The sequence below is a fragment of the Taudactylus pleione genome, unplaced genomic scaffold (assembly GCF_031769625.1).
Source record: "Taudactylus pleione unplaced genomic scaffold, aTauple2 ptg000157l, whole genome shotgun sequence".
Lineage (NCBI taxonomy): Eukaryota > Metazoa > Chordata > Amphibia > Anura > Myobatrachidae > Taudactylus > Taudactylus pleione.
In genome coordinates this window covers 6,154,094-6,442,451 of record NW_028284559.1, presented here as the reverse complement: position 1 = coordinate 6,442,451, position 288,358 = coordinate 6,154,094, and the positions used below count along the sequence as shown (strand labels likewise).

Sequence of the window (288,358 nt, the reverse complement as noted above, 5' to 3'; positions counted from 1 at the left end):
AAATATTCCATATATATATATATATATATATATATATATATATATATATATATATATATATATATATATGAGATGAGCGGGATCCGAACCCATCCGAATTTGGGGGTTCCAAGTCAGATGCAAGCCGGCTCGGGTTTTCCCACCTGACTCAGGTCTCAAAATGAGGCAAAACGCCATTATCCCGCTGTTGGATTCTCGCTGGTTTTGGATTGTATAAAAGGTCCCGCGATCGCTGCCATTTTTCATTCCGGCTGTGGACACTGAAGAGGGATGGAGCTGGGAGCTGTGCTGCTGTGCATAGGGGCTGGCTACAGTTGTGTTGTCACTCAGGGGCTGGCTGCTTAATGTCCATAGGGGCTGGCTGTTGTCCATATAGGGGCTGGCTGTTGTGAGGTTGTCCTGTCCATAGGTGCAGGCTGGCTGTTGTCCATAGGTGCTGGCTGGCTGTTGTCCATAATCTATATAGGAGCTGGCTGCTGTCCTGTCCATAGGGACTGGCTGGCTGTAGCCCATAGGGGCTGGCTGGCTGTAGTCCATAGGGGCTGGCTGTGCTCTTCACCCCCAGTGTGAAAAAAATAAAAATATATATTTTTTATTTCTGTGTGTGCATTAGCCACACTTATTATCAGCAACGTAGGTGCACAGGTATGCTGCCTGTGTCATTTATCAAAGGGATGCTGCCTAATTCAGGGGTTCTCTCCCCCCCAAAAATGAATTAAATCAATCAATCAAAATCAATCAATGTGTTTTATTTTGTGTGTGTGTGCACGCATTAGCCACACTTTTCACCAGCAATGTAGCTGTGCAGGGGTGATGCCTGTGTCGTTTATCAAAGGGCTGCTGCCCCGTTTGGGTTCTATCCCTCCCAAGTGCCCTCCCAAAATTTTTTATCAATCAATCAAAATCAATCAATCAATGTGTTTTTTTTGTGCGTGTGTGTGTGTACGCTTTAGCCACACTTATCACCAGTAACGTAGCTGCGCAGGGGTGATGCCTGTGTCGTTTATCAAGAGGCTGATGTCTCGTTCATGTGCTCTCCCTCCCAAGTGCCCCCAAAAAATAAATTAAATCAATCAATGTGGTTTTTTTTGTGTGTGTGTGTGTGCGTTAGCCACACTTATCACCAGCAACTTAGCTGCGCAGGGGTGATGCCTGTGTCGTTAATCAAGAGTCTGCTGCCTCATTCGGGTGCTCTCCCTCTCAAGTGCCCCCCAAAAATTAATTCAATCAATCAATCAAAGTCAATCAATCATCTGTTTTTTTGTGTGTGTGTCTGCTCATTAGCCACACTTATCACCAGCAACGTAGCTGCGCAGGGGTGCTGCCTCTGTAGTTTATCAAGAGACTGCTGCCTCATTCGGGTGCTCTCCCTGCCAAGTGCCCCCCAAAAAATAATTAAAACAATCAATCAAAATCAATCAATCTTTTTTTTTGTGTGTGTGCGCGTTAGCCACACTTATCACCAGCAACGTACCTGTGCAGGGGTGATGTCTGTGTCGTTTATCAAGAGGCTGCTGCCTCGTTCTGGTGCTCTCCCTCCCAAGTGCCCCCCAAAAATTAATTCAATCAATTAATCAAAATCAATCAATGTGTTTTTTTGTGTGTGTGTGTGTGTGTGTGTGTGCGTGCGCGCTAGCCATGGCATCAATGGTGAAAAATAGAGGATATGGTTTAAAAAATCTAATAAAGCAGCTAAAACTGCGTTCTCTGATAATAGTGTCCCTACTCCCTACCCATGGCCCCTCATATTCAATGGCTTTATATTTTAAACCTGCTGGATCACTATTATGGTATTTGGCAAAGTGCTTTGGTACAGAGTGATTGTCCACTTTGTTTTTAATACCCCTCACGTGTTCTTGCATTCGTAATTTTACATGTCTTTTGGTTTTCCCAGTATATTTAAGTTGACATGGGCATTCCAACATGTAAATAACCCATGTTGAAAGACAATTCATTCTGATATTAATATTGTAAGATACCATATTATTAAAATTAGTAAATGTGGTGTGGTTATTATTTACAAATTTACACATATTACAATTTGTACATCTAAAAAACCCTTTTGTTTGTAAGAAATGTTTGATGGTATTTCCTAATGGTTTTAAAGTGCTAGGTGCTAAATGTTTTTTTAAATGCCTTGCCTTTCTAAAAGCTAATGTTGGTTTCGCTGGTAGTACTTCATTTAAAATAGGGTCTGTGTTCAAAATATCCCAATGTTTGTTTAAAATCCTTCTAATTTATTTTTCTTTATTGTTATACTGTGTTGTAAAGAAGATATTCTTACCACTATTCACTTTATTCTTTTATTGTAATAGTGTGTTTCTCTCCAATAAGTTGGCTTTATCTTTAGCTTTCTGTATAATTTCTACTGGGTACTGTTTTTCCCGAAATCTTTCAGAAAATACCTCAATTTGTTCTTGGCAAGTGTTGTCATTGGTACAGTTCCTGCGAATTCGAGAAAATAGCGAATTAGGAATATTGGTCCTCCAATGATTTGCATGGCCGCTTTTAAAATGTACATAGCTGTTAGTGTCCACATGTTTGATATCATTTCTACTGGTGATCCCTTGGTCATCACTGCTGATCACTAAATCCAAATATTCAATCTCATGCAAACTGAATTTATGTGTAAAGGATAGATTATAATCATTAATTTCAAATATTCCATATATATATATATATATATATATATATATATATATATATATATATATATATGAGATGAGCGGGATCCGAACCCACCCGAATTTGGGGGTTCCAAGTCAGATGCAAGCCGGCTCGGGTTTTCCCACCTGACTCAGGTCTCAAAATGAGGCAAAACGCCATTATCCCGCTGTTGGACTCTCGCTGGTTTTGGATTGTATAAAAGGTCCCGCGATCGCTGCCATTTTTCATTCCGGCTGTGGACAGTGAAGAGGGATGGAGCTGGGAGCTGTGCTGCTGTGCATAGGGGCTGGCTACAGTTGTGTTGTCACTCAGGGGCTGGCTGCTTAATGTCCATAGGGGCTAGCTGTTGTCCATATAGGGGCTGGCTGTTGTGAGGTTGTCCTGTCCATAGGTGCAGGCTGGCTGTTGTCCATAGGTGCTGTCTGGCTGTTGTCCATAATCTATATAGGAGCTGGCTGCTGTCCTGTCCATAGGGACTGGCTGGCTGTAGCCCATAGGGGCTGGCCGGCTGTAGTCCATAGGGGCTGGCTGTGCTCTTCACCCCCAGTGTGAAAAAAATAAAAATATATATTTTTTATTTCTGTGTGTGCATTAGCCACACTTATTATCAGCAACGTAGGTTCACAGGTGTGCTGCGTGTGTCATTTATCAAAGGGATGCTGCCTAATTCAGGGGTTCTCTCCCCCCCAAAAATGAATTAAATCAATCAATCAAAATCAATCAATGTGTTTTATTTTGTGTGTGTGTGCACGCATTAGCCACACTTTTCACCAGCAATGTAGCTGTGCAGGGGTGATGCCTGTGTCGTTTATCAAAGGGCTGCTGCCCCGTTTGGGTTCTATCCCTCCCAAGTGCCCTCCCAAAATTTTTTATCAATCAATCAAAATCAATCAATCAATGTGTTTTTTTTGTGCGTGTGTGTGTGTGTACGCTTTAGCCACACTTATCACCAGCAACGTAGCTGCGCAGGGGTGATGCCTGTGTCGTTTATCAAGAGGCTGATGTCTCGTTCATGTGCTCTCCCTCCCAAGTGCCCCCAAAAAATAAATTCAATCAATCAATGTGGTTTTTTTTGTGTGTGTGTGTGTGCGTTAGCCACACTTATCACCAGCAACTTAGCTGCGCAGGGGTGATGCCTGTGTCGTTAATCAAGAGTCTGCTGCCTCATTCGGGTGCTCTCCCTCTCAAGTGCCCCCAAAAATTAATTCAATCAATCAATCAAAGTCAATCAATCATCTGTTTTTTTGTGTGTGTGTCTGCTCATTAGCCACACTTATCACCAGCAACGTAGCTGCGCAGGGGTGCTGCCTCTGTCGTTTATCAAGAGACTGCTGCCTCATTCGGGTGCTCTCCCTGCCAAGTGCCCCCCAAAAAATAATTAAAACAATCAATCAAATCAATCAATCTTTTTTTGTGTGTGTGTGCGCGTTAGCCACACTTATCACCAGCAACGTACCTGTGCAGGGGTGATGTCTGTGTCGTTTATCAAGAGGCTGCTGCCTCGTTCGGGTGCTCTCCCTCCCAAGTGCCCCCAAAAAATGAATTCAATCAATTAATCAAAATCAATCAATGTGTTTTTTTGTGTGTGTGTGTGCGTGCGCGCTAGCCATGGCATCAATGGTGAAAAATAGAGGATATGGTTTAAAAAATCTAATAAAGCAGCTAAAACTGCGTTCTCTGATAATAGTGTCCCTACTCCCTACCCATGGCCCCTCATATTCAATGGCTTTATATTTTAAACCTGCTGGATCACTATTATGGTATTTGGCAAAGTGCTTTGGTACAGAGTGATTGTCCACTTTGTTTTTAATACCCCTCACGTGTTCTTGCATTCGTAATTTTACATGTCTTTTGGTTTTCCCAGTATATTTAAGTTGACATGGGCATTCCAACATGTAAATAACCCATGTTGAAAGACAATTCATTCTGATATTAATATTGTAAGATACCATATTATTAAAATTAGTAAATGTGGTGTGGTTATTATTTACAAATTTACACATATTACAATTTGTACATCTAAAAAACCCTTTTGTTTGTAAGAAATGTTTGATGCTATTTCCTACGGTTTTAAAGTGGTTTCCTACGGGTTTTAAATGGTTTTTTAAATTCCTTGCCTTTCTAAAAGCTAATGTTGGTTTCACTGGTAGTACTTCATTTAAAATAGGGTCTGTGTTCAAATATCCCAATGTTTGATTAAAATCCTTCTAATTTCTTTTTCTTTATTGTTATACTGTGTTGTAAAGATGATATTCTTACCACTATTCACTTTATTCTTTTATTGTAATAGTATGTTTCTCTCCAATAAGTTGGCTTTATCTTTAGCTTTCTGTATAATTTCTACTGGGTACTGTTCTTCCCGAAATCTTTCAGAAAAGACCTCAATTTGTTCTTGGCAAGTGTTGTCATTGGTACAGTTCCTGCGAATTCAACAAAATTGTGAATAAGGAATATTGGTCCTCCAATGATTTGCATGGCCGCTTTTAAAATGTACATAGCTGTTAGTGTCCACATGTTTGATATCATTTCTACTGGTGATCCCTTGGCCATCACTGCTGATCACTAAATCCAAATATTCAATATCATGCGAACTGAATTTATGTGCAAAGGATAGATTCTAAACATTCATTTCAAATATTCCATATATATATAAATATATATATATATTAGGGGTGAGCGGGTTCGGTTTTACTCGGATTTACTCGGATCTTTAAACGGCATTTTATTGGCTAGCGCCTATCATGTGTTTTGGATAGCCAATATAATAAATCCGAATTTGCGGTAAAGTGGCGATAAGAACCGAGTAAATCCGATTAAAACCGAGCCTGCACATCCCTAATATATATATATATATATATATATATATGAGATGAGCGGGATCCAAACCCACCCGAATTTGGGGGTTCCAAGTCAGATGCAAGCCGGCTCGGGTTTTCCCACCTGACTCAGGTCCCAAAATGAGGCAAAACGCCATTATCCCGCTGTTGGATTCTCGCTGGTTTTGGATTGTATAAAAGGTCCCGCGATCGCTGCCATTTTTCATTCCGGCTGTGGACAGTGAAGAGGGATGGAGCTGGGAGCTGTGCTGCTGTGCATAGGTGCTGGCTACAGTTGTGTTGTCACTCAGGGGCTGGCTGCTTAATGTCCATAGGGGCTGGCTGTTGTCCATATAGGGACTGGCTGGCTGTTGTGAGTTTGTCCTGTCCATACATGCAGGCTGGCTGTTGTCCATAGGTGCTGGCTGGCTGTTGTCCATAATCTATATAGGGGCTGGCTGCTGTCCTGTCCATAGGGACTGGCTGGCTGTAGCCCATAGGGGCTGGCTGGCTGTAGTCCATAGGGGCTGGCTGGCTGTGCTCTTCATCCCCAGTGTGAAAAAAATAAAAATATATTATTTTTAATTTCTGTGTGTGCATTAGCCACACTTATTATCAGCAACGTAGGTGCACAGGTGTGCTGCCTGTGTCATTTATCAAAGGGATGCTGCCTAATTCAGGGGTTCTCTCCCCCCAAAAATTAATTAAATCAATCAATCAAAATCAATGTGTTTTGTGTGTGTGTGTGTGCGCGCATTAGCAACACTTATCACCAGCAACGTAGCTGTGCAGGGATGATGCCTGTGTCGTTTATCAAGAGGCTAATGTCTCGATTGTGTGCTGCCTGTGTCATTTATCAAAGGGATGCTGCCTAATTCAGGGGTTCTCTCCCCCCAAAAAATGAATTAAATCAATCAATCAAAATCAATCAATCAATGTGTTTTATTTTGTGTGTGTGTGTGCGTGTGTGCGTGCGTTAGCCACACTTTTCACCAGCAATGTAGCTGCGCAGGGGTGATGCCTTTGTCGTTTATCAAAGGGCTGCTGCCCCGTTTGGGTGCTATCCCTCCCAAGTGCCCTCCCAAAAAATGTTATCAATCAATCAAAATCAATCAATCAATGTGTTTTTTTGTGTGTGTGTGTGTGTGTGTACGCATTAGCCACACTTATCACCAGCAACGTAGCTGCGCAGGGGTGATGCCTGTGTCGTTTATCAAGAGGCTGATGTCTCATTTGGGTGCTCTCCCTCTCAAGTGCCCCCCAAAAATTAATTCAATCAATCAAAGTCAATCATCTGTTTTTTTTGTGTGTGTGTGTGCTCATTAGAAACACTTATCACCAGCGACGTAGCTGCGCAGGGGTGCTGCCTCTGTCGTTTATCAAGAGACTGCTTCCACATTCGGGTGCTCTCCCTCCCAAGTGCCCCCCCAAAAATAATTAAAACAATCAATCAACATCAATCAATCTGTTTTTTTGTGTGTGTGCGCGTTAGCCACACTTATCACCAGCAACGTAGCTGTGCAGGGGTGATGTCTGTGTCATTTATCAAGAGGCTGCTGCCTCGTTCTGGTGCTCTCCCTCCCAAGTGCCCCCCAAAAATGAATTCAATCAATTAATCAAAATCAATCAATGTGTTTTTGTGTGTGTGTGTGTGTGTGTGTGTGTGCGCGCTAGCCATGGCATCAATAGTGAAAAATAGAGGATATGGTTTAAAAAATGGAATAAAGCAGCTAAAACTGCGTTCTCTGATAATAGTGTCCCTACTCCCTCCCCATGGCCCCTTATATTCAATGGCTTTATATTTTAAGCCTGCTGGATCACTATTATGGTATTTGGCAAAGTGCTTTGGTACAGAGCGATTGTCCACTTTGTTATTAATACCCCTCACGTGTTAATGCATTTGTAATTTTACATGTCTTTTGGTTTTCCCAATATATTTAAGTTGACATGGGCATTCCAACATGTAAATAACCCATGTTGAAAGACAATTCATTCTGATATTAATATTGTAAGATACCATATTATTAAAATTAGTAAATGTGGTGTGGTTATTATTTACAAATTTACACATATTACAATTTGTACATCTAAAAAACCCTTTTGTTTGTAAGAAATGTTTGATGCCATTTCCTAATGGTTTTAAAGTGCTAGGTGCTAAATGGTTTTTTAAATTCCTTGCCTTTCTAAAAGCTAATGTTGGTTTCGCTGGTAGTACTTCATTTAAAATAGGGTCTGTGTTCAAAATATCCCAATGTTTGTTTAAAATCCTTCTAATTTATTTTTCTTTATTGTTATACTGTGTTGTAAAGAAGATATTCTTACCACTATTCACTTTATTCTTTTATTGTAATAGTGTGTTTCTCTCCAATAAGTTGGCTTTATCTTTACCTTTCTGTATAATTTCTACTGGGTACTGTTTTTCCCAAAATCTTTCAGAAAAGACCTCAATTTGTTCTTGGCAAGTGTTGTCATTGGTACAGTTCCTGCGAATTCGAGAAAATAGTGAATTAGGAATATTGGTCCTCCAATGATTTGCATGGCCGCTTTTAATATGTACATAACTGTGAGTGTCCACATGTTTGATATCATTTCTACTGGCGATCCCTTGGTCATCACTGCTGATCTCTAAATCCAAATATTCAAACTCATGCAAACTGAATTTATGTGTAAAGGATAGATTATAATCATTAATTTCAAATATTCCATATATATATATATATATATATATATATATATATACAGTATATATATATATATATATATATATATGAGATGAGCGGGATCCAAACCCACCCGAATTTGGGGGTTCCAAGTCAGATGCAAGCCGGCTCGGGTTTTCCCACCTGACTCAGGTCTCAAAATGAGGCAAAACGCCATTATCCTGCTGTTGGATTCTCGCTGGTTTTGGATTGTATAAAAGGTCCCGCGATCGCTGCCATTTTTCATTCCGGCTGTGGACAGTGAAGAGGGATGGAGCTGGGAGCTGTGCTGCTGTGCATAGGGGCTGGCTACAGTTGTGTTGTCACTCAGGGGCTGGCTGCTTAATGTCCATAGGGGCTGGCTGTTGTCCATATAGGGGCTGGCTGTTGTGAGGTTGTCCTATCCATAGGTGCAGGCTGGCTGTTGTCCATAGGTGCTGGCTGGCTGTTGTCCATAATCTATATAGGGGCTGGCTGCTGTCCTGTCCATAGGGACTGGCTGGCTGTAGCCTATAGGGGCTGGCTGGCTGTAGTCCATAGGGGCTGGCTGGCTGTGCTCTTCACCCCCAGTGTGAAAAAAATAAAAATATATTTTTTTTATTTCTGTGTGTGCATTAGCCACACTTATTATCAGCAACGTAGGTGCACAGGTGTGCTGCCTGTGTCATTTATCAAAGGGATGCTGCCTAATTCAGGGGTTCTCTCCCCCCAAAAATTAATTAAATCAATCAATCAAAATCAATGTGTTTTGTGTGTGTGTGTGTGCGCGCATTAGCCACACTTATCACCAGCAACGTAGCTGTGCAGGGGTGATGCCTGTGTCGTTTATCAAGAGGCTAATGTCTCGATCGTGTGCTCTCCCTCCCAATTCCCCCCAAAAATAAATTAAATCAATGTGTTTTGTGTGTGTGTGCGCGTTAGCCACACTTATCACCATCAACTTACTTGCGCAGGGGTGATGCCTGTGTCGTTTATCAAGAGACTGCTGCCTCATTCGGGTGCTCTCCCTCTCAAGTGCCCCCCAAAAATTAATTCAATCAATCAATCAAAATCTATCAATCTGTTATTTTTTGTGTGTGTGTGTGTGCTCGTTAGCCACACTTATCACCAACAACGTAGCTGCGCAGGGGTTCTGCCTGTGTCGTTTATCAAGAGGCTAATGTCTCGATCGTGTGCTCTCTCTCCCAATTCCCAACAAAAATAAATTAAATCAATGTGTTTTGTGTGTGTGTGCGCGTTAGCCACACTTATCACCAGCAACTTGCTTGCGCAGGGGTGATGCCTGTGTCGTTTATCAAGAGACTGCTGCCTCATTCGGGTGCTCTCCCTCTCAAGTGCCCCCCAAAAATTAATTCAATCAATCAATCAAAATCTATCAATCTGTTTTTTTTTTGTGTGTGTGTGTGTGCTCGTTAGCCACACTTATCACCAACAACGTAGCTGCGCAGGGGTTCTGCCTGTGTCATTTATCAAGAGACTGCTGCCTCATTCGGGTGCTCTCCCTCCCAAGTGTCCCCCAAAAAATAATTAAAACAATCAATCAAAATCAATCTGTTTTTTTTTGTGTGTGTGCGCGTTAGCCACACTTATCACCAGCAACATAGCTGCGCAGGGGTGCTGCCTGTATCATTTATCAAGAGGCTGCTGCCTCGTTCGGGTGCTATCCCTCCCAAGTGCCCCCCAAAAATTAATTCAATCAATCAATCAAAGTCAATCTGTTTTTTTTTGTGTGTGTTTGTGTGTGCGCGGTAGCCACACTTATCACCAGCAACGTAGCTGCGCAGGGGTGATGTCTGTGTCATTTGTCAAGAGGCTGCTGCCTCATTTGGGTGCTCTCCCTCCCAACTGCCCCCCCAAAATTAATTAAAACAATCAATCAAAATCAATCTGTTTTTTTTTGTGTGTGCGCGTTAGCCACACTTATCACCAGCAACATAGCTGCGCAGGGGTGCTGCCTGTGTCATTTATCAAGAGGCTTCTGCCTCATTCGGGTGCTCTCCCTCCCAAGTGCCCCCCAAAAATTAATTCAATCAATCAATCAAAATCAATGTTTTTTTTGTGTGTGCGAGTTAGCCACACTTATCACCAGCAACGTAGCTGCGCAGGGGTGATGTCTGTGTCATTTATCAAGAGGCTGCTGCCTCGTTCGGGTGCTCACCCTCCCAAGTGCCCCCCAAAAATTAATTAAATCAATTAATCAAAATCAATCAATGTGTTTTTGTGTGTGTGTGTGTGTGTGCGCGCTAGCCATGGCATCAATGGTGAAAAATAGAGGATATGGTTTAAAAAATGGAATAAAGCAGCTAAAACTCCATTCTCTGATAATAGTGTCCCTACTCCCTACCCATGGCCCCTCTACCTGAATTTCAGTGAGTCAGAGGGGCAACTCCATGCAACTGTATTCCAGAGTGCAGCTGCTCCTCCTGTAGCTCAGGTCAGAAGATGTGTAGGGGGTGTGGTGATGATATGGACTACAATGGAGCTCACATCCACTAAAGTGGACAATGAATCCCCAATCTAACAGGGAACACAGCGTTAAATTATACACAACACAGGATGGGCTGACGATATAGGCTTGGGTGATAGTATAATCTGGGGTGATGTATACATCATCTCCTTCACACAATATTAATTTGTCCCCTCTGGAATCCACCATCATAGGTACCTCTGTAATTTTTGCACGTAATTGACGGTAAAGGTCTTTCTCGTAGAATTTGTAAACCATTTTGAAGGACATCATCTTTTCCGAATTTGGGGCAATAGTCTGATAGGCCGATCACTCACAAGGTTCCCGGGTGTGCTGAAAATTCATTCTGTGTAAACACTGGAAGGTGGGCAGCTCAAGTAAAGCAAAGGCAGTTTTGTGTAAGGGCCTCCAAGGGGTATATTTACTAAAGTTTCTAAATATGACCGTAACAACCAATCAGATCCTGTCTATCATTTTCTAGAATGCAATAGAGAAATGATATCTACAATCTGATTGGTTGCTATGGGCAACATGAACACTTTTCATTTTAGAAACTTTAGTAAATATATTAATATACCCCCAAATTGACTCTTTTTCCTGCCAGTAGTTATTTACATGTATCTCTTTCTCTTCAGATCTGTGTTTGTTGGGAAGAAAAAACAATGTCTTCATGCCACTCCCAGCCAGCAGACATGGTGCTCAAGAATTCCCTAGAAAGACACAACGTAAGACCTTATATCTGAAATGTTGCATTTAATGCTTGTTCACATATCCGATCTGGTTAAGTGGACAGTGGGAACAACGGCAGTTTGAAGGCCACTAACTATGTTTTTTTTAATGTCCCTGTAAAGGTTGGGAAATGCCTTTAAGGAAGGTTTGCAAAGGATTATTAAAGTCAATTGTTTTTAGAAAGCACTCTTCCTGGTTCCCTTCTGGGATGAAAATCCACTCCTAGCTGTAGAAACAGGTACAGGATTCTCAAGAAAGACACAACGTAAGGCCTTAAATCAGGGGTAGCCAACCTCGGTCCTCGAGAGCTACTAACAGTTCATGTTTTCCAGACCACCTAGCTGGTGCCCAGGTGTATTCATTATTCACCAACACATTTGGAAAGATCCACAGGTGGAGTTAATTATTTATTATTACACTTTTGATTCTGTGAGGAGACATGGAAAACATGCACAGTTGGTAGCTCTTGAGGACCAAGTTGGCTACCCCTGCTTTAAATCAAGATCTTATGCTTGTCGACATATCTGCTGGTTAAGTAGCACTTTGAGGCCAATAACTAACTATGTTTTTTTTTATGTCCCTGTACAGGTTGGGAAATGCTTTTTCATGTGGAAAGCACTTCTAGAAGTCTTCCTGGTCCCCTTGTAGGATGAAAAATCCTCTCCCAGCAGCAGCAGGCATGGCGCTCAAGGCTTCTTCTGGGGCAAGGACTGATGTGAAAGTGTCAAATACTTTTTTGTAAATGCCTCCTCCCCTCACCTTCTTCCTCATAAATTTTCTTGGGAATTTTTTTTATTAAATTTACTACCAATCAACCTTTCCTGTCCCTGCCCTGCCTTCAACTACATACATACTCCAACTCCCTCAGGCCTCTCTTGAATAATAAAAACATTTGTTTCCTGATGTACCATGTTGGAAGTTGAACTGCCACGTGTTTTTGCCTACCACTACTGCCGCTTAGCTTAGTCAGTCAGCTAGCTTGGTGCAAATTTTGAGCCTAAACTGGATGAAATCAATACTGTGAGGTGGTCAAAATTACTGGAAACAACTGTAAAATAAATATTATTGAAATTAATAATACTGTAGGAACAAAAACAGGCCAATTTTATGTGATTTTAGCTGTTTTTATGAATTTTTAAAGAAAAAATCCAGAACCAAAACCGAAAAACAAAACACGGAGGCACAGAGGTGAGGTTTTGGCAATACCAATCCAGATCCAAAACCGGGGAGATCCAGATCCAAAAATAAAAGAACTAGGGGTCGGCGCACATCCCTAATATATATATATATATATATATATATATATATATAAAATATAGGTAGAGATATATCTGTAAATTCGGCCACTCACAAGTTGGCAGCGGCAGGGGCACAGGTGCTTAGCTCTCCGTACAGCCGGGGGTGGAGGGCCCCTCCCTAGGTCAAACATGCAGTGACCATAGTCAGCCACCCTTGGCTTGGGAACCTGGTTGCCTGGACTCACCCATTCTTCTTCTTCTTATATATTATATATATAATGTAGTATGTGTTTATCAGGCATTTGTACAGTGTGCTGTATATGGGGTTATGTCCATTATTCTTATGTGATTTGTTGATTGGTGCAGGTGTCTATGTATGGTGTGTGTATAGTTGTGATGTTTCATATGTCTGTACAGTGTATGTACTGTATATAGGTATTATTTAAGGCTTCAGTGCAGGGCTTAGTCTGTGTCTGCCATAGACTTAGCACATGGTTATGGCGCTGTCTGTCGCTGGTTGTCATGTTTTTATGCTTTACGTATATGCATCATGGATTCATGTGAAAGCTGGGGATATGATTTAATAACTTGGGCGTGGTTTAATTTGCGTTGATGCTCGCATAGTATTCTGTGTTTGTCATACTGTACGGTTTTTCTTATATATCGGTGCAGTGTTTTTTGCCTGTGTGCTCTTTGGCTTGTGGTCTGACTATGAACGTATGTATATGGTGTATAGGTGGATGCGCAGAGCTTCCTTGGTATGTGCGGTGCTATTTTGTTTATATAGGTTTTTTGCCTTCTCTGTGAGGTTTTAGTTAAATTCCTAAGCACATTTGCTCAGCTTTTCATTCTGCAGCACGGATGGCATAATGGTTAGCATTACTGACTAGCACCACATTGGTCGGGTTAGCTTCATGGCTCCCGCCGCGGAGATCGTGGGCTTTATCCCCATCCTGTCCCTAGCAGTGTGTAGTTTGTATTTGTGATGCCATCTGCATACCATGTTACCTGTATCCAATAGGGGGCTTTTGTCATTTGTTAATTTTCTATTCCTGTGCTAACTTTCATTTACTGAAATACTAGCCTAAAGCTGCTTCCACCAGTTCCCATTCTTTTAATTAATGGCTGTCCTGTTATATTGTCTCATCATACGGCCTTTGTCATTTCCTGTTCAGGGATGTGATTAGGTGAGATAGATGAATCAATTTGCATTGTGTTGTTATAATCTATGGTCAGAGCTCCCCATGTATTTCTGCCTTCTGCCCTCCCCCCCAATAGCAGTGTCCTCACCTCAGCCATGAGCTCCCACACACCCTTGTCTCTGCCCCCCCATAACAGGTCATCAGACCCCACATATATCTGCCTCCACCTCCCCCCATACCAGTATCATCAGTTCCCTGAGTCCCCTCATCCAGCTTTTTCCTTTATCCGGGTCTGTCAGCAACCCTGCGGGTGTTGCCTGGCTTCTCCTCTGCACTCAAAAGCAGCTTGCGTCATCCTGACAGGCAGAAAGTGAAAGTGAAACTAAAAACACTTCCTGTCTGTGTGAGTGCCCTGCTGCTGCAGCCTCTGATCTTACTGGCTGCCTCGGATTGCCGCAGCTCAAAGAGAAAAAAAAATTACATCTGGCCCTAGGCTTGGGATGCCCTTAGGCATTCCAGTTGCCCCTAGGTATTTGCCTTTAATGCCTATGCCTAGGGCTGGCCCTGCATCTATGCCTATCCTCTATACTCTTTTCCACCATTCACTGCCACCCTCTGGTTTTCTATGTATAATGCTACATTGTGGGTTTCTAGCAGCTTGCTCCTTTTTCCTATGCCTCATGGTTTCTAAATCTTTTGTCTAATGTGTGTCTGCCCACGATCATTGTCGGCCCCCTGTCTCCTTTTCTGTGGGCAGTGGTAGGTTGGTGGGTTCTTCGCGCATGTGTTCACAGGGTTTTTAGTTATATGTGTTGTTTCCCTCTACTGCTTCTTCTCGGTCGCTACTCCCTCTCCTGGGGGTTTCTCTTCTGTTCCTCTTTTTCAGATGTGGATCGTGGTATCCTATTTAGTGTTCCAGTTATCGAGTTGTCTTCTCTGCCTCCTTTGGGGCCCATGTTGGAGGTCCTCAGGTGATCGCCGGACGGGGTAATAGCTCTTGCTTTACAGTTGGCGTGCAGTGGTGCCCTACGTTAGTCATGATGTATAGCGCATGCATAGTCTGTTGCACTGATATGGACACACTTCTAATGGGGATACTACTTTTCACTCGGGTCATGTAGTATGCTACTTTGTTAAATTCTTGTTTAATGAAAGACACTTACTATTTGCCATATGCCTTTGTAATTGGTGTCCTACCATGCCTGGAGTTTGGTTACTGTTGTTGCCAGCTGCAGTGAGGACCACTGGAGTGACTTTATATATTGTTAGATTGCGATCCATCACTTCCTGGTGATGGGGTGCAGACAGCGGGAATGTGCTGTTTACCATCCAGCCACTCCTCTCTCAGTTTCGCATTGTGGTGTGGTCTACTAGTGGATATTACTTTGATCCAATTTATTTTTACTGATGCGTTTGCGCTTGCTGTAGCCGCAGGAGCAGTTTGCGCAGCTTCAGCGTACTCTTGTCTTTAACTGGCGGGTGGTCGGGTCACATTTTACCAAGGGCTATAGTTGCTGAGATTGGTTGCACACTCAGCTTGGGTCGTGTTCCTGGCTGAGTTTTTGCTGTGAGGGCCTATATCGATTTAGTATTACTGTACTGGGGCTATTGGGTGTTAGCAAATTATCTGTTTCCCACCTTCTTTGAGGCCTCGCAGTGCGATTTCCGATGCGGTTTGTGTCGGTTGCGCCGCTTGGGGACTGAACAACTGGGTTATGATTGTTGGGTTTCCCTCCATAACTGTGCTAACTCCGGGATGGACAGGTTGCACTGATCCAGGCATGTTGGTGGTCTAATATCCTTTTGAGGGTGCATGGATGATGCATTGATGGATCCCTGGTCACGATCTTGCAGTTTATTTGGGTCTTCCAGCATCGCATCGGCAGGTTTGTTATGGGGTTCGAGAGTATCTTCACACCTTTGCTATGGTCAGAGGGCCTGATGATGTTGCATTGGTTCGGGTTGCTGTGTTCAAGGCCTAACCGACTGGGCTGTGATCATTGGGTTTCTTGTTTCCCTGTGTTGACTCCCGCTCTTGCCCGATGGCGTGATCCTGGGCTGGCATTTCTGGTTGAGCACATATGGTTGATACTGATGGTTCCCTGTTCGCGGTTATTGTTCGGTTGGGTCTTTCAATGCTGTATTCAGTTACTTCATGGTATGCTGTCATTCAGGGTATCCCTAAAGCTTATGCGACCCCCCCTCATTTCCCAGGGTGGGCGACTAAATTTATTCTCCCTTGGTCCTCCACCAACGGTGATAGTGGTGTTGGTGCACTGTAGGTCCGCTGTTAGTTTACACCATTCCAGGCACTGTCTGAGTTTCTTTGTTGTTTTACATTGGCATTTTTCTAAATTTATCAACTTGGGTGCCCGTCACCGTTATCGGTGGGGGCCTTGAGGGATTTTGCCCTGAACCATGGAGACTGATCGGTTGTATTACTCCAGACAAGTTTTTTCAGGTTTTTACCTCGGCCAAGTTATCCCCTCTTCTCCTTTTTTGCCCCTCCTTTCCCTCCTTGGGTAGTGATTTTTGTCTCCCTTATTTAGATGGGATGTGTCACGACCAGAGTTTCTCGGCATGGTGGTCGACGGGTATTACCTGTGAGGTCACTATGGCGGGGGGCGTCTGGCGGTGGCGCTGGTGTTTGGCAAAGGGCATTGGCTCTGCGTGGTTCTGTGCGCGCATGCTGTCACTTTGGGCTGGTGAGTCCTGGTGGTGCTTCCGTTACACTCTGGCATGGGCGCCGCCATCTTGCCTTCGGTCACGTGACCTAATCGCCCAATCCTGGTTTGTCACATGCTCTCTCTTGGTATTTAGGGAGGTTCAGAGCCTCACTTCATTGCCAGTGCAATGTGTTTCTCAGCACAGCTGAGAGAGAGTTCCCTATGCTCACCACCTATTTCCTGTGATACGCTACCTGTCTGCCTGCTTGTCTGCTCCAACCCCGCTGGACTACCCTGCATCCTCCATTACCTTCCCCTTGCCTGAGAACCTGAGTCTGCTGTTCACCCTGCACCTTGCTTCCACTGACACTCTGCTGGATGATTTTCCCTCAGCCTGCATTTTTCATTTCAACCACTACACCTGATTTCCAGAAACTCACACTGCTGGACAGATTAACTTCAAAGATACCTTGAGAGGATTTCATACACCCATTTGACTGTGAGTATATGGTACACACCCACAGTTCTAAAGATACCGTGAGAAGCTTATTGTATACCTTACCTATGTAAGTAAGGTATGCATTTACACCTATAAAGAAGATATTTATATATTTTCCTTTAATTTAAAAAGATATCTTCTGTGAATTGAGAAATAGCGCTGTGTTATAATTTAGGTACGAACCATAGAAATCATATCAGTTAGACATCTTATGAGGCCAAAGCCAACCTCTAGTCCGATATTTCATAAAGAGAAATATCACACTATATCCACTTAATTTTATCATCATCAACTGGACCTTGACATACTACCCATTGTGTTTTTATTAAAATTTTATCTTCATATATTGATGAGAAATCATCCACATCTACTCGGATAACCAAAAGAAGGGTACCAATCATCTTCAGGATAAGTATTAACCTACACCACTGTTTCTTTTTGTCTAGCATCAGAGCCGTCTTCCACACCGATCTCCATTTGTTTTTAAATATCTCCTAGATCTTTTTGGGATAGATCTTCAGGTGTTGGTGAGAGGCAGCTTTTATTTTTATTTCTATTTTTATTCAATTTTTAGTTTTATTTTTATATTAATTTTTCATTCATTTTTTTTATTTTTTATTTTTATATTTTTTATTATATTTTTTTTCTTTATATTTATTTATTTTTATTTTACTTTATTTTTCTATTATTTGTTTTTTGTCCACGTCCTTGATCCACGTTTTGTTTTAGATTCTCCCCACTTTTAGGAAGCACCCCCCCATTCCTTAAATCATGATTTTGCCTACATGGTGGAAAATAAGGTGAAGGTGACCTCTCTCTCAGTCTGTGCATGTGGTCTTATTACGATCATACTAAATGGCTGCTGTGAAGTCTTACAGCAAGACCTGTACAGTAATATCTTGTCATAGTCGGCCAAATTGAATGATGGCCCTGTGGCTCAGGTCTAACACCGGCATTATGCCACTTGTAGACACAATAAGTATCTGTTAGGCGATTTGATGCTACAGTACCTGCAATTACATTTTTAAGTTTCAAGTCAATTTTTTTTCTTTACAAGCTCATTAAAATGTAAAGATGTTTAAACGACTCAATAAACCGTGAGCCCATTGTGTGAGCATTCTGTGTAAATATACATTTCAGTGGTGGAATTATCCAAACAGTGTTAAATTGCCTTTCACCTATATTACTCTACAGAAGTGTTGTCTAGACCAACATTTCAGCACAAATGTGTGTCCTGTAAATATTTATTACTGTGTTTGTATTATTTTACAAGGATCTCAGAGAGTGTTTTATCGTGAAAAACCTATATTACTGCTAGTATCCAGACCTTACTATAAACAATCCAAAAAAGGAATACAGCTGTACACAAAGTGTAGGAGGTTATATGACTGCATCATCTGTACCATTAGCAATGAAGCTCTTACACAGTTATGGTGTGTGAAAAAAATGAGAATACCAAGCAACTCCAGCTTTCGTTAATAGTGCCGTAATAACAGAAGTACTGCCACATCATTAACCACATACATATTATATCATATTATAAGCACACTCTGACCCTCAGAAAGTATAAAAAAAACTAGCTCGGTCATAGAGGAAAAGTTCGGCTTAGTGGTCAAGAGTCACTCACTCACATTTTAGTGTCGGTGACTTGTAAGTGAAGTATGATAAATCCATTTGTAGAGGAAGACAAATGACAACTAAAGAGAGAAAGTAGTTTAGTGCCAAGGAAGTGAGTAACAGCAATTGGTCTGGGGAAATATTGCCGTTCTGCAGGTGCACTGATCATTTACAGCTCTGTAAATGCACAGATACAGGGGATGTGATGGCAGGCTGTTAAGGTGCCCACACACTAGGCGATGTTTTACACGATCAGCTGCTGGGGGAGAAATCGGATACAATATCGCATCGACAGCAGATCGCCTAGTGTGTGGGCACCATTACAGTAGGAGTAATTTCACAATGTATCATACTTGCAGACTATTTCATATTCCTCCCCAGGAGATGCCCGGGGAGGTGAAGCATGTAGGCATAGTTGGGGGCGGGCGGATTGCGTCATTAAGCCCCGCCCCTTGTGGCAATCACTACGTTAAGCCCTGCACCCCCATGGTAATTCACCGCGATTATGCATATTTCAACCAGGAGGCAGGGCTAAATGTTGCAATTGTCATAGAATCGCGTCAATAGGCCTCGCCCCCAACGCTCAGAACCGGCCAATCCCCGCTAACATTCTCCCCATTCTGCCCACTTCACTAGAATGTGGGCAGAATGTGGGAGAAGTGCCTACTATTCCGGGGGTGCGGGGGGTTACCCGAAAAATCGGGAGCCTCCCGCAAAAAAACGGGAGGGTAGGTATGTATGCAATGTATGGTAGTTACAATTGATATGAAGAAATGTTTATGATGGCTAAAGCATGCTGATTTTACTCCTTAGCTATCTTTCTTTTATGAGAGAGTATTACACTAAAGAATTGCTAATGCCAGCGCAGCATAGAAACGTGCAAAACAAGTTGTCACCTAGCAATGGTAGTGTGGCGACACTTTGCACAAGAGGCCAGAAGGGGTGTGATATATTTTGTCGACATGCAGTATGTTGACAAGCTCTCAACGTCAACATTGACGTCAACATTCATCCTGTCAACAACACTGATGAAATATCAACATGATTAAAATGTCGATAAAACATCCCTGGTGGTCTAGTGGTGACTTACCTGGTACGGCGGCTCCAGCGATGTCTTCCAGATGCAGCGGTCATCTAATGAGGAACCCTAACCCTCTCCCTAGTGTCTTCCCTTCCCACAGCCTAACGCTCCAGTCCGTGCAGTACGTCGGCATTTCATATATCGACATTCTGCACATGCCAACATGACATTCTGCACATGCCAACATTATTAATGCATCCTAAAGACCTAAAATGCCAGTGCTCAATCCACAGATTGGTTTGGTAGTCAGAATCTAAAATCTCAGCACAGATCTTGCCCTGGTCTAAATGGACCCTAAGGTCACATCAGTGTGAGGCAACATATTTTTATTATTTTATGTTTGTTTCATCTAGTGTCTCCCCTACAACCCCCCCACCTCCCCCCACCATCACTATATACTTATTTTTTTCAACTTTAATATTGGGCAAAACGAATAGGGATTTTTTCAGTTATATGGTACACTGTTAAACAGGCAGATTAGTTCTTAGACGGTGACACTTCCTGTCATTACTTACATAAGCTATTGTGTAACCCCCATTGTAGTACCAGTTGCAACCGCTCCCCCAGCTTTAAATTGGCATCTAAAGGGCGCATTTGCCAATTATACTTTTTTTTACTGCAAGTTGTGCTGGTGCAACACCTGTTCCTGGCACTTTTAAGAGGGGCCCATTTGGTTCCCACCAGCAGCACTGTGGGCGTGGTGTAACTGCAATGGTGTTGTGCCGATGGCGGTCATAGACTGCTAGAGTGTCAGCACATAAGGGCTGAAGGTGGTTGCAGACCGGAGACAAGCAAGAGCATGAAAAGATGGCATGCATGTGGTAAGTTAACGTATGTGTGTGTGCAAGGCAATGTGAGCATGGTAGAAAACTTAAGCAAAAACATGCAGCTTGGGGGTCAGCAAAGTTCAGGACAGACAGACGGGGGTGTTGGAGAACAATACATAAAAATACATAGAAATAGGTGGTGTACACTAAAGGAAATACAGATGAGGGGAGGGGTAGGGCACAATATAGAATACAGGGTTTTGTTTTTGGGGGGATATGTATACACAATATAATACAGATCCCAAACAGATGACGGGGGCACAATACAGGATATACAGATATTGGAAGCACAGTACAGATTGGGGGGCTCAAAAAAGAACATACATATGAGGGGGCGGAACAAAACAGGGCATACAGATGGGTTGGCATGTGGGGGCAGGGGGGTCCAATGGGTTTTATAAGGGACATGTGTAAAAAGAGCTGGGCCTGGATATCTAATTGTCTATGTTCACTCCCTCACTTGCCTACACCACTGATCCAGCTCTAATCAAGCTCTGTATAAGTATGGAAAGTTTTTACTGTCTTTGGTTTTCAAAGTAGAATCAGTGAAAAGTATTACTAAGTCTTACAGCAAAGGCTGCTGCAAATAAAATTCACATTAACTAGGAAGTAAGTGATGTGATGTGGGACTGATTTGGCAGTATGCAGTGAGCAATTTTCTAGATGATTTTCTGAGTAAACAAAGCTGTCCTTGTTGAAGGAGATGAGAAGTAGCTCACCCTTCTGTCCACCATTTTTGTAGATTTGTACCGTTTTAATCCCGAATTGTGAACAATAGGAAGGTACCCAGCCATATTCTCTCCATGGAGGACTATTTATAATTATGTCTCATTATAGACTAGATTAACAAACGCAACACTTAGGGTAAATGTCTCTGCGTATAGATCTAAATAAAACTCAGTCTCCAGCTGCAAACTGCGGTCTACGCCAGATGTTATGGAACCAGACTGTAATGTTCATGACTTCAGCTTTTCTAGGCAGCAAGAGGCTTTAGTGACCCTGCGACCCACTACTCATCATACACAGACAGCAGTAAGGCCATTGCTCATGTCTTCTTGTCTCCCCTGGGTCCTCAGTCCCCTCCCACTGAGCTTCAAATCTTGGAATAATAATGTTGGTTTTGGCTGAAGACCATTGTTTTATATGCAGAGAAATAACATTATCTTAAATTTGAGACTTTTTAAAATAACAAAGAAAACAAGATTTTCAGGAAACTGTGAAACATTTTAATATGATCAAATGAACAACAATTGCATCTAGAAAGTATGGGAAGGATATTAAATACATTTTAGGTTATCTACTATTTATCTTTTTGAATCAAAGGAGAATTGCTCTGTGTGATGTCTTGTGTCAGCATTAATTTGCCATAGATCAGTAACATAGAATAAACCATTGCAGAGTTTACTCTGTGTGAACATTAACAGTTATATCACTTTGTTTTTCCATATTATGAAAACCAACATCTGATATAATCCAAGGAGTACTCACTTGGTTAAAAGTTCATCTAACGGTCAGTTTGACATATACAAATCATCTTTATGTACGTATTTGCTCTGATAAACTTGTGTGGAAAATTTTGTACATGGTTTTATTTTGATAATCTAGCAACCTTTCCTCAATCTTAGGGCAGTGCCATTACAGGGCTCAACTACGCCCTCTGCTGGCCCCGCCGCCTGTGCTCATGACATCATTAGGTCGCGCAGAGGGTGCAGGACAGTCAGCCTGGGTAATTGCAGAATTGACTGAAGTGTCCTAAGGACGCTCCAATCAGCTGTTCAGACTGTAGGATGTGTGTCAGGAGCATCCAAAGACGCTCCAAGCACCGTACTGGGGCATGAAGGCCCACCAGGGGAATGCAATCACAGAGGACCACAAAGGGGCATTGCCAGTTGGTGGAAGGGTTGTGGCCATCCAACCAGAAGGAGTGGCCAGCCATTAAATCACACACACACTGGCCCCCACAGAAACACACACACACGTAGGAGATAAGACTGTTTAGAGAGGGAATATTTTACAGGTATTCAACAAAATGTATGTTTCCGACAATAGCCTGTGATGACCCCCGCCCTGATGGAGTTCTCCACTGTGTTGCAGACTGCCAACAGCTTGCTGAGTAATGCACATGCGTGATGGCACATTACACATTTACCTGGCTGGAAAGACTTTTGCTAAATCCCCATTGCTGACATCGGGGACTGTACCACTAACCACATCTAAAGGGGTTATGGCTCATCATTAAATAGAGCCCTAAGTGGTAAACACATGTAGGAAATGCTTTGATCTGTCTACTTTTCTATGAAGCATCATATGTAAGCATATGAAGTAAGTTACAAATAAAAAGTCTACCATACAAACCAGTTTCAATTAGTATATTTCTGCAACACAACGCCCCACGGGAAACGGAAATACCCCCATAAAACAAATCTAGTTTTGTGGATTAGTTAATGTTCTGAAAACTGCACAGGATGGAAAGAGTAAAAACGTCACACTAAAGTCTCCCCTACTGCCATTCTACTGCACATTTTGTATTTCTTTCTCCTGAAGTCCTGCTCTGTTTAACTATAGTTATGGATTAAATTAGTCATGAGAAGGAAAGGAGATTGGAACAGCCTTTGTTGTGGGTGTTCATTTCAGGTGTTTTTGTTACATTGCTTGAAGTGCATCTATAAAAGTATCAATGTGTTTTCCTGCAGAGTTGTAAATAGAATGTGCATAGTGCATACCAATATAATTATAGGGACAGGAACCAATCTCTGGGAGTGCAGAGGTGGAGGAGAGTTCAAAGCCTATTTTCAGGGAGGAAAGTACTTTAATGTGCTCTCTCCACCCTTTATCTAATTGAAATATCCCAGTCCTGCAAAATTAAATGACAATGCTCCTTTGTAATGATGCCACCCACCACCTTGGCTCACAGATGTTTGCAATTTCCCATAAAATTAGGTGCACTTGTTTGAGGTCACAAATCATCATTAGAGCTACTTTTATGGAATTAAAAAATATATATTTGTTTTTAATGACTGATCTTCTGCCAGAGCCTCACTGTACGGTCCCTCTTGAATACAGAAGGGCGACATGTAATGAGCTGCAAAATATTTTTTCCAGTAAATAACTTTTTTGACCTGCTGGTAAAGGCAGCAAAGTTCACTGTCTTCTAACATATATCAGATGGTGAATCGAAAAAGTCAGTGTCCTAACTATGAATAACTGACAAATGGAAGTTCAGTGGCATTTAGGGAGAGATTTAATTAAGCTTGGAGAGAGATAAAATTTCAGATAAATAGCACATACTTGCCTACTTTTGAAAAAGCATTTCAGGGAGATTGTGAAAGCACCACCTAGGAGCGCGGTGGTAAAGTGGCCGTGTACTGCTACATCTAAGAGGCGTGTCTGAAAATGTACTTAAATTCAATGTAAATGAGCCCCAAAACAGTTACTGAGATCTACTTGTTGATGAAAACACACTGATACTTTTCAGAAACTTCATGTAGCCATAGGGATCATTGTCCATTATAACCATATTATACTAATGATCCCAATTTGCAGGTATATATCTGTTTGTTTGGTTTTTTTTTTTATACCAGCTACATAATGGGGGTAAGGTGCATTCAGGGAGATAGCTAGGCGCTTCAGGGAGACAGGGAGATTGCTACTATTTCAGGGAGTCTCCCTGACAATCAGGGAGAGTTGGCAAGTATGAAATAGCACCAACCAATCAGCTCCTAACTGTCATTTTTCAAGCACAGCCTGTAAAGTGACAGTTAGGAGCTGATTAGTTGGTGCTATTTATCTCCAATTTTATCTCTCTCCAAGCTTTATTAAATCTCTTTCTACATAGCCTCCATTTACTTCAATACACTTCTCTCATCAATGCTCCAATCTCTTGATTCCATTCAGGAAAAAGTCTAGTGATTGGTCCTCCAATCAGTCCTGTTGTAAAGCAATTATGATCTAGTCACCAGACGCAAAAGTCTTTCCACGAATGTGTTCCCTGAGCTTGAGTGTGAATTTCAGTAGCGTCATCTTCTTCATTTGGAGATGTTTAATGACGGCACGGATTTCAGTTTTCTCCATTTTCCAACATTCTCCTTTTAGTGATGTTTTACCAACTTTTAGTGATGTTGTTTAGTTTATTATTCAATATCTGCAAAAATAAAAGAAGAATTGCGCTGTAATTTTCCACAGAGTTCTACTAGGAATGGGATTGTTCAAAACCCGACAATGTGAGGCCGAAAGTAGGAAATCCCGACAGCGGAGGTAAGTAACGGTAACCCTCCCCTCTCCCCCCCCTAACTTTAACTCTCCTTTAGGGGTGCCTAACCCTAACCTTCCCCACTAGTGCCTAACCTTCCCCCAGGGGTGCCTAAACCTAACCCCCCCTCCCCGCCCCCTAAACCTAACCCTCCCAGGGGGTGCCTATCCCTAAGTACCCCCGGGAGACCCATAACCTAATCCTACCCCCCCCCCCCGCGGCCTAGAGGACAGGCGCCCGGATTTACCTCATTCAGTCACGTGTCGCCTGGATTAAGGAGTCGGGGCTATGACAGGCATCGGTAACTCGACGCCTGTCATAAGTCCATAGCTGGGATTCTGGCGTCAGGATTGTGACAGGCGGCAACTACATCCCGTACTACTAAGACCTCTATTACATATATATACATACATACATACATACAGAAAATCAATACTGGGCGACATCTACTATAACGTCAGGACACGGACTTTTGCATACACCCATGTATATAATTTAAGTCATATGTGTGCACTATTAGGAACAGTTTTTTATTGTAATTAGCCTTACATATAATAACGCAGCCCTGCATTGCTCTCTGCAATAGACTGGATTGCATACTTATGATATATAGACATGGCTAAAAGCACAGAATGGAGCTTGAAAAAAGCACTAAATATAATTCCAGGGGCAAGTATTATGTATAATCCAAAAATAAACCGGGGTAATTTGAAGATTACAAACCACTTTTAAAGTGAATCTGTCTCTAAAGACAGTGGAGATTGCATTCTCAGAAATATTGGATTGATATAAAAATAGCTATAATTTATTGTTGTTAATTTGTAAGATACCACAAAACACTGAAGCATCGGACAATAGGTATAACAAATCATGCTCACAATAAATAATAAATATAAATAATTTGTATGAATATACTATACTTTAAAGCAGAACAAGTACATGGAAAGTAAACTAGACTAAAAACCAATAACATCGCTGATACACTGTATGACTTAATGTGACACTGGTTCTTAGGGAATTGATAGTTTGCATTCTAATGAGCATTGGGTCAACGCACAAGATGACAGCATCCACTGGTTATAGATGACAGAAGTATTTTTGTTTTATATATTTGTGGGTATTATCTCATTCAGTCCCATGTCACCTGGATTACGGAGTCGGGGCTATGACAGTTTGAAGAACAACCTGAAGAGAAATCATTGGGCTTATGTAATAGGGTGCCATCTGGTGCCGCTGCGGGTACTCCTGTGAGTCCTCCCGTATTTTTAAAGCAGCAATCATTTTAAAGGCAAAACCAAGCTGGTTTTGCCTTTAAAGTGATTGCTGCTTTAAAAATACAGAACATTTCGCAGAAGTACCCGCAGTGGCACCAGATGGCACCCTATTACATTAAACGCCATAAATCTGTATTATATAGCACGATTCCAGCACAGAATTGTTTTTTTACCTATGCACAGTTGGCCACAAATGTAATATGCATAGGTAGCAAATGACAAATTGTGCAAAATATGTGCAAGTCGTGAGTGTCCACTCACGATCACAATGCCAATGCGCGTACCCGGGGGTCATACATCACATCTTCAGATCTTCCCTCCTGTTGGTAAGATCTGGCAATCTTGTTAACGATGCGACGCACAACAGGTCGTTAGTAGATTGTTTGTCAAAATGAACACTTAATGCAAGATGCCGTCAGTCCAGGACTGCCAGGGAGCTACCGGGGAGTTCAAGGGAAATCGTTAACGACATTGCATCATTTGAGAGTCGTTCAGTGTTTAGGCACCTTCATACATGTTACATGTTCGGTGAATGAGAGGCAGCCTGTGGCCTTCACCATCATGAGCTCACAACTAACACCAGAATTACCTGGAAGTCACCCCAATCTAAACATGGGCATTTGTTTCAGTCTATTAGGTGACAATGTTAGATGCTTTTTGCAGTCATATTCCCTTACTGTACTTTACCTACAACTACATAACTTCCCCCAATCCCCATCCCATCCCAATTAACACAGGGAGCCGTAAGTGGATATTGTTGTGGAGTCGCCAGGGCAAAAGACTTGCCAGCAGAAATTGATGCACCAGCACACTTAAAACAAGAGCACAGGAAAAGGTGCTATGTAAATTCAACTCAGCATGAGGCTCGATGTTTGCAAATTTGGTTGAGTACTGCTTATGGCATGGTATGTATGGTATGGCATGGTATGCTTGGTATGGCATAACACCCAAGGTTAACAATAAGCAACAAAATCTAATCAGTCTTTGTTGATAGACTTTGGGGTAAATTTACTAAGATGGGAGTTCTATTAAGAAGTGATGTTGCCCATAACAACCAGTCAGATTCCAGGTATTATCTTCTACAAGGTCTTATATAAATAAGAAGTAGAATCTGATTGGTTGCTATGGGCAACATCACTTATTAATAGAACTCGAGTCTTAGTAAATTTACCCCTTTGTATGTGATTTCCAAAAATTGTCTCTTTTAACTAATACATTAAAGAATGTCATTTATATGAATCAGTAACCTTAACTGAATAATAGTATAATCACATAATGCGTTCTGCAACAGTTCTGTGTTTCAATGGAAATAATAAACTGCTCTTGTATATAAATGAACCAATGAATAAAAATTTTTTAAAAATAAACACATAGGACCTGATGTACTCTATGCACACAGGAGCTGTATCTTTGGACGCAGCTGCTGTGTGCATATATGCTAATGCTGCAGGAGGCATCTGAAAGAAAATGATGCCTCTAGCCAGCATCTCATATCCGATGCAGGACTGGATCAACATGGCGACCACCGGTCACGATGTTGCAGCATGGACCATACGAGTAAGCCCAAGACTGCTCAGCTGGGGCCAGGAAGTCTGCGATGGGAAACGTAAACCCTGGCCTCTGCACTCCCACAAAACAGAGGCAACAAGCCTCCAATTTGTGGAATGGTCCCCGTCTCCACCCACAAACGGCCTCAGCCTGTCAATCAGGGTGCGGCGTCCAGGGCACTGCGACATACGCAGACTACACACCATCGGACTTGTATGCAAACCATCTGGTTTGGGTACAAGTCTGACAGGTCCATAGTGCATGACTGCACCTCATATATATACTGTAGGTGTTTATAGTGGATAAAACCATCTTTTGCTTATCCTGCCTGCCATCGCACAGCCCATACATACCTTCAACCTCTCTTGTTGTCGTCATACCTTTTTATATTTGTCCACCATTTACTTATCGTTATTGAAATGTGTGAAATGTGTCCAATGTATAAATATTTGCTAATAATGATTTAACATCACATTATCTAGTTACCCACAGACCAAGGTCTTTTTAATGACTGTGTAGTAGTCACAAAGCTTTTAAGACCTTACACTACAAAACATAAACTCACTGAACTTTCTTCTGCATGACACAAATACATTAAACTGTGTGAGTGCTCCTAACTGTATTGTGTACTACCATTAATGAGCAAATAAAGGTTGATGCATTTAGTTTCACCCAGATGTAAAAGATAACAGTGTACCAGCCTCAGAGATAACATCTGCCTCATACATTGGAATGCAGCCTTTCAAATAGAAAGTGATTTTTTTTAATGAGAATGTAACATCATTTAAAATGCAACATTTAACCAATGTGAAGCAAATCAAATTGCAGTCAGCTACAATATAACATCTTGCTCCTGATTTCTTCTAAACCTTACCGACACGAGGTATAGGGTTGATTCTGCGTTGTCTGTAAACGTGCATGCAGCAGCACCTACTGGCTGTCACCCATCTGCGAATATATGCAAAACCCGTTCTACCTCGAAACGTGCACTAGTCCTATGGCACGTGTTGTTTCTCAGTCTGACCATGGCCTCCTATACCTGTGGTTGTGCGTCTGTGCACAAAGTAGCTTGCATTGACACTCTTGTGACACTCCCATAACACGCACACTGGGATCGATTCAGACCCGCTCGCTAGATGCGTATGCAAATCCAGCTATCCAACAGCAAGGCGATTGCACGGCAAGGCATTAGCACGCCCACTATATCTTGCCGTGCGATCGCTCTGTGTATGCAGATGCCCACCAGCCTGTCTTAAGACGCCCACTTATGCACATCATCTCCAGGAAGTGTATGCAACCATCGGTAACCGAGTACCATTGCAGCGCTTGTGGTCAACCATACCCAACCGCAAGCACTACGAACACTTTAGTGTAAAATTCAGCCAGGTGACGTGTACTATGACACTGCATCTTAATTATGCACGCCTCTGCAACGGCGTTAAGACGCTCGGCCACGCCTGCATTCGCACCTCCACTCCCCCGTTTTCATCGACCATCCCTTGTCACCACCCACAAACGGCTTCTCCTGTCACTCACTCTACTGGGCAGTCTATGTGCAGGGAACGAACGCTTCCCGATTGCTCGCACTGATTCGCGCATGTGCACTGCGATGCGTACGCATGCGCAGAATGCAAACATCGGCTGGCTGCGTGCGACGCATCCTAGCGAGCGGGTCTGAATCGGGCCCACTGGACGAACCATTTCTGAGAGTAGTGGATCAAAGAGTGCATTCAGTTACATTGGTTTGTCACTTTTACCATGGTTCACACAAATTTGATCCCATTTCCCATTCCAAATCATTTTACCCAGTCTCATTGATTTTATTGAAAGTAGGAGACGGGAAGTAAAGTTTCTCCCAGCCATACCCAGCAACATTCAAAACAGTAATACAACATGTAATTGTAATAATACAAGGAAATGGGATCTCTTTGTTGTATTGTGGTCAAAGTGATTCTCTATGTATTGTATGTAGGTATTTGGGATTCTATCTGTATTGTATGTCAGCCACTAGAATGTTGTATGGTGGTCACTTGGATGCTCTTTGAATTGTATGACAATCCAGGACACCCTTTAAGTGGACATTTGCACTGATTGATTTGATTAGATTGCAACTAGGACTACTGAAAGATACAGGTTGCTGATATAAACATACTTTATACTTTGGTGGTGTTGGAGGTGGAAGGGAGGGCGGCACTATGAGTGTATTAGCTTAGGGTGCCCAGAACCCTCAATCAGGCCCTGACTGGACAGCAAAATGTCCAAGATGTTAGCAATGTTTACTGACAGGGAGTTTTTTTTATGCGATAGCTTTTCTAGTTCATCACCAGCAAACTCCTTTTCCTGCAAGATTATTTCAGGTATGTACAATCAGGTATTAAGTTACAGTCAGGTGCATAAATATTGGGACATTGACAGAATTTTCATATTTTGGCCTCTATTCACCACCACAATGGCTTTGAAATGAAACCGACAAGATGTGATTTAACTGCAGACTTCCAGATTTAATTTGAGGGTAATAACATCCAAATCAGGTGAACGGTGTAGGAATTACAACGGTTTCTATATGTGCCTCCCACTTTTTAAGGCGCCAAAAGTACTGGGACTATCAACTCAAAAGCTGTTTCATGGATAGGTGTGGGCTATTCCCTCATTATTTCATTAACAATTAAGCAGGTAAAATGTCTGGAGTTGATTCTAGGTGTGACATTTGCATTTGGAATCAGTTGCTTTCGACTCTCACTATGAGATCCAAAGAGCTGTCACTATCAGTGAAGCAAGCCATCATTAGGCTGAAAAATCAAAACAAACCCATCAGAGAGATAGCAAAAAATATTAGGTGTGGCCAAATTAACTGTTTGGAACATTCTTAAAAATAAAGAACGCACCGGAGAGCTCACCAACACCAAAAGACCCGGAAGACCACTGAAAACAACTGTGGTGGATGACAGAAGAATTATTTCCCTGGTGAAGAAAAACCCCTTCACAACAGTTGGCCTAATCAAGAACACTCTCCAGGAGGTAGGTGTATATGTGTCAAAGTCAACAATCAAGAGAAGACTTCACAAGAGTGAATATAGAGGGTTCACCCCAAGATGTAAACCATTGGTGAGCCACAAAAACAGGAAGACCAGATTAGAGTTTGCACAAACAACATCTAAAAAAGCCATTACAGTTCTGGAACAACATCCTATGGACAGATGAGACAAAGATCAACTTGTACCAGAGTGATGGGAAGAGAAGAGTATGGAGAAGGAAAGGAACTGCTCATGATCCAAAACATACCACCTCATCAGTGAAGCATGGTGGTGGTAGTGTCATGGCATGGGCATGAATGGCTGCCAATGGAACTGGTTCCCTTGTATTTATTGTTGATGTCACTGCTGCCAAAAGCAGCAGAATGAATTCTGAAGTGTTTTGGGCAATATTATATGCTCATATTCAGTCAAATGCTTCAGAACTCATTGGACGGCGCTTCACAGTGCAGATGGACAATGACCCAAAGCATACTTCAAAAGCAACCAAAGAGTTTTTTAAGGCTAAAAAGTGGAATGTTATGCAATGGCCAAGTCAATCCCCTGACCTGAATCCAATTGAGCATGCATTTCACTTGATGAAGACAAAACTGAAGGGAAAATGCCCCAAGAACAAGCAGGAACTGAAGACATTTGCAATAGAGACCTGGCAGAGCATCACCAGGGATGAAACCCAGCGTCTGGTGATGTTTATACGTTCCAGACTTCAGGCTGTAATTGTCTGCAAAGGATTTGCAACAAAGTATTAAAAAGTGAAAGTTAGATTTAGGATTGTTTAGTTTGTCCCATTACTTTTGGCCCCTTAAAAAGTGGGAGGCACATATAGAAACCTTTGTAATTCCTACACCGTTCACCTAATTTGGATGTAATTACCCTCAAATTAAATCTGAAAGTCTGCAGTTAAAGCACATCTTGTTTGTTTCATTTCAAAGCCATTGTGGTGGTGAATAGAGGCCAAAATATGAAAATTCTGTCAATGTCCCAATATTTATGCACCTGACTGTATATGAAGAGTATCCTTATTTTGTTGCTTCTCTACACTTCATCCTGCTACATCTAATACCCCTTTTATACCAAAATCCCGGGTCCGACCCTGGAATTTGAACACTGGTCAATCCCGGGTTGAACTCGGCTTCAGACCCCGTTTACACTGCAACTCGACCCGGGTTATTCCTGGTTTTGCCCTGTTTACACTGAACCCGAGTAATCCCTGCGTTTCTCTATAGAAGTCATTAAAAATGGTCTGTTTTAAGGTCTGACAAAGATGGTCACAAAAGGCAACAAAAGAGAGGGGTGGGGACTGCTTACAGCATTGCTACAGGTTACTGTTCTGGCTGTGGCAGGCTGTGTATCAGCCTGCATTTGTGGCTGCTGGTCAGGCTACTGTGGTGCAGGAGGTTAGGCAGGCAAGCGATGGCTTCATGTGCGTCTCTCTCTGCAGGGCACTGACAAATTACATCATCTGCCAGTGCCCCAGAAGCTCCAATCAGCATCTTTCGGAGCTACCCAGATCAAATAAGCAGGGTAGCACCCATTTACATTGCCTCATGACCCGGGAACAACCCGTTTTCAGCCCTGCTCTCAACCAGAGTAAGATTGCCCGGTAAATCAACCCGGGTTTTTTTGTTGGGAGTCTTTCACACAGAGCTTCAACCCGGGTCGACCTGGCAATAACCCGGGTTATTTGGTTGGTGTAAAAGGGGTATAAGAGATTAGGGGGCACCTCACGTATCTCCTTTTACAAACAGCACCTCTCTCAGACATGCAAAAAAGTTAATTGAGGGGTTGAAAGAACATGATAAAAGAAACAATCCTTCCTGTCTCTCCCTTAGCAAGTACAGTGTAGTATAATGCTGGGCTGGTGTCATAGCAGCCAGGAAAAAGTTAAGTATCTTTGGCTAACATAAAAATGTAAGTTTGTGGTTTCCTGACAATGCAAAGAAAGTCTATCCTGTAAAAATGTCAAGTTAATAATCTTAAAATCTCCTTAGAGTGTCTACTCAGCGCTGAGACACGAGATCTGAATGCTGACCCCTCCTGAAGAATACCACTTTCTTATCCCACATATGTGGTGATTGATGTTACCACTCACAGACTCATGACTCACCACAGCTTCACAAAGACACTGCTTATAAAAGTACTGCTCTGAGCAGCAAGAGGACAATAGGGAGAGTTTCACTGCATAGTTACTGTCATATATAATTTAGTACATAAAGTTCAGTATCTCTGTTGCAGTGTCATTGAGTACATTACTAGCTGCTGCTCAGCTCCTCCACATCACATAACAAACAGTGGGTGGGATGCGATGCATTCCGCCGGTCTTCGCATGCATGTCGGCGTTGCATGACGATTGCAGCAAAAGACTGTTCTCTCGGTAATAGCGGCACTTTGCGATGGAGAGACTTCTGGATCTATGACCCAGAAGCCCCTCCGGCGTCCTTCTTGGCATGTGCAGAAGGACGCACGTGCCACGGGGGTTCTGGGAGGGATCCGATTAGATCCCTCTATCAGCACTCTGTGAGAGAAGCCCATAGGCTTCTATGGGTAACGCCATCAGGAAGATGGCATTACCCACCGCCAGGCCAGCTGAGAGCCCGGGTAATAGGTGGCATAGCCTAATTGCGGGAGGCGTGGCCGCGCCCCCTTCCCAGAAAAAAAAAAGATATGCAGCGCCACGAAGCGGCGCTGCACGCTGGGGAGAGGGGGAGCTCTGAGCCCCCTCAGCCCGGTGCAAAGCCAGGGGGGGCGCGATCAGTGTGATCGCTCCCCCCACAGGCTTAGGAGACTGCTGTGGCTGCTGCTCAGCAGCCATGAGCAGTCTCCACTGCAGCTCAGCACACGCTGTGTGCTGGGCTGCTGTGAGGGAGGGGGAGCGGCGCCGGACCCATGCCCCCGCCGGGCCCCTCAGGAAGCCCGGGCCCGGGTAATCTGTACCCGCTCCCCCCCCCTCTCGGCGCCCCTGCCCACCGCAACCAAGCCACTCCGGGGCTTGGTGCATTTCTCACCTTCCTGCATCTTGCGTGTGTTTTTGTGATGCACCCCTTATGCATACTTGCCTAAGGAAGAAGCAGGTGGGTTGCGATGGGTTCAGGGTCTGGCGATTTGTGTAATTAAGCCCCTCTCCTTTTGTGGCAAATTGCCGCAATTGGGGCAAATTTAAATAGGGGGTGGTGTTAAATGATCACCTCATTAACCCCCGCCCCTTACATGGGGACCCGCGATCGCCGCGGATATTCTCTCCATTCTGCTCACTTCACTAGGAAGTGGGCAGAATTCGGGAGAAATATCTACTCTACCGGGGGTGCGGGGAGTTACCCGAAAAATTGGGAGCCTCCCACGACTTCCGGAAGAGTAGGCATGTATGCACCCTTACTGTGACCTTTGACCTATATCCCACAAAACTGCATATGGTCTTTAGTGACGTCATGATCCTACTTTGTCTGGGAGGAGCTGGTGGTTTGGAGTGAACGAGGGCGCAAACCTGGTTATGGAATAGATTCATAGATGATGTTCTCTTTGTGGGGGGGATTGTTTGGATAATTTTTGCAAAGATCTAAATAAAAATTATTATGGTATTAAATTTACCTATTCTATGGGTGAGAAAGACGTAAATGTATAAATAAAGGTTATGATTACAAGGTTACACAGTTTTAAATGATGTTACTAAGGTGGATAGGGAAGAATTACTTATGCAAAAAAATGTAAATAACGAAAAGGAGAGGGACTTTTTGGTTTCTTTTGTCACAATATAATAAGGGTCATAAAAAAGAAAAAAAGAAAAATAATGCACAAGCATTGTAACCTCTTGGTGAAGTACCTTCATATTAATAGATAATGCTCCCAGAAAATCCAATCATTATATACAGAAAGGCACCTAATGAACTATTAAATTTACAATTTTGATAACAAATTTTGTAAAGTGCAATAGGAAAAACATTATACACTTATTGCAATGTAAATACATGTAACATTACGTGGGTAAAACCAGCAAACCATTCAAAATAAGAATGGGAGAACACCTAGGGAATATAAAGGAGAACCACTATATGCTACAACATTTTAAAACATTTCATTCATAATCGATAGATTGCCTTGTTAGTTTTAAAGTAAGTCCTGGATTTTTGAACTTGGTATTCTCAGTCCAAATGGTTTAAATTCAGACTTTGAATTAAGTTTTTGGAACATGCATTTTAAGTATTTTGTTTTAGTCTGATGTATATATCCTTAATTGAAAAGGTTTTATATTTCAATGTTATAGTTAATAGGTTTTTTTAATATTCTAGTTAATTTTCCCAGATGCCTATGCAGAGGCATCCCACAAATCCATCTCGATATGTGTACAGGTCTGGGTACGTCCGTAAATACACATTTTTTCCATTTCCATTTCTTTTGAGTAATATACACCCACATACCTCCCAACATGACCCTCTCCAGGAGGGACACAATGCTCTGGTCCTGGACTTCCCTGGTAATCAGGGGTTTTTCTAGAGAGGAGGGGGCCCGTGTGCAGTCTCCGACATGGGCCCACTCCTCCCCGCACTAGAGTGTGCCCAGAGTCTATAGTGTATGCACAGGTCACCGGGAAAATGGCCACAGCGGTGGTTCCCCTATTTGAAATTTGGAATGCGCTGCAGCCCCACCTCTGCAGCCGCCACTGCTACCAACTCTGCATCAATCCCTCAAACTCTAAAGTATGGCTATATTTTTATGTTTCACAATACATTAGGTACCAAGTTGTAAATGACACCTACACCCATGCTTTTTACTAGGAGCGCAGGGAGCACTACAGCTTAGAGTACTGCAAAACTGATGCAATTCTCACACTCTTCACTCACTCCCATCTGCTCCTATCTGCCTGAGACATCAGAGTGCATATATCCTTCTGCTACACATGTAATGGTGTGCAACAATGGCCCCACTGGGACTTGCAAGACAAGCAGCTGACTGTCTGGGGCATGTGTATCCAGTCCAATATGAGACAGCTGTGCTGCGATGCCATCACATCCTACACATTTACATGGGATGACTTTTCATAAATGTCTCGTACTGTATAATAGAAGTCTATAAAGAAAAGTGCTCTTGACAGTTATTTTAGCTTAAGTTGTTTTTGTTTGCATCTATTAACTTGTATAACTATTTATTTATTGATTTATAAATGTCAATTAATTGCACAAATAATTGGTTTGCAGAAACAGTACCAGGCTTTATGTGACATACTTTTACATTTCTAACGTAATTGATGTGAATATTAACACTAAGCATTATTTGTGCTTGGCAGCTAAACTTACTGTGCCTACAAACATCTTTTTGCTGCATGTTAACGATACTGGATCAGAACCTCTATACACACCTTCCTATACCTTCTAATATCCTGCCTATACCTTCTAATATCCTGCCTATACCTTCTAATATCCTGCCTATACCTTCTAATATCCTGCCTATACCTTCTAATATCCTGCCTATACCTTCTAAGGATGATGCTAATTTGCGTATGCAGTCATACAGTAAATAAAGACTTAGACCTGGAATCTGTGGTTCCAAAGCACAAGTATTATTCAAGTAAAAGTTCAGACAGTTACACGCAATTGATCCAGACACAATTTAGGCGCAAAAGGAATTAGACAGACCCAAGTACAGTATACATACGCAGCGCTACCGGTAAGAGGTGTTAGGCATCAGCAAGAAACCCCTTGTCTATCAGCATGCAGCACGAAGACTAAAAACCCAGTGTTGGAGCACACATATTTAGACCCCCCAGGAATAGACGAAACAATAGAGACATTTGTTGCTGATGCTATTGGTTCCCAAGGGGGATCCATCTGTTACGGAGCATTTAACAGGCTGGTTCAAATAGACTCGCCCAGCCTCTAACAACTGGGGGTCTCTTCCCTCCCGCCCTATGCAAACATCCTAACAGTTGTTCATTTTGTTGCTTGAAGTCTCTGCGGTCCATAAGTTGAGAATGCATGATGCAATCTCCCCACCGATAACACCGGAATACTGTGGAAAGAGTACGCATCAGTACGAAACCAAACACGGCTTGTTTAGCATGTATAAAACCTTAGTTACCAAATATCTTTATTTCACAGCGTTTATATTAACTGAACAAACTTAAATCTTATACCTTAAAGCTAATGGAACCTTGTAAGTGAATATGTAATGTGTGAGTGTACGAGGTTTGATATGAAGACGCTAGTTAACTGGGGACGGATGCGTGCGCATTTAGCTACTAAACAGTGTTTTTCTTATGCATTCGCTAATATGCGACTAGTTAACAGCGCTATTATGCCTATTATTGTGTACATGAAAAATGATGGAAGATGCAATCGCATGGTGCTAATAGTAATCTCGCCATATGTACTTAATTGTGAGTTTATCTAAAATGGCGCTTGGGTGGCCATTCGCAAAATGGCGTCTTGCGATCTCATTTCCAAAATGGCATCTTGCGGCCAGTCACAAGATGGCATCGCCGCAATTCAATTTTAATCTGAACTTGTCTCAGCCAATTACTCAGCTTCGACAGTCCACCCTTTGATAGCAAACAACATGCTATCACAATCTACTCTTTGAATTTAATTTAGGCTTACATTTACATATTATTTAGTGTTATTGTGGGATGGCACAAGGTGGTTCTTAATCCATCAATAATGTGTCTCTGAATGGGGACATAAAACTACTATTATACGCACACCGCGGATCTTGGAAGATCATGTGAAAGGTGTGGGAATGCACCAGTCTTATAAAAGCAGTCTTGAAGGGGAATTGAGACTTTACATTATCTGAGGTGTTCTATAAATAACATTTCAATAATACATTCTATGCACGTCTAAATATAATACGTCAAATGATAGTGTTTCCTAGTTCAGGGTTGTAATGCAGTTCTATATTTACCTCGGTATACATATTGTCATTACTGACCACCATCATTCTTTTGTCTTTTACATTTTCCACACTTCAACACAATAGGAACACATCGGACGCATATGCCAATTATTATGATGACAATTAGTATAAGGATCAAGAATTTGCCTATGCTGGCAATCACTTCCTGGACCCATTCCCCTAGACCTGAGAACCATTTTGCTGGGTTCAGCCATGAAACCCATCCTTCTATCTTTTCCCCTACTTCAGCCACTGAAGCGTTATGGTTCTTACGAAACTCCCATTTTAGCTGCAGAATTTCATCCATCTTTCGGTCTATCACCTCCTTGGGGTCGCTGGTATCATTGGTGACATAGGTGCAACATTTTACTCCAAATTGGGTGGCCAATGTTACGCAATACCCTCCAGTAACAGCAGTTAAATAATTTAACACTAGCCTATGTTGCACCAATTCTTTCTTGTACGCTTGCAATTCTCTCCTTGTATACCTGAGTGTGTCATCGTACATCTCAGTGATATTATCTATCAATTTAGCAAGTTCCTGGATATATCTAAAATTTAATGTACCCCGAGCAATCCTGGTGGGATCCAATGCAACTAAAACTTGAAAGCCAGTTGTCTCACTGATTAACTGAGTGGCTTTATGTACGTCACCAGGTATCATATTTCTTTTGCCTCTGTGTTCATATTGTGTGTGAAGATATGGTGACGGTGTGTTTTTATGGATACCAAGCATTTCAACATGTGTGAGGGTCATTACTTCTGGGACTACTCTTCCCAGGTAACACAAACCTTCGGAACTCGGGGAGAGCCATTTATACGCTTTTCTTCCACATATGAAATATACATTATCAGGGAGAACATAAGGAATGGTATGCATCATTATCATTAAGCACATTTCCCTTGCAAACAATCCTATTTCTGGGTCTTCCATCTGGTACATGCAAGTTTCTGGCTGTATTAGTTTAGCACAATAACCATTTGGCACCTTACCGATAATTTCTTTGGTGGAACTCAATGTATACCGATACCTAAAATGTTTCCCTCCAGACTTAATGGAGCGTAACAGATCATGGTTTATGGACTCATTATCAACTCTTTGTGAGAAGGTCATCGTCTGATTATTCCCCGTCACTTCCCAACTCCTGGGTTTATTGGGGTTGGTTATGTTTAAACACAAAAGTGATCTATCTACTTGGAATTGATAGAGTTTGAAATGAGGTGGTTTGGATGAGAGGAATTTTCCATCCAATGTTTTCCCTTTTTGTAATTCTAAAATTTTTGTGATATCCAGCGGAAATGGCACCAACCCTACATTATGCTGTCCCTGTGGCACATGTGAACACACCGAGCAATCAGTTTGATTTAACACTTTGCCTACCATACTATGATAATCCTCTAAAGGATACCCACCCCAGTACGGGCTATATTTAGGTTGGCACCGTTGGATACAGTTATCATCAACTAGGGACCCACAAAGCTCACAAATACAGGAATCTGCAGACGATAAACCTCCACACCTTCCCCGAGTATCCGGAATGATAGCTCTCTTAACAATAACAGTACTAAGGTTGGTCAGACACTCCCCTGATTGGCATTGCACTCCTCCTGACTCCACTCCATCAGCACTGCCATCAGCTCCCGTTTCCTCGATCGGTCTCCCATCACAGAAACTGGATACTCCCGAACCGACCAAGATGGTGAACACTCTAAAAGAGAATATGAAAATGAACACAGCAGGCCCGTCCATTGTCACAACAAGACCTGCAGATTTCTTTTTGTTCAGGTATCTCACTACAACCGGTTCAATTCTCCCGGAACAAGCTCACCAGCGACAGGTCCACACTATCAGCCTTGTCTCCGACTTGTTTCTCCACTGGTTGATTGACCTTTTTGCAGTGAGTGGAATGGACCCAGGTATCTCTCTCGACCACCTTGTAGTACTTGTCAGCAGCACCTGGTACGGACCTTCCCACCTATCAGTCAAACAACCTGAACGCAAGAAATTTCTGATCATTACATATTCTCCTGGTTCAACATCATGAAAGTTAGTTTCAGGCATATTATTAGACAACAATTTCAGTTTCTGCTGCTGTTGCCCATATTGCAATTCAGCGTCACGGATGTATTTTCTGGCAATGTGCTTGCGACGCTAGTTTGCGTTGTTTGCACATTTTTAAGCCACGCATCCCCTTCATGCTGCCACAGTTTTCAACATTCAAAATATTTAACCTTTTTCTCTCGGGAGCGCATCACACTGATGTGATCCCGGACATTATCAAAACTACCAATTCTGGGAAACGGTCTAACACTCTTCATCGTCATTTTAAACCATACATCACAATACCTTATTGCATAAGTACCGTACTTAGTATGCATAATACGACGAGCCGATCTGATCGGCGCCTCCATTAGCAGCACATCATTGTCTAACATCTCTACTGTTTGCGCGGCTCCCATTATGAGACAAAATCCTATGCTTTTCAATAAAGATTTAAACTGGTGAAAGACAATCAAGATACTTTCACTTACCTGTGGACGATTTAAGTCGGCGGCGCCCACACACCTGGATAAGATTTGAAAAAGGCAACTTCCACACCCGGATAAGATTTAGTAAGGCAACTTCCACACCTATGGAAGTTTATATGTCGGCCACTTCCACGCACCTCTCTACAACAAAGACAACATGTACACCTGCTACTGTGTATAGAACGGTAAAGCTGCTTACCGAGCGACTAGCACTTAGCCCTTAAAGGTCATATGGTACCTTTAACTGTAGGGAACAAGTTACCCCTACCAACAAAACACTCAGTGTTACACACTTTTTCCTGCGCAGAAAAATACACGTTAACACCCAGATATTGGTAATAATTGAAAAATGTAAACCTCAACGGCTTTGTTCAAACACGTGGCAGCACAACCGGAAGTACGTATACGCTATTGTGCGACCAGTCGCATACACAATAATGCGACTACCACACAACTGTATGAAAACCTTTAGCTGCGTACACAAAAGTGCGTCTTTGCTGTGCGCAAACCTGCGACTTAGCCACGTACTCAGTACTGCGACACCCCTTTAAACGTAAAGTTCTATCAACAGAGGAAAACAAACTTTTTCCTCTCTTGTCCCTGGATTTGAGTCAGCTTCCTTGATTCACACGGAGATGGATAGCGATCTTTCAGCACAAAGCAGTTGCAGGCAAACCCTGCATGTGGCCACTCCACCCTTTGCTGAAATATCGATAGCCGTATGTACCGTGTGAGCAGGTAAGTGACTTCACTATGAGCCCCCAACTAACGATACTGGATCAGAACCTCTATATACACCTTCCTATACCTTCTAATATCCTGCCTATACCTTCTAAGGATGATGCTAATTTGCGTATGCAGTCATACAGTAAATAAAGACTTAGAACTGGAATCTGTGGTTCCAAAGCACAAGTATTATTCAAGTAAAAGTTCAGACAGTTACACGCAATTGATCCAGACACAATTTAGGCGTAAAAGGAATTATACAGACCCAAGTACAGTATACATATGCAGCGCTTCCGGTACCAGGTGTTAGGCATCAGCAAGAAACCCCTCGTCTATCAGCATGCAGCAAGAAGACTAAAGACCCAGTGTTGGAGCACACATATTTATACCCCCCAGGAATAGACGAAACAATAGAGACGTTTGTTGCTGATGCTATTGGTTCCCAAGGGGGATCCATCTGTTACGGAGCATTTAACAGGCTGGTTCAAATAGACTCGCCCAGCCTCTAACAACTGGGGGTCTCTGCCCTCCCGCCCTATGTAAACATCCTAACAGTTGTTCATTTTGTTGCTTGAAGTCTCTGCGGTCCATAAGTTGAGAATGCATGATGCGATCTCCCCACCGATAACACCGGAATACTGTGGAAAGAGTACGCATCAGTACGAAACCAAACACGGCTTGTTTAGCATGTATAAAACCTTAGTTACCAAATATCTTTATTTCACAGCGTTTATATTAACTGAACAAACTTAAATCTTATACCTTAAAGCTAATGGAACCTTGTAAGTGAATATGTAATGTGTGAATGTACGGGGTTTGATATGAAGACGCTAGTTAACTGGGGATGGATGCGTGCGCATTTAGCTACTAAACAGTGTTTTTCTTATGCATTCGCTAATATGCGACTAGTTAACAGCGCTATTATGCCTATTATTGTGTACATGAAAAATGATGGAAGATGCAATCGCATGGTGCTAATAGTAATCTCGCCATATGTACTTAATTGTGAGTTTATCTAAAATGGCGCTTGGGCGGCCATTCGCAAAATGGCGTCTTGCGATCTCATTTCCAAAATGGCATCTTGCGGCCAGTCGCAAGATGGCGTCGCCGCGATTCAATTTTAAACTGAACTTGTCTCAGCCAATTACTCAGCATCGACAATGTATATATATATATATATATATATATATATATACATACACACAGTCAGGTGCATAAATATTGGGCCATTGACAGAATTTTCATATTTTGGCCTCTATTCACCACCACAATGGCTTTGAAATGAAACAAACAAGATGTGCTTTAACTGCAGACTTTCAGATTAAATTTGAGGGTAATTACATCCAAATCAGGTGAACGGTGTAGGAATTACAACGGTTTCTATATTTGCCTCCCACTTTTTAAGGGGCCAAAAGTAATGGGACAAACTAAACAATCCTAAATCTAACTTTCACTTTTTAATACTTTGTTGCAAATCCTTTGCAGGCAATTACAGCCTGAAGTCTGGAACGCATAGACATCACCAGACGCTGGGTTTCATCCCTGGTGATGCTCTGCCAGGCCTCTACTGCAAATGTCTTCAGTTCCTGCTTGTTCTTGGAGCATTTTCCCTTCAGTTTTGTCTTCATCAAGTGAAATGCATGCTCAATCGGATTCAGGTCAGGGGATTGACTTGGCCATTGCATAACATTCCATTTTTTAGCCTTAAAAAACTCTTTGGTTGCTTTTGCAGTATGCTTCAGGTCATTGTCCATCTGCACTGTGAAGCGCCATCCAATGAGTTCTGAAGCATTTGACTGAATGTGAGCATATAATATTGCCCGAAACACTTCAGAATTCATTCTGCTGCTTTTGTCAGCAGTCACATCATCATTAAATACAAGGGAAAGAGGGCCTGATTCAGAGCCGGACGCAATCAGCCGTTCGATCGTACGCATTCAATTGTTTTAAACCACGAATGCGTCTGGTTCTCATTGCGCATGTGCGGCCGGATCATTGCGGTCATTCTTCGTTCGCCCGTATACACAGCGAACAAGAAGTGACCTATGTAATTTGATTGACAGAATGTTCCGTTTATGGGTGGTAACGGGGGTGGAGATGAGAAAACGCAGACGTGGCAAGCCGTTTTTTGGGCGTACATGTATTATCTTGTGCGAACGTCCAATTTGGACAGTCTATTGGATACGTCACTATGTGATCCAGTTTCCATTATGACTGCTCGTTCAGCTTGTGGTAGGGTATTGGATCTCGCAAAGACGATGGTCTCTTCGTAGCTCCCTTAGCGAATCGATGTTTTGCTATTCTCCTTTACAAGGCACAATACCAATCACCTAATAACTGGATCACTTGCGAGAAGGTGATTTGCAATGGCCATGATTTATTAGCTAAATTTGGAACGCATGTTGTGTTCCTATTTGTTTGTGTTTTGTAATCACAGCAATCACAAAATAAATGTTTAAATAAAGGTAAAAATGCTTGATTTTTTGGCTATATTCCGTACGCATGTTGTTGTCAGATATTTGGTTTTTAAAAAGCCCAACACATTTTTTTTTCATGTATAAGTTTTTTTTACATTTTGGTTACAATACAGAAAGACAATCAGCTACTAATTGCTTTGCTTGTGTTATTGTTTACCTACCTGTTACCTTATGTTTTTTGGATTTATATGACCTTTGTTATGTATTTAAGTATGTTTGTTCCAGTCCCTTTTAGCCATTTGCTAATGAATTTGACACACATTTTTGTTTGAAGGGATTTTTATTTTTCAAAAATTAAAAATTCACATTTAGTTAGAAATGTGGCTTTTTTTTCAGCCAAATGTTTGTTTGTTTTTTACATCCCAAAAATAAAGTAATGTTAAAAAAAAATCAATTCACAAGAAAGGAGAGGGAGGTTTGGTGTAGCAAAAATATGGGGCAAACACAGAGATGGAATTTGGGGAAATTAGCCAGTGCTGTCAACGCCTTCTCCCCCGCTTGGCTTGATGTTTGGTGGGAGCATGACTTTGTCTGTCTGGTTGTACGGCGTGCCTGGGCAGAGGTAGCTGGTGTTTCCTCTAGGCTAGGCATAGGGCTAGGCACATTTGGAGGGATGGCCGATGTTGCGCCAGAGGTGGAGGGCCTTGATGTTCCAGCAGGAAGGGAGGCCGGCTCCAACATGTGCAGGTGGACGAGCTATTCTGACATTGGCCGCAGCGTTTGCCTCCAGGGCGTCCGCCACCCGTAGCAGATTGGCGTCCATCCTCATCAGAATCTCTGTGTTTTTATCCGTTTTATCATTGAGATCTGTGAGAAGGGCCATTGCCTGCGAGGGGGAAGGCCCTGGACTGTCCACCACAGGGTCCCCAGCCGGAAATACTGCTTCCTCCCCTGCGGAGCCAGCAGATCTACTGAGGCCAAACCTCAGTTCTGGAGCAGACTCGTCCTCTTCTGTGCCTGTGTGAAAAAGAGAGATCATACAAATATTAGTACATTTGTATATTTATTTAAACAAGTTTTTCAATCAGTTATAACTAAATTACCTGCAGCAACATGTGGAGCCGCAAAGTCTGGAATGTCTGTGTCCATGTTGGACATGCCAAACACCTCCTCTTCCTGCACACACTCCTGTGCCAGCTCCTCCAAATCTGTGAGCTCCAATGAAACAGGGGTTGGCCCACCACCTGTCCCCCCTGCATGCCTAGCCCTATCGGCCAGTTTTTGTTTGAAGTCGCTCCATCTGTTGTTTAAAAATGTATGGTTAGTTTTTTTACTAAGGTTTTTGAAATTTGGAAATAGGTTACAGCATTTACGTACCGGCGTTTGACCTCTTTGGTTGAACGGACAAAATCACCAACCCCATTGACAGCACTGGCTATTTCCTCCCACAGTTTCCATCTCTGGGTTGCACCCATATTTCGGGGTGCCTGTGCCAGGTTATCAACGCACTTTGGCACCAAAGCCTCCATCTCCTTTCTTGTGAATTGCGGCTGCCTTTTTCGTTTGGCCCTGGCCTGGGTAGTAGGCTCCGCAGCCTCCTCATTGTCAGTCTCAACACCTTACACAAAAATAAATATAATTAATTTTTTTTTTTTTTTTGTGTGGTAACTTTAATCTTGGAGCTACTTACTGTGAGGTCCTGTATTTTGGCTTTGCTGCTGTTCAGTGGACATGATTAAACCCTTGAATTCAGCAGACCCATTGTGGGCTCTCGTGACGTTTTTATAGATTCGTGTGCATTATACGGGTGCATCTATTGTGTGTCATTGATTTGAGCGGGAAAGTTCGGTCTATAAAAGGCTTTTTTGTGGTATTGTTTCGGGAGGGGGTTGATTGAAGTGGTTGGAGTTTGTGATTGTTGTGGAGTAGTGGTTGGTTAAGGAGTTGGTTGGATTTGGTGCGTGTTTTCTATTTTTATTTTATTTTCTTTCACATTTTTGTGTTTTTTTCTAAGACTTTTTTTTTGTGTTGAGGTAAGTTTTGTGGGTGACTTTTTGGGTCGATTTAAACTTGCAATTTTTTTTTTATTTTTTAATGTTAATACGTGTTTCCTTTTTTATATTTTAGTTTTTTTTTTCCTTTCGTGTTGTGGATTGGCTTTATTTTTTTGTGATCGTCTTTGTGCGGTAAGTGTTTCTTGACCTACATTAGACCCTGTTATTTTTAATAATTTATCAGGTTTTTTTAAGGGGTCACACTATGCAGATAGGTTTTTTTTTTTTACATTTTTTTTGCCAAATGATTTTTTTGCCATCAAAAATGCAAAATGTATTGCGTATATTTTGCACATCTCCTGTCTGTGGCTTTAGCGTACCATTTAGCGTTATTTTGTAGCCTCTATTGCGTATATTTTGCACATCTCCTGTCTGTGGCTTTAGCGTACCATTTAGCATTATTTTGTACCCTCTATTGCGTATATTTTGCACATCTCCTGTCTGTGGCTTTAGCGTACCATTTAGCGTTATTTTGTAACCTCTATTGCATATATTTTGCACATCTCCTGCCTGTGGCTTTAGCGTACCATTTAGCGTTATTTTGTAACCTCTATTGCGTAAATTTTGCACATCTCCTGTCTGTGGCTTTAGCGTACCATTTAGCGTTATTTTGTAACCTCTATTGCGTAAATTTTGCACATCTCCTGTCTGTGGCTTTAGCGTACCAATTAGCGTTATTTTGTAACCTCTATTGCGTATATTTTGCACATCTCCTGTCTGTGGCGTTAGCGTACATTTTAATTTTCTTTGAAAATCCTAGAATAACAACATCATCTGTGTAGTGCATGCATTCTTTATATTTTTGCCTTAGCCTGTCTTTATTTTGTGTTAATTTTTACATTATTTTTATGGTAAATCTAATTCGTAGGTTTACTTCAAGATGTCACTGCCTAACCCTGTAAGATTCTTCTTAATGTGTAAAAAAGATAAGTATATTTTCTCATTGTTAAATGTTGTAAAAATAACTACATTGTCTAACATTTCAGATTGATGTTGGGCAAATTATAGTGGCGATGGTCCACGACCCCGACCAACCTGAACATCCTCCTAGGCGTAGGCATCGTAGGCGTGCAAGGCCCCAGATATTTAGAACACGTGTCACCCTTTTTGGAATGCCTGATGATGTGGTTTTATGGCGTTATCGCCTACCACCCCAAATCATCCTAGACACTCTTTCATTAATAGAGAGTGATCTGGAAAGGCAAATTAATAATCCAACAGCAATACCACCACTTACGCAGTTAATGTTGGTGTTACATTTTTGCACCTCAGGATCCTTCCAGACCACAGTTGGGATCGTTGCTGGCATTTCCCAATCCTCATTTTCAAGGATCCTGAGGGCGATAATGGATGCACTCTTTAAACACCTCCATCATTTTATTAATATGCCATTGGATATGGGGTCCCTTAATGTGGTGAAGCAGAAATTTTTCGAAATTGCAGGCTTCCCACACATCATAGGGGTTGTGGACGGCACTCACATACCATTTCAGCCTCCAGTAGCGCTGGAGGCAATATTTAGGAACCGCAAACATTTCCATTCAATGAATGTAATGGTGGTATGTGATGCCTCCCTCCAGATCCTGTCCCTGAATGCCAAATTTCCAGGAAGTGCACATGATTCATTTGTCATCCGGCAATCAGGGCTTTGGCACAAATTAAACAACCTACAAGCTGGTGATGCATGGCTTCTGGGTAAGTGGTACCCCTAATTTTTAAATCAAACACTGTTGACTTAGAAATGGTACTAAATGTTTTTTTATTTTCACAGGACACAGTGGTTACCCTTGCACGCCCTGGCTGCTCACTCCTTATTTGGTTCCTACACCAGGGCCACAAAGTCAATATAATTCCGCACTTACTGCCACCAGGCAGGTGGTGGAGCATTGTATTGGCCTTTTAAAAGGCCGATTTCGATGCCTCCACCGCTCTGGTGGCGACCTCATGTATTTGCCGGCTATCGTTTCCAAAATTGTGGTCCTGTGTGGGATATTTCACAACATCGCCATAAGGAGTGGTGTCCCAATGCAGGCAGAGGATGCCTTGCCTGAGGATGGCCCCCCCGAGGTTGGTCGGAGGAGAGTGTCAGGGGGGGGCCATAAGTGATGAGGTAGTTACACGCTTTTTCAGGTATTTAATTTTCCTTTTTTTTTATTTGTTGACATTGTGAATAATGAAAATTATGTGTGTTTACTATCCTATGTTTTGAATTTTAACCTTTTTTTTTTTTGCAAAATCCAAACAACAACCTGCTTACTTCCTGAAATTGATTGCCTGTGACAATAATGACTCACAAATGACCTTTACACCTGGACAAATGTGTTTCTTACCTGATTTGGGACAACATGTTGGCATGCACCATCTTCAACCAGTTCTTGATTTTTTTTTTCAACTATTTGTGTGTATTTTTTTTGCATTGTGAGATAATGTGTAATAAACAAATTTTATATTTAATCATTTTTTTAACATAAAAAAACAGCAAATGGACAGTACCTTTTAAATTAATTTCCAAGTGTTTTTTTTTTTTAACAAAATAACAATTAACAACATGTTTACATAGTTTGCCCAACCTTTTTTCCTCTTTATTTTCCTATTTTGGGAGTTGCATGGATAATTTTTAATAAATTAAATAATTACATAAGGGTATTTTAGCAAAACATTCTGGAGTTAATGTCAATTGTCCCAATTAGTTGAATGACAAAATATGTCTTTAAATTCTTGGAAACCACTCTTTGTTTTTTTAATTTAATTTTTTTAAGAATAATTACTCCAAAAATTTAGTCTGGCACATTGTTTGCATTTTCATATGCAATTTCAAAAAACCCAAATGTAAAAAAAAAAAAACTAACACATTGATTGACCTTGTGAGCTAATGTTTGAGTCAATAAATGAGATTTGTTTAAATAAACACCTTTTATTAACAAAATCATAAAAAAAAAACATATTAATGGCGCAAAAATACTATTAAATGGTCCATTGACACCAGCAGCTGGACCAAATGGCCCCTCATCTCCATTATATGGGCCAAAATAGCCTGATCCCGCCTCCTTGGGTCTGTTGAAAGACAAATATGTGTTTTAATTAAATGTGAATTTTTTAAATAAAACATAAGAGAAAAACAGTATGATTTACAAATAAAAATAGTTTACATACCATGCTAATTTTTGTACAAAAATATAGTGGTAACATGAATTTACCTAAATTACCAATTGGCACAAAAAAACAACTTAACAAAACATGAACATGAGAATAGTGGGTTGAACAATCACTTTCGCATCTTAAATAATCCTTACACAATTTGTATATTGATTTTAGACAACAAATTTAAAAAAGCACAATGAAACTTGTATTTGGCTCTGGCATATGTGGTTATTGTAAAGTTTATTTTGTTATGAAACATGAATAAATTTGGCCAAAATTTAGGTAAACAAACTCAAAAAAACGTAAAAAAAAACCCAAAAAGAAAAACATTTTAAACATTAAATTTGGGACGAAATTTTACAAAAATTAGCACCCAAAAGAAAAAAAAAAAGATGCTTTAACCCAAAATAAAATAAAATAAAAAAAATTGGACTGCCCCTTAGATTGTAAGCAGGGATACCACAGTGTATGCATATAGGGCACATTTTAACAAAATAATTGCAAACATGAAACACAAAATACCTGCAGCTGCAGGGCCAGGTTGGCCCAGATCCTCTTCCTCTGAAGAAGTGGGCCAGTGGATGGCTGAACAAGGTGGGGAAATGTCCGGTGGGGATAAAGGGGAGGGAGTGGAATCAGGAGTGGATGCATCAGGGGAGGGTGTGGGAATGTGGATGGGTAGGACAGGGGAGGGAGGCGTTATTTGGATTTGGGGAGCAGGAGAGGGAGGGGAAATAGGGATGTCCAGGTCAGGGGAGGGTGGAGAAATTTGGGAGGAGTGGGCAGGGGAGGAGATGGTGGGAGTTGGGGAGAGGGGTCGGGCAGGCCTCCGACTCCATCTATGGATCCGCTCCTCACCTAAATGATGTATAGCTTGTAATATTAGCAAATATGTATACCAAAAAACATTTAAAATGTAAAACATTAACCCAAAAGAAAATAATTATTAAAAATCAACAACATTAACAAGGTCTCATTTAGCCCGAAAAAAATGCATACTGCACACATGCACACGCATTAATGCAAATTTACATTAGCAAAGACAAAAAGTAACAACAGATTGTCATAGATATATAAACATTCAAATATCCACTTACGCCGATGGATCCTCATCCGAAGATGCGCAAGCAGGTGTGGGGACCAGCGGCGTAAATCAGACCACCGGCGCTCTAGTTGGCCGATGGTCCTCAGAAAGCCCAATGCCCGCAGCCTGCGCTGCACCTCCGTGTACGCCTGTCGCTTGCGTAGGTTGGTGACGGGGGGCGGCAGGTCTGTTATACGCCGATCCAGCACTTCAGTGAGCACCAGCAGCTCACGCCGTGTAAAAACACTGGCTCTCATGATGGCTATAGTTTTTTTTTTACACAAATCAGTTTTATTACAGGGACACCTAAATTTTGATTGGCTAATGTACTTTCATAAATAACATGAAGAATTCTATTGGTTAATGTGTGAGTCATGTGAACAACTAAAAATATATTGTGACTTAGGATTGGCTTGCTGCATTTGGATGCGTTAGCAACAAGCCGGAAATAAAACAATTTCTAAATTATAAACCAAAATAAAAGCTATTAAAAAACCAAACAAACAGCCTTTGGATTGAAAAAAAACAACTTTGCCGTTAAAAGCGGACGGATTCTACGAACCAAAATGAACACAAAACAAACAATAAAGTTTATTGACATTCAAAAAAGAAACAAGATTGAAAACATTTTCGACCAACAATTAAGTAAATTAAGGTAATGATTGGCACCAATCGATTCACGGATGTTTGACGAACAAGAAACAAGGCAATCGACAAATGACAGGCCTACTTCCGGTCGTACTTGTGCGAGTGAACACTTCATCAAAAAATGAGTAGTGCGCTCGCTATTTCGGACGCTCGTTAGCTAGAGGAGGGGTTGTGGAAATATGGGGCGGAAGACTCGCTACGAGCGACCACACGTGCGACCGCTTGGTTTGACATTTGGACGGTCGTACCTACTGCGGGCGAACGGCTGATTGCATCCGGCTCTGAATCGGGCCCAGAGTTCCATTGGCAGCCACACATGCCCACGCCATGACACTACCATCACCATGCTTCACTGATGAGGTGGTATGTTTTGGATCATGAGCAGTTCCTTTCCTTCTCCATACTCTTCTCTTCCCATCACTCTGGTACAAGTTGATCTTTGTCTCATCTGTCCATAGGATGTTGTTCCAGAACTGTAATGGCTTTTTTAGATGTTGTTTGGCAAACTCAAATCTGGTTTTCCTGTTTTTGTGGCTCACCAATGGTTTACATCTTGTGGTGAACCCTCTATATTCACTCTTGTGAAGTCTTCTCTTGATTGTTGACTTTGACACATATACACCTACCTCCTGGAGAGTGTTCTTGATTTGGCCAACTGTTGTGAAGGGGTTTTTCTTCACCAGGGAAATAATTCTTCTGTCATCCACCACAGTTGTTTTCCATGGTCTTCCGGGTCTTTTGGTGTTGCTGGGCTCTCCGGTGCGTTCTTTCTTTTTAAGAATGTTCCAAACAGTTGATTTGGCCACACCTAATGTTTTTGCTATCTCTCTGATGGGTTTATTTTGATTTTTCAGCCTAATGATGGCTTGCTTCACTGATAGTGACAGCTCTTTGGATCTCATATTGAGAGTCGACAGCAATTGATTCCAAATGCAAATGTCACACCTAGAATCAACTCCAGACCTTCACCTGCTTAATTGATAATGAAATAACGAGGGAATAGTCCACACCTGTCCATGAAATAGCTTTTGAGTTGATAGTCCCATTACTTTTGGCCCCTTAAAAAGTGGGAGGCACATATAGAAACCGTTGTAATTCCTACACCGTTCACCTGATTTGGCTGTAATTATCCTCAAATTAAATCTAAAAGTCTGCAGTTAAAGCACATCTTGTTTGTTTTATTTTAAAGCATTTGTGGTGATGAATAGAGGCCAAAATATGAAATTTCTGCCAATGTCCCAATATTTATGCACCTGACTGTATATTATGGGTGAGCGGGTTCGGATTTCTGAAATCCGAACCCCCCCGATCCGAGGCAGATCCGAGTCAGGCTCGACTTTTCCCGCCTGACTCGGATCTGAAATCGAGGCAAAACGTCATCATCATCCCGCCTTCCGGGTCTCGCGGGTTTTGGATCCTATATAAGGTACCCGCGTCGGCGCCATTTTCTCACTCGGCTGTGGACAGTGAAGAGGGAGGGTGGGAGTTAGGGCTGGCTGGGCTGTGTAGTGTAGTGTAGTGCAGTGTAGTGTTGTGCTGTGCTGCTGTTGTCCTGCTGTTGTCCATAAGGGCTGTGTCCACTCCTCCAAAGTCCATAGGGGCTGGCTGTGTTGTGCTGTGCTGCTGTGGTCCATAGGGGTTGTGTCCACTCCTCCAAAGTCCATAGGGGCTGGCTGTGTTGTGCTGTGCTGCTGTTGTCCATAGGGGCTGTGTCCACTCCTCCAAAGTCCATAGGGGCTGGCTGGACTGTGTTGTGCAGTCAGTTGTCCATAGGGGCTGTGTCCACTCCAAAGTCCTGTGCAGAGTCCCAGTCCTAAAGGGGTGCTGTAGTGTTGTCCAGGGGGTGCTCTGTCCATCAAGGGGTGCTCCCCCCAAGTGCAAAAAAAATAAAATATTTTCTGTTTGTGAATTGTGTGCGCAGTAGCCGCACGTGCATCAACAAAGTAGTGCCAAGCGTGCGCCTGTGTCATAAGTAAAGGGCCGGCTGGCTTGACCGTTAAAGGGTGCTGTAACCCCCAAAGTACACTCCAAACAAAATAAAAAAATATTTTCTGTGCTTGTGAATTGTGTGCGTAGTAGCCGCACGTGCATCAACAAAGTAGTGCCAAGCGTGCGCCTGTGTCATAAGTAAAGGGCCAGCTGGCTTGACCGTTAAAGGGTGCTGTAACCCCCAAAGTACACTCCAAACCAAATAAAAAAATATTTTCTGTGTTTGTGAATTGTGTGCGCAGTAGCCGCACGTGCATCAACAAAGTAGTACCAAGCGTGCACCTGTGTCCCATAAATAAAGGGCCGGCTGGATTGACCGCTAAAGGGTGCTGTAACCCCCAAAGGGCACTCCAAACAAAATAAAAAAAATTTTTTTTTTGTGTTTGTGAATTGTGTGCGCAGTAGCCGCACGTGCATCAACAAAGTAGTGCCAAGCGTTCGCCTGTGTCCCATAAATAAAGGGCCGGCTGGATTGACCGTTAAAGGGTGCTGTAACCCCCAAAGTGCACTCCAAACAAAATAAAAAAAATATTTTCTGTGTTTGTGAATTGTGTGCACTGTGGCTGCACGTGCATCAACAAAGGAGCAGCGCCAAGCATGCGCCTGTGTCCCATAAGTAAACGGCCGGCTGGCTCATTTCTTAAAGGGTGGTGTAACCCACAAAGTGCACTACTCTCCAGCAAAAATAAAAAAATATTTTCTGCGTTTGTGTGCGCCTTAGCCGCACGTATATATCAATATAACATAAATGGAGGACCAAACTTTCTCCGATAAAAATAAAATAGGGAAAGATCAAGAACCACTTCCTCCTAGTGCTGTTGCTGCTGCTGGGAGTTGTTCATCATCCCAGAGAGGAAGTAGGAACACCACTACTTTTACTAAACAATTGACCCTCCAACAGTCCTTAGCGAAGAGGATGAAGTACAACAGCAGTCATCCTGAAGCAAAACGTATAACTGAGGCCTTGACTGCTATGTTGGTGTTAGACGTGCGTCCGGTATCTGCCATTAGTGCAGTGGGATTTAGACAATTGATGGAGGTAGTGTGTCCCCGGTTCCAAATCCCGTCTAGATTCCACCTGCATCCTCAAAGCAGCAGCGACAAGCGTGCGTCTGTCTGTTAAAGGGTGGTGTAACCCTCAAAGTGCGCTCCACAAACAATAAAAAAATTCTTCTTTTTTTTCTGTCTTTGTGAAATGTGTGGGCTGTAGCCGCACCTGCATCCTTAACGCAGCAGCGACAAGCGTGTGTCTGTCTGTTAAAGGGTGGTGTTACCCCCAAAGTGCGCTCCAACAAAATAAAATAATCTTCTTTTTTTCTGTGTTTGTGTATGAAATGTATGTGCAGTAGCCGCACCTGCATCCTCAAAGCAGCAGCGACAAGCGTGCGTCTGTCTGTTAAAGGGTGGTGTAATCCTCAAAGTGCGCTCCACAAAAAATAAAAAATTCTTCTTTTTTTTCTGTCTTTGTGAATTGTGTGGGCTGTAGCCGCACCTGCATCCTCAAAGCAGCAGCGACAAGCATGCGTCTGTCTGTTAAAGGATTACATCGGTGACAGCATCCAAGTAGGCATGTCAGACAGTCCGTACCTGTACTGGCTGGAAAAAGAGGCAATTTGGAGGTCCCTGTACAAACTGGCTCTATTTTACCTGAGTTGCCCCCCCCTCCAGTGTGTACTCCGAAAGAGTGTTTAGTGCAGCCGGGAACCTTGTCAGCGAAAGGCGTAGGAGGTTGCTTCCACAAAATGTGGAGAAGATGATGTTCATAAAATTAATTATCAACTCTTCCAGGGAGACCAGCCTCCAGAACGTACAGAGGGACCTGTGGTTGTGGATTCCAGCGGGGAAGAATTAATACTCTGTGAGGATGAGGATGTACACAACACTGAAGAGGGTGAGGAATCGGTGGATGAGGAGGATGAGGATGACATCTTGCCTCCGTAGAACCAGTTTGTGCAGTGACAGATTAATTGCCAGCTTGTTTTGTGGGGGCCCAAACGAAACAATCATTTCAGCCACAGTTGTGTGGCAGACCCTGGCGCTGAAATGATTGGTTTGTTAAAGTGTGCATGTCCTGTTTATACAACATAAGGGTGGGTGGGAGGGCCGAAGGACAATTCCATCTTGCACCTCTTTTTTTCTTTGAATTATGTACTGTTTGGGGCCTAGTTTTTCAAACTGCCATCCTGTCTGCCACTGCAGTGTCACTCCTAGATGGACCACGTGTTTGTGCCGCCCACTCGTATCTCTTAGCATAGTCATCCAGCTACCTCGGTGCAACCTTTTGGACATAAAAACACTATTGTGAGGTGTGAGGTGTTCAGAATAGACTGGAAATGAGTGGAAATTAAGGTTATTGAGGTTAATAAAAGCATAGGAGCAGAAAAACACACAAATTCTGTGACATTAGCTGTTTTTATGCTTTTTAAAAAAAAAAAAAATACAGATCCAAAACACAAAACCCAGAACCCAAAACACGAAAAGTGGCCGGTGCACACCCCTACTGTATATATATATATATATATATATATATATATATATATACTGTAATTCTCAATGCTTCGGCACTCCACACGTAGATTTAGGCATTCAGCCACAACTTGCTGCGGTGCCCTCCTTTGGGGTCAGCACCCCCAAATTATAGGATCCATATACAAAGGCGGCACTCAGAGACTAAATAAAATGTATATTATGACTGTAATAGTAATATTAGAATAAAGGCTGTCTATCCAAATATATAAAGCTTTAGAAGGTAAATTGGGGCTGTAGTCGCAATAGAAAATTCTCAGTTATTATTATCACGTAACCCCATTTACTTTCTCTATCAGATGTTTTGAGGTTAATATATGTAGACAGGCAGCCCCCCCTTGGAGGGTTAGGGTTAGGCTAGGGGACGGGGGAGTTATGGTTAGGCATCCCTGGGGGGGGGAAGTTAGGGTTAAGCACCCCCCCCCTCCAGGAAACTTAGGTTTAGGAAGTGGGGAAGGGGGGGGGGGTAGGTTTAGGCACTTGTGGGGGGGGGGTTAGGTTACCTCAGCTGCTGTCGGGATCTTCACCTGTGCCATGTGGTCGGCAGAGCATTGCTCATATTTTTGAGAGTCAGTGTAGGGACTGACAAGATGGGGAAGACCGTGATGTAGTTGATCAGCAGGACAAATTATTGCAATATTTTGGAACTAACTTCCCCTGAATTTAAAGAATTATGGAGCGTACACACGGTCAGATTTGTCAGACTTGTCAGATTTGTCAGATGAACGACTGAACGATTAAACGATTTGAACGATTTGGACGATTTGAACGATTGAACGATTTTTAACTGCATTAAAATGAATGGAATCGTCCAAGTCTGACTGCAAACCCATCAGATGTCAGATATCGTTATCTGACAAACGGGAACGCGCATCGTTGATCGTCCATCGTTCAGGCATGTCAGATATGAACGATTTTTCATCAGATATGAACGACTGAACGATTTTTAAATCGTTATCGTCCATATCTGAAGAAAAAATCTGATCGTGTGTATGCACCATTACAGTTTGAAAAGTGAGTGCCAAGATTATATTATTTTGATATATACTGTATATATATATGTATATATATATGTATATATATATATATATATATATATATAGTTGACAGAGACACTCACGGAATAAGGAGCCCACTGCAATTCCATGTTTCGGTATTACAACCATCGTCAATTATTCCTGACGAAGGTTGTAATACTGAAACGTTGAATTGCAGTGGGCTGTTGTCCTTATTTGTCTCAAATCCGTGAGTGTCTCTGTCAACAATTTATTATTATATCAGAGGGCACCCGGTAAGGTGTAACTATAAATATTGGAGTGCCGAATGATTTCTATTTTTTATATATACACAGTCAGGTGCATAAATATTGGGACATTGACAGAATTTTCATATTTTGGCCTCTATTCACCACCACAATGGCTTTGAAATTAAACAAATAAGATGTGCTTTAACTGCAGACTTTCAGATTTAATTTGAGGCTAGTTACATCCAAATCAGGTGAACGTTGTAGGAATTACAACAGTTTCCTATATGTTCTATATACAGGGCCGGACTGGGACTAAAAATAGGCCCTGGCATTTAAAGAGCACACAGGCCCACCTCGCGCCAGCATCTGTCTCCTGGCATAGACTCCTCCCCTAACTATTCCTGACCCCTCCCACTTCTTAGTCTATGCTCTTACAAATGTAATTAACATTAGAACAACAGACAAGTACACATCATTATCTATTAAAATACATACAACAGAGCACATCCTACATGGGAGTCAAACATTTGGTATTGTGTTGGTTCTGTTAAGTTGTGCAGACACTTATAGATATATCTGTCCCATTCGTATAATGGGACAGAAAATCTGGGAATGTGTGGGAGCAAGTAGCAATATGCTCCCAGATGCTGGAAAATGGAACGGATTTTCTTTCCCACCAGACAGATTGGACAGATATCTATAGGTAAAGCTGGCACTTCACTGGTGTAGATCATATACAAAGAAAGGGGAAAGCATTTTCCCAAGCGATAGTTTAGCAGCTGTAGAAGATTAATCAAAAAAATTCAGGCATAGTGTTGCTGGGAAGGGGCGTAGCCACCTAATATTTTACGTTGCGTCACACAGTAGTGTCCCTTTTTCACATTACGTCACACGGTAGTGCCCCATAGTTACGTTACGTCACACAGTGGTGTCCCTTTTTCACGTTATGTCACACAATAGTGTCCCTTATTCACATACACATATATGAATATTTGCACATAAATATTATAAAATAGAAATATAATAAACAATATATTGTATACAATTAATATTAATACTACATGGATCTGCAGGTTTGAAATAGCAACATACTAAAAGGAATAGAGAGACAGGAAAAAGAGAGGAGGAAAGGGAGGAGCCAGGAGAAAAAGAGGAGGAATTTGGGCAGCTTGGGAGAGAGAATGAAAGAGGGGACCCAACATAGGAGAATTAGGGAGAGCCAGGAGAGAGAGAGGAGGAATAGGAGGAACTGGGGTAGAGAGAGAGAATATGGGGAGCCAGGAGAGACATAGAACAAATATGGGGAGTAGGAAGAGAGAGAAGAAATAGGGAGAGCCGCGAGAGAGTGAAGGAACAGGGAGGAGGAACTGGGGAAACTAGAGAGACATATGAGAAATAGGGTGAGCTGGGAGAGAGAAGGAATAGGGAAAGCTGGGAGAGAGAGAGAAGGAATTAGGGAGGCCGGGAAAGACATAGGAGAAGGGAGCTGGGTGAGAGTAGGAAGGAATAGGGAAAGACGAGAGAACGAGGAGGAATAGGGGGAGACAGGAGAGACATAGAAGAAAGGGGAAGCTGGGAGAGAGAAGAGGAATAGGGGGAGACAGGAGAGAGAAGAAAGGGGAAGCTGGGAGAGAGAAGAGGAATAGCGGGAGACATAGGATAGGGGGAGACGGAAGAGATGGAGGGGGAGACGGGAGAGATGGAGAGGGAGACAGATGGGAGAGGGGAAGAGGGAGAGGGGGAGACAGATGGGAGAGGGGGAGACAAAGATGGGAGAGGGGGAGAGGGAGAGAGGAAGGGGGTAGAAGGAGAGAGGAAGGGGGGAAGAGGAAGAGATGGGGAGAGAGAGGGGGAGAGAGAGAGAGAGAGATGGGAGGGGGAGAGTGAGACGGGAGACGGAAGAGGGGGAGATGGGGGAGGCGGGAGAGGAGGAGACGGGGAGACAGAGACGGGAGAAGGGGAGACAGAGACAGGAAGGGGGAGAGGCGGAGAGGGAAACGGGAGGGGGAGAGGGAGATGGAAGGGGGAGAGGGAGACAGAGATACTAGAGGGGGAGGGGGAGAGGGAGACAGATAGGAGAGGGGTACAGAGATAGGAGAGGGGGAGGGGGAGAGGGAGACGGGAGGGGCATGCATAGGAGAAAGAGGGGAACCTGGGAAAGAGAGAGAAGGAATAGGGGGAGACAGGAGAGACATTGGGCTCGATTCAATTCAACGCAAATTCAATAGCACCGGAAATGAGCTCCCGGAGCTATTTAATCCATTGCGCCACTAAGCCCGACTAAGGATTTCTTCTCGCATCCCTCCTGGGACGCAAGCAAAAATCCAACAATCCTTTGCGCGGCAGAAACAGCATTGCACCGGGAAGTTTAGTCATAGAATGCCCGTTCTCGCGACTAAACACCTTGTTTAAGGTGCGAGGCACAGGAGAAGGGCATTCTCCAACCTAACAACACGCTGAATTGAATTGAGCCCATTGGAGAAAGAGGGGGAGCTGGGCGAGAGAGGAGGAATAGGGGGAGATGGGAGATAGAGGGTAGGAATAGGGGGAGAATGGAGACAGGAGGAATAAGGGCAGGCAGCAAAGTTTAGGAATAGGGGGAGATGCGAAGGGAATAGGGGGAAACAGAAAAAAGAGAGAAGAAATCAAGGAAGATAGAAGAGAGAATAAGAGGAGGAGGAATAAGGTGAGATGAGAGAGAGACAGAAGGAAATGAATGGCGGAGATGGCAGAGATACCTGATGTAGTTTTGGTGTGCAGAGGTTTTACCTACTCACCATATGCAGTCCCCCGTGAAGCAGCGTCCTGCTGTACTGTAGCTCATGCCCGGAACCCGGAAGTGCGGCTCCTCTGAATGGCATGTACTCCTCGTGCGGCTCCGCCTCCTGGGCAGCAGACTGTCTGCATAGTGCTGCCCCAGATTCCTTCCCACTGACCCCAATCCCATGGGGCTTGGTCGCGGCCAGGGCAGTTTCTAGGGTCTGAGGCTCCCAGTGCGAGCAGTCAAAATACGCCCCCCCCACCCCCCAAGAAGCAGTAATATTGCGGAGTGGGCATGGCCTCATCGTGAGGGAGTGTGGTATCACAGTAAGGGAGCATGGTCTCGAAAGAAGACAGAATGTCAGCCGCTGTACACCCTCCAACTGACATAGCACATGCTGCACACCCCCAACTGACATAGCACATGCTGTACACCTCCCAACTGACATAGCACACACTGCACACCCCCCCAAATGACTTAGCACATGCTGCACACCCCCAACTGACATAGCACATGCTGTACACCCCCCAACTGACATAGCACACACTGCACACCCCCCAAATGACATAGCACATGCTGCACAAACCCCCAAAAGACATAGCACATGCTGCACCCCCCCAAATGACATAGCACATGCTGCACCCCTCCCCAAATGACATAGCACATGCTGCACCCCTCCCCAAATGACATAGCACATGCTGCGCGTGCACCCCCAAATGACATAGCAAATGCTGCGCGTGCACCCCCCCAGGCCCCAACATCCTGCTGCAGGCTGCACTTCACCCCGCATAACTGACATTATTTACACATGCTGCTTCCCCTGTGGAGGTGTAGTTACATGGTGAAACTGCAACAAGCACATGCGCAGCGCAGCACATCTCCCTGCTGTGCACCCAGGAGGACAGGAGGGAAGGCGGCTATTGGTTGCGCGCCGTGAGCACGCGAAGTTGAGGCTGGGAGACAGTGCTGAGTCGGACCCGGCATAAGGGCGGAGCTCACCCGCCCCTAGAAACGGCCCTGGTCGCGGCAGTACAACCTCCCGTACCTCGCCTTGCTCAGCAAGAAGATTTCAGCAATGCGCGGCCGCGTCATGATGCAGCGTGATGACGTCACTGCGTCATGACGTGGCCACGCATTCGTGCAATCTGTTTACTGAGCAAGGCGCCGCCTGGGAGGTTGTACTGCCGGGTGAGCCTGTGCTCAGCCAAAGCTGCCCATTTGGCCATCAGCCCTTCTGGCATTTGCCAGAAGTGCCCGATGGCCAGTCCGGCCCTGTCTATATATGACTGATGTGCGGCCGATGGTGCATCTTGACGCACACAGCGATGGGTTAGTGCTGCAGCCGGAGGGTGTCTCTGTATAAATCCCATTAGCTGCAGTATTAGCATAAAGCAACATTTGCCCTGCGGATAAAGACACAATCGCTGCTGCATTAGCGTCCACCTCTGAATCAGGCCTATTGTGTCAATTTATCAAGGATTTACCATAATAGTGCTCACTAATATGTAAACAGCAATGCAGGAACCTGTGCTGATTAAAGCCATCTTAGGCATATGTAGCCTTATTAATATAATGACTAAAAGGATATAGGTATATATGGGGCATCTGATGGCTCCGGTGTATATGTGCATGTGCGCATATATGTAGTTGAGAGTGCTGTCTGGCACCTCGGGTATATGTATGTGTGTATGTGTACGTATATATATATATATATATATAGGGGTATATAAGGTTAGACATGGTAATGTTCATGTATATATGTAGATGTGCATTTAATGTTGCATGTTGCATTGTATTATATATATATATATATAAGCCTTATTTAAAATGTGGCTGGTAGATATAAGTAAATCTATGGCATATGACATCCCACATATATGTGTGAGTATGTTGAGAGTGTTGTCTGGCACGTCAACATATTTATTCATTAAGGGATAAATAGGGTTACACATTGTAGTGTTTCTATGTAAAAGTTATGTACTCAATGTTATATATGGTGATACTAAAAAAAAAAATATATATATAGAATGTGAGGGGATGAGTAAAGTTATGGCAAAGGCAGTGCTTAATATGTTTATACATAGATATAGGTACAGTGGGCTTAAGCACAAGAAAGTGCTAGAAATAGCATGAGCGGTCAGCTGACCAGGGGAGCTCGTGCAGAGAGCGGGAAGCAGGGAGGTCGCGCGGTGCCAGTGAGGAGTATTTAAGGGCTGCGCTAGCGCTATTAGACAGACTGCTGTTCCCCCCTCCAGCGCCCGCGTTGTTACTCATCAGGTGCTAGGAAGCGAGAGCGCTGAGCAGCATTAGCGGAGGCCAGTGAGGGGCGTGCCAGAGACTAACCAGCGCTGCAGGGCTGCTGACATTTCCGGCGCTGAGGAGGAAGTTGTCAGCGGTGACCAGGCGCCGGAGGAGGAGCCGGCCGCAGTGACTAGGTGCCGGAGTCAGCGGTAACCAGGCAGCCGGAGTAGGAGAGGAGACGGGCTGTCAGTGGTGACCAGTGCAGCGGGGCCTCAGCAGCGCCCCATTGGTGAAGGCAGCGGAGGTCTCTACAGAGTGATCAGGGGGACGAAAGCTGTGCCATCAGCTGTGTCAAGGTCCTCTTAGTGAGTGGCAGCAGCAGCGCTGCACTCACATGCTGTGAGTAGACTTAGACAAGTACCCACATTTGAACCACTCTTATCTAGGCAGCATACTCCGCTTTCTATACAAGCCATTACTGCAGGGTAAGCTGACAGTGGGGAAGGATCACTATAGCTCAGTGATAAGTCCTCTCAGGAGACACTATTATAGTACTAGCAGTATAATTATTAAACAACAAAGGAGGGGCATGATTATATAAAGGCTGAGGATCCTTTAATCCTTTTAAAAAGGAAGCTTTACATATATGGAGCAGCAAGCATCTTTACGTTAGAATATAAGTAAGCCAGCTTAGCATCTAAGAAGGTGATTTACTCCTAAAACTTAAACGCATCAGTTAATGCAGCAAGTACATCAAGCTTTCCTTTAAAGGAGTTATAGCAGCATATCCTATTTATATTGAGATACCTCAAATTTACTCATACAGGAAAACTTTTTATAAGCACATAACCTTTGCTATGGCTATGCTACATAGTACCCACAGAGAAGAGATATAATTAAAAGCCGTGGTAATTTATTAAACCTAAGTGCTCTATCGGACATTATTTCTGGAAGATTAAAGCAACCCTCAGCAGAGACACTCCTTAAATTCAGTGGAGCACCAACCAGATAATAAATATTACCTAAGTAATCTCTATGGGACATAAAAGGACATTTAAAAACATTACAGGCATCTTGCTAATGGGACTGTATTGTGAGTAAAGTAATGTACCACATGTTTTAGAAGAAATGTCACTAACCTCCAGTATGTGAAAACAATGTTGCAAACAAGTATTGTATATGCATGCTATTTACATTTCTAAATTATAAAGAATAACCTGTTGCTAAATTTTTTGTGAAGTACCTACCTTATATCGGAAGTGAAGATACAGCTCCGCAGTCTTTGCTAAGAAAAAAGGAAAGAACGAAGTGGTAAATTTGTTGCAACTGTAATAAGGTTCAAACAATACATCAAATACAAGTTCTACACATTACCAAATATATATATATATATTTAGGTATTATCTACTGAGTTTTCCCAAGTAGACTCATCTAAGCAATTAATACTTGGGTGGAGGCACTGAACTGATAGAGAAAACGTACAACATTCAGAGAGGTTAGGAGTGGGTATATTAGTAAAACATAGGAGTCAGTAACCTGATAATCCTCACTGAGGTAATAAAGTAAAAAGGGGTTACACATACATACCGACTCTCCCGGGAATCGCGGGAGGATCACGATTTTTCGGGTAACTAGTACCAAGTCTCTAACTTCAAGTGTGCTTTATATACACAGTTACAGGCAGTGCTGGAAGTGTGCAGATATGTAACTGTATTACATGCCGGCACTTCCTTCAAGCACTGAATTTTTTTTTTACTATTTCAGGGCAGGCGGAGGCGTCACTTTAGCACTGACTTCTCAGGGGGCCAATCAGCGGCTGGCAGCGGGAGGTTGCTGATTGGCCAGCCAACATACTGAAGGAAGCTGTACAGAGGAACCAGGCTGAGCAGGAACCCCCTCGGTTCTGCGGCTGTGTTACATGCTCTGCCTATGCTGCTCCTGGTGCCTGGGAGATGGGAGTGAGGAGGCAGAGTATGTGTCGTGCAGCTTTATGCTGAACATCCGGCAGCCAGACGTTATGCCAGGTGTTCAGCAGCTCCAGCACAGAGCGGCACTCCATGGCCAGTATCTCAGTACCCAGACTCTGGCTGCACGCTCATGATGTGAAGTACAGTATGGCTCAGGTGAGGCTGCTCAGTGTATAGTCTAAAACAGCCTTTTCGATATAATACATGGAGCAATAGTTCTCATAAACTGGGATCATTATCTCTGTGGGAGACACCCTGCTCAACTGCACCTGTCCTGAAACACAATGTAAATGTGACCTCCTTATAGAGCAGGTGTCAGTGAGCTGTGATTCAGGAACCACGTCCCAGCACTCCCAGCCGGCTTCCTTTATTCCATGACATGCATGGATTGTACTTAGGGAAGAATGCTCCCATAGTGACAAGAAATGGGTGGCGTTTAGAGTGGCCACGCCCCTTGCGTTGGCCATTAAGAACGAAAATAAGTGCCCTTCGGCGCACTTATTTTCGTTCTGACCACTTCTAAATATTCCATACCCCCACTTCAAAATTCCCACTTTGACCACTGATTAGAGGAGAAAGGGAGAGGGGCCTGACTGCACGTCCTAATTTTGAACGTAATAAGAGGTGCACTGGTTCCTTCATTGCGGTTTACATATTAGGGGGCACTATTATTGTGATATTTTGCTATAATGTGTTAGTATTAGCAATGTTAGAGACCCATCTGATGGGGTTCACTTTGACATGGTGGATGGGCTCACACTTTTGGCCAAATATGCACTGAGAACTTCAGTTGGGATGCGGTCAGGATACCGCCGGGCGCTATCCTGCCCGCCGATATCCCGACATAGGAATAAGGATAGGCGTTGAAATCACGACACCTTTCATTAGTCCCACTCCTAATTCCCGACACCCGGCATACTGAACGAAAATAGCGTCTAGTACGGGAGGGTTAGCTTTAGGGACCCCCGGGGGGATTTAGGGTTAGGCACCCCCCCAGGAGGGTTAGAGTAGGGAAAGGGGTGGTTAGGGTTAGGCACCCCCCGGGAGGGTTAGGTTTAGGGTGCGGGGAGGTGGGGTTAGGTTTAGGCACTAACGGGGAGAGGTTAGGGTTAGGCACTAGGGGGGGCGGTTAGGGTTAGGCACCACTATGGGAGGGATAGGGTTAGGGTAGGGAGAGGGATAGGGCTAGAGTACTTACCTGCTGCCCTGCTGCCGCCGGCATTACATAACAATTCCCTTCAATTATACTGCAGAGTTTATTACATCTATTTTGACTATCTGTGTTCTTATGCTGGCCATACACTAGTACAATCAGCATAAGATGCGATTCATCATACATTTTCCCTTGAACTCCCCGGCAGCTCCCTGGCAGTCCCGGCCGTACGATTTGGTGCTTTTTTGACACACGATCTGACGTACAATCACTTGCCCCTATATGACTGGTCGTGATTTGATCGATCGTGTGCCTCACCAAAAACATGCGATCATAATAGATTTAAATGACGCCACTCGGACGGTTGGATGCACGATGCATCGTATGCGCAAATACACGGCACGATCTGCATACGATTACGATCGATAATATGGGCTGCACATCTGATCATAAGATACGATAGAACAGCAGCGGGAGCGCGCATCGGAACATATTCCTACCTAAATACTACAAAATTTCGACACAATGCATGGCTTGATTGCGTCTAAAATCGTGCAATCGGCACGAAATCGCGGCCAGCATTAGTGCTTCGAAGCAGGGGTGGGGAGCCTTTTTTCTGCTATGGACCACGTCCCTCCGTGTGATGTCACATGGGGGTGAGGCCACAATCACCGGTGATTACAGCAATGCCCGGAGCATCCTGAGGATGCTCCGGGGAGCTGTAAGGGCAGCGGTGTGACCATCTGAAACTCTCCAGGTGGTACTGCTGCATAGATTCTGGCTGCATGGTGTCATTCTAAGTACCCTGCTAGCCAGATGAGACTAGCAGAAAACAGTTCTGAGGGCCAGACTAAATGGTTCCGCGGGCCTTAAATGGCCTGAGGTTCCCCATCCCTGGCTTAGAGTGTGTACCTGCATCTTTTTTTTTTTCCAGTATGGTACTACATGATTCAGCATGGTAATGCCTTTCAGTGTGTTTAAAATGAGGGTGTGTGGTCTAACCCCTCCCCCTTTCCCTGTAATTGTGCATATAATATACACTTGAAGTTAGAGACTTCCTTCTAGTTGGTACTAGCATGTGCAAACATCATATGTCCACTGTCCCTGGGCACTAGCATACCGCCGATGGTTAAACTATAGAATGGTTAACATGCATTGGCGGCAATTCCACAACAATTTGATGGCTTGCTTTTGATGACCATCCCTACCCATATTTTAGGTAATTTCACTTTCATGTCAGGCTGAACGTATCATGGGTGCAAAACAAGAGTGTATCTGTTCTCGGACTGTACATGTCAGGTGGATAACATGTTATATTTTTCAAAATACTTAAGTCTTGTACCCACAGCATTTTTTTTTACCAAACTGTTTAAAACGTATGTAAACTGCATGTAAAGGTGAGGGGCGCTGTGAGAGGCATGCTGTGAGGGTCTGTGATCAGGGGGGCTGTGATGAAAGGAGCTGTGATGGGGGATGCTGTGTGGTGCTGAGATGGGGGTGCTGTGAGGGGCTGTGATGATCCCCCTTCCCCCCTGGGCTGTGAGGGGTTCCATGGGGGGGGAATGAGTGAGCTGAAGGTCCACTAAGAGGCACCAAAAATCTATATCCACTTACGAGAATTGTCTTGGGCCGGCCCTGAGCATAGGCCAAGTTGGGAATGATCATGTACATGCAACTGAGGTAGATCTGAACTGGGGGCATATCTCTTGCATGTGCTCAAGAAAATAAGCACAGGCGAAGATGGTGATTGATTGTGTATGGATCCCTCCCTCTGATAGTATATAAATTATTAGTCCGTCTGATATATTATATGAAGTCACAGCCATCTCTACGCATTATTTAATATTTGCATATGTTCCTTGTCTGAAAGCAGATCCCTATTTGATGCTTAATGGGGAAAACAATGAAATGAAATAGAAAGGAAAGTACAGTAGAGCAGTAAATATAATAGCCAAACAGATACAATTACTACAGATTATATAACTATACTTATGAGCAAACATATAGAAGACAAATTAATTGAAAAGAGAGTTAGAGAAGGAAACTGAAAATTAGAAAGTAGAGAAAAAGAATGGATGAAGGGAATGGGCAAGGGTACCAGGCAAGTGATTATAGCAGGTTGGTCAACCTATGAGGGCAAAGAGCAGATTGAAAGCACACAGTGACTGAGCCCATGATACTTTCAAACAAATCCTAAGCATAGGCGCTAAAAACCCTGAAATCCAGCAAACTGCACCATACAGACATGAATTCTGCATGTTTGGCCACAAATGAGAGTAGTATGTCATTCATGGACCTATAGAAATCCATCTTCTGGCACTATTGACTAGCATACAGAGGGGTCTATTCATGTAGCTCTGAGATATTGAATTACTTATCACTATATAGCACATCATTTTGATGTGATATATAGCTTATCTAAGTAGTAATTAATGTATACTTACCTGTCTAGCAATGCGAACCGGTGTCCAGGGTTCAAGCGATGCTGTTTTCTCCCTTGCGGTTGTCTTCAGAAGGTAAGCCTCACCTCATATGCCGGGTCACCTTTCTGGCGGGAAGGGGGCACTGGGGCAGTGGCGGCAGGGGATAGGAGCAGAGCGGAGGGGGCACAGGGGCAGCAACACATAAGGAGGTGAACCGGCATATGCATATACCCTGGGCTCCTCTGATTGGCTGCTGCTGGTGAAGGGGACGGGGAGAACTGGGAGAAGGCAGGGAGACAGCTGTCTTTCCTGTACTTCTCCTCTCAGGAGGCTCCTTTCTTTCCATGATTCTATGAATCGCTATCCCATACTACTGTATGGGGAAGCGATGTATATACTTAGTAGGGGCACCACCGGAGAAATCTGAGATTCTCTACAGTAACCTCTTCTATGAATAAGGAGAAGCAGTGAAAAGTCCTTTTAGCACTGAAAAGGGGCTTTTCACTGCTACATGAATAAACCCTAGAGGGAGGCGGAACGCCAGGAAAAAAAACGCTCTTGACGCGTTATTGAAATGCTCAAGCAGATACTTTTTGTATGAGGACACGGGATATCCAGGCATTTCATTACAGTAATAATATATTTTGTGCAAATAGGGTAATATACCTTCCCTCTAACATTCACTAACAACAATGTCAAGCCACATCTCTATGCTTTTGTTACTTGTGGCATAAAGCAAGCACATGCTACTGCTGTAGGGCTGGACGCACCGTGAGATTCATCAGACTCTGCACGCACATGGAAATGTGTCTTGATAGGAACGCATTTTACCTCTGCAATTATGTAACACGAGTCCCAGTCTATATCAAGCCCCTAAAGAGGCAGCAGGAGACAAAGCGGAGCACTGCCCAATGCTTACTTTTGCGCCTCAGACGGGTATCACAGTGGCCAATTTATGCACGCCCCTGTAATGGCACTGAAACGCACTGGCATGCCTGACCCCCCCCCATCACCACCCACGAATGGCACTTCCTGTCAATCACTCTGCCATGGGTCTGCATACCCTCTGCGATCGCAATTCCTAACGCACTGCCTAGCTTTCACACGCTCACTGTGATGCATACGCATGCACGGCGCAAATTAATCGACCGATTGCGTGCGTATAAGCAACTGCGTTCCTTGCTGAATCAGGCCCTGTGTTATAACCACACTACAGTATATCTGCAGAATAATCTAAACTTTATCTGACTAATACCACCAAACAATACTAAGAGATCCAATGGTTTATTGCGAATTAAATCAAAAATACCTTATAATACTTAAATTAAACTAATAAATAAAGACATGGACACATAACAGCTCCGCTAAAAGGGTCACACTTTTTATTTATAATTAAATGATTACCCTAACTGAGGTGGCCAGGAGATGCTGCAAACTTAGTTCTAGCCTTCTATCTCCGAAACACTCAGGTAACGACTTAAACGTCCCCCCTATAGATACACTTACGATGGGAAGGACTCGCTGCCCTCACGGGCACAGTGCGAGTGATCTGCACGGGAAGTGCTCGGGTCCCACCGCACAGAAAGGACAAATTCGCCATGTAAATAGAGGGCCCTCACAACACTTTCTTGTGCCACAATAAAGCCACTGAGATGCAGCGTTCTCCCGCCAATGCTGCGCTTCCCCTAAATGGAGAAAAAAGGTTAGGACAATAACTAATCGGCAAAGGCTTTGGGCAGGATGGTGGGTTCCAAATGGAAAAGAGGCTGTTTCTAACCAGAACACCCTTAATATACCATAATACTTAAACACTCCCCAGAGCAAAGCATTGGCCAAATTAAACCAGGTGACTCCTAAATTAAACTAAACTGCCCAGCAACAAGGCTGTCATGCTAACCAATCAGCAAAAAACCTAAGATTCTTACCTATTCTCAAGCCTAATTAGCTTTCACCTTCCATTCTTTACTGGGTTGGGTATGAAATCCCGGCTGTCAGGATGCTGCTGTTCAGAATCTCGACAGCAGCATCCCTACAGCCAGAATCCTGACACCCATAGGAACGCATGGTAAGTATTTTCCCTAGCCCTACCCTCCCTCCCCGGTGCCTAAACCCAACCCCCTTTCCCTAGTGCCTAAACCTAACCTCCTCCCCCGCACCCTAAACCTAACACCCCCTCCCCGGTGCCTAAACCTATTCTCTCCCCCTAGTACCTAAACCTAGCCTCCCCCTCCCCGCACCCTAATCCTAACACTCCCTCCCCGGTGCCTAACCCTCCCCCTAATGCCTAACCCTAACCCCACTAGCTAATGCTAACTTCCCCCTAACACCCTGATACTTACCTTCGGGATGCTGACGGTCAGGATACTGGTGCCGGGATCCCGACCTGTCGGGATTACGGTGCCGGTATTTAGACCGTCGGCATCCCACACGTCGGGATGGCGACTACAACCCTTCTTAACCATGTCCTTATAATTAAAACAAAAGCCACAGGGTTCAGTAACAAAGCCAATAATCACTTATCTTTTCTGCTGGCAATTAAATAAATATTTCACCATTAAGGAAAACTGTCAATTAACATGACCTAGTGATTAAACTCCTGCCCTGAGGACCTTTCTGTGCCATTTATTAGGCTGGACACTCCCTAGTGTAATATTTAGCTGGATATGTGAAATTGTAAATTTAAGCTTGGCTGTTGCATAGAACTCCATAACACTCATGCAAAGCATTGTACTTATACACCGTGTTTAAGGGCCCTTGTGTGGGCTATTTGTATGTTTGAATATTTTTAGCCCCATATTTTTCAATCCAGTGCTCTCTTGTGGCCCCTGCAAAAATCCAGCTCCTAAGCAGCGGTTTTCTCCCTCTCCACAAGGAGTTCCAGCAGTATGTGCCTAATGGCAGTACAAGTGCAAGTCTAGGCTACTGGGGAGTGATCTGTAGATCTCTCTGTGCAAGAAAAAAAATTGTAGCCAATCAGCTACAATGTTCAGCTGGGCACACTAAGCGTCGTTTGTACCAAACAATGCGAACAGCAACACCCTCCCCCCCCACCCGCAACGGCCATCATATCAGGCGACCGGTATACACTAGACGATCCAGTGTGTTGGCCCCTGACGCATACCGCTGCATGGGGTCGTCAGCCGAATAGTCAGGTTGAGTTGCATATATGGTCAACCTGATATATTATATATATATTCAAAGTCAGTAAAAAAAAAAGTGGTCTAACAAACCAGGGGACGAGGGGTTATAAACTGTGAAACAGTTTTCCCTTCAGCATAGGGAGGGTTTTGTTTACTAAAGATGTACTTACATTGTGGAGCTATTTACCTGTAGAACTACTTACTATAGGAGGTGCTGATTCACTCACAGAATTTGAAAATAGACTGGGTATCTTTAAGCAATGGGATATGTATCTCTAATCAGTAAAGAGCGTGTTAGTGGTGTCTGGTCCGTGCAATTTATCCTATTGTTATATTTGGCTCACTTTGTCCCCCCTGTGAGGCTAAATTGGCAACTGTCACAATGGAGGCTTTGTTTAGTCTTCTCTGGATCAACACAATTAATATTTGCGACAGGTTGAACATGACACAGAACAGAGGATTTTTTTAAACTTTATCTTTATTTAACTATGTAGAATAACATACTAATTGTAACAAATGGACTGGTATTACAGTTTAATATACTACATGCTCACTTTATACACAGTAACAACAATATTATGTCATGTAGAATGTAGCTAGTACTGTAATCTTAGGAAACAGGCTAATGATAGAAAAGGACACTTGTAAATGAAACAGGCTTCATTGGTTTCCTTCTTTGGGTGCATCTCAGATGTAGAAAGTCCTGAAAGTCCCTGAGCTACTCTTCCAACGATGCATAAGGCAGTCCCATAGTGGTGGTGCACATTCTTGCACATTATTTGATGTTCTTCTGTATTCTTTGTTTGTTTATGTGCTGTGTTAAATCCTCTATCCTCAAGTCCTTCAGCTGCAGCAAGTGCTCCAGGCGCTGGACTTTCATTTGTAGTATCTGGCAAGGACAAAGTCAAAGTTAGGCCTGTGGAAGAGCTTATTTCTATGTGGTGCTCAAAGTTATTGTATATTACCATTATTACTATAGTGCCAGCACACTCCGCAGCACTTTACAATTAGAAACAGAGTATTGACACAAGCTCTATACAGCCAATGCTCAATGCTTCTGCCAACTTTATCCTATCCAATCATTTTGTACACAAATTTGCAGTACAAATAAATCAAGGCAAAAATACCTCAAGGAATCTATTTATATGATATTTTGTATGGCCAGACACAGCATTAGGACATATTACGGGCCAGATTACATTAGCCACAATAATTCAAATCGAAAAGAAATCCCTGGTGCCGCCAGCGCGTTAACCCATAGCTCCGGGAATTTATACAGGAATCTATGGGTTCATGCGAGTTAGCGTGGATTTATAATTGAAGAGCTCCGGGAGTAAAAGTCTGAGGCTAATAGCAATTTTCCTTGCACTGTAATTTTCCCGGTTCATTGAATCCAGCCCTAAGTAGCCTATTTTATACAGAAGTAATATTTGCAGAATATTGTGTACAATTTTCAGAACATATTTCTTGTAATAAAGTCTTTGCATATTCTTATATTTTCTACTATTCTGAGCAATGTGGCGAGCCATTAAAGGTGTACGTTTTGTGCCAGCTTAGTGAACCTGTCTGGCTCCATTTCCAAAACTCACTCAGGTCAGTGGAAAATGAAAATAAATATATTTAGTTCCTTGCACACAATGTGGAGAAAGTACTGCAGACTTGTGTTCAGCTCTACACTGGCCCTAATAACGTCATGCTGTGTACTAGATATAGGATCATGCAGGGGTCGAAGCACAGTTTTTATACTGTAACACTTTTCTCTGGCATAACCAGCTATCAGTGCCAGCAAGGCAAGAGCCTAAAACAATATATATCTGACCACAGTGTTTGCTATGGTGTATCTCAATTCTGGGTGGCAGCTCAGTGTTCCCATGGCTGGCCAGCAAGTGCCCACTGCCGTGGGAAATGTGTTTTTTAAATAACAGATCTCTCCCAATTATAGAGACTCACATGAATCCTTACATACAGACGGTCTGGTTTCTCTTTCTTGTGGCAAACTGTCCTTTTTCAGAGCTTACAATTTAGCATGCGCCAATGGCTTTACCTTGATGTGGAGTTACAACATGTAACTAAACAGTGGGTGACTGCTGGTTTTTTCTACCGTTATCAGTTGGGATGGACTGCGGACAGATGAAAAACATCTGTTGTATCTAGAAAGAATCCTTTATGTTTTGTTTCAGAGCAACAAGGCGCCTGTTACACATTACAGACCTCTCCCATTCTAGCACAAGATAATATCTCAGAGGCCTTATCTGAAGACTGAACACAGCATACTGTGCTATGTATATTTGTTCATCCCCCCATAACTCCATATGCAGCAAAGCATCACGTTTATTTTGTATAAGGCAGAGTTTATGTCTGAAATAGTTTGAGGACACATGAAAAGTGCTGTGAGAGTTGTATGTTGGAATTCTGTTCTAAACAACTGAATGCCTTTCTGTTAGCAGATACTTTGCAAGTCTGGATTTCTGCTGTCATACATTGGATGCTTTAAAGAGTCTGAAACATGTAAGACTTTTTCCTGGCATTAAATGTGAAAAGATGTGTCCCGGATATAATACAGTAGCAGAACCAGATTAGACCATATAGGGTCTTAAGCATTCTAAAACAGATCCCATCTCCATCGAATATAATATAATCAACAATATGATACACACGCAGCAGGTTAACTCAATTGTAAAAGCAGCCAGTACCCTCAACATGATAGCAGCACCCATGCCCCTACAATATGTGTACAAGCAGTCAGTGCATCCCATGTGAAGCCAGCTGTTTGTGCTATTAGATGGTGTACCCAACATTATATATAGCAGGGACGTGCAGTTAGGGTAGGCAGGGGAGCAAGAGCCTCCCCTGTCATACTCCCTCCCTTATCATACCCCCTGTCATGCTCCAGAGTTTTGATATGAAAACAGTGTTTTCATACATGTGTGCCTCCCCAGTCATTGACCTCACTGCACAACACTGATATATAGTAATGCATCCACACAGAGGAGTAGCGTGGAACCATGACGCCCGGAGAAAGTGCATGTGATAGCGCCCCCCCACCCTGTACTGAACTGTGCTAGTGGGGTATGGCCAGCCTGTAGGGGAATACTGAAGTGAAGTGAAAAGCAGCAAACAGTGACAGTATCATGCTGGGGTATGGGGGCCCCATTGGGGGAATAAAATGCTTCGGTGATCTGAGTAGCATCTTTGGCACTGCTTTATTTATGTATAGCACCTAGGATCTGACTTATATCTCCTTTGAATCATTGTTATTAGTCAATAGAAGAGATTGTATTATATTTTCTGATCATTTAACTTAAAGTGACAGAATACATGTGCTAGAGTGAAATTCCACAGGGTGCACAGTTCATTACTGCAATTACGGCCTGAGCAGCCATCACTGGAGTGGGAACACCTATGGGAAGCTCCCCTCTTAGCTATGCTTCCACTTTGCAAATTTACATTGCACCTATATTAATGTGAGTACTATGTTCTGTCTGCCACCATTATTATTATTTCAGGTCTCCTAATATTTTTTAAAAGGCCTTTCAAATAACACTGTGTGGTCATGCCTGGGAAGATCTCATTACTTTGAATTGAAGTTTAGGATTTTACCTCAGATGTGTAACTATTAAGTCCGTTGAAGCACAATGAATACATTAAAGAATGAATGAATGAGGAGAGAAGGAGGGAGGGGATCAAAGAGGAGAGGGGAGAGGAAGGTGCTGATAAGAGAGGGGAGGTGTCAAAGGCCAATACGAAAGGAGAGGGGAAAGGCAAAGCCAATCAGAGATGGCCAATGACAGATGCCAATAAGAAAAGGAGAGGATAGGGGCAAAGCCAATCAGAGAGGACCAGTGACAGAAGCCAATAAGAAAAGGAGAGGAGAGGGGCAAAGCCAATCAATCAGAGAGGGCCAGTAACAGAAGTCAATAAAAAAAGGAGAGGAGAGGGGTGGTCACAGAAGCCAATAAGAAAAGGAGAGGAAAGGGGTGGTCACAGAAGCCAATAAGAAAAGGAGAGGAGATGGGCAGTCACAGAAGCCAATAAGAAAAGGAAAGGAGAGGGGCGGTTACAGAAGACAATAAGGGCCTGATTCAGACCCACTCGCAAGCGGCTGTCCGCTCGCAAGTGGGTCGATGTTGTGCTCTGCGCATGCGCACGACGGCGGGAGCTCCGTTGTGCGCATGCGCCAGACGCGACGAGCGAAGGACTTTCCTTTGCTCGTTGTGTCTGATCAAAGGGGGCGTGCTGTCGATGTTGATTGACAGCACGCCCCCTTTGGTGGGCGTGCCAGGGGCGTGCCTCCCTGACGGGGGCGTTCCCACGGGAATGCCTCCCGTCAGAAGCCGGCCCACTGACATCACTAGTGATGTCAGTGGGAGTGATTTTTGCTCTGATAGAGCCAAAATCACTCCGGGGCTTGCGGTTGAAAACCTCAACCGCAGGCTCCGGCTCGCAGTTTCGATGGTCGCGATGGTCAAGACCATCGCGGCCATCAAACTGCACGCTCGTATAGGCTGTGGGTGGTGACCCACAGCTATACGAGCGTCCAGGAGGACGCTCCATTTTTATGGAGGGCGGCCCTCATTCAGAGCGTGCGCTCTGCTCAGAGCGTACGGCTCTGAATGAGGGCCTAAGAGCGGAGTGGTGAGGGACAAAGAGTCGATCACAGAGGGGTGGTGACAGAATCCAATAAGAAAGGAGAGGGGAGGGACAAAGTTGATCAGAGAGGTGTGGTAACAGAAGCCAATAAGAAAGGAGTGGACAGGGGTAAAGAGCCGATCACAGGGTAGAGAGGGGAGGGAATTAAAGAGGCGAGAAGTGAATGTAATCAATCTGACAGGAAAGGTGAGGTGACAAGATGATCACAGTGGAGGGAGGGCCGGAGGGGAGACAACCTGGGCAGCTTGAGGCAGCATGAAATGTAGAAACGGATCTTAGATCTGTAACTTATTTAGGATATAGAGCAAACAAACCTGAGATGAAACTAACAGGCAGCTGTCACACTGTGCAGCGGCCCATGAATTCCGAAACTCTGGATGGCGCCCTCTGTCCATTTTGGCGCCTGGAGCTCATGCTCTACTGGAACCACCCTCGCTACACCCCTGCGATCCACATTCTACAGGCAGCCTGTCTCCCTCATTTTACACCAGCAGTAAGTTCAAGTTAGCAATAGTGACCCCCACATTGCACCAGCAACACGTGATCCCCACAGTCCTTCCAAAATAATTGCACTCACTACCATGACAATGCTGGGTATCTACACTACAATTACCACTAGCACATCAAGAAATCCCCCCTGACAGACTGGAGAGCAAGCACCTTCTTAAGCCCTGTTAAGCCCCGCCCCCTCGCGACAAAATGCTGCGATTCGCGGGTAGATCGGGAGGAGGCGGAGCCAATATGACGTGATATCATTAGAATCGCATCATTTGACTGACCTGTCATCGAGCGGGAGAAACTTAAATTGGGTTCTGAAAGGAAAGGGGAGCTGGTGGAGGGCTTGAAGGAGAGGGGAGCCAGATGTAGAGCGTTTGGAGAGGAAGATATGCCGAGCAGCAGCATTGAGGACAGACTGGAGAGGAGAAAAAAATCCCTCTATAAGAATAGTTTTTAATGTTCCTCATTAAACTATGCAAGGGCTTATATTTTGGGGGTAATTCTTTTTGATACGGAGAAACACCAGTGCTTAGACCAGAAGTTCCCAAACGGTCCACGTTTTTAGGATAACCATGCTTGGGCAAAGGTGACTTAACTAGTACCTCAGTCTTTTGATTTAACATCTGCGCTCAACCATGGATATCCTTAAAACCTGGACTGTTAGGGTGCCTTGAGGACCGAGTTTGGGAACCTCTGGCTAAGACCCTTTGTTTACAGTAGACAGACTGCATATACTTAGCTTCCTCCCCAATGATGGGGAAGCATCAGTGAAGGAAAGTACTAGATTGTACACAGAAGTGAAGTTTATATTTGCAAAATAAACAATTGAAGTATTTTGCACATACTGTATATCTCCTAAAAAAAATAACTAAAATTAACTTATCATTTTAAATTACTTTTTTGTTAATGTTTTTTTTAAGTGTGTGACAATATGTTTTCCTCTTCTGCACAAAATATTCATGATAATTGTATGATATCTTTGGTTCCATTAACCTTTTAAAAACAGTATATTAGCTTGTTCCGTGGCCAGTTACTGTACTACTCGGACCTATAATAATTTTTCTTTAGTTACAATCTCGTGTTAGTTTGCAATTATTCTGGGACACCAAAGGAGGAAAATCCCATCAGAATATACTGTACTGCATCATACTTGATAATGAAAGGACCACAAATCCCACCTGGGATCGTGACCTAGGAGCTGTGCACCTCTAGATTCTCAGGGGTGAATCCAATTCTCTGCAAAGTCTGCACAGTGCCGCAGAACGCCATGGTGACAATGGGAACACTGGCACAAAGTAGACACCGACATTGATAATTTTCCTTTGGACCCCTAACCTGAAGGAACAACATGTTGTGGATGTGCACATCCGAACACTGTGGCCACATATTGCTGGGAATTTAATTACAGTGTTGTCCATTCTGACTGAGCTCTAGCAAACTCAGGTGTAGAGGTTTCCACTATCAACATTTATTTATTTACAGATATTTATAAAGCGCACACATATTCTGTAGCGCTTTACAGAGAATCATTAACATCAGTCCCTGCGCCAATGGAGCTTATAATATATAGTCCCTATCACAAGGACACACACATACAAACTAGGGTAATTTTTTTCTGTCAGAAGCCAATTAACCTACCAGTATGTTTTTGGAGTATGAGAGGAAACAGGAGTATCCAGAGAAAAGACACCCAAACATGGGAGAACATGCAAACTCTGTACAGATAGTGCCTTGGTCAGGAATTGTGCTGTGTGGCAGTATTGCTAACCACTATGCAAACCGTGGTGCCCAACATCTCATCTCACTTTTTGGATTCCCAACTAACTTCATACTTTGGATTAAGATACAAAAACATAAAAAAAAGTGTGTCTGCTCCTTTTTTTTTTTTAAACCTTTTTAAGAATCAATCTATCCTATGCTCTCTAATAACTATTAGGGTGTGGAATATGGTATGTATACATAAACTGCACATTCCAACCTTCTTCTTCACAAAAGTTCATAAGATAAACTTAATACCACATGAAAAGTTCAGATGTGTATATACAGAGAGGCCTGCCCTGCAGTTGCTCACTCTGAGCAAGCCTCACCCACGCAATACAGTCATGGCTCCTGATGGACGCAGCACAGTAGTGTTGTTGGAACCTCCAAACTGCAAACAAAGTCTCTGAGAAGCAGAGATCTAAGCTCCCATCAAACTCACTTGAACAGTTTCCTGTAGTGCTAGCAATTCTTGTTCTTTTTCTTCCAACAACAAGCGTACACCAGGTTCCAGATGTGCATATGGGTGTGAACGACCGTCCGGTCTGTAAGACAATATGACAGTATGCTCAGTTGTCAATGCAGCTTCCTAGTTAAACTGGGAGCACAGATAGGAACAACAACAAAATATAAAAAACAGATGGTTTACATAAATCATCCCAACCCTGCAGTAACCCCCTCACCCTGGTCTCAAACCTATAAATCTCTCTGTCTGTGCACTTGGGTTTGACCTCTGCCTGTGAGATGCTTTGCTGACTACACAACTTTATGAGTACAGAGCAATCAAGGTCGGTAGAGGTGGTGGTGGGGGTTTGGGGTTGAGGCTGCAGTTTTCCCCCTCTCTCTGCTTTTGTAAGACTACTTGTGGTTTGAAGAATTTATTTAACTACAAAATATAATTTCATATTGTCCTGCTTTCTGTTATACATTGCATCTATTTCCCAAATGAGTTCCAAACATGAATATGCTGCTAGGCCACAAATAGAAAATGTAAACAGAGTTTATGATTCCAACTTATGCCATAGGTATTAATATCTTTTACAATACACAGCGAATTGAGAGATCACACTTATCCATTTTCTACTAGAGGTGTTTTGACTGTTTACAACAGGGATGGGGAACATCAGGCCCGGGGGCCGTATAAGGCCCTCGGAATCATTTGGTCTGGCCTTCAGAGCTTTTTTTTTGCTAGCCTCATCTGGCTAGCAGGGGGCCTAGAATTGCACCCTGCAGCCAGAATCTATTCAGCAGTGCCACCTGGAGCTTCCTTAGGATGCGTCAGACGGTCACACCCAGGGCCGGATTAATAATGGGGCTGATGGAGCTACAGCTCCAGGCCCACCACCAGAATAGGCCCACAGCAGCATCTTACAGGATAAAAAAATAAATTTGCTTCATCCTTCATTAGCCTGCCAGATCGATGCCCCGCCCCCACAACCCCGGCCGAGACCAACCCTCCTCCCCAGACTCGGACTGAGCTGCCCGGGAGGTAATTCCCTGGTGAGCCCCGTTCTGTGAGGGGGCGGGGCTTAGCGGGCCATAAAGGGGGGGCTCGCTGCCATCAGGGCTGGATTAACAGCTGTGTGGGCAGCTGTGTTAAGATCCAGCCCCCTGCCGTCCGAAGCCCCGCCGATGGTCAATGTAGCTCCGCCCACCGGCGCCATCCAAAGCTCCGCCCACTCGGGTAGGGTAGGCAACCCAAAGTTTCATCCCTTTACCTCAGCAAATGAGTCAGGTGGACTGGAGACTGTACTGTAGTGGGCACTGATGGTATGAAAATAAGTGGGGCCGCAGAGGCTGAGCTGTCTTCAGAAGTAGGACAAGGAAAATACCGACCATCCCTACTGGTCAGTGTAATATGATCTGGTGCTGCTTTGTGTTCTCTGAGTTCTAGAGTGTGATCTTTCCTGGGGCCATGTGTACTGTATGTTTTAGTATGTGTGTGTGTGTGTATATATATATATATATATATATATATATATATAACTGCAGTCTAAAATTAAGGTAACTGCAATCTAAAATTAAGTGGAAGTCCAGGAACAGAGCATTTTGTCCGCCAACACTGACCACTCGCTCACTGCCCACAAGGTTTGCCGCTATATCGCTTCCTGCTTCGCCTCTTTACCGAGGCGAAGCAGGAAGCACTAACAATGAGATGTATGAACATCTCATCGGCCGGAGTGGGGGATTCCTGCCTGAATACACAGCACATCAGCCTAGTGCTGATGCGCTGTGTCTCAGTCCCGCCCGGCTCCACTGAGCATGCGCGGGATCTTGCAAGTATCGCAAAATCCTGCGTGCAGCCCTGGAGCCGGCAGCCACTGCAGCAGTGACAGCGCTGTCCCTGCTTTGGGGATAGGGCATTGCCAGGTTGTAGCTGTTGATATCGACAGCTGCAGCGAGCGGAATGGTCAGGCGAACTGACCGTTCATACATTGCCCAGGCTATAGGCACTGCTATCTTCTAGATACCAGCGCCGATAATGACGGGTGCATAGCGCCCCTGTCATTTACCACCAAACCCCCCATCATACATTGGGGAAAAGCAATAGCAGCGCGATACCGATTTGGCGCTTAATACATCTCCTCCACTGTCTCTGAAGCACTGGAAGTTTCTGACGTGTGTTTGACTACTGCATATCTTCAATAAATGATTCCGCGCAGCAGCATCAGGGGACGTGGCTGGGTAGAGCTCCGAAGAAGGTGGAAGGAACAGTACAGACACAGGCGGCCTAGCAGAAGCGTCTTAAGAGAGGAGGGGGCCCGTGTGCACTCCCCGTGTGGGGCCCCCTCCTCTCTCCTTGGTGGCCGGCAGCCGACTGACGCGGCTGGCCAGCCACCGGTGCATTAGTAGACTCCGGGCACTAGAGTGTGCCTGGAGTCTACTGCGCATGCGCAGAACACCAGAAAAATGGGCGTGGCGGACATTTTCCGGTGTTCTAAGCAGCACTGACAACTGACGCGGGACCACGGACAAGTGAGTGTAAAATAATATGGGTCCAGGGTGTGCGGTGCGGGGCCCCCCTGGACCACACTGCACCCATTATAGATACGCTACTGCGGCCTAGATAAAACAGTGTCTCAAGTTTAATTAGAGTTGGGGACTAATTATGGGTACACACTGCACAGATATATCTGTAGATTGAGTGATCTGCAGATATTCCTGTAGATGATGGTCATTCAAATATACTAGAATGACCATCATCTTCCAAGCAGCTGCAGGTTCTGCTGGCCGGGGACGCTTCGCGACCCCCTCCTCACGTCTGTCGCTGCTTGAGTATGGGCGATCGGGTGATCACTCGTACTCACTTGCCGATGGACAGATATATCTGCAGATATGTGGCTATCGACTGTGCAGCACAGCTGACACGATGTGTCTGTGAACTATGTCATTTACAGACATATAGCTGGTGCACACTGGCCAACGGGCACCCAATATATTGGCCGATCAATTGATCGGCGAATATATCTGCCAGTGTGTACCCAGCTAAGGGAAATGTTTAAGACCAGCCTGGCCAAAGGGACAACTATCGCAACAGATGGTCGGGATTGCTCCGATGTGATTCCAGGCTGTGACTTCGGTCACAGCGCTGGAATCACGCAGGTGCAGCAAGGAGGTGACTGACACCTCCTTCTGCATTTGCATTTTAGATGGATGGAATTACACAGACGCTTTTTCTTTTAATCTAAACTATTCTAGCACTCAAGGAAAGGCAGACTATACAGTACATAGCCTTTCACAAAAACAACAATTTTTTTTTTGTTATAGCTTCAGTACTGGGCAGATACAATTAGCTGCAGGATTGCTAAAGCTCCATCCTGCTATTCATTTGAAGGGTCACTACCCTGCAGGTTAAGCCCAGAGGGTGCACTTAATGTAGAAAACTCTGAGTTAAATGCACCCTCTGGGGCTTAACGCTCAGGATAACCATAGATTCCAGACACCTAATGCGGAATCTATGGGCTAATAACACAAGTTAGCCACAGGTTTACCGCGCATGTAAAATGCATAAATGAATAGTGCCGGCCGTTAAATCCGGACCTTTACCTGCACTGTAAACACTGTGGCTGATGAATCTACCCCTATAAATTAAGGTAGTTGAAGGTAGACGCTAGCTATGCCCCATGAAACTAGCCACACCCCATAGCAGAAACTACACACCCTATGCTGACCATACCCACACAGCTCTGATCACGCTCCCACATCACTAGTCACATCCCCTGTAGTGGCACACAATAGGCCCTTAATAAATTTCAGCTCCAGGCCTATGTGGACCTTAATCTGGCACTGGTCACACCGCTGCCCTTACAGCTTCCCGGAGCATCCTCAGGATGCTCTGGGCATTGCTGCAATCACCAGCAATTGTGGCCCCGCCCCTGTGTGATGTCACATGGAGGGTGTGTGGCCTGCACCAGGCCCGTAAATAATGTTATATAGCTGATGTTTGCACATGCTGGTACCAACCAGAAGGAAGTCTCTAACTTCCAGTGTATATTATATGCACAATTACAGGGGAAAGGGGGAGGGGCTGGACCACACACCCTCATTTTAAACATAATAAAAGGCATTACCATGCTGAATCTTGTAGTACCATGCTGGAAAAAAAAAGATGCAGGTGCATACTCTAAGCCAGGGATGGGGAACCTCAGGCCGGTGGCCATTTAAGGCCCACGGAACCATTTGGTCTGGCCCTCAGAACTGTTTTCTGCTAGCCTCATCTGGCTAGCAGGGTGCCTAGAATGACACAATGAAGCCAGAATCTATGCAGCAGTGCTGCCTGGAGCGCTTGAGACGGTCACACCGCTGCCCTTACAGCTCCCCGGAGCATCCTCAGGATGCGCCGGGCACCGGCGATTGTTGTCCCACTCCTGTGTGACATCACACGGAGAGCCGTGTCCTGCACCAGGCCCGTGAATAATGTTAAAAATATCAAAATGGCCCTCCGCAGAAAAAAGGTTCCCCACCTCTTGTTTACAATGAAAGAAACATTAGCTAGAAGACACTTCACATTGCAGGAAAGGGCAGTCATAAGTGATGGAATACATTGGGCAGTGGGCCTGATTCAGAGCCGGACGCTATTTGCGCTCGCTCGTTCAGAAAAAGGGGCCTTTTCTGTTGACGCCTCTATGTCTGAGTGAGCGAACGAAATATGCGCTCGCTATTTTGTAAAAACGCCCCCTGGCCGGTCGCATCCTACGTCATCTCCGCTATTTATTAGATTAATCGAGTACATCGAAAGGCGTCTGAACTGCTCGCAGTGCTTGTGGTTGGATTTTCCTACCGCAATCATGCGAACAGTTCAGGATAAGAGACAACCAAGTGACGTGGCCGATGACGCTGTTTTGTTAATTATGCACACCCTTAAAACGCCCGTTTTGACCGTTTGGCACGCCTGCGTTCGGATCTCCACTCCCTGTTTTCAAGCACCTTCCCCTGTTACCACCCACAAACGCCTCATCCTGTCACTCAAATTAGCAGGCATTCACTATTTTGTGAACACACTATTTCCGACCGCACTGACTGGTTGGCGTATGCGCATTATGACCCATACGCATGCGCAGATGTGCGAACATCGCTCGGAGCGAACGAGCGGCCGCTTCCGAGCGGCTCTGAATCAGGCCCAGTGTCAGCTAATCAGTTGTATTTAAACCCATGAGAACTTTTACAAATTTCAAAAACACTTTCTGGATGAAACATTTGCATACATGATCTATACTTATAATAAAATTGCAATGGTTGTGTCTGTACATAGAAATGTACTCCTTGGGACTGTGTATGAAATATGGAGACAAAAAAAAACAAAAAACAGAATTTTTGTCTGTCTGTTTGTTCCGGCATCACACAAAAAATACGGGATGAATTTGGATTCAATATTTTATAGCTTAGTCACCTACAAAGAAACTGAGGTATGTATTATCTCAATGTGACATCAGGGAGAGGGACAATAAAGGAAAAACCAGACTCTTGACACTCGGCACGCTCAGTGTGCCGGATTCTCAAGTGAAATATGACTAGATGTACAGTATATAAATGTAATGTTTTTGGGAGAAATATACTTTTAGGGACTGTTTATGAACTATGGAGAAATTTTTTTTTTTTATCGGAATATGCACAGGCTCCTCAAGTCCAAAATGACTATATGTATACTGTATATATAAAAAATAAATTTATAGACCTGAGGGCGCTAATCAACAATGAGTTACAAAATGTTATATTAAAGTATTGGATAGTCAGTATCTATAAGAAGAATCCTTGTACTTGTTCCAATTAGAGGTGAATCAAAGCAGTCCAGAACAATTATTCACTTAATTTTTCTTCATAAGATGTAAAGGAACTGTTATGTTGAGTGGAAATGTCATCAAATACAATGGAGTCAAATAGCCAACGTCTTTGTTAGGTAGATGTTAACCACCAACCACCCCAAAGGGTGTGAGCTCATTGGTGGAAACCTGACGTGTGACAGATGTATGGCGTTTGGCGCCGTAGCAATCTGTCCCACATCAGGTTTCCACCAATGAGCTCACACCCTTTGGGGTGGTTGGTGGTTAACATCTATCTAACAAAGCAGGGGCGTTTTAAGAGAGGAGGGGGCCCATGTGCAGCCTCCGTTTGGGCCCCCTTCTTCCTGACTGCGGCTCAGCGGCACTGAGCGCTACAGATTCTGGCTTCATGCCAGAATCTACAGCGCATGCGCGGGTCTCCGGGAAAATGGCGCCAGCGCCTACTTTCCCGGGGAAATCTTTTCTGCACATACGCAGATCACTGGGAAAATGGGCGCCGCCATTTTCCCAGTGAGTGTTTGCTGCTCTACAGCGCCGGTCCGGTGCTGCGGAGCAGCACTTTTGGAATCGGCGGAGAGGTAAGTATAATTACCTACGGGTGCAGGGTGTGCGGTATGGGCCCCCCTGGACCCGGAGGCCCAGGTGCCCCGCACACATTATACATACATCCCTGTAACAAAGACATTGGCTAATCGACACCATTTTATTTGATGACATTTCCACTCACCATAACAGTTCCTTTACATCAGGGGTGGGGAACCTTTTTTCTGCCAAGGGCCATTTTGATATTTAGAAAATCATTCGGGGGCCATACAAAATTATTAACTTAAAATTTGCCTCCTATATTTGGTTAAAAATGTTATTAACTCACCCTTAATGCGATGGCGGTAAGTAACTGCTTCCCTTTGGTATGTTGCCAGGCAGAGTCTGGAGGGGCAGTCCCTATGGATGTGTGACAGGCAGATTGATAAGGCAGCCCTGGGGTCCTCTCAGTCCTAACCAGCCTGATGACAGCACTGACTGTACACACCCCCTGCTGTGCCACCACTGCCTGCTTGCCCGCGCTGTTAGGGTGAGACCCTGCACGCCCCTGCACTAACCAGCTCAATGGCAGCCATATGACAGCCCTGATTCCCCCCCCCCTTGTGCGCTGCCTGCCTGTCGCCGCTGATGGGGACAGAGCCCTGCATGCCACTCAATGACAGCCCTGACACCCTGATCCCCCCCTGTGCTACCTGCCGCCACTGATAGGGAGAGAGCCCCTGCACTAATCCGCCCGATGACAGCCCTGACACCCTCCACCGCTGCGCTACCTCCCGCCACTGATAGCCGATGACAGCCCTGACACACAAACCCTCCCCCCGCTGTGCTACCTGCCGCCGCTGGTAGCGAAGCGGGGGGAAGGGGTGTGTCAGGGCTGTCATTGACTACCTGCCGCCGATGACAATCCTGACATCCCCGCTCTCCCACTGCGCTACCTGCCTCCGCTGACAGCCGCTACACTACGCTGATTCTGCTGCTGCTGCCGCTGACAGCCGGCCGGGCCGGATGATTTCACCTTGCGGGCCGTATACGGCCTGCGGGCCGGAGGTTCCCCACCCCTACTTTACATCCTATGGACAAAAATTAAGTGAATAATTGTTCTGGACTGCTTTGATTCACCTCTAATTGGAACAAGTACAAGGATTCTTCTTATAGGTAAGGACTATCCAATACTTTAATATAACATTTTGTAATTCATTGTTGATTAGCGTCCTCAGATCTATCATTTTATTTTTTGTATTATTTGTTAGGTTCCCGCTGACAGGGGTCCCACTTTGAGGTGCTGCTAGCATTAACCTTAGCACTAAATAAGGGTGTTTTTATTATTGTATATATATATATATATATATATATATTATATACACATATTGCACACCCCGAACACAAAGTTATATATGATTGCATATATAAATACATAGATATAAATATCTCAAGATCTATTTTGCAGGAAAATCCAACTATATATTAAGCATTAATCAGGCAGCTTATCTTGACTCATGAAGTTGCAGTATATATGTCAATCCAGTAGATGGCGCACCAAGACAAATACTACATATCATAGAGTCGCTTCTCATATTACTTGCAACCTTTCAGTGTTACTGTAGGTTAAGTGGCTTACTCACGAGTTAGTAGCCCCAAGCATAATTTTGTGTTAATCCCTGAAGGAAAAACTGCAAATATTGTTTACAAAGACATTTTGCGATCAATTTCTACAATATAAAATACACATCACAATATTAGATGCCACTACTGTCTTTGTAAAATTTGTTCCGCTGAGAAATAATAGACAATGGGAGCAAACGCTAGTACTGTATAAAACAAGATATTTTTTAAAACATACCAAATTATAAAGACTCATTAAATAGAAGTGACTACATACATGTGTCTTCCTTTAACTATTCCCAAATTCTGTTTCACAAGACAGTGATTGATATGATCTCATGCTATGCCGTCAACCGCCCATAAACAGCAAATAAATAAATCAATTGTTTAAAAAGCAGGAGTCATATCTCTCGCTCTGCTTACTGATTTTAACTAACCGCTGCAACCGTCATCATCATTACTAGGTGCAAGAGACCTGTCTGAAATATGCTTCCCTTCTCCATGCATATGACACTACTATGATATCTCTTGCAACTAGCCGCCCACTTTCAGCCTATTTCAAGAAGTAAAGCAAGAAGATCCAGCAGAGATCAGTCTGACTAATAGGTTCACAATAACGCACAAACTCGCTTCTACACTGTATGGTAATACTCGCTATTTTCATCTGTAACAAAAGATACCGTTCCGACTCAGAATCAGGCTCACACTTGTCGGGAGATATTCTGAAGGTACACATGTACTATGCAGTGTTATATAAGCATTGCCTGCCATTTAATACCAAAATTTCATGCTACTATGTGATGCCTTAACACAACGGGCCTGATTCAGAGGTCGCAGCTACACAGCCCTTCCCTGGTGTACATCCGTACACATGGATGTGTAAGGACTGAGAAGTCCACTATGTGCGTCTGTAGACGCTGTAATATCGCTCGGTGCGGCTTAAGACGCCACCATCGGTTGCATCATCGAAACTTGCACTAGCCTCCAATGTGAGCAGTTCAGAATCTACAGCGACACGCTCGGGACATCCCCATAAGATGACACATCTCTATGCATCTGAAAAGCCACCCCCAGCACTTTTAGAAGACATCTCTGATACCGTGAATCCTAAAATCCAATTTTATATGGAACCCAGAAAAGTACCATTGGGATCTTTAGTTTAGGGGTAGCTTTTATAACTCTCGAGGAGTGCACGTCTTTATTTTTGGGTGGCTGCTACATTTGACACAAATTGATTGGCCATTTATTTTTATCTCTGTAATCAGACATATCTGGACAAAATGTAACCCTGCACATTCAGAGCCAGCCCAACACCCATAGCTGTATTACATGCCCTGGTAAGTAAATGACATAAAAAATATAGCACACACTTAATTTGATTGGACACAGGATACATCTTGGAAGATTCATATAATATTTATATTTTTCATGATACATGTGTGTAGTGCAGATATATATCAATATAATAATTGTACAATCTCGCACCCTGCTAACGGTTCCTACTGTGGATGGGAGATTTGGGGCAGGGGTAGGGAGGAGAGAGAGTAGAAAAAAGGGCAGTGGAAAGTTCACCTGGGGTAATTGTAGAGAGGGTCCAAACTACTAGTGAATGTATAGTATGTGTGTGTGTATCTAATATTTATTTTGTCCTCTGCATAACTCAGTCGTTTTTCACATCTCTCATTAATTAATGTTGAAGCTACAGTCCATAAGGTTAAAATTTATTTATTTTGTATATACACATACTGTAATCAATACTATAGATACACGTTGGTCTGTAAATTGGATTTATTTTGGTTATTATTTTGTGATATCTGAGGGCAATAAAGTCACGTGTCATGCCATGATATCCTTGTATCCAACACGCTGTGTCTGGCACTCTGGTAACATTAATGGCAGCCTGAGATGAGAAAGTGGCTGCTAGAGGCCAGGCACAAGTAGTTTGAATTGAGGCTGAAGGACAGTTTATTCACATGTCAAAATATTTAACTTACAATGTCTGCTGATTACATGAACTCTAAATAAAGGTGCTTAGAAGTTGCCTAAAGGCGATGTGTCAAACCTAAACAAGAGTTCTTATATATCTAACCTGCACTGTGGTGCTGCGCCTGTCACTTCTCTGTAATCATAGACTAGTCACTTAGGGAACTGCCTGACCAGCTACCAGAAGTGGTTTAATGCCAACTGCACCTCGTTTTGCAAATCACTTTTTTTATTTTTGTTTCCTTCCAAGTAATTAATTAATTAGTTATTAATTAAAATAATGTTTTCGTTTGGTGACCATTTAAAACATGAAGGCAGCTTTAGGCATGGCAATAAAATACTTGGCAAATTAATATTTGCAGTCAGAATTTCTGTTGCTTTATGAATGGTCTTATTTAATTTGAAAATAATAAGTAAAGCAGCTGTACACAAGCAAGAATGTAAGAACTACGTAATTATGGATACAGGGCCTGATTCAGAGGCGCACGCTATTTGCGTGCGCTTGCTCTGAATCAGGGCGTACCTTTTTTTATTTACCCGGCCACCAGGCCGCTCGCACAGCTGTGGGTGACCACCCAAAGCTTGTGCGAGCGGCCTGGCGATGGTCGTGATTATCGCGACCATCGGGCTTGCGGCGAGACCCTGCGAGAGGGTCTCGGCTCTCGCAAGCCCGAGTGGACTTCCTGCTCTAATAGAGCAGGAAGTCCACTACTGACATCACGAGTTCCTAAGGGAACGCCTGTGTTTGTGCAGCCACCCCTCCTCCTCACCTACAAAATGGGGCGAGCTGTCAATCAGCATCGTCAGCAGCCCCGTCATGTAGTGAGCCCCGGAGTGATGGAGCTGCCGTCGCTCGCTGGGGCTCGCACATGCGTACTCCGGAGGTGGAGCGTGCGCAGGGGCCAAACATCGACCCGCTTGTGAGCGAGTCTGAATCAGGCCCACAGTTCTGAATAATGATAATGAATGAAGAGGAATGACAATAGGTCATATATCTATTAACTGCAAAAAATATAAAAGATTTAGTGGAAACGCGGAACAGATGTCCATGAAGGATGTCCTTTTGCCTCGTTCCGAGATCCGAACTTGGCGGGAAGTTCTGAGCCAAAACCGAAGCACTCATCTATAGTGGAAACCACGAGTACCTCTAGCAGAATAACTTATTTACAATGTCTCTGGTACTCTGGAATAAAATCTATAGTTTACATAATTCCCGTATTAATCAATAATTAAAACTCTTCTTAAATTAAAAATGTAAAACTACAAAACAAACTATCCATAAACATTAAATTATACACTGCTTGATATTCCTCTGTTGGTTTTATTTTTGTTCCACAGGCTAGTACATCTTTGTAAGCCCGCTAGTATGTGTAGATCAGACACTCTAGGGTATAATTACTAAAGGTAGATTTTAATCGATGTTGTGTTTCTGGGGCTAACATAGCTAACACAGGGCCTGATTCAGCAAGGAACTTGCTTATATGCACGCAATCGGTCGATGTTTGTGCTCTGTGCATGCGTATGTAATGCAGTGCACGAACTAGCAATAGCAATCGGAACTGCGATTGCAGAGGCTACGCAGGCCAAGCGCAGAGTGAATGACAGGAAGTGCCATTTGTGGGTGGTGACGGGGGGTGGTCGGGTGAACGCAGACGTGCCAGTGCGTTTCAACGCTGTTGCAGGGGCGTGCATAAGTTATCCACTGCGTGGCCATAAGCAGTCAAAACACTGATAGCGTGCGTGGATGTTAGCAATTTCTGAGTAAGGTCAGGGCTTGTGCAGGTGTGCATATGGGTCCCATGTTACCGATGGTTTTGGTATGTTCCCCTAGTATACGGATGTGAGTAAGGGGAACTGGGCGTCCTTATGTCAGGATGCGATCACAATGTGAATGCACACATTAAATAGCACCGCTGATATTAGCAACTGCTGTGCGAGTGTATAAGCAGAATTGCGATCCGTAATGAATCAGGCCACAGTTACTAATACTAATACTTACAGAACCAAATCAAAAACTGTCTGTTAGTAAATGTGTAATTTAGTCCCAGAAAATTGACCTAGAGTAAATATACCCCATCTGTATACCAGTACATAACTTTGTACCATGTGACTGCTGATACTCTGTCAGATAGTAACACAACATTTTGTGCAAGGTAAAATAAACAAACACATAACCTTGAACAGTTGTAACATGGAAAAACAAACCGTGAGGTGTGACAATAGAACAGATGTATCGCTGTTAAATGTTAATGAGGTTGTCCAACTTTTGACAACTTGATCACAATTGGGTGTTTGCACCAGGAACCTTTTATGTGAAACGAAGACTCAGCTAAAACGTGCGCTCATTTAGGGGGAAGGGGGTTACACATCAGAAGTATGTTTAGCCGGCCAACCCAATAGGCGACGGGACCCTGTATTGGTGTGTATACACACTGGCATGATGAAGGGGACAACGGCGTAATGTAAGATGCCATGCTGCATTAGGCAGCATGGCATCGTACACAATGTCTTCTGGTTGGCAGCGCAGCCAACTAAAAGATATTGCATGCGTTCGCGCAATCGGGAATACACACTTGACTGTTTTGTCATTTCAATTAGCTCGGAAACAACAAATCGGGCCGATATCGTATATGTGTGTATTTATTAAATTATTTATTTAAATAATGTTTCGGTTCCTCCTCACATTGAGAGGCTCGTCACTTTTTTAACTAAGCTGTAAACAATAGGTAGATTTATTGTCACCATCTGATTTAAGCTGTTCATAGTTTAGGTAGGGTGAGCAAGGGCACCTGCATAATTGGGACAATATATATTGTAGGAGAACTTTCTAAAAGTGGACAAATTAGGAAGTTACAGAGGGTAGATCTACCTGTTATATTCCAAGTTGCATAAAGGTGGAATACTGAACCCCATTACATCGGGTAAGAGACAGACTGTCTGCGATATCTCACACCACACTGCAGTGTATATGGCAGGGGTTCCCAACCACAGTCGTCAAGGCACACTAACAGTCCAGATTTTATGGATAGCCATACTTGAGCTTAAGTGACTTATTTAGTACCTCAGTTATTTTGATTTAACCATCTGTGCTTAAGCATGGATAGCACTAAAACCAGGACTGTTAGTGTGCCTTGAGGACCGAGGTTGGGAATCACTGGTCTATGAAGTCACTACTTGCTAATTGTGAGACACCTGCTAATCGCAAGATACATTGTAGCATGGATTAAGTCTGCCTCTCTGGCCATATTTGCGTCTGAATTGTTACAGTTGCCAGCTGATTTCTACCTTAAGACAAACGACGACTATTACAGAGAATAATTGGGTGGTATAAAAACCCTGCGTCTTAACATTAACTATCACTGCAGTGACGATTTAAACTAAGGAACCGGACCATTACACTTACCATTTGTTAGGAAGGACCCTGGGAATTTTTCCGGCTCTATATGTTTTCTTGGAACTATTTCTCCACAAGTGATTGATTGATTAATTAATTATTTGGGAATATTGTGCAATCCTTTTCCCTCCTGTTAATTGAGTTTAAGGAGGTGAGCATACTTTGTCTGCTAGGATTAATTTTATTGGTCATTACTATTATTACTATTTTTAAGAGTATTGTATATATATAGGTACAGCTATACCCGGCACTCCTGTAGTGTAGACGAATGCTCCGGTGCCATCCTGGGGTAGAAACCCATACACATGATACCAAACTAGGCGGCACTCAGGAGTCTGCGATGAAGTGAGTAATAAAAGTCCTTTATTCAGCCGACGTTTCGGGAGCTACCCCGTCATCAGGGACAAGATACAAACAGAAGTGACAAACATATACATATATTATTTCCTCTACAATGGTAGATACTATCTGCAACTGGCGGGGTGTGCGATGGGACCCAATGTGGCCCCATCGTACGCCAACGCCTTTATGTATCATGTTGAACAACAGTTGTTTTATGATGAGGGAATTTTACACGCATCTATGACATCGTATTTACGATATATAGATGACCTGTTATTAATATGGTCTGGGACTGAGCTACAGCTTAAAAAATTATTTGATGAACACAATTTATCTGACAATGTGGTGAAATTCACCTATAACATCAATAGGAGTAATGTCCAATTTTTAGATGTAGATATACGATTGTCTGGAACAAGTTTGACTACTGCATTATACGTCAAAAATACTGATAGGAATACCCTACTACAGCATGATAGCTTTCACCCTTTACCATTACGTAAGGGTTTACCCTTCTCACAATTTTTAAGGGTTAAACGCATCACTTCTGATGATACTAAATTGGAATCTGCTCTCAATGATATGTTGGAAAAATTTGTCCAACGTGGATATGTCCGTCATGAATTAGAGAAGATTAAAATGAGAGTGTCCAACATGAATAGGGCACAGGTAATGAACTCTAATAAAACCACTGAGATTAACAAAGAGTATAAAAGATTCCCTTGGGTAAATAGATATACCACTAATAGTAGGGCCATAGCTAAAAAGCTAAACGATGGTGGCCTATTATTAATACTGATCAAGAACTACCGGCATTGATGGGCACTCAAATCATGCCATGTTATACTAGAAGTCGCAGTATTGGAGATAGAATAATTAAACTTGATATTACAGGTATGTCTGTCAGTAAACCCACTCACTTTTTGAGCCATCGGATAGGTTGTTACAGATGCTTAGGGTGTGTAACATGTAGATCTTTGTTAGTGGGGGATTCATTCTCCCATCCTCACTCTGGGAAACGTTACAAAATTAAACATGCATTAACGTGTACATCCACATTTGTCATATATATGTTGTCTTGCCCGTGTGGCCTTTGTTACGTGGGGAAGACGGAGAGGAAATTTAAAGAGCGGATGGCTCTTCACCGTAGTGCTATTAGACAGGCTATTGAAACTGGTCATTCGGACCAACCTGTTGCCAGGCATTGGGTAGCAGCTAAACATGGGGTAGCTACAGTAAAAGCGATATTGATTGACCATGTCCCGCCTCTGAGACGTGGAGGGAACAGGGGTAAAATCCTATTACAAGTAGAAAGTAAATGGATACATTTATTAAACACGATATCTCCCAAGGGTTTAAATGAAACACTTGGATTGCAGTGTTTTTTATAAATACTGGCTTGTATCTAAATCACTCTATATCCCTATGATCTATGATATGCTGCTGGTCTTCTATTATATTTGGGATCTTACTTGTTTTGGTTTCCTTGTTACTCTGTGCTCCTCTATACATTGAAAGCCTAGGATGTGTGTATAGATATCTTTGTTCACTCTCTGCATTTTTGGGTCTATTCTTTGTCTGTACTGTATTATCATCGCACGAAGTCATAATCCGTATGGGATGTTATTTGAATATTATATAATGCCCATGGATTGATTCTTTTCTGCCATGTTAAGTACATGATAAGTATTTGCTATTGTTGTTTTTTAATTGGTGTTTTTTAATGTATGTTTTACTATTATTTACCTTGTACGTAGGGTTGCTAAGCAACCTTTTGTTATTGACACGTGACCGCTTACACTGCGGTCGCTGAGCCCCTCAAAAGTTCTGGTGCAACCAATCACCTTCAGAAGTCACACAATTAGTGAAATGAAGTCCACCTGTGTGAAATCTAAGTGTCACATGATCTGTCAGTATAAACACACCTTTTCTGAAAGGCCCCAGAGGCTTCAACACCACTAAGCAAGAGGCATCACACCATGAAGACCAAGGAGCTCTCCAAACAAGTCAGGGACAAAGTTGTTGAGAAGTACAATTCTGGGTTGGGTTATAAAAAAATATCCAAATCTTTGATGATCCCCCGAAGCACCATCAAATCCATCATCATCAAATGGAAAGAACATGGTACCACAACAAACCTGCAAAGAGAGGGCCGCCCACCAAAACTCACAGACCGGGCAAGGAAGGCATTAATCAGAGTGGCAGCACAGAGACCAAAGGTAACCCTGAAGGAGCTGCAGAGTTCCACAGCAGAGACCGGTGTATCTGTGCATGTGACCACAATAAGCCGTACACTCCATAGAGCTGGGCTTTATGGAAGAGTAGCCAGAAAAAAGCCATTACTTAGTGATAAAAATAAGAAGACACGATTTGAGTTTGCCAAAAGACAAGTGGGCGACTCCCCAAATGTATGGAGGAAGGTGCTCTGGTCAGATGAGACTAAAATTTACCTTTTCGGCCACCAAGCAAAACGCTATGTCTGGCGCAAACCCAACACATCTCATCACCCCAAGAACACCATCCCCACAGTGAAACATGGTGGTGGCAGCATCATGCTGTGGGGATGTTTTTCAGCAGCAGGGACTGGGAAACTGATTTGAGTCGAGGGAAAGATGGATGGTGCTAAATACAGGGATATTCTTGAGCAAAACCTGTTTGTCTGCCTGTGATTTGAGACTGGGATGGAGGTTTACCTTCCAGCAGGACAATAACCTGAAGCATACTGCTAAAGCACTAAAGCAACACTCGAGTGGTTTAAGGGGAAACATTTAAATGTGTTGGAATGGCCTAGTCAGAGCCCAGATCTCAATCCAATTGAGAATCTGTGGTCAGACTTGAAGATTGCTGTTCACAAGCGGAAACCATCCAACATGAAGGAGCTGGAGCAGTTTTGCCTTGAGGAATGGGCAAAAATCCCAGGGGCAAGATGTGGCAAGCTCATAGAGACTTATCCAAAGCGACTTGCAGCTGTAATTGCCACAAAAGGTGGCTCAACAAAGTACTAACTTTAGGAGGGGGTGAATAGTAATGCACGCTGAAGTTTTCTGTTATGTTGTCCTAAATGTTGTTTTATTCACAATATAAAAAAAACACAACTTCACAGTTGTAGGCATTTTCTGTGAATGAAATGATGCACACCTTCAAACAATCCATTTTAATTCCAGATTGCGAGGCAACAAAACATGAAAAATGCAAAAGGGGGTGAATGCTTTTGCAAGGCACTGTATATATATATATATATATATATATACACATACACACACACACACACACACACACACACACACACACACCGTATATATGGAATATAAGCAATGCCTTTATTTTGCGCTACAATAATGCAGCACCTCAAGTAGCTTCCCTGTCAGTGGGAACAATAAATAACAGAAATAAAAAAAAAACACTTAGAGGGCGCACCAAGCACGTAAAAGTCTTTAGCTGAAGACAAGAGCTTAAATACTATATTGTAGCGATAGGGGGGAAGGTCAAATGCTGGACACTGATGAAAGTGTTTCTTCCTTTGAGAAATCTTCTACGGATTTTTCTCAACAATGGTTCTAAAAAAGACCCTCTCACCAAAGAACACCCAGAGAATTTGGCCAATAAGACCTCACATTAGAATCAATCCAAAAATTATTTATTTTTCAGAAATGTTTATTATAATTCACTTGTCACTTGATATAAATTTAAAAATATTACTTAATTATTAAAAAAAATGCTTACATCAGTAATGATCCAATGCCACAGCTTGGGAGAAATAAGTATCCTGCTGCTACCCACACAGGGGTTAGATCTTTTATAGCAGGTTCCTCCCTTAGGGCAATCGGATTCCGCAGATTAATACCTTATGCATATCATCCTTGAGGACTTCATCAGGGGTAAACAATTCAGAATTAACGTTGTAACCAATCCTGATTATAAGTTGGTAAAAAGAATATCCTTATATCAATTGGGACCAGAACAAATGATGTAACCAATCCTGATAGTAAGTTGGACAGGATGGGATCCTTGTACCAATTAGGACTTATAAGGTGATCTAAATTCACTCCTGTGATGAGCTCTGACCTGTTCCCAGGGTGAGGCTATATATAGCAATCCAGACTTGCTTTTTTGGGGAGCAGCACAGTATTATTTTATATAAACTAAGGACACTTCTTTATAACTTTATAACTGTATAAGTGCGCCCTAATTGAGGATCATAAGGGCGATTCTTGTCATTTTAATGTTAAATTAGAAAGTTGCCCATAGCAACCAACCAGCTTTAAGCTATTATTTCTAAAGTACATCTATAAAATGACAGCTAGAAGCTAATTGGTTGCTATGGATAACTTCTCCACCTGTTCTCTTTAGCTACTGTCTAGGAGTGCTGTTATGCGGGCCATACATTTACGGCCAAATTCCAGGTTCTGCTGATCTGTTCCACCGATCAAAAATGCTGATTGGCGGACATCGATGATTGACTGAAAATCTGGCAAATTCAGCATGAGAAAAATCTCCAACTTGCCGATACCGACCATTTTCGGGTCGGGATCGGGGAATCAAGATTGTCCAACATGTTGGATTTCTCCTATTGCCCAATCCTGGCAGAACGGGGAATTGGAGCAATCCATTGCAGATGTACGGGCTCTATTATATATAACTGTCGCTTTAAGAAGAAGAAAATAATTCACTAAGCAATGGCAACTCAAAGTAAGACTGAACAGTACATTTTACCTTCTAGTTAATAGACCTAAATAAAATAAAAATGTCTTAGTTTGGTGTCATAATATTTAAATTACTATAAAAAGATTTTTGGACTTTATAACTGGAAAGCATTATTATTATTATTGTATGTGTTACCTGGTGAGCAGAAGGCAGATGCTCCAAGGGCTCTCTATATATAATGCTTTGCAGGTATTCCACTCCCAGATCAGACACAGGAAACGGAAGTCAGGAGTTCCACAATTTATTCACTTTTCATCTTACGTTCCCATGGGCAGGGGGCTTTCCATACAGTCATATTTTACTTATTGCCCAAATACTTATTCACTATCAGTGCAGTCACCTGAGAACAGTCATATTATCCATATAGCAGAATAACTATCACTTCATTATGACATCTCAGTATGTTTTCCAAAACTAATTGTTTAAAAATATGGTGAAAAGAGTAGGTGTGGTCGGACACAGTGGAGGTGGGTCGGGCTGAGTTGTCCAGGCATATGCTGATCCCGTTACTCATATACATATAATGGGCATATATAAAAGGTACCTTTTTTTCCATATTGCCAACTAATACTATTTTACATTGTGAATTACTTTCATTTGAGTGAAGCTGAATTGTCTACTAGGTTGCAATTATCAAATTAGTAGTTGATGCTCAACTTTTCTTATATATATTTATATATACTGTATATTGGCAAAAATAAGGATAATACTGACATTGTCCAGAACCGATGTGCACCCCATAACTCCTTCGTACGGCTCCGTGCCACCTGCCCGAAAAGTGGGCATGGCCTAACATTAGGGGGCATGACCTCTCAGGAAATCCCGATGTCATCACTCTGGGGGTGTGCCCAGCATCCCCGGTGTTGCTGGACTGTCCCCGCAAACTGTGCCTGCACTGACGGCTCCTCATCTGTGACAGGAGCTGAGTGCTGCAGGATAATGTCACACTGCAGCATCCAGGAGGAGCCGGCATTTTGTTGTCACAACCTCCGAGGATGACACCCGGGTACGATTCACCCCCCATAGTGACGTCATTGGTCCAGACTGCCTTCGATAAGACTAGTGTGAGATTCTGATGATACTTTCAAAGGGGAGAATTCAGTTGTTTTCTAGCACCCGCCACTAGATATCGTCTAATTCATTTGTTCTGCCGTTTGCTGCATACGTTTCTGCTTGCAGCCTCCTGAGGTGGCGAGCAGAAATGTGCGAGAAGTTCATGGTTTGGATGCCCTAACACGGACTTTAAATGGGTTTAGTTGCTTTGCGCGGCAAAACCCGGTGCTTTTGAGTGCGTCACAAGTACTGGACGTCTGATCAGAGCAATGATTGAATTGCTCTGACAGATAAAGTAGTCCCCAGACTTGTCCTTGATTCAGTTCACGTCAGATAACATTTGCGCTGATTTTTGTTCTCAGGAATGTTACATTCCCTAATGAAGCCTGGCTAACTTCCCCAGTACTCCAATAACGTTGGCATGATGATATTATCAGACATGCTGAAATGGCTTTTGTAATACCAAGGATTATAAATATACAGAACCTATAACTGTATACATTTTAGCTGAAGTGTAGAAGATTAAAAATGTGACTTCTGTATATTTGCATTGTAATTATAACGTAATTGATGTTATGCAGACTTATGATAGACACTCTATTTCAAGACAGTAAACATATTCTAATCAGAAAAAAGGAGCCAAGTTGTGGCCAAAATTACTTTATTACTTGTCATACGTTTACAGTGATTTAGGACAGTTTATATTACTCAAATTAGACACTCACCAGTAACCATCTTAATGTTGTCATACAATACTCTAAAGGCGGGTATCCACTACTAGATATACAAACGAGAGCATGATTACGACATTGCAATCGTGCTCTCATTTGTATAGCTTGTGATGTGCCTAGGCTGAATGTTCACTCGTTTAGTCCAGGCACATCCATCATCCCCGCACATGCTGAACCTGACGGGATTGTCAGGTTGACCAGCATGTACGGGCGATGATAGATATCGGAAGCGACCAGCGGGCACGCACATCGCTGGTTGCTTCCGACCAAAACATGCCCGATGCATGTACGATGCAAGCGCGATTTGCAAGCGATTGCACGATAACGACGTCGTTGTCGTGCAATCGCTTGCTACAATCGTCTAGTGGATACCACCATTAACTCTTAAATATGAGTTTATAACCTACTTGCTTATAAATAAGAGATGTATCAGCTATTACTTTGAGTTATGTGATTATGTGAATTTGATTATCTATCTCTTTATAAGAGTTGGGACCATGAGCACCTAAATAAAAGATTTATTTAATACTATACAGTATATGATATAACTATATAAACTGTGAAATTGACTATTGAATATCAGATAACATAAGGCATATGTCCCCACTGTATATTTAGCTTCACTATTTTTAATTTAGTGATTCTTTTTTTTTTTTAAATCTTTTTTAGTGCTTTATACATTTAACTGGTAATTGACAATCACTGCTTAGACTGTTTTTCTGCCCTCCCTGTCAGTCAGCTGAGCAGCCGAACACACGCTGCTGCAGCAGCAGCAGCAGTCTCCTCTGCCTGTGGGGGCAGAGAGATCATCCTGATCACGCCCCTCCCCCCTGCATTTACACTGGGCTGGGGTGCTCACACTGCCCCTTCCCCAGCGCCTATTTATTTTTTTCTTAATTGGATGTGGCCACGTCTCCCGTGATTAGGCCACACCACCTTCACCCGGGCCGGCTCTTGGCAGCCCTGTTTATGTGTATTCACAGCTAGTCACAATGTGGGGCAAGGCTGGGCATTGTGCCCAGTATTGCCCTACATTGTACGTAGTCTCAGCTGGGCACAATACGTTTGTAGTCTCAGCTGGGCACTGTATGTATGTAGTCTCTGCTTGGCACAGGTTGCACGCTGCATATTAAACTGGGGACATTTAGGAACAATATTAACACAAATAAATATACATTTATGAATGGCAATTTTAAGGTTTTTAAGAATTGATGAAGCAGAGCATCAATCACTGATTTCACATGTACAAAAATAATTTTTAGACGTTGAAATTAGAATTAGGAAAGTAGCCTCTTAAATATATTTTATGTGTTTCATCTCAGTAATGCATCCTGCTGATCACCATAACCATGCATTAGTTATTGTAACGCCACACAGAAGTGAGAGCATCTCAGTAATGCATCCTGCTGATTACATAACCATGCATTAGTGATGTAACGCCACACAGAAGTGAGAGCATCTCAGCAAAGCATCCTGCTGATTACCATAACCATGCATTAGTGATGTAACGCCACACTGAAGTGAGAGCATCTCAGCAATGCATCCTGCTGATTACCATAACCATGCATTAGTGATGTAATGCCACACAGAAGTGAGAGCATCTCAGCAATGCATCCTGCTGATTAGTGATATAACGCCACACAGTGGTGAGAACATATCAGTAATGCATCCTGCTGATTACCATATCTATGCATTAGTGATGTAACGCCAGGCAGAAGTGAGAACATCTCAGCAATGCATCCTGCGGATTACCATAACCATGCATTAGTGATGTAACGCCAAACAGAAGTGAGAACATCTCAGTAATGCATCCTGCTGATTACCATATCCATGCATTAGTGATGTAACGCCAGACAGAAGTGAGAACATCTCAGCAATGCATCCTGCTGGATTACCATAACCATGGATTAGTGATGTAACGCCACACAGAAGTGAGAACATCTCAGCAATGCATCCTGCTGATTACCATAACCATGCATTAGTGATGTAACGCCACACAGAAGTGAGAACATCTAAGCAATGCATCCTGCTGATTACCATAACCATGCATTAGTTATTGTAACGCCACACAGAAGTGAGAGCATCTCAGCAATGCATCCTGCGGATTACCATAACCATGCATTAGTGATTGTAACGCCAGGCAGAAGTGAGAACATCTCAGTAATGCATCCTGCTGATTACCATAACCATGCATTAGTAATGAAACGCCAGACAGAAGTGAGAACATCTCAGCAATGCATCCTGCTGATTACCATAACGTTGCATTAGTGATGTAACGCCACACAGAAGTGAGAACATCTCAGCAATGCATCCTGCAGATTAGTGATATAACGCCACACAGTGGTGAGAACATCTCAGCAATACATCCTGCTGATTACCATTACCATGCATTAGTGATGTAACGCCACACAGAAGTGAGAACATCTCAGCAATGTATCCTGATTACCATAACCATGCATTAGTGATGTAACGCCAGGCAGAAGTGAGAACATCTCAAAAATGCATCTTGCTGATTACCATAACCATGCATTAGTGATTTAACGCCACACAGAAGTGAGAACATCTCAGCAATGCATCCTGCGGATTACCATTACCATGCATTAGTGATTGTAACGCCACACAGAAGTGAGAGCATCTCAGCAATGCATCCTGCTGATTAGTGATGTAACGCCACACAGTGGCGAGAACATCTCAGTAATGCATCCTGCTGATTACCATATCCATGCATTAGTGCTGTAACACCACACAGAAGTGAGAACATCTCAGCAAAGCATCCTGCGGATTACCATTACCATGCATTAGTGATTGTAACGCCACACAGAAGTGAGAGCATCTCAGCAATGCATCCTGCTGATAAGTGATGTAACGCCACACAGTGGTGAGAACACCTCAGTAATGTATCCTGCTGATTACCATAACCATGCATTAGTGATGTAACACCACACAGAAGTGAGAACATCTCAGCAAAGCATCCTGCGGATTACCATAACCATGCATTAGTGATGTAACACCAGACAGAAGTGAGAACATCTCAGTAATGCATCCTGCTGATTACCATAACCATGCATTAGTGATGTAACGCCACACAGAAGTGAGAACATCTCAGTAATGCATCCTGCTGATTGCCATAACCATGCATTAGTGATGTAACGCCACACAGAAGTGAGAACATCTCAGCAATGCATCCTGCTGATTACCATAACCATGCATTAGTGATATAATGCCACACAGAAGTGAGAACATCTCAGCAATGCATCCTGCTAATTACCATAACCATGCATTAGTGATGTAACGCCACACAGAAGTGAGAACATCTCAGCAATGCATCCTGCTGATTACCATAACCATGCATTAGTGATGTAACGCCACACAGAAGTGAGAGCATCTCAGCAATGCATCCTGCTGATTACCATAACCATGCATTAGTGATGTAACGCCACACAGAAGTGAGAACATCTCAGTAATGCATCCTGCTGATTGCCATAACCATGCATTAGTGATGTAACGCCACACAGAAGTGAGAACATCTCAGCAATGCATCCTGCTGATTACCATAACCATGCATTAGTGATATAATGCCACACAGAAGTGAGAACATCTCAGCAATGCATCCTGCTGATTACCATAACCATGCATTAGTGATGTAACGCCACACAGAAGTGAGAACATCTCAGCAATGCATCCTGCTGATTACCATAAACATGCATTAGTGATTGTAACGCCAGGCAAAAGTGAGAACATCTCAGCAATGCATCCTGCTGATTACCATAACCATGCATTATTGATGTAACGCCACACAGAAGTGAGAGCATCTCAGCAATGCATCCTGCTGATTACCATAACCATGCATTAGTGATGTAACGCCACACAGAAGTGAGAACATCTCAGTAATGCATCCTGCTGATTGCCATAACCATGCATTAGTGATGTAACGCCACACAGAAGTGAGAACATCTCAGCAATGCATCCTGCTGATTACCATAACCATGCATTAGTGATATAATGCCACACAGAAGTGAGAACATCTCAGCAATGCATCCTGCTGATTACCATAACCATGCATTAGTGATGTAACGCCACACAGAAGTGAGAACATCTCAGCAATGCATCCTGCTGATTACCATAAACATGCATTAGTGATTGTAACGCCAGGCAAAAGTGAGAACATCTCAGCAATGCATCCTGCTGATTACCATAACCATGCATTAGTGATATAATGCCACACAGAAGTGAGAACATCTCAGCAATGCATCCTGCTGATTACCATATCCATGCATTAGTGATGTAACGCCACACAGAAATGAGAGCATCTCAGCAATGCATCCTGCTGATTAGTGATGTAACGCCACACAGTGGTGAGAACATCTCAGTAATGCATCCTGCTGATTACCATAACCATACATTAGTGATGTAACGCCACACAGTGGTGAGAACATCTCAGTAATGCATCCTGCTGATTACCATAACCATGCATTAGTTATTGTAACGCCACACAGAAGTGAGAACATCTCAGCAATGCATCCTGCTGATTACCAAAACCATGCATTAGTGATGTAACGCCACACAGAAGTGAGAACATCTCAGCAATGTATCCTGATTACCATAACCATGCATTAGTGATGTAACACCAGACAGAAGAGAGAACATCTCAGTAATGCATCCTGCGGGTTACCATAACCTTGCATTAGTGATGTAACACAACACAACAGTGAGAGCATCTCAGCAATGCATCCTGCTGATTAGTGATGTAACGCCACACAGTGGTGAGAACACCTCAGTAATGTATCCTGCTGATTACCATATCCATGCATTAGTGATGTAACACCACACAGAAGTCAGAAGCTCAATAATGCATCCTGCTGATTACCATAACCATGCATTAGTGATGTAACGCCACACAGAAATGAGAACATCTCAGCAATGCATCCTGCTGAATACCATAACCATGGATTAGTGATGTAACGCCACACAGAAGTGAGAACATCTCAGTAATGCATCCTGCTGATTACCATAACCATGCATTAGAGATGTAACGCCACACAGAAGTGAGAACATCTCAGCAATGTATCCTGCTGATTACCATAACCATGCATTAGTTATATAACTCCACACAGAAGTGAGAACATCTCAGCAAAGCATCCTGCGGATTACCATTACCATGCATTAGTGATTGTAACGCCACACAGAAGTGAGAGCATCTCAGCAATGCATCCTGCTGATTAGTGATGTAACGCCACACAGTGGTGAGAACATCTCAGTAATGTATCCTGCTGATTACCATAACCATGCATTAGTGATGTAACACCACACAGAAGTGAGAACATCTCAGCAATGCATCTTGCTGATTACCATAACCATGCATTAGTGATGTAACACCAGACAGAAGTGAGAACATCTCAGTAATGCATCCTGCTGATTACCATAACCATGCATTAGTGATGTAACGCCACACAGAAGTGAGAGCATCTCAGCAATGCATCCTGCTGATTACCATAACCATGCATTAGTGATGTAACGCCACACAGAAGTGAGAACATCTCAGTAATGCATCCTGCTGATTGCCATAACCATGCATTAGTGATGTAACGCCACACAGAAGTGAGAACATCTCAGCAATGTATCCTGCTGATTACCATAACCATGCATTAGTGATGTAACGCCACACAGAAGTGAGAACATCTCAGCAATGCATCCTGCTGATTATCATAACCATGCATTAGTGATGTAACGCCACACAGAAGTGAGAGCATCTCAGCAATGCATCCTGCTGATTACCATAACCATGCATTAGTGATGTAACGCCACACAGAAGTGAGAACATCTCAGTAATGCATCCTGCTGATTGCCATAACCATGCATTAGTGATGTAACGCCAAACAGAATTGAGAACATCTCAGCAATGCATCCTACTGATTAGTGATGTAACGCCACACAGTGGTGAGAACATCTCAGCAATGTATCCTGATTACCATAACCATGCATTAGTGATGTAACACCAGACAGAAGAGAGAACATCTCAGTAATGCATCCTGCGGGTTACCATAACCTTGCATTAGTGATGTAACACAACACAACAGTGAGAGCATCTCAGCAATGCATCCTGCTGATTAGTGATGTAACGCCACACAGTGGTGAGAACACCTCAGTAATGTATCCTGCTGATTACCATATCCATGCATTAGTGATGTAACACCACACAGAAGTCAGAAGCTCATTAATGCATCCTGCTGATTACCATAACCATGCATTAGTGATGTAACGCCACACAGAAATGAGAACATCTCAGCAATGCATCCTGCTGAATACCATAACCATGGATTAGTGATGTAACGCCACACAGAAGTGAGAACATCTCAGTAATGCATCCTGCTGATTACCATAACCATGCATTAGAGATGTAACGCCACACAGAAGTGAGAACATCTCAGCAATGTATCCTGCTGATTACCATAACCATGCATTAGTGATTGTAACGCCACACAGAAGTGAGAACATCTCAGCAAAGCATCCTGCAGATTACCATTACCATGCATTAGTGATTGTAACGCCACACAGAAGTGAGAGCATCTCAGCAATGCATCCTGCTGATTAGTGATGTAACGCCACACAGTGGTGAGAACATCTCAGTAATGCATCCTGCTGATTACCATAACCATGCATTAGTGATGTAACGCCACACAGAAGTGAGAGCATCTCAGCAATGCATCCTGCTGATTACCATAACCATGCATTAGTGATGTAACGCCACACAGAAGTGAGAACATCTCAGTAATGCATCCTGCTGATTGCCATAACCATGCATTAGTGATGTAACGCCACACAGAAGTGAGAACATCTCAGCAATGTATCCTGCTGATTACCATAACCATGCATTAGTGATGTAACGCCACACAGAAGTGAGAACATCTCAGCAATGCATCCTGCTGATTACCATAACCATGCATTAGTGATGTAACGCCACACAGAAGTGAGAGCATCTCAGCAATGCATCCTGCTGATTACCATAACCATGCATTAGTGATGTAACGCCACACAGAAGTGAGAACATCTCAGTAATGCATCCTGCTGATTGCCATAACCATGCATTAGTGATGTAACGCCAAACAAAATTGAGAACATCTCAGCAATGCATCCTGCTGATAACCATAACCATGCATTAGTGAAGTAACGCCACACAGAAGTGAGAACATCTCAGCAATGCATCCTGCTGATTACCATAACCGTGCATTAGTTATTGTAACGCCACACAGAAGTGAGAACATCTCAGCAATGCATCCTGCTGATTACCATAACCATGCATTAGTGATGTAACGCCACACAGAAGTGAGAACATCTCAGCAATGCATCCTGCGGATTACCATAACCATGCATTAGTGATGTTAGGCCACACAGAAATGAGAGCATCTCAGCAATGCATCCTACTGATTAGTGATGTAACGCTACACAGTGGTGAGAACATCTCAGTAATGCATCCTGCTGATTACCATAACCATACATTAGTGATGTAACGCCACACAGTGGTGAGAACATCTCAGTAATGCATCCTGCTGATTACCATAACCATGCATTAGTGATGTAACGCCACACAGAAGTGAGAACATCTCAGCAATGCATCCTGCTGATTACCATTACCATGCATTAGTGATGTAACGCCACACAGAAGTGAAAGCACCTCAGCAATGCATCCTGCTGATTACCATAACCATGCATTAGTGATGTAACGCCACACAGAAGTGAGAACATCTCAGTAATGCATCCTGCTGATTACCATAACCATGCATTAGTGATGTAACGCCACACAGAAGTGAGAGCATCTCAGCAATGCATCCTGCTGATTACCATAACCATGCATTAGTGATTGTAACGCCAGGCAGAAGTGAGAACATCTCAGCAATGCATCCTGCTGATTACCATAACCATGCATTAGTTATTGTAACGCCACACAGAAGTGAGAACATCTCAGCAATGCATCCTGCGGATTACCATAACCATGCATTAGTGATGTAACGCCACACAGAAATGAGAGCATCTCAGCAATGCATCCTGCTGATTACCATAACCATGCATTAGTTACTGTAACGCCACACAGTGGTGAGAACATCTCAGTAATGCATCCTGCTGATTACCATAACCATGCATTAGTGATGTAACGCCACACAGAATTGAGAACATCTCAGCAATGCATCCTGCTGATTACCATTACCATGCATTAGTGATTGTAACGCCACACAGAAGTGAGAACAACTCAGCAATGCATCCTGCGGATTACCATTACCATGCATTAGTGATGTAACGCAACACAGAAGTGAAAGCACCTCAGCAATGCATCCTGCTGATTACCATAACCATGCATTAGTGATGTAACGCCACACAGAAGTGAGAACATCTCAGTAATGCATCCTGCTGATTACCATAACCATGCATTAGTTATTGTAACGCCACATAGAAGTGAGAGCATCTCAGCAATGCATCCTGCTGATTAGTGATGTAACGCCACACAGTGGTGAGAACATCTCAGTAATGCATCCTGCTGATTACCATAACCATACATTAGTGATGTAACGCCACACAGTGGTGAAAACATCTCAGTAATGCATCCTGCTGATTACCATAACCATGCATTAGTTATTGTAACGCCACACAGAAGTGAGAACATCTCAGCAATGCATCCTGCTGATTACCATAACCATGCATTAGTTATTGTAACGCCACCCAGAAGTGAGAACATCTCAGTAATGCATCCTGCTGATTACCATAACCATACATTAGTGATGTAACGCCACACAGTGGTGAGAACATCTCAGTAATGCATCCTGCTGATTACCATAACCATGCATTAGTTATTGTAACGCCACCCAGAAGTGAGAGCATCTCAGCATTGCATCCTGCGGATTACCATAACCATGCATTAGTGATGTAATGCCACATAGAAGTGAGAACATCTCAGCAATGTATCCTGATTACCATAACCATGCATTAGTGATGTAACACCAGACAGAAGTGAGAACATCTCAGTAATGCATCCTGCGGGTTACCATAACCTTGCATTAGTGATGTAACACAACACAACAGAGAGAGCATCTCAGCAATGCATCCTGCTGATTAGTGATGTAACGCCACACAGTGGTGAGAACACCTCAGTAATGTATCCTGCTGATTACCATATCCATGCATTAGTGATGTAACACCACACAGAAGTGAGAAGCTCATTAATGCATCCTGCTGATTACCATAACCATGCATTAGTGATGTAACGCCACACAGAAGTGATAACATCTCAGTAATGCATCCTGCTGATTACCATAACCATGCATTAGTGATGTAACGCCACACAGAAGTGAGAACATCTCAGCAATGTATCCTGCTGATTACCATAACCATGCATTAGTGATGTAACTCCACACAGAAGTGAGAACATCTCAGCAAAGCATCCTGCGGATTACCATTACCATGCATTAGTGATTGTAACGCCACACAGAAGTGAGAGCATCTCAGCAATGCATCCTGCTGATTAGTGATGTAACGCCACACAGTGGCGAGAACATCTCAGTAATGCATCCTGCTGATAACCATATCCATGCATTAGTGATGTAACGCCAGACAGAAGTGATAACATCTCAGCAATGCATCCTGCTGATTACTATAACCATGCATTAGTGATGTAACGCCACACAGAAGTGAGAACATCTCAGCAATGCATCCTGCGGATTACCATTACCATGCATTAGTGATTGTAACGCCACACAGAAGTGAGAACATCTCAGCAAAGCATCCTGCGGATTACCATTACCATGCATTAGTGATTGTAACGCCACACAGAAGTGAGAGCATCTCAGCAATGCATCCTGCGGATTAGTGATGTAACGCCACACAGAGGTGAGAACATCTCAGTAATGTATCCTGCTGATTACCATAACCATGCATTAGTGATGTAACACCACACAGAAGTGAGAACATCTCAGTAATGCATCCTGCTGATTACCATAACCATGCATTAGTGATGTAACGCCACACAGAAGTGAGAGCATCTCAGCAATACATCCTGCTGATTACCATAACCATGCATTAGTGATGTAATGCCACACAGAAGTGAGAACATCTCAGTAATGCATCCTGCTGATTGCCATAACCATGCATTAGTGATGTAACGCCACACAGAAGTGAGAACATCTCAGCAATGCATCCTGCTGATTACCATAACCATGCATTAGTGATATAATGCCACACAGAAGTGAGAACATCTCAGCAATGCATCCTGCTAATTACCATAACCATGCATTAGTTACTGTAACGCCACACAGAAGTGAGAACATCTCAGCAATGCATCCTGCGGATTACCATAACCATGCATTAGTGATGTAACGCCACACAGAAATTAGAGCATCTGAGCAATGCATCCTGCTGATTAGTGATGTAACGCCACACAGTGGTGAGAACATCTCAGTAATGCATCCTGCTGATTACCATAACCATACATTAGTGATGTAACGCCACACAGTGGTGAGAACATCTCAGTAATGCATCCTGCTGATTACCATAACCATGCATTAGTGATGTAACGCCACACAGAAGTGAGAACATCTCAGCAATGCATCCTGCTGATTACCATAACCATGCATTAGTGATGTAACGCCACACAGAAGTGAAAGCATCTCAGCAATGCATCCTGCTGATTACCATAACCATGCATTAGTGATGTAACGCCAGACAGAATGAGAACATCTCAGCAATGCATCCTGCTGATTACCATAACCTTGCATTAGTGATGTAATGCCACACAAAAGTGAGAACATCTCAGCAATGCATCCTGCTGATTAGTGATATAACGCCACACAGTGGTGAGAACATCTCAGTAATGCATCCTGCTGATTACCATAACCATGCATTAGTGATGTAACGCCACACAGAAGTGAGAGCATCTCAGCAATGCATCCTGCTGATTACCATAACCATGCATTAGTGATGTAACGCCAGACAGAAGTGATAACATCTCAGCAATGCATCCTGCTGATTACTATAACCATGCATTAGTGAATGTAACGCCAGGCAGAAGTGAGAACATCTCAGCAATGCATCCTGCTGTTTACCATAACCATGCATTAGTTATTGTAACGCCACACAGAAGTGAGAACATCTCAGCAATGCATCCTGCGGATTACCATAACCATGCATTAGTGATGTTAGGCCACACAGAAATGAGAGCATCTCAGCAATGCATCCTACTGATTAGTGATGTAACGCCACACAGTGGTGAGAACATCTCAGTAATGCATCCTGCTGATTACCATAACCATGCATTAGTGATGTAACGCCACACAGAAGTGAGAACATCTCAGCAATGCATCCTGCTGATTACCATTACCATGCATTAGTGAAGTAACGCCACACAGAAGTGAAAGCACCTCAGCAATGCATCCTGCTGATTACCATAACCATGCATTAGTGATGTAACGCCACACAGAAGTGAGAGCATCTCAGCAATGCATCTTGCTGATTACCATAACCATGCATTAGTGATTGTAACGCCAGGCAGAAGTGAGAACATCTCAGCAATGCATCCTGCTGATTACCATAACCATGCATTAGTTATTGTAACGCCACACAGAAGTGAGAACATCTCAGCAATGCATCCTGCGGATTACCATAACCATGCATTAGTGATGTAACGCCACACAGAAAAGAGAGCATCTCAGCAATGCATCCTGCTGATTACCATAACCATGCATTAGTGATGTAACACCACACAGTGGTGAGAACATCTCAGTAATGCATCTTGCTGATTACCATAACCATGCATTAGTGATGTAACGCCACACAGAATTGAGAACATCTCAGCAATGCATCCTGCTGATTACCATTACAATGCATTAGTGATTGTAACGCCACACAGAAGTGAGAACAACTCAGCAATGCATCCTGCGGATTACCATTACCATGCATTAGTGATGTAACGCCACACAGAAGTGAAAGCACCTCAGCAATGCATCCTGCTGATTACCATAACCATGCATTAGTGATGTAACGCCACACAGAAGGGAGAACATCTCAGTAATGCATCCTGCTGATTACCATAACCATGCATTAGTTATTGTAACGCCACATAGAAGTGAGAGCATCTCAGCAATGCATCCTGCTGATTAGTGATGTAACGCTACACAGTGGTGAGAACATCTCAGTAATGCATCCTGCTGATTACCATAACCATACATTAGTGATGTAACGCCACACAGTGGAGAGAACATCTCAGTAAAGCATCCTGCTGATTACCATAACCATGCATTAGTGATGTAACACCAGACAGAAGAGAGAACATCTCAGTAATGCATCCTGCGGGTTACCATAACCTTGCATTAGTGATGTAACACAACACAACAGTGAGAGCATCTCAGCAATGCATCCTGCTGATTAGTGATGTAACGCCACACAGTGGTGAGAACACCTCAGTAATGTATCCTGCTGATTACCATATCCATGCATTAGTGATGTAACACCACACAGAAGTCAGAAGCTCATTAATGCATCCTGCTGATTACCATAACCATGCATTAGTGATGTAACGCCACACAGAAATGAGAACATCTCAGCAATGCATCCTGCTGAATACCATAACCATGGATTAGTGATGTAACGCCACACAGAAGTGAGAACATCTCAGTAATGCATCCTGCTGATTACCATAACCATGCATTAGAGATGTAACGCCACACAGAAGTGAGAACATCTCAGCAATGTATCCTGCTGATTACCATAACCATGCATTAGTTATATAACTCCACACAGAAGTGAGAACATCTCAGCAAAGCATCCTGCGGATTACCATTACCATGCATTAGTGATTGTAACGCCACACAGAAGTGAGAGCATCTCAGCAAGGCATCCTGCTGATTAGTGATGTAACGCCACACAGTGGCGAGAACATCTCAGTAATACATCCTGCTGATAACCATATCCATGCATTAGTGATGTAACGCCAGACAGAAGTGATAACATCTCAGCAATGCATCCTGCTGATTACTATAACCATGCATTAGTGATGTAACGCCACACAGAAGTGAGAACATCTCAGCAATGCATCCTGCGGATTACCATTACCATGCATTAGTGATTGTAACGCCACACAGAAGTGAGAGCATCTCAGCAATGCATCCTGCTGATTAGTGATGTAACGCCACACAGTGGTGAGAACATCTCAGTAATGTATCCTGCTGATTACCATAACCATGCATTAGTGATGTAACACCACACAGAAGTGAGAACATCTCAGCAATGCATCTTGCTGATTACCATAACCATGCATTAGTGATGTAACACCAGACAGAAGTGAGAACATCTCAGTAATGCATCCTGCTGATTACCATAACCATGCATTAGTGATGTAACGCCACACAGAAGTGAGAGCATCTCAGCAATGCATCCTGCTGATTACCATAACCATGCATTAGTGATGTAACGCCACACAGAAGTGAGAACATCTCAGTAATGCATCCTGCTGATTGCCATAACCATGCATTAGTGATGTAACGCCACACAGAAGTGAGAACATCTCAGCAATGCATCCTGCTGATTACCATAACCATGCATTAGTGATGTAACGCCACACAGAAGTGAGAGCATCTCAGCAATGCATCCTGCTGATTACCATAACCATGCATTAGTGATGTAACGCCACACAGAAGTGAGAACATCTCAGTAATGCATCCTGCTGATTGCCATAACCATGCATTAGTGATGTAACGCCAAACAGAATTGAGAACATCTCAGCAATGCATCCTGCTGATAACCATAACCATGCATTAGTGATGTAACGCCACACAGAAGTGAGAACATCTCAGCAATGCATCCTGCTGATTACCATAACCGTGCATTAGTTATTGTAACGCCACACAGAAGTGAGAACATCTCAGCAATGCATCCTGCTGATTACCATAACCATGCATTAGTGATGTAACGCCACACAGAAGTGAGAACATCTCAGCAATGCATCCTGCGGATTACCATAACCATGCATTAGTGATGTTAGGCCACACAGAAATGAGAGCATCTCAGCAATGCATCCTACTGATTAGTGATGTAACGCCACACAGTGGTGAGAACATCTCAGTAATGCATCCTGCTGATTACCATAACCATACATTAGTGATGTAACGCCACACAGTGGTGAGAACATCTCAGTAATGCATCCTGCTGATTACCATAACCATGCATTAGTGATGTAGCGCCACACAGAAGTGAGAACATCTCAGCAATGCATCCTGCTGATTACCATTACCATGCATTAGTGATGTAACGCCACACAGAAGTGAAAGCACCTCAGCAATGCATCCTGCTGATTAGTGATGTAACGCCACACAGTGGTGAGAACACCTCAGTAATGTATCCTGCTGATTACCATATCCATGCATTAGTGATGTAACACCACACAGAAGTGAGAAGCTCATTAATGCATCCTGCTGATTACCATAACCATGCATTAGTGATGTAACGCCACACAGAAGTGAGAACATCTCAGTAATGCATCCTGCTGATTACCATAACCATGCATTAGTGATGTAGCGCCACACAGAAGTGAGAACATCTCAGCAATGCATCCTGCTGATTACCATTACCATGCATTAGTGATGTAACGCCACACAGAAGTGAAAGCACCTCAGCAATGCATCCTGCTGATTAGTGATGTAACGCCACACAGTGGTGAGAACACCTCAGTAATGTATCCTGCTGATTACCATATCCATGCATTAGTGATGTAACACCACACAGAAGTGAGAAGCTCATTAATGCATCCTGCTGATTACCATAACCATGCATTAGTGATGTAACGCCACACAGAAGTGAGAACATCTCAGTAATGCATCCTGCTGATTACCATAACCATGCATTAGTGATGTAACGCCACACAGAAGTGAGAGCATCTCAGCAATGCATCCTGCTGATTACCATAACCATGCATTAGTGATTGTAACGCCAGGCAGAAGTGAGAACATCTCAGCAATGCATCCTGCTGATTACCATAACCATGCATTAGTTATTGTAACGCCACACAGAAGTGAGAACATCTCAGCAATGCATCCTGCGGATTACCATAACCATGCATTAGTGATGTAACGCCACACAGAAATGAGAGCATCTCAGCAATGCATCCTGCTGATTACCATAACCATGCATTAGTGATGTAACGCCACACAGTGGTGAGAACATCTCAGTAATGCATCCTGCTGATTACCATAACCATGCATTAGTGATGTAACGCCACACAGAATTGAGAACATCTCAGCAATGCATCCTGCTGATTACCATTACCATGCATTAGTGATTGTAACGCCAGGCAGAAGTGAGAACATCTCAGCAATGCATCCTGCTGATTACCATAACCATGCATTAGTTATTGTAACGCCACACAGAAGTGAGAACAACTCAGCAATACATCCTGCGGATTACCATTACCATGCATTAGTGATGTAACGCAACACAGAAGTGAAAGCACCTCAGCAATGCATCCTGCTGATTACCATAACCATGCATTAGTGATGTAACGCCACACAGAAGTGAGAACATCTCAGTAATGCATCCTGCTGATTACCATAACCATGCATTAGTTATTGTAACGCCACATAGAAGTGAGAGCATCTCAGCAATGCATCCTGCTGATTAGTGATGTAACGCCACACAGTGGTGAGAACATCTCAGTAATGCATCCTGCTGATTACCATAACCATACATTAGTGATGTATCGCCACACAGTGGTGAGAACATCTCAGTAATGCATCCTGCTGATTACCATAACCATGCATTAGTTATTGTAACGCCACACAGAAGTGAGAACATCTCAGCAATGCATCCTGCTGATTACCATAACCATGCATTAGTTATTGTAACGCCACCCAGAAGTGAGAACATCTCAGTAATGCATCCTGCTGATTACCATAACCATACATTAGTGATGTAACGCCACACAGTGGTGAGAACATCTCAGTAATGCATCCTGCTGATTACCATAACCATGCATTAGTTATTGTAACGCCACACAGAAGTGAGAACATCTCAGCATTGCATCCTGCTGATTACCATAACCATGCATTAGTTATTGTAACGCCACACAGAAGTGAGAGCATCTCAGCAATGCATCCTGCGGATTACCATAACCATGCATTAGTGATGTAATGCCACATAGAAGTGAGAACATCTCAGCAATGTATCCTGATTACCATAACCATGCAATAGTGATGTAACACCAGACAGAAGTGAGAACATCTCAGTAATGCATCCTGCGGGTTACCATAACCTTGCATTAGTGATGTAACACAACACAACAGAGAGAGCATCTCAGCAATGCATCCTGCTGATTAGTGATGTAACGCCACACAGTGGTGAGAACACCTCAGTAATGTATCCTGCTGATTACCATATCCATGCATTAGTGATGTAACACCACACAGAAGTGAGAAGCTCATTAATGCATCCTGCTGATTACCATAACCATGCATTAGTGATGTAACGCCACACAGAAGTGATAACATCTCAGTAATGCATCCTGCTGATTACCATAACCATGCATTAGTGATGTAACGCCACACAGAAGTGAGAACATCTCAGCAATGTATCCTGCTGATTACCATAACCATGCATTAGTGATGTAACTCCACACAGAAGTGAGAACATCTCAGCAAAGCATCCTGCGGATTACCATTACCATGCATTAGTGATTGTAACGCCACACAGAAGTGAGAGCATCTCAGCAATGCATCCTGCTGATTAGTGATGTAACGCCACACAGTGGCGAGAACATCTCAGTAATGCATCCTGCTGATAACCATATCCATGCATTAGTGATGTAACGCCAGACAGAAGTGATAACATCTCAGCAATGCATCCTGCTGATTACTATAACCATGCATTAGTGATGTAACGCCACACAGAAGTGAGAACATCTCAGCAATGCATCCTGCGGATTACCATTACCATGCATTAGTGATTGTAACGCCACACAGAAGTGAGAACATCTCAGCAAAGCATCCTGCGGATTACCATTACCATGCATTAGTGATTGTAACGCCACACAGAAGTGAGAGCATCTCAGCAATGCATCCTGCGGATTAGTGATGTAACGCCACACAGAGGTGAGAACATCTCAGTAATGTATCCTGCTGATTACCATAACCATGCATTAGTGATGTAACACCACACAGAAGTGAGAACATCTCAGTAATGCATCCTGCTGATTACCATAACCATGCATTAGTGATGTAACGCCACACAGAAGTGAGAGCATCTCAGCAATACATCCTGCTGATTACCATAACCATGCATTAGTGATGTAATGCCACACAGAAGTGAGAACATCTCAGTAATGCATCCTGCTGATTGCCATAACCATGCATTAGTGATGTAACGCCACACAGAAGTGAGAACATCTCAGCAATGCATCCTGCTGATTACCATAACCATGCATTAGTGATATAATGCCACACAGAAGTGAGAACATCTCAGCAATGCATCCTGCTAATTACCATAACCATGCATTAGTTACTGTAACGCCACACAGAAGTGAGAACATCTCAGCAATGCATCCTGCGGATTACCATAACCATGCATTAGTGATGTAACGCCACACAGAAATTAGAGCATCTGAGCAATGCATCCTGCTGATTAGTGATGTAACGCCACACAGTGGTGAGAACATCTCAGTAATGCATCCTGCTGATTACCATAACCATACATTAGTGATGTAACGCCACACAGTGGTGAGAACATCTCAGTAATGCATCCTGCTGATTACCATAACCATGCATTAGTGATGTAACGCCACACAGAAGTGAGAACATCTCAGCAATGCATCCTGCTGATTACCATAACCATGCATTAGTGATGTAACGCCACACAGAAGTGAAAGCATCTCAGCAATGCATCCTGCTGATTACCATAACCATGCATTAGTGATGTAACGCCAGACAGAATGAGAACATCTCAGCAATGCATCCTGCTGATTACCATAACCTTGCATTAGTGATGTAATGCCACACAAAAGTGAGAACATCTCAGCAATGCATCCTGCTGATTAGTGATATAACGCCACACAGTGGTGAGAACATCTCAGTAATGCATCCTGCTGATTACCATAACCATGCATTAGTGATGTAACGCCACACAGAAGTGAGAGCATCTCAGCAATGCATCCTGCTGATTACCATAACCATGCATTAGTGATGTAACGCCAGACAGAAGTGATAACATCTCAGCAATGCATCCTGCTGATTACTATAACCATGCATTAGTGAATGTAACGCCAGGCAGAAGTGAGAACATCTCAGCAATGCATCCTGCTGTTTACCATAACCATGCATTAGTTATTGTAACGCCACACAGAAGTGAGAACATCTCAGCAATGCATCCTGCGGATTACCATAACCATGCATTAGTGATGTTAGGCCACACAGAAATGAGAGCATCTCAGCAATGCATCCTACTGATTAGTGATGTAACGCCACACAGTGGTGAGAACATCTCAGTAATGCATCCTGCTGATTACCATAACCATGCATTAGTGATGTAACGCCACACAGAAGTGAGAACATCTCAGCAATGCATCCTGCTGATTACCATTACCATGCATTAGTGAAGTAACGCCACACAGAAGTGAAAGCACCTCAGCAATGCATCCTGCTGATTACCATAACCATGCATTAGTGATGTAACGCCACACAGAAGTGAGAGCATCTCAGCAATGCATCTTGCTGATTACCATAACAATGCATTAGTGATTGTAACGCCAGGCAGAAGTGAGAACATCTCAGCAATGCATCCTGCTGATTACCATAACCATGCATTAGTTATTGTAACGCCACACAGAAGTGAGAACATCTCAGCAATGCATCCTGCGGATTACCATAACCATGCATTAGTGATGTAACGCCACACAGAAAAGAGAGCATCTCAGCAATGCATCCTGCTGATTACCATAACCATGCATTAGTGATGTAACACCACACAGTGGTGAGAACATCTCAGTAATGCATCTTGCTGATTACCATAACCATGCATTAGTGATGTAACGCCACACAGAATTGAGAACATCTCAGCAATGCATCCTGCTGATTACCATTACAATGCATTAGTGATTGTAACGCCACACAGAAGTGAGAACAACTCAGCAATGCATCCTGCGGATTACCATTACCATGCATTAGTGATGTAACGCCACACAGAAGTGAAAGCACCTCTGCAATGCATCCTGCTGATTACCATAACCATGCATTAGTGATGTAACGCCACACAGAAGGGAGAACATCTCAGTAATGCATCCTGCTGATTACCATAACCATGCATTAGTTATTGTAACGCCACATAGAAGTGAGAGCATCTCAGCAATGCATCCTGCTGATTAGTGATGTAACGCTACACAGTGGTGAGAACATCTCAGTAATGCATCCTGCTGATTACCATAACCATACATTAGTGATGTAACGCCACACAGTGGAGAGAACATCTCAGTAAAGCATCCTGCTGATTACCATAACCATGCATTAGTGATGTAACACCAGACAGAAGAGAGAACATCTCAGTAATGCATCCTGCGGGTTACCATAACCTTGCATTAGTGATGTAACACAACACAACAGTGAGAGCATCTCAGCAATGCATCCTGCTGATTAGTGATGTAACGCCACACAGTGGTGAGAACACCTCAGTAATGTATCCTGCTGATTACCATATCCATGCATTAGTGATGTAACACCACACAGAAGTCAGAAGCTCATTAATGCATCCTGCTGATTACCATAACCATGCATTAGTGATGTAACGCCACACAGAAATGAGAACATCTCAGCAATGCATCCTGCTGAATACCATAACCATGGATTAGTGATGTAACGCCACACAGAAGTGAGAACATCTCAGTAATGCATCCTGCTGATTACCATAACCATGCATTAGAGATGTAACGCCACACAGAAGTGAGAACATCTCAGCAATGTATCCTGCTGATTACCATAACCATGCATTAGTTATATAACTCCACACAGAAGTGAGAACATCTCAGCAAAGCATCCTGCGGATTACCATTACCATGCATTAGTGATTGTAACGCCACACAGAAGTGAGAGCATCTCAGCAAGGCATCCTGCTGATTAGTGATGTAACGCCACACAGTGGCGAGAACATCTCAGTAATACATCCTGCTGATAACCATATCCATGCATTAGTGATGTAACGCCAGACAGAAGTGATAACATCTCAGCAATGCATCCTGCTGATTACTATAACCATGCATTAGTGATGTAACGCCACACAGAAGTGAGAACATCTCAGCAATGCATCCTGCGGATTACCATTACCATGCATTAGTGATTGTAACGCCACACAGAAGTGAGAGCATCTCAGCAATGCATCCTGCTGATTAGTGATGTAACGCCACACAGTGGTGAGAACATCTCAGTAATGTATCCTGCTGATTACCATAACCATGCATTAGTGATGTAACACCACACAGAAGTGAGAACATCTCAGCAATGCATCTTGCTGATTACCATAACCATGCATTAGTGATGTAACACCAGACAGAAGTGAGAACATCTCAGTAATGCATCCTGCTGATTACCATAACCATGCATTAGTGATGTAACGCCACACAGAAGTGAGAGCATCTCAGCAATGCATCCTGCTGATTACCATAACCATGCATTAGTGATGTAACGCCACACAGAAGTGAGAACATCTCAGTAATGCATCCTGCTGATTGCCATAACCATGCATTAGTGATGTAACGCCACACAGAAGTGAGAACATCTCAGCAATGCATCCTGCTGATTACCATAACCATGCATTAGTGATGTAACGCCACACAGAAGTGAGAGCATCTCAGCAATGCATCCTGCTGATTACCATAACCATGCATTAGTGATGTAACGCCACACAGAAGTGAGAACATCTCAGTAATGCATCCTGCTGATTGCCATAACCATGCATTAGTGATGTAACGCCAAACAGAATTGAGAACATCTCAGCAATGCATCCTGCTGATAACCATAACCATGCATTAGTGATGTAACGCCACACAGAAGTGAGAACATCTCAGCAATGCATCCTGCTGATTACCATAACCGTGCATTAGTTATTGTAACGCCACACAGAAGTGAGAACATCTCAGCAATGCATCCTGCTGATTACCATAACCATGCATTAGTGATGTAACGCCACACAGAAGTGAGAACATCTCAGCAATGCATCCTGCGGATTACCATAACCATGCATTAGTGATGTTAGGCCACACAGAAATGAGAGCATCTCAGCAATGCATCCTACTGATTAGTGATGTAACGCCACACAGTGGTGAGAACATCTCAGTAATGCATCCTGCTGATTACCATAACCATACATTAGTGATGTAACGCCACACAGTGGTGAGAACATCTCAGTAATGCATCCTGCTGATTACCATAACCATGCATTAGTGATGTAGCGCCACACAGAAGTGAGAACATCTCAGCAATGCATCCTGCTGATTACCATTACCATGCATTAGTGATGTAACGCCACACAGAAGTGAAAGCACCTCAGCAATGCATCCTGCTGATTAGTGATGTAACGCCACACAGTGGTGAGAACACCTCAGTAATGTATCCTGCTGATTACCATATCCATGCATTAGTGATGTAACACCACACAGAAGTGAGAAGCTCATTAATGCATCCTGCTGATTACCATAACCATGCATTAGTGATGTAACGCCACACAGAAGTGAGAACATCTCAGTAATGCATCCTGCTGATTACCATAACCATGCATTAGTGATGTAGCGCCACACAGAAGTGAGAACATCTCAGCAATGCATCCTGCTGATTACCATTACCATGCATTAGTGATGTAACGCCACACAGAAGTGAAAGCACCTCAGCAATGCATCCTGCTGATTAGTGATGTAACGCCACACAGTGGTGAGAACACCTCAGTAATGTATCCTGCTGATTACCATATCCATGCATTAGTGATGTAACACCACACAGAAGTGAGAAGCTCATTAATGCATCCTGCTGATTACCATAACCATGCATTAGTGATGTAACGCCACACAGAAGTGAGAACATCTCAGTAATGCATCCTGCTGATTACCATAACCATGCATTAGTGATGTAACGCCACACAGAAGTGAGAGCATCTCAGCAATGCATCCTGCTGATTACCATAACCATGCATTAGTGATTGTAACGCCAGGCAGAAGTGAGAACATCTCAGCAATGCATCCTGCTGATTACCATAACCATGCATTAGTTATTGTAACGCCACACAGAAGTGAGAACATCTCAGCAATGCATCCTGCGGATTACCATAACCATGCATTAGTGATGTAACGCCACACAGAAATGAGAGCATCTCAGCAATGCATCCTGCTGATTACCATAACCATGCATTAGTGATGTAACGCCACACAGTGGTGAGAACATCTCAGTAATGCATCCTGCTGATTACCATAACCATGCATTAGTGATGTAACGCCACACAGAATTGAGAACATCTCAGCAATGCATCCTGCTGATTACCATTACCATGCATTAGTGATTGTAACGCCAGGCAGAAGTGAGAACATCTCAGCAATGCATCCTGCTGATTACCATAACCATGCATTAGTTATTGTAACGCCACACAGAAGTGAGAACAACTCAGCAATACATCCTGCGGATTACCATTACCATGCATTAGTGATGTAACGCAACACAGAAGTGAAAGCACCTCAGCAATGCATCCTGCTGATTACCATAACCATGCATTAGTGATGTAACGCCACACAGAAGTGAGAACATCTCAGTAATGCATCCTGCTGATTACCATAACCATGCATTAGTTATTGTAACGCCACATAGAAGTGAGAGCATCTCAGCAATGCATCCTGCTGATTAGTGATGTAACGCCACACAGTGGTGAGAACATCTCAGTAATGCATCCTGCTGATTACCATAACCATACATTAGTGATGTATCGCCACACAGTGGTGAGAACATCTCAGTAATGCATCCTGCTGATTACCATAACCATGCATTAGTTATTGTAACGCCACACAGAAGTGAGAACATCTCAGCAATGCATCCTGCTGATTACCATAACCATGCATTAGTTATTGTAACGCCACCCAGAAGTGAGAACATCTCAGTAATGCATCCTGCTGATTACCATAACCATACATTAGTGATGTAACGCCACACAGTGGTGAGAACATCTCAGTAATGCATCCTGCTGATTACCATAACCATGCATTAGTTATTGTAACGCCACACAGAAGTGAGAACATCTCAGCATTGCATCCTGCTGATTACCATAACCATGCATTAGTTATTGTAACGCCACACAGAAGTGAGAGCATCTCAGCAATGCATCCTGCGGATTACCATAACCATGCATTAGTGATGTAATGCCACATAGAAGTGAGAACATCTCAGCAATGTATCCTGATTACCATAACCATGCAATAGTGATGTAACACCAGACAGAAGTGAGAATATCTCAGTAATGCATCCTGCGGGTTACCATAACCTTGCATTAGTGATGTAACACAACACAACAGAGAGAGCATCTCAGCAATGCATCCTGCTGATTAGTGATGTAACGCCACACAGTGGTGAGAACACCTCAGTAATGTATCCTGCTGATTACCATATCCATGCATTAGTGATGTAACACCACACAGAAGTGAGAAGCTCATTAATGCATCCTGCTGATTACCATAACCATGCATTAGTGATGTAACGCCACACAGAAGTGAGAACATCTCAGTAATGCATCCTGCTGATTACCATAACCATGCATTAGTGATGTAACGCCACACAGAAGTGAGAACATCTCAGCAATGTATCCTGCTGATTACCATAACCATGCATTAGTGATGTAACTCCACACAGAAGTGAGAACATCTCAGCAAAGCATCCTGCGGATTACCATTACCATGCATTAGTGATTGTAACGCCACACAGAAGTGAGAGCATCTCAGCAATGCATCCTGCTGATTAGTGATGTAACGCCACACAGTGGCGAGAACATCTCAGTAATGCATCCTGCTGATAACCATATCCATGCATTAGTGATGTAACGCCAGACAGAAGTGATAACATCTCAGCAATGCATCCTGCTGATTACCATAACCATGCATTAGTGATGTAACGCCACACAGAAATGAGAACATCTCAGCAATGCATCCTGCTGAATACCATAACCATGGATTAGTGATGTAACGCCACACAGAAGTGAGAACATCTCAGTAATGCATCCTGCTGATTACCATAACCATGCATTAGAGATGTAACGCCACACAGAAGTGAGAACATCTCAGCAATGTATCCTGCTGATTACCATAACCATGCATTAGTTATATAACTCCACACAGAAGTGAGAACATCTCAGCAAAGCATCCTGCGGATTACCATTACCATGCATTAGTGATTGTAACGCCACACAGAAGTGAGAGCATCTCAGCAAGGCATCCTGCTGATTAGTGATGTAACGCCACACAGTGGCGAGAACATCTCAGTAATACATCCTGCTGATAACCATATCCATGCATTAGTGATGTAACGCCAGACAGAAGTGAGAACATCTCAGCAATGCATCCTGCTGATTACTATAACCATGCATTAGTGATGTAACGCCACACAGAAGTGAGAACATCTCAGCAATGCATCCTGCGGATTACCATTACCATGCATTAGTGATTGTAACGCCACACAGAAGTGAGAGCATCTCAGCAATGCATCCTGCTGATTAGTGATGTAACGCCACACAGTGGTGAGAACATCTCAGTAATGTATCCTGCTGATTACCATAACCATGCATTAGTGATGTAACACCACACAGAAGTGAGAACATCTCAGCAATGCATCTTGCTGATTACCATAACCATGCATTAGTGATGTAACACCAGACAGAAGTGAGAACATCTCAGTAATGCATCCTGCTGATTACCATAACCATGCATTAGTGATGTAACGCCACACAGAAGTGAGAGCATCTCAGCAATGCATCCTGCTGATTACCATAACCATGCATTAGTGATGTAAGGCCACACAGAAGTGAGAACATCTCAGTAATGCATCCTGCTGATTGCCATAACCATGCATTAGTGATGTAACGCCACACAGAAGTGAGAACATCTCAGCAATGCATCCTGCTGATTACCATAACCATGCATTAGTGATGTAACGCCACACAGAAGTGAGAGCATCTCAGCAATGCATCCTGCTGATTACCATAACCATGCATTAGTGATGTAACGCCACACAGAAGTGAGAACATCTCAGTAATGCATCCTGCTGATTGCCATAACCATGCATTAGTGATGTAACGCCAAACAGAATTGAGAACATCTCAGCAATGCATCCTGCTGATAACCATAACCATGCATTAGTGATGTAATGCCACACAGAAGTGAGAACATCTCAGCAATGCATCCTGCTGATTACCATAACCGTGCATTAGTTATTGTAACGCCACACAGAAGTGAGAACATCTCAGCAATGCATCCTGCTGATTACCATAACCATGCATTAGTGATGGAACGCCACACAGAAGTGAGAACATCTCAGCAATGCATCCTGCGGATTACCATAACCATGCATTAGTGATGTTAGGCCACACAGAAATGAGAGCATCTCAGCAATGCATCCTACTGATTAGTGATGTAACGCCACACAGTGGTGAGAACATCTCAGTAATGCATCCTGCTGATTACCATAACCATACATTAGTGATGTAACGCCACACAGTGGTGAGAACATCTCAGTAATGCATCCTGCTGATTACCATAACCATGCATTAGTGATGTAGCGCCACACAGAAGTGAGAACATCTCAGCAATGCATCCTGCTGATTACCATTACCATGCATTAGTGATGTAACGCCACACAGAAGTGAAAGCACCTCAGCAATGCATCCTGCTGATTAGTGATGTAACGCCACACAGTGGTGAGAACACCTCAGTAATGTATCCTGCTGATTACCATATCCATGCATTAGTGATGTAACACCACACAGAAGTGAGAAGCTCATTAATGCATCCTGCTGATTACCATAACCATGCATTAGTGATGTAACGCCACACAGAAGTGAGAACATCTCAGTAATGCATCCTGCTGATTACCATAACCATGCATTAGTGATGTAACGCCACACAGAAATGAGAGCATCTCAGCAATGCATCCTGCTGATTACCATAACCATGCATTAGTGATGTAACGCCACACAGTGGTGAGAACATCTCAGTAATGCATCCTGCTGATTACCATAACCATGCATTAGTGATGTAACGCCACACAGAATTGAGAACATCTCAGCAATGCATCCTGCTGATTACCATTACCATGCATTAGTGATTGTAACGCCAGGCAGAAGTGAGAACATCTCAGCAATGCATCCTGCTGATTACCATAACCATGCATTAGTTATTGTAACGCCACACAGAAGTGAGAACAACTCAGCAATACATCCTGCGGATTACCATTACCATGCATTAGTGATGTAACGCAACACAGAAGTGAAAGCACCTCAGCAATGCATCCTGCTGATTACCATAACCATGCATTAGTGATGTAACGCCACACAGAAGTGAGAACATCTCAGTAATGCATCCTGCTGATTACCATAACCATGCATTAGTTATTGTAACGCCACATAGAAGTGAGAGCATCTCAGCAATGCATCCTGCTGATTAGTGATGTAACGCCACACAGTGGTGAGAACATCTCAGTAATGCATCCTGCTGATTACCATAACCATACATTAGTGATGTATCGCCACACAGTGGTGAGAACATCTCAGTAATGCATCCTGCTGATTACCATAACCATGCATTAGTTATTGTAACGCCACACAGAAGTGAGAACATCTCAGCAATGCATCCTGCTGATTACCATAACCATGCATTAGTTATTGTAACGCCACACAGAAGTGAGAACATCTCAGTAATGCATCCTGCTGATTACCATAACCATACATTAGTGATGTAACGCCACACAGTGGTGAGAACATCTCAGTAATGCATCCTGCTGATTACCATAACCATGCATTAGTTATTGTAACGCCACACAGAAGTGAGAACATCTCAGCATTGCATCCTGCTGATTACCATAACCATGCATTAGTTATTGTAACGCCACACAGAAGTGAGAGCATCTCAGCAATGCATCCTGCGGATTACCATAACCATGCATTAGTGATGTAATGCCACATAGAAGTGAGAACATCTCAGCAATGTATCCTGATTACCATAACCATGCATTAGTGATGTAACACCAGACAGAAGTGAGAACATCTCAGTAATGCATCCTGCGGGTTACCATAACCTTGCATTAGTGATGTAACACAACACAACAGAGAGAGCATCTCAGCAATGCATCCTGCTGATTAGTGATGTAACGCCACACAGTGGTGAGAACACCTCAGTAATGTATCCTGCTGATTACCATATCCATGCATTAGTGATGTAACACCACACAGAAGTGAGAACATCTCAGTAATGCATCCTGCTGATTACCATAACCATGCATTAGTGATGTAACGCCACACAGAAGTGAGAACATCTCAGCAATGTATCCTGCTGATTACCATAACCATGCATTAGTGATGTAACTCCACACAGAAGTGAGAACATCTCAGCAAAGCATCCTGCGGATTACCATTACCATGCATTAGTGATTGTAACGCCACACAGAAGTGAGAGCATCTCAGCAATGCATCCTGCTGATTAGTGATGTAACGCCACACAGTGGCGAGAACATCTCAGTAATGCATCCTGCTGATAACCATATCCATGCATTAGTGATGTAACGCCAGACAGAAGTGATAACATCTCAGCAATGCATCCTGCTGATTACTATAACCATGCATTAGTGATGTAACGCCACACAGAAGTGAGAACATCTCAGCAATGCATCCTGCGGATTACCATTACCATGCATTAGTGATTGTAACGCCACACAGAAGTGAGAACATCTCAGCAAAGCATCCTGCGGATTACCATTACCATGCATTAGTGATTGTAACGCCACACAGAAGTGAGAGCATCTCAGCAATGCATCCTGCGGATTAGTGATGTAACGCCACACAGAGGTGAGAACATCTCAGTAATGTATCCTGCTGATTACCATAACCATGCATTAGTGATGTAACACCACACAGAAGTGAGAACATCTCAGCAATGCATCTTGCTGATTACCATAGCCATGCATTAGTGATGTAACGCCACACAGAAGTGAGAACATCTCAGCAATGCATCCTGCTGATTACCATAACCATGCATTAGTGATATAATGCCACACAGAAGTGAGAACATCTCAGCAATGCATCCTGCTAATTACCATAACCATGCATTAGTTACTGTAACGCCACACAGAAGTGAGAACATCTCAGCAATGCATCCTGCGGATTACCATAACCATGCATTAGTGATGTAACGCCACACAGAAATGAGAGCATCTGAGCAATGCATCCTGCTGATTAGTGATGTAACGCCACACAGTGGTGAGAACATCTCAGTAATGCATCCTGCTGATTACCATAACCATGCATTAGTGATGTAACGCCACACAGAAGTGAGAGCATCTCAGCAATGCATCCTGCTGATTACCATAACCATGCATTAGTGATGTAACGCCAGACAGAATGAGAACATCTCAGCAATGCATCCTGCTGATTACCATAACCTTGCATTAGTGATGTAATGCCACACAAAAGTGAGAACATCTTAGCAATGCATCCTGCTGATTAGTGATATAACGCCACACAGTGGTGAGAACATCTCAGAAATGCATACTGCTGATTACCATAACCATGCATTAGTGATGTAACGCCACACAGAAGTGAGAGCATCTCAGCAATGCATCCTGCTGATTACCATAACCATGCATTAGTGATGTAACGCCAGACAGAAGTGATAACATCTCAGCAATGCATCCTGCTGATTACCATAACCATGCATTAGTGATTGTAACGCCAGGCAGAAGTGAGAACATCTCAGCAATGCATCCTTCTGATTACCATAACCATGCATTAGTTATTGTAACGCCACACAGAAGTGAGAACATCTCAGCAATGCATCCTGCGGATTACCATAACCATGCATTAGTGATGTAACGCCACACAGAAATGAGAGCATCTCAGCAATGCATCCTGCTGATTACCATAACCATGCATTAGTGATGTAACACCACACAGTGGTGAGAACATCTCAGTAACGCATCCTGCTGATTACCATAACCATGCATTAGTGATGTAACGCCACACAGAATTGAGAACATCTCAGCAATGCATCCTGCTGATTACCATTACCATGCATTAGTGATTGTAACGCCAGGCAGAAGTGAGAACATCTCAGCAATGCATCCTGCTGATTACCATAACCATGCATTAGTTATTGTAACGCCACACAGAAGTGAGAACAACTCAGCAATGCATCCTGCGGATTACCATTACCATGCATTAGTGATGTAACGCCACACAGAAGTGAAAGCACCTCAGCAATGCATCCTGCTGATTACCATAACCATGCATTAGTGATGTAACGCCACACAGAAGGGAGAACATCTCAGTAATGCATCCTGCTGATTACCATAACCATGCATTAGTTATTGTAACGCCACATAGAAGTGAGAGCATCTCAGCAATGCATCCTGCTGATTAGTGATGTAACGCTACACAGTGGTGAGAACATCTCAGTAATGCATCCTGCTGATTACCATAACCATACATTAGTGATGTAACGCCACACAGTGGTGAGAACATCTCAGTAAAGCATCCTGCTGATAACCATAACCATGCATTAGTCATTGTAACGCCACACAGAAGTGAGAACATCTCAGCAATGCATCCTGCTGATTACCATAACCATGCATTAGTTATTGTAACGCCACCCAGAAGTGAGAACATCTCAGTAATGCATCCTGCTGATTACCATAACCATACATTAGTGATGTAACGCCACACAGTGGTGAGAACATCTCAGTAATGCATCCTGCTGATTACCATAACCATACATTAGTGATGTAACGCCACCCAGAAGTGAGAACATCTCAGTAATGCATCCTGCTGATTACCATAACCATGCATTAATGATGTAACTCCACACAGAAGTGAGAACATCTCAGCAATGCATCCTGCTGATTACCATTACCATGCATTAGTGATGTAACGCCACACAGAAGTGAAAGCACCTCAGCAATGCATCCTGCTGATTACCATAACCATGCATTAATGATGTAACGCCACACAGAAGTGAGAACATCTCAGTAATGCATCCTGCTGATTACCATAACCATGCATTAGTGATGTAACGCCACACAGAAGTGAGAGCATCTCAGCAATGCATCCTGCTGATTACCATAACCATGCATTAGTGATTGTAACGCCAGGCAGAAGTGAGAACATCTCAGCAATGCATCCTGCTGATTACCATAACCATGCATTAGTTATTGTAACGCCACACAGAAGTGAGAACATCTCAGCAATGCATCCTGCGGATTACCATAACCATGCATTAGTGATGTAACGCCACACAGAAATGAGAGCATCTCAGCAATGCATCCTGCTGATTACCATAACCATGCATTAGTGATGTAACGCCACACAGTGGTGAGAACATCTCAGTAATGCATCCTGCTGATTACCATAACCATGCATTAGTGATGTAACGCCACACAGAATTGAGAACATCTCAGCAATGCACCCTGCTGATTACCATTACCATGCATTAGTGATTGTAACGCCAGGCAGAAGTGAGAACATCTCAGCAATGCATCCTGCTGATTACCATAACCATGCATTAGTTATTGTAACGCCACATAGAAGTGAGAGCATCTCAGCAATGCATCCTGCTGATTAGTGATGTAACGCCACACAGTGGTGAGAACATCTCAGTAATGCATCCTGCTGATTACCATAACCATACATTAGTGATGTAACGCCACACAGTGGTGAGAACATCTCAGTAATGCATCCTGCTGATTACCATAACCATGCATTAGTGATGTAACGCCACACAGAAGTGAGAACATCTCAGTAATGCATCCTGCTGATTACCATAACCATGCATTAGTGATGTAACGCCACACAGAAGTGAGAACATCTCAGCAATGCATCCTGCTGATTACCATAACCATGCATTAGTGATATAACGCCACACAGAAGTGAGAGCATCTCAGCAATGCATCCTGCTGATTACCATAACCATGCATTAGTGATGTAACGCCAGACAGAATGAGAACATCTCAGCAATGCATCCTGCTGATTACCATAACCTTGCATTAGTGATGTAATGCCACACAAAAGTGAGAACATCTCAGCAATGCATCCTGCTGATTAGTGATATAACGCCACACAGTGGTGAGAACATCTCAGTAATGCATCCTGCTGATTACCATAACCATGCATTAGTGATGTAACGCCACACAGAAGTGAGAGCATCTCAGCAATGCATCCTGCTGATTACCATAACCATGCATTAGTGATGTAACGCCAGACAGAAGTGATAACATCTCAGCAATGCATCCTGCTGATTACCATAACCATGCATTAGTGATTGTAACGCCAGGCAGAAGTGAGAACATCTCAGCAATGCATCCTGCTGATTACCATAACCATGCATTAGTTATTGTAACGCCACACAGAAGTGAGAACATCTCAGCAATGCATCCTGCGGATTACCATAACCATGCATTAGTGATGTAACGCCACACAGAAATGAGAGCATCTCAGCAATGCATCCTGCTGATTACCATAACCATGCATTAGTGATGTAACACCACACAGTGGTGAGAACATCTCAGTAACGCATCCTGCTGATTACCATAACCATGCATTAGTGATGTAACGCCACACAGAATTGAGAACATCTCAGCAATGCATCCTGCTGATTACCATTACCATGCATTAGTGATTGTAACGCCAGGCAGAAGTGAGAACATCTCAGCAATGCATCCTGCTGATTACCATAACCATGCATTAGTTATTGTAACGCCACACAGAAGTGAGAACAACTCAGCAATGCATCCTGCGGATTACCATTACCATGCATTAGTGATGTAACGCCACACAGAAGTGAAAGCACCTCAGCAATGCATCCTGCTGATTACCATAACCATGCATTAGTGATGTAACGCCACACAGAAGGGAGAACATCTCAGTAATGCATCCTGCTGATTACCATAACCATGCATTAGTTATTGTAACGCCACATAGAAGTGAGAGCATCTCAGCAATGCATCCTGCTGATTAGTGATGTAACGCTACACAGTGGTGAGAACATCTCAGTAATGCATCCTGCTGATTACCATAACCATACATTAGTGATGTAACGCCACACAGTGGTGAGAACATCTCAGTAAAGCATCCTGCTGATTACCATAACCATGCATTAGTTATTGTAACGCCACACAGAAGTGAGAACATCTCAGCAATGCATCCTGCTGATTACCATAACCATGCATTAGTTATTGTAACGCCACCCAGAAGTGAGAACATCTCAGTAATGCATCCTGCTGATTACCATAACCATACATTAGTGATGTAACGCCACACAGTGGTGAGAACATCTCAGTAATGCATCCTGCTGATTACCATAACCATACATTAGTGATGTAACGCCACCCAGAAGTGAGAACATCTCAGTAATGCATCCTGCTGATTACCATAACCATGCATTAATGATGTAACTCCACACAGAAGTGAGAACATCTCAGCAATGCATCCTGCTGATTACCATTACCATGCATTAGTGATGTAACGCCACACAGAAGTGAAAGCACCTCAGCAATGCATCCTGCTGATTACCATAACCATGCATTAATGATGTAACGCCACACAGAAGTGAGAACATCTCAGTAATGCATCCTGCTGATTACCATAACCATGCATTAGTGATGTAACGCCACACAGAAGTGAGAGCATCTCAGCAATGCATCCTGCTGATTACCATAACCATGCATTAGTGATTGTAACGCCAGGCAGAAGTGAGAACATCTCAGCAATGCATCCTGCTGATTACCATAACCATGCATTAGTTATTGTAACGCCACACAGAAGTGAGAACATCTCAGCAATGCTTCCTGCGGATTACCATAACCATGCATTAGTGATGTAACGCCACACAGAAATGAGAGCATCTCAGCAATGCATCCTGCTGATTACCATAACCATGCATTAGTGATGTAACGCCACACAGTGGTGAGAACATCTCAGTAATGCATCCTGCTGATTACCATAACCATGCATTAGTGATGTAACGCCACACAGAATTGAGAACATCTCAGCAATGCACCCTGCTGATTACCATTACCATGCATTAGTGATTGTAACGCCAGGCAGAAGTGAGAACATCTCAGCAATGCATCCTGCTGATTACCATAACCATGCATTAGTTATTGTAACGCCACATAGAAGTGAGAGCATCTCAGCAATGCATCCTGCTGATTAGTGATGTAACGCCACACAGTGGTGAGAACATCTCAGTAATGCATCCTGCTGATTACCATAACCATACATTAGTGATGTAACGCCACACAGTGGTGAGAACATCTCAGTAATGCATCCTGTTGATTACCATAACCATGCATTAGTTATTGTAACGCCACACAGAAGTGAGAACATCTCAGCAATGCATCCTGCTGATTACCATAACCATGCATTAGTTATGGTAACGACACCCAGAAGTGAGAACATCTCAGCAATGCATCCTGCTGATTACCATAACCATGCATTAGTTATGGTAACGACACCCAGAAGTGAGAACATCTCAGCAATGTATCCTGATTACCATAACCATGCATTAGTGATGTAACACAACACAACAGTGAGAGCATCTCAGCAATGCATCCTGCTGATTAGTGATGTAACGCCACACAGTGGTGAGAACACCTCAGTAATGTATCCTGCTGATTACCATATCCATGCATTAGTGATGTAACACCACACAGAAGTGAGAAGCTCATTAATGCATCCTGCTGATTACCATAACCATGCATTAGTGATGTAACGCCACACAGAAGTGAGAACATCTCAGCAATGCATCCTGCTGAATACCATAACCATGGATTAGTGATGTAACGCCACACAGAAGAGAGAACATCTCAGTAATGCATCCTGCTGATTACCATAACCATGCATTAGTGATGTAACGCCACACAGAAGTGAGAACATCTCAGCAATGTATCCTGCTGATTACCATAACCATGCATTAGTGATGTAACTCCACACAGAAGTGAGAACATCTCAGCAATGCATCCTGCTGATTACTATAACCATGCATTAGTGATGTAACGCCACACAGAAGTGAGAACATCTCAACAATGCATCCTGCGGATTACCATTACCATGCATTAGTGATTGTAACGCCACACAGAAGTGAGAACATCTCAGCAAAGCATCCTGCGGATTACCATTACCATGCATTAGTGATTGTAACGCCACATAGAAGTGAGAGCATCTCAGCAATGCATCCTGCTGATTAGTGATGTAACGCCACACAGTGGTGAGAACATCTCAGTAATGCATCCTGCTGATTACCATAACCATGCATTAGTGATGTAACACCACACAGAAGTGAGAGCATCTCAGCAATGCATCCTCCTGATTAGTGATGTTACGCCACACAGTGGTGAGAACATCTCAGTAATGCATCCTGCTGATTACCATAACCATGCATTAGTGATGTAACACCACACAGAAGTGAGAACATCTCAGCAATGCATCTTGCTGATTACCATAACCATGCATTAGTGATGTAACACCAGACAGAAGTGAGAGCATCTCAGCAATGCATCCTGCTGATTACCATAACCATGCATTAGTGATGTAACGCCACACAGAAGTGAGAACATCTCAGTAATGCATCCTGCTGATTGCCATAACCATGCATTAGTGATGTAACACCAGACAGAAGTGAGAACATCTCAGCAATGCATCCTGCGGATTACCATTACCATGCATTAGAGATTGTAACGCCACACAGAAGTGAGAACATCTCAGCAAAGCATCCTGCGGATTACCATTACCATGCATTAGTGATTGTAACGCCACACAGAAGTGAGAGCATCTCAGCAATGCATCCTGCTGAATAGTGATGTAACGCCACACAGTGGTGAGAACATCTCAGTAATGCATCCTGCTGATTACCATAACCATGCATTAGTGATGTAACACCACACAGAAGTGAGAACATCTCAGTAATGCATCCTGCTGATTACCATAACCATGCATTAGTGATGTAACGCCACACAGAAGTGAGAGCATCTCAGCAATGCATCCTGCTGATTACCATAACCATGCATTAGTGATGTAACGCCACACAGAAGTGAGAACATCTCAGTAATGCATCCTGCTGATTGCCATAACCATGCATTAGTGATGTAACGCCACACAGAAGTGAGAACATCTCAGCAATGCATCCTGCTGATTAACATAACCATGCATTAGTGATATAATGCCACACAGAAGTGAGAACATCTCAGCAATGCATCCTGCTGATTACCATAACCATGCATTAGTGATGTAACGCCACACAGAAGTGAGAACATCTCAGCAATGCATCCTGCTGATTACCATAACCATGCATTAGTGATGTAACGCCACACAGAAGTGAGAGCATCTCAGCAATACATCCTGCTGATTACCATATCCATGCATTAGTGATGTAACGCCACACAGTGGTGAGAACATCTCAGTAATGCATCCTGCTGATTACCATATCCATGCATTAGTGATTGCAACGCCAGGCAGAAGTGAGAACATCTCAGCAATGTATCCTGCTGATTACCATAACCATGCATTAGTTATTGTAACGCCACACAGAAGTGAGAACAACTCAGCAATGCATCCTGCGGATTACCATTACCATGCATTAGTGATGTAACGCCACACAGAAGTGAGAACATCTCAGCAATGTATCCTGATTACCATAACCATGCATTAGTGATGTAACGCCAGGCAGAAGTGAGAACATCTCAGTAATGCATCCTGCTGATTTCCATAACCATGCATTAGTGATGTAACGCCACACAGAAGTGAGAACATCTCAGCAATGCATCCTACGGATTACCATTACCATGCATTAGTGATTGTAACGCCACACAGAAGTGAGAGCATCTCAGCAATGCATCCTGCTGATTAGTGATGTAACGCTACACAGTGGTGAGAGCATCTCAGTAATCCATCCTGCTCATTACCATATCCATGCATTAGTGATGTAACACCACAGAGAAGTGAGAAGCTCATTAATTCATCCTGCTGATTACCAGAACCATGCATTAGTGATGTAACGCCACACTGAAGTGAGAACATCTCAGCAATGCATCCTGCTGATTACCATAACCATGCATTAGTGATGTAACGCCACACTGAAGTGAGAACATCTCAGCAATGCATCCTGCTGATTACCATAACCATGCATTAGAGATGTAACGCCACACAGTGGTGAGAACATCTCAGTAATGCATCCTGCTGATTACCATTACCATGCATTAGTGATGTAGCGCCACACAGTGGTGAGAACATCTCTGTAATGCATCCTGCTGATTACCATATCCATGCATTAGTGCTGTAATGCCAGGCAGAAGTGAGAACATCTCAGTAATGCATCCTGCTGATTACCATATCCATGCATTAGTGATGTAACACCACACAGAAGTGAGAACATCTCAGCAAAGCATCCTGCGGATTACCATTACCATGCATTAGTGATTGTAACGCCACACAGAAGTGAGAGCATCTCAGCAATGCATCCTGCTGATTAGTGATGTAACGCCACACAGTGGTGAGAACATCTCAGTAATGTAACCTGCTGATTACCATAACCATGCATTAGTGATGTAACACCACACAGAAGTGAGAACATCTCAGCAAAGCATCCTGCGGATTACCATAACCATGCATTAGTGATGTAACACCAGACAGAAGTGAGAACATCTCAGTAATGCATCCTGCTGATTACCATAACCATGCATTAGTGATGTAACACCACACAGAAGTGAGAGCATCTCAGCAATGCATCCTGCTGATTACCATAACCATGCATTAGTGATGTAACACCACACAGAAGTGAGAACATCTCAGCAATGCATCTTGCTGATTACCATAACCATGCATTAGTGATGTAACACCAGACAGAAGTGAGAACATCTCAGCAATGCATCCTGCTGATTACCATAACCATGCATTAGTGATGTAACGCCACACAGAAGTGAGAACATCTCAGCAATGTATCCTGCGGATTACCATAACCATGCATTAGTGATGTAACGCCACACAGAAGTGAGAACATCTCAGCAATGCATCCTGCTGATTACCATAACCATGCATTAGTGATTGTAACGCCAGGCAGAAGTGAGAACATCTCAGCAATGCATCCTGCTGATTACCATAACCATGCATTAGTTATTGTAACGCCAGGCAGAAGTGAGAACATCTCAGCAATGCATCCTGCTGATTACCATAACCATGCATTAGTTATTGTAACGCCACACAGAAATGAGAGCATCTCAGCAATGCATCCTGCTGATTAGTGATGTAACGCCACACAGTGGTGAGAACATCTCAGTAATGCATCCTGCTGATTACCATTACCATGCATTAGTGATGTAACGCCACACAGAAGTGAAAGCACCTCAGCAATGCATCCTGCTGATTACCATAACCATGCATTAGTGATGTAAAGCCACACAGAAGTGAGAACATCTCAGCAATGCATCCTGCTGATTACCATAACCATGCATTAGTTATTGTAACGCCACACAGAAGTGAGAACATATCAGCAATGCATCCTGCTGATTACCATAACCATGCATTATTGATTGTAACGCCAGGCAGAAGTGAGAACATCTCAGCAATGCATCCTGTTATTACCATAACCATGCATTAGTTATTGTAACGCCACACATAAGTGAGAACTTCTCAGCAATGCATCCTGCGGATTACCATAACCATGCATTAGTGATGTAACGCCACACAGAAATGAGAGCATCTCAGCAATGCATCCTGCTGATTAGTGATGTAACGCCACACAGCGGTGAGAACATCTCTGTAATGCATCCTGCTGATTACCATATCCATGCATTAGTGATGTAACTCCACAGAGAAGTGAGAACATCTCAGCAAAGCATCCTGCGGATTACCATTACCATGCATTAGTGATTGTAATGCCACACAGAAGTGAGAGCATCTCAGCAATGCATCCTGCTTATTAGTGATGTAATGCCATACAGTGGTGAGAACATCTCAGCAATGCATCCTGCTGATTACCATATCCATGCATTAGTGATGTAGCGCCACACAGTGGTGAGAACATCTCTGTAATACATCCTGCTGATTACCATATCCATGCATTAGTGCTGTAATGCCAGGCAGAAGTGAGAACATCTCAGCAATGCATCCTGCTGATTAGTGATGTAACGCCACACAGTGGTGAGAATATCTCAGTAATGCATCCTGCTGATTACCATAACCATGCATTAGTGATGTAACTCCACACAGAAGTGAGAACATCTCAGCAATGCATCCTGCTGATTACCATAACCATGCATTAGTTATTGTAACGCCACACAGAAGTGAGAACATCTCAGCAATGCATCTTGCTGATTACCATAACCATGCATTAGTGATGTAACACCAGACAGAAGTGAGAACATCTCAGTAATGCATCCTGCTGATTACCATAACCATGCATTAGTGATGTAACGCCACACAGAAGTGAGAGCATCTCAGCAATGCATCCTGCTGATTACCATAACCATGCATTAGTGATGTAACACCACACAGAAGTGAGAACATCTCAGCAATGCATCTTGCTGATTACCATAACCATGCATTAGTGATGTAACACCAGACAGAAGTGAGAACATCTCAGTAATGCATCCTGCTGATTACCATAACCATGCATTAGTGATGTAACGCCACACAGAAGTGAGAACATCTCAGCAATGCATCCTGCTGATTACCATAACCATGCATTAGTGATGTAACACCACACAGAAGTGAGAACATCTCAGCAATGCATCCTGCTGATTACCATAACCATGCATTAGTGATGTAACGCCACACAGAAGTGAGAACATCTCAGCAATGCATCCTGCTGATTACCATAACCATGCATTAGTCATGTAACGCCACACAGAAGTGAGAACATCTCAGCAATGCATCCTGCTGATTACCATAACCATGCATTAGTTATTGTAACGCCACACAGAAGTGAGAACATCTCAGCAATGCATCCTGCGGATTACCATAACCATGCATTAGTGATGTAACGCCACACAGAAGTTAGAACATCTCAGCAATGCATCCTGCTGATTAGTGATGTAACGCCACACAGTGGTGAGAACATCTCAGTAATGCATCCTGCTGATTACCATTACCATGCATTAGTGATGTAACGCCACACAGAAGTGAGAACATCTCAGCAATGTATCCTGCGGATTACCATAACCATGCATTAGTTATTGTAACGCCACACAGAAGTGAGAATATATCAGCAATGCATCCTGCTGATTACCATAACCATGCATTATTGATTGTAACGCCAGGCAGAAGTGAGAACATCTCAGCAATGCATCCTGCTAATTATCATAACCATGCATTAGTTATTGTAACGCCACACATAAGTGAGAACTTCTCAGCAATGCATCCTGCGGATTACCATAACCATGCATTAGTGATGTAACGCCACACAGAAATGAGAGCATCTCAGCAATGCATCCTGCTGATTAGTGATGTAACGCCACACAGCGGTGAGAACATCTCTGTAATGCATCCTGCTGATTACCATATCCATGCATTAGTGATGTAACTCCACAGAGAAGTGAGAACATCTCAGCAAAGCATCCTGCGGATTACCATTACCATGCATTAGTGATTGTAACGCCACACAGAAGTGAGAGCATCTCAGCAATGCATCCTGCTGATTAGTGATGTAACGCCATACAGTGGCGAGAACATCTCAGTAATGCATCCTGCTGATTACCATATCCATGCATTAGTGATGTAGCGCCACACAGTGGTGAAAACATCTCTGTAATGCATCCTGCTGATTACCATATCCATGCATTAGTGCTGTAATGCCAGGCAGAAGTGAGAACATCTCAGCAATGCATCCTGCTGATTAGTGATGTAACGCCACACAGTGGTGAGAATATCTCAGTAATGCATCCTGCTGATTACCATAACCATGCATTAGTGATGTAACTCCACACAGAAGTGAGAACATCTCAGCAAAGCATCCTGCGGATTACCATTACCATGCATTAGTGATGTAACACCAGACAGAAGTGAGAACATCTTAGTAATGCATCCTGCTGATTACCATAACCATGCATTAGTGATGTAACGCCACACAGAAGTGAGAGCATCTCAGCAATGCATCCTGCTGATTACCATAACCATGCATTAGTGATGTAACACCACACAGAAGTGAGCACATCTCAGCAATGCATCTTGCTGATTACCATAACCATGCATTAGTGATGTAACACCAGACAGAAGTGAGAACATCTCAGTAATGTATCCTGATTACTATAACCATGCATTAGTGATGTAACGCCAGACAGAAGTGAGAACATCTCAGCAATGCATCCTGCTGATTACCATAACCTTGCATTAGTGATTGTAACGCCACACAGAAGTGAGAGCATCTCAGCAATGCATCCTGCTGATTAGTGATGTAACGCCACACAGTGGTGAGAACATCTCAGTAATGCATCCTGCTAATTACCATATCCATGCATTAGTGATGTAACACCACACAGAAGTGAGAAGCTCATTAATGCATCCTACTGATTACCATAACCATGCATTAGTGATGTAACGCCACACAGAAGTGAGAACATCTCAGCAATGCATCCTGCTGATTACCATAACCATGCATTAGTGATGTAACGCCACACAGAAGTGAGAACATCTCAGCAATGCATCCTGCTAATTACCATAACCATGCATTAGTTATTGTAACGCCACACAAAAGTGAGAACATCTCAGCAATGCATCCTGCGGATTACCATAACCATGCATTAGTGATGTAACGCCACACAGAAATGAGAGCATCTCAGCAATGCATCCTGCTGATTACCATAACCATGCATTAGTGATGTAACGCCACACAGTGGTGAGAACATCTCAGCAATGCATCCTGCTGATTACCAAAACCTTGCATTAGTGATGTAATGCCACACAGAAGTGAGAACATCTCAGCAATGCATCCTGCTGATTAGTGATATAACGCGACACAGTGGTGAGAACATCTCAGTAATGCATCCTGCTGATTACCATAACCGTGCATTAGTGATGTAACGCCACACAGAACTGAGAACATCTCAGCAATGTATCCTGATTACCATAACCATGCATTAGTGATGTAACGCCAGGCAGAAGTGAGAACATCTCAGCAATGCATCCTGCGGATTACCATTACCATGCATTAGTGATTGTAACGCCACACAGAAGTGAGAGCATCTCAGCAATGCATCCTGCTGATTAGTGATGTAACGCCACACAGTGGTGAGAACATCTCAGTAATGCATCCTGCTAATTACCATATCCATGCATTAGTGATGTAACACCACACAGAAGTGAGAACATCTCAGCAATGCATCCTGCTGATTACCATAACCATGCATTAGTGATGTAACGCCACACAGAAGTGAGAACATCTCAGCAATGCATCCTGCTGATTACCATAACCATGCATTAGTGATGTAACGCCACACAGAAGTGAGAACATCTCAGCAATGCATCCTGCGGATTACCATTACCATACATTAGTGATTGTAACGCCACACAGAAGTGAGAGCATCTCAGCAACGCATCCTGCTGATTAGTGATGTAACGCCACACAGTGGCGAGAACATCTCAGTAATGTATCCTGCTGATTACCATAACCATGCATTAGTGATGTAACACCACACAGAAGTGAGAACATCTCAGCAATGCATCCTGCTGATTACCATAACCATGCATTAGTGATATAATGCCACACAGAAGTGAGAACATCTCAGCAATGCATCCTGCTCATTACCATAACCATGCATTAGTGATATAATGCCACACAGAAGTCAGAACATCTCAGCAATGCATCCTGCTGATTACCATAACCATGCATTAGTGATGTAACGCCACACAGAAATGAGAGCATCTCAGCAATGCATCCTGCTGATTAGTGATGTAACGCCACACAGTGGTGAGAACATCTCAGTAATGCATCCTGCTGATTACCATAACCATACATTAGTGATGTAACGCCACACAGTGGTGAGAACATCTCAGATATGCATCCTGCTGATTACCATAACCATGCATTAGTGTTAGTGATGTAACGCCACACAGAAGTGAGAACATCTCAGCAATGCATCCTGCTGATTACCATTACCATGCATTAGTGATGTAACGCCACACAGAAGTGAAAGCACCTCAGCAATGCATCCTGCTGATTACCATAACCATGCATTAGTTATTGTAACGCAACACAGAAGGGAGAACATCTCAGTAATGCATCCTGCTAATTACCATATCCATGCATTAGTGATGTAACGCCACACAGTGGTGAGAACATCTCAGCAATGCATCCTGCTGATTACCATAACCATGCATTAGTGATTGTAACGCCAGGCAGAAGTGAGAACATCTCAGCAATGCATCCTGCTAATTACCATAACCATGCATTAGTTATTGTAACGCCACACAGAAGTGAGAACATCTCAGCAAAGCATCCTGCTGATTAGTGATGCAACGCCACACAGTGGCGAGAACCTCTCAGTAATGTATCCTGCTGATTACCATAACCATGCATTAGAGATGTAACACCACACAGAAGTGAGAACATCTCAGCTATGCATCTTGCTGATTACCATAACCATGCATTAGTGATGTAACACCAGACAGAAGTGAGAACATCTCAGTAATGCATCCTGCTGATTACCATAACCATGCATTAGAGATGTAACGCCACACAGAAGTGAGAACATCTCAGCAATGCATCCTGCTGATTACCATAACCATGCATTAGTGATGTAACACCACATAGAAGTGAGAACATCTCAGCAATGCATCTTGCTGATTACCATAACCATGCATTAGTGATGTAACACCAGACAGAAGTGAGAATATCTCAGTAATGCATCCTGCTGATTACCATAACCATGCATTAGTGATGTAACGCCACACAGAAGTGAGAACATCTCAGAAATGCATCCTGCTCATTACCATAACCATGCATTAGTGATGTAACGCCACACTGAAGTGAGAACATCTCAGCAATGCATCCTGCTGATTACCATAACCATGCATTAGTGATATAATGTCACACAGAAGTGAGAACATCTCAGCAATGCATCCTGCTGATTGCCATAACCATGCATTAGTGATGTAAAGCCACACAGAAGTGAGAACATCTCAGCAATGCATCCTGCTGATTACCATAACCATGCATTAGTGATGTAACGCCACACAGAAGTGAGAACATCTCAGCAATGCATCCTGCTGATTACCATAACTATGCATTAGTGATGTAACGCCACACAGAAGTGAGAACATCTCATCAATGCATCCTGCTGATTACCATAACCATGCATTAGTGATTGTAACGCCAGGCAGAAGTGAGAACATCTCAGCAATGCATCCTGCAGATTACCATAACCATGCATTAGTTATTGTAACGCCACACAGAAGTGAGAACATCTCAGCAATGCATCCTGCGGATTACCATAACCATGTATTAGTGATGTAACGCCACACAGAAATGAGAGCATCTCAGCAATGCATCCTGCTGATTAGTGATGTAACGCCACACAGTGGTGAGAACATCTCAGTAATGCATCCTGCTGATTACCATTACCATGCATTAGTGATGTAACGCCACACAGAAGTGAAAGCACCTCAGCAATGCATCCTGCTGATTACCATAACCATGCATTAGTGATGTAAAGCCACACAGAAGTGAGAACATATCAGCAATGCATCCTGCTGATTACCATAACCATGCATTATTGATTGTAACGCCAGGCAGAAGTGAGAACATCTCAGCAATGCATCCTGCTAATTACCATAACCATGCATTAGTTATTGTAATGCCACACAGAAGTGAGAACACCTCAGCAATGCATCCTGCGGATTACCATAACCATGCATTAGTGATGTAACGCCACACAGTGGTGAGAACATCTCAGTAATGCATCCTGCTAATTACCATATCCATGCATTAGTGATGTAACACCACACAGAAGTGAGAAGCTCATTAATGCATCCTGCTGATTACCATAACCATGCATTAGTGATGTAACGCCACACTGAAGTGAGAACATCTCATCAATGCATCCTGCTGATTACCATAACCATGCATTAGTGATGTAACGCCACACAGAAGTGAGAACATCTCAGTAATGTATCCTGCTGATTGCCATAACCATGCATTAGTGATGTAACGCCACACAGAAGTGAGAACATCTCAGCAATGCATCCTGCTGATTACCATAACCATGCATTAGTGATATAATGCCACACAGAAGTGAGAACATCTCAGCAATGCATCCTGCTGATTACCATAACCATGCATTAGTGATGTAACGCCACACAGAAGTGAGAACATCTCAGCAATGCATCCTTCTGATTAGTGATATAACGCGACACAGTGGTGAGAACATCTCAGTAATGCATCCTGCTGATTACCATAACCGTGCATTAGTGATGTAACACCACATAGAAGTGAGAACATCTCAGCAATGCATACTGCTGATTACCATAACCATGCATTAGTGATATAATGCCACACAGAAGTGAGAACATCTCAGCAATGCATCCTGCTGATTACCATAACCATGCATTAGTGATGTATCGCCACACAGAAGTGAGAACATCTCAGCAATGCATCCTGCTGATTACCATAACCACGCATTAGTGATGTAACGCCACACAGAAGTGAGAATATCTCAGCAATGCATCCTGCGGATTACCATTACCATACATTAGTGATTGTAACGCCACACAGAAGTGAGAGCATCTCAGCAACGCATCCTGCTGATTAGTGATGTAACGCCACACAGTGGCGAGAACATCTCAGTAATGTATCCTGCTGATTACCATAACCATGCATTAGTGATGTAACACCACACAGAAGTGAGAACATCTCAGCAATGCATACTGCTGATTACCATAACCATGCATTAGTGATATAATGCCACACAGAAGTGAGAACATCTCAGCAATGCATCCTGCTGATTACCATAACCATGCATTAGCGATATAATGCCACACAGAAATGAGAGCATCTCAGCAATGCATCCTGCTGATTAGTGATGTAACGCCACACAGTGGTGAGAACATCTCAGTAATGCATCCTGCTCATTACCATAACCATGCATTAGTGATGTAACGCCACACAGAAATGAGAGCATCTCAGCAATGCATCCTGCTGATTAGTGATGTAACGCCACACAGTGGTGAGAACATCTCAGTAATGCATCCTGCTGATTACCATAACCATACATTAGTGATGTAACGCCACACAGTGGTAAGAACATCTCAGCAATGCATCCTGCTGATTACCATAACCATGCATTAGTGTTAGTGATGTAACGCCACACAGAAGTGAGAACATCTCAGCAATGCATCCTGCTGATTACCATTACCATGCATTAGTGATGTAACGCCACACAGAAGTGAAAGCACCTCAGCAATGCATCCTGTTGATTACCATAACCATGCATTAGTTATTGTAACGCCACACAGAAGTGAGAACATCTCAGTAATGAATCCTGCTAATTACCATAACCATGCATTAGTGATGTAACGCCACACAGTGGTGAGAACATCTCTGCAATGCATCCTGCTGATTACCATAACCATGCATTAGTTATTGTAACGCCACACAGAAGTGAGAACATCTCAGCAATGCATCCTGCTAATTACCATAACCATGCATTAGTTATTGTAACGCCAGACAGAAGTGAGAACATCTCAGCAATGCATCCTGCTGATTAGTGACGTAACGCCACACAGTGGCGAGAACATCTCAGTAATGTATCCTGCTGATTACCATAACCATGCATTAGTGATGTAACGCCACACAGAAGTGAGAACATCTCAGCAATGCATCCTGCTGATTGCCATAACCATGCATTAGTGATGTAAAGCCACACAGAAGTGAGAACATCTCAGCAATGCATCCTGCTGATTACCATAACCATGCATTAGTGATGTAACGCCACACGGAAGTGAGAACATCTCAGCAATGCATCCTGCTGATTACCATAACCATGCATTAGTGATTGTAACGCCAGGCAGAAGTGAGAACATCTCAGCAATGCATCCTGCTGATTACCATAACCATGCATTAGTTATTGTAACGCCACACAGAAGTGAGAACATCTCAGCAATGCATCCTGCGGATTACCATAACCATGCATTAGTGATGTAATGCCACACAGAAATGAGAGCATCTCAGCAATGCATCCTGCTGATTAGTGATGTAACGCCACACAGTGGTGAGAACATCTCAGTAATGCATCCTGCTGATTACCATTACCATGCATTAGTGATGTAACGCCACACAGAAGTGAAAGCACCTCAGCAATGCATCCTGCTGATTACCATAACCATGCATTAGTTATTGTAACGCCAGGCAGAAGTGAGAACATCTCAGCAATGCATCCTGCTAATTACCATAACCATGCATTAGTTATTGTAATGCCACACAGAAGTGAGAACATCTCAGCAATGCATCCTGCGGATTACCATAACCATGCATTAGTGATGTAACGCCACACAGAAATGAGAGCATCTCAGCAATGCATCCTGCTGATTAGTGATGTAACGCCACACAGTGGTGAGAACATCTCAGTAATGCATCCTGCTGATTACCATAACCATGCATTAGTGATGTAACGCCACACAGAAGTGAAAACATCTCAGTAATGCATCCTGCTGATTACCATAACCATGCATTAGTGATGTAACGCCAGACAGAAGTGAGAACATGTCAGCAATGCATCCTGCTGATTACCATAACCTTGCATTAGTGATTGTAACGCCACACAGAAGTGAGAGCATCTCAGCAATGCATCCTGCTGATTAGTGATGTAACGCCACACAGTGGTGAGAACATCTCAGTAATGCATCCTGCTAATTACCATATCCATGCATTAGTGATGTAACACCACACAGAAGTGAGAAGCTCATTAATGCATCCTGCTGATTACCATAACCATGCATTAGTGATGTAACGCCACACAGAAGTGAGAACATCTCAGCAATGCATCCTGCTGATTACCATAACCATGCATTAGTGATGTAACGCCACACAGAAGTGAGAACATCTCAGCAATGCATCCTGCTGATTGCCATAACCATGCATTAGTGATGTAAAGCCACACAGAAGTGAGAACATCTCAGCAATGCATCCTGCTGATTACCATAACCATGCATTAGTGATGTAACACCAGACAGAAGTGAGAACATCTCAGTAATGCATCCTGCTGATTACCATAACCATGCATTAGTGATGTAACGCCACACAGAAGTGAGAACATCTCAGCAATGCATCCTGCTGATTACCATAACCATGCATTAGTGATGTAACGCCACACTGAAGTGAGAACATCTTAGCAATGCATCCTGCTGATTACCATAACCATGCATTAGTGATATAATGCCACACAGAAGTGAGAACATCTCAGCAATGCATCCTGCTGATTGCCATAACCATGCATTAGTGATGTAAAGCCACACAGAAGTGAGAACATTTCAGCAATGCATCCTGCTGATTACCATAACCATGCATTAGTGATGTAACGCCACACAGAAGTGAGAACATCTCAGCAATGCATCCTGCTGATTACCATAACCATGCATTAGTGATGTAACGCCACACAGAAGTGAGAACATCTCAGCAATGCATCCTGCTGATTACCATAACCATGCATTAGTGATTGTAACGCCAGGCAGAAGTGAGAACATCTCAGCAATGCATCCTGCTGATTACCATAACCATGCATTAGTTATTGTAACGCCACACAGAAGTGAGAACATCTCAGCAATGCATCCTGCTGATTACCATAACCATGCATTAGTGTTAGTGATGTAACGCCACACAGAAGTGAGAACATCTCAGCAATGCATCCTGCTGATTACCATTACCATGCATTAGTGATGTAACGCCACACAGAAGTGAAAGCACCTCAGCAATGCATCCTGTTGATTACCATAACCATGCATTAGTTATTGTAACGCCACACAGAAGTGAGAACATCTCAGTAATGAATCCTGCTAATTACCATAACCATGCATTAGTGATGTAACGCCACACAGTGGTGAGAACATCTCTGCAATGCATCCTGCTGATTACCATAACCATGCATTAGTTATTGTAACGCCACACAGAAGTGAGAACATCTCAGCAATGCATCCTGCTAATTACCATAACCATGCATTAGTTATTGTAACGCCAGACAGAAGTGAGAACATCTCAGCAATGCATCCTGCTGATTAGTGATGTAACGCCACACAGTGGCGAGAACATCTCAGTAATGTATCCTGCTGATTACCATAACCATGCATTAGTGATGTAACGCCACACAGAAGTGAGAACATCTCAGCAATGCATCCTGCTGATTGCCATAACCATGCATTAGTGATGTAAAGCCACACAGAAGTGAGAACATCTCAGCAATGCATCCTGCTGATTACCATAACCATGCATTAGTGATGTAACGCCACACGGAAGTGAGAACATCTCAGCAATGCATCCTGCTGATTACCATAACCATGCATTAGTGATTGTAACGCCAGGCAGAAGTGAGAACATCTCAGCAATGCATCCTGCTGATTACCATAACCATGCATTAGTTATTGTAACGCCACACAGAAGTGAGAACATCTCAGCAATGCATCCTGCGGATTACCATAACCATGCATTAGTGATGTAATGCCACACAGAAATGAGAGCATCTCAGCAATGCATCCTGCTGATTAGTGATGTAACGCCACACAGTGGTGAGAACATCTCAGTAATGCATCCTGCTGATTACCATTACCATGCATTAGTGATGTAACGCCACACAGAAGTGAAAGCACCTCAGCAATGCATCCTGCTGATTACCATAACCATGCATTAGTTATTGTAACGCCAGGCAGAAGTGAGAACATCTCAGCAATGCATCCTGCTAATTACCATAACCATGCATTAGTTATTGTAATGCCACACAGAAGTGAGAACATCTCAGCAATGCATCCTGCGGATTACCATAACCATGCATTAGTGATGTAACGCCACACAGAAATGAGAGCATCTCAGCAATGCATCCTGCTGATTAGTGATGTAACGCCACACAGTGGTGAGAACATCTCAGTAATGCATCCTGCTGATTACCATAACCATGCATTAGTGATGTAACGCCACACAGAAGTGAAAACATCTCAGTAATGCATCCTGCTGATTACCATAACCATGCATTAGTGATGTAACGCCAGACAGAAGTGAGAACATGTCAGCAATGCATCCTGCTGATTACCATAACCTTGCATTAGTGATTGTAACGCCACACAGAAGTGAGAGCATCTCAGCAATGCATCCTGCTGATTAGTGATGTAACGCCACACAGTGGTGAGAACATCTCAGTAATGCATCCTGCTAATTACCATATCCATGCATTAGTGATGTAACACCACACAGAAGTGAGAAGCTCATTAATGCATCCTGCTGATTACCATAACCATGCATTAGTGATGTAACGCCACACAGAAGTGAGAACATCTCAGCAATGCATCCTGCTGATTACCATAACCATGCATTAGTGATGTAACGCCACACAGAAGTGAGAACATCTCAGCAATGCATCCTGCTGATTGCCATAACCATGCATTAGTGATGTAAAGCCACACAGAAGTGAGAACATCTCAGCAATGCATCCTGCTGATTACCATAACCATGCATTAGTGATGTAACACCAGACAGAAGTGAGAACATCTCAGTAATGCATCCTGCTGATTACCATAACCATGCATTAGTGATGTAACGCCACACAGAAGTGAGAACATCTCAGCAATGCATCCTGCTGATTACCATAACCATGCATTAGTGATGTAACGCCACACTGAAGTGAGAACATCTCAGCAATGCATCCTGCTGATTACCATAACCATGCATTAGTGATATAATGCCACACAGAAGTGAGAACATCTCAGCAATGCATCCTGCTGATTGCCATAACCATGCATTAGTGATGTAAAGCCACACAGAAGTGAGAACATTTCAGCAATGCATCCTGCTGATTACCATAACCATGCATTAGTGATGTAACGCCACACAGAAGTGAGAACATCTCAGCAATGCATCCTGCTGATTACCATAACCATGCATTAGTGATGTAACGCCACACAGAAGTGAGAACATCTCAGCAATGCATCCTGCTGATTACCATAACCATGCATTAGTGATTGTAACGCCAGGCAGAAGTGAGAACATCTCAGCAATGCATCCTGCTGATTACCATAACCATGCATTAGTTATTGTAACGCCACACAGAAGTGAGAACATCTCAGCAATGCATCCTGCGGATTACCATAACCATGCATTAGTGATGTAACGCCACACAGAAATGAGAGCATCTCAGCAATGCATCCTGCTGATTAGTGATGTAACGCCACACAGTGGTGAGAACATCTCAGTAATGCATCCTGCTGATTACCATTACCATGCATTAGTGATGTAACGCCACACAGAAGTGAAAGCACCTCAGCAATGCATCCTGCTGATTACCATAACCATGCATTAGTGATGTAACGCCACACAGAAGTGAGAACATCTCAGTAATGCATCCTGCTGATTACCATAACCATGCATTAGTGATGTAACGCCACACAGAAGTGAGAACATCTCAGCAATGCATCCTGCTGATTACCATAACCATGCATTAGTTATTGTAATGCCACACAGAAGTGAGAACATCTCAGCAATGCATCCTGCGGATTACCATAACCATGCATTAGTGATGTAACGCCACACAGAAATGAGAGCATCTCAGCAATGCATCCTGCTGATTAGTGATGTAACGCCACACAGTGGTGAGAACATCTCAGTAATGCATTCTGCTGATTACCATAACCATACATTAGTGATGTAACGCCACACAGTGGTGAGAACATCTCAGCAATGCATCCTGCTGATTACCATAACCATGCGTTAGTGATGTAACGCCACACAGAAGTGAGAACATCTCAGTAATGCATCCTGCTGATTACCATAACCATGCATTAGTGATGTAACGCCAGACAGAAGTGAGAACATCTCAGTAATGCATCCTGCTGATTACCATAACCTTGCATTAGTGATTGTAACGCCACACAGAAGTGAGAGCATCTCAGCAATGCATCCTGCTGATTAGTGATGTAACGCCACACAGTGGTGAGAACATCTCAGTAATGCATCCTGCTAATTACCATATCCATGCATTAGTGATGTAACACCACACAGAAGTGAGAAGCTCATTAATGCATCCTGCTGATTACCATAACCATGCATTAGTGATGTAACGCCACACAGAAGTGAGAACATCTCAGCAATGCATCCTGCTGATTACCATAACCATGCATTAGTGATGTAACGCCACACTGAAGTGAGAACATCTCAGCAATGCATCCTGCTGATTACCATAACCATGCATTAGTGATGTAACGCCACACAGAAGTGAGAACATCTCAGTAATGCATCCTGCTGATTGCCATAACCATGCATTTGTGATGTAACGCCACACAGAAGTGAGAACATCTCAGCAATGCATCCTGCTGATTACCATAACCATGCATTAGTGATATAATGCCACACAGAAGTGAGAACATCTCAGCAATGCATCCTGCGGATTACCATAACCATGCATTAGTGATGTAACGCCACACAGAAATGAGAGCATCTAAGCAATGCATCCTGCTGATTAGTGATGTAACGCCACACAGTGGTGAGAACATCTCAGTAATGCATGCTGCTGATTACCATAACCATGCATTAGTGATGTAACGCCACACAGAAGTGAGAACATCTCAGCAATGCATCCTGCTGATTACCATTACCATGCATTAGTGATGTAACGCCACACAGAAGTGAAAGCACCTCAGCAATGCATCCTGCTGATTACCATAACCATGCATTAGTGATGTAACGCCACACAGAAGTGAGAACATCTCAGTAATGCATCCTGCTGATTACCATAACCATGCATTAGTGATGTAACGCCACACAGAAGTGAGAACATCTCAGCAATGTATCTTTCTGATTAACATAACCATGCATTTGTTATTGTAACGCCACACAGAAGTGAGAACATCTCAGCAATGCATCCTGCTGATTACCATAACCATGCATTAGTGATTGTAACGCCAGGCAGAAGTGAGAACATCTCAGCAATGCATCCTGCTAATTACCATAACCATGCATTAGTTATTGTAACGCCACACAGAGGTGAGAACATCTCAGCAATTCATCCTGCGGATTACCATAACCATGCATTAGTGATGTAACGCCACACAGAAAAGAGAGCATCTCAGCAATGCATCCTGCTCATTACCATAACCATGCATTAGTGATGTAACGCCACACAGAAGTGAGAACATCTCAGCAATGTATCCTGATTACCATAACCATGCATTAGTGATGTAACGCCAGGCAGAAGTGAGAACATCTCAGCAATGCATCCTGCTGATTACCATAACCATGCATTAGTGATGTAACGCCACACAGAAGTGAGAACATCTCAGCAATGCATCCTGCTGATAACCATAACCATGCATTAGTGATATAACGCCACACAGAAGTGAGAACATATCAGCAATGCATCCTGCTGATTACCATAACCATGCATTATTGATTGTAACGCCAGGAAGAAGTGAGAACATCTCAGCAAAGCATCCTGCTAATTACCATAACCATGCATTAGTTATTGTAATGCCACACAGAAGTGAGAACATCTCAGCAATGCATCCTGCTGATTGCCATAACCATGCATTAGTGATGTAAAGCCACACAGAAGTGAGAACATCTCAGCAATGCATCCTGCGGATTACCATAACCATGCATTAGTGATGTAACGCCACACAGAAATGAGAGCATCTCAGCAATGCATCCTGCTGATTAGTGATGTAACGCCACACAGTGGTGAGAACATCTCAGTAATGCATCCTGCTGATTACCATAACCATACATTAGTGATGTAACGCCACACAGTGGTGAGAACATCTCAGCAATGCATCCTGCTGATTACCATAACCATGCATTAGTGATGTAACGCCACACAGAAGTGAGAACATCTCAGTAATGCATCCTGCTGATTACCATAACCATGCATTAGTGATGTAACGCCACACAGAAGTGAGAGCATCTCAGCAATGCATCCTGCTGATTACCATAACCATGCATTAGTGATGTAACGCCAGACAGAAGTGAGAACATATCAGCAATGCATCCTGCTGATTACCATAACCTTGCATTAGTGATTGTAACGCCAGACAGAAATGAGAGCATCTCAGCAATGCATCCTGCTGATTAGTGATGTAACGCCACACAGTGGTGAGAACATCTCAGTAATGCATCCTGCTAATTACCATATCCATGCATTAGTGATTTAACACCACACAGAAGTGAGAAGCTCATTAATGCATCCTGCTGATTACCATAACCATGCATTAGTGATGTAACGCCACACAGAAGTGAGAACATCTCAGCAATGCATCCTGCTGATTACCATAACCATGCATTAGTGATTTAACGCCACACTGAAGTGAGAACATCTCAGCAATGCATCCTGCTGATTACCATAACCATGCATTAGTGATGTAACGCCACACAGAAGTGAGAACATCTCAGTAATGCATCCTGCTGATTGCCATAACCATGCATTAGTGATGTAACACCACACAGAAGTGAGAACATCTCAGCAATGCATCCTGCTGATTACCATAACCATGCATTAGTGATATAATGCCACAGAGAAGTGAGAACATCTCAGCAATGCATCCTGCCGATTACCATTACCATGCATTAGTGATGTAACGCCACACAGAAGTGAAAGCACCTCAGCAATGCATCCTCCTGATTACCATAACCATGCATTAGTGATGTAACGCCACACAGAAGTGAGAACATCTCAGTAATGCATCCTGCTGATTACCATAACCATGCATTAGTGATGTAACGCCACACAGAAGTGAGAACATCTCAGTAATGCATCCTGCTGATTACCATAACCATGCATTAGTTATTGTAACGCCAGGCAGAAGTGAGAACATCTCAGCAATGCATCCTGCTAATTACCATAACCATGCATTAGTTATTGTAATGCCACACAGAAGTGAGAACATCTCAGCAATGCATCCTGCGGATTACCATAACCATGCATTAGTGATGTAACGCCACACAGAAAAGAGAGCATCTCAGCAATGCATCCTGCTGATTAGTGATGTAACGCCACACAGTGGTGAGAACATCTCAGTAATGCATCCTGCTGATTACCATAACCATACATTAGTGATGTAACGCCACACAGTGGTGAGAACATCTCAGCAATGCATCCTGCTGTTTACCATAACCATGCATTAGTGATGTAACGCCACACAGAAGTGAAAACATCTCAGTAATGCATCCTGCTGATTACCATAACCATGCATTAGTGATGTAACGCCAGACAGAAGTGAGAACATGTCAGCAATGCATCCTGCTGATTACCATAACCTTGCATTAGTGATTGTAACGCCACACAGAAGTGAGAGCATCTCAGCAATGCATCCTGCTGATTAGTGATGTAACGCCACACAGTGGTGAGAACATCTCAGTAATGCATCCTGCTAATTACCATATCCATGCATTAGTGATGTAACACCACACAGAAGTGAGAAGCTCATTAATGCATCCTGCTGATTACCATAACCATGCATTAGTGATGTAACGCCACACAGAATTGAGAACATCTCAGCAATGCATCCTGCTGATTACCATAACCATGCATTAGTGATGTAACGCCACACTGAAGTGAGAACATCTCAGCAATGCATCCTGCTGATTACCATAACCATGCATTAGTGATGTAACGCCACACAGAAGTGAGAACATCTCAGTAATGCATCCTGCTGATTGCCATAACCATGCAGTAGTGATGTAACGCCACACAGAAGTGAGAACATCTCAGCAATGCATCCTGCTGATTACGATAACCATGCATTAGTGATATAATGCCACATAGAAGTGAGAACATCTCAGCAATGCATCCTGCTGATTACCATAACCATGCATTAGTGATGTAACACCACACAGAAGTGAGAACATCTCAGCAATGCATCCTGCTGATTACCATAACCATGCATTAGTGATGTAACGCCACACTGAAGTGAGAACATCTCAGCAATGCATCCTGCTGATTACCATAACCATGCATTAGTGATATAATGCCACACAGAAGTGAGAACATCTCAGCAATGCATCCTGCTGATTGCCATAACCATGCATTAGTGATGTAAAGCCACACAGAAGTGAGAACATCTCAGCAATGCATCCTGCTGATTACCATAACCATGCATTAGTGATGTAACACCAGACAGAAGTGAGAACATCTCAGTAATGCATCCTGCTGATTACCATAACCATGCATTAGTGATGTAAAGCCACACAGAAGTGAGAACATCTCAGCAATGCATCCTGCTGATTACCATAACCATGCATTAGTGATGTAACGCCACACAGAAGTGAGAACATCTCAGCAATGCATCCTGCTGATTACCATAACCATGCATTAGTGATGTAACGCCACACAGAAGTGAGAACATCTCAACAATGCATCCTGCTGATTACCATAACCATGCATTAGTTATTGTAACGCCACACAGAAGTGAGAACATCTCAGCAATGCATCCTGCGGATTACCATAACCATGCATTAGTGATGTAACGCCACACAGAAATGAGAGCATCTCAGCAATGCATCCTGCTGATTAGTGATGTAACGCCACACAGTGGTGAGAACATCTCAGTAATGCATCCTGCTGATTACCATTACCATGCATTAGTGATGTAACGCCACACAGAAGTGAAAGCACCTCAGCAATGCATCCTGCTGATTACCATAACCATGCATTAGTGATGTAACGCCACACAGAAGTGAGAACATCTCAGTAATGCATCCTGCTGATTACCATAACCATGCATTAGTGATGTAACGCCACACAGAAGTGAGAACATCTCAGCAATGCATCCTGCTGATTACCATAACCATGCATTAGTTATTGTAACGCCACACAGAAGTGAGAACATATCAGCAATGCATCCTGCTGATTACCATAACCATGCATTATTGATTGTAACGCCAGGCAGAAGTGAGAACATCTCAGCAATGCATCCTGCTAATTACCATAACCATGCATTAGTTATTGTAATGCCACACAGAAGTGAGAACATCTCAGCAATGCATCCTGCGGATTACCATAACCATGCATTAGTGATGTAACGCCACACAGAAATGAGAGCATCTCAGCAATGCATCCTGCTGATTAGTGATGTAACGCCACACAGTGGTGAGAACATCTCAGTAATGCATCCTGCTGATTACCATAACCATACATTAGTGATGTAACGCCACACAGTGGTGAGAACATCTCAGCAATGCATCCTGCTGATTACCATAACCATGCATTAGTGATGTAACGCCACACAGAAGTGAGAACATCTCAGTAATGCATCCTGCTGATTACCATAACCATGCATTAGTGATGTAACGCCACACAGAAGTGAGAGCATCTCAGCAATGCATCCTGCTGATTACCATAACCATGCATTAGTGATGTAACGCCAGACAGAAGTGAGAACATCTCAGCAATGCATCCTGCTGATTACCATAACTTTGCATTAGTGATTGTAACGCCACACAGAAGTGAGAGCATCTCAGCAATGCATCCTGCTGATTAGTGATGTAACGCCACACAGTGGTGAGAACATCTCAGTAATGCATCCTGCTAATTACCATATCCATGCATTAGTGATCTAACACCACACAGAAGTGAGAAGCTCATTAATGCATCCTGCTGATTACCATAACCATGCATTAGTGATGTAACGCCACACAGAAGTGAGAACATCTCAGCAATGCATCCTGCTGATTACCATAACCATGCATTAGTGATGTAACGCCACACTGAAGTGAGAACATCTCAGCAATGCATCCTGCTGATTACCATAACCATGCATTAGTGATGTAACGCCACACAGAAGTGAGAACATCTCAGTAATGCATCCTGCTGATTGCCATAACCATGCATTTGTGATGTAACGCCACACAGAAGTGAGAACATCTCAGCAATGCATCCTGCTGATTACCATAACCATGCATTAGTGATATAATGCCACACAGAAGTGAGAACATCTCAGCAATGCATCCTGCGGATTACCATAACCATGCATTAGTGATGTAACGCCACACAGAAATGAGAGCATCTAAGCAATGCATCCTGCTGATTAGTGATGTAACGCCACACAGTGGTGAGAACATCTCAGTAATGCATGCTGCTGATTACCATAACCATGCATTAGTGATGTAACGCCACACAGAAGTGAGAACATCTCAGCAATGCATCCTGCTGATTACCATTACCATGCATTAGTGATGTAACGCCACACAGAAGTGAAAGCACCTCAGCAATGCATCCTGCTGATTACCATAACCATGCATTAGTGATGTAACGCCACACAGAAGTGAGAACATCTCAGTAATGCATCCTGCTGATTACCATAACCATGCATTAGTGATGTAACGCCACACAGAAGTGAGAACATCTCAGCAATGCATCTTTCTGATTAACATAACCATGCATTTGTTATTGTAACGCCACACAGAAGTGAGAACATCTCAGCAATGCATCCTGCTGATTACCATAACCATGCATTAGTGATTGTAACGCCAGGCAGAAGTGAGAACATCTCAGCAATGCATCCTGCTAATTACCATAACCATGCATTAGTTATTGTAACGCCACACAGAGGTGAGAACATCTCAGCAATTCATCCTGCGGATTACCATAACCATGCATTAGTGATGTAACGCCACACAGAAAAGAGAGCATCTCAGCAATGCATCCTGCTGATTACCATAACCATGCATTAGTGATGTAACGCCACACAGAAGTGAGAACATCTCAGCAATGTATCCTGATTACCATAACCATGCATTAGTGATGTAACGCCAGGCAGAAGTGAGAACATCTCAGTAATGCATCCTGCGGATTACCATAACCATGCATTATTGATGTAACGCCACACAGAAGTGAGAACATCTCAGCAATGCATCCTGCGGATTACCATTACCATGCATTAGTGATTGGAACGCCACACAGAAGTGAGAGCATCTCAGCAATGCATCCTGCTGATTAGTGATGTAACGCCACACAGTGGTGAGAACATCTCAGTAATGCATCCTGCTAATTACCATATCCATGCATTAGTGATGTAACACCACACAGAAGTGAGAACATCTCAGTAATTCATCCTGCTGATTACCATAACCATGCATTAGTGATGTAACGCCACACAGAAGTGAGAACATCTCAGCAATGCATCCTGCTGATTACCATAACCATGCATTAGTTATTGTAACGCCACACAGAAGTGAGAACATATCAGCAATGCATCCTGCTGATTACCATAACCATGCATTATTGATTGTAACGCCAGGCAGAAGTGAGAACATCTCAGCAAAGCATCCTGCTAATTACCATAACCATGCATTAGTTATTGTAATGCCACACAGAAGTGAGAACATCTCAGCAATGCATCCTGCTGATTGCCATAACCATGCATTAGTGATGTAAAGCCACACAGAAGTGAGAACATCTCAGCAATGCATCCTGCGGATTACCATAACCATGCATTAGTGATGTAACGCCACACAGAAATGAGAACATCTCAGTAATGCATCCTGCCGATTACCATAACCATACATTAGTGATGTAACGCCACACAGTGGTGAGAACATCTCAGCAATGCATCCTGCTGATTACCATAACCATGCATTAGTGATGTAACGCCACACAGAAGTGAGAACATCTCAGTAATGCATCCTGCTGATTACCATAACCATGCATTAGTGATGTAACGCCACACAGAAGTGAGAGCATCTCAGCAATGCATCCTGCTGATTACCATAACCATGCATTAGTGATGTAACGCCAGACAAAAGTGAGAACATATCAGCAATGCATCCTGCTGATTACCATAACCTTGCATTAGTGATTGTAACGCCAGACAGAAATGAGAGCATCTCAGCAATGCATCCTGCTGATTAGTGATGTAACGCCACACAGTGGTGAGAACATCTCAGTAATGCATCCTGCTAATTACCATATCCATGCATTAGTGATGTAACACCACACAGAAGTGAGAAGCTCATTAATGCATCCTGCTGATTACCATAACCATGCATTAGTGATGTAACGCCACACAGAAGTGAGAACATCTCAGCAATGCATCCTGCTGATTACCATAACCATGCATTAGTGATTTAACGCCACACTGAAGTGAGAACATCTCAGCAATGCATCCTGCTGATTACCATAACCATGCATTAGTGATGTAACGCCACACAGAAGTGAGAACATCTCAGTAATGCATCCTGCTGATTACCATAACCATGCATTAGTGATGTAACGCCACACAGAAGTGAGAACATCTCAGCAATGCATCCTGCTGATTACCATAACCATGCATTAGTGATGTAACGCCACACAGAAGTGAGAACATCTCAGCAATGCATCCTGCTGATTACCATAACCATGCATTAGTTATTGTAACGCCACACAGAAGTGAGAACATCTCAGCAATGCATCCTGCGGATTACCATAACCATGCATTAGTGATGTAACGCCACACAGAAATGAGAGCATCTAAGCAATGCATCCTGCTGATTAGTGATGTAACGCCACACAGTGGTGAGAACATCTCAGTAATGCATCCTGCTGATTACCATAACCATGCATTAGTGATGTAACGCCACACAGAAGTGAGAACATCTCAGCAATGCATCCTGCCGATTACCATTACCATGCATTAGTGATGTAACGCCACACAGAAGTGAAAGCACCTCAGCAATGCATCCTCCTGATTACTATAACCATGCATTAGTGATGTAACGCCACACAGAAGTGAGAACATCTCAGTAATGCATCCTGCTGATTACCATAACCATGCATTAGTGATGTAACGCCACACAGAAGTGAGAACATCTCAGCAATGCATCCTTCTGATTAACATAACCATGCATTAGTTATTGTAACGCCACACAGAAGTGAGAACATCTCAGCAATGCATCCTGCTGATTACCATGACCATGCATTAGTGATTGTAACGCCAGGCAGAAGTGAGAACATCTCAGCAATGCATCCTGCTAATTACCATAACCATGCATTAGTCATTGTAACGCCACACAGAAGTGAGAACATCTCAGCAATGCATCCTGCTGATTACCATAACCATGCATTAGTGATATAATGCCACACAGAAGTGAGAACATCTCAGCAATGCATCCTGCTGATTACCATAACCATGCATTAGTGATGTAACGCCACACAGAAGTGAGAACATCTCAGCAATGCATCCTGCTGATTACCATAACCATGCATTAGTGATGTAACGCCACACAGAAGTGAGAACATCTCAGCAATGCATCCTGCTGATAACCATAACCATGCATTAGTGATATAATGCCACACAGAAGTGAGAACATCTCAGCAATGCATCCTGATGATTACCATAACCATGCATTAGTGATGTAACGCCACACAGAACTGAGAACATCTCAGCAATGCATTCTGCTGATTACCATAACCATGCATTAGTGATTGTAACGCCAGGCAGAAGTGAGAACATCTCAGCAATGCATCCTGCTGATTACCATAACCATGCATTAGTTATTGTAACGCCACACAGAAGTGAGAACATCTCAGCAATGCATCCTGCGGATTACCATAACCATGCATTAGTGATGTAACGCCACACAGAAATGAGAGCATCTAAGCAATGCATCCTGCTGATTAGTGATGTAACGCCACACAGTGGTGAGAACATCTCAGTAATGCATCCTGCTGATTACCATAACCATGCATTAGTGATGTAACGCCACACAGAAGTGAGAACATCTTAGCAATGCATCCTGCCGATTACCATTACCATGCATTAGTGATGTAACGCCACACAGAAGTGAAAGCACCTCAGCAATGCATCCTCCTGATTACCATAACCATGCATTAGTGATGTAACGCCACACAGAAGTGAGAACATCTCAGTTATGCATCCTGCTGATTACCATAACCATGCATTAGTGATGTAACGCCACACAGAAGTGAGAACATCTCAGCAATGCATCCTTCTGATTAACATAACCATGCATTAGTTATTGTAACGCCACACAGAAGTGAGAACATCTCAGCAATGCATCCTGCTGATTACCATAACCATGCATTAGTGATTGTAACGCCAGGCAGAAGTGAGAACATCTCAGCAATGCATCCTGCTAATTACCATAACCATGCATTAGTTATTGTAACGCCACACAGAAGTGAGAACATCTCAGCAATTCATCCTGCGGATTACCATAAACATGCATTAGTGATGTAACGCCACACAGAAAAGAGAGCATCTCAGCAATGCATCCTGCTGATTACCATAACCATGCATTAGTGATGTAACGCCACACAGAAGTGAGAACATCTCAGCAATGTATCCTGATTACGATAACCATGCATTATTGATGTAACGCCACACAGAAGTGAGAACATCTCAGCAATGCATCCTGCGGATTACCATTACCATGCATTAGTGATTGGAACGCCACACAGAAGTGAGAGCATCTCAGCAATGCATCCTGCTGATTAGTGATGTAACGCCACACAGTGGTGAGAACATCTCAGTAATGCAACCTGCTAATTACCATATCCATGCATTAGTGATGTAACGCCACACAGAAGTGAGAACATCTCAGCAATGCATCCTGCTGATTACCATAACCATGCATTAGTGATTGTAACGCCACACAGAAGTGAGAACATCTCAGCAATGCATCTTGCTGATTACCATAACCATGCATTAGTGATTGTAACGCCAGGCAGTAGTGAGAACATCTCAGCAATGCATCCTGCTAATTACCATAACCGTGCATTAGTTATTGTAACGCCACACAGAAGTGAGAACATCTCAGTAATGCATCCTGCTAATTACCATATCCATGCATTAGTGATGTAACACCACACAGAAGTGAGAACATCTCAGCAATGCATCCTGCTGATTACCATAACCATGCATTAGTGATGTAACGCCACACAGTGGTGAGAACATCTCAGCAATGCATCCTGCTGATTACCATAACCATGCATTAGTTATTGTAACGCCACACAGAAGTGAGAACATCTCAGCAATGCATCCTGCTGATTACCATAACCATGCATTAGTGATGTAACACCACACAGAAGTGAGAACATCTCAGAAAAGCATCCTGCGGATTACCATTACCATGCATTAGTGATTGTAATGCCACACAGAAGTGAGAGCATCTCAGCAATGCATCCTGCTGAGTACCATAACCATGCATTAGTGATGTAACGCCACACAGTGGCGAGAACATCTCAGCAATGCATCCTTCTGATTAGTGATGTAACGCCACACAGTGGCGAGAACATCTCAGTAATGTATCCTGCTGATTACCATAACCATGCATTAGAGATGTAACACCACACAGAAGTAAGAACATCTCAGCAAAGCATCCTGCGGATTGCCATAACCATGCATTAGTGATGTAACACCACACAGAAGTGAGAACATCTCAGCAATGCATCTTGCTGATTACCATAACCATGCATTAGTGATGTAACACCAGACAGAAGTGAGAACATCTCAGTAATGCATCCTGCTGATTACCATATCCATGCATTAGTGATGTAACGCCAGACAGAAGTGAGAACATCTCAGCAATGCATCCTGCTGATTACCATAACCATGCTTAAGTGATATAATGCCACACAGAAGTGAGAACATCTCAGCAATACATCCTGCTGATTACCATAACCATGCATTAGTGATGTAACGCCACACAGAAGTGAGAACATCTCAGCAATGCATCCTTCTGATTACCATAACCATGCATTAGTTATTGTAACGCCACACAGAAGTGAGAACATCTCAGCAATGCATCCTGCTGATTACCATAACCATGCATTAGTGATGTAACGCCACACAGAAATGAGAGCATCTCAGCAATACATCCTGCTGATTAGTGATGTAACGCCACACAGTGGTGAGAACATCTTAGTAATGCATCCTGCTGATTACCATAACCATGCATTAGTTATTGTAACGCCACACAGAAGTGAGAACATCTCAGCAATGCATCCTGCTGATTACCATAACCATGCATTAGTGATTGTAACGCCAGGCAGAAGTGAGAACATCTCAGCAATGCATCCTGCTAATTACCATAACCATGCATTAGTTATTGTAACGCCACACAGAAGTGAGAACATCTCAGCAATGCATCCTGCTGATTACCATAACCTTGCATTAGTGATGTAATGCCACACAGAAGTGAGAACATCTCAGCAATGCATCCTGCTGATTAGTGATATAACGCCACACAGTGGTGAGAACATCTCAGTAATGCATCCTGCTGATTACCATAACCATGCATTAGTGATGTAACGCCACACAGAAGGGAGAACATCTCAGCAATGTATCCTGATTACAATAACCATGCATTAGTGATGTAACGCCAGGCAGAAGTGAGAACATCTCAGTAATGCATCCTGCTGATTACCATAACCATGCATTAGTGATGTAACGCCACACAGAAGTGAGAACATCTCAGCAATGCATCCTACGGATTACCATTACCATGCATTAGTGATTGTAACGCCACACAGAAGTGAGAGCATCTCAGCAATGCATACTGCTGATTAGTGATGTAACGCCACACAGTGGTGAGAACATCTCAGTAATGCATCCTGCTAATTACCATATCCATGCATTAGTGATGTAACACCACACAGAAGTGAGAACATCTCAGCAATGCATCCTGCTGATTACCATAACCATGCATTAGTGATGTAACGCCACACAGAACTGAGAACATCTCAGCAATGCATTCTGTTGATTACCATAACCATGGATTAGTGATTGTAACGCCACACAGAAGTGAGAACATCTCAGCAATGCATCCTGCTCATTACCATAACCATGCATTAGTGATTGTAACGCCAGGCAGAAGTGAGAACATCTCAGCAATGCATCCTGCTAATTACCATAACCGTGCATTAGTTATTGTAACGCCACACAGAAGTGAGAACATCTCAGTAATGCATCCTGCTAATTACCATATCCATGCATTAGTGATGTAACACCACACAGAAGTGAGAACATCTCAGCAATGCATCCTGCTGATTACCATAACCATGCATTAGTGATGTAACGCCACACAGTGGTGAGAACATCTCAGCAATGCATCCTGCTGATTACCATAACCATGCATTAGTTATTGTAACGCCACACAGAAGTGAGAAAATCTCAGCAATGCATCCTGCTGATTACCATAACCATGCATTAGTGATTGTAACGCCAGGCAGAAGTGAGAACATCTCAGCAATGCATTCTGCTAATTACCATAACCATGCATTAGTTATTGTAACGCCACACAGAAGTGAGAACATCTCAGCAATGCATCCTGCTGATTACCATAACCATGCATTAGTTATTGTAACGCCACACAGAAGTGAGAACATCTCAGCAATGCATCCTGCTGATTACCATAACCATGCATTAGTGATTGTAACGCCACACAGAAGTGAGAACATCTCAGCAAAGCATCCTGCGGATTACCATTACCATGTATTAGTGATTGTAATGCCACACAGAAGTGAGAGCATCTCAGCAATGCATCCTGCTGAGTACCATAACCATGCATTAGTGATGTAACGCCACACAGTGGCGAGAACATCTCAGCAATGCATCCTTCTGATTAGTGATGTAACGCCACACAGTGGCGAGAACATCTCAGTAATGTATCCTGCTGATTACCATAACCATGCATTAGAGATGTAACACCACACAGAAGTAAGAACATCTCAGCAAAGCATCCTGCGGATTACCATAACCATGCATTAGTGATGTAACACCACACAGAAGTGAGAACATCTCAGCAATGCATCTTGCTGATTACCATAACCATGCATTAGTGATGTAACACCAGACAGAAGTGAGAACATCTCAGTAATGCATCCTGCTGATTACCATATCCATGCATTAGTGATGTAACGCCAGACAGAAGTGAGAACATCTCAGCAATGCATCCTGCTGATTACCATAACCATGCTTAAGTGATATAATGCCACACAGAAGTGAGAACATCTCAGCAATACATCCTGCTGATTACCATAACCATGCATTAGTGATGTAACGCCACACAGAAGTGAGAACATCTCAGCAATGCATCCTTCTGATTACCATAACCATGCATTAGTTATTGTAACGCCACACAGAAGTGAGAACATCTCAGCAATGCATCCTGCTGATTACCATAACCATGCATTAGTGATGTAACGCCACACAGAAATGAGAGCATCTCAGCAATGCATCCTGCTGATTAGTGATGTAACGCCACACAGTGGTGAGAACATCTTAGTAATGCATCCTGCTGATTACCATAACCATGCATTAGTTATTGTAACGCCACACAGAAGTGAGAACATCTCAGCAATGCATCCTGCTGATTAACATAACCATGCATTAGTGATTGTAACGCCAGGCAGAAGTGAGAACATCTCAGCAATGCATCCTGCTAATTACCATAACCATGCATTAGTTATTGTAACGCCACACAGAAGTGAGAACATCTCAGCAATGCATCCTGCTGATTACCATAACCTTGCATTAGTGATGTAATGCCACACAGAAGTGAGAACATCTCAGCAATGCATCCTGCTGATTAGTGATATAACGCCACACAGTGGTGAGAACATCTCAGTAATGCATCCTGCTGATTACCATAACCATGCATTAGTGATGTAACGCCACACAGAAGGGAGAACATCTCAGCAATGTATCCTGATTACCATAACCATGCATTAGTGATGTAACGCCAGGCAGAAGTGAGAACATCTCAGTAATGCATCCTGCTGATTACCATAACCATGCATTAGTGATGTAACGCCACACAGAAGTGAGAACATCTCAGCAATGCATCCTACGGATTACCATTACCATGCATTAGTGATTGTAACGCCACACAGAAGTGAGAGCATCTCAGCAATGCATCCTGCTGATTAGTGATGTAACGCCACACAGTGGTGAGAACATCTCAGTAATGCATCCTGCTAATTACCATATCCATGCATTAGTGATGTAACACCACACAGAAGTGAGAACATCTCAGCAATGCATCCTGCTGATTACCATAACCATGCATTAGTGATGTAACGCCACACAGAACTGAGAACATCTCAGCAATGCATTCTGCTGATTACCATAACCATGCATTAGTGATTGTAACGCCAGGCAGAAGTGAGAACATCTCAGCAATGCATCCTGCTGATTACCATAACCATGCATTAGTTATTGTAACGCCACACAGAAGTGAGAACATCTCAGCAATGCATCCTGCGGATTACCATAACCATGCATTAGTGATGTAACGCCACACAGAAATGAGAGCATCTAAGCAATGCATCCTGCTGATTAGTGATGTAATGCCACACAGTGGTGAGAACATCTCAGTAATGCATCCTGCTGATTACCATAACCATGCATTAGTGATGTAACGCCACACAGAAGTGAGAACATCTCAGCAATGCATCCTGCTGATAACCATAACCATGCATTAGTGATATAATGCCACACAGAAGTGAGAACATCTCAGCAATGCATCCTGATGATGACCATAACCATGCATTAGTGATGTAACGCCACACAGAACTGAGAACATCTCAGCAATTCATTCTGCTTATTACCATAACCATGCATTAGTGATTGTAACGCCAGGCAGAAGTGAGAACATCTCAGCAATGCATCCTGCTAATTACCATAACCATGCATTAGTTATTGTAACGCCACACAGAAGTGAGAACATCTCAGCAATTCATCCTGCGGATTACCATAACCATGCATTAGTGATGTAACGCCACACAGAAAAGAGAGCATCTCAGCAATGCATCCTGCTGATTACCATAACCATGCATTAGTGATGTAACGCCACACAGAAGTGAGAACATCTCAGCAATGTATCCTGATTACCATAACCATGCATTATTGATGTAACGCCACACAGAAGTGAGAACATCTCAGCAATGCATCCTGCGGATTAGTGATGTAACGCCACACAGTGGTGAGAACATCTCAGTAATGCATCCTGCTAATTACCATATCCATGCATTAGTGATGTAACACCACACAGAAGTGAGAACATCTCAGTAATGCATCCTGCTGATTACCATAACCATGCATTAGTGATGTAACACCACACAGAAGTGAGAACATCTCAGTAATGCATCCTGCTGATTACCATTACCATGCATTAGTGATTGGAACGCCACAAAGAAGTGAGAGCATCTCAGCAATGCATCCTGCTGATTAGTGATGTAACGCCACACAGTGGTGAGAACATCTCAGTAATGCATCCTGCTAATTACCATATCCATGCATTAGTGATGTAACACCACACAGAAGTGAGAACATCTCAGTAATGCATCCTGCTAATTACCATATCCATGCATTAGTGATGTAACACCACACAGAAGTGAGAACATCTCAGTAATGCATCCTGCTAATTACCATATCCATGCATTAGTGATGTAACACCACACAGAAGTGAGAACATCTCAGTAATGCATCCTGCTGATTACCATTACCATGCATTAGTGATTGGAACGCCACAAAGAAGTGAGAGCATCTCAGCAATGCATCCTGCTGATTAGTGATGTAACGCCACACAGTGGTGAGAACATCTCAGTAATGCATCCTGCTAATTACCATATCCATGCATTAGTGATGTAACACCACACAGAAGTGAGAACATCTCAGTAATGCATCCTGCTGATTACCATAACCATGCATTAGTGATGTAACGCCACACAGAAGTGAGAACATCTCAGCAATGTATCCTGCTGATTACCATAACCATGCATTAGTGATGTAACTCCACACAGAAGTGAGAACATCTCAGCAAAGCATCCTGCGGATTACCATTACCATGCATTAGTGATTGTAACGCCACACAGAAGTGAGAGCATCTCAGCAATGCATCCTGCTGATTACCATAACCATGCATTAGTGATGTAACGCCACACAGTGGCGAGAACATCTCAGTAATGCATCCTGCTGATTACCATATCCATGCATTAGTGATGTAATGCCAGACAGAAGTGATAACATCTCAGCAATGCATCCTGCTGATTACCATAACCATGCATTAGTGATGTAACGCCACACAGAAGTGAGAACATCTCAGCAATGCATCCTGCTGATTACCATAACCATGCATTAGTGATGTAACGCCACACAGAAGTGAGAACATCTCAGCAATGCATCCTGCGGATTACCATTACCATACATTAGTGATTGTAACGCCACACAGAAGTGAGAGCATCTCAGCAACGCATCCTGCTGATTAGTGATGTAACACCACACAGTGGCGAGAACATCTCAGTAATGTATCCTGCTGATTACCATAACCATACATTAGTGATGTAACGCCACACAGAAATGAGAACATCTCAGCAATGCATCCTGCTGATTACCATAACCATGCATTAGTGATTGTAACGCCAGGCAGAAGTGAGAACATCTCAGCAAGGCATCCTGCTAATTACCATAACCGTGCATTAGTTATTGTAACGCCACACAGAAGTGAGAACATCTCAGTAATGCATCCTGCTAATTACCATATCCATGCATTAGTAATGTAACACCACACAGAAGTGAGAACATCTCAGCAATGCATCCTGCTGATTACCATAACCATGCATTAGTGATGTAACGCCACACAGTGGTGAGACCATCTCAGCAATGCATCCTGCTGATTACCATAACCATGCATTAGTTATTGTAACGCCACACAGAAGTGAGAACATCTCAGCAATGCATCCTGCTGATTACCATAACCATGCATTAGTGATTGTAACGCCAGGCAGAAGTGAGAACATCTCAGCAATGCATCCTGCTAATTACCATAACCATGCATTAGTTATTGTAACGCCACACAGAAGTGAGAACATCTCAGCAATGCATTCTGCTGATTACCATAACCATGCATTAGTTATTGTAACGCCACACAGAAGTGAGAACATCTCAGCAATGCATCCTGCTGATTACCATAACCATGCATTAGTGATTGTAACGCCACACAGAAGTGAGAACATCTCAGCAAAGCATCCTGCGGATTACCATTACCATGCATTAGTGATTGTAATGCCACACAGAAGTGAGAGCATCTCAGCAATGCATCCTGCTGAGTACCATAACCATGCATTAGTGATGTAACGCCACACAGTGGCGAGAACATCTCAGCAATGCATCCTGCTGATTAGTGATGTAACGCCACACAGTGGCGAGAACATCTCAGTAATGTATCCTGCTGATTACCATAACCATGCATTAGAGATGTAACACCACACAGAAGTAAGAACATCTCAGCAAAGCATCCTGCGGATTACCATAACCATGCATTAGTGATGTAACACCACACAGAAGTGAGAACATCTCAGCAATGCATCTTGCTGATTACCATAACCATGCATTAGTGATGTAACACCAGACAGAAGTGAGAACATCTCAGTAATGCGTCCTGCTGATTACCATATCCATGCATTAGTGATGTAACGCCAGACAGAAGTGAGAACATCTCAGCAATGCATCCTGCTGATTACCATAACCATGCATTAGTGATATAACGCCACACAGAAGTGAGAACATCTCAGCAAAGCATCCTGCTGATTACCATAACCATGCATTAGTTATTGTAACGCCACACAGAAGTGAGAACATCTCAGCAATGCATCCTGCTGATTACCATAACCATGCATTAGTGATGTAACGCCACACAGAAATGAGAGCATCTCAGCAATGCATCCTGCTGATTAGTGATGTAACGCCACACAGTGGTGAGAACATCTCAGTAATGCATCCTGCTGATTACCATAACCATGCATTAGTGATGTAACGCCACACAGAAGGGAGAATATCTCAGCAATGTATCCTGATTACTATAACCATGCATTAGTGATGTAACGCCAGGCAGAAGTGAGAACATCTCAGTAATACATCCTGCTGATTACCATAACCATGCATTAGTGATGTAACGCCACACAGAAGTGAGAACATCTCAGCAATGCATCCTACGGATTACCATTACCATGCATTAGTGATTGTAACGCCACACAGAAGTGAGAGCATCTCAGCAATGCATCCTGCTGATTAGTGATGTAACGCCACACAGTGGTGAGAACATCTCAGTAATGCATCCTGCTAATTACCATATCCATGCATTAGTGATGTAACACCACACAGAAGTGAGAACATCTCAGCAATGCATCCTGCTGATTACCATAACCATGCATTAGTGATGTAACGCCACACAGAACTGAGAACATCTCAGCAATGCATTCTGCTGATTACCATAACCATGCATTAGTGATTGTAACGCCAGGCAGAAGTGAGAACATCTCAGCAATGCATCCTGCTGATTACCATAACCATGCATTAGTTATTGTAACGCCACACAGAAGTGAGAACATCTCAGCAATGCATCCTGCGGATTACCATAACCATGCATTAGTGATGTAACGCCACACAGAAATGAGAGCATCTAAGCAATGCATCCTGCTGATTAGTGATGTAACGCCACACAGTGGTGAGAACATCTCAGTAATGCATACTGCTGATTACCATAACCATACATTAGTGATGTAACGCCACACAGTGGTGAGAACATCTCAGTAATGCATCCTGCTGATTACCATAACCATGCATTAGTGATGTAACGCCACACAGAAGTGAGAACATCTCAGCAATGCATCCTGCTGATTACCATTACCATGCATTAGTTATTGTAACGCCACACAGAAGTGAGAACATCTCAGCAATGCATTCTGCTGATTACCATAACCATGCATTAGTTATTGTAACGCCACACAGAAGTGAGAACATCTCAGCAATGCATCCTGCTGATTACCATAACCATGCATTAGTGATTGTAACGCCACACAGAAGTGAGAACATCTCAGCAAAGCATCCTGCGGATTACCATTACCATGCATTAGTGATTGTAATGCCACACAGAAGTGAGAGCATCTCAGCAATGCATCCTGCTGAGTACCATAACCATGCATTAGTGATGTAACGCCACACAGTGGCGAGAACATCTCAGCAATGCATCCTGCTGATTAGTGATGTAACGCCACACAGTGGCGAGAACATCTCAGTAATGTATCCTGCTGATTACCATAACCATGCATTAGAGATGTAACACCACACAGAAGTAAGAACATCTCAGCAAAGCATCCTGCGGATTACCATAACCATGCATTAGTGATGTAACACCACACAGAAATGAGAACATCTCAGCAATGCATCTTGCTGATTACCATAACCATGCATTAGTGATGTAACACCAGACAGAAGTGAGAACATCTCAGTAATGCGTCCTGCTGATTACCATATCCATGCATTAGTGATGTAACGCCAGACAGAAGTGAGAACATCTCAGCAATGCATCCTGCTGATTACCATAACCATGCATTAGTGATCTAACGCCACACAGAAGTGAGAACATCTCAGCAATGCATCCTGCTGATTACCATAACCATGCATTAGTTATTGTAACGCCACACAGAAGTGAGAACATCTCAGCAATGCATCCTGCTGATTACCATAACCATGCATTAGTGATGTAACGCCACACAGAAATGAGAGCATCTCAGCAATGCATCCTGCTGATTAGTGATGTAACGCCACACAGTGGTGAGAACATCTTAGTAATGCATCCTGCTGATTACCATAACCATGCATTAGATATTGTAACGCCACACAGAAGTGAGAACATCTCAGCAATGCATCCTGCTGATTACCATAACCATGCATTAGTGATTGTAACGCCAGGCAGAAGTGAGAACATCTCAGCAATGCATCCTGCTAATTACCATAACCATGCATTAGTTATTGTAACGCCACACAGAAGTGAGAACATGTCAGCAATGCATCCTGCTGATTACCATAACCTTGCATTAGTGATGTAATGCCACACAGAAGTGAGAACATCTCAGCAATGCATCCTGCTGATTAGTGATATAACGCCACACAGTGGTGAGAACATCTCAGTAATGCATCCTGCTGATTACCATAACCATGCATTAGTGATGTAACGCCACACAGAAGGGAGAATATCTCAGCAATGTATCCTGATTACTATAACCATGCATTAGTGATGTAACGCCAGGCAGAAGTGAGAACATCTCAGTAATACATCCTGCTGATTACCATAACCATGCATTAGTGATGTAACGCCACACAGAAGTGAGAACATCTCAGCAATGCATCCTACGGATTACCATTACCATGCATTAGTGATTGTAACGCCACACAGAAGTGAGAGCATCTCAGCAATGCATCCTGCTGATTAGTGATGTAACGCCACACAGTGGTGAGAACATCTCAGTAATGCATCCTGCTAATTACCATATCCATGCATTAGTGATGTAACACCACACAGAAGTGAGAACATCTCAGCAATGCATCCTGCTGATTACCATAACCATGCATTAGTGATGTAACGCCACACAGAACTGAGAACATCTCAGCAATGCATTCTGCTGATTACCATAACCATGCATTAGTGATTGTAACGCCAGGCAGAAGTGAGAACATCTCAGCAATGCATCCTGCTGATTACCATAACCATGCATTAGTTATTGTAACGCCACACAGAAGTGAGAACATCTCAGCAATGCATCCTGCGGATTACCATAACCATGCATTAGTGATGTAACGCCACACAGAAATGAGAGCATCTAAGCAATGCATCCTGCTGATTAGTGATGTAACGCCACACAGTGGTGAGAACATCTCAGTAATGCATACTGCTGATTACCATAACCATACATTAGTGATGTAACGCCACACAGTGGTGAGAACATCTCAGTAATGCATCCTGCTGATTACCATAACCATGCATTAGTGATGTAACGCCACACAGAAGTGAGAACATCTCAGCAATGCATCCTGCTGATTACCATTACCATGCATTAGTGATGTAACGCCACACAGAAGTGAAAGCACCTCAGCAATGCATCCTGCTGATTACCATAACCATGCATTAGTGATGTAACGCCACACAGAAGTGAGAACATCTCAGTAATGCATCCTGCTGATTACCATAACCATGCATTAGTGATGTAACGCCACACAGAAGTGAGAACATCTCAGCAATGCATCCTTCTGATTAACATAACCATGCATTAGTTATTGTAACGCCACACAGAAGTGAGAACATCTCAGCAATGCATCCTGCTGATTACCATAAGCATGCATTAGTGATTTTAACGCCAGGCAGAAGTGAGAACATCTCAGCAATGCATCCTGCTAATTACCATAACCATGCATTAGTTATTGTAACGCCACACAGAAGTGAGAACATCTCAGCAATTCATCCTGCGGATTACCATAACCATGCATTAGTGATGTAACGCCACACAGAAAAGAGAACATCTCAGCAATGTATCCTGATTACCATAACCATGCATTAGTGATGTAACGCCAGGCAGAAGTGAGAACATCTCAGTAATGCATCCTGCGGATTACCATAACCATGCATTATTGATGTAACGCCACACAGAAGTGAGAACATCTCAGCAATGCATCCTGCGGATTACCATTACCATGCATTAGTGATTGGAACGCCACACAGAAGTGAGAGCATCTCAGCAATGCATCCTGCTGATTAGTGATGTAACGCCACACAGTGGTGAGAACATCTCAGTAATGCATCCTGCTAATTACCATATCCATGCATTAGTGATGTAACACCACACAGAAGTGAGAACATCTCAGTAATGCATCCTGCTGATTACCATAACCATGCATTAGTGATGTAACGCCACACAGAAGTGAGAACATCTCAGCAATGTATCCTGCTGATTACCATAACCATGCATTAGTGATGTAACTCCACACAGAAGTGAGAACATCTCAGCAAAGCATCCTGCGGATTACCATTACCATGCATTAGTGATTGTAACGCCACACAGAAGTGAGAGCATCTCAGCGATGCATCCTGCTGATAACCATAACCATGCATTAGTGATGTAACGCCACACAGTGGCGAGAACATCTCAGTAATGCATCCTGCTGATTACCATATCCATGCATTAGTGATGTAATGCCAGACAGCAGTGATAACATCTGAGCAATGCATCCTGCTGATTACCATAACCATGCATTAGTGATGTAACGCCACACAGAAGTGAGAACATCTCAGCAATGCATCCTGCTGATTACCATAACCATGCATTAGTGATGTAACGCCACACAGAAGTGAGAACATCTCAGCAATGCATTCTGCGGATTACCATTACCATACATTAGTGATTGTAACGCCACATAGAAGTGAGACCATCTCAGGAACGCATCCTGCTGATTAGTGATGTAACGCCACACAGTGGCGAGAACATCTCAGTAATGTATCCTGCTGATTACCATAACCATACATTAGTGATGTAACGCCACACAGAAGTGAGAACATCTCAGTAATGCATCCTGCTGATTACCATAACCATGCATTAGTGATGTAACGCCACACAGAAGTGAGAACATCTCAGCAATGCATCCTGCTGATTACCATAACCATGCATTAGTGATTGTAACGCCAGGCAGAAGTGAGAACATCTCAGCAATGCATCCTGCTAATTACCATAACCGTGCATTAGTTATTGTAACGCCACACAGAAGTGAGAACATCTCAGTAATGCATCCTGCTAATTACCATATCCATGCATTAGTGATGTAACACCACACAGAAGTGAGAACATCTCAGCAATGCATCCTGCTGATTACCATAACCATGCATTAGTGATGTAACGCCACACAGTGGTGAGAACATCTCAGCAATGCATCCTGCTGATTATCATAACCATGCATTAGTTATTCTAACGCCACACAGAAGTGAGAACATCTCAGCAATGCATCCTGCTGATTACCATAACCATGCATTAGTGATTGTAACGCCAGGCAGAAGTGAGAACATCTCAGCAATGCATCCTGCTAATTACCATAACCATGCATTAGTTATTGTAACGCCGCACAGAAGTGAGAACATCTCAGCAATGCATCCTGCTGATTACCATAACCATGCATTAGTTATTGTAACGCCACACAGAAGTGAGAACATCTCAGCAATGCATCCTGCTGATTACCATAACCATGCATTAGTGATTGTAACGCCAGGCAGAAGTGAGAACATCTCAGCAATGCATCCTGCTAATTACCATAACCATGCATTAGTTATTGTAACGCCACACAGAAGTGAGAACATCTCAGCAAAGCATCCTGCGGATTACCATTACCATGCATTAGTGATTGTAATGCCACACAGAAGTGAGAGCATCTCAGCAATGCATCCTGCTGAGTACCATAACCATGCATTAGTGATGTAACGCCACACAGTGGCGAGAACATCTCAGCAATGCATCCTGCTGATTACCATAACCATGCATTAGTGATGTAACGCCACACAGAAGTGAGAACATCTCAGCAATGCATCCTGCGGATTACAATTACCATACATTAGTGATTGTAACGCCACACAGAAGTGAGAGCATCTCAGCAATGCATCCTGCTGATTAGTGATGTAACGCCACACAGTGGCGAGAACATCTCAGTAATGTATCCTGCTGATTACCATAACCATGCATTAGAGATGTAACACCACACAGAAGTAAGAACATCTCAGCAAAGCATCCTGCGGATTACCATAACCATGCATTAGTGATGTAACACCACACAGAAGTGAGAACATCTCAGCAATGCATCTTGCTGATTACCATAACCATGCATTAGTGATGTAACACCAGACAGAAGTGAGAACATCTCAGTAATGCATCCTGCTGATTACCATATCCATGCATTAGTGATGTAACGCCAGACAGAAGTGAGAACATCTCAGCAATGCATCCTGCTGATTACCATAACCATGCATTAGTGATATAATGCCACACAGAAGTGAGAACATCTCAGCAATGCATCCTGCTGATTACCATAACCATGCATTAGTTATTGTAACGCCACACAGAAGTGAGAACATCTCAGCAATGCATCCTGCTGATTACCATAACCATGCATTAGTGATGTAACGCCACACAGAAATGAGAGCATCTCAGCAATGCATCCTGCTGATTAGTGATGTAACGCCACACAGTGGTGAGAACATCTTAGTAATGCATCCTGCTGATTACCATAACCATGCATTAGTTATTGTAACGCCACACAGAAGTGAGAACATCTCAGCAATGCATCCTGCTGATTACCATAACCATGCATTAGTGATTGTAACGCCAGGCAGAAGTGAGAACATCTCAGCAATGCATCCTGCTAATTACCATAACCATGCATTAGTTATTCTAACGCCACACAGAAGTGAGAACATCTCAGCAATGCATCCTGCTGATTACCATAACCTTGCATTAGTGATGTAATGCCACACAGAAGTGAGAACATCTCAGCAATGCATCCTGCTGATTAGTGATATAACGCCACACAGTGGTGAGAACATCTCAGTAATGCATCCTGCTGATTACCATAACCATGCATTAGTGATGTAACGCCACACAGAAGGGAGAACATCTCAGCAATGTATCCTGATTACCATAACCATGCATTAGTGATGTAACGCCAGGCAGAAGTGAGAACATCTCAGTAATGCATCCTGCTGATTACCATAACCATGCATTAGTGATGTAACGCCACACAGAAGTGAGAACATCTCAGCAATGCATCCTACGGATTACCATTACCATGCATTAGTGATTGTAACGCCACACAGAAGTGAGAGCATCTCAGCAATGCATCCTGCTGATTAGTGATGTAACGCCACACAGTGGTGAGAACATCTCAGTAATGCATCCTGCTAATTACCATATCCATGCATTAGTGATGTAACACCACACAGAAGTGAGAACATCTCAGCAATGCATCCTGCTGATTACCATAACCATGCATTAGTGATGTAACGCCACACAGAACTGAGAACATCTCAGCAATGCATTCTGCTGATTACCATAACCATGCATTAGTAATTGTAACGCCAGGCAGAAGTGAGAACATCTCAGCAATGCATCCTGCGGATTACCATAACCATGCATTAGTGATGTAACGCCACACAGAAATGAGAGCATCTAAGCAATGCATCCTGCTGATTAGTGATGTAACGCCACACAGTGGTGAGAACATCTCAGTAATGCATGCTGCTGATTACCATAACCATACATTAGTGATGTAACGCCACACAGTGGTGAGAACATCTCAGTAATGCATCCTGCTGATTACCATAACCATGCATTAGTGATGTAACGCCACACAGAAGTGAGAACATCTCAGCAATGCATCCTGCTGATTACCATTACCATGCATTAGTGATGTAACGCCACACAGAAGTGAAAGCACCTCAGCAATGCATCCTGCTAATTACCATAACCCTGCATTAGTGATGTAACGCCACACAGAAGTGAGAACTTCTCAGTAATGCATCCTGCTGATTACCATTACCATGCATTAGTGATTGGAACGCCACACAGAAGTGAGAACATCTCAGCAATGCATCCTTCTGATTAACATAACCATGCATTAGTTATTGTAACGCCACACAGAAGTGAGAACATCTCAGCAATGCATCCTGCTGATTACCATAACCATGCATTAGTGATTGTAACGCCAGGCAGAAGTGAGAACATCTCAGCAATGCATCCTGCTAATTACCATAACCATGCATTAGTTATTGTAACGCCACACAGAAGTGAGAACATCTCAGCAATTCATCCTGCGGATTACCATAACCATGCATTAGTGATGTAACGCCACACAGAAAAGAGAGCATCTCAGCAATGCATCCTGCTGATTACCATAACCATGCATTAGTGATGTAACGCCACACAGAAGTGAGAACATCTCAGCAATGTATCCTGATTACCATAACCATGCATTAGTGATGTAACGTCACACAGTGGTGAGAACATCTCAGTAATGCATCCTGCTAATTACCATATCCATGCATTAGTGATGTAACACCACACAGAAGTGAGAACATCTCAGCAATGTATCCTGCTGATTACCATAACCATGCATTAGTGATGTAACTCCACACAGAAGTGAGAACATCTCAGCAAAGCATCCTGCGGATTACCATTACCATGCATTAGTGATTGTAACGCCACACAGAAGTGAGAGCATCTCAGCAATGCATCCTGCTGATTACCATAACCATGCATTAGTGATGTAACGCCACACAGTGGCGAGAACATCTCAGTAATGCATCCTGCTGATTACCATATCCATGCATTAGTGATGTAATGCCAGACAGAAGTGAGAACATCTCAGCAATGCATCCTGCTGATTACCATAACCATGCATTAGTGATGTAACGCCACACAGAAGTGAGAACATCTCAGCAATGCATCCTGCGGATTACCATTACCATACATTAGTGATTGTAACGCCACACAGAAGTGAGAGCATCTCAGCAACGCATCCTGCTGATTAGTGATGTAACGCCACACAGTGGCGAGAACATCTCAGTAATGTATCCTGCTGATTACCATAACCATACTTTAGTGATGTAACGCCACACAGAAGTGAGAACATCTCAGCAATGCATCCTGCTGATTACCATAACCATGCATTAGTTATTGTAACGCCACACAGAAGTGAGAACATCTCAGCAATGCATCCTGCTAATTACCATAACCATGCATTAATTATTGTAACGCCACACAGAAGTGAGAACATCTCAGCAATGCATCCTGCTGATTACCATAACCATGCATTAGTGATTGTAACGCCAGGCAGAAGTGAGAACATCTCAGCAATGCATCCTGCTAATTACCATAACCATGCATTAGTTATTGTAACGCCACACAGAAGTGAGAACATCTCAGCAAAGCATCCTGCGGATTACCATTACCATGCATTAGTGATTGTAATGCCACACAGAAGTGAGAGCATCTCAGCAATGCATCCTGCTGAGTACCATAACCATGCATTAGTGATGTAACGCCACACAGTGGCGAGAACATCTCAGCAATGCATCCTGCTGATTACCATAACCATGCATTAGTGATGTAACGCCACACAGAAGTGAGAGCATCTCAGCAATGCATCCTGCTGATTAGTGATGTAACGCCACACAGTGGCGAGAACATCTCAGTAATGTATCCTGCTGATTACCATAACCATGCATTAGAGATGTAACACCACACAGAAGTAAGAACATCTCAGCAAAGCATCCTGCGGATTACCATAACCATGCATTAGTGATGTAACACCACACAGAAGTGAGAACATCTCAGCAATGCATCTTGCTGATTACCATAACCATGCATTAGTGATGTAACACCAGACAGAAGTGAGAACATCTCAGTAATGCATCCTGCTGATTACCATATCCATGCATTAGAGATGTAACGCCAGACAGAAGTGAGAACATCTCAGCAATGCATCCTGCTGATTACCATAACCATGCATTAGTGATATAATGCCACACAGAAGTGAGAACATCTCAGCAATGCATCCTGCTGATTACCATAACCATGCATTAGTGATGTAACGCCACACAGAAGTGAGAACATCTCAGCAATGCATCCTGCTGATTACCATAACCATGCATTAGTTATTCTAACGCCACACAGAAGTGAGAACATCTCAGCAATGCATCCTGCTGATTACCATAACCATGCATTAGTGATGTAACGCCACACAGAAATGAGAGCATCTCAGCAATGCATCCTGCTGATTAGTGATGTAACGCCACACAGTGGTGAGAACATCTTAGTAATGCATCCTGCTGATTACCATAACCATGCATTAGTTATTGTAACGCCACACAGAAGTGAGAACATCTCAGCAATGCATCCTGCTGATTACCATAACCATGCATTAGTGATTGTAACGCCAGGCAGAAGTGAGAACATCTCAGCAATGCATCTTGCTAATTACCATAACCATGCATTAGTTATTGTAACGCCACACAGAAGTGAGAACATCTCAGCAATGCATCCTGCTGATTACCATAACCTTGCATTAGTGATGTAATGCCACACAGAAGTGAGAACATCTCAGCAATGCATCCTGCTGATTAGTGATATAACGCCACACAGTGGTGAGAACATCTCAGTAATGCATCCTGCTGATTACCATAACCATGCATTAGTGATGTAACACCACACAGAAGGGAGAACATCTCAGCAATGTATCCTGATTACCATAACCATGCATTAGTGATGTAACGCCAGGCAGAAGTGAGAAAATCTCAGTAATGCATCCTGCTGATTACCATAACCATGCATTAGTGATGTAACGCCACACAGAAGTGAGAACATCTCAGCAATGCATCCTACGGATTACCATTACCATGCATTTGTGATTGTAACGCCACACAGAAGTGAGAGCATCTCAGCAATGCATCCTGCTGATTAGTGATGTAACGCCACACAGTGGTGAGAACATCTCAGTAATGCATCCTGCTAATTACCATAACCATGCATTAGTGATGTAACGCCACACAGAAGAGAGAACATCTCAGCAATGCATCCTGCTGATTACCATAACCATGCATTAGTGATGTAACGCCACACAGAAGTGAGAACATCTCAGCAATGCATCCTGCTGATTACCATAACCATGCATTAGTGATATAATGCCACACAGAAGTGAGAACATCTCAGCAATGCATCCTGCTGATTACCATAACCATGCATTAGTGATATAATGCCACACAGAAGTGAGAACATCTCAGCAATGCATCCTGCTGATTACCATAACCATGCATTAGGGATGTAACGCCACACAGAAATGAGAGCATCTCAGCAATGCATCCTGCTGATCACCATAACCATGCATTAGTGATGTAACGCCACACAGAAGTGAGAACATCTCAGTAATGCATCCTGCTGATTACCATAACCATGCATTAGTGATGTAACACCACACAGAAGTGAGAACATCTCAGCAATGCATCCTGCTGATTACCATAACCATGCATTAGTGATGTAACGCCACACAGTGGTGAGAACATCTCAGCAATACATCCTGCTGATTACCATAACCATGCATTAGTTATTGTAACGCCACACAGAAGTGAGAACATCTCAGCAATGCATCCTGCGGATTACCATAACCATGCATTAGTGATGTAACGCCACACAGAAGTGAGAACATCTCAGCAATGCATCCTGCTGATTACCATAACCATGCATTAGTGATATAATGCCACACAGAAGTGAGAACATCTCAGCAATGCATCCTGCTGATTACCATAACCATGCATTAGTGATGTAACGCCACACAGAAATGAGAGCATCTCAGCAATGCATCCTGCTGATCACCATAACCATGCATTAGTGATGTAACGCCACACAGAAGTGAGAACATCTCAGTAATGCATCCTGCTGATTACCATAACCATGCATTAGTGATGTAACGCCACACAGAAGTGAGAACATCTCAGCAATGGATCCTGCTGATTACCATAACCATGCATTAGTGATGTAACGCCACACAGTGGTGAGAACATCTCAGCAATGCATCCTGCTGATTACCATAACCATGCATTAGTTATTGTAACGCCACACAGAAGTGAGAACATCTCAGTAATGCATCCTGCTGATTACCATAACCATGCATTAGTGATGTAACGCCACACAGAAGTGAGAACATCTCAGCAATGCATCCTGCTGATTACCATAACCATGCATTAGTTATTGTAACGCCACACAGAAGTGAGAACATCTCAGCAATGCATCCTACGGATTACCATTACCATGCATTTGTGATTGTAACGCCACACAGAAGTGAGAGCATCTCAGCAATGCATCCTGCTGATTAGTGATGTAACGCCACACAGTGGTGAGAACATCTCAGTAATGCATCCTGCTAATTACCATAACCATGCATTAGTGATGTAACGCCACACAGAAGAGAGAACATCTCAGCAATGCATCCTGCTGATTACCATAACCATGCATTAGTGATGTAACGCCACACAGAAGTGAGAACATCTCAGCAATGCATCCTGCTGATTACCATAACCATGCATTAGTGATATAATGCCACACAGAAGTGAGAACATCTCAGCAATGCATCCTGCTGATTACCATAACCATGCATTAGTGATATAATGCCACACAGAAGTGAGAACATCTCAGCAATGCATCCTGCTGATTACCATAACCATGCATTAGGGATGTAACGCCACACAGAAATGAGAGCATCTCAGCAATGCATCCTGCTGATCACCATAACCATGCATTAGTGATGTAACGCCACACAGAAGTGAGAACATCTCAGTAATGCATCCTGCTGATTACCATAACCATGCATTAGTGATGTAACACCACACAGAAGTGAGAACATCTCAGCAATGCATCCTGCTGATTACCATAACCATGCATTAGTGATGTAACGCCACACAGTGGTGAGAACATCTCAGCAATACATCCTGCTGATTACCATAACCATGCATTAGTTATTGTAACGCCACACAGAAGTGAGAACATCTCAGCAATGCATCCTGCGGATTACCATAACCATGCATTAGTGATGTAACGCCACACAGAAGTGAGAACATCTCAGCAATGCATCCTGCTGATTACCATAACCATGCATTAGTGATATAATGCCACACAGAAGTGAGAACATCTCAGCAATGCATCCTGCTGATTACCATAACCATGCATTAGTGATGTAACGCCACACAGAAATGAGAGCATCTCAGCAATGCATCCTGCTGATCACCATAACCATGCATTAGTGATGTAACGCCACACAGAAGTGAGAACATCTCAGTAATGCATCCTGCTGATTACCATAACCATGCATTAGTGATGTAACGCCACACAGAAGTGAGAACATCTCAGCAATGGATCCTGCTGATTACCATAACCATGCATTAGTGATGTAACGCCACACAGTGGTGAGAACATCTCAGCAATGCATCCTGCTGATTACCATAACCATGCATTAGTTATTGTAACGCCACACAGAAGTGAGAACATCTCAGTAATGCATCCTGCTGATTACCATAACCATGCATTAGTGATGTAACGCCACACAGAAGTGAGAACATCTCAGCAATGCATCCTGCTGATTACCATAACCATGCATTAGTTATTGTAACGCCACACAGAAGTGAGAACATCTCAGCAATGCATCCTGCGGATTACCATAACCATGCATTAGTGATGTAACGCCACACAGAAGTGAGAACATCTCAGCAATGCATCCTGCTGATTACCATAACCATGCATTAGTTATTGTAACGCCACACAGAAGTGAGAACATCTCAGCAATGTATCCTGATTACCATAACCATGCATTAGTGATGTAACGCCAGGCAGAAGTGAGAACATCTCAGTAATGCATCCTGCTGATTACCATAACCATGCATTAGTGATGTAACGCCACACAGAAGTGAGAACATCTCAGCAATGCATCCTACGGATTACCATTACCATGCATTAGTGATTGTAACGCCACACAGAAGTGAGAGCATCTCAGCAAGGCATCCTGCTGATTAGTGATGTAACGCCACACAGTGGTGAGAACATCTCAGTAATGCATCCTGCTAATTACCATATCCATGCATTAGGGATGTAACACCACACAGAAGTGAGAACATCTCAGCAATGCATCCTGCTGATTACCATAACCATGCATTAGTGATGTAACGCCACACAGTGGTGAGAACATCTCAGCAATGCATCCTGCTGATTATCATAACCATGCATTAGTTATTCTAACGCCACACAGAAGTGAGAACATCTCAGCAATGCATCCTGCTGATTACCATAACCATGCATTAGTGATTGTAACGCCAGGCAGAAGTGAGAACATCTCAGCAATGCATCCTGCTAATTACCATAACCATGCATTAGTTATTGTAACGCCGCACAGAAGTGAGAACATCTCAGCAATGCATCCTGCTGATTACCATAACCATGCATTAGTTATTGTAACGCCACACAGAAGTGAGAACATCTCAGCAATGCATCCTGCTGATTACCATAACCATGCATTAGTGATTGTAACGCCAGGCAGAAGTGAGAACATCTCAGCAATGCATCCTGCTAATTACCATAACCATGCATTAGTTATTGTAACGCCACACAGAAGTGAGAACATCTCAGCAAAGCATCCTGCGGATTACCATTACCATGCATTAGTGATTGTAATGCCACACAGAAGTGAGAGCATCTCAGCAATGCATCCTGCTGAGTACCATAACCATGCATTAGTGATGTAACGCCACACAGTGGCGAGAACATCTCAGCAATGCATCCTGCTGATTACCATAACCATGCATTAGTGATGTAACGCCACACAGAAGTGAGAACATCTCAGCAATGCATCCTGCGGATTACAATTACCATACATTAGTGATTGTAACGCCACACAGAAGTGAGAGCATCTCAGCAATGCATCCTGCTGATTAGTGATGTAACGCCACACAGTGGCGAGAACATCTCAGTAATGTATCCTGCTGATTACCATAACCATGCATTAGAGATGTAACACCACACAGAAGTAAGAACATCTCAGCAAAGCATCCTGCGGATTACCATAACCATGCATTAGTGATGTAACACCACACAGAAGTGAGAACATCTCAGCAATGCATCTTGCTGATTACCATAACCATGCATTAGTGATGTAACACCAGACAGAAGTGAGAACATCTCAGTAATGCATCCTGCTGATTACCATATCCATGCATTAGTGATGTAACGCCAGACAGAAGTGAGAACATCTCAGCAATGCATCCTGCTGATTACCATAACCATGCATTAGTGATATAATGCCACACAGAAGTGAGAACATCTCAGCAATGCATCCTGCTGATTACCATAACCATGCATTAGTTATTGTAACGCCACACAGAAGTGAGAACATCTCAGCAATGCATCCTGCTGATTACCATAACCATGCATTAGTGATGTAACGCCACACAGAAATGAGAGCATCTCAGCAATGCATCCTGCTGATTAGTGATGTAACGCCACACAGTGGTGAGAACATCTTAGTAATGCATCCTGCTGATTACCATAACCATGCATTAGTTATTGTAACGCCACACAGAAGTGAGAACATCTCAGCAATGCATCCTGCTGATTACCATAACCATGCATTAGTGATTGTAACGCCAGGCAGAAGTGAGAACATCTCAGCAATGCATCCTGCTAATTACCATAACCATGCATTAGTTATTCTAACGCCACACAGAAGTGAGAACATCTCAGCAATGCATCCTGCTGATTACCATAACCTTGCATTAGTGATGTAATGCCACACAGAAGTGAGAACATCTCAGCAATGCATCCTGCTGATTAGTGATATAACGCCACACAGTGGTGAGAACATCTCAGTAATGCATCCTGCTGATTACCATAACCATGCATTAGTGATGTAACGCCACACAGAAGGGAGAACATCTCAGCAATGTATCCTGATTACCATAACCATGCATTAGTGATGTAACGCCAGGCAGAAGTGAGAACATCTCAGTAATGCATCCTGCTGATTACCATAACCATGCATTAGTGATGTAACGCCACACAGAAGTGAGAACATCTCAGCAATGCATCCTACGGATTACCATTACCATGCATTAGTGATTGTAACGCCACACAGAAGTGAGAGCATCTCAGCAATGCATCCTGCTGATTAGTGATGTAACGCCACACAGTGGTGAGAACATCTCAGTAATGCATCCTGCTAATTACCATATCCATGCATTAGTGATGTAACACCACACAGAAGTGAGAACATCTCAGCAATGCATCCTGCTGATTACCATAACCATGCATTAGTGATGTAACGCCACACAGAACTGAGAACATCTCAGCAATGCATTCTGCTGATTACCATAACCATGCATTAGTAATTGTAACGCCAGGCAGAAGTGAGAACATCTCAGCAATGCATCCTGCGGATTACCATAACCATGCATTAGTGATGTAACGCCACACAGAAATGAGAGCATCTAAGCAATGCATCCTGCTGATTAGTGATGTAACGCCACACAGTGGTGAGAACATCTCAGTAATGCATGCTGCTGATTACCATAACCATACATTAGTGATATAATGCCACACAGAAGTGAGAACATCTCAGCAATGCATCCTGCTGATTAACATAACCATGCATTAGTTATTGTAACGCCACACAGAAGTGAGAACATCTCAGCAATGCATCCTGCTGATTACCATAACCATGCATTAGTGATTGTAACGCCAGGCAGAAGTGAGAACATCTCAGCAATGCATCCTGCTAATTACCATAACCATGCATTAGTTATTGTAACGCCACACAGAAGTGAGAACATCTCAGCAATTCATCCTGCGGATTACCATAACCATGCATTAGTGATGTAACGCCACACAGAAAAGAGAGCATCTCAGCAATGCATCCTGCTGATTACCATAACCATGCATTAGTGATGTAACGCCACACAGAAGTGAGAACATCTCAGCAATGTATCCTGATTACCATAACCATGCATTAGTGATGTAACGTCACACAGTGGTGAGAACATCTCAGTAATGCATCCTGCTAATTACCATATCCATGCATTAGTGATGTAACACCACACAGAAGTGAGAACATCTCAGCAATGTATCCTGCTGATTACCATAACCATGCATTAGTGATGTAACTCCACACAGAAGTGAGAACATCTCAGCAAAGCATCCTGCGGATTACCATTACCATGCATTAGTGATTGTAACGCCACACAGAAGTGAGAGCATCTCAGCAATGCATCCTGCTGATTACCATAACCATGCATTAGTGATGTAACGCCACACAGTGGCGAGAACATCTCAGTAATGCATCCTGCTGATTACCATATCCATGCATTAGTGATGTAATGCCAGACAGAAGTGAGAACATCTCAGCAATGCATCCTGCTGATTACCATAACCATGCATTAGTGATGTAACGCCACACAGAAGTGAGAACATCTCAGCAATGCATCCTGCGGATTACCATTACCATACATTAGTGATTGTAACGCCACACAGAAGTGAGAGCATCTCAGCAACGCATCCTGCTGATTAGTGATGTAACGCCACACAGTGGCGAGAACATCTCAGTAATGTATCCTGCTGATTACCATAACCATACTTTAGTGATGTAACGCCACACAGAAGTGAGAACATCTCAGTAATGCATCCTGCTGATTACCATAACCATGCATTAGTTATTGTAACGCCACACAGAAGTGAGAACATCTCAGCAATGCATCCTGCTAATTACCATAACCATGCATTAATTATTGTAACGCCACACAGAAGTGAGAACATCTCAGCAATGCATCCTGCTGATTACCATAACCATGCATTAGTGATTGTAACGCCAGGCAGAAGTGAGAACATCTCAGCAATGCATCCTGCTAATTACCATAACCATGCATTAGTTATTGTAACGCCACACAGAAGTGAGAACATCTCAGCAAAGCATCCTGCGGATTACCATTACCATGCATTAGTGATTGTAATGCCACACAGAAGTGAGAGCATCTCAGCAATGCATCCTGCTGAGTACCATAACCATGCATTAGTGATGTAACGCCACACAGTGGCGAGAACATCTCAGCAATGCATCCTGCTGATTACCATAACCATGCATTAGTGATGTAACGCCACACAGAAGTGAGAACATCTCAGCAATGCATCCTGCTGATTACCATATCCATGCATTAGAGATGTAACGCCAGACAGAAGTGAGAACATCTCAGCAATGCATCCTGCTGATTACCATAACCATGCATTAGTGATATAATGCCACACAGAAGTGAGAACATCTCAGCAATGCATCCTGCTGATTACCATAACCATGCATTAGTGATGTAACGCCACACAGAAGTGAGAACATCTCAGCAATGCATCCTGCTGATTACCATAACCATGCATTAGTTATTCTAACGCCACACAGAAGTGAGAACATCTCAGCAATGCATCCTGCTGATTACCATAACCATGCATTAGTGATGTAACGCCACACAGAAATGAGAGCATCTCAGCAATGCATCCTGCTGATTAGTGATGTAACGCCACACAGTGGTGAGAACATCTTAGTAATGCATCCTGCTGATTACCATAACCATGCATTAGTTATTGTAACGCCACACAGAAGTGAGAACATCTCAGCAATGCATCCTGCTGATTACCATAACCATGCATTAGTGATTGTAACGCCAGGCAGAAGTGAGAACATCTCAGCAATGCATCTTGCTAATTACCATAACCATGCATTAGTTATTGTAACGCCACACAGAAGTGAGAACATCTCAGCAATGCATCCTGCTGATTACCATAACCTTGCATTAGTGATGTAATGCCACACAGAAGTGAGAACATCTCAGCAATGCATCCTGCTGATTAGTGATATAACGCCACACAGTGGTGAGAACATCTCAGTAATGCATCCTGCTGATTACCATAACCATGCATTAGTGATGTAACACCACACAGAAGGGAGAACATCTCAGCAATGTATCCTGATTACCATAACCATGCATTAGTGATGTAACGCCAGGCAGAAGTGAGAAAATCTCAGTAATGCATCCTGCTGATTACCATAACCATGCATTAGTGATGTAACGCCACACAGAAGTGAGAACATCTCAGCAATGCATCCTACGGATTACCATTACCATGCATTTGTGATTGTAACGCCACACAGAAGTGAGAGCATCTCAGCAATGCATCCTGCTGATTAGTGATGTAACGCCACACAGTGGTGAGAACATCTCAGTAATGCATCCTGCTAATTACCATAACCATGCATTAGTGATGTAACGCCACACAGAAGAGAGAACATCTCAGCAATGCATCCTGCTGATTACCATAACCATGCATTAGTGATGTAACGCCACACAGAAGTGAGAACATCTCAGCAATGCATCCTGCTGATTACCATAACCATGCATTAGTGATATAATGCCACACAGAAGTGAGAACATCTCAGCAATGCATCCTGCTGATTACCATAACCATGCATTAGTGATATAATGCCACACAGAAGTGAGAACATCTCAGCAATGCATCCTGCTGATTACCATAACCATGCATTAGGGATGTAACGCCACACAGAAATGAGAGCATCTCAGCAATGCATCCTGCTGATCACCATAACCATGCATTAGTGATGTAACGCCACACAGAAGTGAGAACATCTCAGTAATGCATCCTGCTGATTACCATAACCATGCATTAGTGATGTAACACCACACAGAAGTGAGAACATCTCAGCAATGCATCCTGCTGATTACCATAACCATGCATTAGTGATGTAACGCCACACAGTGGTGAGAACATCTCAGCAATACATCCTGCTGATTACCATAACCATGCATTAGTTATTGTAACGCCACACAGAAGTGAGAACATCTCAGCAATGCATCCTGCGGATTACCATAACCATGCATTAGTGATGTAACGCCACACAGAAGTGAGAACATCTCAGCAATGCATCCTGCTGATTACCATAACCATGCATTAGTGATATAATGCCACACAGAAGTGAGAACATCTCAGCAATGCATCCTGCTGATTACCATAACCATGCATTAGTGATGTAACGCCACACAGAAATGAGAGCATCTCAGCAATGCATCCTGCTGATCACCATAACCATGCATTAGTGATGTAACGCCACACAGAAGTGAGAACATCTCAGTAATGCATCCTGCTGATTACCATAACCATGCATTAGTGATGTAACGCCACACAGAAGTGAGAACATCTCAGCAATGGATCCTGCTGATTACCATAACCATGCATTAGTGATGTAACGCCACACAGTGGTGAGAACATCTCAGCAATGCATCCTGCTGATTACCATAACCATGCATTAGTTATTGTAACGCCACACAGAAGTGAGAACATCTCAGTAATGCATCCTGCTGATTACCATAACCATGCATTAGTGATGTAACGCCACACAGAAGTGAGAACATCTCAGCAATGCATCCTGCTGATTACCATAACCATGCATTAGTTATTGTAACGCCACACAGAAGTGAGAACATCTCAGCAATGCATCCTACGGATTACCATTACCATGCATTTGTGATTGTAACGCCACACAGAAGTGAGAGCATCTCAGCAATGCATCCTGCAGATTAGTGATGTAACGCCACACAGTGGTGAGAACATCTCAGTAATGCATCCTGCTAATTACCATAACCATGCATTAGTGATGTAACGCCACACAGAAGAGAGAACATCTCAGCAATGCATCCTGCTGATTACCATAACCATGCATTAGTGATGTAACGCCACACAGAAGTGAGAACATCTCAGCAATGCATCCTGCTGATTACCATAACCATGCATTAGTGATATAATGCCACACAGAAGTGAGAACATCTCAGCAATGCATCCTGCTGATTACCATAACCATGCATTAGTGATATAATGCCACACAGAAGTGAGAACATCTCAGCAATGCATCCTGCTGATTACCATAACCATGCATTAGGGATGTAACGCCACACAGAAATGAGAGCATCTCAGCAATGCATCCTGCTGATCACCATAACCATGCATTAGTGATGTAACGCCACACAGAAGTGAGAACATCTCAGTAATGCATCCTGCTGATTACCATAACCATGCATTAGTGATGTAACACCACACAGAAGTGAGAACATCTCAGCAATGCATCCTGCTGATTACCATAACCATGCATTAGTGATGTAACGCCACACAGTGGTGAGAACATCTCAGCAATACATCCTGCTGATTACCATAACCATGCATTAGTTATTGTAACGCCACACAGAAGTGAGAACATCTCAGCAATGCATCCTGCGGATTACCATAACCATGCATTAGTGATGTAACGCCACACAGAAGTGAGAACATCTCAGCAATGCATCCTGCTGATTACCATAACCATGCATTAGTGATATAATGCCACACAGAAGTGAGAACATCTCAGCAATGCATCCTGCTGATTACCATAACCATGCATTAGTGATGTAACGCCACACAGAAATGAGAGCATCTCAGCAATGCATCCTGCTGATCACCATAACCATGCATTAGTGATGTAACGCCACACAGAAGTGAGAACATCTCAGTAATGCATCCTGCTGATTACCATAACCATGCATTAGTGATGTAACGCCACACAGAAGTGAGAACATCTCAGCAATGGATCCTGCTGATTACCATAACCATGCATTAGTGATGTAACGCCACACAGAAGTGAGAACATCTCAGCAATGCATCCTGCTGATTACCATAACCATGCATTAGTTATTGTAACGCCACACAGAAGTGAGAACATCTCAGCAATGCATCCTGCGGATTACCATAACCATGCATTAGTGATGTAACGCCACACAGAAGTGAGAACATCTCAGCAATGCATCCTGCTGATTACCATAACCATGCATTAGTTATTGTAACGCCACACAGAAGTGAGAACATCTCAGCAATGTATCCTGATTACCATAACCATGCATTAGTGATGTAACGCCAGGCAGAAGTGAGAACATCTCAGTAATGCATCCTGCTGATTACCATAACCATGCATTAGTGATGTAACGCCACACAGAAGTGAGAACATCTCAGCAATGCATCCTACGGATTACCATTACCATGCATTAGTGATTGTAACGCCACACAGAAGTGAGAGCATCTCAGCAAGGCATCCTGCTGATTAGTGATGTAACGCCACACAGTGGTGAGAACATCTCAGTAATGCATCCTGCTAATTACCATATCCATGCATTAGGGATGTAACACCACACAGAAGTGAGAACATCTCAGCAATGCATCCTGCTGATTACCATAACCATGCATTAGTGATATAACGCCACACAGAAGTGAGAACATCTCAGCAATGCATCCTGCTGATTACCATAACCATGCATTAGTGATGTAACGCCACACAGAAGTGAGAACATCTCAGCAATGCATCCTGCTAATTACCATAACCATGCATTAGTGATATAATGCCACACAGAAGTGAGAACATCTCAGCAATGCATCCTGCTGATTACCATAACCATGCATTAGTGATGTAACGCCACACAGAAATGAGAGCATCTCAGCAATGCATCCTGCTGATTAGTGATGTAACGCCACACAGTGGTGAGAACATCTTAGTAATGCATCCTGCTGATTGCCATAACCATACATTAGTGATGTAACGCCACACAGAAGTGAGAACATCTCAGTAATGCATCCTGCTGATTACCATAACCATGCATTAGTGATGTAACGCCACACAGAAGTGAGAACATCTCAGCAATGCATCCTGCTGATTACCATAACCATGCATTAGTTATTGTAACGCCACACAGAAGTGAAAACATCTCAGCAATGCATCCTGCTGATTACCATAACCATGCATTAGTGATTGTAACGCCAGGCAGAAGGGAGAACATCTCAGCAATGCATCCTGCTAATTACCATAACCATGCATTAGTTATTGTAACGCCACACAGAAGTGAGAACATCCCAGCAATGCATCCTGCGGATTACCATAACCATGCATTAGTGATGTAACGCCACACAGAAGTGAGAACATCTCAGCAATGCATCCTGCTGATTACCATAACCATGCATTAGTGATTGTAACGCCAGGCAGAAGTGAGAACATCTCAGCAATGCATCCTGCTAATTACCATAACCATGCATTAGTTATTGTAACGCCACACAGAAGTGATAACATCTCAGCAATGCATCCTGCTGATTACCATAACCTTGCATTAGTGATGTAATGCCACACAGAAGTGAGAACATCTCAGCAATGCATCCTGCTGATTAGTGATATAACGCCACACAGTGGTGAGAACATCTCAGTAATGCATCCTGCTGATTACCATAACCATGCATTAGTGATGTAACGCCACACAAAAGTGAGAACATCTCAGCAATGCATCCTACGGATTACCATAACCATGCATTAGTGATGTAACGCCACACAGAAGTGAGAACATCTCAGCAATGCATCCTGCTGATTACCATAACCATGCATTAGTGATGTAACGCCACACAGAAGTGAGAACATCTCAGCAAAGCATCCTGCGGATTACCATTACCATGCATTAGTGATTGTAACGCCACACAGAAGTGAGAGCATCTCAGCAATGCATCCTGCTGATTACCATAACCATGCATTAGTGATGTAACGCCACACAGTGGCGAGAACATCTCAGTAATGCATCCTGCTGATTACCATATCCATGCATTAGTGATGTAATGCCAGACAGAAGTGATAACATCTCAGCAATGCATCCTGCTGATTACCATAACCATGCATTAGTGATGTAACGCCACACAGAAGTGAGAACATCTCAGCAATGCATCCTGCGGATTACCATTACCATACATTAGTGATTGTAACGCCACACAGAAGTGAGAGAATCTCAGCAATGCATCCTGCTGATTAGTGATGTAACGCCACACAGTGGCGAGAACATCTCAGTAATTTATCCTGCTGATTACCATAACCATGCATTAGTGATGTAACACCACACAGAAGTGAGAACATATCAGCAAAGCATCCAGCGGATTACCATAACCATGCATTAGTGATGTAACACCACACAGAAGTGAGAACATATCAGCAATGCATCTTGCTGATTACCATAACCATGCATTAGTGATGTAACACCAGACAGAAGTGAGAACATCTCAGTAATGCATCCTGCTGATTACCATATCCATGCATTAGTGATGTAACGCCACACAGAAGTGAGAGCATCTCAGCAATGCATCCTGCTGATTACCATATCCATGCATTAGTGATGTAACGCCACACAGAAGTGAGAGCATCTCAGCAATGCATCCTGCTGATTACCATAACCATGCATTAGTGATGTAACGCCACACAAAAGTGAGAACATCTCAGCAATGCATCCTGCTGATTACCATAACCATGCATTAGTGATGTAACGCCACACAGAAGTGAGAACATCTCAGCAATGCATCCTGCTGATTACCATAACCATGCATTAGTGATATAATGCCACACAGAAATGAGAGCATCTCAGCAATGCATCCTGCTGATCACCATAACCATGCATTAGTGATGTAACGCCACACAGAAGTGAGAACATCTCAGTAATGCATCCTGCTGATTACCATAACCATGCATTAGTGATGTAACACCACACAGAAGTGAGAACATCTCAGCAATGCATCCTGCTGATTACCATAACCATGCATTAGTGATGTAACGCCACACAGTGGTGAGAACATCTCAGCAATACATCCTGCTGATTACCATAACCATGCATTAGTTATTGTAACGCCACACAGAAGTGAGAACATCTCAGCAATGCATCCTGCGGATTACCATAACCATGCATTAGTGATGTAACGCCACACAGAAGTGAGAACATCTCAGCAATGCATCCTGCTGATTACCATAACCATGCATTAGTGATATAATGCCACACAGAAGTGAGAACATCTCAGCAATGCATCCTGCTGATTACCATAACCATGCATTAGTGATGTAACGCCACACAGAAATGAGAGCATCTCAGCAATGCATCCTGCTGATCACCATAACCATGCATTAGTGATGTAACGCCACACAGAAGTGAGAACATCTCAGTAATGCATCCTGCTGATTACCATAACCATGCATTAGTGATGTAACGCCACACAGAAGTGAGAACATCTCAGCAATGGATCCTGCTGATTACCATAACCATGCATTAGTGATGTAACGCCACACAGTGGTGAGAACATCTCAGCAATGCATCCTGCTGATTACCATAACCATGCATTAGTTATTGTAACGCCACACAGAAGTGAGAACATCTCAGTAATGCATCCTGCTGATTACCATAACCATGCATTAGTGATGTAACGCCACACAGAAGTGAGAACATCTCAGCAATGCATCCTGCTGATTACCATAACCATGCATTAGTTATTGTAACGCCACACAGAAGTGAGAACATCTCAGCAATGCATCCTGCGGATTACCATAACCATGCATTAGTGATGTAACGCCACACAGAAGTGAGAACATCTCAGCAATGCATCCTGCTGATTACCATAACCATGCATTAGTTATTGTAACGCCACACAGAAGTGAGAACATCTCAGCAATGTATCCTGATTACCATAACCATGCATTAGTGATGTAACGCCAGGCAGAAGTGAGAACATCTCAGTAATGCATCCTGCTGATTACCATAACCATGCATTAGTGATGTAACGCCACACAGAAGTGAGAACATCTCAGCAATGCATCCTACGGATTACCATTACCATGCATTAGTGATTGTAACGCCACACAGAAGTGAGAGCATCTCAGCAAGGCATCCTGCTGATTAGTGATGTAACGCCACACAGTGGTGAGAACATCTCAGTAATGCATCCTGCTAATTACCATATCCATGCATTAGGGATGTAACACCACACAGAAGTGAGAACATCTCAGCAATGCATCCTGCTGATTACCATAACCATGCATTAGTGATATAACGCCACACAGAAGTGAGAACATCTCAGCAATGCATCCTGCTGATTACCATAACCATGCATTAGTGATGTAACGCCACACAGAAGTGAGAACATCTCAGCAATGCATCCTGCTAATTACCATAACCATGCATTAGTGATATAATGCCACACAGAAGTGAGAACATCTCAGCAATGCATCCTGCTGATTACCATAACCATGCATTAGTGATGTAACGCCACACAGAAATGAGAGCATCTCAGCAATGCATCCTGCTGATTAGTGATGTAACGCCACACAGTGGTGAGAACATCTTAGTAATGCATCCTGCTGATTGCCATAACCATACATTAGTGATGTAACGCCACACAGAAGTGAGAACATCTCAGTAATGCATCCTGCTGATTACCATAACCATGCATTAGTGATGTAACGCCACACAGAAGTGAGAACATCTCAGCAATGCATCCTGCTGATTACCATAACCATGCATTAGTTATTGTAACGCCACACAGAAGTGAAAACATCTCAGCAATGCATCCTGCTGATTACCATAACCATGCATTAGTGATTGTAACGCCAGGCAGAAGGGAGAACATCTCAGCAATGCATCCTGCTAATTACCATAACCATGCATTAGTTATTGTAACGCCACACAGAAGTGAGAACATCCCAGCAATGCATCCTGCGGATTACCATAACCATGCATTAGTGATGTAACGCCACACAGAAGTGAGAACATCTCAGCAATGCATCCTGCTGATTACCATAACCATGCATTAGTGATTGTAACGCCAGGCAGAAGTGAGAACATCTCAGCAATGCATCCTGCTAATTACCATAACCATGCATTAGTTATTGTAACGCCACACAGAAGTGATAACATCTCAGCAATGCATCCTGCTGATTACCATAACCTTGCATTAGTGATGTAATGCCACACAGAAGTGAGAACATCTCAGCAATGCATCCTGCTGATTAGTGATATAACGCCACACAGTGGTGAGAACATCTCAGTAATGCATCCTGCTGATTACCATAACCATGCATTAGTGATGTAACGCCACACAAAAGTGAGAACATCTCAGCAATGCATCCTACGGATTACCATAACCATGCATTAGTGATGTAACGCCACACAGAAGTGAGAACATCTCAGCAATGCATCCTGCTGATTACCATAACCATGCATTAGTGATGTAACGCCACACAGAAGTGAGAACATCTCAGCAAAGCATCCTGCGGATTACCATTACCATGCATTAGTGATTGTAACGCCACACAGAAGTGAGAGCATCTCAGCAATGCATCCTGCTGATTACCATAACCATGCATTAGTGATGTAACGCCACACAGTGGCGAGAACATCTCAGTAATGCATCCTGCTGATTACCATATCCATGCATTAGTGATGTAATGCCAGACAGAAGTGATAACATCTCAGCAATGCATCCTGCTGATTACCATAACCATGCATTAGTGATGTAACGCCACACAGAAGTGAGAACATCTCAGCAATGCATCCTGCGGATTACCATTACCATACATTAGTGATTGTAACGCCACACAGAAGTGAGAGAATCTCAGCAATGCATCCTGCTGATTAGTGATGTAACGCCACACAGTGGCGAGAACATCTCAGTAATTTATCCTGCTGATTACCATAACCATGCATTAGTGATGTAACACCACACAGAAGTGAGAACATATCAGCAAAGCATCCAGCGGATTACCATAACCATGCATTAGTGATGTAACACCACACAGAAGTGAGAACATATCAGCAATGCATCTTGCTGATTACCATAACCATGCATTAGTGATGTAACACCAGACAGAAGTGAGAACATCTCAGTAATGCATCCTGCTGATTACCATATCCATGCATTAGTGATGTAACGCCACACAGAAGTGAGAGCATCTCAGCAATGCATCCTGCTGATTACCATATCCATGCATTAGTGATGTAACGCCACACAGAAGTGAGAGCATCTCAGCAATGCATCCTGCTGATTACCATAACCATGCATTAGTGATGTAACGCCACACAAAAGTGAGAACATCTCAGCAATGCATCCTGCTGATTACCATAACCATGCATTAGTGATGTAACGCCACACAGAAGTGAGAACATCTCAGCAATGCATCCTGCTGATTACCATAACCATGCATTAGAGATGTAACACCACACAGAAGTAAGAACATCTCAGCAAAGCATCCTGCGGATTACCATAACCATGCATTAGTGATGTAACACCACACAGAAGTGAGAACATCTCAGCAATGCATCTTGCTGATTACCATAACCATGCATTAGTGATGTAACACCAGACAGAAGTGAGAACATCTCAGTAATGCATCCTGCTGATTACCATATCCATGAATTAGTGATATAATGCCACACAGAAGTGAGAACATCTCAGCAATGCATCCTGCTGATTACCATAACCATGCATTAGTGATGTAACGCCACACAGAAGTGAGAACATCTCAGCAATGCATCCTGCTGATTACCATAACCATGCATTAGTGATGTAACGCCACACAGAAGTGAGAACATCTCAGCAATGCATCCTGCTGATTACCATAACCATGCATTAGTGATATAATGCCACACAGAAGTGAGAACATCTCAGCAATGCATCCTGCTGATTACCATAACCATGCATTAGTGATGTAACGCCACACAGAAATGAGAGCATCTCAGCAATGCATCCTGCTGATTAGTGATGTAACGCCACACAGTGGTGAGAACATCTTAGTAATGCATCCTGCTGATTGCCATAACCATACATTAGTGATGTAACGCCACACAGAAGTGAGAACATCTCAGTAATGCATCCTGCTGATTACCATAACCATGCATTAGTGATGTAACGCCACACAGAAGTGAGAACATCTCAGCAATGCATCCTGCTGATTACCATAACCATGCATTAGTTATTGTAACGCCACACAGAAGTGAAAACATCTCAGCAATGCATCCTGCTGATTACCATAACCATGCATTAGTGATTGTAACGCCAGGCAGAAGGGAGAACATCTCAGCAATGCATCCTGCTAATTACCATAACCATGCATTAGTTATTGTAACGCCACACAGAAGTGAGAACATCCCAGCAATGCATCCTGCGGATTACCATAACCATGCATTAGTGATGTAACGCCACACAGAAGTGAGAACATCTCAGCAATGCATCCTGCTGATTACCATAACCATGCATTAGTGATGTAACGCCACACAGAAGTGAGAACATCTCAGCAATGCATCCTGCTGATTAGTGATATAACGCCACACAGTGGTGAGAACATCTCAGTAATGCATCCTGCTGATTACCATAACCATGCATTAGTGATGTAACGCCACACAAAAGTGAGAACATCTCAGCAATGCATCCTACGGATTACCATAACCATGCATTAGTGATGTAACGCCACACAGAAGTGAGAACATCTCAGCAATGCATCCTGCTGATTACCATAACCATGCATTAGTGATGTAACGCCACACAGAAGTGAGAACATCTCAGCAAAGCATCCTGCGGATTACCATTACCATGCATTAGTGATTGTAACGCAACACAGAAGTGAGAGCATCTCAGCAATGCATCCTGCTGATTACCATAACCATGCATTAGTGATGTAACGCCACACAGTGGCGAGAACATCTCAGTAATGCATCCTGCTGATTACCATATCCATGCATTAGTGATGTAATGCCAGACAGAAGTGATAACATCTCAGCAATGCATCCTGCTGATTACCATAACCATGCATTAGTGATGTAACGCCACACAGAAGTGAGAACATCTCAGCAATGCATCCTGCGGATTACCATTACCATACATTAGTGATTGTAACGCCACACAGAAGTGAGAGAATCTCAGCAATGCATCCTGCTGATTAGTGATGTAACGCCACACAGTGGCGAGAACATCTCAGTAATTTATCCTGCTGATTACCCTAACCATGCATTAGTGATGTAACACCACACAGAAGTGAGAACATCTCAGCAAAGCATCCAGCGGATTACCATAACCATGCATTAGTGATGTAACACCACACAGAAGTGAGAACATCTCAGCAATGCATCTTGCTGATTACCATAACCATGCATTAGTGATGTAACACCAGACAGAAGTGAGAACATCTCAGTAATGCATCCTGCTGATTACCATATCCATGCATTAGTGATGTAACGCCACACAGAAGTGAGAACATCTCAGCAATGCATCCTGCTGATTACCATAACCATGCATTAGTGATGTAACGCCACACAGAAGTGAGAACATCTCAGCAATGCATCCTGCTGATTACCATAACCATGCATTAGAGATGTAACACCACACAGAAGTAAGAACATCTCAGCAAAGCATCCTGCGGATTACCATAACCATGCATTAGTGATGTAACACCACACAGAAGTGAGAACATCTCAGCAATGCATCTTGCTGATTACCATAACCATGCATTAGTGATGTAACACCAGACAGAAGTGAGAACATCTCAGTAATGCATCCTGCTGATTACCATATCCATGAATTAGTGATATAATGCCACACAGAAGTGAGAACATCTCAGCAATGCATCCTGCTGATTACCATAACCATGCATTAGTGATGTAACGCCACACAGAAGTGAGAACATCTCAGCAATGCATCCTGCTGATTACCATAACCATGAATTAGTTATTGTAACGCCACACAGAAGTGAGAACATCTCAGCAATGCATCCTGCTGATTACCATAACCATGCATTAGTGATGTAACGCCACACAGAAATGAGAGCATCTCAGCAATGCATCCTGCTGATTAGTGATGTAACGCCACACAGTGGTGAGAACATCTTAGTAATGCATCCTGCTGATTACCATAACCATGCATTAGTGATGTAACGCCACACAGAAGGGAGAACATCTCAGCAATGTATCCTGATTACCATAACCATGCATTAGTGATGTAACGCCAGGCAGAAGTGAGAACATCTCAGTAATGCATCCTGCTGATTACCATAACCATGCATTAGTGATGTAACGCCACACAGAAGTGAGAACATCTCAGCAATGCATCCTACGGATTACCATTACCATGCATTAGTGATTGTAACGCCACACAGAAGTGAGAGCATCTCAGCAAGGCATCCTGCTGATTAGTGATGTAACGCCACACAGTGGTGAGAACATCTCAGTAATGCATCCTGCTAATTACCATATCCATGCATTAGGGATGTAACACCACACAGAAGTGAGAACATCTCAGCAATGCATCCTGCTGATTACCATAACCATGCATTAGTGATGTAACGCCACACAGAAGTGAGAACATCTCAGCAATGCATCCTGCTGATTACCATAACCATGCATTAGTGATGTAACGCCACACAGAAGTGAGAACATCTCAGCAATGCATCCTGCTGATTACCATAACCATGCATTAGTGATATAATGCCACACAGAAGTGAGAACATCTCAGCAATGCATCCTGCTGATTACCATAACCATGCATTAGTGATGTAACGCCACACAGAAATGAGAGCATCTCAGCAATGCATCCTGCTGATTAGTGATGTAACGCCACACAGTGGTGAGAACATCTTAGTAATGCATCCTGCTGATTGCCATAACCATACATTAGTGATGTAACGCCACACAGAAGTGTGAACATCTCAGTAATGCATCCTGCTGATTACCATAACCATGCATTAGTGATGTAACGCCACACAGAAGTGAGAACATCTCAGCAATGCATCCTGCTGATTACCATAACCATGCATTAGTTATTGTAACGCCACACAGAAGTGAAAACATCTCAGCAATGCATCCTGCTGATTACCATAACCATGCATTAGTGATTGTAACGCCAGGCAGAAGGGAGAACATCTCAGCAATGCATCCTGCTAATTACCATAACCATGCATTAGTTATTGTAACGCCACACAGAAGTGAGAACATCCCAGCAATGCATCCTGCGGATTACCATAACCATGCATTAGTGATGTAACGCCACACAGAAGTGAGAACATCTCAGCAATGCATCCTGCTGATTACCATAACCATGCATTAGTGATTGTAACGCCAGGCAGAAGTGAGAACATCTCAGCAATGCATCCTGCTAATTACCATAACCATGCATTAGTTATTGTAACGCCACACAGAAGTGATAACATCTCAGCAATGCATCCTGCTGATTACCATAACCTTGCATTAGTGATGTAATGCCACACAGAAGTGAGAACATCTCAGCAATGCATCCTGCTGATTAGTGATATAACGCCACACAGTGGTGAGAACATCTCAGTAATGCATCCTGCTGATTACCATAACCATGCATTAGTGATGTAACGCCACACAAAAGTGAGAACATCTCAGCAATGCATCCTACGGATTACCATAACCATGCATTAGTGATGTAACGCCACACAGAAGTGAGAACATCTCAGCAATGCATCCTGCTGATTACCATAACCATGCATTAGTGATGTAACGCCACACAGAAGTGAGAACATCTCAGCAAAGCATCCTGCAGATTACCATTACCATGCATTAGTGATTGTAACGCCACACAGAAGTGAGAGCATCTCAGCAATGCATCCTGCTGATTACCATAACCATGCATTAGTGATGTAACGCCACACAGTGGCGAGTACATCTCAGTAATGCATCCTGCTGATTACCATATCCATGCATTAGTGATGTAATGCCAGACAGAAGTGATAACATCTCAGCAATGCATCCTGCTGATTACCATAACCATGCATTAGTGATGTAACGCCACACAGAAGTGAGAACATCTCAGCAATGCATCCTGCGGATTACCATTACCATACATTAGTGATTGTAACGCCACACAGAAGTGAGAGAATCTCAGCAATGCATCCTGCTGATTAGTGATGTAACGCCACACAGTGGCGAGAACATCTCAGTAATTTATCCTGCTGATTACCATAACCATGCATTAGTGATGTAACACCACACAGAAGTGAGAACATCTCAGCAAAGCATCCAGCGGATTACCATAACCATGCATTAGTGATGTAACACCACACAGAAGTGAGAACATCTCAGCAATGCATCTTGCTGATTACCATAACCATGCATTAGTGATGTAACACCACACAGAAGTGAGAGCATCTCAGCAAGGCATCCTGCTGATTAGTGATGTAACGCCACACAGTGGTGAGAACATCTCAGTAATGCATCCTGCTAATTACCATATCCATGCATTAGGGATGTAACACCACACAGAAGTGAGAACATCTCAGCAATGCATCCTGCTGATTACCATAACCATGCATTAGTGATGTAACACCAGACAGAAGTGAGAACATCTCAGTAATGCATCCTGCTGATTACCATATCCATGCATTAGTGATGTAACGCCACACAGAAGTGAGAGCATCTCAGCAATGCATCCTGCTGATTACCATATCCATGCATTAGTGATGTAACGCCACACAGAAGTGAGAGCATCTCAGCAATGCATCCTGCTGATTACCATAACCATGCATTAGTGATGTAACGCCACACAAAAGTGAGAACATCTCAGCAATGCATCCTGCTGATTACCATAACCATGCATTAGTGATGTAACGCCACACAGAAGTGAGAACATCTCAGCAATGCATCCTGCTGATTACCATAACCATGCATTAGAGATGTAACACCACACAGAAGTAAGAACATCTCAGCAAAGCATCCTGCGGATTACCATAACCATGCATTAGTGATGTAACACCACACAGAAGTGAGAACATCTCAGCAATGCATCTTGCTGATTACCATAACCATGCATTAGTGATGTAACACCAGACAGAAGTGAGAACATCTCAGTAATGCATCCTGCTGATTACCATATCCATGAATTAGTGATATAATGCCACACAGAAGTGAGAACATCTCAGCAATGCATCCTGCTGATTACCATAACCATGCATTAGTGATGTAACGCCACACAGAAGTGAGAACATCTCAGCAATGCATCCTGCTGATTACCATAACCATGCATTAGTTATTGTAACGCCACACAGAAGTGAGAACATCTCAGCAATGCATCCTGCTGATTACCATAACCATGCATTAGTGATGTAACGCCACACAGAAATGAGAGCATCTCAGCAATGCATCCTGCTGATTAGTGATGTAACGCCACACAGTGGTGAGAACATCTTAGTAATGCATCCTGCTGATTACCATAACCATGCATTAGTGATGTAACGCCACACAGAAGGGAGAACATCTCAGCAATGTATCCTGATTACCATAACCATGCATTAGTGATGTAACGCCAGGCAGAAGTGAGAACATCTCAGTAATGCATCCTGCTGATTACCATAACCATGCATTAGTGATGTAACGCCACACAGAAGTGAGAACATCTCAGCAATGCATCCTACGGATTACCATTACCATGCATTAGTGATTGTAACGCCACACAGAAGTGAGAGCATCTCAGCAATGCATCCTGCTGATTAGTGATGTAACGCCACACAGTGGTGAGAACATCTCAGTAATGCATCCTGCTAATTACCATATCCATGCATTAGTGATGTAACACCACACAGAAGTGAGAACATCTCAGCAATGCATCCTGCTGATTACCATAACCATGCATTAGTGATGTAACGCCACACAGAAGTGAGAACATCTCAGCAATGCATCCTGCTGATTACCATAACCATGCATTAGTGATGTAACGCCACACAGAAGTGAGAACATCTCAGCAATGCATCCTGCTGATTACCATAACCATGCATTAGTGATATAATGCCACACAGAAGTGAGAACATCTCAGCAATGCATCCTGCTGATTACCATAACCATGCATTAGTGATATAATGCCACACAGAAGTGAGAACATCTCAGCAATGCATCCTGCTGATTACCATAACCATGCATTAGTGATGTAAAGCCACACAGAAATGAGAGCATCTCAGCAATGCATCCTGCTTAAGTGAGAACATCTCAGTAATGCATCCTGCTGATTACCATAACCATGCATTAGTGATGTAACGCCACACAGAAGTGAGAACATCTCAGCAATGCATCCTGCTGATTACCATAACCATGCATTAGTGATGAAACGCCACACAGTGGTGAGAACATCTCAGCAATGCATCCTGCTGATTACCATAACCATGCATTAGTTATTGTAACGCCACACAGAAGTGAGAACATCTCAGTAATGCATCCTGCTGATTACCATAACCATGCATTAGTGATGTAACGCCACACAGAAGTGAGAACATCTCAGCAATGCATCCTGCTGATTACCATAACCATGCATTAGTTATTGTACGCCACACAGAAGTAAGAACATCTCAGCAATGCATCCTGCGGATTACCATAACCATGCATTAGTGATGTAACGCCACACAGAAGTGAGAACATCTCAGCAATGCATCCTGCTGATTACCATAACCATGCATTAGTTATTGTAACGCCACACAGAAGTAAGAACATCTCAGCAATGTATCCTGATTACCATAGCCATGCATTAGTGATGTAACGCCAGGCAGAAGTGAGAACATCTCAGTAATGCATCCTGCTGATTACCATAACCATGCATTAGTGATGTAACGCCACACAGAAGTGAGAACATCTCAGCAATGCATCCTACGGATTACCATTACCATGCATTAGTGATTGTAACGCCACACAGAAGTGAGAGCATCTCAGCAAGGCATCCTGCTGATTAGTGATGTAACGCCACACAGTGGTGAGAACATCTCAGTAATGCATCCTGCTAATTACCATATCCATGCATTAGGGATGTAACACCACACAGAAGTGAGAACATCTCAGCAATGCATCCTGCTGATTACCATAACCATGCATTAGTGATGTAACGCCACACAGAAGTGAGAACATCTCAGCAATGCATCCTGCTGATTACCATAACCATGCATTAGTGATATAATGCCACACAGAAGTGAGAACATCTCAGCAATGCATCCTGCTGATTACCATAACCATGCATTAGTGATGTAACGCCACACAGAAATGAGAGCATCTCAGCAATGCATCCTGCTGATTAGTGATGTAACGCCACACAGTGGTGAGAACATCTTAGTAATGCATCCTGCTGATTACCATAACCATACATTAGTGATGTAACGCCACACAGAAGTGAGAACATCTCAGTAATGCATCCTGCTGATTACCATAACCATGCATTAGTGATGTAACGCCACACAGAAGTGAGAACATCTCAGCAATGCATCCTGCTGATTACCATAACCATGCATTAGTTATTGTAACGCCACACAGAAGTGAGAACATCTCAGCAATGCATCCTGCTGATTACCATAACCATGCATTAGTGATTGTAACGCCAGGCAGAAGGGAGAACATCTCAGCAATGCATCCTGCTAATTACCATAACCATGCATTAGTTATTGTAACGCCACACAGAAGTGAGAACATCTCAGCAATGCATCCTGCGGATTACCATAACCATGCATTAGTGATTGTAACGCCAGGCAGAAGTGAGAACATCTCAGCAATGCATCCTGCTAATTACCATAACCATGCATTAGTTATTGTAACGCCACACAGAAGTGATAACATCTCAGCAATGCATCCTGCTGATTACCATAACCTTGCATTAGTGATGTAATGCCACACAGAAGTGAGAACATCTCAGCAATGCATCCTGCTGATTAGTGATATAACGCCACACAGTGGTGAGAACATCTCAGTAATGCATCCTGCTGATTACCATAACCATGCATTAGTGATGTAACGCCACACAAAAGTGAGAACATCTCAGCAATGCATCCTACGGATTACCATTACCATGCATTAGTGATTGGAACGCCACACAGAAGTGAGAGCATCTCAGCAATGCATCCTGCTGATTAGTGATGTAACGCCACAAAGTGGTGAGAACATCTCAGTAATGCATCCTGCTAATTACCATATCCATGCATTAGTGATGTAACACCACACAGAAGTGAGAACATCTCAGCAATGCATCCTGCTGATTACCATAACCATGCATTAGTGATGTAACGCCACACAGAAGTGAGAACATCTCAGCAATGCATCCTGCTGATTACCATAACCATGCATTAGTGATGTAACGCCACACAGAAGTGAGAACATCTCAGCAAAGCATCCTGCGGATTACCATTACCATGCATTAGTGATTGTAACGCCACACAGAAGTGAGAGCATCTCAGCAATGCATCCTGCTGATTACCATAACCATGCATTAGTGATGTAACGCCACACAGTGGCGAGAACATCTCAGTAATGCATCCTGCTGATTACCATATCCATGCATTAGTGATGTAATGCCAGACAGAAGTGATAACATCTCAGCAATGCATCCTGCTGATTACCATAACCATGCATTAGTGATGTAACGCCACACAGAAGTGAGAACATCTCAGCAATGCATCCTGCGGATTACCATTACCATACATTAGTGATTGTAACGCCACACAGAAGTGAGAGCATCTCAGCAATGCATCCTGCTGATTAGTGATGTAACGCCACACAGTGGCGAGAACATCTCAGTAATTTATCCTGCTAATTACCATAACCATGCATTAGTGATGTAACACCACACAGAAGTGAGAACATCTCAGCAAAGCATCCTGCGGATTACCATAACCATGCATTAGTGATGTAACACCACACAGAAGTGAGAACATCTCAGCAATGCATCTTGCTGATTACCATAACCATGCATTAGTGATGTAACACCAGACAGAAGTGAGAACATCTCAGTAATGCATCCTGCTGATTACCATATCCATGCATTAGTGATGTAACGCCACACAGAAGTGAGAGCATCTCAGTAATGCATCCTGCTGATTACCATATCCATGCATTAGTGATGTAACGCCACACAGAAGTGAGAACATCTCAGTAATGCATCCTGCTGATTACCATATCCATGCATTAGTGATGTAACGCCACACAGAAGTGAGAGCATCTCAGCAATGCATCCTGCTGATTACCATATCCATGCATTAGTGATGTAACGCCACACAGAAGTGAGAGCATCTCAGCAATGCATCCTGCTGATTACCATAACCATGCATTAGTGATGTAACGCCACACAAAAGTGAGAACATCTCAGCAATGCATCCTGCTGATTACCATAACCATGCATTAGTGATGTAACGCCACACAGAAGTGAGAACATCTCAGCAATGCATCCTGCTGATTAGTGATGTAACGCCACACAGTGGCGAGAACATCTCAGTAATGTATCCTGCTGATTACCATAACCATGCATTAGTGATCTAACACCACACAGAAGTGAGAACATCTCAGCAAAGCATCCTGCGGATTACCATAACCATGCATTAGTGATGTAACACCACACAGAAGTGAGAACATCTCAGAAATGCATCTTGCTGATTACCATAACCATGCATTAGTGATGTAACACCAGACAGAAGTGAGAACATCTCAGTAATGCATCCTGCTGATTACCATAACCATGCATTAGTGATGTAACGCCACACAGAAGTGAGAGCATCTCAGCAATGCATCCTGCTGATTACCATAACCATGCATTAGTGATTGTAACGCCACACAGAAGTGAGAACATCTCAGCAATGCATCCTGCTGATTACCATAACCATGCATTAGTGATTGTAACGCCAGGCAGAAGTGAGAACATCTCAGCAATGCATCCTGCTGATTACCATAACCATGCATTAGTTATTGTAACGCCACAGAGAAGTGAGAACATCTCAGCAATGCATCCTGCGGATTACCATAACCATGCATTAGTGATGTAACGCCACACAGTGGTGAGAACATCTCAGTAATGCATCCTGCTGATTACCATAACCATACATTAGTGATGTAACGCCACACAGTGGTGAGAACATCTCAGTAATGCATCCTGCTGATTACCATAACCATGCATTAGTGATGTAACGCCACACAGAAGTGAGAACATCTCAGCAATGCATCCTGCTGATTACCATTACCATGCATTAGTGATGTAACGCCACACAGAAGTGAAAGCACCTCAGCAATGCATCCTGCTGATTACCATAACCATGCATTAGTGATGTAACGCCACACAGAAGTGAGAACATCTCAGTAATGCATCCTGCTGATTACCATAACCATGCATTAGTGATGTAACGCCACACAGAAGTGAGAACATCTCAGCAATGCATCCTGCTGATTACCATAACCATGCATTAGTTATTGTAACGCCACATAGAAGTGAGAGCATCTCAGCAATGCATCCTGCTGATTACCATAACCATGCATTAGTGATGTAACGCCAGACAGAAGTGAGAACATCTCAGCAATGCATCCTGCTGATTAGTGATGTAACGCCACACAGTGTTGAGAACATCTCAGTAATGCATCCTGCTGATTACCATAACCATGCATTAGTGATGTAACGCCACAAAGAAGTGAGAACATCTCAGCAATGCATCCTGCGGATTACCATTACCATGCATTAGTGATTGTAACGCCACACAGAAGTGAGAGCATCTCAGCAATGCATCCTGCTGATTAGTGATGTAACGCCACACAGTGGTGAGAACATCTCAGTAATGCATCCTGCTAATTACCATATCCATGCATTAGTGATGTAACACCACACAGAAGTGAGAAGCTCATTAATGCATCCTGCTGATTACCATAACAATGCATTAGTGATGTAACGCCACACAGTGGCGAGAACATCTCAGTAATGTATCCTGCTGATTACCATAACCATACATTAGTGATGTAACACCACACAGAAGTGAGAACATCTCAGCAAAGCATCCTGCGGATTACCATAACCATGCATTAGTGATGTAACACCACACAGAAGTGAGAACATCTCAGAAATGCATCTTGCTGATTACCATAACCATGCATTAGTGATGTAACACCAGACAGAAGTGAGAACATCTCAGTAATGCATCCTGCTGATTACCATAACCATGCATTAGTGATGTAACGCCACACAGAAGTGAGAGCATCTCAGCAATGCATCCTGCTGATTACCATAACCATGCATTAGTGATTGTAACGCCACACAGAAGTGAGAACATCTCAGCAATGCATCCTGCTGATTACCATAACCATGCATTAGTGATGTAACGCCACACAGAAGTGAGAACATCTCAGTAATGCATCCTGCTGATTACCATAACCATGCATTAGTGATATAATGCCACACAGAAGTGAGAACATCTCAGCAATGCATCCTGCTGATTACCATAACCATGCATTAGTGATGTGATGCCACACAGAAGTGAGAACATCTCAGCAATGCATCCTGCTGATTACCATAACCATGCATTAGTGATATAATGCCACACAGAAGTGAGAACATCTCAGCAATGCATCCTGTGGATTACCATAACCATGCATTAGTGATTGTAACGCCAGGCAGAAGTGAGAACATCTCAGCAATGCATCCTGCTGATTACCATAACCATGCATTAGTGAGATAATGGAACACAGAAGTGAGAAAATCTTAGCAATGCTTTGGACTGAAAGACATATTTTCAGAAAAATCCATTTGGAATACACGCTGATATGACATAAAGATTTGGGGGGTCTATTTACTAAGGTTTATTAGGAGATAAAGTTAACAGTGATAAAGGTACCAGACAATCAGCTCCTAACTGTCATTTTTTATAACACAGCCTGTGACATGGCATTTAGGAGCTGATTGGCTGGTACTTTGTCACTGTTCACTTTATCTCCTAACACAGCTTAGTAAATAGACCCCTTGGTGTCTTATGTGATAATCTGCGAGATGCAGGCACAGGCGTGATACGGGGAGTTAGCCTGTATTTTTAAAGAGCGGCAATATTTTTAAAAGGCAAAAATAAGCACCAGAACTGAGCCTGTGTCTGCATCTCGCATAGGCAAATGGTGCTTATTCTGTTGTATGGAATAGATGTATGCACTAACAGCAACTGAGAGTTTGGGCAATAGTGAAACATGTAAAATGTCACTCTATGGAAAGACCCCTGCCCATGGGAAAGTCAGAAGCAAAAGCACAGAAATCATGGAACTCATGACCCCTGTTTCCTGTGTCTGATCTGGGAGTATGAACCCAGGCGGTGGAAAGCCTGCAAAGCATTATATATAGAGAGCCCTTGTAGCATCTGCCTTCTGTACACAAGGATCACTCTAAATAATACAGAAGAAATTTGCCTTTTCATCAGAAGCTCTCAACCCTTTAATGCAAACTGTCCTTTGGATAACATTACATGACGAGTTAAATGAATTACTCATAAGTAAAACGATATTTTAATATGCCAGTACCCAGCATTTTTCTCACTAATCATTTCCTAGCTTGGTAGTGGTGTCAGCTCAATTGCAATTGTGTCCATGTTTCTGGCTTTCATAAGCTAAATTCATCCCAAGATTTTAGAAGTTACAAAAAAATACTATTTACATTCAAGTATTAAATGTGTTATATATTTGTAATCATGTTCATTTATAGGTCTTAGGGCTCTATTCAGCAATAAAATAATTACTTAAATAATACGAAAGCTGCATTTTTTTTATTAATTATTTTCACTACTTCACATCAAGATCCATTTACGGACTCAGTAGCACACAGATATACAAGTGTCACATATCAAATTAATCCAAAAGTCTCCTGGTGTGTGCTATCGGCATCACGACTTAGACACATTTTGTCAAAAAACTGCACATGGCAGCTCACTCACGTCAGGAATATCACACTTCATGGCGTATGGAGGCTAGATGAGCAAGGACACATCTGTAGTCACGACATGCAATAATCTTATATAATCATCTATAATGCACTTCTAGATATTTCTCTGGAGTTTGAGGACTATTCCAGGGTAAGATCTATCATTAGATTGTACAAATGATATTGCTTTACATTTAGCTATCCGTTCAAAGGCATACAATGGCAGGACAAATGTAATTACGTCTTACCTCTTTGTGTGATTCTGTGTCTGGTCTGTGGTACCGAAGTGAGGAAATGCTTTTCCATACTGGGGTGACGTATGAGTTATAGACCCTAGAATAAGACATATCCCTTTAGGATAAACAGCAATAAATTAAATAACAGAGCAACTAATAAACCCAAACATTGATATTTTCATGTAGAATACTGATAAAATTCCCTATTCAATATAATTGATATTCTCTTACAAATTTGTTGAAGTGAAATATTCCTTGTGTAGTTTCTCCTTTATCCATCAACGAGCAAAAAACACATAACACAGTCTTAAAACAATGATTAAAAAGGTATATGCAGGTAAGAAGCAGATTAACCAAAGCATGTCAGATACAGTCGATGTGACTATATTGGCTCAGTTCCCGAAACTTTAAAAATTGTGGTCACTGTATCTGGAGGTCGTACCTAAACCATCTACCTGAAGAAACTATAGTAAATGGACAGACATGAGAGAGCTGTGAGAGCACCTGAGATCACTAAGGTTCAACATTTCAACCTACTCTGCATTTACTCAACACCAGCAGATTCAGCATCAGAACATGTAGAATGACATGAGCAATCCAACTGGCTGTGACGGACCGCATTATCAGAATAAGGCATTTGCAGAGTATCAGTAGCACATAATCTGTCTCTGAGTTAGCAGAATCCCTATGTTTTACTAAGGAAGATATTGTAAAATATTCACTGTGAGGCAATGAATATATGATTGAATAAGTATATGAATTGAATGAGTATATGATTGAACAAGCCACTTCACCAGCAGTCGTGTTTCTTTTTCAGGAGTGGAATATTGCTGCACCCATCCTTCCAGGCTTTAGTATGATTGTAACAAGCTGCTCTTTTCTTCTATTAAAAAAATGTGCCATTAGTCATTAATTTCTAAAATTATTTTACGGATTCTAAAAAGAAGACAAAAAAAGGTGGCGGTACTGCTTACCCGGAGTACCACCACAACAATAAGGAAGTATATGCATCAATGCTGTGCCAATCTAGCCTTAGTTACAAAGTGTGCTGCTGGTAATGTAGAAGCTGTCATGGGCGATCTGCTCACTCACCCCAATTCCTCATTCAATTTCAACTGATAATAAGTTTGTGTATGCTGTCATTGCATAATAATGCCCTGCATAAAATGTGAGTCATTCTATTATCATGTAGTAAAATATTAATCTGTATTTTTAGTTGATGATTGTGAATTATTATTATAATTATTATATTTTGTTCTGCCATGTGGTGATTTTTTCTTTTATTAAAGGTAGAAGGTACTGCATTAGCCAGGTTGGGACTTCTTGGTGTTTGGAAAGTATACCTGAACATTTCAGGTGGAAGATGCGGAGGAGGGGCGCTATGAATCACATCATTAGACCCCACCCTCAGCTACTCAATGCCACAATTGTGCCATTGAGCATTGACATGGTCACAGATCACGTGGGGCTTGGCGACGCTGTAAATCGTGTCATCAAGCCCCGGATTGCCCACTTCTCCAGTAGGTTGCTTCCGGTAGAGTAGGCAAATATGAGTACAAGTGTTCCCCACTTTTGTTGGGAGACTTTTCTTAACACACACAAAAAAAAGAACAAAACAAATTTTAAATGTAAAACACATCATGTACCATTTTAGCTTCAAATTGGTCATAACAATAGTACACACATTTGCCAAAAAATAACGTATAGCATGTAAATAAAGACAGACAACAAATTATGGGGCTCAGTAATTCGCCAAAATAAATCTTACATAATTGGCCTGGACAACATCTGTGTTTGTCATATACTGTTCCAATTTATAATATACAGTACACCAGGCATGTCAGACCCAAAATCCCAACCAGGTTGAATATCTAAGGTCTAAGAGTGTGTGGGCCGCAAGAAAAAAAAAGAAGTTTTCTATGCAAAAGGTTTATTATTAAGAAAACCCCCTCATATATCACAATACATTCCCCTCTCCCCTATATAATAATAACACATATCAGTGTGAGCCGGGAGCTGTGTTATTCCCCTCATATATCACTGTACGGCCCCCTCCTCCAGTCAAGCCCTCTTGCTCCGTGTCCCCCCCTTCCAGTTGACCTTCTTCCTAAATTACACAGCCGTCTGCTCCTCTTCCAGCTCCTGCTCTTTGCGGGCAGGTGGCACACACTGAGGGCGTGGTTGTCTTTAGTGCTCCTGAGCAGGTGGGATGTGGTGGGGAGGGCAGAGTCGGAACAGTCACGGCAGCCGGGCATGCGGAGAGGGAATTTGTCAGACATGTCTCTGCCATAGTGCGCATGTGCAGAACGGTGAATGCTGCCTGATCGGAGCTGAGCTCCATTCGCGGCAGCCGGAACTCACCTGGCAGGCCGCACTGCACATTCACTGGTAAAGCTAAACCAGGCCACAAAAATATGCACTAGGGGCTGCATGCTGCCCGTGGGCCGCGAGTTTCACACGTCTGCAGTACACTAATAAAATTTGGTATCCAGTCGTTTTGTTGACATTCAGAAGGTCTACATATTCTTGAATTTCGACAGTCAAAAAATGTACATGGTTATTGAGTTGACCATCATTCTGTAGACATGTATTTAGGTCGACATGGTTAAATGGTGGACACTTTCAAAAGGTCGAGTTTTAACATGTCAAACACAAATGTCAACATGTTTTTTTCATGATTTTTATGGTTAGGTTTAGGGTTAGGGTTGTTGCTAAGTTTAGGGTTAGACTAAAATAAAAATAAAAAGTTTCAATATTTTAGTGTCAACATGTTAAATGTCATCCTTTTCAATGTGTCGCCCATTTAACCCTAAATACATGTCTACAAAATGATGGTCAACCTAATGACTATGTCGATCTATTGACTGTCGACATTTTGTTGTTGGCCTTCTGAATGTTGACATTTTCACTGTCTATCTTTCATACCACCTCTATCAGATTTCTACACTGAGCAATAGCTGGAACAATGTAGTCACCCAGTGAATTTGCCACTGAACAATTTCTTGCTAAAGTAAATCTCAGTGCTCCCAGTATACTATTAGTTTTGTAATCATAGTATCAAGTGTTCACTGCTGTTTTAGAACTTGGCAAACACACACACAAGTAACAAATACATATGGCACCTACAATGAAACAAATGAGCATTTATAGGATTTTTTCTGTGAAGAAAGGAGGAAAATGCTGCTATATCCTGGAATCTGCCTGTGGAGTCAATAATGGTATTTTGCGAACTACAAAAGGTTAATGCTGGGTACACACTAAACAATGATACTTATATGTCATTCCCCAGCCGCATCCAGGCGCATGGTGTCAGCCACCAGATCCTCAGATTGGCCTGCACTGGAGGTAGATCTGAAGATGTGAAGAAAGATGCGCGGGAATGTGCAATAGTGCGCACACACTGGACGATGTGGACGATTTTTTTGTTCTGATTTGTCCCAAAAAGACAAATCATCCAATATATCGTCTAGTGTGTACCCAGCTTTATTCTGCAGGCAAATGCTCTTTTATGATGTCATGCTCATACTTTTGTGTAAGTGTGGGGAAGCACATGGATCTGCCGGCCCAGATAACAGCATCTGCAGGGTGGCAAAAGTGTACACTAAGCAATTGGAGGAGATAAGAAGATCAAGTACAGATGTGAAATGTAATTTTGTGGGAAGGTATTAATTAAATTAAATAAATTATTGGATAGGATGCATTTACCAGGGCTTTACCTGCTTTGAAAGCAGACGCAAACGCCTATAACTTAAATTGTCCACCACCTCCAAGGTCCCGGATGTCACATCCACTGGCTCCACCTGCTTCTCTGCCATCTCCAATTGGATATCCCAACAATAACTACAACTTAACATGTCCAATATTCATCTCACCATCTTCCCTCCTCCCAGTGTTCAAACTGCCTCATCGCCTCCACTGCAGCCGTCATCTCCATTAACAAAGTCTAAATATGAAACACCCTACCGTGTCTAACCATACTTCCAGCAACCTACAAAACCCGCCTCTTAACTATAGTCTACCCTACCAATAACTAATACTACCTACTCTGGTTACTACCAGCTACAATCGCTGGGGTACCTCTGGCCGCGGTTCAGGACACTGGTTTCAGTCAGTGTAGTAAAACACACACACTGCCGGCGGCACCGGGTAGTAAACTCGTACTGGTGCGCTCTTCCTGCTAGTACTGGTGATGACTTGTGTGTGTTTGTGAGTGGTGTTAATTAGAATGTTTCTTCTGGTGGTGGTGATGTTTTGGGAGTGAGGAGGGTGTGATTGGGTATGGAGTGTAGTTTGGCGTAATGTGAAAAGGGGAATGGAATAGGATCAAAATGAGGCCAGCGAGACACAGTAATTTTGGGCAAAATCTTTTATTGAGTAGTCACAATGCTGCTCTGTTAAGATCCCGGGCAGGTGGGTGGGGTTCAGTGATGAGTGGTGATGAGACTGGGGAGGTAGGTGGACCCTTTTAGGGGTCTCCTTCCCGTGCGGTTCAGTGACCTTGCACGTCACCCCTGCTGGACCTATGGTCGACAGTCTAGGAAGTCTTGGGGGGTGGGGGGATTTGCAGAGTGGGTTGGAACACCTGTGCGGCGTCCCGCGTGTTGGTGTGAGTCTTGGCAGTACTTACCTACCGGTAGGTTTTTTGTTGTGGTGATGTAGGTCAACGTTGCGGCCGTTGCAGATTGGTTGGAAGCTGCAGGTTTGTGGGTGAGCTGGATCAGCGTGTTGCTGGTGTGCTGCAAGTGCACGGCTGTTCTGATTGGTCTGCGGAGGTCAACGACCGTAGTATGCAGCTGAAATTGGCTCTTGGTCGTGCCGCTGGTGGTGCGGAGCCAGAGGTGTGGATGGGTGAGCTGCTGGGAGGCTGGGTTGCAGCGTGTGTGCTGGGACCACCCCTGGGGGGTGGTCTGCCCGGGATACTGATTCAAAAAAAGCCAGGGAGGAGGGGGGATGTGGAAAGTGTGACCGGGATGGAGCTGGTCACTGGCGATGTTGGCTGGGCGGACTTGCGGCCGGATGTGCGGGATGCTCTTATCATTGACGGTCCCTCGTGGAAATGGGGATCGACGGTGGAGACACCCCTGGCCAGGAGTGAGTTGCTGAGCACGCCTGGGAGCAGGGGGCGAGAGGGGCTGGTCCGGGGTGGAGCCGGTCACTGGAGGTGTGAGTGGTGCGGACCAGCAGGCGCCCATCTTCACAGTAAACTCGTACTACCCGGCGGCTTTGTGTCTGTTTTAGCAGCCAATGAGAGTCAGGCAGACTCTCATTGACTGCATAGGGGGGACCACTAAGGGGCACTGCATAGGGGGGACCACTACTGGGGGCACTGTATAAGGGGCACTGTATAAGGGGCACAGGATAGGGGGAAGAGTTTTGCAGTGAGAAGACACTGCAATCAAGGGTGAGTAATCTCCTTCCAAACTTGCTACTCAGGGGAGAAATCTTGATCTGCTTCACCACTCTCAGCTAAACTCACTTCTTTGTGAGTTTCAGGAGCCACAAATCACTTGGGTTTTTAAGCGATGCTAATCGAGTTGAGAAAAAAACAACTCGACCAGACTTGATTCTTAGTAAATTTCTCCCCTAGTCTCATTCTATTACTGTGATTGTTCCCAACTGTAAAGTGCTGTGACGTATGCGCATGCTATATAAATACGAATACTTGTTCATATTGTTAGTCAGAGGCGTAATTATAATGGGTGCAGGGTGTGTGGTGCACACAAGCCTTTGGGTCTAGGGGGGCCCACACCGCACACCCTGCACCTACATAGTATTATACTTACCTGCAGAGTGGTAGCTAGACATTTTGGTGCCCTGTGCCAGAAAGAGTCCCTCCCCCATCGTAAACAGGGACAGTGCGCGGACAAAAAAAAAGGGCATGGTCTCATAGGGAAAAGACGTAGCAATACTGTAGTACCCCCAATTCACATTACGCCACACAGTAGTGCCCCTTATTTACATTACACTACATACCTGTAGTAGTGTCCTTTAGACACATTACACTAAATTGTAGTAGTGCCCCCTACACATTACGCCACACAGTACTAATGCCCCTTACACATTATACCACACAGTACAAATTTCCCCTTTACACATTATGCCACACAGTACAAATTCCTCCCCCACTACACATTATGCCACACAGTACAACTTCCCCCTTTCCCTTACACATTATGCCACACAGTACAACTTCCCCCTTTCCCTTACACATTATGCCACACAGTACAACTTCCCCCTTTCCCTTACACATTATGCCACACAGTACAAATTCCTCCCCCAGTACACATTATGCCACACAGTACAACTTCCCCCTTTCCCTTACACATTATGCCACACAGTACAAATCTCCCCCATTACACATTATGCCACACAGTACAATTCAGCCCCATTACACCACACAGTACAAATTCCTCCCCCAATAGACATTATGCCACACAGTACAACTCCCCCTCTCCCTTAAACATTATGCCACACAGTAAAATTACCCCCCCCCCCTTACATATTATGCCACACAGTACAACTCCCCCTCTCTCTTACACATTATGCCACATAGTACAACTCCAGTGGTAAACACAGGATTTCTAGAGGGGGGTTTCCAAATGCTTGATTTTAGTGCGAGTGTGGCCAGTCCATGAAGAGGGCAGAATTAGTACTTATCCAGCTGTACTGTGTTGCATAATTCCAGCATATACAGGACCAGTGATCACAGTAAGCCATTAGATGTGGCAGTAGGGCCATCCTGTCTGAGCAGAATGTTTATTTTTAGATGTGGGCATCATTCTAGAGCAATGGAGCAAGTCCGGGAGTCTGGGGTAGAAGCAGAAGAACCTAGCACTGCCCTGGATATATATGTACATATTGGTCTCCTTATGTACTGGATAGTGTATTATTATACAGTATTAATATTTAACCCTATTGATGGTCTATAGCAGTGCACCCCTAACAGTGCATGTTTTCCACAAATCCCCCCTCTCTTACACATTTTGTCACACAGTTCAACTCCCCCCCTCTCTTACACATTATGCCACACATTACAAATCCCCCCTCTCTTACACATTTTGTCACACAGTACAACTCCCCCCCTCTCTTACACATTATGCCGCACATTACAAATCCCCCCTCTCTTACACATTTTGTCACACAGTACAACTCCCCCCCTCTCTTACACATTATGCCACACATTACAAATCCCCCCTCTCTTACACATTTTGTCACACAATACAACTCTCCCCTCTCTCTTACACATTATGCCACACATTACAAATCCCCCCTCTCTTACACATTTTGTCACACAGTACAACTCCCCCCCTCTCTTACACATTATGCCACACATTACAAATCCCCCCTCTCTTACACATTTTGTCACACAGTACAACTCCCCCCTCTCCCTTACACATTATTCCACACAGTACAACTTCCCCCCTCTCTTACACATTATGCCACACATTACAAATCCCCCCTCTCTTACACATTTTGTGACACAATACAACTCTCCCCTCTCTCTTACACATTATGCCACACATTACAAATCCCCCCTCTCTTACACATTTTGTCACACAGTTCAACTCCCCCCCTCTCTTACACATTATGCCACACATTACAAATCCCCCCTCTCTTACACATTTTGTCACACAGTACAACTCCCCCCCTCTCTTACACATTATGCCGCACATTACAACTCCCATCTCCTTTACACATTTTGTCACACAGTACAACTCTCCCCTCTCTCTTACACATTATGCCACACATTACAAATCCCCCCTCTCTTACACATTTTGTCACACAATACAACTCTCCCCTCTCTCTTACACATTATGCCACACATTACAAATCCCCCCTCTCTTACACATTTTGTCACACAGTACAACTCCCCCCCTCTCTTACACATTATGCCGCACATTACAAATCCCATCTCCTTTACACATTTTGTCACACAGTACAACTCTCCCCTCTCTCTTACACATTATGCCACACATTACAAATCCCCCCTCTTACACATTTTGTCACACAGTACAACTCCCCCCCTCTCTTACACATTATGCCGCACATTACAAATCCCATCTCCTTTACACATTTTGTAACACAGTACAACTCTCCCCTCTCTCTTACACATTATGCCGCACATTACAAATCCCCCCTCTTACACATTTTGTCACACAATACAACTCTCCCCTCTCTCTTACACATTATGCCACACATTACAAATCCCCCCTCTCTTACACATTTTGTCACACAGTACAACTCCCCCCCTCTCTTACACATTATGCCGCACATTACAAATCCCATCTCCTTTACACATTTTGTCACACAGTACAACTCTCCCCTCTCTCTTACACATTATGCCGCACATTACAAATCCCCCCTCTCTTACACATTTTGTCACACAATACAACTCTCCCCTCTCTCTTACACATTATGCCACACATTACAAATCCCCCCTCTCTTACACATTTTGTCACACAGTACAACTCCCCCCCTCTCTTACACATTATGCCGCACATTACAAATCCCCCCTCTCTTACACATTTTGTCACACAGTACAACTCCCCCCCTCTCTTACACATTATGCCACACATTACAAATCCCCCCTCTCTTACACATTTTGTCACACAATACAACTCTCCCCTCTCTCTTACACATTATGCCACACATTACAAATCCCCCCTCTCTTACACATTTTGTCACACAGTACAACTCCCCCCCTCTCTTACACATTATGCCACACATTACAAATCCCCCCTCTCTTACACATTTTGTCACACAGTACAACTCCCCCCTCTCCCTTACACATTATTCCACACAGTACAACTTCCCCCCTCTCTTACACATTATGCCACACATTACAAATCCCCCCTCTCTTACACATTTTGTGACACAATACAACTCTCCCCTCTCTCTTACACATTATGCCACACATTACAAATCCCCCCTCTCTTACACATTTTGTCACACAGTACAACTCCCCCCCTCTCTTACACATTATGCCACACATTACAAATCCCCCCTCTCTTACACATTTTGTCACACAGTACAACTCCCCCCTCTCCCTTACACATTATTCCACACAGTACAACTTCCCCCCTCTCTTACACATTATGCCACACATTACAAATCCCCCCTCTCTTACACATTTTGTGACACAATACAACTCTCCCCTCTCTCTTACACATTATGCCACACATTACAAATCCCCCCTCTCTTACACATTTTGTCACACAGTTCAACTCCCCCCCTCTCTTACACATTATGCCACACATTACAAATCCCCCCTCTCTTACACATTTTGTCACACAGTACAACTCCCCCCCTCTCTTACACATTATGCCGCACATTACAACTCCCATCTCCTTTACACATTTTGTCACACAGTACAACTCTCCCCTCTCTCTTACACATTATGCCACACATTACAAATCCCCCCTCTCTTACACATTTTGTCACACAATACAACTCTCCCCTCTCTCTTACACATTATGCCACACATTACAAATCCCCCCTCTCTTACACATTTTGTCACACAGTACAACTCCCCCCCTCTCTTACACATTATGCCGCACATTACAAATCCCATCTCCTTTACACATTTTGTCACACAGTACAACTCTCCCCTCTCTCTTACACATTATGCCACACATTACAAATCCCCCCTCTTACACATTTTGTCACACAGTACAACTCCCCCCCTCTCTTACACATTATGCCGCACATTACAAATCCCATCTCCTTTACACATTTTGTAACACAGTACAACTCTCCCCTCTCTCTTACACATTATGCCGCACATTACAAATCCCCCCTCTTACACATTTTGTCACACAATACAACTCTCCCCTCTCTCTTACACATTATGCCACACATTACAAATCCCCCCTCTCTTACACATTTTGTCACACAGTACAACTCCCCCCCTCTCTTACACATTATGCCGCACATTACAAATCCCATCTCCTTTACACATTTTGTCACACAGTACAACTCTCCCCTCTCTCTTACACATTATGCCGCACATTACAAATCCCCCCTCTCTTACACATTTTGTCACACAATACAACTCTCCCCTCTCTCTTACACATTATGCCACACATTACAAATCCCCCCTCTCTTACACATTTTGTCACACAGTACAACTCCCCCCCTCTCTTACACATTATGCCGCACATTACAAATCCCCCCTCTCTTACACATTTTGTCACACAGTACAACTCCCCCCCTCTCTTACACATTATGCCACACATTACAAATCCCCCCTCTCTTACACATTTTGTCACACAATACAACTCTCCCCTCTCTCTTACACATTATGCCACACATTACAAATCCCCCCTCTCTTACACATTTTGTCACACAGTACAACTCCCCCCCTCTCTTACACATTATGCCACACATTACAAATCCCCCCTCTCTTACACATTTTGTCACACAGTACAACTCCCCCCTCTCCCTTACACATTATTCCACACAGTACAACTTCCCCCCTCTCTTACACATTATGCCACACATTACAAATCCCCCCTCTCTTACACATTTTGTCACACAATACAACTCTCCCCTCTCTCTTACACATTATGCCACACATTACAAATCCCCCCTCTCTTACACATTTTGTCACACAGTTCAACTCCCCCCCTCTCTTACACATTATGCCACACATTACAAATCCCCCCTCTCTTACACATTTTGTCACACAGTACAACTCCCCCCCTCTCTTACACATTATGCCGCACATTACAAATCCCATCTCCTTTACACATTTTGTCACACAGTACAACTCCCCCCCTCTCTTACACATTATGCCGCACATTACAAATCCCATCTCCTTTACACATTTTGTCACACAGTACAACTCCCCCATCTCCCTTACACATTATGCCGCACGGTACAACTCCCCCCTCTCTTACACATTTTGTCACACAGTACAACTCCCCCCCTCTCTTACACATTATGCCACACATTACAAATCCCCCCTCTCTTACACATTTTGTCACACAGTACAACTCCCCCCCTCTCTTACACATTATGCCGCACATTACAAATCCCATCTCCTTTACACATTTTGTCACACAGTACAACTCCCCCCCTCTCTTACACATTATGCCGCACATTACAAATCCCATCTCCTTTACACATTTTGTCACACAGTACAACTCCCCCATCTCCCTTACACATTATGCCGCACGGTACAACTCCCCCCTCTCTTACACATTTTGTCACACAGTACAACTCCCCCCCTCTCTTACACATTATGCCGCACATTACAAATCCCATCTCCTTTACACATTTTGTCACACAGTACAACTCCCCCATCTCCCTTACACATTATGCCGCACGGTACAACTCCCCCCCTCCTTCCTTACACATTATGCCATTCAGGGCATACACATTATGCCAGGGGAAGGCGCAGTCTCTGTCCTCTCCTGTACCGCCTCTCTGCACTGACGGGTCTCTCGCCCGGCCTCATTGCCGAAGGCACGGCTCCTTGGTGCAGGGCACTGTGGGAATGGACGTTTCTCCCAGTCCATAAAGACACTTCCCACTGTAATGTGTAATAGTAGCAGTGCGCCAGGCAGAGAAGAAGCCGAGCACACAGTTACTATTATACATTGCAGCGGGAGGCCGCAGTAGAGGAAGAGCAAATTAGAGGGGGTGATCGCGGGTGGAGGCGGCCGATTCTGCCCACAGGGCATGTGCGCATAATGTGTGGCATAATGTGTAAGACAGAGGGGAGAGTTGTATTGTGTGGCATAATATGTAAGGGAGAGGGGGGGGATTTTTACTGTGTGGCATAATGTGTAAGGGAGAGGGGGGGAGTTCATAGGCAAACGCAGGGGGGGGGGTTCCGTCTGCCTGGAAACCCCCCTCCCCAGCACACACCATGACCACAATAGAAATAGTAATATAATAGAATGTTACTAGCGCTGCATGTTCTTCTCAGTGCAGGTGCACTGGCTGCACCACCCTAGTTACGGCCCTGCTTACCTGTTTAAGGTGCTGCTCTGCAGCGCCGAGCCGGTGCTGCAGAACAGCAAAAATCACTGGGTAAATGGCAGTGCCCATTTTCTGGAGACCCACACAAGCGCAGTAGATTCTGGCACTAAGATCTACTGCACCGCTGTACCGCCGGAGAGAGGAGGGGGCCTGCACCAAGTCAGCAAACGGGCCCCCTCCTCTCTTAAAACGTCCCTGGTGTCTGTAATATGTAGATGTATTTTGTATCCACATTCTTAATTTTATTACATGTGCATAGAACTACACCTGATTGATTACATGTTAGTTAAATATCAGGACAATTTAGTAATCTCTATGACTTTCAGAAAAAACACCTGTTTGAAATGCATAAAAAATATGGCAACAGTGTGCAATCAAGTGTTTGAGAAGAATGTAAGCTCTTGCAAGCAGGGCCCTCACTCGTTATGTAATTATAAAATCTGCGGATTATAATTGTTAAATGTGTTTGTATAGCTGTAAAGTTATGAACTTGTCTATAACTGTGTTGTTTGATCTCCCATGTACCCTGCAATATTTGCTGTATGTTCCATCCACTATGTACTGAACCCTTGTGAACTGTCAATGTGAGAGAAGTAACACACCAATCCTGGGGTTTACTATTCATCTATAGTTGCTATAATGAACACACAGCGCCTGTTTTATCTGGTATGAGCACTTATGGCATCTGACAATGGTGTTTGTTTTAATGAATGTTTTTAGATTTTTATGTGTAAGCGCTATAGCTCTAGTTTGGTTTGATCAATAAAAAGGGTAACGCACTAGGATTTGTATCCTGTCCCTCTGTTATTCCTTGTCTGAGGACTGAGCTAAAAGGAAACCTACCAGGAATAACTCCCAGAAGAGATCTGAAATGTATTTGACTGTACAAGAAACAAAAAATCAGGATGACTGTACACCAGCACAAACGTAAGGTTCATAGTCTTCCTCATTACAGGAGTAACACAACTAACCTGCCCCTACTTGTTCAACCATCATTATGTTGTTCATCCCACCAATAGTTACTTAGGAATTCTTACATCTATTCAACTTTATAACAGAATTACTTAATATGTCTATGGATTTATAACGGATATTGAAATAATATATACCACGATATTGTTAAATATTAATGTTTATGTCGTGTATTCCGAAGTGTTAAATATTTCAATAGTTCTTACCATACGTAGTTTGACCAGTATTTGTGCTGTAGTATTCTGATTCCTGCAATACATAAAACACTATTAGACTGCATATCGGTTGGAAAATTTCATTAATGACAATTTACTAGTAGGTAAAATTATTTAAATACTTAGACATCCTGGGCTTGAGTCAGAGTTTCATGTAGCGCCAAATGCAGACGGATTGAGCGATGTTTTGCGTAATGCACATCTATATGCCACGCGTATATGCATCTTTGTGTGTGCAAGGGCGATCCCGAGTAGGAAGGATCTCAGCTGTTTCTTGCTGTATGGGAAATGGGCATTTCTGGGTGGCAACTTTGGGTATGCATGTAAGAGGGCCATCATCTTAGCATGTAGAGGGTGTGTTGTTACTCCCAGGATGGTGTGCAGTCAGTTTGACAGAATTCAAAGGCTCTTATTCTGAGGTGGATGCTACTGTAGCCTTTACACAGCCGCAGCTGCATCTTTATGCTAAAGCCGTGGCTGCATCTTTATGCTAAAGCCGTGGCTGCATCTTTATGCTAAAGCCGTGGCTGACTCTTTATGCTAAAACCGTGGCTGACTCTTTATGCTAAAGCCGTGGCTGACTCTTTATGCTAAAGCCGTGGCTGACTCTTTATGCTAAAGCCGTGGCTGACTCTTTATGCTAAAGCCGTGGCTGTTGGGCTTCCTAGTGACACACCCACTGGCTGCACTGCTAATCTGCCGCTATGCAAACTAAGACACACCATCAGAGATTACACATACCCTATGGCTGCCGGGTCAGTGCAACTGAGTCTTTGGACGCAGTCACTAACTCTGACATGCCCGCGAAACACCCAACCCTGGCTAGCCACCCGTTACCACCCAGAAATGCCCACCGAATGGGTCTATGGGCCTGATTCAGCACATATCGCAAATGCAACCACGTATGCAGATCGTCCGCTTGTTGTGTACTGGGATCGCACTGAAAACATTGGTCACTTACGTGCCGCATTAACATTACGTGCACCACTGAATTAGGCCCAGTATGTAGACAAGAATAATGACAGCATAATGTTGACATGTTCTGAATGTCAGTATTCAGAGTGTCGTCACTGAGAGAATGTCATCATTGTCAGATTCTGGACACTAGATTTTAGAGTTAAGCTGGCCACACACTAGACCAACTTACATCCAACCATCCAACTAGTCGATTGGTTGGAATGAAAATCTGGTAAGGTATGAATGCAAATGACAATCTTGTCTGACTATCATTTTCATCTGTTTTCTGGCATTTAGGAGCAAATTGCTAATCGTCAGTTACTCCCATACGCTACCAGATTTTCATTCCAACCAATCAACTAGTTGGCTGGTTGGATGAAAGTTTGTCTAGTGTGTGGCCAGCTTTAGGGTTAGGCTGCAGTTAGGGTTAGGTATGGATTATAATTAGGGTTAGGTTTAGGGCAAGAGTCAGCAGGAAAAACCATTGTCAACATGCTGTCGACATTCACAACGCCAGCATTCTGGCAATGTTGAATTTATGTCAGTGATGGCATTGTGAATTTTGTACATGTCGACAACCTGAATGCCGACATTCTAAAAGGTAACGTTCTGATTATCAAAAAATATATATGACACCTTTCAGGATATCAGTAATGATTACCTTGCCTTAGATTTTGTGATTTACCATTAATCTTCCTACTATTGATATTTAAATCACAGTCTATAGGTATCACATTTTCCCTGTTGCATTTTCATGTAGTGGAATTACATTCTCCAATCACCTGGAATTATATATGGCAGAGGTTCCCAAACTCCGCCATTACAGTCCACATTTTAAGGATATCCATGTTTGAGCACCGGTGACTGAATTATTACCTGAGTTAATTTTATTTAACCATCTTGACTGAAGCATGGATATCCTAAAATCCTGGATTGTAACGGTGGAGTCTGGGAACCTCTGATATATAGTATTAGGGATAGGTTGGAAATGGTGCTACACGCCACTTTTAGGCAGTTTAGTACTCCTGGATGTATACCATCTTGGACCATTGACTTATCTACTTGTAGCTTTGAGTGGTCTAAATATATTTGTGTCTACAAAACATTATAGTGTAACTATTCTTTAGTTGACTCCTTTAATGATCTCTTTGAATAGTAAATACAGAAAAAAGTTAAATAGCAGTCTTCAATATATCCACGTCCTTCAGTATTTAGCATTACTATAGCTATTTATATTTCTTACACTAATGAGCACAATACAGTTACATATAATTTTTGTAACTGTTAGATCGTCACTTTTAGTCAATGATTAAAAATAAAGCTGCAAGAGGTCATGTGCCAGCAACATGTAAAAATAAAGTATATGTAAGTGAAAATTAAGGAAAAAAGTGCTTATCAAAGTCAAACTGCCTCTTTGCACACTGACAATTTTAATATATATTAGATGTTGTGTTATTTACTAAATAAACTTGTTTTGTTGCCTGTAACTCATAATTGTTTGCGTATGGTGTGACGAGTCTGGGATGAATCCCTTTTGTGGTATTCCTATTTAGGCTACCATAATTCTCAGTGTACCGCTGACGTCCAACCTCCCCACATTATGCCCAGGTTCACACCAAGATGATGTCCCCTACATGGTTTGTGACCACGTTGGTGTTATTCGATGAACCCGGTATAAATTCTGAGTTAGAACCTTCTGTAAACATACATCAGATAAACCCCTTTATAGTCTCTAGTAACATCGGAGTTATCCGAAATGTTCTTATTTAAACTAGGGATGTGCAGGCTCGGTTCTACTCGGTTCCGTTCGGTTTTTTTTACCGAATCTTATTGGGTTTCAGCTGTCACAAGTTTCGGATAGCCAATAAGATTCGGTAAAAAAAAAACGAACGGAACCGCGTAGAACCGAGCCTGCACATCCCTAATTTCAGTGTATGAGGCAGATGTTGTAGCGCTTTGCCTTATTAATCTTTGTGCATAATTTGTATACAGTATCTGCTCTGTATCTGCTAATATAGAACACACTACAATGAGTGAGAGAATGCCTTTTGTAATGTGAGTAGTACGGCCCTAGGCTCAGGTTATGGAGACTTACCAATAGTTAAATCTATTTATCCATAAACATTGCTGGATGATGCACCTGTGTATGTATTGCTGTCTCTGTGATACTGGAATCAGCTTGGTAAAGTATAAGCTTTCCACTTGTGCCCATAATACTTAATGGTTCCCTATCGGGTTGATATCAGTATTAGATATTAAATGAGGTGCCTCCTTACTTACACAATCTCATTCCATTGCTCTCATGCCCGTTTGAACATGTAAGTGGCTGTGAAATGAGTGCAATTAGCAATGAAACTGAAAGGATGGGGACTGGCACATATGTCTGATAGTCATTAGAGCCAGCTTCTCTCCTATAGACAAAAAGTGAAAGCAAACATCTGTACTAATATAAAGTTTTAAAGGACAATTGAGGGAAACTGGTTACTTAAAAATATGCCCTGTGTACAGCAAATATCAGTGGGCACCAAGCTCACTGCCCCCTAATGAGCCTGACACCGAAACTGTGCTCGTTTTGTCTGCCTCTAAATAAAGCTCTATCAGACAGCTAGCAATCATCTGTATTAGAGCTCTATGGACAGACTGCTACAGCTTTCACCTCTCGGCAACAGGCGAAGTCCCGCGGGACCCTACAATGTGCTATACGTTCGAGGCATAGAAAAGTTGAGCTGTTGTCTAAATTGTATTAAAAATTACATTAGCCATCTCTAAACAATCAAAACAATAGCACACAAAACAACACTATCATGTACCATACTACTGAAACTAAGGGGTATATATAATACAGTGCGATTTACGTGAAACCGCGGATCTCGGGGATTAAGGCTGTAGATGTAAAGCACCAATAATTTAAAAGCAACACCAGGCACTGTAAATCTATAGCCTTAATCACTGAGATCACTCTGGTTCATGTGACACTCACTCTATTACATATAAACCCCTATAACGTCATTTTAGGGCTGGAGTTCCCCTGCAAGCTAATAATATACGTGTGCTGGATACCATCATAAACACTATGATATCTAGAACTTGTTTTACAAACACGCGCAGATAAATGGGCAGCATACCTTGGCTGGCTGTGTGTCCCTTTCTCTCTGGCATCTGTCCTGCAGTTTGTCATTGATCTTCTGCCGCAGTGTGTACAGAACAGGCTCAATCACTCCGGGAGTATTGGAAATCATCTTACGGACAAGGTCCTCTTGGATATGGAAGTTCAGCTTGGAAAATACTTTCCTACATGTTAATAAAAATAATGACGTTCTTGGTATTTTTAGTATCCGGTTGTCACCCATTTCCAACTTTGCACAATATAGCAATTTCTATTTGGAGTTTGCAGCATGACATTCTTTTACTCCAGACAATGAAACTGCAGAGGCAAAGCTTGTGGAAGACATATTACTAGAAGATTTGAACCTAAACTGGGAATAGAAACTATAACCCAGATTTATCAATGATAAAATATTCTTGTTATCACTTATTACTAATCTTAACTGGTGCTCCAACCAATCAGCCCCTAACTCATTTTTCAAACACATGACAGAAGCTAATTGGTTAGAGCACCATTTAACATTAGCAATGAGGGATAACAAGAATATCACTCATTGATAAATGTGGCCTTATGTCTGCAAAAATGTGAACTGTGCTTCATGTGTCATCAAACAAGTATATGAAAAGTAATAAAAAACAGTGTACACTAGTCTCCTTGTTGCAGGTTGACTTACGTGGTTTGTTCCTGCAGTTAGTGTCCGGAGATATTGAATAACAAACCCACGATCAACCTGCGCGCAGCCCCATGGGAGCATATAATGCTCATTTCCGCTCAGGGGAGGTTTGGCCACTTCCGTGCTGTCTGTTTCAGCGGCCCTGGCAAGCTCCATATTGCTAAACCAGTTGACCAACTGACTTTTAACAATCTCAAAAATCTAAAAATCTACTTCAAACAATTTATTAAGTCAGTCGAGGATGGATCAGACTTGAGAACTTGATTTGTAAACATGATCCCGAAGCCGGCTGTTACGTAAATACTGGCTTCTTCTGTTATGTACAACACTAATAGTCACTTTTAAATGTAATGGAAAAAAATATTAGTAAAAATATTTACCGGTTTAAAGCACCCCAGTTGCAGAGTTTCTGTTGGGTTGAGCTTGCCGGGATGTAGTTATGCATTTCCACAATCTTTGGGATGAAATGTTTAATGACCTCTGCAACCAACACTTTTCAACAAAAAGAAAAAATAGACTGTTAATTCAGCAATAAAATATGAGATATGGTAAGAACTTACCCTTGTTATCTCTATTTCTACGAAGTCCATAGGGTTCCACAGGATACCTTGGGGTATAGGTGTGACGTCAGTCATCGGGCACCAAAGAGTTAAGCTTTCAGCCTCCCAGGATGCACTAGGTCCCCCTCCTATACCCCGCCCCCGAGCCAAGGCACCTCAGTTAGTTACCAAACCATAGGCCGGAGGAGAAGGAAGAGAGAGAAAAAAAGATCTGGATACACACAAGAATCACATTCTCACCAGAGGGAGACGGAAAAACCGGTGACCAGAGCAAAGCCCATCTGCAGCACAGGTGCGACAGGGCGGGAGTCCTGTGGAACCCTATGGACTTCGTAGAAATAGAGATAACAAGGGTAAGTTCTTACCATATCTCATATTTTCTACTTCAGGGTCCATAGGGTATCCACAGGATACCTTGGGGATGTCCCAAAGCAGTATCCTTTAAGGGTGGGGAAGCTCCTGTGCAGAAAGGAGAATCCGCCGCCCGAAGGAAGCATCCTGAGAGGCGAAGGTGTCAAACCTGTAATACCTCACGAAGGTATGGACAGAGGACCACGTAGCAGCCTTGCAGATCTGGACTGCAGAGGCACCACGTCGAGCTGCCCACGAAGGACCCACAGACCTAGTGGAATGAGCCTTCAGAGAAGGAGGAACCGGTAGGCCTTCATGAAGATAAGCTTCAGAAATAGCCATACGGCTCCAGGCTGCCAAAGTTTGCTTTGAGGCAGACCAACCCTTTTTACGGAAGCCATAGAGGACAAACAAAGCGTCCGACTTCCTAAACGAAGAAGTGCGGTCAACATAAGTCCTTAAGGCCCGCACAACATCCAAAGAGGCCTCACCCACGGAAAGACCCGGTGAGTTAAAGGCCGGAACAACGATTTCCTCGTTAACATGAAACTGGGAAACAACTTTGGGAAGAAACCTGGGCCGAGTGCGGAGCACTGCCCTGTTCCCGTGAAAAACCAAGAAAGGGGGTCTACAAGAAAGAGCTCCTAAATCAGAAACACGTCTGGCCGAAGCAATAGCCAGAAGGAAACAGTCTTAGCTGTCAACCATTTAAGATCCACTGAGCCCAGTGGTTCAAACGGCGGTCCTTGGAGAGCCCTCAGGACCACAGCCAAATCCCAAGGCGCCACAGGTGGAACAAAGGGCGGCTAAATGCGGAGAACACCTTGCATAAAGGTGCGCACATCCGGGATTGTAGCAATCCTACGGTGAAACCAGACAGACAGGGCCGAAACCTGTACCTTCAAAGAAGCAAGGCGAAGCCCATGATCTAGTCCCGCTTGTAGGAAGGCGAGAATCCAAGACAGACGAAACTCCCGCGGTGCATAACCTCTCGGTCGACACCACTGGAAGAACGTATGCCACACGCGATGGTATATCCTCGCGGAAGACGGTTTCCGAGCTCGCAACATGGTACGCACTACAGAGCTGGAAAACCCCCGGGACCTCAGCATGGCCGTCTCAACAGCCACGCCGTCAAAGACAGCCGAGTCAGGTCCGGGTGAAGGTAAGGACCCTGAGACAGAAGGTCCGGTCGTAGCGGCAACTGCAGAGGACTGTCCACGGACAGACCCTGAAGGTCTGAGAACCAGTGCCGTCTGGGCCACGCGGGAGCTATCAACAGGAGCGTCCCTCCTTCCTGTTTGAATTTCCGGATTACCCGTGGAAGAAGGGAGACCGGAGGGAACAGGTATGCGAACCGGAACGTCCACCGGACGGACAGAGCATCCACCAGAGACGCCCCTTCGTCTCTTGTGCGAGACCCGTACACCGGCAACTTGTTGTTGTGCCGGGACGCCATGAGGTCGATCTCTGGAAGACCCCATCTGTCCACCAGCAGTTGAAAAACGTCCGGGTGCAGGGACCATTCCCCGGATGAATGTCCTGGCGACTTAGAAAGTCCGCCTCCCAATTTAGCACTCCCGGGATGAAGACCGCTGATATGGCCGGAAGATTGCGCTCCGCCCATACCAGGATCCGAGAGACCTCACCGAGAGCCGCCCGACTTCGGGTTCCTCCTTGCCTGTTTATGTAGGCCACGGTGGTAGCGTTGTCCGACTGGACCTGTACCGGGCGACCCTGGAGAACCCGATGTGCCTGCTGGAGAGCATTGAAGACCGCAAAGAGTTCCAAGATATTGATTGGAAGCTCCGCTTCTGTCGGCGTCCACCTGCCCTGGAACAAGTGTGGACCCGAAACTGCTCCCCAGCCCCGAAGACTGGCGTCCGTTGTCAACAGGACCCAATTTGGAACCCAGAACGGACGTCCCCCGCTGAGATGGGTCGTCTGTAACCACCAGGCAAGGGACAGGCGAACCTCCGGGGTGAACACAATTGTCTAGGACTTCAGAGACTGCGGCAGCCCGTTCCACTTGGACAGAATCAGGTGCTGCAGAGGTCTGGAGTGAAACTGGGCATATTCCACCATGTCGAACACCGACACCATGGAGCCCAGTAACCTCATCGCCGAGTGTAGAGACACCCGGCGACTGAGCAGACAACTGCGCACCCTCGACTGTAAAGCAGAGATCTTTTCCTCCGTCACAAAGATCCTCTGCTGTTCCGAGTCCAATAAGGCTACGAGGTGCAGAATCCTCCGAGACGGGATTAGAGTGGACTTCTGCCAGTTGATTATCCAGCCGTGCCGTTGCAGTAGTGCAATGGTCAGGCCCAAGTGGCGTAGAAGGAGCTCTGGAGATCCTGCCACCAATAAAAGGTTGTCCAAGTACGGTAACATGCGGACTCCCTGCAGCCGCAGAGAAGCCGCCATGACCGCCATCACCTTGGTGAACACACGTGGTGCTGTCGCCAGGCCAAAAGGTAACGCCGAAACTGGAAGTGGTCGCTGCGGATTGCAAACCTGAGGAACTGTTGATGGCGCACAAGAATAGGGACATGCAGGTAAGCATCCTGTATGTCCAATGACACCATGTAGTCCCCAGGTTCCAGCGCCAGAATGATGGACCGTAGGGTCTCCATCCGAAACTTCGGTACCCGCAAAGACCTGTTGAGAGCTTTGAGGTTGAGAATTGGACGATATGACCCATTGGGTTTCAGTACCAAAAAAAGATTTGAATAGAAACCCTGGCCCCTCTGGGAGAATGGAACAGGCACTATAACTCCAGCCTGGAGCACAGTGTGCAAAACCTTCCGCAGCTCCGTAGCCTTGTTCCGGTCTGATGGTAGACCCGTGGTGAAGAATCGAGCTGGGGGTCTGTGCCGGAAGGAGAGGGCGTACCCGTGGGAGACCACCTCGAGAACCCAAGTGTCTGTCGTAGTGACCGACCAACACTGGGCGAACTGCAGCAGGCGGCCTCCCACTTTGGGATCCCCCAAAGGGAGGCCCGGACCGTCAGGCCGCAGGCTTGTCATCTGGCTTGGGGGCCGGACGTCTGGTACTCCATACCTGCTTCCGGGGCTTGGCCGATTTCTTAGGGCCAGCCTGTCGAGGAAAAGACTGTGGTCTGGGCCTGCCCTGGGCCCTAGATGACCGAAAGGACGATGGTCCAGAACCAGAAGGAGCAGCGGCCGACGGGAGACAAGCCGATTTGGCTGCCGCCAGCGTGGCCACATTCCTATCCAGATCCGGACCGAAGAGAACTTCTCCGGTAAATGGCAACGCCTCCAGACCCCTTTTGGAATCTGCGTCCGCCTTCCAGGATCGCAGCCACAAGGTGCGATGAGCAGCCACCGCTGCTGAAGAAATTCTAGACACCAGAGTACTAATGTCTAAGGCCGCCTCGTTGATATAAGTGGCCGAATCACGGAGATTACCAATCAACTCCGCCTGTTCGGCCAGACAGTCGGAATCAAAAGATGCCTCTAATGAATCCGCCCAGCGCTCCATCGCTCTGGCAACCCAGCAAATGGCCATAGCCGGTCGTGCTGCCCCCCCCGCAAGGGAATAAGCGGACTTCAGGCAGATCTCCACCTTGCGGTCCGTAGCATCCTTAAGGGAGGATATGGATGGCATCGGCAATGTGGCACTATGGACAAGACGGGTCACGTGAGAATCCACCTGTGGAGGGGATTCCCACTTTGCAAAATAATTATCCGCGAACGGATAAGCCACCGCCAGGCGACTCTGCGGCTGGTATCTTTTGCCAGGCTGTTTCCACGCCTCCTCTAAATGGTCCACTAACTGACCTGAAAGAGGAAAGACTGTGGCATCGCCCTTCACATCTTTAAAAAAAGGCGTACTTAGATTTAGCCGCTGGGGGAACTTCGTCCTCAATCACCAAGGCCGTGCGGACTGCCCGAATAAGTCCAGGAATATATACCTTGGACTTAGCGTCAGCGTCCTTAGTATGGAGAGGTTCCTGATCGTAAGGATCCAGAATCTCCCCATCATCAGACGTCCCCTCGTCATCCTCATAAGGAGCCGACAGAGACGCCACCGGCCGTTTATGTGGCCGGATCACAGACTCCCCTTGCAACATATCCAACAAGTGCTGTACAGAACTCGTCAGGGAGTTAACCCACGCCGGCCCCCGAGAAACCGGGAGCGGGGAAATAGGGAGACTGTGGGGTACCACCAATTGTCGTGGGAAACCCTGCATGGGTGACGACACCACTGACTTCTGGGACAAACCCATCGGTGTAAACGCGGGTTGCGGAGCTAACTGGCCCACTAAGGTTGTAAGCGCCTGAGCGAAACAAGCCCAGGGCGGCTCCTGTACCGATGCTGTAACCGTAAGAGGCCGCGCAATGAACAAACACTGCCGGCAGAGGCCCTCCGCGCTACCCTCCCCCTCCGCTAACGGTACTTTACACGTAGTACACTGTAGCCGGAGAGGAAAATCACTTTCAGACATGATGGCACCAAGTATGTGACCCCTCTCACCAATTATATATCAAATAGGCGAGAGACCATCCTGCAGCACCGCACCGCAAGGGCTTAGCAGAAAGAACAGGGATAGTAATAAAGCTGACAGTTTAGAAGAAAAGTTACAGGCAGCAGCGCTAGCACAGTCACATACAATGCAAAGAAATATCAATTCCTGCACTAACAGCGCTGATCAATCAACTACGCAGACACAGGGCCTGGTAGGACACAGCGCAGCATACACAGACCTGACCCAAATCGGAGGAGAGGTATGCGGGGGGACCCAGACCACGATGCTTCCGTCCAGGCTTCCAGCAGCGTTCACCATGCGTTCAGAGGAAGATGGCCGCCGAGGAGCAGAGAGGAGGCTGGCCTGGGGGAGGAGCGCTGCCACAGGACCAGTCGGCAGCGTGCAGAGAAGGCTGTGTGCAGCGGGGGAGGCGCCGGCTGTGAGACAGGGAAGGCGCGCTCCCCTGGCATGCGTTTAACCCCTGGGACGCCGCAGCGCTACCGCTCTGCTGCGGTCCGCTGGCCAAGGGTGTAGTGGAAGCGCAGGTTGGTCGCCTGGCTCCACGCTGCAGCCAGTCCCCAGGGAGCCCCCTGCCTGGGGACTCAGGACCATGTGATCAGCGGGGACCCACCGCGGGACCCCGCTGCTTACCTTTGTCCCCCTTGAATCCGGCCATGGTCCGGAACATCTGGGGTCACCGCTAGCTGTGACCCCAGATGCTCACCAGCATCCCCGGATCGGTACCGGCGTTCTGGTATCGGCGGGGGTGTAGGGAAGACAGCATGGACGTCAGGACTGACTGTCCATGCTGTACATCCAGATGTGCAGCCACAGCTGCATAGACGAAAGCTTCAGGGGCTCTTCTAGCCCCCACTCCGACAGGTGCACCCGACTCCGGCCGGGCACCAAACTAAACTGAGGTGCCTTGGCTCGGGGGCGGGGTATAGGAGGGGGACCTAGTGCATCCTGGGAGGATGAAAGCTAAACTTTTTGGTGCCCGATGACTGACGTCACACCTATACCCCAAGGTATCCTGTGGATACCCTATGGACCCTGAAGTAGAAAATACATTATCCTTTACAGTGAAATTAGAAGGATCAAAAACATCATCTGACATTAACCTCACAAATAGCTACAATGGAGCAACGTTAGAACTAGCCATAAAAAAAAAAAAAATAATACACAATTAAGTTTAGCCTAAGGCAGGGTACACACCTAACCGACCGGCAATCGTACCGATGTTCAGGGCATTTTGCCTTCACCCTGGACATCGCATAATTGCAGGTACACACTTGAAAGACTTAATGAAAGACGGAACAATCACTGTTCCGTCCTTCATTAACTTGTACAGGCTCACATGCAATATAGTATGATTGGCTGTGCAGCACAGCCAATCGCATGATATTGCACGTGACCGTGTGTACGCGCAAATTGGGCATACGCACTGCACGATATGCCCGATTTGTTGTTCCGATTTGGCTAAATTGGCCAAATTGGGCCTATATCATACAGGTGTGTATGCACCTAACTGTGGAAGGGAAAAAGTGGCCATCATGGCACAGCCGGATTAATGTCTCAGATGGTAGGCAAGAGTGGGTGGGCATGGGCTAATTAGATGGCACAGGCAGGGAAACTGCGGCAGCACCCCAGGCAATAGCCCTGCTTGTCCACCCCTAGAACCACCACTGATTGTAGTTGTGATTTACCTCCTATCTGTGGGCTTTGGTACAGAATGAAAGTTGGCATTGCCAGCGGCTAATGACAGGTACATTTATGTGAAAGGATGGTCATGCCACTGTATGAAATTTATTTGTGTTGGCATGTGGGGCAAGTTACTGCCCTTCCTCTATGTTGCTTCATACCTGAAACATTTGTACCTAACCAAGATGGCTGCCATAGACTAGTGTGCAGCGCCATCTTGTTACTGTGTTGGAACACCGCAGTGGTACATATGTGTGTACTACTCAGCTCTGCGGGAACCCTGCACTTACCTGAATATTGTACTGTGATCCTGCCTACACACATGACAGGCTAGTTCACTGTATGCTCTGCACCACCTCCATTGTAAGCTCTGCTACATCACTGCTATCTGTACACAGATCTGTGATTACAGCTGTAATATGACTGACCACTACAATAAACACTAGTTTCTGATTAAAGGTGGGTACACACCTCAGCAATATATCTGCAGATTGAGTGATCTGCAGATGATGGTCATTCATACACACTGAACGACCATCATCTGCATGCTGCAGCGGGTCCCAACGGCGGGTCAGGGGCATGACCTGGCGGCCGGGTCCCGCCCCCCTCCCTGCAGCTGCCGCTGTGTGTTTACGGGCGGTCTGCAGACATATCTGTCCATCGGCTGTGCAGCGCAGCCAATGCGATAGTTCTGTGAACGATGCCGTTCACAGACATATCGCTGGTACACACTGGCCAACGTGCAGCAGATATATTGGCCGATCAATTGATCTCCCAATATATCTGTCAGTGTGTACCCAGCATAAGTCTAGCCACCTGGTAAATCTACTAAAACTAATAACATCTAGTATACACATAGGGGTCAATTCAATTAGGACCGAGTTGGGTCCTGCGAGCCGTTTTCACAGTGCATTTGCTTAGCAAATTGTATTTGCAATTAATTCCATACTTGCATTACATCTTTCCATCAAATGGGCAGTAGTTTGTTCACACCCCCTGATAAGTGGAATAGGTAGGGAAAATTTTTATTTCAGAGTAAAATGTTGTGGCCTGATTCAGCAGCATGCACAATTACAACTACGTACACAGATCGACCGATTGTTCAGTACTGCACATGTGCTGCAATCGCACTGCGATAACGCACACAGATAGGAATCCATCACAGAGTGAGTGACAGGCTGTGAGTGTTTGGGGGCGGTGACGGGGGAGTGGCTGCAGAAACGCAGGTGTGTCTGTCTGAACGCCATTGTTCAAGCGTGCATAAATTAGCCACTGCAATTGCATACGCAGCTTGAGTACTCACTGCGCGCGAGGAGATTAACAATTTCTGAGACTTGTCAGACCTGCTGTAATTGTGCATGAAGGGCCGATGTGCTTCGATGTATACACAGGACTGCGAGGTATTACTGATGTGAGAAAGCAGTAGTGGGCGTCTCTATGCTTGCTGAGCTGCGGCAGGCATTAGCATACTTTCACAGCTTCATTGCGTGCAAATACGCAGCTGCGATCGACAATTGCAAACGATACTTAATCAGACCCACAGTGCAGAACTTCTGGTACATCCTTCCCAATGAATGATCAAGCACATGGGGGGGTTTAAGTAGTATTTTTATCTGGCCAATAAAAACATGTCAGTTTTCAGGCAAATTTTCTTAAAAAGCACAATAATGGGATAAATAATGTGGGACAGGTATGTGGAGGTGTAAATGATGGAGGACAGGTATGTGGGGGTGTAAATGATGTGGGACACGTGTATAGAGGTGTAAATGATGTGGGACAGGTATGAGGTGGTGTAAATAATGTGGGACAGGTATGTGGTGTTGTAAATAATGTGGGACAGGTATGTGGAGGTGTAAATGATGGGGGACAGGTATGTGGAGGTGTAAATTATGTGGGACAGGTATGTGGAAGTGTAAATGATGTGGGACAGGTATGTGGAAGTGTAAATGATGTGGGACAGGTATGTGGTGGTGTAAATAATGTGGGACAGGTATGTGGTGGTGTAAATGATGTGGGACAGGTATGTGGTGGTGTAAATGATGTGGGACACGTGTATGGAGGTGTAAATGATGTGGGACAGGTATGTGGAGGTGTAAATGATATGGGACAAGCATATGGGGTGTAAATGATGTGGGACAGGTTTGTGGAGGTGTAAATGATGTGGGACAGGTATGTGGAGGTGTAAATGATATGGGACAAGTATATGGGGTGTAAATGACGTAGGACAGGTATGTGGAGGTGTAAATGATGAGGGACAGATATGTGGAGGTGTAAATGACGTAGGACAGATATGTGGAGGTGTAAATGATGTGGGACAGGTATGTGGAGGTGTAAATGATGGGGGACAGGTATGTGGAGGTGTAAATGATGTGGGACAGGTATGTGGAGGTGTAAATAATGTGGGACAGGTATGTAGAGGTGTAAATGATGTGGGACAGGTATGTGGGGGTGTAAATGATGTGGGACAGGTATGTGGGGGTGTAAATGATGTGGGACAGGTATGTGGGGGTGTAAATGATGTGGGACACGTGTATAGAGGTGTAAATGATGTGGGACAGGTATGAGGTGGTGTAAATAATGTGGGACAGGTATGTGGTGTTGTAAATGATGTGGGACAGGTTTGTGGAGGTGTAAATGATATTGGACAGGTATGTGGAGGTGTAAAAGATATGGGACAAGTATATGGGGTGTAATTGATGTGGGACAGGTTTGTGGAGGTGTAAATGATGTGGGACAGGTATGTGGAGGTGTAAATGATGAGGGACAGATATGTGGAGGTGTAAATGATATGGGACAAGTATATGGGGTGTAAATGATGTGGGACAGGTATGTGGAGGTGTAAATGATATGGGACAAGTATATGGGGTGTAAATGATGTGGGACAGGTTTGTGGAGGTGTAAATGATGGGGGACAGGTATGTGGAGGTGTAAATGATATGGGACAAGTATATGGGGTGTAAATGATGTGGGACAGGTATGTGGAGGTGTAAATGATGAGGGACAGATATGTGGAGGTGTAAATGATGAGGGACAGATATGTGGAGGTGTAAATGATGAGGGACAGATATGTGGAGGTGTAAATGATGAGGGACAGATATGTGGAGGTGTAAATGATATGGGACAAGTATATGGGGTGTAAATGATGAGGGACAGGTATGTGGAGGTGTAAATGATGAGGGACAGATATGTGGAGGTGTAAATGATATGGGACAAGTATATGGGGTGTAAATGATGAGGGACAGGTATGTGGAGGTGTAAATGACGTAGGACAGGTATGTGGAGGTGTAAATGATGAGGGACAGATATGTGGAGGTGTAAATGACGTAGGACAGGTATGTGGAGGTGTAAATGATGAGGGACAGATATGTGGAGGTGTAAATGACGTAGGACAGATATGTGGAGGTGTAAATGATGTGGGACAGGTATGTGGAGGTGTAAATGATGGGGGACAGGTATGTGGAGGTGTAAATGATGTGGGACAGGTATGTGGAGGTGTAAATAATGTGGGACAGGTATGTAGAGGTGTAAATGATGTGGGACAGGTATGTGGGGGTGTAAATGATGTGGGACAGGTATGTGGGGGTGTAAATGATGTGGGACAGGTATGTGGGGGTGTAAATGATGTGGGACACGTGTATAGAGGTGTAAATGATGTGGGACAGGTATGAGGTGGTGTAAATAATGTGGGACAGGTATGTGGTGTTGTAAATGATGTGGGACAGGTTTGTGGAGGTGTAAATGATATGGGACAGGTATGTGGAGGTGTAAAAGATATGGGACAAGTATATGGGGTGTAATTGATGTGGGACAGGTTTGTGGAGGTGTAAATGATGTGGGACAGGTATGTGGAGGTGTAAATGATGAGGGACAGATATGTGGAGGTGTAAATGATATGGGACAAGTATATGGGGTGTAAATGATGTGGGACAGGTATGTGGAGGTGTAAATGATATGGGACAAGTATATGGGGTGTAAATGATGTGGGACAGGTTTGTGGAGGTGTAAATGATGGGGGACAGGTATGTGGAGGTGTAAATGATATGGGACAAGTATATGGGGTGTAAATGATGTGGGACAGGTATGTGGAGGTGTAAATGATGAGGGACAGATATGTGGAGGTGTAAATGATGAGGGACAGATATGTGGAGGTGTAAATGATGAGGGACAGATATGTGGAGGTGTAAATGATGAGGGACAGATATGTGGAGGTGTAAATGATATGGGACAAGTATATGGGGTGTAAATGATGAGGGACAGGTATGTGGAGGTGTAAATGATGAGGGACAGATATGTGGAGGTGTAAATGATATGGGACAAGTATATGGGGTGTAAATGATGAGGGACAGGTATGTGGAGGTGTAAATGACGTAGGACAGGTATGTGGAGGTGTAAATGATGAGGGACAGATATGTGGAGGTGTAAATGATGTAGGACAGGTATGTGGAGGTGTAAATGATGAGGGACAGATATGTGGAGGTGTAAATGACGTAGGACAGATATGTGGAGGTGTAAATGATGAGGGACAGATATGTGGAGGTGTAAATAATGTGGGACAGGTATGTAGAGGTGTAAATGATGTGGGACAGGTATGTGGGGGTGTAAATGATGTGGGACAGGTATGTGGGGGTGTAAATGATGTGGGACAGGTATGTGGGGGTGTAAATGATGTGGGACACGTGTATAGAGGTGTAAATGATGTGGGACAGGTATGAGGTGGTGTAAATAATGTGGGACAGGTATGTGGTGTTGTAAATGATGTGGGACAGGTTTGTGGAGGTGTAAATGATATGGGACAGGTATGTGGAGGTGTAAAAGATATGGGACAAGTATATGGGGTGTAATTGATGTGGGACAGGTTTGTGGAGGTGTAAATGATGTGGGACAGGTATGTGGAGGTGTAAATGATGAGGGACAGATATGTGGAGGTGTAAATGATATGGGACAAGTATATGGGGTGTAAATGATGTGGGACAGGTATGTGGAGGTGTAAATGATATGGGACAAGTATATGGGGTGTAAATGATGTGGGACAGGTTTGTGGAGGTGTAAATGATGGGGGACAGGTATGTGGAGGTGTAAATGATATGGGACAAGTATATGGGGTGTAAATGATGTGGGACAGGTATGTGGAGGTGTAAATGATGAGGGACAGATATGTGGAGGTGTAAATGATGAGGGACAGATATGTGGAGGTGTAAATGATGAGGGACAGATATGTGGAGGTGTAAATGATGAGGGACAGATATGTGGAGGTGTAAATGATATGGGACAAGTATATGGGGTGTAAATGATGAGGGACAGATATGTGGAGGTGTAAATGACGTAGGACAGATATGTGGAGGTGTAAATGATGAGGGACAGATATGTGGAGGTGCTGTATTGATGGGAGAGGATTTTAGAACTTGCAGATGAGAGGTAAAAGTGTTTTTCCCCAAACTTTTTACAAACACTGAACAATTACTATACATACATTTTTCTGTACCCAAAACACTGGAAATACTTTAATTTGCTGAAAAACACTTGCTGGCTATCATCTGTCCACCATTAATAAAAAGTGCACAAATCAGTCATTTGACACCTTTTAAGAACCTCCTTTACTTTCGTACAGTGCGCTCATACACCTCCCCCCTCCTCGCCATGTACCTCCATCACTGAAGTCCCGTGTAATGTTTCTCTTGGCTCGGCTCAGAGGCACCTGGTCTATCCAGGCATACAGCTCCTGCAGCTGCTGCTCGCTCAGCTCTGTGCTCATCGTTATGTACTACACTCCGATGCGCGGTATTTCTGTATAAGTGTGAGCGATGATAGGCAGCTGTATGGCCTACAGTGCCGGCGTTACTATGGACACCGCATAGGTTGCTAGGCGACCTGCCGCTCAGGCTCTGAATCTACGGCTAACCGACAGGGACAGAAATGTTCGGCATGCGCTTACAGCTGTGTGCCAGTGTAATTGTTAGCTCGGCCAGAAGCACGGAGAGGACCAGTCAGAGGAGAGCAGCAGACAGCCAGGCATCCCAGTGTGCTGAGTCTTGTATGAGTTTATCAGTCACTCGTCCTTGGGCCTTGAGTGGAGATAAAGTGAACGGAGATAAAGTGCCAACCAATCAGCTCCTAACTGTCATGTCACAGGCTGTGTTTGAAAAATGGCAGTTAGTAGCTGGTTGGCTGGTACTTTATCTCCTTCCAAGGCTTAGTAAATAGACCCAGTGCCATATTCCAAGCTGATGATTATATTCCAATTACACATTATTTGTCTTCAGGGGGCCTATTAATTTAAATATTTTAGGCATGTTCCCAGAAAGCACCCATTTTGGGTGGGTATGGTAGGAGAGAGGATGCTCTGTTGTAGAAAGCTGCATAGAGGAGAAATACAATTCAAGGGAAATTTGGGACTGGACCATCAACCCGTGACACCAGGGGCGCTGAGAGGTGGGGGAAGGGGTACTAATTACTCAGGCCCGGGCTTGCTGGAGGGGCCCGGTTTCGACACCCCCCCTCCTCCCTGTCAGCTGAACAGCACAGCGCATGGCTGCGCCTCCCACAGTTAAGGTGCGTACACACTACACGATATGCTCCCTGAGCGATATCGTGTAGTGTGTCCCCGGCAGGCTGTGCTCAATGTCGTTCATGACATTGAGCACAGCCGCTGAACGATATCATTAACAATATTGTTCAGCGCCGGGCTGTCTCCCCCATTCCCCGACATGCAGCAACCTGACGAGGTCCTCAGATTGTGCTGCATGTTCAGGCGATGGACAATGTCGGAAATGACCAGCGGGAGTGCGCATCGCTGGTCGTTTCTGACATAAAAGTGCACGATTTGTGCACGATTACGATGTCGTAATCGTGCAGTCGCTTAGTAATATCGCCCAGTGTGTACCCACCATTAGGCCATGCCCCTTCACCCGGGCCCAGCATGGCTCCTGGCAGCCCTGCAAGAGCTTGTGGCACCCCAGTTTGGGAACCACTGAGTTATGTTATTGACAGTGACAATGTTGATCCCAGATTGCAGGCTCCCCGACAACTCTACCATTCTGTCTTTTGCCTTCTTCTGAGGATGCCACCAGTTGTGGTTCCCTTACCATCCCGAACCTGCTGTTACTCGCCACTCCGACTGGTGGTGCTCAACCACCAGCAGACACTCAACAACTGAGAGTGCCAACTGTGCACTAGTTGTAAGAGAGTTGTCACCACCACCAGACTCTCTCACTAGCACCTGGAACAGGCGACTTCTGAGTATTTGGTATAGCTACTACACCCAGTGCCATAACTAGGGGTGGGCGAGCAGTGCTGTCACCCAGGGTGCGTGGCCTAGAAGGCAGCACCATAACTCCCCCATGGCACAAGCATTTGGTTTGCAGGGTGCTTGGAAGGGCACCCTGCAGCCTAGAATGCCGCTAAGAGCATCATAAGGTCACATTTTACAGCAAGCAATAGGCGTCAGGGCAGCATCTTGAAACTTTATGTATATTGCTGAAGTGAATGCTTACAAGAGCTGATACTGTATATTGAATTTGGCTGCCTTTGGGTAGCCAGATCCCAGGCCAGCAGTCCCCTGCCAGGTGCTGCCAGTGTGGCACTCTGAAGTATGGATCCGTAGGTGGCACTGCATCTCCTGGATTACTTTGAATCCAGGAGGTATAATTAGAAGTTCACTGCGTCATCCACTGTACTGCAGCTACATGTTACTGCAGGGAACAGGGGTCTCCTTCTGGAATACCAAAGATGGAGAACTCCTACCCTGCACATCCCTGCAGAATCAGCAATGGATCTACAGGGCAAATCATATATATTTGCATTATCATTTCAATTTAAAACCATTTTTAATATTAATTATACCTGAAACACAATTTCATTTTAGACACCTTGCGCACAGTGCCAGGACTTAACCCCTTTGGCACTGGCAGCACTGAGAATTACATTTGCCAGCACTGCAGCGCCACACAGTATATTTATATCACAGTATATTTAGTCATTGAAATAGTTTAAGTACATTTCTGCATTGGGGTTTAAATCATTTGCCACCGCACAGCCGAACATTAACTCTTCCGATGGCCAATGTTCTGAGTACGAAGGTGATCTGCCCACAGTCTAACCTAGCTAAAATCAGCTTGCGAGATAACTTTTTAGTGAACCAACCAAATGCCCTAGGATACAAGATCCCTTTGAAGTCACATAATGGATGCTAGCAGTGATGTGTAGTATGTTTAAATTATATATCTATACAGGGAAAGTAATCCATCAAAACAATATATCATTCATATTTCAGAAACCCTCTGTACCTATTTTTGATCATTGCAAGGTCATAAATGTAAAACGTTGAGGCGATCACATACAGGAGACATAGTAATAAACATCTTGCTAAATTATGCACATATTCCTGTTTATATGTAAATGTGTAGGGAATGATGGTCTGTTTGATGATGGCAATATTATAATTCTAGGATGTGCGAGATAAAAAAAAATTATTATGAGGATTCCTAACTATTAAGTGGTTAGTAAATGCGGGCAATAAAAGAGTCTTAAGCATACATACAGTTCTTATTAGTGACCTCACAAGGAATTGAGGGCCTAATTCAGACCCACTCGCGAGCGCTGGCAAGCGGACCGATGGTGTCCTAATGCGCATGCGCACGACGGAGGGAGCTCCTTCGTGCGCATGCGCGAGACCCGCATAGCAACAGCCAAGCTGTCGCTATCGGTCTCGCACCAAAGGGGGCGTGCTGTTGATGGTGACTGACAGCACGCCCCCTTTGGTGGATGGGCCGGGGGCGTTACTGCCCAGACGGAGGCCTTCCGTCTGGAGCCGGCCCCACTGACATCACTAGTGATGTCAGTGGGAGTGCTTTTGGCTCTGATAGAGCTTGCGGCAGCGAGACCCTACCGCAGGGTCTCATCGCAAGCCCGATGGTCTTGACCATCGCGACCATCTTTTTGGCCGCTCGCATACGCTGTGGGTGGTTACCCACAGCTATGCGAGCGGCCAGGGGGCCGCTCCATTTTTAGGTAGGAGGGCCCTGATTCAGAGTGAGCGCTCTGATCAGAGCGTCCGGCTCTGAATCAGGCCCTGAGTTTTAGTTGTGCAAAATCTGCAATTGACCCACTGTTCTGCTTTCCCTAGAAACAGAGATAATGAAAATACGCGAGTTTTAGGTTTCTAGTTTTATTCCTTTGTATTTATCTAACCTGTCTTGCATTTTATACTTCTTTGAGTTATTTGTTATACTTATTATACTTTAAGCATTGGGACATTTTCTGTCATATTAAACTCAATTTAATAACATTTTATCTTTGTGTTACTTTAGGTGCTGTATAGCTGATATACAAGGAATTGTTAAAAGGTTAATTAGAAGATTGGATTGTGTGTGATATAATTCAAGAAGTAATCAAATGTTTCCTATCAAATAATAAGGCTGTGACCATATTCTCGCCACTGCTTTTGTCTTGGCTATATTTGTATGAAAGATGGTGCACGGTTGTGGGCAGTGAGAAAGGCGGGTTGGGTACAGGATCCCAGCGATCAGATTCCTGACAACGGCATCCCAACAGAATAAGGCTTGTATCCTAACCCTCCCCCTAACTCACCTTTCCCGCAGCCTAACCCTCCCCCTAACCCTAATACTTACCGTCTGGGTGTCATCGGTCAGGATTCTGGAGCCGGGATTATGACTGCTGTTGGGATTCCAGTACCGGTATTCTGACCGCCAGCATTCCGAACGCTGGGATGCCGACTACATCCCAGACAGACAATATTCTGTTTAAAGTCGTGACAAAGGGCCTAATTCAGAGATGTACCCAACCCCTATGGTTTACGCATATCTCTGATGGTGTGAGATCTGCTCATGCGCAGATAAAGCAATGTACATGTGCAGATCTCATTCTGCGAGATCACTCGCAGTACCCTGGACGCTGCAGCCTCATTGACTGATCAGGCTGCGGCTGTTTGGGGGCGGCAATAGGCGTGCTGCAGCTAGTGGCTGGGTCCTTGGGCACAGCTTCACTGACTTCAGCAACATGAATTCCCTGAGGGTTACTCAGATGACGGATATTCACGCAGATGATCCGTTGCTGCGTCCACGGATGCAGAAGAGGATCAGAGAAGCCGGCAGCAGGAGTCTATTTGCACAAGATGCCTCCTGCGGCATTAGCATATTATCACACAGCCGCTGCATACAAAGACGCAGCGGCTGTGTGATTAGTGTACATCTGTGAATCAGGCCCAAAGTACTGTATATATAATAACCATTTGCAGGAGGAGTGAACAGCAAAGCATTTACCTCCACTATAAATCATCCTGCAAGAGACCCCCCCAATTAAATGTACAATCTGCCAGCCTTGTATTATTATTGCACTGACAAACAGACACTCTCAAATTTTAGATTTTTTTTTTTTTATTAATAAACCAGTATATTAAAAAATACCTTAACACTGTGGTGGCCTGAAAGCCATACACATTAATTCCACCTTCAACTATTTTTTCAACAAATAGTTTATACAATAATTTAATCCTTTGTCTGCCCAAGGAATCCTTGTCCTGCGCCCGCACTGTGCAGCGCAGGACTCCGTTCAGGAGGATGTCATAAAAACATACAGAAATGCAGCATTTAACAATTCACATAAGAAACAAAACAAAAAAAAAGTATTTTTTTCCTACCCAGTTGGAAAAGGTATATGTGCATGGTAATAAATTAACCTTTTCTGTGCTGGTTCACATGAAAAACAATAGTAGAAAGAAAAGTCACATATGGTTTTGTGAATAAAGCACCAATGGATTCGGGCTAGGCAGCAATCCAGTCCGTCAGCATAACCTCTGAGCGCACTGCTCAGCTATGTGTCTCAGACTATCCTGCAGTCATGTGGTTGCAATGTTCCATGATGACTAGTCCTGTGACTCCAGTTTTCATAGCACTTAAGTGTTTCCAATTACATCTCACAGTGAAAACTGCAGATACGGTTTGGTTTTGAGATGAAACACAATATATATTTCTTTTACTCTGTAATTTCTAAATCAACCCATATTTCCAGAAGAACCAAAGAGGCCAATCTATGAGATGTTTAAAAAAAGCTGCAATGCAGAATAAAGTCACTTCATTGTTATGTTTAAAACAGAAGAACGTGTGTCTAAGAGGATATAAGAGAATGTATGTGCTATCTCTGCATAGGATCTCAGTGCACAAAGAATTCATTCCTACCATGTATTTGTGTGTACCCAACATGTAAACTTATGCTCCCTCCAACATGGAGATAAGCATACCTTATAAATAGTAATAGAATAATAAAAAATAATACTACACATAGTAAGGTTTAAAAAAATCCTAGTGAAGCAGTAAAGAGGATACAAAGCATGCAACGAATGTTCACAGATGGAAATATCAATTTATAAATAAAGCTAGTTTAGATTCTAGATGTACAAAAAAGAGCAGCGAGGAAATCATACTTTGAAATAACCTATGTCCTTTATAAATGATAAAGATTATTATTATTATTACTATTGAAAGTGTGAGAGGCGAAATAAAAATGTTCAACTCCAAATCCCTTTAACCCTACAGTCTAAAATTTAAAGTGTGCAAGAGGCAGTGCAAATTAATGAATTTAAAAATATTTTTCTTTTAAAACACTTGAGATTCTTGCTTAAAAACATTTTTGTTTTCTATCGGATGTCCATGCGTATTAGTGCAAATTGATGACTGGTCTGTTAACCACAAATCCCACATTGCACTGTGAGTAGAGTGTGAGCTGGGAATTCTTCCTTCATTTATTTATTTTCGGAGTGAATCTTCTTCTTTTAATGCAGTCTGATACTCCCAAACTGTACCTAATCCTGGCCCAAATATCCTGATGCCAGCAAATACAGTCCCCACCAGTTGTCTTTAATCTTCCTCCCAGTTGGGCTTTTACGTATTTGCTGTAAACACAAACTGCAGAGTCCTTCTGTAACGTGCTAATCAGAACCAGAGAGTAGGAACATTCTGCTCAAGGCTTCGGTAAATGGGATTTGATGTCACAAGCCTTGTTACTCTTATAAAAAGGATCCTTAAGGCACATCATGTGTTTTTATAGAGTGGTTACCATGACTATCTGTAGGCACCTTGACACTGATAAGTCGAGCAATTTCTCAATCTTGGCTAGCCCATAGATCATGGAAAGGGTCATCTCTGTGGTACAGGAGGTCTCAAGGCAATTTTCTGAAAGCAAAATAAAAACAGTTTGAAAGTCGGAATTAAAAAAGAAAAAAAAAAAAATCTGCTCAATAACTTTAAAAGCTATTGACATTAGCAGTTTCATATTCACTAAGAGCAATTCCAGCGCTAATAGATTATAACTTAACATCCCCAAAAACACCCCCCTCCCCCAAACACACTTTTGAAAAGAATGGACTACAGCCAGAAGAGCCTTGTGAGGAAGAATAGTCGCAGGCTGTTCCACTGTATCATATGATTAAACAAAATAATCATCTGTCAGTTTAACTGCTTTGTTTGACATCCCTAAGCTGTTTGGACTAAAGGAATTTTCCTTCGCTGAGCAAATGTAATTACATTACACAAAACTTAAAATGGTCCTTCATGAGGTAAGTATAAACCCATAGGTGAAACTAGGGATCTGGTAATGGGTGGTCCCAGCTTTAGCATATTATATACAGAAAAACGTTGACAACTTATTACCTGGCTTTATCATATAGCATGATACTTTAACTCTGGTGAGTGCCCTCTATTTTACCCATACCTGGGAAATACCGCTGGATTTATATTTGACCACAGCTATAATTTTGAGGATGCACCCCACTTATGGACATTGATTTTGGGATGTGAGTGCAGGAAACCGATTGATCTGTACACCCCAAAAAGGGGCATGGCCAATTGGGGATAGGCGTGTCCTTGGGACACATTTACAATTTAACACGCTTGGGGGCGTGCCCAGCACTTACGGAAGTGCTGGGCTTCCCCCAAGCTCTCCCCTCACGGTGATTCACCAGGCAGTGACCGATCACCGCAACTTTTTCCCCCAGCGGGACACTGCGGCCCGCTGGTGGGTAAGTCTCAGGGCAGGTTGTTTTAGCGGGGTGCAGGGTGCATTTTGCCCTATGAAAAAAAAAACGGGCAAGGCGCAGCACCCCGCTAAAACAGCCTAGCGGGAACACACACACATATATATTATATATATATTTATTTATTTTTAAAAAGAGAAAGAGGTGGCGCTACATACCGTAAAACAGTTTTAATGGAAAATACACAACCGTGCAGACATCAATAGGTGAATTGTACTCGTACCAAAGTAAGAACAGTGTGGACAGGGTAACACATGGTATAAATCAAATACTCTACGTCTGACCTGGAAACGCACCTACCATCCTACACTTAAAAGTCACCTTACTGCCAGGTTGTCTCCGACATACCAGATCCTGCTTTATAGTCGGAGTGGATTCAACCGGGAGCTGGAGGGTGATTGCTGGTGTTGCCGGTCAAACAGCAGTGCACTAGCATAACCGTGAAACAGCGCGGGCGGCATTTCCAGCATGGCGTCGGCCGGAAGCCAATCACAGCTCGTGGAACGGTAGCCAAACAGTCGCGGCCAGCACCATGTTTGAAATGCTGCAGGCGCAGTTTCATTCATCGTGCCCGGCTGCAGCAGGCAGCCCGGCCAAACCAGCAGCGCACCGCTGCCTTCATTAAATATGGCGGAGCTGGGCTAATGGGTGGTCCGATGCACCCCTGGACCACCCCACAAGTTTCACCTCTTTAAACCATCCTTAAAATGCTACTAACGGTGGCAAACATGAATATAGGGCTGGTTTAATTCAGCACATAACACCTAGTAGGCAAACGAACGGGTATTCAAGTGCCGTTGGCATGGTCAAAACGCCATCAGTTTGCAGCCTACATTGCCAATTTTTCTTTGCGGCCGCACATTGTGGAGAATTGAATAACACTGTAATAAAAGTACCAGGATCTAGCATAGATGTGTTACAGTGCTGGTTTTCTTGTAGGCTAATCTACCAAAAACATTTAAGCATATATTCTGCATGTGTGGTTAGTATTTAGGGCATTGAAGATAACAATACATTTTAACACAGAAGATACTTTAAAGTACAGAGGCCCTCATTCAGACCCGGTCGCAAGCGCTGAGCGCTCGCAACCGGGTTGATGTTTAGGCCCTGCGCACGCGCAGTGGCCGCACTGTGCGTGCGCAAGCCCCGGAGCGAGAGAAATTCTCTCGCTCCGGAGCGCTCTACAAAAGGGGCGGCTGTCGATGTTGATTGACAGCTCGCCCCGTTTTGTAGGCGTGGTGGGGGGGTGGTTTCACAAACAGAGGCGTTCCTTGTGGGCGGCTGCACTGACATCAGCAGTGATGTCAGTGGGGAGCTTCCTGCTCTATCAGAGCAGGAAGCTCCCTGGGGCTTGCGGTTGCCGAAACCCAACCTTAGTGTCTCGTCGCAAACCCCGATGGTCGCCATGGTCTTAACCATCGCAACCATCAACCTGGTCGGTCGCTAAAGCTGTGGGTGGTAACCCATAGCTTAGCTAGCGACCAGGAGGCCGCATTAGAAAAATCAAGCGGCCGCCCTCATTCAGAACGTGCGGTCGCTTCTTGCGACCGCCTCTGAATAAGGGCCAGAGTCTGGTGCTGATATTTTACTGGGATCACTTATACTCACATGCAATGGGTGAGGGGTAGTTTTCATTGCCGATGGCTTTAAAGGCGGTAAAGGAGCCACAGGTGATGGCTTCTGTTTTAATTCCTAAAAAAACAAAAACAAAGGTGATATTAGAAAGTTTTTAGAATGTGAATTTGTATATTAAGTTACAGTTTATAGGATACCATAGAATCATTCAATATGGAATGTCACAGCTCAGCCAATCAGCAGTGTCTTGACAATAAAAGCCCTGATCTATTTTAAAAAATTCCCAGGCACAGCTTCCGGGAGAACAGACTGAGAAAGACTGTGACCGGGGTGAGTAAGGAGTTAACACTGCTTCACCGGTGAAGAGATTCAAGTGGGAGTACTGGTTGGAGAAGTGAGTGCTTTTAAAGAAAAGATATATTAGCTTTCAAAAACTTTGAATATCAAATAATATATGTATCTAACAAAGAATGATGCAAGTCTCTGGGTAACTCTGGTAATAGTGTATAAGCAATAAGATACCAGAATGAGAGTTATTTCTTCAAGGTGGCAAAGCACTTATGTCCACCCTGAATATAAATTGTTAGAAATATGATGTGATATGCTATTATCTACCAGTCATCTACATGATTGTATATGACAAAATGGTATGCCCAACCTATAACTAACATTTTATAGTCTGTGCCTGATAAAGATAAAGAATTATTGTTGCCTGGTCATGCCATCTCTGTGAATGCGTGCATTACAAGTCTGCACTGGGAATATACGGATAACAAGTGAAGCCATTAGTTACCGGTTTTGGTTTCAGGACTGGCAATGGTTTATTTGGAGGCGTCGGTTTCTAAAATACAAAGAAAAAACAAACTCAATAAAACACATGGATTTAAACATGAGCCATATTGCGTAAGGTGGCTGCTTGTGTGCACAGATAGCCTTTCAAATAGCTTTACTGTATAACTAATGTAAAGCTGGGCATCCACTATACAACTTTCTGTCAGATATCTGTCCAATCTGGCTGGTTGGAATGAAAACCTGGTAATGTATGGGAGCAAATGACAATCGTCCATTAGCTCACAAACACTGGAAAATAGCCAAAAATATTCGTTCAGACAAATTGGTTAAAACACACAAATGTAACCAATTTGAACAAATTTTTTTTGTCCTTTTTTCAGTGTTTAAAACCATATGATCGACTGTCATTTGCTCCCATATATTACCAGGTTTTCATTCCAACCAGCCTGATTGGTCAGATATCTGACAGATAATTGTATAGTGGATGGCCAGCTTTAGATAAGGCATATTGTTAGTTCACAAACCTGGGGGTAGCTTGGTCTGCCTTGTCCTGACACAGGTGTGCCTGGAGGTCTTGGTGGGGCTACATGAGGCTTTGACACCTTATGGATAAAAAACATAAAATATTGTTACCATTTATTAATTTCAACTTACATTTTTTTTGTTATAAAATTCTAATAAATAAATAATTAGGGCCTGATTGTGAGATGCACACAAGTTAGAATGCAGGAGCATCTGTCCAAATTGAGCAAACTGTGCATGTGCTGTAACAAACAGTCGGACACATGTCAGGCGTTTCTCTCTGTCCGCCAAATGGGCGTTTCTGGTTATGAACTGAGCGCAAACTGGGATTACATATGTAAGACCAGTCTCATGAAAGCCATTAGTTGCATCCAGTAACGGCTCCTACCCTCTTAGCTGGGGGGGCTGCCGCTGCTGCTGGTCTGGCTGTGGCTGGCCGGGTCAGGGCGTCTGCGCATTGAATCTGGCAATCACCGGGACCGGCAAATGCAAATAATACCGGCTTCTAGGGACTGCATTGGTTGCAGCCCCTAGAAGCCGTGTATGGCTGCCTGAAAGGTAGAGCAGCAGCTTCCACTGGAAGCCGCTCTCTTCTAATCACAGCCAGGACTGGAAGTCCCAGGGGGAGGAGACACTGGGAAGCCACCTCCAGTCAGTGTAGCCAGTGCAGTCACGACTAACTCGTTCACTGAAGTAGCGGATTTTACTCGGGGGGATGGGGACGGCTGCAGCCCCGCAGCCCCTAGGTAAAATCCGCCACTGGTGGAGTCTGTTTCCAGTTTTTGGTATCTCGGCAGAGTTAAGTGTGACTCTGTATCAGACCCTTATTGCTTTTTATGCAGCAGGATGAGGCCAATTATTAGTATAAAATAGTTTTACTAACTAGTGCTTAGGGTGAAAGCATTACTAAATGCCTTATTCTCCAACAAAACAACACAAACACAGACATCATATTTCCCAGTCATTGTTTGTCACTAAACACTGCTGACAGCTCAGATAAGACCCTGTTTGTAAGAGGAAGCCTGTACATTAATGGCAATGACAAGGAGACACCTGTAGGAAGCAGATGACCTGAACATAGCACTGATACATTTACTACACAGATTACTTAAGGGTTAAGACTAATCTTATCAATTAAAACAAAAGAGCAAAATACCTGAGGGGATTTGGGGACAGATATAGGAGTCACTGGCTGGGGACTGGAGATGAATGAGGGACTCTGTAAGACAAAAAAATGGCTGTGAAAGCAAGTAACAGAGAAACAGACCAAAACAGCAAATAAACTGCTTGATTCAATGCATAGCAAAACCACAGTATTGCTTTACAGCGCATAAACTAGGAAAGAGTGTAAGGGGTCTATTCACTAAGCCTTGGAGAGAAATAAAATGGAGAAAGAGAAGTCCCAGCCATTCGGCTCCTAAACACAAACACAGCCTGTAAACTGTCAGTTAGGAGCTGATTGGCTGGGACTTAAAATGGAGAAAGATAAGTCCCAGCCAAACTGCCAGTTTACAGGCTGTGTTTGTGTTTAGGAGCCGAATGGCTGGGACTTATCTTTCTCCATTGTATCTCTCGCCAAGGCTTAGTGAATAGACCCCAAAGCCTTGGAGGGAGATAAAGTACCAACCAATCAGCTCCGCATTGTAATTTTTCAAACATAGCCTATAAAGTGACAGTTAGGAGCCGATTGGTTGGTACTTAATCTCAGTCCACTTTCTCTCTCTCCAAGGCTTAGTACATAGACCCCTATGTCAGTTTAGAAAATATACGCTATAAAATATAAGTACACGAGAAATGGCAAATAAAGAAACTAGACTGTCTGCACAAATATAGTAATTGATTCAAACTAATGTAATCAATTAAAAGTACTAAAAGTGTAAAGTAGCAATTAGTGGTACTTTAGAAGTAATTATGACACATCTTATATCAGGATTCAATTGCAGACCAATAAAAGGAAGCTTGACGCACACCACAAATTATCCAAAGAGCAGGTTCTGTATAGCACCTTATTCAGTTCAATGAATGAATGTATACTTTTTGGTGCTGTTTATTCACAATCATCAGAGCAAAATTTCCTGACGATGGTGCCTGAATAGTGCTAAAAATATGACTCCCAACATTGCACTGGGAATAATCAGGACAGTATGCATGCGAGTAGATCCCCTGTGGAATGACGAGCATTCCTTTCCTTAACCATGCCCCTTGCACTCCCACATTACACCAAGGTGGGCAGAACACACCTGCTAACACTTCCAGCAGTCTGTGGCAGGATATTGCTCTCAAATTGACCGAAATCCAGAGAGGAAAGCTATGCTGCAAGGTTGATATGAAATCTTTAAATATGTACTTATGAACAAAGAGGTATGCTAATTACATGTGTCCACCGAGCTGACATGGTAAATCATGGAATGAAGAAACTAAGGTTCTATTGAAGAGGTGGACAGACACAATGGGGCTAAAAAGAAAGACAAAGTACACTTTGAGGCTAGGTAGAACCACTAAAAGGGTAGACAGTGGCGCTCTAATAGTAGGTGGCAGAAAGCGAGACAGTGGCGCTCTATTATAAGAATATGAGACAGTGGCGCTCTAAAATTAGAATGCGAGACAGTGGCGCTCTAAAATTAGAATGCGAGACAGTGGCGCTCTAATATTAGGTGGCAGAATGTGAGAAAAAAAAATATCATCAATCAACTGCTGTCAGCTTTATAAATAATGAACATTACTTGTAGAAGAGGAAACAGTATAATTGTAAATTATGTATAAATTGTACCCTTTTAAGGCCAACATTACCTGTGCAATATTGTAGATGATATCTAGCCATAGGTGTCAATAATAACACTGAAAGTAAAATACCTTCCTTATTTGATAGATTCCTTAGGAAAAATTATACTTTATTTTTAACCGTAATCTAGACCATGTGGCCTTGGCGAATTTACAAACGGACTGCTTTTATGTATTGGTATTCCCAATTCTCACCTTCACTGTGTCATCACTGGGGACTATAGTGATGAATGCAGACCTGGAGTCCTGCAGATTAGAAGTGCTGGCAATTAGCTGAGGACGCCCAATCAGGTGACCGGGGTCATCCCTCTTGATAAAAGGCTTGCTGCTACCGCTGTCTTGGAATAAAGGATTGGACAATCCAGATCCTGAACCAGGAGTAGCCATCCTAAAACAAATAACAGTGTCATTGGCCTGAACTAGCGTACAGCAGCAAATTGAATGAAAAAGAAGAATGCATTGGAAACCTGCTAAATTCATAACAGGGAATTCGTCCCTTCTGCCTCCCAAACATATTTTTTTTTTTTTAATTAATGACATCAACAATAATAATTAATGTATTCATTGCTAACAACATTGGGAAATAAGGAACTGACATAATTGCACCGTATAATCAACCCAAACCATGAATGGACTTTAAAGTGTTAACCATATAAATTGAAGAGAAAAAAAAAAGAAGAGAAAACGGGATGTTTGCTAAGAATGGAGTCATTCTCTTAATGCTGACCAGTCTGTATCATCAGTTCCTCTTGCTTCAGAAATAAACAAATGTAAACCACAGTACACAGCTGCAGCAAAACCACAAAAGTCATGAACCACTGAACAGGAAGGACCCCGCACAGCTGTAGGAAGTGGCCAAAGACACTGACCAGTTACCAGAAGAGGTAATGGTGAAACACAATGGGCTTCAGTTAGGAAGTACAAAATTAAGCTTCAAGCAAAACCACATGTAATAAAGGCAGACGCAATGTTCTCTGTCTGTCTTGGTTAGATTAAACTGTAAATGGGGCATAACTGGTGCACAACGATTCAACTGCAGGTCACTTGTCCCTGCGTATGTTGTGTTCTTTGTTAATTAGGTCCAGTATATTTGTAAGACTATAGATCATAAATAGGAATACATTTTCATCTCACGTTTGGCATCTCTTAGCTCATAGCTCTTGCTAACAAATGTATAAAGGACAGCAATAATGCTCTTTGAGAAAGGACATATGAACATGAATCAGCCTTTTTCAAAACCGCAACATGACATCTGATTAAATGGGCATTTAAACATTTGAAAAATGACCCTTGCCATTGACTCTTTGGAGAGCGGAAGCTATATTAGTGTACAAATGTAACATGTTTGGATATTTAAAGCATCAATCCCAATGAAAAAAATAGGTTTGTTTTTCTTCTTTTAACATAAATCACTGTGGCAAGCTATAAGAAGCAGCCTTTTCATTTTTTTACTTTGGTTTGTGTATCCAGGCTGTTATGAATGACTGATAAGTCTTCAGATTGTCACCGACTGCCATGGCAACAACAGTCAAAAGGCACATGATTTATACCCCTTTTTCACCTAAATTGCGGGGCTGACCCGGAGTTGGAACAAAGGGCCTGATTCAGAGCTGCTCGAGAGCGCTATGCGCTCGCAAACGGGTCAAATGGTGGCCCAGTGCGCATGCGCACGACGGAGCCGGCTCCGTCGTGCGCATGCGCGAGACACGGATAGCGATGGGCAAACCGTCGTTCCGGGTCTCGTATCAAAGGGGGCGTGCTGTCGATGTTGAGTGATAGCACGCCCCCTTTGGTGGGCGGGCCGGGGGAGTGGCTGCCCAAACATGGGAACATGGGGACGCCTCTGTTTGAGGGCGGCCCCACTGACATCACGAGTGATGTCAGTGGGAGAGATTTTGGCTCAGTGAGAGACGAAATCTCTCTGGGGCTTGTGGCAACGAGACCCTACCACAAGGGTCTCATCGCAAGCCCGATGGTCGCGATTGTCTTGACCATCACGACCATCTTCCTGGCCGCTCGCTATAGCTGTGGGTGGTCACCCACAGCTATGCGAGCGGCCAGGAGGCCGCTCTAAAAAACAAGAGGGCCAGCCCTGATTCAGAGCGAGCGCTCTGTCAGAGCGTCCGGCTCTGAATCAGGGCCAAAGTTCCTATGCAGATCAGACCCGGAATTTTGTCGGCACCAACTCGGGATATTCCCGAGTCGGTTCTGCACACACCGCAGTCGGGTCTGCATAGACCCGGCTTTTCCGGAGTGAAAGTGGTCGCTTGGAGATGACGTCATCTCCAAGCGCCACTGAAGCCGGACCAATCGGCCGGCTAGCAGCGCACTCCAGGTCATCGTGACCCGGAGTGCGCTGTTCTCACAGCATGGCTTCACGTGTTAAACCCTGCTAGTTACCTGGGTTGGATTGCTGGGTCACTCGACCCGGCGATCCAACCCTCTCCCCTTTTACACCAGGGAGCTGCCCGGGTTAACCCTTCAAAAACCAGTGTAAAAGGGGTGTAAGTGAGCAAAGAGGTTTTTAAATGTGCCTCTTCGCTCTACTTTTACTGTGACATCCTCCCCCTCCTTCTCCCCTTCTGTGTAGACTTGGCACTTTTAACGGTTATCTGGCATTCTTATATCCAATCCCTGAACATATATTAAAAACATATGGAAAATGCAGCAGTCAAACACCAATGGGTATATACCCCAAGTAGCACTCTCCAGGTTGCAACCACATGAAAGAGACTCTTGCATAGCATCAGACAGATTGGATCAACTTCCAAAATGTATCATCATATAATTCAGATAGAAGCTGAGAGCTGCCAATGTAACACAATGACTCATACTGCTGCTTTAGCATATATCAGCATATTGCTGATGAGCACCACAAAAGGCTGATTTATTCTGACATAAAATCTAATCAATTATTGGTCATAAGGCTCAGGAATGCTGATGGCAATTAGTTTGTAACATGAAACCTCATTACAGAATGATTCAATTTAGCAAGAGAATAGCTGTAACGTATATTCAGCAACAACATAAAAAATTACAGTTGGTTCTTAAATATGTGTTTATTGGACAAACCCGTAATTATTTTTATGGGAAACTGTCTGCTCCCACGTATTTAAATGGGATTGTTCATCTTGTAACAAATTGCCAGCTTACTGATTAGTTCCTTTATGCACCGCTCACCGTTTTTCTGGAAATTTCCTTTGTCTTTTCTTGTAGTAGAAAATGCTTACAGCAAAAATGACGGCAAAAAGAGAAACAGCGACCAGAATTCCAACAACTAGAAGCCCTTTCTCAGTCTCTGTAGTAAAATAACAATTTTATTAGTAAAGCATAAAATATACTCAGAAGTGGTAACGAGAAGGAAAAAATATATAAATCAATAGAAAAGATCAAAATCAACAAAAAGGAAAACATTGCTGCACACTATGGCCCTCATTCAGAGGCGGTCGGAGGATGCAAGCGGTCGCTCAGAAACCTCTGTTGTGGTCGGTAACCCACAGCCTAACATCCACAGCTCTAACGACCGCTCGGGTGATGGTCGCGATGGTCAGAGACCATCGCGACCATCGGGGCTTACGACGAGACCCTAGGGTAGGGTCTCACTTGTCGTAAGCCCCGGAGAGCTTCTGGCTCTGTCAGAGCCGGAAGCTCTCCACTGACATCACTAGTAATGTCAGTGGGGCCTCCCCCAAACGGCAGGCGTTCCCATGGGAACGCCTCCGTTTGGGCTGCCACCCCCGCCCGGCCCGCCTTCCAAACGGGGCGAGCTGTCAATCAACATCGACAGCTCGCCCCCTTTGGATCGAGACCCGCTACGACCGGCGCTGTCGGTCGTAGCGTGTCTCACGCATGCGCACGAGGCTCCATCATGCGCATGCGCACTGGCAAAACATAGAGGCGGCCGTGCGGTCGTAGACCGTACGGCCGCCTCTGAATAAGGTCCTATATACTGACCAATAATTATACTTTACAAAAATGTGTAAACATTACGGAGGACATAATAAAAATATAGAAACCTTGGTGGATCCTTGTGGGTATTTGGTAAACAGTTTAAGGAATAAGAGGGAGCTATGTAAAGCAAAAAATTGAGAAATGCTGTGCTACATCAAGAATAGTACTGCTTCCACTGTTGGACCAGTGTGCCCTTAACTTAAAAAAAAAACGTTGAACATCTGTATCTATTTTTTTTATAGAACTTCTACAGGTTAGGGACAAAGGCTTACACTTTAGAATAATAAAACAAATTAAGTGACAAATGCATGGGGGAAGAGGGGCGATGAAATTGCCCCTGAAATTAAGTGGGGTGTTGTTTAAGAACCTTTGAACTCTGAGGCTACAGACACATTTGTAATGAGTTTTTTTTACTGCTAGCAAAAATATGTATCAAAAATAATTACAATTCTAGTGTTTGTCACGAGCACTGGAGAACATTGTAAGCTTTCTAATTGTGGTTCTCTGCAGTAAACGCAAGAAACACAACATGTGTTTTGAACACAACTGCAACACTAGTAAAACTGCAAGAGGGTATTGCAATACTAGTATCAAGCCTGGTTATGCACATAATAAATACTAAACTGTGTGAGCCCTTATTGCAATCAAGTTGTGTAGCTTTAGGTGCGTATTCACTATTAGACATGGAAACGACAGCACAATTACGACATTATAATCATGAAGTCGTTTCCATGTGTGTGATGTGCCTACACTGAACGTTCTCTCGTTTAGTGTAGCGCACATCAATCATTACCCAAAATTGGCAACCTGACGACACGTTAGGTTGACCAGCATGTTCGGGTGATGATAGATGTCGAAAACGACCAGCGGGCGCGCACCTCGCTGGTCGCTCTAGACATTTAACTGCCCGATTTGCGGGCGATTACTGAGCTATTGCACGATTACGATGTCGTAAATGTGCTATCGCTCAGTTTAATCACCTAGTGGATACGCACCTTAACACTGCCATGACGGCACATGGCTGGCTGACATCCTAACCTGTGATGCCTTCTTTGGCCAGGTACAGCAAGCTGACCCCAAGAATACTGGCCAAGCAAAGACAACTTGGGGTTTAAATTACTTTCATTAAATGCCATGTCCAAATGATTGACATTCTACTGATTAGAGAGCTTAGACACATGGTAATAGTGATAGTTTAGTAACAGGAAGTTTCATACCTGCATAGTTCTCTGTGAATTTGTGGTCGCAGTATGGTGGTGCCCAGCCAGGATCACAGTGGCACTGTCGCTTATGGTTACAAATCTATAGAAAGAAAAAATTACATTTGCAATTTTACTTATTTCTACCTTAAGACACTAGTTCTCCTTAAGACATTGACTATATCAGTAGATTGTAAAAATAAGAAACAAGCTAAAAAAAAAATGTGATGAGTGTAATAAGAGTCAGATAGAGCTATGGGTGTTATTAATACTAGAGTACTGTGCTACCACATTACATTGGCTTTTCTCTGCAACAGCAACTCCCCAACTAACAGAACATTAGAGATGATCACCACTTCAGCAATGGATCATTCCCAGACACTGCATTCAGGAGAGTTCTGTATCCCAATACTGCTAACAACTGTGCGATCATTTATAACGGGATGCGGTCATAATCTCGGCATTGGTTTTGTAACCTGGTCGGGATGCTGGCGTCGGGATTCTGACTGGCGGCAGCCCGTACCCATCCCATTTATAACTGGACAGCTACCAAAACTGACTAATCAACTGCAAGCAGCACAAGGATGTAGCAGGTAATACGTTATACAATGTGTACTACAAGCAACTAATTAAATGGGCAGGAGATTTATGAGGTTATGAGTCTCTTGTGTAATTAATTAATAAGTGACACCTGGGTAGCAGCAGCTCTGGGATTTATATTTTCCTGACAGCCGCTTCTAAAAAATGGACTATTCCTGAGATATTAAGGGTGGGTATCTCCCAAACATTGGGAAGTGAGACATGCAGGCACCAGGTACGTTACCTGGGCATAGGGAAAGGTTGGGTGTGTCTGTCTGCATGTAGTTTCACACATTCAACAACTTCCTCAAATTTGCACTAATTTCTCTAATAACCAAACTGCCAGCCATTTTGCTACACGTTAAGCCTTTAGTTAATAATGATGACATGTATACATACCCCTCTGTTATTACACTTTGCAGAACAGTTCTGTTCTCCAAACACCGATAAATCTTGGCATTCACCATCAAAACAGACCTACAACATAAATTACATGTAAAGAATTAGTGGCACATTTCACACAATGTCAAGAGCATCAGACGCTAGCCGTGTAATGAGCTGAGATACAGCAAGTTACATGATGCTGAATACTTCTTACCATTCCCAGGCCACACTTTGTTCCTGTAGACACCATGCCAGGGTCAGAGGTTGTCCCACGCTCTTCATCAGAAACCTCAGCTACTTTGCACTCCTGGCCCCCATGCAGTTTGATCATATACTTGTTGTTGGTAATAGGGAATTCGGTGCCCTTTATACAGTGTATCCTGCCACAAGTCACATCCCTATCAGAAGACAAACACAGGTACTTAGAGATATATTACTGTATGCCACATAACTGAAAAATTAAGTAACAAAAAAAAATGTCATCCAAAGTATCAAAGGAACTATTTCCATATTCTCAGATACAATACACAACTTCTGCTATTTTTAATTTGCAGGCTAAAAATAATCATGTATTCATCAATATGGTAGTTTGCTCATGATTTCTGAATAACATTCATGATTAAAAAAAGATGACTACATTCAACATAAGGAGTTTATATAATAAAGCAACATTGGTTATTACCGAATGCAAAATTATAAATACAAATGTGAACACATAGTTAAAGGCTTGAAAGAGTCAACACAAACTCTAACTTGTTCTTCACTGTAAAGCTGTTTCCAGACTGGCAGTTTTATATGTATATTGGTACACTCACTGCAATAGGATACACAGGGCAGATGTAGGGTAATACATCTTAAGGAAGATATTTTAGCGAAGATCATGTCAGCAGCATTCACTGCCCTAAGCAGTAGTGGTCTTTATAAAACTGTTCTCACAGGACATCTGACATTCTTCCTTTCCCTAGTTCTAATAATGAAAGTAGGTTTGGACACATACTTAGCTCTGCAGCCTTGAAATCCATGCTCCGTTTTTTTGCAGTGCAGATGTTTGTTGCCATGAATGTTGCTCCTGAAGCATATATCTGGGGCGACCTGTGCATCTATACAACAAAACAATAGTATTTGGTAAGTTTACTACTACACATTAACAAGCATTAACAATATGTATGCTCCATTATATGTTCATTGGGATCTATCTATACAAACACACACTGAGGTACACATCTATAACTCATAGGATGCAATTCATTAGCCAAACCTACAGTCAACAAGCCAACATCAAGCCAGCTTGTATCCCCTTAAAAGGTCTGAACAGATACCTGATCCCCATAGAGCCTTGCATTGCTGACCAAGAGATGGACAGTTTCCATTGTAACAGTAGCTACTCCCAGAGGCGCAGGAAGCTCCATTCTCCTGAAAGGCATCCTCAGGACACTGGGCAGAGATTCCAGTACAATACTCAGGCAGGTCACACTCTCCCTTTCTCTTGCGACACATGTCCCCAACTGGACGGATCTAGTAATAAAACAAGCAAAACATTATACATGTCAATGTCTGCAATTATGAACCACCAAGGATGTCCGTGTTTTTTGATTGGACACATTGGCAGGATATGTGTACCTTGCACTGCTGGCAGCACTCTCCTTGTGCACACTCTGCTCCTTCTTTCAGCCTGCATGTAGTAGCATTACAGCACGGGTTAGTGCATTCCTGTGAATACAAAAGAACCAGAGATGAAGAAAGAGCAAACTACAAAATTGTGTATATACTGTATGAGGGTAACTGCTCTCTGTTGCTATGTGGATACTTGAGTACATATCTGAGCATAGCAGCCGGTACTGTACATAATTGTTACCTCAGGTGTTCCGCAGTCACACTCCTCTCCACTTTCCACAAAGTCATTTCCACAGACTGGGCCCCCAAACAGCTGATCACTGTCTGGGACGTTGAATAGACAGCTGGGGCTTATATCACTTAGGTAAGTCTGTAGGTCTTTCCGGCTGCAGCTGCTGAAGAGTTTGGGATACACTAGGCTGTAAGTCAGAGAACACATAAATACACTTAGATGCAGTCATAACAACAGACAATATGCCAATCACAGTTATGTGATAGGAACATGTGTACAGCCATTAGTGCTTGTATAAAAGACCTGGTAGATAATTCTGTGCTCACCCAACACTCTTTGACATGACACAACCTCCTTTTTCCCGATTGAGAGCACAGCTACATCCGTCCACGTCTTCATCATGGGACATGCCAAGGTTGTGACCCATTTCATGTGCCAGAGTGGATGCAGCCCCAATGGGATTTGTACTGTGGTCCTAGGTTATTTAAACAAATATTGCTTGGTTATTTTAGGACTTAATGGCAGCAGGCCATAAGAAAACAAGCAATGGTGAGTTATGAAGTAAACAAACAAACGGATTAAGAATCAGCACATATAGGGCCTGATTCTGAGTAGCTGTCAGACGCAGATTCTGAGTAGCTGTCAGACGCAGCTGAGTGATTTTTTTTTTTAGTGCACAAGTCTTATTCCACATCCATCTCAATAGTGTTCATACAGAGGGCGGTATTCAATTAGTTTTGCACCTGCAAAACTTTTTTGCATACCATACTTTTCACCTACATCTCGTATTTTGGTCGCGAAAACTTTTCGTGCGCGTCCCCGCTATTCGCCGTATTCAATTCCAAAACATGCGAAAACGCAACCCGGCGAATGCAAACCAGGTGAAAAGTGCTGTCAGAATTGGGGAAACAGCCTGACACCACCAAAAAGATGCACTGACATTGGGGATCAATGTAGATGCCCCCGAATAGCCCTAATAAAGCTATTGGGGGTACTTAAGTAGTGTCAATTTCTTCTAACTAGCGTCTTTACACAAGTGGTGAAGAATAGCATTACGCAGTTTTTTGGGGTGAAAACAAGCAGTCCTGTCAGATTTGGGGTACATGAAAATGGGTGCAAGCATGGTTTAAAGTCACTAAAGTGAAGCTTTTAAAAAAATAAAATACGCACCTACAGCAAGCACCTGCAAACAAAAAAAAAAAACACCTCCCCCATACTTGCAGACCCCCCAAAAGTCTATTTCAGTAGTTTTTAAGTTTGTCCCTCCACTTTGTACTTTTTTGCCCCCAATTTCAAAGTGATTTTCTTTTGGGGTGTACCTCACCTTTTTTTAGGATTTCTTTGACGCAGTTATTCTTTGGGGGGCTGTCCCATGGGTGCTAAGTGGTTTCCCCAGCTTTGCACCCCAAAATACAGATTTTCACTTTTTTTCTCCACCTATTCAGAGGCAAATCTTTTTTGCGTATTACATTGCATTGACTTTCCGCATACGTGTAAAGTATTTGCAATTGAATACGGCGAAAAGTTCCGACTAGCGAAAAGTCACAATCCACGATACTTTCCGCGAATTCCGAGCACGATTACAGCATCTGGAGACACTGGAAGTGGGCGCCTCAGTCTTTGTACATTCATATGCACGGATGTACACATGGGAGGGGCTTGTAGCAGTATAGCATAAAGTCGCAGATGTGCAACTGACAAAAGACGTGAACACGCCGCTCCATGGGATTTAGAATCAGGCTCATTGTCATATAACCATGTCATAATACTATTCAGCCACAAAGGTTTCTATGTAAATGACAAATTCAATAGGAAACAAATGTCCATCACACTCACTTGGTTTACAGCTCCAGAATCACCAGTACACATTGCAAGTTTGGTGGCCAGACCGACAGTGCTCCCTTCGAAGTCCACTCCACTAAGCATAAAGAGGACAGAGACTTTTAAAAATCTCAGAGAAATAAAACAGCACCAATAATATTTGTCACTGATTAAAAATTATGTAGAATCTGTAAGTCCGATTTTTTTAAAATAAAATCTAAAATGGCAGGCACGCATTTATTACACATCTACTCATTAAACTTACGTGATGAGCTGGGCATTATCATGGATTTTCATCCGTAGAAGGTCCTTCTTGCGCCAGTTCAGGAAATTGTCTAAAGTTACACCGGCAGTGGGGCTCACTACTATTTTGTCTCGTTTGGTCCAAACCTCCATACCAATAAGAGCAACTCGGATGTTCAAGGAACGGTACAGCTGTTGTGGATAAAAAAACACAACCTTTTATAATGTATTATTTTGTAATATAAGCCTACATGTAGGCCTAATGACCAATACTAAATTCCCTAAACATGTTATTCTTTCACTAAATTGCAACACTTTCCCATCCAAATTCCAGAGTAGAAGAACAAGACAGGCTAAAGTACTCACCTTATCTACATGGTTGACAATCTCCTTCATGCGATGTTGGAGAGTGGGGATATCTTTGTATTTAAGGTACTGGAAAGGTAGGAGAACAGATGGTAAGACAATGTGCAGCACAAAAATAAATAGTAGTTGTATAGTTATCTCCAAGATCTTTAGTGTTACCTCAGTGTTGTCAACAACCAGGAACAGTTCAACATATCTGATGTCAGTGTGCAGAGGGGCAAATCTCTATAAAACATTTAAATTACAATTATAGCTTACAATTTCATATTAACAGAATAGAATCTCAATTATTTCACTAAAGGTTTCATTTTAAAGCTGCACTCCCAGGTAGGGTGAAAAAAAACATTGCCCCTGGTGGCAGCTTCCTGTAGACACTTTCCAGGAAATGCTGTGTCACAGTCCTGGCCAGAAGCTAGGGGTCGGTGCTCCTGCTCCTGTAAAGGAGACATACTTGAAGGGAGATGGATCAAACAATGGAGAAAAATAAAGTGGAGAGAGATAAATTATCAACCAATCAGCTTCTAACTCATTTTCCAAACACAGCCTGGCAGTTGGAAATGATTGGGTGGTACTTTAATCTCTCTCCAAGATTTGATACATCTCCACCTTCTTCATTAAAAATTAGATGAAATAAGTAGGATTGCTACTTTAAGAACATCAGATGATAAATATTTGTAGGAATTTTAATTGGAGGTAAAATATTTTCTTAGTGAAAAACATATCAAACCATGTAAAACTGAGCATGCAGTGTAAAACAAATGCTTAATCATGAATGTTCAATGTATCCGCATATTCAGAGTGCGGAGGCCAATCCCAAGCCCAGCTGACTGATTCAACATGAATCAACATGAGAAATGCCTGCCAGGTTCCTTAGATAGACTATCATATCTCCCTTCTCATTGAGTTTATCAATAAATAAAGTACACATTACCATACCTCATTTTAATATTTTACTGTTGAATCTTTATACTTTTTAAAACTCTCGAAAAAAAAAAAAGTATATCCATGATCACAGAATTGTATCTCGCTCATGGTTTACTGTATATGGGACAATAATGTCCACTATGGGAAGACCATAATGGCAGTTTGAGGGTAGCAGAGTAGTGTCGAAGCTGAATAATTGGCTGAGACAAGATCAGTTTAAAATTGAAGCGTGCGCGACGCCATCTTGCACATGGCAGCTAGACTCCATTTTAGAAACAAGAATCTGCAAGACGCCATTTTGTGACCAGCGTCATTTCAAAGTTACAACTCAGGAGCTAAGAACAGATGGCAATGTTTTTGTTAATCTACCAAGGGCAACTGGAAGAACAAGCTTTATGAGTAAAAGTAAATAGAATAGACAATGGGTATTTTTACATACAAATTGGAAATCCCTGGATGCAGATAAAGTATAGTTGTGGCAATTGTAATATAATCCAGGCATTGATCTACACAATTGGATTTGTCTGAATCCTAGACAGGATGGCTCCAACTTCACAGTTTGATTCACAGTTCACACAAGAGTCTGGGAGAACAAAAGAGGTTTTTTTCCTTTGAACACAGGACAGGTGGGGGCCTGCTGACAGAGGGCATGGAACTACAATGCTCAGCAATCCACACTGCTGAATGTTCACTTCGTGTATGAGAAATTATGCACTCAAATCTCACCCATTAATTACTAGCGTCCTTATATCAAACCCCGAATACCCACACATTACATATTCACACATAAGGTTCAATAAGCTCTAAAGTGTATGATTTAAGTTGGTTCAGTTAGTTTAAATGCTGAAAAATAAAGATATTTGATAACTAAGGTATTATACATGCTAAACAAGTCATGTTTGGAGTTGTACTGATGCGTATCCTTTTTACAGTATTCCGGTGTTATCGGTGGGGAGATCGCATCATACATTCCCGAGTTATGGATCGCAGAGCATACAAGCAACAAAATGTATATTTTAGAAGCAACTGTTAGGATGCTGCAGGAGGCGTGAAGAGGAAGACCCCAGCTGATAGAGGCAGGGAGAGTCTGTTTGAACCAGCCTGTTAAATGTGCTGTAACAGATGCTTCACCCCTGGGAACCAATTATATCATCAACAGACTTCCCTATTGTCCTGTTTATTCTGGGGGGGGTATAAATATGAGTGCACGAACGCTGGTTCTGGGTCTTCGTGCTGAATGCTGAATGACGTGGGGTCTCTTGCTGATGCCTATCTCTGGGTCCGAAAGCGCCTGCGTATGTATACTGTACTTGGGGTCTGTATAATTTCCTTTTGCGCCTAAATTGTGCCTCTCTCTCTCTGCCTGTGCCTCTCTCTCTCTGCCTGTGCGCCTCTCTCTCTGCCTGTGCGCCTCTCTCTCTGCCTGTGCGCCTCTCTCTCTGCCTGTGCGCCTCTCTCTCTGCCTGTGCGCCTCTCTCTCTGCCTGTGCGCCTCTCTCTCTGCCTGTGCGCCTCTCTCTCTGCCTGTGCGCCTCTCTCTCTCTCTGTGCGCCTCTCTCTCTCTCTGTGCGTCTCTGTGCGTCTCTCTGTCTCTCTCTGTCTCTCTCTGTCTCTCTCTGTCTCTCTCTGTCTCTCTCTGTCTCTCTCTGTCTCTCTCTGTCTCTCTCTGTCTCTCTCTGTCTCTCTCTGTCTCTCTCTGTCTCTCTCTGTCTCTTTCTCTCTCTGTCTCTCTCTGTCTCTCTTTCTCTCTCTGTCTCTCTTTCTCTCTCTGTCTCTCTTTCTCTCTCTGTCTCTCTTTGTCTCTCTGTCTCTCTGTCTCTCTGTCTCTCTGTCTCTCTGTCTCTCTGTCTCTCTGTCTCTCTGTCTCTCATTGTATAATCATGCATATGTAAATCAACTGTACCTTGTGACTTTATGATTTATTTGCGCTTATTGTACACAGATCATAGCGTGTAACTGACTGTACTTTTACTTGAATAATACTTTGTGCTTCGGAACCACATGTTCTGAGTCTGGAGTCTCTATTTATTGTATGACTGCGTATGCAAATTAGCGTCATCCTTAGAGGTTTATAGGAAGGATTTTAGAAGGTACAGGCAGGGGTATATAGAGGTTCATTTCAATATCAACAATAGGTTATTATAATACTTATCTTGCTTATGTAACTGGACTAACAGGATTACTGGGTTGAATTAAATAAAATTGGTTTATTGGATTTGGCCAACACTAGGAAGTACTTGTATGATGAGGTGTTTATGAATTGAATTAACATGGCAAGCCCTACGTCTCTGTTTACACAATATGGAAACACTAATCACATCACCGCTCCAATCTGCTACACTCTTCCACCACCACCGGCTGTCTCAAACACAACACAGACACACTCATCAAGGTTAGATCATACCATTGAAAGCAGTATCATATTTAATTTACAGATCTGTATGTTGAATGTACACATGGGGTTATGATCTATCTCTGGTGTACACACGCACAGTTTCATCCTTTGCAAGGAGAACTGTCATACGCATAATGTACAGCCAAACCACTGTTACACAAGAGCCACAGTCTGTTACTCACCCAGGGCTGGGGCTTCAGCATTGTTGCCACTTTAGGTCCATAGTCATACACAGTATTGCTGTTGCTGCCTTGGCAGGTTCCTCTCTTCATCCTCAGGTGTTCATGTTTGTAGACAGCATGCTCACCTTGGTCATCAACCCCGGAGAGAGGCTCTATTAAGTACATCTGGTCATCTACCTGAAAGAACCCACTGAAGACATACGAGCCCATGAAATCAGGTCAGCCTGAGCCATCACCCAAGAATGTTACCAGCACAAACGGTTAAATGTAGAACAAGTCTGTTTGAACTATTCATACACTTTACCATTGAGCTGATAAGTACAATATTCAATTTACGGTTGCCAAAAGATTGAAGATAAGTAAGTTTGCACTAACTACAAATGTATATATAATGCTGTAAAACATTTTAAATGCCAAATATATGGGAATCTTTTTAACGGGAACTATAATGAAATAAGGCTCATAAGTTTTTCTTTAATTTACATGACAAATAAAAGAATAGATAATAATCAGAATTATCTAAAATCTCTAATAATCAGCACATCTAAAACCATTTTATTATATTAAGAATATTGACTAGGCAGCTGGTGTTTAATAATTCTGTAACTGAAATCTTCTGCTTTAATTTTTACACCTTCATCTCTTTATTGAGAATGATAAAAGGCAAATATGAGGTGTCTGCTGAGAATAGAAGTGCTAATAAGATATAAATATTATATTAACGTCACCCGGATCTTACAATAACCAAAATCAAGATCTTACGATTTGACTCTATTAAATATCTTATTTCTTGTTCAATTTAATGTTCCTTTTTAAAGTTAAAGAGATGTTTATTAATACTCTTAAAATAGCTGTTGAAAAAAAATAGAATATATTAACAATTGGAAATGTCTGCACTGTGTCCTGTAAGCCATCTAAGAATACACATTCAATTTAATTTATCTTAGTTTTCGAAAATAAATCGGTTCCGTTGCTAGATAAAATGTATGCACGTTTCCTTCCTACAATTTGCAGAGAAGTGCATACTATGTATAGACGTAATTATCTATCTATATATTTCTGCACATCACTCTCTCTATATTCCTTCTGAAGAAGGAAGAGCTGTACGGGGAGGGGGGAGGATGTGGGGGGGTATTTATGCCTCAGGCCAGGAAATAGACAATATGAGAAATTACCTCCGTACGCCTCATTTCCTGGATGTTATGAGTTTCCAGTAGAAGAGTTAATAAGCAGAAAAAAAGGAAGCTTGTTTTGCTTAGTTACATTTCCTCTGGTGTTTATTTAGGGCTAGAAAGGAAGTATATTCTTTTATCCAAATTAAGTTTTTTTATTTCTATACATTAAAAAGACTGAAATCATTATTTTTAGAATTTTTAATTGATTAGATGTTTGATAAATTGGGCCCCTTGCTTTCAGGTTATGAAACACTTCTACACACCGGCAGATTGTTATATTTAATGTGAATCACACACAAAATAATTACTACAACGCTGCAACACTTAACAAAATGCTACGCACAACACCCAATGTATCAATATTGTAAATATATATATTCACATAAATCTTCCCATGCTAGCTAGATGTCAGGTATATATTTTTAACTGTTTCTCTTCTCGAAAAACTTTCCTTCATTTGTGCTTATTTAAATAAAATACTGACACTGTACATGTTTACTATTTGTCTGTTTTTTGTCCTTCCTAGCTGTGGAATGTGTATGTAATTTTTGTGTACAACTGTCTCAAGCAATGGTACGGCAGTTATTTTAAAGCAGCAATCCCAAGAAATTATAACATAAATCACTATAAGAAGCATTTTGATAATCACCATTTCCCCTGGTTTTGTTTCCTCAGACTGTTAATAATGATTGATAATTTTGTTATGTGACTACCATGGCAACCACAGTCACATGGCACATAATGTAGCATGCATAGTGGCTTTGGAACCCTCATCTAAGCGGTTTTCACTAGGACTTCCTCCCTCTTTCTAAACCCCTCTGCCATCACATGATATGCTGACAGTCTGAAAGCCTGTACTTTTTTCTCTACAGAGAGAAATTGAAAACAAGATAATGATTTTCAGGAGGATGCTAAAAGAAAAACAAATGACTGAGATGCAAGCTTAAATGGTACTTAGGGCCAAATTCAATTAGTTTACTCTCGGCTAAAAAGTTACGCCTACCCGACTTTACGCTGCCTTCGAGTGTCTTGGAGGCAAAAACTTTTCGTGTGCACTCCTGATTTACTCCGAATTCAATTACTAAACAGGCAAAAACGGGACCCAGGCACTCAAGTGGTGGTAATTGCTTGCTATTAGCATCTAGGTAATAATGGTGAAGAATGGCATAAAGCAGTGTTTTTTGGAGAAAATAAGTAGTCCCATCAAATTTGGGGTGCTTGGAATTGGGTACTAGCATATTTTTATGTCTCTAAAGTGAAGTTTTAGAAAATGTGAAATTCCTCCATCATACAAACACCTGCAATCCCCAAAACACTTGGCCCCTTCTTAGAGCACCCCCAAAAGCTTATTTTCGCCAGTTTTTTAAGTTGTCCCCCCACTTTGTATATTTACGCCCTAAATTTCTAAGGCATCTTTTGGGGTGTTTCGGCAATTTTTTTCTTTTTTTGGGTGAATTATCCTTGGTGGGTGTACCAAGGGTTCTGGGTGGTTTCTGCATCCCAAAATATAGATTTTGCTCCTGCCATTTTGTGGAGACAACGTTTCGCCTATTTCAGTGCATTGACTTTTCGCAAAGGCAAATGCGAACTGGAATTGAATACGCAGATACATTGTCAGGCGAAATTATCTCCAAAAAACAGGCTAAAACGGCTTTTCGTTCCTAATTGAATACGGCCCTTAATATGCTACTTAATGAAAACTACAAGGGACTGCTGTTTTAGATATCAAGTGTCCGTCTTTCTCCATTTATGTTGATCTTACCTTATTCCTTTACAGATGCTGATGCTGGCTGAGGAGTCATTCTCTCCATCCACGTCTCCATGGTAAAAGCAGTGATCCTGGCAGACAAAGGACACATTACAAAAATATTTCCCAAAATAAATGCAAAAAGTTATGAAGGACTGCTATTAGCCTTTGCAGTTCATTAAGAGGATTAAAAGACATGAAAAATAATATATTAAAGCCCCATTCTACATGATTGAACATTTCAAATACACAATCAATTTCCACACATTCATAGAAAAAACCATAATAACCGTATTATTGGTAGAGGCCAGTGGAGTATTATTATTATAATTTATTTATATGGCGCCACAAGTGCTCCGCAGCGCCTTACAAAGTACATAACAAATAGGTTACCAGTGAATTACAGTACAATACAATACAGGATGAGGACAAGAATAATATACATTGCTACATTAGCCACCATAACACCCAGCAGTGCATAAGCAAGCAACTGTTAAGCGGCCTATACACGGTGCGATTTGAAAACATACGACACCTCGGTACGTTTTCAAATTCAGCCCGATGCACCGCATGCTGTTGTGAATGGTAAACGATGCATCTTACAAGATGCTTCGTTTACCTATTTAACAGCATGATGGATCGCAGATCTTATGGTTATTCTATAAGATCTACGATGCCGAAGTAAGACGGCGGGGACGCGCATAGCCGTCCTACAGCATGCCAAAACACACACCATATGCAACGATTGATCGTTGCGATCGATCGAAATCGTGCATATTGTGTGTAAAATCGCCCCGTGTATGGGCCGCTTATGGTGCCCTAGTGGGGAGTAAGAAGTAGATGAAAGCAAAGTAAGGAGAAGCACAAGAGGGTAGAGGCCCTGCTCGTAAGAGCTTACATTCTTAAGTAAGAATGGGTTAATCAGCAATAGAAACTGCAGCAGTGGCTCTGGGGCCCCACTCGTGTGGTCTCAATGCTGCTTTGCTCCTCCCTTCACTCTACAAGACATAGAAACACTAGTGCAGTCTAATTAGCTAATGTTGGAGGCCTTCTAAATTGGGAGGATAATGTGATGTTATCACTGCACAGGTCTCCTGCACAACTACAGTGGTACAGTGTGTCCATAAAATATATTAAACATGCTGTACGGGTGTAGTGCACAAAGTCACCATTTAGAATGCCAACACCGACATAATAGTAACATTGCCAGAATTTCAACAGTCAGCATGCTGACAATGTGGTTTTCCAACAATGATTAACTAACCCTAACCACAGCCTAACCCTTTTGATAGAGTAGTAATATCCCCTTTATCAGCAAAAATGCTGAAAAGGGGTTATCACATCTTACTGAATCTACCCCACAGTCTCCTATCCGAGATCTTTAGAAATCACAAATGTTTTATCTTGCACGCTAACATAAATTGCCATTCGGAATAATGTGTTACTGTGGATAGATGTTCCGACTGTGAAGTCAGACACCCGCACATCTACAGCACCAGAGAACTGGAGTCTGGATTCTGAGCTCTGCTATGTAGAGACTGTGCAGCTGGAATCATGGTGAAAGGAGCCGACTGAAGAAAATAATATATTCAAGTACAGTATGTTCTCGAGAGAGAGAGAAAACACTCATTCTGAGCCATGTGCTAGCAGAACAGAGCCACGCAGGCCTCTCCCAGTCTTCAGGAGACAGATTGCAGAGTAACATGAAGGAGAAAACAGCAGAAGGTTCTTCACATACAGCCTCCTCTCTATTCCTCCTGCTCTGTACAATAGAGTGGGGGAAGGGGGGGAGTTAGTGGTTACTTAAAGAAACACTAAACTCAAATATGTTCTATGATCAATTGTGTGCCTATGTAAGTTATGTCATATATTCTAGAGATGATTGTATGTTGTCCCTCGGTGTAAGCCATGGGAAACTTCAGAAATTGTGGGTCATTCCTTTGCTGCTATCAATCATATTTTTGGACCTTTTCAAATTGTGCTATATTGTGAGAAGATTATCTTCTCATCCAACTGTGGTGTGATAAAGTGATTTTGGGGAAAAGAAAGCAAATAATGGAACTGTACTAAATGATTAGTTCTACAAGCAGACTTGCTGGCAGTACCGTGGAACCATAGAAACTAAAGTTCTATAATTACAAGATTAAAGAACAGTTGTTCTTTAATATTTATATAAAATACAATATTAAAATGAAAAAAATACTTGAAGTCCCTTAATCTATTCTAATTGATCTTACTTTCACAACTAACCATTGTTATCCTTGAAATGAAGTGTTTTACCTGTATGGTGTAAGGGTAGAACCAACCTAAAATGCACATTCCAAAAAGTTTCACACCTCAACCTAGTCACAGGAGACTGGTAGAATTTAAGATTTATTAGGGTAATTGGGTTAAGTGCAAGTTTTAAGTTCTTTCCACATAGAACTGTGATAAATGACAACAGTATCCCAATTCTCATGTAGCATGTAGTTGAATAAGAATGAGATATGTTTCTTAGCAACCATCCAATATATTTGTGTTACAGGAAGAAAACAAATAATTGTAAGTTCTGCGAAAGAGCACAAAAAAAAACTTTTGCAAAACCACAAACAAAGCATTGCACGTACAGGGGATAAGGCAGAGCTGGACACAAGTCAGTGTGTGGAGCGTATTGTGTGTGTTTAAGCACTGCGCATGTTCTGGAACCAAACGTAGACAAGTACACCTGCATTATCTAAATCAAATGATTAGTGAAGCTAAAATACTAGTTTACTTATGTTGTTAAAGCTTCAGAAATGTGTGACTTACAACTATCCCTGCTTCAGTAACAGTACTTACTATTTTCATAAAGGATCCTAAGCATGCAGGGGTACATTTAGCTTACAACCAACAATATCAGGAATTAGTTGAATAAATATATTAACACATTATATTTCTGTATCTGCCTCTGGACACAATACAGTTGTAAAATGAGGGGTGCTGACGTGCACCCTTTCCCCCCACATTGACAGTGTACCCTTGCATCAGAGCTTACAGTGAGGAGGGCACCCGGTCCAGTTACCACCCGTACCAGTGAGTGCCAGATCTTGGAGGTATATATCTATCACTGGTAGGCACAGTGATAGCAGCTAACTTTACTGTGTTCATTGGGATGGGGGGGGGGGGGGGGGGGGAGGGGGGAGTTCTGGTGAAACAATCACCAGTGACGTTGTCTATACACACTGCGGGGAGAGCTTGGGTGCAGCCCAACATCCCTGAGTGCTGGGCACACCTCCTACAGTGATGAGAGGGGAGCATGTATCAAGGATACGCCCCCTTTTCTAGAGACCACGCCTATTTTGGGATGCCAATCTGTGACAGCCGCCCTGCCCCCTCTAGAATAAACACTAGAAGTGGCTTCTAAGGAGATTGATATTGCAAATTAGCTTTCTTCACAAACCAAATGCAATCCTGTATTTCCTCTTTTCAGTCACAGCATGAAATCTTACAGTGTAAATGCTAGAAAGTTATCCCACAGATGTGCAAAAGCATGTTATTAAAAAGCAAGATTAGAAAGTAACGTAGCTGTCCGACACACTGCACATATGTAAGGATGGATACGCACCTCCTCATCCTGAGATTCTGTCACTTCCGTCTCATCTTCCAAATAGTAAGTTACTGTAAACGATTTCCCAAGAAATTCCCTACACAAATGAGAAAGTTATTAGCATAATGTTCTTAATCCTGCGCCCATACACATGGTCAGACGGGCGCTGTTGCAAGTCACTAGAGAGATCATTATTTAGTACAATCTTTATAAACTTGTCCATTAGCCGAATGATTAACTTAAACATCTACACAAGATCATCTGGTGACCTGATTGTAATTTGTGACGTATGTAATCTTCCTAATAAACCACAAATAACTTTACGTGATGAGTAGAACCCTCCTCCTGCTGCCTTTGAACCCATTTTCTGGGCATGACAAGGCCAGTGTGTGCGTCTTTCGACGCAGATTTACTGGCATTGGCCGTGGAGTTCGGCTGCTTAGGCATACTCAGATGGGCGATGGCTGCTTGATAGTGATCTGATGCTGCGTCTTTGGATGTAGCCCTCGGATCTGCGAAGCGGCAGTGGGCGTCCTTTGCCTTCAGAAGCCTCCTTTGGTATTAGCATATAAGCCTGAATCAGCATTGTGCGTTTATGATGTGCTACTTATTACAGCACTGCAACAATGCAGATTTTATTGTATATCTGGGGTAAGAAATATCTGCGACACTGGTAACTGCAAGGTGCTGGAGGAACGGTCAAGAACGCCACTAATTGAGGTGTTCCCCTTTAGATGATCGCCTTACATATTCATCCTGACAAAATCTGGCGCCTGAGACCGCTAGCTCAATATGCTCCATTATTACATAAATGTCTGATAAACTCACATCCCACAACATTAAGGGACTGATTCTGAGCGTCTATGTCTGTGTCTCTTGCTGGTCGCACATCCTTTATGCAGTGCGGCTACAAGCTCCTCCCTCATGTACAGACATGGAGATGAATGTGCAAGGGCTGAGAAGTCTACTTTACACGCTCAAATACCACTTAGTGCGTCTTTAGATGCAACCATTGGTGGCACCATCAAAACTTGCACCATCCCCATGCTAGGTGCAGATTCTCTATCAGAGTATGGCCTCCAGTGTGATCGATTGTGCATCTGAGTTTGTAACCACTACAGTGACACTCCCATAACACGCCCATAAGATGGACCATCCCCGTGCACCAGGATAGCCACCTCCCTGTCACCGCTCAATACATTTTCAGGACATTTCTGACATTGTGCGTCGTAACTGAGACTCGTGTGCACGGACTCTGAGCTAATAAGCAGTGCGACTTAGGTGCATGCGCAGAAACTTATAATTGCACAGCTGCATCTTATATTGGCGCCCGACTCATAATCAGCGCCTCCAGATGTGTCCACAAACCTCTTACCTTTGTGTGCTACAAGTCATGTTAAACACGCGTAAGCACCGTGCTACTCCATAGCACTGAGCGACTTTTTACTTTCAAAATGAGTCTTATTTGCAAAGCAATGCGAATATGATGCACAAGCAGCTTAACATGACACTAACAACGTTTTGCACGCAGATGCATCAACAAAGGCACACAGAATACAGGCATGCCGCATATCACTTTAATCAGCAGAAGCAGCTTGTGCATCCTATTCGCATTGCATTGTGAATAAGACGTATTTGAAGGTACAACATCGGACAAAAAGACATTTGGCGCTACTGAGCCGCGCCATGCCATAGTGGACTAGAAGCAAGATGTATGTGGATACATCTGTAAGTGTGACCAGTAGATCAAGGTGCACAGGAAGAGGAACATTTATATGTTTAAAATCACGCCAGTATAAGCAGAAATAGAACAGCCATAATAATTATGTTTGCTGGTTAATTATCTACACTGGAAATCCTATAATGGCTCCTCTGCTATGTAACCTCATTAGCAGGTAGCAAGCTTACTAATCTGCTGTGCTCTCTGTGTGTGAAAAATCAGATAGGGGACGTGTAGATCTGTTTATAATTCCCAAGGGTATGGTCCTAAAATAGGTATTTTGACAATAACTGGAACACGGTAACAAATGGCAGAGATATGTGATGCCCAGTGTAAATGTACACAGAAAATATAACCATCTGTAAGTTAACCCTTTAAGACTCTCAGACTCTAGATGTACTAAGCTCTGAAAAGTGATAAAGTGGAGAGTGATAAACCACCAGCCAATCAGCTGCTGTCTTTTTTCAAACACAGCCTGTGGCATGACAGTTGGGAGCTGAGTGGCCGGAAATTTACTACTCTTCAAGTTATCACTTTTCAAAGCTTAGTAAATCTCCCATTCAGCTGAAGCTTTTATGGTATTAAATTGAGTACATTTCTTCAGTCCTATATTCACGTGAATGTGTGTCTGTCTACTCACACCAGGAAACGGTACCCACCCACCACATTAGTGTCAATACCTGTTCTTTAGCAGCTTCAATATAATATTCTTGCCTCCCACCGTCAGTGCATAGTCAGCATGGTCTGGGTACAGGTTCTGTAAACAATAAATATTAGCAATAATTACAGTTAGAATATGTTTTGAAAGTGTAAACTTCACATCAAGTTCAACCTTATTTAATTAAATTCAACTTTACTATATCTTAAAATACATTAATCATGAGCGTGAGGAGACATTTGGATGGTCTTTATTACATTTTTCACATGTTCAGACAGAGTACGTAATGGAGGCGCAAAAAGAGTACCATTAAAATTATAGGTCACAGAGACTACCAACATAATTCAATATTTTTGTGGTGTGGTAAAAGCTGCGCATCCATTTGCAATGCAAGGAATGATATCTTGCCTTAGTCAGTTGTACTTTTATATTGGATAATTAAGTCACAAATGTGTCTCAATCTTGATCCATAAAAAGTAAAACATGTATTTAGGATTGTAAAACAAACAAACAAAACAAAAACAAAACAAAAAAAAAAAACAAACACCCCAACTTTATACCTACTTTTTTTTATTTACATTTTTATTCTGGTCGGTATTTTTTTGCTGCGTAGAATGCAAAAAGTTTATATTGATTTGTGAGCACCGCCAATTGGCATCAAATCTTACTGCTAACTAAACAATAATGTCAGATGATGCTACCTGCTGCACAGACAGTGAAATGGCAACTGCCTCACAGCACTGAGGTCTTGGGTTCGATTCCCACTACGGCCCTAACTGTGATTGTGTGGGTTTCCTCTGGGTACTCTGGTTTCCTCCCACACTCCAAAAATATACTGGTAGGTTAATTTTGGGGGCAAAAGGCATCACACAGAAAGTAATGACATGGGACCAATACACATCAATACCATATGACTAATGTGGTCATTTCTACCAAAAAACGCAATCAAAATATATTCATTGATGTTGTTTTTTAATCCTTGTACATCTTCATTAAAACAGACACAAGAGCATTAAAAAATACACAAGAAACAGTGTACGAGTTCACAAAGCCTTTAGTAATGCTCCTATACATTTTTCTCTGTTTGCAAATAACCTATTGTTGCTGGCTTTGTAGTCTATGAACGGTTCAGTTTAAAAATGTCATTTTTGGGAGTGAGCAAGTAGGGCTTGTGCCCAGACTGCTTACATTATCTCTTGTAGGATACCCCTCCTCTCTGAGTCACAGTCCCAGGGAGAACACGTTCCTGCTGACATGAAAAATAGCTTCATAAAAAGGGGTACGCAGACAAAGAAGGGATGCGCCAGATCAGAGACTGAACTTTGCCTTCCCAGAATGCTTTATGGGTTTTGTTACAGAGTCGCCCATTTAATTTGTCCAGTTATTGCATAGACAGAATGCTCCTAGGAATTATATATTTAAATTAACTTCCACTGCCATTTACACATGAATATTTGGTATAAAGTTTGGTAATACTTAAAAAAAGATGTATAATAGAGCATATAACTAAGAAATAAAATAGAGATGAAATAAATTGGGCACCCACCTGTTTCCCATGCAAGTCCCTCTTGGAAAAGACTTGGTGCAACTTTGTGGGGAACACACTTTCATATGTCTCAACATGTGGGAGGTTTATCGTTTCTGAATAGCCTGCAAGAGAAAAGAAGGCGTATAATGAATATAGAGCATCTAATGATAGTACAACAGCAGTGACGAATGGCTAATGTTACTTTGCAAACAGTATAACAAATTAAAATATCACAGGGCTGAGAAAAGCCAGAAAATTAGGAAGCTACTGCACCTAGACATCCTCTATTGGAGTCCAACTTTTTAGTACATACCTTTTCTGTGTCTGGAAATGATCAGGGTTCCTACATATATAATGGACAGATTACAGAAATCTACACTATTGTATATAATATGATCCACACAGAATCAGCAACAGGAACTATATTCTCACCATATGCACAGAATAAATTATGATTTAAACAAATATCAACAACAAAAATAAAACATCTCTCTATTCTATACGTACATACAGAAAGTTTATGTTTTATTTATGCACACAAAAAACAACATGCTAGAACAATGAATGAACAGTTGTGCAATGGAGGACACTAGTGCTATATAAAGAAATGTCAATAAGCGTACATTTTAGTCTTTCTCTATACTAGTTACCATCCAATATTTCAGACATGTCTATTTACACTGGATATATGTAAATATATCCATTAATAGCATTTCACAAGTGTACTGTATGTGCAATGGCTCCTGCCGTAACAAAACCACAGGACAAATACATGGAAGCTCAGAGGACGAACCTTAATACAGGGGATATTATTATAAATTATCAATGCATTATCACAATGAGAGTGTGAAACCAATCAAGTCTCTCACTATTAAATGTGCACATCTACTTTGTTATAATGTTCTTTTTGAGGATTGGTCATTGTTTATTCTTATTACACATTGGCTATATTTACATATATTACTTAGCTTAGACAATGAAATGTATGTAGACAAATAGAGCTCCAAAGAATAAAAATGAGTGTTGGTCAGCGGTTCTAGCAACCGTTTTTGAGAAACAACCAATTGAGAAAGGAACATTTCAGTTTCATTACTGTTGGCGACCACAACGAGGAATTGGCCGCAGTGGAATGGAGTCAGGGAGCGTTTGGGGGGAGTGACAACAAAATCGCAGTCTGCGACTAATGTAAGTGTGTGTGTCGCAGACTGCGATCCTGTACACAGCTGAAAGTGCTCCGGCGTCTCAGTTCCGGTAGGCAATTCTGTGCAACTGTAGGGATAAAAAGAACTCAGATAGTCCACTAGTCTGCGCCCAATTCTGCGTCTTTGTACGCAGTCGCTTGGATTTTTCAAAGCCGCCGGTGGGCTTCTCAATACAGATCTCAACGTATTTTCGTACAGCCGCTACGTACATCTTGGAATCAGGCCCTGTGTAGGCTGTACTCAAATGTCATGATAATAACATTTGTGCAGAGGAAACATGACCCCATGGAAATAAAACTTTAGGTAAGTATATACAAAGCGATATGTTAACTCCAGCCATCAATTTTTGGGATCCATATCACATCTCACTCTATGTGTAGAAGGCAAAGAAAATGATACACACGCTAAATGGGTCTGCAGCCGGCGCACATAATAAATGGAATATGCTATTTCTATACATGAGCCTCCTCACTGGATCCGTGTGGCTGCAATAGACCAACTGATCCCTCCTGATCATTTCGGGTCCTGTTATTGTAAAAAAAAAAAAGTTACCATGATCTTCATGTTTCCAGCAATGTGTCCTAGTCCCAGAGATGACTTACCCGACAACGCAGCCCATAGAGCCAGCAGCAGAGCGGAGAGGATGTAACTCATGCTGTGCTACTGCTGCTGTCCTGAGTACTGTGAATCCTCTGCCTGTTCCCACACACGCCCAGCAGTGCCAGCAGCAGCAGCACATGGAGAGGACCAAAGACTATATCACAAGCTCATTTGCATACATGCATATGTTAATCACGGCTGGCTCTTATTGGATGGCCGCTGAGCCACTCATCGCAACCCCTGCCCTCTCCACTCATTGTAGCCCGCCCCCCCTCTCTGAGTCATGGGGTGGTTTTGTCATCATTTGGAGGAAATGAGGAAATCAAGGACTGAGATTCCTCCCTGCACTTTAGTCATGCAATGCATTACTGGTACAGCGGCAATACATTAAATTGTCAGGGGTTAGTAAGACTGTGAGGTGCACAAATAGTAGCTGATTCTGAGTTACTAGCAAAACAGGAATATGGTCCGCCATCGGGGGTTAGCAACCATCGATGGTCTGAATACGATTGTGAGTGGTTTCACCATCGATAAGAGACCGATAGTAAACATTGGTGGCTGATCTCCGATGGTGGGTGCCTCTCCCGCGATGCACATGACTCCCATCAATGGTTAATTTCCGATGGTGGAAAAACCATACATGACAGAGCTGTCGATGGTCTTCAGCAGGGCTGTAAATAGGAGAGGGGTGCTGCTGTAGCTCATAGTACAGGGCTCCTGGGTGGCACCACGGCCCTTGCTTCTGGCTAGCAGAGTGGTTGGAATTGTTCCCTGCAGCCAGGATTGCTGCTGCAGTGCCGTGTGGGGCATTCTTTGAACGCTTCAGACAGGCACCCTTTTGTGCATCCCGTGCTGGGACTTTAAATTGCATAACTTGCATCTTTTTAGAGTTCAGCGGTGCAAAGCTGCTCTTTTTGCTTTTATCCCAACTCTGTATCAGCCCTATAGTATTTACCAAACAGAATTCTTTTTTTTCATGTAGGTCACAAAAGCCAGTTACTGATAACTGATATGAAAGCTAACAACGTGTCATTGCCTTCAGAGAGGTATGAACTGAAGAGCAAGGAATAGATGGAATAATGACTGTATTTAGGGCCTGATTCAGAGATGGATGCTATGAAGATGTTTATGCAATGAGCGATTATCGGTAATCTGTGCATGCGGCAAGTTTTATTTTCATTGTCGCTCGCAGTGAGGATTTATTCACCAAGTGGTTGACAGGTAGGGACCATTTGTGTCGGGTCCATTTTTGGGGTGATTCTCAGACTGCGATCCCATACACATTAAAAATGGCTCCGGCATCTCGGTTCCCGCGTACATTCTGCACATCCATACGATTCCTCAGAAGGCCGATAATCTACTGATCTGCAACCAATGCTGTATGCAATCGCTTAGATCTGCAATACAAATCAGGCGGCTTCAACATTTGCATATTTTCGTACAGCTGCTGAGTACAAATTTCGCTGCTGTGGTGGCATTAGCGCACATCTCTGTATCAGACTCTTACTCATGTAACAAAATATTTGTTCCACTGCTACAACGGGATCACTAAAAAAGTGTCAGACAGCGAGTGAAGCTAGATTGATGCAAAGGGGGAGCACAGTTACATTTTGTAATGGAGGATAATTGTGACATTCACTCAGTTATCTCTTGTGATAAGGGCTTCCTGCTCTGCTGGATATATTCTACAGTACACAATAGGTGATGTGCTCATGGTTGTGATCATCACCTCAAATTAGAATTGTAAAAGCAGAAACAAAGTATCTCAACTCCTGTCTTGTTCCTATAACGAGGATGAGTCAGTAGCGTGTGTTTCAAGATTTGGGGACATATAACTGTAGGAAATACTTTTAAAGCTGCCTATATATGTGCTGCCATTGTCATAATTCATTCTCATTTTTGTTCTTGATAAAGAAGTAAATAACCATATTTTTCTAATATGGCCATTAAATTGAAGATCAAATTGTAAGTCGTCTTGATTTTTGACCCTCTGGTCCTATATTTTGGCAGTGTGTGGCATACATTAGGCCTATTTTAGGCTTGCAGGGACGACAATGCACCCGTCCTTCTCAGTGGATATTCCTGGCTATAACACGGAGACCGTGCAGTTCCCGTGCCATCTGAAAGGAGCTACCCGCTTCCATGATCAATTAAATTTAACACCCGGCAAAAATATGGGTGTTATCACCCTGTGCAGGTCTGGTCCGTATCAAGGTGGCAGTGCGCTACGCCCTGTGCAGCACTGCCGCCCCTTCCCTCCCCCTTGAGCTTAAATCTTCATTACCAACGGCTGAGTGGGGGGCGGGGATCTCCTCCGAAGTTGGCCACGTTGATGCCGCCCTGTGCGGCTGCACTGCACGAACGTCCCTCAGGATGCTCCAAGGAGTTCTTTAGGCTGCGGTTTCCAGGGGATACTCCAGGTGACACTGCAGCAGCGCATCTGGCTGTAGGGTGCCATTCCAGGTACCCTGCTTGATAGATGCAGGGACCATGGAGCAGCGATGGTGCTGCCCACAGGGGCCCACCGCTTGCACACCCCAAGTTACAGCCCTGTGTGGCATCTCTGCAAGTGCCCTGTGGCACCCCAGGGTGCCTCGGCACTCAGTTTGGGAAACACTGTGCCGGTACATTTAGAATTGGGAGGGAGTGCCTGCTAGCTCAACTCTAAATATCACCAGTAGAAGCATACAGTATTTTCCCTAAATATGAACGCTCATCAACCCGGAATTTTAGTCAGTGTAAACGGATCAACCCGGGTCCAGTGACCAGGGGATTCGACCCGGCTAGCTTGCAGGGTAGAGCACGGGTCGTTCCCGTGTTACCCTGCAATATAAATGGCACGACCCAGGGCACGATGACCCAGGTCGTGCTGCATGCCGCCCGATTGGCCGGCTTCAGTGGCGCTTGGAGATTACATTGTCTCCAAGCATCCACTGCCGGGCCGACCAGAACAGAGCAGCGCACCCCATCCGCCCTCCCTGCCTCTGGACCGCTGCAGAGTAAGGTAAGAGGGTCGTGGAGAGGGAGGGGAAGGAGCGCTGCTCACCTGCGCCGGAGAGCTGGGTCAGTGCTGACACAGGTTCGGTGTGAACGGTGTCAACTGGGGCTATGCCCAGGTTGGCGCCGCGGTGTAAAAGGGACTCTGGCCCTGATTCAGAGCTGGACGCTATGACAGAGCGCTCGCTCTGAGTCAGGGCCGGGTTGGTTTTTTTTTTTAGAACGGCCTCCTGGCCGCTCGCATAGCTGTGGGTGACCACCCACAGCTACAGCGAGCGGCCATGGTGATGGTCAAGACCATCGCGATCATCGGGCTTGCGATGAGACCCTTGTGGTAGGGTCTCGTGGCTGCAAGCCCCAGAGAGATTTCGGCTCTAACAGAACCGAACGCCTCCGTTTGGGCAGCCACGCCCTCGGCCCGCCCACCAAAGGGGGCGAGCTGTCACTCAACATCGACAGCTCGCCCCCTTTGGTGCGACACCCGGAGCGACAGAGTGCCCGTCGCTATCTGGGTCTTGCGCTTGCACACGACGGAGCCGGCTCCATCATGTGCATGCGCTCTGGGCCACCATCGACCCGGTTGCGAGCGCTCAGCGCTTGCGACCGGGTCTGAATCAGGCCCTCTGATCCGGGCTGGAACCATGTTCCAAATCCCGGGTCAGACCCAGGACTTTGGTGTAAAAGGGGTATAATTAGAGCAGAGCCCCCACTGACTGGGTGGTGGCGAGGTGGTGATAAGCACACTGATATGGCGAAAGTATGGCGTACTTCCCAATGCAAATTGAAACACTTTGATAAATATACCTTCAAGTTTAAAACTTGATTTGTCCCATATGATTACAGCATAGGGTATAGTTAAGAATTGAATTATACAGAGAAGTACTAGATATGAGCAATTCCAGTTTTTAGAAAAGCTATCATGGCTCACTAGCCTGGGGGAAGGGGGGTTGCTTATTCAGCAGGCTCCAAGTCTTATTAGGAAGACAATTCATATAAAAAACTCTAACTACATTACGCTCTGTGAGACTGGAGGCCAGCTACAACTGAACGCAGTATCTTGTTTCAGGCCTTGTGCAGCAATGTCATCCTGAAATAACACATTGGCAGTGAGACTTTAAATATGTTTCTTCAGACTTGATTGAATAATTTGAGTATTAAGGCAAATATACTATAGTAGTGCACTGTTTGAAATGAGTCTGTAAAGGCCTAGGGTGCATATCATATGCTCAGCATGTGTCAGATGGACGTGGGAAGCTGAAGTCGGCCTTCTCTCCCTTATTTCCTCCAACAGCAGCCTGGAGGCTACACAAGGTCTATGATAGGACAAAGATAGGGACTTTTCTGATGACTTCCCGACTCTCCCTCCTGTACAGATCTGTAATTGACACTCTACTCACAAGTGCTTTGATCTCAGTTATCCTGTGTCAGGCCAAATTGTGCCAAGCTGATTCAATCAGTGTGAACTGACCACAACCTGTGTACTGTCCTCTTCATGGTCACTCCAGGGGCTCCTAATTACTGCAGAGTGTTGCTGACTTAATTGATGCCCCCTTTTCCAGCCTACTCCCAACTTGGTGCAGTTTGTATTGTTAATTGTTTAAATGAAAAAGGTTAATCTCATTTTAATGATTGTGATGATTGGAGAATTACAGCTTTCTAACAACTTGCTTGGAGTGCAGATACATAGGCACGGAAACATAGAACTAGTTACACAAACAAAACCTTCTACTTTAGCCTAATTATCACAACATAATCATTAAGCTTCTCTGAACCACACTGTACAATGTACTTTTTAACCATTACCATCAAACTCCATTGTGCCTTTTCAAATATTAACGTTTATGAATCCTGGAGTGAACATGGAAATGTATCCAATGTAAGGTGAAGTGTAGTCTTGTTAGAATATGTGTATGTACATTTTCATTCCATCACATTGCTATTGGGACTATCAGCTTGGAGAATATTCAGTACGTTTTGAGAATGGGTGTTAATTGCTTTAAAATACTGCCCACCCAGATTAAACCTTATTGTTCAGATAGAAAGAAGTTATTGATTAGCAAATGAGTTTTAATTGATTTTACAGACTGCCCTTGTGTCAACATTTCCTCAGCAGGATTATAACTATACCAGATGCAGCGTTTACTTCTCTTTGCTCTTAATCTATTAGGAGGAAAGATGCATTATCATAGAGGGTCTGTGTACAGGTGTTACTGTACACACTGGTGATGTTTGTGGTGCAATCATGTTGCCTACAACAGGGGACATTTATAAAAACAACAGAAAGTTGTGTTGGCCAAAGTAAGCAATTAGACTGTTATGTTTCTAATACAGCTCTATGCACATCCCCCTTCCTTAACTTTACTGCAATAGAATGTCAGCCAGCAGTACAACAATAGATAGATAGGCGTCAGACTGATTTTGTGCTGAGGTGGGCAAGATATAATTTCATTTTGGCGTCCCCCACTTCCTTACCTGCCTCTGTTGGGATCTAAATCCCATGATAGATAGATAGATAGATAGATAGATAGATAGATAGATAGATAGATAGATAGATAGAATGTTGATATTCAACACTAAAGAAATACTAAAGTCGTAGAGAAAAGAAGGAGCAATGTCTGTAAATACACTTCTCAGTTCAGATTATACTGTATATAGAGAGATATACGGATATACAGTCAGGTCCATAAATATTGGGACATTGACAGAATTTTCAGATTTTGGCCTCTATTCTCCACCACAATGGCTTTGAAATGAAACAAACAAGTTGTGATTTAACTGCAGACTTTCAGATTTAATTTGAGGGTAATTACATCCAAATCAGGTGAACGGTGTAGGAATTACAACGGTTTCTATATGTGCCTCCCACTTTTTAAGGGGCCAAAAGTAATGGGACAAACTAAACAATCCTAAATCTAATTTTCACTTTTTAATACTTTGTTGCAAATCCTTTGCAGGCAATTACAGCCTGAAGTCTGGAACGCATAGACATCACCAGATGCTGGGTTTCATCCCTGATGATGCTCTGCCAGGCCTCTACTGCAAATGTCTTCAGTTCCTGCTTGTTCTTGGGGCATTTTCCCTTCAGTTTTGTCTTCATCAAGTGAAATGCATGCTCAATCGGATTCAGGTCAGGGGAATGACTTGGCCATTGCATAACATTCCACTTTTTAGCCTTAAAAAAGTCTTTGGTTGGTTTTGCAGTATGCTTCGGGTCATTGTCCATCTGCACTGTGAAGCGCCGTCCAATGAGTTATGAAGCATTTGACTGAATATGAGCATATAATATTGCCCGAAACACTTCAGAATTAATTCTGCTGCTTTTGTCAGCAGTCACATCATCAATAAATACAAGGGAACCAGTTCCTTTGGCAGCCATACATGCCCACGCCATGACACTACCACCACCATGCTTCACTGATGAGGTGGTATGTTTTGGATCATGAGCAGTTCCTTTCCTTCTCTTCTCTTCCCATCACTCTGGTACAAGTTGATCTTTGTCTCATCTGTCCATAGGATGTTGTTCCAGAACTGTAAAGGCTTTTTTAGATGTTGTTTGGCAAACTCTAATCTGGTCTTCCTGTTTTTGTGGCTCACCAATGGTTTGCATCTTGTGGTGAACCCTCTATATTCACTCTTGTGAAGTCTTCTCTTGATTGTTGACTTTGACACATATACACCTACCTCCTGGAGAGTGTTCTTGATTTGGCCAACTGTTGTGAAGGGGTTTTTCTTCACCAGGGAAATAATTCTTTTGTCATCCACCACAGTTGTTTTCCGTGGTCTTCCGGGTCTTTTGGTGTTGCTGAGCTCTCCGGTGCATTCTTTCTTTTTAAGACTGTTCCAAACAGTTGATTTGGCCACACCTAATGTTTGTGCTATCTCTCTGATGGGTTTGTTTTGATTTTTCAGCCTAATGATGGCTTGCTTCACTGATAGTGACAGCTCTTTGGATCTCATATTGAGAGTTGACAGCAACTGATTCCAAATGCAAATGTCACACCTAGAATCAACTCCAGACCTTTTACCTGCTTAATAGATAATGAAATAACGAGGGAATAGCCCACACCTGTCCATGAAATAGCTTTTGAGTTGATAGTCCCATTACTTTTGGCCCCTTAAAAAGTGTGAGGCACATGTTGAAACTGTTGTAATTCCTACACGGTTCACCCGATTTGGATGTAATTACCCTCAAATTAAATCTGAAAGTCTGCATTTAAAGCACATCTTGTTTGTTTCATTTCATAACCATTGTGGTGGTGAATAGAGGCCAAAATCTGAAAATTCTGTCAATGTCCCAATATTTATGGACCTGACTGTATATACTTGAATATGTTGTAACTGTGCATTTCATTATGGATGCCTTCATGTTTAAATATCACACTGCAAATGGAAAGAGAAAGTTATGACAGTTTGATGGTTTCCTATCGGTGGACAGATAAACAGACAACGACAACAACACACTGGGGGTAATCCAACTGCGTGCGGGATATTTAAAAAATCTGCGGCGTAAGGTTTTCCCCACAGCCGCAGGGTTTTGCTATTCAATTAAGGGAAGGAAAATGGGATGCAGCAATTTCTATAAAAATCACTGCATTAGTATTTAAGCTTCATTGCTAGGCTGTTGGCCTTTGGCTGCTGGTGCATAACATTTATGGGGCATATACAATTGGGCGCAAGGTTTAGCGAGGAAAACACCTTGCACCACTCGCGCCAAATTTAGGAATACCGCGGGTATGCGCACTCACGATACCCACGGTATTCAATTTAAAAAATAATGCTCGCAGGGTTTTCATCTCTGAAAAACCTGCGCCGCGTAAATAATTTTTTTTTTTAATCTTCACCTACATGGCCGGGGGTCTTTGGTGGTCTCCGCGGCTCCCAGTGGCTTTCCCTCTCTCTTCTTATTGGAATGGGGGCTTCTGGGAGTCCCGGAGGCTCCTGGGAATCTCCAGGGGCTGGTGGGAGGGGCAAGAGCTGTTGGGAGATGTAGTTCTCCCAGCGCCCATTCCAGGTGCCTCACGGACATTGGGAGGGCACGCTGGCAGTGGGGATCACACACACACACTCATACACACACACTCACTCATACACACTTACAAACACCACATACACTGACATACTCACCTTGCTGCAGAAGAGCCAGCTCCCGACGCTGGATGAAGAAGATACCGCTTCGGAAGGTGAGTAATTATGGACTAATTAAGCTAATTGCAAACCTCTCATTGCTTAATTAGTCCTAAGGGGGGTTGCCAACGGGGTGCCAGAGCAAGTCCCACTGATTTTTACTAAAATTAAAGTTTTTAGGAAAAATCACGCTTGCTCTGGAGGTGCGTAGAAAAAAACCCCACGCACCTGATTGAATAGCAAAAAATCTGCACCTGCAGGAAAAACCTCGCAGGTGTGGGTTTTTTGCTATTCTCGCACCCAATTGAATATGCACCTATATGTGCATAATTTTAAAAGTGCACTTTAAATTTTTAACTTAATTTTAAACCGAAGTCAAACAGAAGGAGGACACTGACTTCAAACTATCCTAAAACCAAAACATTTGGACAAAGTATAATCAAGCAATGTAAGGTCAAAATCTCTTCACTACAAGCAACTACTATCTGCATAACAAGGTTATCACTGAACTCTGGCCCTGATTCAGAGCCGGACGCTCTGACAGAGCGCTCGCTCTGAATCAGGGCCGTCCTTTTTGTTTTTCAGAGCGGCCTCCTGGCCTATAGCGAGCGGCCAGGAAGATGGTCGCGAAGGTCAAGACCATCGCGACCATCGGGCTTGCGACGAGACCCTTGTGGTAAGGTCTCGTTGCCGCAAGCCCCAGAGTGCTTTCAGCTCTAACAGAACCGAAAGCACTCCCACCTACATCACTTGTGATGTCAGTGGGGCCGGCCCCAGACGGTAGGCGTTCCCATGGGAACGCCTCCATCTGGGCAGCCAAGCCCCTGGCATCCACCAAAGGTATGAGACCCTGAGCGACGGATTGCCTGTCGCTATCCGGGTCTCGTGCATGTGCACGACGGAGCCAGCTCTGTCGTGCACATGCGCACTGGGCCACCATCGACCCGCTTGCGAGCGCATGGCGCACGCGAGCGGGTCTGAATCAGGCCCCCTGTTTGCTCATTGTAAGAACTTAACACTTTACTTGCTTATATATTTGCTGACTCTCTGGTTTCACAAACACCTCAAAGTATACTGTATCTGTGCCAATTTCAGTTTACCTCTTAGAAATAATGTCTTTCTACCTTAATTATTTGCCTAGTCTAATGTAATCTATCCTCTAATAGTCTACTCTAAGATTCATTTTCTCCACCCATTAAATCTCCAGTTTTCCTCCGCTCAATAGTTAACTTTTGTTATTGTAGACACCTTTTACTCCACTGTACTATTACTTGCTTCTCTGCCATTCTCCTGCACTTTCTCTCACATTCATACTTTATTCCTTCATCTAGTCCCCCCCCAATTCACCTCAGCCACACGATGACCATGTTTTCTTCCACTGACCACTCCACTCAGTGTCTACCTAATCATCTGCTCTGCCCCCTTCCACCTTTATCATTTCCCCCTTGTCTCCTCCACTTCCTCCTTCCTATATCTCCCCTCCTCTGTCGGCCTTCCTCCCTCTCCTGTCCCTTTACTCCACTTTCATTCTCTACTACCCCACCTTGGTCCTATTACCCCACAAATCCCTCCTCCAAACCTCCTCTCCATGTCACCCCATCCCACCTACATCCACATCTCACTAAACTCCCTTCCTGCCTACCGCATACAGGTTCCCTTCCCAGCACTGGACCCTGCACAATCTCTCCACTCCATTCATCGTGGTCTGACAAATTAATCTCATCTTCTCAGCAACCCCAATAATCTCATTCACATCTCTCCTACAAACACTGTTCCTCTATCCT

At 43.3% G+C, this 288,358-nt stretch overlaps 2 protein-coding genes across 2 annotated transcripts; both read right to left on the bottom strand.

Moving 5' to 3' along the window:
- Positions 1-69,986: 69,986 nt before the first annotated feature.
- Positions 69,987-239,540, bottom strand: LOC148521579 (sperm flagella and cilia-associated protein 1-like). Its single transcript, XM_088475012.1, has 7 exons — positions 239,298-239,540; positions 226,931-227,042; positions 225,897-226,062; positions 221,806-221,848; positions 208,655-208,739; positions 76,827-76,929; positions 69,987-70,367 (listed from the first exon to the last, which is right to left on the bottom strand). The coding sequence occupies exons 1-7, from the start codon at positions 239,404-239,406 to the stop codon at positions 70,254-70,256; spliced, it is 732 nt and encodes a 243-aa protein (XP_088331138.1). The 5' UTR covers positions 239,407-239,540; the 3' UTR covers positions 69,987-70,253.
- Positions 239,541-244,062: 4,522 nt separating this feature from the next.
- Positions 244,063-278,539, bottom strand: ADAM8 (ADAM metallopeptidase domain 8). Its single transcript, XM_088475011.1, has 25 exons — positions 278,456-278,539; positions 276,670-276,773; positions 275,146-275,222; positions 272,764-272,842; positions 269,196-269,272; positions 266,259-266,448; positions 262,918-262,983; positions 262,759-262,827; positions 262,415-262,584; positions 262,165-262,246; positions 260,655-260,803; positions 260,338-260,515; positions 260,103-260,192; positions 259,802-259,997; positions 259,480-259,582; positions 258,697-258,880; positions 258,498-258,575; positions 257,538-257,622; positions 255,550-255,667; positions 252,565-252,757; positions 250,745-250,807; positions 249,591-249,668; positions 249,068-249,115; positions 248,308-248,391; positions 244,063-245,839 (listed from the first exon to the last, which is right to left on the bottom strand). Exons 1-25 carry the CDS (start codon positions 278,505-278,507, stop codon positions 245,804-245,806), a joined length of 2,649 nt encoding a protein of 882 aa, XP_088331137.1. The 5' UTR covers positions 278,508-278,539; the 3' UTR covers positions 244,063-245,803.
- Positions 278,540-288,358: the final 9,819 nt, after the last annotated feature.

What these genes read in the sequence shown, in the direction of transcription:
- LOC148521579 (XM_088475012.1), bottom strand. Translation starts at nt 239,406, where the DNA reads ATGAGCACAGAGCTGAGCGAGCAGCAGCTGCAGGAGCTGTATGCCTGG. An exon ending in ACGGGACTTCAGTGATGGAG is followed by an intron (nt 227,043 to 239,297) that starts GTACATGGCGAG and finishes TTTGTTGAAAAG; the next exon opens with TGTTGGTTGCAGAGGTCATT. An exon ending in TACTGGTCAAACTACGTATG is followed by an intron (nt 208,740 to 221,805) that starts GTAAGAACTATT and finishes GTCTTATTCTAG; the next exon opens with GGTCTATAACTCATACGTCA.
- ADAM8 (XM_088475011.1), bottom strand. Translation starts at nt 278,507, where the DNA reads ATGAGTTACATCCTCTCCGCTCTGCTGCTGGCTCTATGGGCTGCGTTG. An exon ending in GATAATGCCCAGCTCATCAC is followed by an intron (nt 262,247 to 262,414) that starts GTAAGTTTAATG and finishes CTTTATGCTTAG; the next exon opens with TGGAGTGGACTTCGAAGGGA. An exon ending in GCAGACCAAGCTACCCCCAG is followed by an intron (nt 249,116 to 249,590) that starts GTTTGTGAACTA and finishes TTTGTATTTTAG; the next exon opens with AAACCGACGCCTCCAAATAA.